Genomic DNA, 234,840 nt, shown 5'->3' with positions numbered 1-234,840 from the left:
CATTTCCCCCAGTGCTACCCGAGGACCAAATACGAAGGAGATAATGAGTAACTGAGCTTCCCTGTCAATGATTGCAGCTGGAATACTTCCTTCAGAGGGGCTCTGGAGGACCGCAAGCCCAGGCCTTTGGTGACGCAGAGCAGTCTGGAGAAAAGAGGCATCTTTGCTTTCATTGATGAACTCTGCATGCTTTGCTCCAGTGACTTGGGTGCTCAGTTTGAAACGGGGGGTGGGGTGGGGGGCGCAGGAAGTCAAGGTCTGATGACCTTCAGGGTGCAGTGACTGCTGGATATTGGCCTTGGACCAAAGGCGCTCAGGTTCAAATCACTACTGAGCTATGAAGCCTCTTCCTACAAGGGAAGATGGAAATGTTTGGGGCTTTTTGGTTTAGGAAAAAGGAGGGGGGGTATAAAGGTTTAGAAAATAAATAATGATGTAACGAAAGTGAATGGAGGTACTTTTATCTCTCTCAAAACACAAGACGTCTGAGTCAGTACAGACAATAGGAAACACTTCCACACAAAGCATATAGTTAAACTTCTAGATGTGATCAACATATTGTTCATAGATTAAGCTGCCAGTGGCTACTAGGGCTCATCCGCACTGGAATTTAATGTGGATTTGAAGCGGTTTGTGTCTTTGTTTTCCCCTCAGCGCCGATATAACATCCTTCTCTTCCAAGTGGCAGCCCACATTTCCCCCTGCTAAATTATGATTTCCTCAAACCATAGATAATCCAATAAAGGGAAGAATATCCAGTGTAAAACAACATATTACCAACTGTAGCACATTGTGTGAGTCAGCTTTTTTTTACATGCATGGTAGCATTTGACTGGGTGCCATCTATCGCCACCCGCCCCCCCGCTTCCATTTGGTCTTTGTTAAGGAAAATTCCGGGTTGAGAGACTTCTCAACAGCCGCCCAGCTCCTCAGGGTCCAAGTTCCCCGCAGTCCATGCAGTCAGTAAAAGAAGGAAATTCCAGCCAAGCAATTTGGAGCAAAACAGGAGACTGAGATCCTTTATTATTGCGCAACAGGTTCAACAGCAGCAAGTGAACCCAGAGCAGGGGGAGACATTGACTTTTAAAACTTTCCCACCATATCCCAGAATACAGTTTGCACAGCATCATCAGTACATCATTGCTACATCACTAACATGTCACAAGAGGGGAGGGTCACGCAATATTAGCATAGACAGATGTGTCAGGGCAACACCCAAGTATAAGATTAGCAGAGGCAAACCTGTCTTAAGTACCCACCACCCAAAGTACAACCGAACTTCCTTTGCATGTCTGGAGCAATTGTCACCTCTGGGCATTTCCTGGGGCAGGAGGTTTGAATACATGTCTTCAAGACTGGGGAACGGGCAGGAGAAAGCGTCTTTTTTCCAAGGGCAAAATGGCGTTGGAATGGAGGAACTTGGCAAAGAAGTTGATTTTATATGATTCATAAAGCTAGGACGGTTCATAAAAAACTTTTTTTTGAAAATGCCTGCTCCCAAGGTCTTATTTTACTACACTAGGAATTATATAGCGATATCTGAAATTTCATGCATATCAGTTAATATCTTGAATTGAAATTTCAGCCTTCATGACATAGGAAAACGGCCAAGTAAACAGCTATTTTCATGGAGGAGGGTCAAAACAAATATCTGTGCACATACCCGCAAAAGACCTTGGGTCCCCCTAAATTATGGTGGGTGGGGAGGTATTCCTTGAGGGGAGGGGACAACAGGACACAACATGAATACATCCCCAAGCACCACACACACTGAGACAGATTTCAGTGGTATAAAATCGAAAGCACTCAGGTTTGTCAATGCGCACACAGGAACACATTGACACAGCCCCAGGAAGGAATAAACCCAGACTCTGTTGAACTGAGGGACGTGGGTGGCGCTGTGGTCTAAACCACTGAGCCTCTTGGGCTTGCCAATCAGAAGGTCAGCAGTTCGAATCCCCATGACGGGTTGAGCTCCTGTTGCTCAGTCCCAGCTCCTGCCCACCTAGCAGTTCGAAAGCATGTCAAAGTGCAAGTAGATAAATAGGTACCGCTCCTGCGGGAAGGTAAACAGCATTTCCATGTGCTGCTCTGGTTCGCCAGAAGCGGCTTAGTCATGCTGGCCACATGACCCAGAAAAACTGTCTGCGGACAAACGTCGCCTCCCTCGGCCAGTAAAGCGAGATGAGCGTCGTGACCCCAGAGTCGTTCGCAACTGGACTTAACTGTCAGGGGTCCTTTACCTTTTTACCTGCCAAAGGGCTACTTCTTGTTTTTAGTTGTGCTACTCAGTTCTGGCCATTATGATGAAACTTCGTTTGTTCACCAGGAGCAAAGACAGCCTGCCAAAGAGGACTCTGTGAAGGCATGGCAGTTTTGTTGCTAAAAAAGCTCCAAGTCCTGGACTAGGCCCCTGTCACGCCAGCAACGCAACCCGGGAGTGACCTCTCTGTCAGCCAAAGCCCACTTTCATTCCAGCCGCCCTCCCCCAGTTAGTCACCGTTCCCCTTTCTTTTGTTTTCCTGTGTGTGATAAAGTCGCCCTGGAAGGAATGCATGGCTGCAACCTCCACCTCCTGGGCGATGACAGGCTATTTTCTTCCTCAGCCGCGTCATGGAATTTGGAGGCAGCTGCAAATGCTGAAATGTTCCACAGATATCAGGGCAACAGAAGCACCAAGAATTCGCCTCCTAACGCATTGAAGCAACTCGGCTTCTGCAAACTCTGTCTTCTTTTTTTATGTACAGCATAGTTGCTGCTCCATCTTTCATTTTAAAACTGTCTCCCTTGTTTTGGCATTCCTCTTCCCCGCCTCAAAATCACATTCAAACTGCTTTCCTTAAACCTTCGGCCTCATTCCAGTCAATGTCTTAACATGCCGCAGTCACAGGGCTCCTGAGTTACAGATATTCCAGCACCCAAAGGCAACCTCTTTATCCATTTCCAAATCCACGTTATTTTATTGATTGATTGCTTTTATTGATGACACCGAAGCCTGTGAGAAGCTTTGTCTTTCTGCAGGCTAAGGCCTGGTCAGTCTTCCAAGAGACCAACAGCATCAAAGCAGGCTAAGCAAAGCCCTCTGGTCTGGGTTGCTCAGAATCATCGCATTGTTGAGTTGGAAGGGACCCAAAGGTCCAAACCCCTTGCTTCACTAGGCCTCTTCATGCAAACATCCTCAGGCCCTTCCAGTGTCCCTATTTTCAAGGTTTCTGATTTGATCCTGGAATGTCCCGCATTCCCTTAGGCCAGGGCATCCCTAATTTCATCGGAGAAATGTTGGAGAGTAGAGAGTTCTCTGACCCCCTGAGCCATCTGAAAGCAGCCCTGTCTAGGGAAATTTTTTAACTTTTAATGTTTTTATATATGTTAGAAGCCACCCAGAGTGGTTGGGACAACCCAGTCAGATGGGTGTGGTATAGACAGTTAATTCTTATTCTTATTCATACCCCCTCCCCAATCTGGCTGGGTCTCTCCAGCCACTCTGGGCAACTCCCAACAGAATATTAAAACATGATAAAACATCAAACATAAAAAACTTCCCTAAACAGGGCTGCCTTCAGATGTCTTCTAAAAGTCAGAGAGTTGTTTATTTCCTTGGCATCTGATGGGAGGGCGTTCCACAGGACAGGTGCCACCACCAAGAAGGCCCTCTGCCTGGTTCCCTGTAGCTTTGCTTCTCGCAGCGAGGGAACCGCCAGAAGGCCCTTGGAGCTGGACCTCAGTGTCCAGGCAGAACGATGGGGGGTGAAGAAGCTCCTTCAGGTATACTGGACTGAGGCTATTTAAGGCTTTAAAGGTCAGCACCAACACTTTGAACTGTGCTTGGAAACATACTTATTATTATTTAATGCAAAGTCCCAATTTTCACTGAAGAAATGTTGGAGGGCACGCATTCTGCATGTTTCACAGCCTGTCGTTTGCAGCTTTTCACTACCAGTCCTTAAAAGGCTTAAAGAGAGTTGGTACGGATGCAGCGGCTACACACTTCCTTGAAATCTTGAAGTATTGTAGAGTGTTCTCTGCACACAGATTCTTCTGAAGCTAGGAATAGCTGCTAATGTGGAATGCAGCACTTTCTGTTCCTTCACAGTGTACTTTGGCCTTGTGAGCGGCAGGGTTTGACTTCTCGCCCAACAAGGAAGGCAAGAGCCAGCTGGTGGGATCCTAGGGCGATGCAGACAAGAGTCTATAGGGCTATTTTTACTTTTTCTGAGAAAGGGGAAAGTTCATTTCAAACAGGGAGGTTACACACCTCTCTGAACTTTTTGTTCTTCGTGTCACATCATCAGGTGGGTAAATGTTTAACTGCTGCAGGAACATTACCTTTCGGAGGCTGAGGCTGCCAGGTTAATCAGTTTCCAGAAGTCATAAAAAAAAAGTCACAGGTGCCAGGAGGTGCCATAAAGCTTTGAACCTTTGGAGGCGTCCAGAGCCTCTCTTAGCTTTGGAAAGGGGCAATGGCTCCTCAGCTGATTCGTTAGGAGAAGTTACTTGATTACCATTTACTTGATTACGATTTATCTGTTTCAAGTCATTATTTCCATACTGGAAAGAAGGAGCTAGGCTGGCTGGCTGTTGTACATAACAGTAATACTGCGCTTAAACCAGGGGTCAGCAACCTTTTTCAGCCTTGGGCCGGTCCACTGTCCCTCAGACCTTGTGGGGGGCTGGACTATATTTTGAAAAAAAATGAATAAATTCCTATCCCCACAAATAACCCAGAGATGCATTTTAAATAAAAGGACACATTCTACTCATGTAAAAACACGCTGATTCCCAGACCGTCTGCAGGCCGGATTGAGAAGGCGATTGGGCCGGATCCGGCCCCTGGGCCTTAGGTTGCCTACCCCTGCCTTAAATTCTCCAGTAGCCAGTGTTCAGTAGGGTCTTTTGAAAGCATCTTTGATTATATCCTGCAGACAAGCCTTTTCCTTGTTTTAAAGTTGCGCTCGCATACCCTCCAACATTTCTCCAGTGAAAATATGGGCGTCCTAAGGGGATAATTCCGGGATCAAATCAGAAACTGGGACTGCTTCTGTAAATCTGGGACTGGCCCTGGAAAATAGGGACACTTGGAGGGTCTGCATATTGACCCCTGAGGCGAACCCCAAAATGTAGCTCCCCACACCAGGGAAGAAACACTGAGTGAAAATCTACATCAGGAATGAGCGGGGAATAAAGGTTGACATCTGCTACCAATGTAGATCCTGCCACCTGAGGTGGTCTCCTCGTCTTGCTTCATGGGTGACCTGCTCAGAGGTGGAACTGAGGATGGGGATTGCCAAATTGATCCAAAATAATAAATGAAGAGAGCTTTTCCCTTCAAAAACATGCACAGGCAGTGATGTGACAAGTTTGGGCTCCTCCTCACATGCCTTTTGAAAGAGTGAGGGGAGGAGAGCTGGAAAATATTTCACATCTGTCAACCAATGCCCCTTTTTGGTTTCAGACAGCACATGGGTAGACGAGTCTCAAAAGCAAATATTCATGTCCCTCTGGCGGCTCTGGTGCCTCGTTTACCAGAAGTAATGTATTTAGTGTTAACTCTGGAAGCGGATACTCAATTCGGACCAAATGAAACCATCTGATGTGTTCTAGGCTTAGTTTGGTCAGAACCCAGTGTGCAAGGGCCAATCACTACAGGGCCTTTAGCTTAAGGATGGGAGATAGGTCATATCCACACCACACATTTAAAGCACATTTCAAACGCATGGCTCCCGCTGTGAATTATCCTTGGAACTGTAGTTTGTTAACAGTGCTGGGAACGGCTGCTCTGGGAGGAGTAAGCTACAGTTCCCAGGATTCTTGGGGAAAGCCATGTGCTTTAAATCTGTGTTAAAAGTGCTTTCAGCATGTGGTGTAGATCAGTGTTTCCCAACCTTTTTTGGGCAAAGGCACACTTGTTTCATGAAAAAAATCTCGAGGCACACCACCCTTACAGCCCCGTGACGTCAGCGCGCAGCGTCACGCCGGGAGGGACACAGGAAAGTGTAAGATTCAATTTTTTCCCCTCCCCCTTGCCTTCCTTCTGTGCCAACCGCCAAAAAGCCAAGAATCGCGGGACCGCCGGCGGAGGGGGGGAGGGCGAGCGGAGGCAGCGGCGAGCCCCGTTCCTCCCCATCCGCCCCATTCCGTGCAAGGAGCGCGAACAGGTGTGAGAAGGGGGTCAAACCTGCGGGTCGGCGCCGGGGAACCTCCAAGCTTTGGGGGTGGGGGGGAGGAGGTAGCAAAGCGAGGCAGGAAGGAGAGCGCGGCTTGGCCAGCAGGTCCGGCGGCCGGTGCCGCAGCACCTCCACCGTGTAGCCCTGCAGCAGCTCAGTCAGACCCGGCGGGATCTCGATGCTCATCTTGTAGCCGAGGCGCGTGGGAGACTCAACGGACGGGCCCGGGAGAGAGAGAGAGACAGAGAGAGACACACGATGGAGAGAGAGCGGGAGTCCCTGCTCGCCGTCGCCACCGCTACAACTACTGTGGCGGTTGGTCGTGGTCGTCGCCGCTGCCGCCGCCGCCCACCTCTATCTATCTCTCCCCCTCAGCTTTCTACGTGGGCCTCGAGCCGGAGGTGGGGGGTGGCCGCCGCCGCTTTCTCTGCCTCCACGTCCTGCCTCCTCCTCCTCGAGCCCTCCGTCAGCCCTGAGGGAACCGCCGCGCTCGCGCCGCCGCTCTCTGACACGCGAGAAAGAGAAAGGAACGGAGCGGCGGGGTAGTCGGGGGAAGGAGGGGCCGGAATGGAAGCGCAAGGCGAGCTGCGCATGCCCAGCAGGAAGCGGCGGAGAACGCCAGAGAGAGAGGGAGAAGCAAGGGAGGGTGGGGAGTGGGCGGGAACACGCTTCATGCGTCACAATAACGGACAAGAGGCGCTCGAGGGATAGATTAGGACCTAATTTGACTTTTACAAAAAAAAAAAAATCTTTCGAATTTTCCCCGCGGCACACCAGGCAACGTCTCGCGGCACACTAGTGTGCCGCGGAACACCGGTTGGGAAACACTGGTGTAGATGTGCCGCTAGTATAAAGGCCCAGCACATGTGGTCCACATTCTGTGGTGTGTCTCCATAAAGGAGATGCAGGAAAACAGACGCGTCCTGCATGACTGGGCAGGGACATGACAGGCTGGCAGGAGGAGGGCATTCCACAGAGTGCCTACCTGTGGGATATAGTCTCTCCTGCACAGGTGAATCAGCTCTTAGTGCAGTGTTCCCTTCTGCTTTTTAAAGGCATCACAACTGCCATGCTTATATTATCACAGTATTTCTAGGGTTTTAAGGAAATCAGCCCTGAGCGCTCACTGGAAGGACAGATCCTGAAGCTGAGGCTCCAAGACTTTGGCCACCTCATGAGAAGAGAAGACTCCCTGCAAAAGACCCTGATGTTGGGAAAGATGGAGGGCACAAGGAGAAGGGGACGACCGAGGACGAGATGGTGGGACAGTGTTCTCGAAGCTACCAGCATGAGTTTGACCAAACTGCGGGAGGCAGTGGAAGACAGGAGTGCCTGGCGTGCTCTGGTCCAGGGGGTCACAAAGAGGCGGACACGACTAAACGACTAAACAACAACATTTCTAGGGTTAGGATGTATGGGGTGATTGGGGAGGGGTAGGACCTCTGATGGAAGACACGTCATGGTTGTCCACCTTTGGTCCCCACCCTGCACTCAGCTCCCCCCTGTGACTCCTAGAAGCTGCCAGCATGCGACTGCGGTGACACCCTGGGAAACAGCTTTGACTGGCCTGCTAAGCCAGATGAGGGAGTCAGGGATTTCCCCTGCATGTGAACACAGACTCCAGTGGATCGAGCCGAGGAGACCAAATGTGGGTCCAATGGTCTAGAAAGTGGCGTCTGCTGGGGCTCCTCAACCTGGGAAGGGAGCCTCTCTAGGAGAAGGCAGACTCTGATCCTAAGCCTCTGCTGCCTTGAGGGACATCTTTGGGGAAAAGGCTAAGGAGTAAATCCTACACAAATCTGGAGGATGGAGTCTTGGACGCCTCCTTCCGACAACTCCTGCAGCCAAGCTGGTGCCAAATGTCTTGCTCTGCTTTCCTTTGGTTCGCATCAGAGGCTGAGGGGGGAGGGCCTTGTCGTTTGGGCAGCCCAGGACCTCCCTACACACCGCCCAGCCTTGCCCCCCAGGGTGGTCACTTCAGTTCTGCTAATGCAGCAGTTTGACTGCAGCCCTGGAGGTGCACTTCATTTTCTCTTGAGACAGATGGACGCCAGCAACAATATGGGCAGGATTATGGGCAGGGATGCGGGTGGCGCTGTGGGTTAAACCACAGAGCCTAGGGCTTGCTGATCAGAAGGTCGGTGGTTCAAATCCCCGCAACAGGGTGAGCTCCCGTTGCTCGGTCCCTGCTCCTGCCAACCTAGCAGTTCGAAAGCACGTCAAGTGCAAGTAGATAAATAGGTACCACTCCGGTGGGAAGGGAAACGGCGTTTTTGTGCGCTGCTCTGGTTCACCAGAAGCGGCTTAGTCATGCTGGCCACGTGACCCAGAAGCTGTATGCCGGCTCCCTCAGTCAGTAAAGCGAGATGAGCGCTGCAACCCCAGAGTTGCCCACAACTGGACCTAACCGTCAGGGGTCCCTTTACCTTTACCTTTATGCATATGATTTTCAGGGAGGGGGGCTGATGGAAGCAGCAGGCTGCCTTGGGACAGAAGAAGGAACTGCTAGGGAAACTTCTGGTGTCTTCTGGCCTTGGTTCAGACCCTATTAGCAGAGCTCACCTTGAGCCTTATATCCTCCCTCACCCGTCTAATGCAAGTCTAAGCCGCAGATGATGAACTTCAAGGAGATTGAACCTTGTTGGCAAATGCACAATGGCAGTAACAGCTAGGGAAGCGGGGGGGGGGGGGCGGAGAGGCAGCCACTCTTTTTGTGCAGACTGCGGCTGAGAGCAAAGGGCACGTGACTCCAGCCCGGCTCCGGCTCAGCTGCTAATCTGGGAGGACAGAGGCGGCATTGTTGCTCTTCAAAGACTCCGAGGCGATCAGGCTGGTTGATGTCTGACTGCAGCAAAGGAACTGGAGGGCCCCTCCCCAGTTTGGGATGGAAACATCACAAAGGCGAGGAGTCCGGCTGCAGGGACCCTGGATATTGAAGTCCTATGGCTCATAGCATCGTCCAGAGGAGTGGCCATGTATGGCTGAAGAACATCAAAGGGTCCTGGGGCACATTAGAGACTGAACAGGTTTATTGTGGCATAACATCCGTGACCCAGAGCCCACTTCATCAAATGCATGCCGTGTTATCCATAGCTGGCAAATATATATGAACTAGAATGGATCATTAAGATAAATTCCAATCATTTAGGCCTCAAGGCAATTAATAATAATAATAATAATAATAATATGTGTGCCCTGCTGCCCATCTGACTGGGCAGCTTCCAACATATATAAAAACATAATAAAACATAACACACCAAAAGGCCTTCAGATGTCTTCTAAAGATTGCATAGTTACTTATCTCCTTGACATCTAAAGGGAAGGTGTTCCACAGAGCGGGCGCCACTACCAAGAAGGCCCTCTGCCTGGTTCCCTGTAGCTTCACTCCTCCCATTGAGGGAACCACCAGAAGGCCCTCGGAGCTGGACCTCAGCGTCCGGGCAGAATGATGGGGGTGCCATCACATGTGCTAGGTAAAAAGGTCAAGGTAAGGGACCCCTGGATGGTTAAGTCCAGTCAAAGGCGACTATGGGGTGCTGTGCCCATCTCACTTTCAGGCCAAGGCAGCCAGCATTTGTCCACAGACAGTTTTCCAGGTCATGTGGCCAGCATGAGTAAACCGGTGCAACAGAACACTCTGACGGAAACCAGAGTGCACAGAAACACCGTTTACCTTCCCACTGCAGCAGTACCTATTTATCTACTTGCACTGGTGTGCTTTTGAACTGCAAGGTTGGCAGAAGCTGGGACCGAGCAACGGGAGCTCACCCCGTCGCAGGGATTTGAACCGCCAACCTTCTGATCAGCAAGCCCAAGAAGCTCAGTGGTTTAGACCAGAGCGCCACCTGCATAAAGAAAGACTGTTTCATCATCTTGTGCATGGCATCTATACTTACAAGTACACCTTACAGTATCCCTTAACACAGAGTGTTCTGGGCTGGGCATCCAATGAAGCCAAATGTTGTTAAGTTTCAGGAAAGAGAAAATAAAGTCCTTCTTCCTGCAGCACATTGTTGAACTATGGAACCCGCTTCCACGAGGGGCAGGGATGGTCACCAACCTAAAGATGGCTTTAAAAGAGGATTAGGCAACTTCACGGAAGAAAGGGCTATCCATGGCTCCTAGCCATGTTGACTATGATCTGCCTTCCCAGGTAGAGGCTGCCATGTGTCTGGATACTAGTTGCTGGACCCTGGGGGGTGGGGGTGGGGGGTATTGGGTTCAAATCCTGCTTGCTGGTTTCCCAGAGACATCTGGTTGGCCGCTGGGAGAAAAGGGTGCTGGACTAGATGGACCACTGGCCTGATCCTGCAGGTCCTGCTTATGTTCTTAAGATGGGATGCAGCAAAGTGGACCAAGGAAGCCTCATCTACAAAGAAAGCAAGGTTAATAAGGGGCTATTTATAGAGGCCGACCCCGTCATCCCGGCTCAGACCGGCCTCTTAGGGACAATTATTATTATTAAAAGGAAGAAAGGCAGGCAAGTACGAGGACAAACAATTCGCTGCTGGAGGTAATATGTCTGTGGAGCCAGGACTAACCGGAGTCAGCAGTAACCGCATTATAGAAGAGATTGAAAGGTTAATAAGCAACCAGCTGACACTGAAAGAGAACAATTAGAAAGGTTAAGGGGCTTAATATTAGATTAATGGCTGCCTGGAGCAGAAAAGCAGATTCCGGGAAAAATCAGCACCGCACAGAATCTCTGCCCTCTGGTCTCACAACCCTCTCTCTCTCACACACACACAAAGACAACTCTGCCCTGAAGGTTTCCGTGGTTCTGTCAAATGGTTCTGTTCATGACCCGGATTACGGCCACCGTTGTATCTGATCACCCAGTGATCTGCTGAGTTTAGAGCTTTCCTGTGGACAGGTTGACTGGGATGCCGTCCAGAGAGGAGAGATCTCCCACTCCTTGGCCACACATACTACAGTACTCTGACCTGGGAATTTGAGGCCTGTGGGACTTCCCCATGCCTGAAACCTTTCCGTGTTAGGTGGGGCACTGAGCAGGATTTGAGGCCAAGTGTCCGGCCAAGGCCAGCCCAAGGCACCCAAGTTCCCCACAGCTCTGCAAAGGAAGCTGAAATACCCTCCTCCTGATCCATGAAGGTTGATCGCCAAAGAATGGGTGCTTTTGAATTCTGGTGCTGGAGGAGACTCTTGAGAGTCCCATGGACTGCAAGAAGATCAAACCTCTCCATTCTGAAGGAAATCAGCCCTGAGTTCTCACTGGAAGGACAGATCCTGAAGCTGAGGCTCCAAGACTTTGGCCACCTCATGAGAAGAGAAGACTCCCTGGAAAAGACCCTGATGTTGGGAAAGATGGAGGGCACAAGGAGAAGGGGACGATAGAGGACGAGGTGGTGGGACAGTGTTCTTAAAGCTACCAACATGGGTCTGACCAAACTTCGGGAGGCAGTGGAAGACAGGAGGGCCTGGCGTGCTCAGGTCCAGGGGGTCACAAAGAGGAGGACACGACTAAACAACAACAAGAGTGACTGCGGGATGCCTTCCCCTTGCTCTCAGCTGACTCCGCAAGGATGCCACAAGAGTAGAGGGGCTGAATGCAAAAGAGAACAGGGCTGCTCCTGTCCCTTTAAGGTTTGTGTAGCAGAGGAAATTGTGCAGCTTGCTTGCCTGCTCCTACGATTTGGAGTCGTTATTTGTGTCTTGTGCTTCTAACCCCTCCTTCTGTGGCTACCTCCTCCTGCCGTCTGGTTTTAAGAAGGCAGGTTCCTTGAAACAGAGGCCTATCGTTGTGTTTGCTTTACTCTGCAAACATTGTGGCATCGTATCAACAGCAAATACTAACATCCTGTGTTGGTATATTTGAGGGCTGGTGCAATGTTAGGCTTGGAGCAGAGGCACCGGCAAGACAATCTTGCCATGTATCTGCACAAGAGTTGTAAGAAGGCAGCAACTCCCATCCTATCTCGTATTCGTTGCAAGAAGCACTGTTTCCATTCTGCTACAATTTGACTTCTACTGAAACCTACATTATTCACCTCACTATTCATCTGCTAATATACTCATTCTCTTCTTTTCTCTTTGAGACCCACACCCCACACATGATGAAAACCCAGATTCCAGTACATACCCCCCAAATCCCTGCTCAGCCATGAACTCCCTCGGGTGATCTTTTCCCCGCAACGTGGGCCTTGAACCCACACAGCCCTGAGTCCAATGCTCAACTGTCCAAGCTCATGACTTATTTCAGACCTAACTAGCCTTCATCCAACAGCACCAGCAAACCAAGAGAGATTTGCCCTTAGCTTACAAGCTGCTCAGAATTGCTCCCCATGAGGAGGAAGCCTTTTGGGGCGGGATTCTGGCTCATGGCGATCCCAGGTGTGTTAGACTCTCCAACATACAGTTGCCAGGTATTGGGGTGGGCAGGGCCGGATTTCGATGAAGAGCGGCCCTCGGCTCCTCCACTTGTGAGGCTCCTCCCCACCTCCCACCCTCACAAGTAGAAGAAAGTGGAAGAGTGTTATAAATAGAATTGAGTGAAGCCAAGGATGATGACGGGTAATTAAAATTCTACAATTCACAATTTCTCCTCTAAAGGACATAAGATATTATTGTTAAATACCATGGTGATTTTTTAAAAAATGCATAAAATGAACACTGGAAAACTTTTGCAATAACTGAACTTGGTAAAGCTTTTGTGGCCTGGCCTGGCCTGGAACTAGTTCCCATGTCTTGTTCCTCTCTAAGGAATCATGTTCAGCCTTCATGGCATTGAACCATGGCTCAGCATCCTCTGAGGTTAAACTGTGGACCTCTTGGAAGCTTGAAGGCTCCCAAACCTTCTCTGAGTTATGAACAACAGCTGTGTTATGTCTTGAAGTGCTCACCCTGCCCACCAGGGGTATGGTGTACAATGGTGCCTCGGGTTACATACACTTCAGGTTACATTCGCTTCAGGTTACACTCCGCTAACCCAGAAATAGTACTTTGGGTTAAGAACTTTGCTTCAGGAGGAGAACAGAAATCGGGCTCTGGCGGCGCGGCAGCAGCAGGAGGCCCCATTAGCTAAAGTGGTGCTTCAGGTTAATTACAGTTTCAGGTTAAGACGGACCTCCGGAATGAATTAAGTTCTTAACCCGAGGTACCACTGTATATGGTTTTCACTCAGGTCCACCTCAGTTACTTTAGGTGGGAAACCCTGGGGTGGTGTTGTTACAGTGTTGACAGGCGGCTGCCTATAAAAGCCGGCCAGCTGAGCTGTTCAGTTCAGTTCCAGCTTACTAGAAAGAACCACTTGGAGAAATCTCTGTGTCGTCTGCTTTGTCCACCCACTACTTGATAAGCTGTAGGCGCTTTTACTGTTTTAGCAAACTCTTCAGCATGCCTTTTGGGTGTTTTACCCTTTGTAGCCCTTTCAGATCTGCGTACACCCCACGTTTAGCCAAGAGGCTTTTAAGCAGATTCTCAAATAAGGCACTTGTGAGTGTTGCAATTGAGGGGATGGATGGCTGAGGGCAGTTGAGCCCTGGAATGCCAACAATGTCAGTTTACCGATGAAAGATAGAGGGAGATAGAAAGGGAATTGGTGTGCTTGATCCCCCAACAGCTTGGGGGCAAGTATCCTGCAGGTGGGTTCAGGGGGATGCGTGCCACAAGATTAAGAATCTCTCCAGCTATGTAGTAATAAAGTGTGAATATTCAGCCCCAAACCCAAGCCCTTGAGCACTGTGGGACAGTGAGAAAGGGGGAGAAATTGTCTTATGCAAGCACCAAACGCTACAAAACTCACAATTCTGGTTGGCCCAAGTCCTGAAATGACTTCTAATAGAACCTCATCAGTTCCAAAGTTCAACAGAACCACCAAAAGCACATTGTGATTTCTACATTCTCAAGGGAATACCTATGTAAATAGAAATATATTCGTAACAAAGAGAAATGTAAGGTTTTTGAAAACTACCTGTGTGGGTTTTTATGATATAGAGAACACTGAGAGCAACTGAGCAGATAGAATAAATGAAAGTTTATTTATTAAGGAAAAAATAAAATTATTTAAGGCAAACAGCAAGAAGGCTTCTCTCCTGATAAGTGCCAGATCTCCATTGCTTCCAAAAAGGACACCTGTTGATTTAATAACTTGGCATATATGAGCTACCTGATAAGGTCTATAAATATGCCTGCAGCACTTTAAAAATTCCCATCCATATGCCCTTCTACTCCCGTTTGTTAATTTGCGTATTTCTTTCCATTTTTGGTGGAAACTATTGATGTACTTCATTCTGGCTTGGCAAAGAAGGCATGGTACCCTCAGCTTGGTGAAATTTCGTGCAGCGCTTTCAGAGTTCTTCAGGTTTCTCCGCCCCATTGAAGCTGGCAGAGTTCTAGGGTGTGTGCTCACAAAGACTCAGATCTGAGAATGGTGCCAGTGCTGCAATTCTTTGCAGAGGGAGCCACCTGGTGAGTGCTATGTGCCATGCCTGCTCCCTTGGAGACCTTTCCTTCCATGAGTTCTGGACCTACAGAAGGTTGAGGGCAGTTGAGCATTGTCTAAAAAGTGGGGCTGCTCCCAGACTTCAGAACTCATTCCCTAGAGAAGCTAGACTAGCTTCCTCCTTGCTGGGCAGGCAAAGACCTTCTTGTTCCAAAAGGCTTTTGGGAACTGATTACTTTTCATTCTTCTTCTTTGGCGATCCCACTTAACAGTGTAAGATCGTCTTCCATAAACATGGTTTTAAAAGTGACTCTGTGATTGTGGAGGCCAATTCTGGATCCACACGTCCTTCCGCAGTGGAGACGTAGGTTTCTGGGCGGGAGTTGATCACGGTGAGGGTTTGCCATGTGTGCCTTCCTCTTAGCACGTTTCTCCCTTCTGTCCTGAGTTCGAGTGTCTTCAAAGCCCATGACACCTTTGGTAATGGCTGTTCTCGCAGGCCAGTGTTTCCCAGTTGTCGGTGTTTATGCTACTTTTTTTAAGATTTGCCTTGAGAGGACATAATAAAAGGGCTAGCGCTGTGCTGTTTTTGGTGTGATTGTCTGTATAATATTATTATCAATAATAATAATTTGTTTTTAATATATCATAGATGCAGTTTTAATTCTATGAATGCTTTTAAACGATTCTTTTTATCCTGTTGTTGTTATTAATATGTTGCCCATCTGACCGGGTTGCCTCAGCCACTCTGGGCGACTTCCAACAAATTATGAAACCAGTGTTTTATTTTTACCTGTAAGCTGCTTTGAGTCCCCGTCAGGGAAAAAGGCAGTGGTATAAATAAATATAGAATAATTACTATAATAGTGCCAAAGGACACGTGTTTTTGTGTCAGGCTGACAAATATTTGTCCAGTTACATTAGACAGATCATAGCATATATAAAATCCTGCCATGTCATGCCATGTTCTTTTTCCTTTCTTTTCTTCAAAGAAAAACTTCATTTCCGCCACAGGAGCATTCGCGTTAGGGGCTGCAGATATATGCTGCAACGTTTTGTTTTGGGTCCCTCTTGCGCATATTCCGTTCTTAAATGTTTTTTCTTAAATGAAGAGCACATGCTCCCTCTTGTCAAGCTTTAAGACTCCAGAGCAGTTTGACCCTCTTGTTGGCCTGACACATTCTTAGTGTGCTCTCTTGCCCTGCCAGCAGTCCTGGTGTCTCGGAGTCTTGTTCTTTGGTTTCATTTCCCAGAATGAAGCGTTGTTGCCACAAGAACAAGTGTGAGTAAGAGAACTACTTCGAAAATGACTGCAGGAGTTTATTTTAGCGTTTGGTACAAAACAGCTTTGATTAAAATTTAAGAAGATGAAAACAAACACCCCCCCCCCCCCCGCAAACTTAGTACAGTAATACCTGGTTCTCGAACGGCTTAGATGCCAAACAAATTGGCTCCCAAATGCCACAAACCTAGAAGTGTTCTAGTTTGCAAACGTTTTTTGGAAGCTAAATGTCTGACACAGCTTCTGCTGGAGTGCAAGAAGCTCCTGCAGCCATTCGGAAGCTGCGCCTTGGTTTTCGAACCAAGGTTTCAGGAGTCAAACGGACTCCCGGAATGGATTAAGTTCGAGAACCAAGGTATTACTGTACAGTCATACCTCGGGTTGAATGTGCTTCGGGATGAGTGTGTTCGAGTTGCGCTCCGCGGCAACCCGGAAGTAATGGAGCGCGTTACTTCCGGGTTTCGCCGCTTGCGCATGCACAGACGCTCAAAATGACGTCACGCGCATGCGCAGAAGTGGTGAAAAGCGACATGCGTGTGCGTAGACGTGCCACCGCTAGATACGTTTGCTTCTAGATGCGAGCAGGGCTCCGGAACAGATCCTGTTCGCATCTAGAGGTACCACTGCAGATTTTAATTGCACCTTTTGAGTGTTCAAAGCATTCACATACATTGTGTTGTTACATACCTTAAAAATAGAAGGCATTTTATTTTCCAGACTTATATCTTGCCCTTCATCTCCTGAGCAGGTGACAAGAAGTGTAAATACAAATTAAATCAGCTTTTCAAAACTGAAACACATCTCCGGAGTCAGGAGCCTGAAGTGGAGCTGGAATGGGGCTAAAAGAGAGAGAAAGGCCTTATTCCAAGCCTCCCAGAGAAAGAGATGTTTTGAATAGATCTAAGCCACACCAGCACGCCAGCTTTAGTTAAAAACGTTAAGAACTGGTAGATCTAAGAAACAAAAACATTTGATCTCTTTGACCAGGAGGCTTACGTAGGAAATTCTGCACATTTCCTGGATACATAGATAGAATCATGAACGCAAAGTTGGAAGGGACCCTGAGGGTCATCTAGTCCAACCCCCTGCATTGCAGGAATCTCAGCTAAAGCATCAATGGATAATAATCCCCAGGAGGTTTGGGAGGGCTGTTGAGTACGTATCTCGCCATTCTGGACACTCTTCAGCCAATATGCATAACCACCAACAGGCTTTGGGAAATGTGCCTATCTCAGCTCTTGCACAGGGCATTCAGCACATTCTCTGGTTGGCATGCATTGAAAACGTGCCCTTCTTTTCCATTTCTAGTTCAGAACTGGGAGGTCTATGACCTCCTGGCCGCTTCGGGCTCACTGCCTAATCTCATGTGGCAAAAGAATATCCCCCCCCCCCCGCAGTCTGTACACCTTTTCCCCACTCAGCTGAGCAGCAGGGAGGGGATCGTAGGCAAAAGACTTTTAAACCTTCCACGATCCTGGTGAAAATTGTCCCCTAAAGTAGATTTTTTTTCACATGAGGTAGAGGTGTAGGAAGGCTAAAGCATACTGGCAAACGGCAATAACAATTGTTGAGGAAATGCTATTTGAAAATCAGAATATATCAAATGCAAATATTGTATATATTAATTACAGCAAATCTTTGAACAGAGTTAGCTTCTAAGAGAGCAAGAATTAAGAAAGAGAACAGCTGAAAGTTGTAACATTATCTTGGGATGATAGACCCATATAAAAAGATTAGGGAGGAAATGAATCAATAGAATCCAACAAGCTTATATATGGTTTTTTAATAATAATTTTCAAAAACTTAGGTATAACAGCGTAAATGCCAGAAGACTGCTTGCTGCTATAAAGGAAACAAATTTATACATTTTCATAAGCAAAAGGTCTTATTTGGAATTGAGATCTCAGAGAGAATTCCGATATCTAAGAAAAACAGACTGATATTTAACATAAGTTTTTCAAAAGATGATGACATACAACCGATGAAATGCAACTGTGATGTGAAAGGTCTGGTGTTAAAGATGTTGTAGGAATATCTAATCATACAATGATATTTTTACTAATACTTGCATTATATTTTAGAGTTTGCATGGCAGACGGTAATGCCTGTAAGTCAATAAATAAAGCATATAAATTAAAAAATGTAAATAAATAAAAATATTTGCACCTGCACCAAGAAAACAAATCTTTGTCTGGAGCTCCAGCCTTTCTTCTGGTGCTCAGTGGCTGTGAGCGATGCAGAATTAGGCAGGCAAAAGCAGCCTGAGGGACGGCAGCCTGCACTTCTGAATTAAGAGATTAAAAAAAGACCCAAGCAAGCAGAATGTATGACGGTCACCTGAGCTATTCCCCAAGACCTGCTGGATATTATGGGTATCGGCTGGGAAATGTGCACATTACCCCTAACATCTATATCTCTATCTCTAAATAACATTCTGCACATCTGACAAAGTGGTCTACAGTCCACCAAAGGCTTTGCCACAATAAATGCCCTTTAAGGTGCTGCAAGACTCTCTCAGTGCTTTTGGGTGCAAACAGTTCTATTCCAATGTGCTTTGACAAATCTTGAAGAAATCTTATCACCTAAGACACTGGAGAGGGATGCAACCAAGTCATGCAGGAGAGGATAAAATAAACGCCAATTGTGCATATTTTGTACGTATTTATGGAAATTAAGGAAAATCAGGAGCATGCACCGGTGCACGTCTAATTCTCCTTAAACAACAGCCAATTGTAATTGTAAGAATCTCAATAGCTCTAACTTGCTCCATTCCTGCTTACCAGTTTCCTGCAACTTCGTTAAAAGTAAATATTGGCAATAAAATAAAATAAAAACCCAGCTCACGGCATCAAATATGAACAGCCACGTGACAAAATGTCTTCTCGTCTTTGAAATTTCAGTGCAAAAGAAAGAACACCTTGGAAGAGGTGAAAGTGGATCCCGCTGGATCAAGAATATATAATAAACAAAATAAATCCATACAATGGATTCATGAAATAATTATTCCAGATGTGAGTCAAAAGCAGAGGAGCCAAAGAAATCAGCTGTGCTGTCAAATTCCTTCTTCTACACACGGGTTCTCCCCCTTTGCTCCAATGAGGGTTGTTTTCATCTTTCCGCTGCAAGAGCTGCTGAAACAGAGAGCAACAAGAATACATTTTTATGAAACTATGCTTAAGGCCAGGCTGGTGTTACAGAACAGATTAATGAAGAGCAATCTCAAGAGACTGTAAATTTGATTGGAGCAGCAGCAGAGGATCCTTTCCCTTTCGGGGCATTTCCCCCACTCAAAATCACCCACCACCACCACTGCCTGACATATATTTCCTGCTGGGGGGGGGGAGATTTGGGAGGGGTGGTTCCAGAAAGAGAGGTGTACAACTGCACATTTAGGCATGTGCAACTGCCTTTTTTCTGGGCCACCAACACATGAAGAAGTGGCTCAAAGTGCAATTTTTAAAGCAGAACCCCAACCACAACAGCTGAATCCTCCCTGTGGTTCCACACATCTTTCAGCTTGCCAACGTTCTCAGAAGAGGTCTGTTTGGAGCATTAAAAATACCCCACAGCAAGAACAAAAGGCTCATAAAGAGGTGGGTAAGATGATAGTAAGGATGTTCTAAGGAAGACAGTTTACTAAAACACATATTAAAATCATTTGTAATTAAAGTAGTGTTGAAGACTGAATCCTCTTTTAGGCTTTGCTGTAATAATTATTTTAAAAGGCAGTAGGGCATTTATATAAGTGCATACACTCAAACCTCAGTTCCCGAACCCCTCCGCTTTGAAATGTTTTGGCTCCCAAACGCCAAAAACCCAGAAGCAACTGCTCCGGTTTTCGAACGATTTTTGGAAACCGAACATCCTATGCAGCTTCCGTTTTGAGTTTCCCTATTGTAATGAGGTTTCCGCTTTCAGTTTTCGGTTGTCAAACATTTCGGAAGTCAAATGGTCTTCCGGAACGGATTACGTTCAACAACCAAGAATTGACTGTATAGTCCTATAGACTACAGATCTATAGTCCGCCTTTCCTCAACAAGCTCATGGCATAAGACCTTTTCAAATAAAAACGCTAATGGGGTTTTGGGGTCTCCGGTGCAGCTGGCAAGGTTTTGGTCAGTGTTGTTTTGGCCCCTTGGGCCACATTTTATCTGCAGTTATTGTGCTGTATGTCTCAGTTGCAAAAACTGAAACAGCTTTGGACACGTTTTGATTTAAGGCTGTTTTGCCCTGTTCATATGAACTACTACGTCCCTGTTCAAACCAGCTTTTTATGCCCTTTGCAAACAAATGTGTTGAGATGTGTCTGTCTGTACACAAATGTGTGGGGTGTGTCTGTGCCAAACTGGGACTTTGAGTGAAATAAAACCTAGTTTCCAGCATTCTTTTATTTTTAACCTTCTGTGAACATTTCAGTCTCCTGCTTTAAAACAGAGGTGAAGAAACTGTGGCACTCCAGATAATGTTGGATTTCAACTCCCTTTATTCCCTGGGCGGATCTACATTCATGGTTTATAATGTTAGGAAAGGGTTAAGAAAATGTTTCAAAATGTAAGGGTCATATTAAATTTAGATTAGAACATTAATCATGCGTTATTAAAATGTGACACAAGAGGGCACTGCAGAGCAACTAGTTATTATAAACCGGATAAACCGGATAGAAGTTGTGGAATGGAAACGAAGTGAAACCAAATGGGACGGATGTTTAATGATGTTTAAAAGGCGAGTATAGATCCAGCCCCTGACTACTCTCCATGCTGACTGGGGCTGATGGGAGTTGACATCAACACCTGCAGGATCATGGATTCACAACCCAAGTTTTACAAACAAAAAGCAGGCTCAAAGCGGCCAAGCTCAGAAGCACTGCATGCTGCAACATTAGGTTGCAGGGCCCCATCTGGTTTATTTTTGTTCTGAGATAGATAGATAGATAGATAGATAGATAGATAGATAGATAGATAGATAGATGATAGATAGATAGAATATTATATTCTCTTTTAATTGTCACCCATCCTCATTCTTCATGCTGTGGAAGGCAATGACTAAATGGATACAGTGGTACCTTGGTTCTCAAAGTTCTCAAACACCTTGGTACTCAAACACCTTGGAACCCAAACACTGCAAACCCGGTTTGCGAACTTTTTCCATTAGTCGAACATGCTCCATTTTGAGTATTACGCTTCCGATTTGAGTGCCACACTTCCGTTTTGAGTGTTACACTGAAGTCTGTCTGGTTCTGCTATTTATTTTGCATGTTTGTTTTTGCGGCTCTTTTGTTTTTGTGACTGTGTGGAACCCAGTTCAACTTTTTTAAAAGGAGTGTTATATAGCATGTAGAAGTTAGTCCATAAAAATAGGCGTACATTTTCTATACAGGAGAAACCAGCTTACTACTACCATCACAATGACACATATTATGAACAGCACTCGGGTGATGCGTCTGTTTCTTCCGTTAGCAGTAACTCCTTAGAAAGAAAATTTGAAAACAACAGGTTAAAAAAGAGCCATCTCAAATCAATACTTTTGGATTGATTTCATGGATCAGGTCAATGTTTTTGGATGCAGAGGAGAACAAACCCCAAACACTCAACACCTTCACTGCAAAAATGTTCAGCTGAACTTTCTTGCCAAACATCAGTATAAAGGTAGAAGACCAAGAACCCACCTTTAATCCCTACATGCAAAAGGCAACCTAGTTTTAATTTTTTTTTTACTGCATTTGTACTTCTGTCTCAGTCTGTCTCATGCACACTCTGTTTTGCTCCTTTTCCCTCTCTCTTGGGATATATCCTCTTCCCAATGACCCTGGGAAGGTTGATGGTTGAGGGATGGGTAGCAGTCTCTAACAGAATTATTAATGCAGATACCAAACTATAATTCCCAGGAATTTGAGGGAGAAACCATGACATTTATGGACTTTCCCCTCAACTTTCTTACTTAAAAAAAAATAAAAAAATTGCCCTACCTACTGGTTTAACCCATCTTGGGTTAGGCTGCAGTCTGGGGGTTCTGACCCACCAGCGCAGACTACTGTTGGATATTTTTTAGTGTTTGATTTTATATTGTTATTTAAGGCCATTCCTACACACACACACACAACCTGAAGCAGTATGTGAAAAAGACATTACAGATATACAATAAACTATTGAAAACTGCAGTAAACATGCGATAAAGTATTGCAAAATACAAAAAGACAGGGTCCATCTTAATGAGCAGGGAAAGCCTAGGGGAAGAGATGTCTGAAGCAGGTAACCGATGGTGCTTCCCTGTGGTGGTGTTTTGTGTGTGTGTGTGTGTGTGTGTGTGTATACATTATATATTTGCTTTCGTAGATTTTCACGGGTACAGGAATGCAGGTTTTGGTGTCCTCGGGTGTCTTCCCGTGTAAAAGTTGGGGTGTCTAGGCGACGTTTCGACGAGGTCTCACTCGTCATCTTCAGGCTGGTGCTAAGAAGCCGAAAGCACCAGCCTGAAGATGACGAGTGAGACCTCGTCGAAACGTCGCCTAGACACCCCAACTTTTACACGGGAAGACACCCGAGGACACCAAAACCTGCATACATTATATATATATATATGTGTGTGTGTGTGTGTGTGTGTAATGTATCTTTACATATCTTGCTGAATAACAACCTGTATTCACTAAGTAATGAAGGGAAGTTTACAAGTTCCATAAAGAGCCAGTGTTGTGCAGCAGTCAGTGGCGTAGCGTGGGGGGTGCAGGGGGGGCCAGCCGCACCGGGCGCAACATCTGGGGGTTAGGGTTAGGGGGCACAAATCCACGGGTTAGGGGGCGCAAATCCACGGGTTAGGGGGTGCAAATTATTTGCCTTGCCCCGGGTGCTGACAACCCACGCTACGCCACTGGCAGCAGTGTCAGACTAGGACCTGGGAGACCCAGGTTCAAATTCCCACCCAGCCCTGACCTTGGACCAGTCACGGCCTCTCAGCCCATTCTACCTCGCAGGTTTCTTGTAGGGATTACATGTGGAGGGCCAGAATCGTGGGCACCAGCAGGCCAGAGCCTGGAGGCAGCCAGGGGGGCCAACTGGCATGGGGCTACGATTTTGAGGGTGGCCAACTCCAGGTCCCCATGGCAGCGGCAAAGGCCCCACATTGTATATCTAGCCTGGGCCTCTTATACCAGCTTGACCCAGCCTGGTGTGCCACCTTATGCGCCCTGAAGGGAAATGGTGGGAAACAAGGATAAAGGCCAACGGGATAAACACTTACCTGACAGGTAACACTTTTGCACACTGATGGATGTGCTGGCATTTGAACTGGCGGTGGTTATGGTACATGTGATTTGCTCAGAAGGGTTTCGGCTTCCCTTAATGCTGACCACAGGCTGGTCAGAAAGAAATGTATTTTTGAATTCCCAGTGGTAGGTCACAGGTGGATGCTGGAAGCCTGGCATGCAGAACACCTGGATGCTGTTATTGTCAACACGGCAGATTAAAAGAGGTGACCGTAGCTCTCCTGCAGAGAGGAAGGAAAGGGATGAGACTCTGCTCTCTTTCTCCTTGACATCTGCAGGCCAGGCAGTGGAAGTGCTGGACCAGTGCCTTGCCTCCCTAATGGACTGGATGAGAGCCAACAAGCTGAAGCTCAATCCAGCTAAGAGAAGGCCTGTTCTCGGGTTGCCGCTCTCTAGACCTCTCGAGGAGGCGGCACACAAAGAAGGGCCTTCGAAGATGCTCTCAGGGTCTGGGTAGGTTCATACGGAAAGAGGCGGTCCTTGAGGTACTGCAGACTGCGCTGGGCCTGGAAACTAATTGGTAGCCAGTGCAGTCGGACCAGGACCGGTGTAATATGCTCAAACCGTCTTGCTCCGGTGAGCTGAATTCTGCACTAGCTGAAGTTTCCCGACTGTCTTCAGAGGCAGCCCTACGTAGAAGGCATTGCAGGAATCCAACCAGAGCATAAGGTAGGGACCCACGTGGCACTGCGGTCTAAACCACTGGCCCTCTTGAGCCACAGCTGTCAACCTTCCCTTTTCTTGCAGGAAATTCCCTTATTCCAGCGCTGCTTCCCGCTGCTATCCTGGATTGTTAGATATCCCATAGACTGTCCCTGGAACAGGGGAGGCTGCTGATCCCTTATTTTCAAATCTGAAAGTTGACAGCTATGTCTCGTGCTTGCCAGTCAGAAGATTGGCGGTACAAATCCCTGCAATGGGACAGGGTGAGCTCCCCTTGCTCAGTCCCAGCTCCTGCCAACCAAGCAGTTCGAGAGCATGCCAAAAAGTGCAAGTAGATAAATAGGTACCACTCTGGCGGGAAGGTAAATGGCATTTCTGTGCGCTGCTCTGGTTCGCCAGAAGCGGCTTAGTCCTGCTGGCCACATGACCCAGAAAAACTGTCTGCGGACAAACACCGGCTCCCTTGGCCAGTAAAGTGAGATGAGCGCCGCAACCCCAGAGTCATGAGCAACTGGACCTCATGGTCAGGGGCCCTTTGCCTTTTCTGAAGCAGAGCAGAGACCCCTGTCCAGATCGGGACGCAGTTGGGCCGCCAGCCCTGGGGGCCACGGAGGAGCGACAGCCAAGGGTCCAGGAGGCCCCCAGCTGGGAAGCTGCTCCTTCAGAGGAAGCCCATCCCGAGCAGGCAGCCTCTCTGATCTGGACGGGGCCAAGGGCGGTGGGGGTCCCGTCTCTCGCTGAGGAGCGGCCTTGGCCCCCGGGACGCGGGACTCGGCGGCAGCCCGGAGGGGGAAGGGGCGGAGAGGCCCAGCTCGGCTGCCGCCCTTGGCCTCCCCGCTTACCCGACGGGGCGGCGGCGGAGCCGAGCGGGCCTCTCGCCCCCAGCAGCGCCGCCGCCAGAAGCAGCAGCAGCGCCAGCGACCTCCCGCCCCGGGGACCCGCCATGGCAAGCGGAGCCAAGCGGAGCCGCCCTCCCGGCCGCCTCCAGGGAAGGCTCGGGCCCCAGAGCAGGCGGAGCTCCTCGCGCCGGGCGGCCTGCGGAACTCGCCGCCTCAGGAGTCGGGCTGAGGCGCGGGAGCCAGGCCCGGGGGGGGGGCGCCCTCGGACCCCAAACAAAAGAGGGGGGATCCACGCCCTGCGGGCAGCTCTGGGGAGCGGGGCCTTTATTCCAGACCCAGAGGGAGGGGGATCCTCCTCGAGATTGGGATCTGGCAGACTGAAGCATTGGAAACCCCCTTCTTGCTCTCCCTTGTTCACATTCGCGAGGAAAATGGCGTTTGGCGCGACTGTTGGCGCAGCCCTTCCGCAGTTCTGCCCCAGAAAGCGGCTTTAAAACAGATGAAATGCTTTTTGCGAAGGCTGCAGCTTTCCCTTTGGGTGCATGGGAGCCGGGGCTGGGGGGGTGTGGGGGGGTGTGGTGCCGGGTGGCCCCTGTGAAACATCCCCACCCGCCCTCAAAGAAACGCACAAGGGGCCTCCCTCCCTTAAGGTGGGATTTTAGACTGGATTTACTTCCCTTAGCGGATGCTCCCCAGACTGGGAAACCCCCTAATTTAGTGGCGGTGATGGGAGTGCTGGCAAAGTAATGGAGGATAAGGATTTCATGGGTATCTGTCAAGGCCAGGACAGCTGCATGGGGCAAAGAAAACTGAAGCACAGGAAGAACTGCCATGGCTCTAATCCACCACAGGGAAATCTGGCGGGGCCAGGATCCCTCTTTGCAGGATGAGCCCCAGGCCCATGCGCCAGCATGCTCACCGCCTCCCTCCACACAGCCACCAGACATGCTGTCGGCAGGGGGGGTTGTGCATGCTGGGCATGGACTCTTGGAACAGTGGAGCTGGAAGGATCCGTGCCCCCCGGCAGCATGGGGGCTTCCCTCTTTCTCCAGTTATCGATAATGCTTCTTGCAACTCCCTCCCCCAGCTGGGTTTGCCCACCTCCCCTGCCCGCCTGCTCTGAGCCCAGCGCACCCAAAGACTGAAAGGAAGGATGGCATGGAGAGAACGAGAGAGAGCAGAGCAGTACAGGGAGTCAGCAGCTAGCCAAGTTGATTTGTTAGAAACCTTTGGTCATCACAAAAACACTAAAAATGCAAACAGTATAGAAGTGCATCTTGACATAAGGCGATCCCCGATCCACAGAACCCCTTGTTGTGCGATGAAAGTTTGAGCTGCTAACTAAGGCAAACAAAAACTCCTTATACCTAGCAGGGGTGCCAACTGGAATAAATTATTGTGGGGGTCCCCACATAACGGATCACATGGCGCAGTACACACACACCATTTGAATGGGAATGCACATCATCTTTGTGGGGGCCCAGCCCCCTCAAATATTTCATTGAGGGAGCCAAAGCCCCCCCGGCCCCTCGGAGTTGGCTCCTATGATACCTAGTTTTCTTTATCCCCACCCACCAATAAATAACACAGGCAGACACAAGGGGACAGACAAGATAGCTGTCAGAGGTTCAAAAAATTAATATTTCCTCAGGTGCAGTCCTTCACACATTACAGGCAATCCTAATTGCCTGACACAATCCTAGCAGGGCAAATTCTAGTGGTGTACCTTCAGGGCAATCAATCCTTTGCCTAAATTGGGCATTTGTTACTTTCACACGTAAGACAGAGCAGCAGCTTGTTACGGTAAAATCTGGGTGCGAGGCTGCTCTGCCACCCAGCTCGTCGGACTAAGTCCGCGGGTCCCTGTGGAGGAAAATGAGCTCAGCCGGAGACGAGCAAGCTGCAGAAGATCCACGTTTATTGCGCAACAGGTTCAAGGCGGGATTGAACAGCGAGAAAGGGGTGACATGAACTTTTAAAACTCCCTCCATGCCCCAGAATACAGTGCAAAATACATCCCAGTTACATCATGAATACATTAAAGAGAGGTTGGGTTACATCGGATTAACATGAGGAGGGAGGGGGGAATAAGCAGAGCTAGAGATATGCGCAGATAAGTACTTCCTGAGTACCAGTGATGAGAAGACAAAAGTCCAAGTATGTAAAGTCTGCCACCTGGCATTGCCCGGAGGAAAGGCTTGGCAGAGTGATTTGACAGGATTAGGGTTTTGACACCTTGCTTGAGGGATTATGGAGGACAGGGAAGGTGTCATGGAGTCCTAGAGAAATTGAGCAAATTGGCACATTGATTTTCTATGAATTTTATAGATTCTAGTCCCTTTTGACATTGACAATTTGAAATAAATGGATATATTGTAGCGAAGAAGAAGGTGAAGAAGACATGCCCCCCCCTTCCATATCAAGCTTGAGAAATTCATTCATTGTGCACAAAGTGCTCTTGGAGATAGACTTTCCCCTGTCTTGTTTGCAGCGTCTTCCGCACAGCCTCTTGCCATTGATCTGAGGCCGCCAATCAACAGCTTCATTCCATCCCTATCTTTTGAAACAGAGTTAGTAAACAGAGCTTTGACTCTTTGCCAGATGGTTGTGTGGCTTTGATTCACCAGTGTTTGTCCAGCGGTCTGAACAGAGGGGTCATTGAAATGCATAGAAAACAGCGCTTGGAACTCCTCCTACTGAGCTGACGCCTGGATTCAACCCATTGTTGCAAAGGGGAAAGGAGCTGCTAGTGTCCCAAAGCTCAGTGCCTGTTGACCATTAACCAAGACCCCAGACTGATCCACCGGGCTTGAGTTCACACACCCGTTCATCTACTGCAACCAGGAAGGACCCAACAGGGAAGATGGTTACTGACCCAAGGAGATGTCCTGTCTTAGCGATCATGGTACGACTGCTTTTCATCTTTGTTGGTGCAGGTAAGGAAGAGACTGGCAGGAGTTTGAATGGCAGACGTGGAGAGAGCCAGGATGCCCTTGACCACGGTGCATTTTGACAGTGAGCTCAGCAAACAGTAATGCAAACGAAGGCATGCAGAACGTGCAGGTGGGTTGAGATAAAGGTGCACAGCTGGTGATCTCTCAAGCTGAGCTCTCAACCATATGCTCAGTGCTCCTCTTTTTCTGCAGGCCCAAGTAGTGCAGCTTAAAGGAGACGGGCTGCAGGAAAGCAAAGGGAGGCAACCCGGCCCCCTAAGGATCTGTTCTGCTGCAGGGCCAGAAACATTTTGTGCAATGGGAAAATACGTGCGCTGGGAACTAAGCTTTGTGCAGTTGGGCAAACAGAGTTTGAAAAGGAGATGGATTATTTACTTGAGAAGAAATGGGTGGGGAAAAGGTAAAAATACAGAGAAAATGAAGATTAATATTATTTCTTTTGTCAGATTCTGTTATCTTATACTAACAGTAGATCATCATCATCATCTAAAACCAAACCTGGGTGGCCCTTGCACCTCTCAGTTTGAAAGCAAAAAAATAAGAAGGATTAAAAATGAGATTTATTCAAAACACCCCAATAACAGGGTCTTGCATGCAGTAGCTTTTCGTACCTGTGCGGAGGGAAGCTGAGCCATGGAATGTTGAGGTTGTGATTTTGGGGTGGGGGGGGGCTGTTTGATCCCCTGACATATTGTTGTATCCTTGAGGAGAGAGTAGCATTGGAGGGGCAGTCTGAAGGTTTCACAGCATAAATTTTCTATAAGAGGCCTCCCGCCACCCCAGTGTTGGCCAAATAAGATCAGAATCCGGGCTGAAATCTTCACTGTTCCCAGAAGAGTCCAGATAAAAGCGATTTCTCCAAAGTTATTTCTAAGACTTTCAACAACTTTTCTTGTGCATAGTTAAAGAGATGGGATGTGGGAAGCTTCAGAGAAGCTGTGCAAACTGTGGGAAAGGATCCTTGGTGTTTGAAGCACCGTTTAATAATACCACGCAAGTTTTATTTGGTGCTTTTGTTACATAACAGCTGGCTGTGCGTACTTTGCTTACATCTCATTTCAGGGTCTGAAAATATTACAAGAAGCCAAGCGTGCACCGATTTCCAGTCCGCAAGCTTATTGCGCGGCAGCAGTCTCAAAGTTCAGTTTCTCCTGTTCTCCTCTTCCAACCCCAGCTGTGGACAGCTGCTCTCCACACGGGAGGATCTGCAGAACTCCAGTTTCAACGCCACCTTGGGAACCAAAGTAATAATCCATGGTTTCAGGTACAAACGTACAAAAATGGATGGTCAAGCTAAAGTTCAATTAAGTGGCAGCCGTTTTCCTTGTTTACAGCTTTTCCATTTGTGTGGGGACTTTCGATGGCCCAAGGTGAAGATGAAATATAAGAATGTAAGAAAAATAGATTGTGGTGGGGAAGAATCATTACTAAGGAAAAACACAGGACCAGCCATCGAAAACCTAGCAGTCGGGGTTTCCAAGCTGGGGCTGCCTTCTGGCCAATGTGCTCACCCACTGAATTCTGCTGGCTGCATGTTCAAGAAACATGTGCAGCAATGAGAGATGCGGGAAGAGTTTGGTTCGGTTCACATTTTAATAGCATGTGAAACTCCCTAATTTGTACTTCCTCAAACAATATGCAAAGCGAAACACAGTTATCTGTTGGAATTCACGCAGTGCTCCAGCCCCCCAGTGCATTGCATGAGCTCCTGCCTTCTTCCCTTGCTTCTGTCTTCTCAGGGTCCTGGGGACAAAGCCCTCCTGGATAGATGGGCTGATCAAGGCCTTGCTGCAGGCAGCCCAAGCCAACGTGATTGCTGTCGACTGGGTCCATGGCAGCACAGCAGCCTATTATGCCGCAGTGGAAAATGTGATGAAGTTGGCACTAGAAATAGCCAGTTTTATTCGCAAGTTGCTGGTAGGTGGAAATGGATTTCTGAGTTTGGGTGTTTCACAAAAATGGGCCGAGCAGCTACAAAATGGTGGTGGAGAGGAGCATAATCAACTGGCAATTATAGACATAATTTTCTCTATAGATCTAATCCCTCCCTGAAAGTTGCTAAACTCTTTGCCACCTCAGGGTGTTCCACACTTCAGCATTCCCTAAGCTGGGTAAAGACATTGTCTCAGACTCCCCATTGTAGAAAGAATCTGCAGCTCCAGAGGCTCTAAGTTCTGAAAAGATTTAATTTTATATTTTCCCTCCCCCTCCATGCTTCTCAAAAAAACCCCACAAACTTTTTACTCATCTCCTGTCATTTCTTCTCCTCTAATACTAAATTTGTGTCCTATTCCCCCCTGCAACCTGCCAGTTTCCATCTCTGCTCCACACTCCTTTCATATTCATTTCTTGCTCTAACAGCTTCCCCAGTTATCCCCTTCCTCTCTGTTCCTGGTTAACTGTTATGACTTTAAAAAATATTACCCTTTTATTCTCTCTTTCTAACATTCTTTAAAGCCCAAAAATGATCCTTTTCCCACAGAGGAGGGATGAGAGACTTCTGGGTTCAGCTGGAGACTTGATAGGAAGGAAAGGCGAGGACTGTGTATGTGTGTGTGTGTGTGTGTGTGTGTGTGTGTGCATGCATGAGTGTGAAGCAGAGGGGCTAGAAAGCTCAACAGAAGCCCTAGGGGACTTCTCCTTTCCCTCTCTCTCAGTGTGTCCATTTCCTCTCTTCCTTCCTCTTCCTTTCTTCCTCTTCAACCTTTCATTCTATAGCCTCCAGTGGCATAGCATGGTGGGGCAAGGGGGGCCGTGGCCCTGGGGACAGAATTTTGACAGGGCATAACCCAGCGCCCCACGACAGGCTCCCTCGTGTGGCTGCTGCCTTCCAGAGCTGCGGGGAGGCAAGTCACACGTGGGCTGGATCTTGAGGGCTGCAAGGGTGCCTCCTTCTCCTCATGGCCAGTGAAGGGACGCCTGCCCCGGGCAGAACTGCTTCTGGCCAGAAAAGCATGTACCCCATGGCGGGAGCATGGAAAGGAGAGCTGCCCACTCAGCTGGGATGGGCTGGCACCTGTCCTTGTGCTGTGCGGCCAAGGAGAGATGGCCAGGGAAGGCTGTGCTTGGTGCCTTGGCCAGCTCTCCACCACCACCCTCCTCCTAGGCCTGCTGCAGCTGCGGCTCTGGGGCAGCTGGGACGCCAGCAAGCCTGCCCAAGAACACCAGCTGTGCTCCCAGCAGGAGCTCGCTGAGCGAGTGAACGCAGCAGCTGGCAAGCGGCCTCCATGAGGAGCGGCCACCGCAGGGCCACAGCGAAGTTCCTTTATTGCCTCCTGCGCAACGCCTGCAAGGAGCTTAGGGGGAGCAAGCTTTGCCTTGCCCGGGGTGCTAGCAACGCATGCTATGCCACTGATAGATTTGCTTTCTAACCAGCCCCTGTTCTGATGCTTTCCTATGTGCTGTACATGTGGGGAGCCGTTGCGAGTGACCATCCAACCAAAAGACTTGCAAGACAAAGGGAAAGGCAGCAGTGATGAGATCTACCGGAACCTCTGGAGGGCTTTAGGGAAGAAAAATGATGAAATTGCGTCAATTAATCCTGTTCACCCTAACTTTTCAGGACTTGGGAGTGCCTGAGAAATCCATCCACCTTATTGGGGTGAGCCTTGGAGCCCATGCCGGGGGTTTGGTAGGCCATTTCTTTGACGGCCGACTGGGAAGGATTACTGGTAAGGAGAATAAAAAGGAAAAACATCTATATTAGCCCATGGGGAAAAAAATCTGAAATGAAGGATTCTTGGCCACTTTGCCATTACACCTGTCAAGGTGATTTCTAGCAATCCTACTGGTTTGACTAGTCTGACATATCCACAGTCAAAAATCAAGGGCTGGATAACATCTTAAACCTTTTTTGAGATTATTTGTGTATGTTCCCACTGTAGCCCATGTTTGGTTAGCCCCAAAACAGAAATGAGTGAGGTCCCAACTAAGGAAGAATGACAACTTAAGTTGACAGATTATGCACAACTCACAGAATTAACATATAGAAGAAGAGAAGAAGAAGAGCGTGTTGAAAGAAGATTGGAAAATGTTTATTGAATATATGGGAATATATGGGAAATATATTGAATATATGGGAAATAATTGTATACAGCTGAAAATGCTGGCAGAATTAAGATAAATTCAACAGTTTTGATGGCTGTAATAATGGAATACTGAATGGTATAGTTTTTGTAAAATATGCAAAGATTTATGATATGTAAAATGAACTATGGAAAGAGAAGAAGGGAAGTCATTGATGTAAAACAAGTATTTTAAATTGTAAAACAGAAAAATTAATAAAAATCACACACACACACACTCACTAAATCAAGGGCTGGAAGGGATATTGATGCCTCTTTAGTTCAATATTAAGAGAATTAATTGGAATAGCTAAAACTATTTGGCACAATGTATTAAGAAAAAAAGTTGGTGGTGAGAAAAATGTAGGATGCCCACAGATGTTTAATAGCCACTACAAAATGTTGAGGATTATAGCACAAGCCAAAAAATCCAAGATCCATAAGAGAGTCTGGATCTTGGGCTAAACTGCTGCAAGGGCACTTTGGCTGAGCTAGAGACCTGCTGAGCTGGGGCTCAGTCCATAGACCTTAAAGCCGCAATATGCATGCCCGTTCTGAGGGGCGAGATGAGGCAAAGAGAGGTTGACACCCACCCCAAACCTTTACATATTTGGAAGGAGCCTCAGTGTACCTCTCCTGAGACATTTTCTTGTCTGCTTTTGTCTTTCTTGCAGTAGAGCTTCCTGCAGAGGAAGGAACTGCAATTACACACTTTGCACAACATCAAAACCTTTTCCTCCTTTGAACGCCCAAGTTGCTGAACTCAGAGTGCTAGCGGAAATCTGACTCTGGGCATATTTCACCCAGGGCTCTCTAGTCACTGTATTTATAATTTCTCTCACCAGTGCCACGTCTGGAGGGGGACGTAAAAGGGGGTGCACTCCTCAGGGGCATTTTAGGAGGGCAGCAAAATTATGTGGTGGCTCCTGGAAGGTGGCCCAGCGGGAGGCAAGCAAAATGGGGATTGGGCTGAGGGCTCCTGTTCCTCTCACAGCCTATTATTCAGGTTTGGCCAACATGGGGGCATCTTTGGGCTCTTCTGACCCAACCACTGAAACCTCAGAGCTCCAGGGTTGCTCTCTGCTCTCATCTAGTGATCCCCCCTGAGCCTAGAGCGAGGCCTCTTGCATGGGGTGGGAAGCTACTGAGGGCGTCCAGGCTACCCCAGCAACGAGGGGCGGGAGCAAACAGGGCCAGTGTTATGTACTGAGTTGAATAGGATCCAAAATGCAGCAGTCTGATTGGTCCTAGAACAATAGGATCCAAAATGCAGCAGTCTGATTGGTCCTAGAACAATAGGATTCAGAATGCAGCAATCTGATTGGTCCTAGAACAATAGGATTTAGAATGCAGCAGTCTGATTGGTCCTAGAACAATGCAGCAGTATGATTGGTCTGCAGGAGCCACCCAATCCAGCTCCAGATGGAAGTGAATCCACAACCTGATTGGCCTACAGGAGAATTCTGGAATTAGCCAATCACGTGGGGCCCATTGTGTAAATAATGTATATAAAGCAGATACTTTGGGGAAACTTTCATTCCTGCTCACCACTATGAGTTGAAAAAGGAGCATGAAATCCACTCTTGACTATATTGCAGCCAGAAAGTTTCCAAAGGTGGGGGACTTTGTAGCAAAGACCTCTGAGAGCTTGCAGAATCTCTCCCCCCGCCCCTGCACCACGGAGTCATCACAATCTGTACCCCCACCCCATAAGGTGGAGCTAGACTGGCTGAAAGCAGGGCAGGGAGTGGGCAGGCAGATCTGGAAGGGAGGTCAGGAGGAAGTGCAGAGATCGTGGCCGGGAGAGCGGGCGGCTGTGCAGGTTGCAGTGGTCCCTCGGGTTAAGTACTTAATTCGTTCCGGAGGTCCGCTCTTAACCTGAAACCGTTCTTAACCTGAAGAACCACTTTAGCTAAGGGGGCCTCCCACTGCCGCTGCGTCGCCGGAGCACGATTTCTGTTCTTATCCTGAAGCAAAGTTCTTAACCTGAAGCACTATTTCTGGGTTGGCGGAATCTGTAACCTGAAGCGTATGTAACCTGAGGTACCACTGTATTGTCAACTTCAGCAAACATTTGTCAATCCGGCAGTGGCTATCACTGTCTTCTTTGCCTTCAGTGGTGCTATGAATACGATTTTTTATTTTAAAAAATAGTCCCTTGATATTCCTGAGCATTTTGGTGTAAGAAATGCTTTTGCTGCAATTTGGTTTGAGGCTAAGCTGTTCCCCGAGCCAGATTGTCTCATCTACCAGGGCTGCAGCTCAAGCAAAAGAACAATACAGTGGTACCTCGGGTTACATACGCTTCAGGTTACAGACACTTCAGGTTACAGACGCTTCAGGTTACAGACGCTTCAGGTTACAGACTCCACTAACCCAGAAATAGTACCTCAGGTTAAGAACTTTGCTTCAGGATGAGAACAGAAATCGTGCTCCGGTGGTGCGGCAGCAGCAGGAGGCCCCATTAGCTAAAGTAGTGCTTCAGGTTAAGAACAGTTTCAGGTTAAGAACGGACCTCCAGAACGAATTAAGTTCTTAACCCGAGGTGCCACTGTAGTTGAGAGATCAAGGACTAGATTGGTAAAGAAAAAGTGTTTTATATGCGTTGTATGTGCAATATAACACTGTGACACTAGATAGTGCTGTGGAGTCCCATCTTTCCCTATCGGATTTCCCTGTATGAGTTTACCACGCGTTGAACTGAATCACCTCTTTGATGAGTCTAGAATCCAGCCCTAGCCACAGACTTCCCAGACCATAGTAGTACTCTGTTTTTCATCCATATTCCAGGTCTGGATCCTGCAGGACCCAAGTATACCAAGGCCAGCCGCGAAGAGCGCCTAGATCCGGGAGATGCTATCTTTGTGGAAGCCATTCACACGGATGCAGACAGTACGTTGGTTGCACTGGCCAATCCCATGATGCTTCCCAAGCCCTTTGTTTGTCCCTCCTTCTGCAATGTGAAGCCGAGTTTTATGAAGATACCAACCAAAACACCCTGCTTCCTGCAGTGGTGAAGGTGCAGGAGGTCCAAGCTCTCTAATCAAGGTGGCCACTATGTGAATGTTGTCCCTGCCACTCTATATTCCTGGCCAGGAGAAGATGGAAGATAATTTGTCTGCTACCTTTTTTTGACTGCCATCAGTACAGTCGTACCTTGGATCCCGAATGCATTGCCAGTTTAACTTTTTGGCTCCCGGACGCCACAAACCTGGAAGTGAGTGTTCCGGTTTGCAAGCATTCTTTGGAACCTGAACGTCTGATGCGGCTTCCGATTGGCTGCAGGAAGCTCCAATCAGAAGCCGCGCCTTGGTTTCTGAACATTTGGGAAGTCGAACGGACTTCCAGAACAGATTCCGTTCGACTTCCAAGGTACGACTGTATATGTTGTGCCTTACAGAGTTCCACAGGTAAAATGTAGGCAAACCCCTGTTCTCAAGGAGCTTATAATATAAAATAAGCAAAGGGGAGAGATAGAGATACCTCCAGGTCACTTCAAAGCCTATGATTTTATATCTGTAAGATGGTAGTCTGTAGTAGAAGGAACTGCTGAAGTGGTCGAACCAGTTAATGCCCCCAGCTGAGTCCTTTTTACATGTCTAAAATATTAGTCAAGTACAAGGGTCTTGCCATAGAAGCTAGTGATGCTTTGAGAAGGAGAGGGCAGGTCTTTCCTCCACCTGCTTGCCTGTCTGGAGAACATGTCCTCTTATTATAGGTAGGAGACCAAGGCTGGCCTTTATCTAGTCTCACCTGGAGCTGGGGAGCCACAGAGAGACTAGATTTGTTCTCTGTGCTGAGTACAAAGAAAGCTAACTGGGAAATAAGATTGGCTGGAGTGTGAAACCCTCCAGCTTATATGTGTGTGTAAGTGAAGCCATATATCATAAAGAAACCAGTGACCTGCATCCCAGAGAAATCAAACCCACGATATGCTCTCACACCCCTGAAGTCTCTCACCACTCAGAGATTGCGGTACATATAACAGTGCCTTTTTTCCTATACGAGTAGTCTTTCGCCCATTCTGGCTGGCACACAACAGTGAATTGCTCTACTGTATTTAAGCTTTTATTATTATTATTATTTCACAAGATAAACATACAATGTGGGTGCAATAAAACCTCAGAGCACTTTGCAAAATGGTTAAAACAATAAAATGATCAGTTAAGAATAGTTATAAACGACTGCTGGGTGACTGTTAGTGTGTGCTTCGTTTTGTTGTTGTTGTTTAGTCGTTTAGTCGTGTCCGACTCTTCGTGACCCCATGGACCAGAGAACGCCAGGCACCTCTGTCCTCTACTGCCTCCCGCAGTTTGGTCAAACTCATGCTGGTAGCCTCGAAAACACTATCCAACCATCTCGTCCTTTGTCGCCCCCTTCTCCTTGTGCCCTCCATCTTTCCCAACATCAGGGTCTTCTCCAGGGAGTCTTCTCTTCTCATGAGGTGGCCAAAGTACTGGAGCCTCAGCTTCACAATCTGTCCTTCCAGTGAGCACTCAGGGTTGATTTCCTTCAGTATGGAGAGGTTTGATCTTCTTGCAGTCCATGGGACTCTCAAGAGTCTCCTCCAGCACCATAATTCAAAAGCATCAATTCTTCGGCGATCAGCCTTCTTTATGGTCCAGCTCTCACTTCCATACATCACTACTGGGAAAACCATAGCTTTAACTATACGAACCTTTGTTGGCAAGGTGATGTCTCTACTTCTCAAGATGCTGTCTAGGCCTGTCATTGCCCTTCTGCCAAGAAGCAGGCGTCTTTTAATTTCGTGGCTGCTGTCACCATCTGCAGTGATCATTGAGCCCAAGAAAGTAAAATCTCTCACTACCTCCATTTCTTCCCCTTCTATTTGCCAGGAGGTGATGGGACCAGTGGCCATGATCTTCGTTTTTTTGATGTTAAGCTTCAGACCATATTTTGCGCTCTCCTCTTTCACCCTCATTAAAAGGTTCTTTAATTCCTCCTCACTTTCTGCCATCAAGGTTGTGTCATCTGCATATCTGAGGTTGTTGATATTTCTTCCGGCAATCTTAATTCCGGCTAGGGATTCATCCAGCCCAGCCTTTCGCATGATGAATTCTGCATATAAGTTAAATAAGCAGGGAGACAAAATACAGCCTTGTCGTACTCCTTTCCCAATTTTGAACCAATCAGTTGTTCCATATCCAGTTCTAACTGTAGCTTCTTGTCCCACATAGAGATTTCTCAGGAGACAGATGAGGTGATCTGTCACTCCCATTTCTTTAAGAACTTGCCATAGTTTGCCGTGGTCGACACAGTCAAAGGCTTTTGCATAGTCAATGAAGCAGAAGTAGATGTCTTTCTGGAACTCTCTAGCTTTCTCCATAATCCAGCGCATGTTTGCAATTTGGTCTCTGGTTCCTCTGCCTCTTCTAAATCCAGCTTGCACTTCTGGGAGTTCTTGGTCCACATACTGCTTGAGCCTTCCTTGTAGAATTTTAAGCATAACCTTGCTAGCGTGTGAAATGAGTGCAATTGTGCGGTAGTTGGAGCATTCTTTGGCACTGCCCTTCTTTGGGATTGGGATGTAGACTGATCTTCTCCAATCTTCTGGCCACTGCTGAGTTTTCCGAACTTGCTGGCATATTGAGTGTAGCACCTTAACAGCATCATCTTTTAAAATTTTAAATAGTTCAGCTGGAATACCGTCACTTCCACTGGCCTTGTTATTTGCAGTGCTTTCTAAGGCCCATTTGACTTCACTCTCCAGGATGTCTGGCTCAAGGTCAGCAACCACACTACCTGGGGTATACGGGACATCCATTTCTTTCTGGTATAATTCCTCTGTGTATTCTTGCCACCTCTTCCTGATGTCTTCTGCTTCTGTTAGGTCCTTTCCACTTTTGTCCTTTATTATGGAAATCTTTGTACGAAATGTTCCTTTCATATCTCCAATTTTCTTGAACAGATCTCTGGTTCTTCCCATTCTATTGCTTTCCTCTATTTCTTTGCATTGCTCGTTTAAGAAGGTCTTCTTGTCTCTCCTTGCTATTCTTTGGAAATCTGCATTCAATTTCCTGTATCTTTCACCATCTCCCTCGCATTTTGCTTGCCTTCTCTCCCCCGCTATTTGTAAGGCCTCATTGGACAGCCACTTTGCTTTCTTGCATTTCCTTTTCATTGGGATGGTTTTCGTTGCTGCCTCCTGTATAATGTTACGAGCCTCCATCCATAGTTCTTCAGGCACTCTGTCCACCAAATCTAAATCCTTAAACCTGTTCCTCACTTCCACTGTGTATTCATAAGGGATTTGACTTAGATTGTATCTTACCGGCCCAGTGGTTTTTCCTACTTTCTTCAGTTTAAGCTTGAATTTTGCTATAAGAAGCTGATGATCTGAGCCACAGTCAGCTCCAGGTCTTGTTTTTGCTGACTGTATAGAGCTTCTCCATCTTTGGCTGCAGAGAATATAATCAATCTGATTTCGATGCTGCCCATCTGGTGATGTCCATGTGTAGAGTCGTCTCTTGTGTTGTTGGAAAAGCGTGTTTGTGATGACCAGCTTGTTCTCTTGACAGAACTCTATTAGCCTTTGCCCTGCTTCGTTTTGATCTCCAAGGCCAAACTTGCCAGTTGTTCCTTTTATCTCTTGACTCCCTACTTTAGCATTCCAATCCCCTATGATGAGAAGAACATCCTTCTTTGGTGTCACTTCTATAAGGTGTTGTAAGTCTTCATAGAATTGGTCAATTTCAGTTTCTTCAGCACCAGTAGTTGGTGCATAAACTTGGATTACTGTGATGTTAAAAGGTCTGCCTTGGATTCGTATCGAGATCATTCTATCATTTTTGAGATTGCATCCCAGTACAGCCTTCGCCACTCTTTTGTTGACTATGAGGGCCACTCCATTTCTTTTACGGGTTTCTTGCCCACAGTAGTAGATATGATGGTCATCCGAACTGAATTCACCCATTCCCGTCCATTTTAGTTCACTGATGCCCAGGATGTCAATATTTATTCTTGCCATCTCATTTTTGACCACCTCCAACTTACCCAGGTTCATGGTTCTTACATTCCAGGTTCCTATGCAATATTTTTCTTTACAGCATTGGACTTTCCTTTCGCTTCCAGGCATATCCGCAACTGAGCGTCCTTTCGGCTTTGGCCCAGCCGCTTCATCAGCTCTGGATCTACTTGTACTTGCCCTCCGCTCTTCCCCAGTAGCATGTTGGACGCCTTCCGACCTGAGGGGCTCATCTTCCAGCGTCATAACTTTTATATGCCTGTTGTCTTTGTCCATGGAGTTTTCTTGGCAGGGATACTGGAGTGGCTTGCCGGTTCCTCCTCCAGGTGGATCACGTTTGGTCAAAACTCTCCACTATGACCTGTTCATCTTGGGTGCCCTGCTCGGCATAGTTCATAGCTTCTCTGAGTTCTTCAAGCCCCTTCGCCACGGCAAGGCAGTGATCCATGAAGGGGGTGTGCTTCGTTAGTGTATGTTATTAATTTCTGGGTGCTAATACTTTCCCTTTGCTATATTTAGCATTTATATTAACATTACTAAAGTCTACAAATTGTAATAAAAAGTCTATTTTATAGTTTTGCACCACATTGTTTTGTTGTTGTTTAATCGTTTAGTCGTCTCCGACTCTTTGTGACCCCTGGACCAGAGCACGCCAGGTTTTCTTATGATAAGATCTCTTCCTCTCCCGTGTGTGTGTGTGTGCGCGCGCGCATGCGTGTACACACATACTGTACAAAGGTTTTGTGAATTAAGTTAATGGATTTCCCATTTGTGGTCAACCCTTCTAACTGGGGCTTTGCCCTGAATATCCAGGTGTAATATTTTGAATGCGAGATAGAAGTGCGATCCTAACTCAGGTCTTCTTTCAGATTTCGGTATCCGGATACCTGTTGGCCACATTGATTACTATGTCAACGGCGGCAGAGATCAGCCTGGGTGTCCCCGTTTTATATCATCTGGTAAGCTTACTAATAGAAGCTGCTTTTCATTGCTATCGATCACTCCTAACCATTTATCATTGCAGGTTTTCAATGAAATGGAGGTAGACTATATCAGGAGGTCCCTCTACTCAAGTCCTGTTTTTGCCCCTCTCTCTCATTCCAGTGAGTGCTGTCAAAGTAGTCGCAGGTTTGCCATCTGGGCCGGCCCACCCACAAGGCAAGGTGAGGTGGCTGCCTCAGGCAGCAGGATCCACAGGGGCAGAAATCTTTGCACTGGTGTCCATATTCACTTAGCCATGAATACAACCCATGGCAGCAAGTTCCTCAATTTATTATTTCGTTTATATTAAATTTGTCAGTCGCTTTATCTTGTTGCCCAGGGCAAACAAATAGATAATAAACCCCACCTCGATACATTGAAACTAAGCAGAAAGAGAAATACCCGTACACCTTAAATCTCTAAAAAGTAGTTAGTTAGTTAGTTAGTTAGTTAGGTAGTTAAAGTTAATTGTTGTAGAGACTCTCCACGACACGCGGGATTGAGTTTCATAGCTTAACTGGTGTGTTATATGTGCACTAGTTTTATTGAATTTTCTCTGATACTTATTTAGAGAAACGTAACTGTCAGGGTTTCTGGGAGAGAGGAGGAGATGACAGAGGAGACGGAGAGCGAGTGGGAGGAGGGGCAGAAGGATGAGGAAGAAGATGACGGAATTCTGAGGGAATCCACGAGTCTGAGCAGCGAGTCAGAGGATTCTCAAAAGGGGGTTACCTCAATCAAGCAAAAGGGAGGAGAAGGGAGAAGCGGAGAGGAGCCCAGTGGAAGACAGACGCAGCAAGAGGCGTCTCAGCCGGAACGGAGTAAAGGGGGTGGAGTCGTCAGCCTCTCGGAGGGAGCAGGATTAGGAGAGAACAGAGAAAGGGGGTTGGAGCAAGGTGTTCAGCCGGAAAGGGTGGAGAGCAGAACAAGGGGTGGTGTAGCGGTCGAAAGAAGGGTCAGCAGCAACGTACGCGCGCCAAGTTCAAACGTAGAGGCGCGCGGAAGTGGAGAGAGCTCAGGGGAGGAGCCCGGCCCTAAAGCCAGAAGGAGGGGGGAAGAGGCGGCAGAGGATTCAGCCTCAGGCGAGTCACGGAGAGAGGGAACCCAGGGGGGCAGGAAGACCCTGCGGAAAAGAAAGGAGAGGAAGAGGTGGTCTAGAGCCAGGCTATTAAGTTGGTGTGGAAGAGGGGAGGAGTCAGAGGGGACTTCAGCGGTCTAACGTGACAGACGTACGGCCACGATGCTGAACTGTACGAGAAGCAGAAATCTTCAATAAACTTTTCCTGTAAATAAACTGCAACGGAGTGAGGTCTCTTGTGAGCTGGGACCCGTCCTGGGTGGCCGTGACAGTAAGTCCCCTCTCAGAAAGCAAAAAATTTTTTTTTGCGAAGCTCACGAACGGGAGCAGCCATGAGCGCTGAGGAGCAGCTGGTTGCACTGCGGGATCAGGTTACCGCTCTCACATCGGCAGTCATTGCTTCGCAGAAGAAGAATGACGACTTGGAGAAGACGTGCCAGGATTTGCAGGCAAGGTGGGAACACGCGGACAGGGCGGGGGCCCCAGGTTCCAGAGCGGAGGGCATTGCGCTTGGACGGAGGGGGGGTGCCCTGGTTCCGCATTTTAATGGCAACTTGCAAGACTATCCCAATTTCAGAGCGGACGTCGTATATGCACTGCATTTACTCCGTCACGATTTTAAAGATGAGGAGGAGAAAGTGGGGTTCATTGTTTCGCACCTGCATGGGGAGGCCAGGGCTTGGCTACGCAATCTGTGGCGCGAAGATGGACCGGCCCGTCGCAATTCAACTGCGTTCATCAAAGCGATGGATTCTTGTTTTCAATCCTCTGTGGATGTGGACATTGCGCGCCGTCAAATGCACGGGCTGAGGCAGGGGAAAGCGACTGTGCGCCAATACCACTCTAAATTTTTTGCATTGCTCACCGCCTTAGATTGGCCAAAGGACAGTAAGCCGGTCAGAGATCTTTTTTGGGAGGGATTGAGCCCCCCCCATCAAGGATGAGATCGCTAGGGGGGACAGACCCCAGACCCTAGAAGACGTGGTGCAACGGGCTTTAGCTATTGGAATTCGACATGAGGGACGTCCGTGGCACGAGGAGGACGGGCCCCAAGCGCGTGCGCAAGCGAGGACTCTCCCTTTTGTGCACAGGGATTTCAGCCGTGCGCACCCCTCGCCAATGGGGAAGGACAGCGAGGAGCCAATGGAGATTGGTGGTGCTAGGGCTCAGAAGCCATCCCAGAGCCCTGTCCCTGGTGCAGCCAAAGCGAAGCCTCCTAGAGGAACCAGGAAGTGTTACATCTGTGACAGTGCGCACCATATGGCGAAAGAGTGCCCCCAGAGGCTCCAGAAGCACACTGCAGCACTGGCAACTGTAACAGCAGAGGTGCAACCAGGGGAGCAGCTTCAGGGAAACGACAGTGCCTGGCTGGAAGCAGAGCTGCTGGGGCTCAGCCAGGCGGATCTGTAGACAAGCCCCCAGCATCACTGCAGAGCGTGGACCCTTTGCCTCCCAGACCGGCAGTTCTGCTCACAGCAACACTCCAGTTGCCTGATGGGAGACTCCTCGAGGTTCCAATAACAATCGATTCGGGAAGCAACGCCGACTTCGTGGGACTGCAGTTCGTTAAGCAGCACAACATGGCGCTCCTGCCTGCAACGACGCCTCTAAACGTGGTCACGGTAGACGGCAGGAAGTTGCTGGGGGGGCAAGTGGTGCAGCAAACCCCTCCCATGATGATGCAGATTGGCAACCATCGAGAACTTATTAGTTTCAATGTCACCCACTTATCGGACACACCCATCGTGTTAGGCATGAGTTGGCTGGAGAGGCACAGTCCCGCGGTTGCGTGGTACCAGCGGCAGATCACCTTTTGTTCATCGTATTGTGCTCAGCATTGCTTTCAGACCGATCAGGGAGGAGAAGCCGAGCAGCAGTTGCATCTGGGTATGGTGCAAACAGTGCCTCACAAGTACCAGGACTTCTTGGAGGTTTTCTGTGAGAAGGAAGCTGACAAGTTGCCGCCTCACAGACCTTACGACTGCGCGATTGATTTAGTGCCAGGGGCGCAACTGCCTGCTGCCAAGCTGTACTCCATGTCGGAAGACGAGATGCAAGAGCTTCGGGAGTTCATAGACCATAACCTCAAGCGAGGTTTCATCCAGGAATCTAAAGCAGCGGGTGGCAGCCCTGTGTTCTTTGTGAAGAAGAAAAACACGCCCCAAAAAAGGCTTATAGTGGATTACAGGTTCATAAACAGCTTGACTAAGCCCAAAGCTTTCCCCATGCCCAAGATTGACGACCTTTTAGCGACCGTCAGGAGGGGCAAGATTTTCACCAAGCTGGACCTACGTGGAGCTTACAATCTCATCCGCATCCGGAAAGGAGATGAGTGGAAGACCGCCATGTTCACCCCTCTGGGCACATACGAATACAGAGTCATGCCTTTCGGTCTCCAAAATGGCAGCCACGTTTTTCAAGCATTTATGCACCACGTGCTAGCAGGTCTCCTCTACAAGAAGTGTGTCTGCTTTCTCGACGATATCCTGATTTTCTCGGAATCGCCGGAGGATCACGATAAGGACGTGAGGGAGGTCTTGCAGAGGCTGAAGGACCACAGGCTGTACGCCAAGTTGGAAAAATGCCAGTTTGATGTCAGAGAGGTTGATTTCCTTGGCTACAAGTTGTCCGACGAGGGACTGGCCATGGACAGGGCTAAGGTTCAAGCGCTGTTGGACTGGAAAAGCCCTCGAAATCGGAAAGAGGTCCAGAGGTTCATCGGCTTTGCCAATTTTTACCGCAAGTTTATTAAAGGTTTTGCGAACGCGACGGCGGCTATCACTGACACCCTCAGTTCCAAGAAGAAGAAGTTCGTCTGGACCGAACAAGCGGAGCGGTCCTTCCGGACGCTTAAAGGTCTTTTCGCCTCCGAAGAGCAGCTGCTCCACGTGAATCCCGGCAGACCCATGCGGGTAGAGACCGATGCGTCAGACAGAGCGGTTGGGGCCGTTCTTTTGCAAGAGGATTCACAAGGCAACTGGAGACCGGGTGCGTTCTACTCCCGGAAGCTCAGCAAGACGGAGCGCAATTATACCATATGGGACAGGGAGTTGTTGGCCATTCATGCAGCTTTCAAAGCGTGGCGACACTTCTTAATAGGAGCCAAGCACACGGTGCAAGTCCGCACGGATCACAAGAACTTAGAGTATTGGCGGACGGCTAAGTTACAGACCCAGCGACACATGCGCTGGGCGGAGTTCTTTGCGGATTTCGACTTCAAAATAGAATACATCCCAGGAGACTCCAATGTTATTGCAGACGCGCTGTCCCGAAAGCCGCAATACTTGGAGGAAGCAGCTCCAATCGCAGCAAAGCACATTTTCGCACCGCAGGCGTGGACGTGCGCTACCATCGCAGTCGACCTGGACGCGGTGCGACGCGCGTTGCAAAGGGATCAGTTTGCACAGTCCAAGATGGAGGAGCTACGCGGAGGGTCGCGAGACAACGATGAGTTCCAATTGCAAGATGGACTTTTGACTCGTAAGGGTGCCCTTTACGTGCCCACCGACGATCTTCGAGCCAAGGTTCTGCAACAATTGCATGACGCCCCTAGTGCAGGCCATTTCGGCAAAGAGAAGACGATGGAGTTGGTGGCTAGAGACTTTTGGTGGCCCCAGATGAGAGGAGAGGTGGCGGACTACGTCGCCAGGTGTGATATCTGCCAGAGGTCCAAACCAGTGCACCAGAAGCAGGCGGGATTGCTAGAACCGCTGGAGACACCGCAGCAACCGTGGGAGAGGGTAGCGTTGGACTTTGTTACGGACCTGCCCAGCTCCAGAGGTAAGACGGCGGTGTTAGTGGTGGTGGACTTGTTCACCAAGATGGCGCATTTCATCCCTTGTGCCAAGGTGGCGACGGCAGAACAGACCGCAAAGCTCTTCATCGATCACGTCTTCAGAGTGCATGGACTTCCGCAGTCCGTCTTGTCCGACAGGGGGCGCCAGTTTGTTTCCACTTTCTGGCGAAAGCTTCTGGGCATCTTGCACGTCAAAATCAACCTGACATCGGCGAGACATCCACAAACCAACGGTCAAGCGGAGAGGGTCAACGCGATCATGCAGCAGTACCTGCGGTGCTACGCCAACCAGCGACCTGCGGCGTGGGTGGACTATCTGCCGATGGCTGAATTCGCCTACAACAACACGAAACACGCATCCACCGGGGTGACGCCTTTCTTCGCGAACAATGGCCGTCATCCCAGAACCTTCCCGAGATTTGCGGCACCAGGAGGGGGGGGGCCTCAAGATGCCGACCAGTTTGCAGCGGAGTTGCAAGAGGTGCACGAGGAGCTGCGGAGACATTTGGAGCTGGCAAAACAGGCGTATAAGGTGCAGGCCGATAAGCACAGGAGGGCGGGAGAGGACATCCAGATTGGGGACTGGGTGTGGTTAGCAGCCCACGCGATGCCGGCCAGGTCATTGGCCAAGAAGAAGTTAGGACACAGGCAGCTAGGGCCATATCAAGTTGAGGCTAAGATCAATCCGGTGGCTTTTCGTCTAGCCCTTCCGGAGGGTTCCAGGGTGCACCCGGTCTTTCATAGGTCGGTGCTCACTCCCTACAAAACCCCACACAGGTTTCAAGAGTCAGGAGCACTCCCAGAGCCACGTAGGAGGGCGCCTGAGGGGGGGGAATCGCCAAGACCAGAACCTCTTAACGAGGTCACAGAGATACTGGACTCGAGATGGGGGGAGGAGGGAGTTGAATATTTTCTAGCCAGGGAAGGCACTCCGGCCTCTGCCAATAGCTGGGTGCCGGGTTACGCGTTGGACGAACCCCTGTTGAAGGAGGAGTTCCATGCACTTTTTCCGCACAAGCCCATGCCCGAGGAGTATTTTGATGATTGGCTTTTCACGCCCACTTTGTCAGACAGCACGTTCGAGGGTTTCTCCTCACCCGAGGGCCATACGCCCGAAACAAGCCCGACCAGGGATCCGAGACTGGGGGGGGAGGAGACAGGCCCTTGTTGGTGGGTGGATCAGCCAAGGGAGGCATGGAGTCAGAGATGGATGGTAGGTCCTTGGCAGGCAGCGCCAGGAGAAGCAGTGATGGAGGAAGAGACTGTGAGGTCTGTGGGTGGGGAACCCGAGTTCGAACACACATATACGGAGATGACAGAGGAGAACGTTGAAGTGGACAACTTGTATCCTGAACCGACCCCGGAAGAACCACGTTTTCCTCAACCTGCACCCGGCGAGCGGGAGGGGGGAAGGGGGGGCTTCGAGGGGGGGATGGATGTCAGGGTTTCTGGGAGAGAGGAGGAGATGACAGAGGAGACGGAGAGCGAGTGGGAGGAGGGGCAGAAGGATGAGGAAGAAGATGACGGAATTCTGAGGGAATCCACGAGTCTGAGCAGCGAGTCAGAGGATTCTCAAAAGGGGGTTACCTTAATCAAGCAAAAGGGAGGAGAAGGGAGAAGCGGAGAGGAGCCCAGTGGAAGACAGACGCAGCAAGAGGCGTCTCAGCCGGAACGGAGTAAAGGGGGTGGAGTCGTCAGCCTCTCGGAGGGAGCAGGATTAGGAGAGAACAGAGAAAGGGGGTTGGAGCAAGGTGTTCAGCCGGAAAGGGTGGAGAGCAGAACAAGGGGTGGTGTAGCGGTCGAAAGAAGGGTCAGCAGCAACGTACGCGCGCCAAGTTCAAACGTAGAGGCGCGCGGAAGTGGAGAGAGCTCAGGGGAGGAGCCCGGCCCTAAAGCCAGAAGGAGGGGGGAAGAGGCGGCAGAGGATTCAGCCTCAGGCGAGTCACGGAGAGAGGGAACCCAGGGGGGCAGGAAGACCCTGCGGAAAAGAAAGGAGAGGAAGAGGTGGTCTAGAGCCAGGCTATTAAGTTGGTGTGGAAGAGGGGAGGAGTCAGAGGGGACTTCAGCGGTCTAACGTGACAGACGTACGGCCACGATGCTGAACTGTACGAGAAGCAGGAATCTTCAATAAACTTTTCCTGTAAATAAACTGCAACGGAGTGAGGTCTCTTGTGAGCTGGGACCCGTCCTGGGTGGCCGTGACAGTAACTAAGTGGTAAAATAATATGGGTTGATATAGCCTTAAAATATCTTTTACCCCATATGGTGCTCAATGTATTTATGGTGATGTTTACATTGAGATCAGATTCCTATAAATATTTTTGACACTTTCTGTTGTAACAACAACAACAATTCTACTTTGGGTGGATTCCAAGCCCCCCAAAATCTGAAAAAAACCCAGACATTTCCTTTAAAATGTAAAAATCCACCCTGATGGGCGTGTTGGCCCCCGAAAAGAGGACATGTCCGGGTTTTCCCAGATGTATGGCAACCCTGTGCTTCTGGATGCACAGTCTTTGCCAAAGGTGAGAAATGCTATTCCACCCACTGAGTTGATAATCAGGAGTGCTTGCCTCATTTTATATGCTGTTTTTCTCTTCTCCAGGCTATAACTACCTGATCTGCGACCATATGAGATCGGTGCATTTCTACATCAGCGCCTTGACCGATCCCTGTCCCATGATGGCTTTCCCTTGCACCAGTTACAAGGATTTCTTAACTGGCCACTGCTTGGACTGTTTTAACCCTTCCCCCCTCTCCTGTCCAACAATAGGTATGTTCCTCAGCTTGACTCTTGGATGAATTAGAAGCAGCATCAGGCATGCCGGGGATCCAGGAATCCAGAATTTGGCTGGAAATTTTGAGTGTAGGAGAGGTGTCAGGGATCCAGTCTTGACTGTCAGGAGTGGAGCTGAAGTCTTACTGTCCTTAACAATCATGTTGTAATTTCTAAACAGGTAGGAAATAGACGGAATTGCAGACATAAACTCTGAATGGCAGGATGTAAGATTAAATAGCCCGAATCGATGCAAGCCCCCCTGCCAATGGTTTCGTGAGTTGCTTTGCCTTCAAACTGTGGCTTGGCACTGTATGAATCAGCCTCAGCAAAGCAGCACCAGGCTCACACCCTCCTGCATCCTGTGTGGCCAGGAGAAAGAGGTCTGCTGAGAATCCTTTCAGTGTTAAATATTCTCTGCAATGCGTGCAAATCAGAAATTCTGGTTTAAATGGTTAGTTGCTAAACAAGCTAGTCTCAAAGCATGGGTGATGAAGCGGGCTTATTTGACGCCATGCAGAGTGAGAAAAGTCAGCCCTTGACCCACCTTGGTGGCCAACCTCTCAAGCGGCGGAAACATGAGACAGGTAACCCAGTCAGGTGATCTCCCCCTCCTGGGCTGCGACACAGGTTAAACAAATTGAGTGTGTTTGGTACCCATGAACTGCCTGCCTGCGCACATGGCATCATTTGAGGTGACCGATAATCAGATCTAGAACTGCAGTCCAGTTTGGGATCCACATTTAGTGGTCTGGAGATCCAGTTTGTGTGCCTTTATTTGTACCGTAGGCATTCATGTATGAAAGAGACTGATAATGAAGTACAGTCGTACCTCGGCTCCCAAACGCCTTGGGAGTTCCTGCTCCCGAATGATCGGAAACCAAGAGTGAATGTTCTCGTTTTCAAACGTTCTTTTGGAAGCCAAACGTCTGACGGGGCTTCTGCGGCTTCCGATTGGAGCCTATGGTTTCTGAATGTTTTGGAAGTCGAACGGACTTCTGGAACGGATTCCGTTTGACTTCCGAGCTACAGCTGTCTTTGTCTTCCTGATACACCCTCAAGTAAAAAGCCACTTGTCTTGCATTGTACTGTATACTGAGCTCAAGCCAGAGTTTCTCTGGTTTTTACTACCACTTGGCTTTCACAGGGATGGGTTATTTCCTACTACATCCCTTCCGACTAAGGCTGGGCAGGTGTTGGAATGGAAAATACCTGATCCCTTCTCTGGTTAAAGGCTTGGAGAGAACCAGACCTCCCACCCCAGCTGTTCTTAGGTCTGTAAGGAAAGGGGGAAACGCAGGTACAGTAGTAGTAGTAATAATAATAATAATAATAATAATAATAATAATAATAATAATAATAATTTATTATTTATACCCCGCCCATCTGGCTGGGCTTCCCCAGCCACTCTGGGCGGCTTCCAAAAAAATTAAAATACTGTAATAAATCAAACATTAAAAGCTTCCCTAAACAGGGCTGCCTTAAGATGTCTTCTGAATGTCAGGTAGTTGTTTATCGCTTTGACATCTGCTGGAAGGGCGTTCCACAGGGCGGGCGCCACCACTGAGAAGGCCCTCTGCCTGGTTCCCTATAACTTGGCTTCTCGCAGGGAGGTTAACTGCCAGAAGGCCCTCGGAGCTGGATCTGTGTCCGGGCTGAACGATGGGGGTGGAGATTCTCCTTCAGATATACTGTTCTTGGGGTGTTTTTGTTTTTCTTCGCAGAGCTACCAGCAGGTCTCTCTGTGTGAGAGAGATTGGTTGCTTCACATTGCGGAAAAGTAGTTTGGAGGAAAGAGTTTACCACTTCCTCATCTTCAAAGAAGCAGCCAGGCCTTAGGCTCTGTGCTGGTTTTTGCTTTACTAATCACAGACCTTTCCTGGTTTAGACCAGGAGGCACCCTTGGCAAGGGGCCGGGTGTCAATTCAAGCAAACAGTCTCTTACTTGTGGTGACAGCTAACACCAAAGAAGAGGAGTAGCAAAACACCTCCCCTGCTCCCAATTGGTACTTTTACTTTCCAAATTACATATACTTCCTCCGTGAGCCAGTCTTGTGCTATGCTGAGGAGACCTGGCCACAATTCCCATCGTATCCACAAAGCTCAGTGGTCCCCGTTTGGTCCGTCTCCTTACTTCAGAGGGTTGTTGTGAGGATAAAATGAGAGGAAATTCCTGTGTGCTGCCCTGAGCTGCAAATGTGGCCATAGCAATCTCTTAGTAACAAAACTGCTTTGTTCTCATTCCCTCTCTTTGCTCAGACAGTAGAAAATAAAATCACCAAAGAAGGGATGTATGGGGAACGAGCCTAGAGGTGGTCTTGTTTTGTGATCTAGATTCTGATCTGGCTTATGCTTAACACAGAGTTACAGAAATATCTTCAGTGGTGATGGTGATGATATTTATTTATTCATACGCCACCCATCGTGACGCATACATAGAGAACAGCGTACATGTCTCCAAAGGCTCTTCTTCTTTCCTCATACCAAGTTCTTCTAAGAGATGCGTTTGGCAGTTTGTATACCCATGTACAATAAGCAAAACAAGAGAGATGTATTTTCTCATTTCACACATATTCTACATCTGCTAGCTATGCTGAGGACTGAAAATCTTCCCCTTGACTGCTGGGTATCTTTTTCAGCCTTCCTCTCACATACTTCGCTGACATAAGGACTAGAAACTTCATTTATTCTTGTTTTAGGACTGCTAGACAATGGAGGAGTCCACGTGGGGAAGCTATCGACAGAGGTAAAGGTTTACCTGACCACAGCTGCATCAGCACCCTACTGTGGTGAGTGCATCCAGAGGGCTGAGATTTTCTTGATATTTCACGGCAACAGTAGAGAATATAAAAATCCCACGGAGAGCCCCTTACAGATGTAGGGTAGGGAATGGGCTCTCATGACTTGTGCACATTTGTTTGAAGGCCTGCATGGAGCCTGCAGATGCGCATCTCTCTCCCTATGATTGGGAACTGTGTTTCTTCACAGTCACATGGGAGACCTCTAGACACACAGAGCACCTATCTAGGCTTTGTGCAGGCTATCAAATAAACTTGTAGGGTGGAGCACAATGCCATGATCTACTACCAATCTTTGGGGGGCCAGAGCGAGGACCTTTGGAATTTTGAGGAAAGCGCATTGGGTGTTAGTCGGACAAAATGGCTGCCACAGAGCCATGGCCTAACACAAAATGGCAGGAGAGAGGGTGTAGCATAAAAGAAAATGGCGTCCACATTTAAAAGAAAAGAAAACTAGATGGGGCCACAAAACGTGGGGGCATCACCTTCCCATTGGTCCCCAAAGGGAAAAAACCTATGCCAGCCATTGCCATACTTACAGATAGATGCTATTTGCACCTCTTTTCTGTTCAGAATGGAAATTAAAACAGGTGTCCTGTCCCAGAATCCAATGAACTGTGGGTAGGTTTAAGGGGGCATGTTCACTGTAGGAGAGCCTGAGCCAATGCAAACAGGAATTTAGCAGGAGGAGCAAACAGTCTAATGCATTATGGATTTTGAGGGTATATTTACTGGGACCATTCGCAGGCCCCCTAAGAGGTACACTCAGTCATGCTGATTCCATGCTGGCAACCCCTGATCCATGCAGATCTTTAGATAAATGTGTAGGTCATGAGTGGAACAGCTGCTATGATCCTGCTCCCCCCCTGCACATGTAGCATGTACAATTTAAAGATCTGAAAGGGGCTCGTGGGGGCTACTGCTTCACTAATGCTGGCTGCGTGAATTGATTTCTCTTCACTTGATGGCTGGAATTGAATGTGTGAATTGGCTCCAGTAAAAAGCGTTCATGGTCAGAGATAGAAAAGTTCAGTCTGTAGTGTTAAGGTCTCTGATGCTGAGGAAGCAGCTCTGAAAAATCTGTAAAACACATCCAGAGCTGTGGATTATGTCAGTTCCTAACCCTGACTCTAACCTTTAACAAAGGAGCAGTTAAATGGCTTGAACATAGGCGCCGACTCCATGGGGCTTGAGGGGGCCCGAGCCCCCTCAAAAATTCGTTTGGGGGGGCTCCGCCCCCCCAATAATCTCCGGCGCCCCTCCAGCAGAGCGCCATCGCCGCCCCTCCCCCAGCCCAAAATGCACAGGGAGGGGCGGGCTGCATGCCTCCTGCCCTCCCTCCCGAGCAAAAGCTCCACCCAATTTCCTTTGGAGCTGATTAATAGGCGCAGCACGCTCTCCCCTATTCGCTCACGAGGAGGCGGCGCCACTTTATTTGCATATTCATGAGCTTATTTATTATTCATGAGCTTTCCCGGGCCCCCCCAATATTTTTTATAAGTCCGCGTCCCTGGGCTTGAAGAGGGGTAAATTATGGATGGCTTTGCAGAAGATATAGCAGCCATCTTCTGTTCAAGCCGGAGTCTAAAGATATTCAGTGCTTTTTGCCCAAACTGTGATCTCTGTTGCCTAGTGTATCATAGCCTGGTAGAATTTCGCCTGCAGACGAGGAGGACTTCGGACACCAACATTGAGATCGCCTTTCTCAGCAGCAACTCCTCATTCAGCACCAGCATCATCATGTAAGTAACAACGGACAATTTTGATGTGCTTCTCACGATTCTCTCTGTCGCCTTTTCCTTTCAAGATTTGCTTAGCTGACCGTGCAATCCTATGCATGGTTCTTCAGAAGTAAGGCCCATTGAGTCCAATGTGACTCACTCCAAGGTGAGCGTGTACAGAATTGCAGCCTAAGTATCTTCACGAGACTCTCTGCAACAGTCACATTTGTGGAATATAACAGCAGCACAAACTTCCACCCAAGAGTAGACCCTTTACCCTTCCCCTAAACAACAGAGGATTGTTACTTTGAACCTTCATCAATTTCCTGGGGAAGATCAACCCACTGAGATCCTTCACCTAGAAGCACATTATTGTATTATGAGCCACTTCCCTTATCAGCCCACTCCTCCCATATTTCCACCAAAGTCAGCCAAGGAACACACAGTTGTTGACCAAAGACACGTCTTTATTATTCATTAGTTGGCAGGTGAAAGCAAGCAGCAACTCATGCGATTCCTTCCCAGGGACTGCAACCATCGTACTTGAAAGTGTTACTCGCAAGCTAGTAGCATCCTGCCAGAAGAATGCCTGATTGGCAAGATAAGGGGCCACATGGGGACACTGAGCACCATAGAGCCAGAGAAGAGGGTGTCAGCCTCCAGCTTTTCAGCCAAAGGGGTGGCCCAGTCTGAAGATGGTGCTTCTTTCTCAAAACACTGCCATGCACATCCCTGAAACAGCCCATGGCATCCACATCTGCTTGCAGAACCATGTTGTTGCAGAACTAGGGCCCCCTTCAGAGCCAACATTTCAACGTGGGATGAATCCAAGGTGACCGAGCTCATGGAAGCCTTTGAAGGCTTCCACGCAGGTGTAGTCTCTGGCTGTGGGTGTGCAGCCCATCAGGGGACAGTACCTAAACTGATAGAGGGGAGTAGTCCCCTGTCGCTGCAACTACTCCGAAGGGTGTGGACCAGGAAACAGCTGTCTAGACACCAGACTGGTGTGTGTGGGTATTCGGAGCTGTGGAAACGACTGTGTCAGCTTTGACAATAAAGCTTTAACTATCTACCATGTGCGTTCCTTTGGATGGAGAGGGCCCTTGACGGTCAGGGCCAGGCACTTCACTCGTAAGTTCTCTGAGACGCGTTTTCAATTTATGTTAATAGCAAATGTGTGAGCCAGGAGATTGCATCTTCTTTGAAATAAAGAAAAACACTCCCATTGGCATGCAGCAGGAGAGAAACCGCCCCGTCCCCAGGACACCTTGGACTATGAGCAGCACTGGGTTAGGGTAGTTGCAATATTGCTTAAGTACAAATTGAACAGTAGGGGGCACCAACAGGTTAAAAAAAAGGTGAAAGTTGCGGCGCTTATCTTGTTTTCAGGCCAAGGGAGCTGGTGTTTGTCCACAGACAGCTTTCCGAGTCATGTGGCCAGCAGGACTAAAGCGCTTCTGGCGCAACAGAACACCGTGACAGAAACCAGAGTGCATAGAAACGCCATTTACCTTCCTGCCACAGTGGTACCTATTTTTCGAATCGCTAGGTTGGCAGGAGCTGGAACAGAGCAACAGGAGCTCACTCCATTGCAGGGATTCGAACCGCCAGCCTTCCAGTCGGCAAGCCCAAGAGGCTCAGTGGTTTAGACCACAGCGCCACCCGCGGCCCAACAAACCACCTAGTTCTCCACCCCTAGAGGTGGGCATAGGTGTCGAATACTTTTGCAGTGCCCTATCAGAACATTTCACTGCTTGCTCATTGCTGAGAATAGGGAGATTAGTTTACATTTTCCTGGGTCAGTCTTGTTCTCTTTCTTGATTATTGGGGCCACCATTCTTTCATTCCACCCCTTGGATAATTGGCCTCTCTTCTTTAGAGCTGTAAACATGGGACTGTAAATTGTTGTTGTAGTAGTTGTTGTTAATGTGTGTAATATATATATATATAAAGATTGTTGAGGGAAGGCGAGCGGCATCCCTCTTTCCTGCAGGAGGCTTGTCATCTGACTCCTTTGTTCTTTCTGCCAAAGAGAGAAGCGCTCTTCAGCTGCCAGCCTTGCAGGCTTGTTTACTATGCTAAACCTGACAGAGCAAAAAGATTGTGGAGCAACTTCTCTCATTTTACCGAAAGGGAAGGTGATGGGACTTCCCAAACATAATCTTGGGCAATTTCACCCTCTTTTTGCACCCGGGAGGAAACCTTGCTGCTCCCCCACCTCCCTTTTTTTTACTCTTCCCTTTTGTAAAGCTTAGGAAACTCTAAACAGTCAAAGAAAGAGGAAGGGACACACAAATACATTCAAAGAAATAAACCAACAAATGGGTTCTGAGGGAAATGTAAAAGTGAAGGTGCACCCAGGAAGGACGTGAAGAGGTGCAGGGATGAACCTCCCATAATCTCACTGCACGTGCAAAAGACGACACACCCATCAAAGGACTGGAAAGTAGAAATATAGGGCATGCACACTGGTAGAGTTTATGCTACTATTTCCTAGTGGGCTCAGGGTGGGGGTAAATCAGGCATGTCCACAGCCTGTTTTGGGGGCCTAATCCAGCCCACCGGCGGGTTCAGTCTGGCCCCTGTGGTCGGTCCCCACACATGTTCACTTCATCAAATCTGACCCTCTTTGAAAAAAGTTTGGGCACCCCTGGGGTAAATGGAATAGGGGGGGGGACATGGAACAACAGCTGGGGAAACATGAGCTGTTTACAGAAGGCTGGTAATATTGTGTAGACACTGAGGTCCCGCTCCGAGGGCCTTCTGGCGGTTCCCTCAGTCAGTGTGAGAAGCCAAGCTACAGGGAACCAGGCAGAGGGCCTTCTCGGTGGTGGCACCCGCCCTGTGTAACGCCCTCCCACCAGATGTTAAAGAAATAAACAACCATCTGATGTTTAGAAGACATCTGAAGGCAACCTTGTTTAGGGAAGTTTTTAAAGTTTGATCTTTTGTCGTGTTTTTAATATTCTGTTGGGAGCAGCCCAGAGTGGCTGGGGAAACCCAGCCAGATGGGCGGGGTATAAATAATAAATTATTATTCCCAAAATATGTGAATGGGGCATATAAAGGATTGTCTGTAAACACCTTCAAGTTTGGGTGAGCAAACAAAACCCACACATTCATCCTGCATGCACAAAAAGTCCCTGTTGCTCACTCACACCCCCTTGTTGTGTTTCGCAGACCCAAGCAGCAGACCGTAGGCAAAGGCCTCCTGACCCACTCTGCCCCGCTGTGCCAGATGAAAAGCGTGATGCTGCAGCACCGTCACAAGACCTGGAGGAGGAATAAAGACGAGACTCCTGTTTGGGGCCAGTTCTGTACTGCTCCCCTGCCTGTCGACACCAGGTAAGCAAGATGCATGATTGCTAAGGACAACCGGCAGGGGAATTTCACCGAGTGAGGAATGGAAAGCCTTTTTGTCTTTCTTTTATGGTGTTTGGGGTCCACGCAGATAATCAAGAGGTTAACCTGAGGGATATCTTCCCTTTTCATTAGGGGTTGCTCTCAAAGCCCACACTTGTATGGGAGAAACTGGTAATATAAAACAAGCCATTGCCTCCCAAAACGAGACCTGTCACTACAGCTGCCTTGCATGTCCCGCCCTTTTACATGGTTATGGATGTTTTGTGGTATTTTATGCATTGTGACCTTCCATTATTTTTATTGATTATAGTTTAGTAATTCTTTATTGTAATCGTTAAGTGTAAACAGTTCATTATTGGCTGACATATAATTCTACTGTTTACTATTATATTCCAATTGAATATTGCTTTATTTGATACAAGTTGTATATTTTAAAGTTATGTTTGTATTATATTATGACTTTTTGGTATTGGATCAGATTATTAGAAGGTGCGTGATCTTTGCTGTCTGTTTTGCTGTTTCTTCAGCTTGCAAATCGCCTTTTCTATAGTAATATAGAAAAGAGTTATGCAAATTAAAAGTGAAATGAAATGAAAATAAACGCTGGCAGGCTGACAAAACAGCCTGAACAATCCTGAGGTGGCCGCTTCCCCTTGCCTCATGGGTGGGCCGGCCCGAGGCCTGAGGCCCTGTGGCTCTGGCCTTGCGCAGGACAGATGTGCAGTGGGTAACCAGCTTGATGTGCTGCAGATGTTGGACTCCAATTCTCAAAAGGGCCAATAAAAGTTGTCCTATGAGAGCTGTTGTCTAATCTTCTAGTCACCATGTTGGCTGATTTAATATACCTTTACCAAAAAACCTCCCAACCCTATCACTGGATTTGTTAGCATCCTTTAACTTCAGTCTTTTTCTTTTACAGTAAGGAGATATTCTGTCTCCCTCAGCTGCTGACTCTGACACAAAACAACCCACTTCTACATGGCCTCACCGTTGCCTGTGATTAGCACAATTGAGCTAAGAGATAGCAAGAAGAGTCCATAAGGGTGGAGGCATATATTCTAAAATAAAAAATGTGATAGAAGACCGGTTGCCGGGGAACTAAGTGGATGCAGATACAGAAATTCTCTCAGTTCCCGTGTTCTCTGAGTGTTTAGGAATGGGATTCTTTGAAGCAAATGTGAGCTGCATTTGTTCACAGCACATTCCTGTCCGTAGATTAGACATAATTAATGTTGCGTTCTTTACATGTCGCTTTGCTTGATGTTTCGTAATGCTGTTATCCTGAAACTCCCTGCGAGAGGAAGATTTTATTATTCCTTCCCTCTTCTACATCACCTCAATATACTAGCTGACAGCAAGCTGGGAGTCAGCAGACTATGAGAGACTGGGAACACTTCCATTCCCAAGTCATTCCAGGAAGAGTTTGCCGATTTCTAGTGATGAGTGTTACCTGTAGAGATCGTATTGTTTCCGATAACAGCTGCTAAAACTCAGCCATTTGTAAAACAAGTGCAGTCATCACTGAGGAGTGTCTGATATCATGATTTTGGCTCAGGTATTCACTGATGCTAATAGTCTCCTTTGATATTCTGTTTGTAGCTTCTGCTGCAGCTGTTATACTTTCCTAACATGTCAAAGCAAGCAGCACGTAAACTATGTATTATGACATCAGATTGTTCAAAGTGGTAAGAAGGAAAAAGGATTGCACGCTTGAGTACCCCCAAGGGGGGGGGGAGCACTGGATACAACTATGTGATTTACTGAGTCAATAATTAAAACATAACAAGTGGAAGAGGATTATGTGGTTTATATATTATAGGTTCTGTGCTGTGGCATACCATCAGGGGGAGGAGCACTGCATTTGGGGTGCCTGAATTGGCAAGGAAAGAAGTATTGGGTTGTGATAGTCAACAACAATGTTGTGTCATTGAGTGCTAGCTGTGAAACCAGGTGAAATAAAACTGGCAATATCATAATGCCATTATAAAAATCTATGGTGTTATCACACCTGGAATACTGTGTCTAGTTCTGGTTGTCTTGCCTGAAAAAGGATATAGAGCTGGAAAAGGTTCAAACAAGGGCAACCAAAATGATTGAGGGGCTGGAGCAACTCCCTTACGAGGAAATACTGCAATTTGGGGGCCTTTCTAATTTAGAGAAAATGTAAAGCGGGACATGATGCAAGGTGAGGTAAAAGGTAAAGGACCCCTGGAAAGTTAAGTCCAGTCAAAGGCGACTATGAGATTGCGGTATTCATCTTGCTTTCAGGCCAAGGGAGCCGGCGTTTGTCCACAGACAGCTTTCTGGGTCATGTGGCTGGCATGACTGAACCACTTCTGGCGCAACAGGACACTGTGACAGAAGCCAGAGCACACAGAAATGTCGTTTACCTCCCCACCGCAGTGGTACCTATTTATCTACTTGCACTGGGCTGCTTTCGAACTGCTAGGTTGGCAGGAGCTGGGACCAAGCAACGGGAGCTCACCCTGTCGTGGGGATTTGAACCGCTGACCTTCTGATCAGCAGGCCCAAGATGCTCGGTGGTTTAGACCACAGCGCCACCTGCACATGGTGTGGGAAAGTGGATAGAGAGAGGTTCTCTCTTTCTCATAACATTAGGGCTTGGCCCCGTCCAATGAAGCTGGATGTTGGACAAAAGAAAATCCTTATTTATGCACTGCATAGTAAATTTGCTCCCACAAGATGCAATAATGGCTTCCACAGTGGATGGCTTTAAAAGTTGTTGCTGTTGTTTAGTCGTTTAGTCGTGTCCTCCTCTTTGTGACCCCCTGGACCAGAGCACACCAGGCATTCCTGTCTTCCACTGCCTCCCACAGTTTGGTCAAACTCATGCTGGTCTCTTCGGGAACACTGTCCCACCATCTCGTCCTCTGTCGTCCCCTTCTCCTTGTGCCCTCCATCTTTCCCAGCATCAGGGTCTTTTCCAGGGAGTCTTCTCTTCTCATGAGGTGGCCAAATATTGGAGCCTCAGCTTCAGGATCTGTCCTTCCAGTGAGCACTCAGGGCTGATTTCCTTCAGAAGGAGAGGTTTGATCTTCTTGCAGTCCATGGGACTCTCCAGAGTCTCCTCCAGCACCAGAATTCTTTAAAAGAGGAGTAGGCAAATCCATGCAGGATGGAGCTATCCGTGGCTGCCAGACATGATGACTATGTTCTGCTTCCAGAGTTGGAGCCAGCAGGCTCCTGAATATCATTTTGGGAATCCCAAGTGGGGATTGTGAGCTTCCTATCTCATAGAAGCATCTGATTGGCCACTATTAGAACAGGATGTTGGACTAAATGTGCCTTTGGCCTGATCCAGTTGAGCAGTTCTTCTGCTTACAACTGCCAACATCCCTGGCCTTTGGCCATGTCAGATCTTGTTTCCGGATGCAGCATCTAGAGAGCTGCTGAACTCTCCGATTCAAACTTTATCCTAACAGTTTCCCTCAATGTTCTTGAATTGCCCTGGAGTCGCCCTTTGGCGCACATCTACATTCTGTTCTCCTGCACCCTGTTTACAGAGCCACCAATTCCCAAACTACCAGTTTGTACCCACTGGGGCAGGAAGGGGTGGGTGGTGTGTGCGGCCCAGCCTGGGTGTCATCCCTGACCGGGGGGTGACATCGTTGCCCCCCAGGGACACTCGCCGCAGGCAGCACCCCCCTGGGACACTCACTGCTCGCCGCAGGCAGCACTCCCCATGAGTAGCTGACCCTGCCCCCCCCCCGAGTGCACAGCATGGGTGCTGGAGCAGCTAGCTCTGCCTCTGTTTGTACCCCCAGTTGAGGTAAAAGTCACTCTACTGCAAGAAAGGTCAGTCATATACGTAGGTTATGACTTCCTCCTTCCAACCATCCCCTCTTAAATTTCAGTTCCAGCTAGGCAGCGTTTATCCTTCGTCAGCCAGATCGGAAGACATAAAGAAGAGAATACAGTGGTACCTCGGGTTACAGACGCTTCAGGTTACAGACTCCGCTAACCCAGAAATATTACCTCGGGTTAAGAACTTTGCTTCAGGGTGAGAACAGAAATCGCACGGTGGCAGCAGGAGGCCCCATTAGCTAAAGTGATGCTTCAGGTTAAGAACAGTTTCAGGTTTTTAATGTAAGATGTTAGCTTAAAGACATGCCCATATTGTACTCCTGCTGCCAGCAGACTACAGACTGTGTGTGATCGAGATCGCAAGTCACTGTGTGCATTATCCCATAATCTTTGCTTTAACGTCTTTAGGGCACCTTCATAACCCAGGTAATACAGTTGGGGGGGGGTGACAGACCAATAGAGCTGGCTTTTTCTGCAGTGTTGGATGGTAGGTTGAGAGGAGTTCCCTACCAGGACAGACTTTGCTCGTGTGCTCAAGACATCAATTCCATAAAACATATTTTGTTGCACTGTGCAAAATATGAGCAAGCCAGGGCTGAACTGATATTACCCTTGCTGGTACCTTTCCTGGGAAAATCAGAGGCTCACTATGTCAGGTTCCTATTGGAAGACCGCACAAACGCTAGAACATTAGCAGTGGCAAAGTTTTTATCGGTGGTTGCAAGAACCAATGATCCCTATATTCTGAAAAAGATGCTTGTTTAACCTGGAGGTAGGCTGTATGAATTGTGTATTGCTTTGTAACGATTTGTTGGGTCTCTGGACCGTAATAAAGATTGATTGAGTTTCAGGTTAAAAACGGACCTCAAGAACGAATTAAGTTCTTAACCCAAGGTGCCACTGTAATTCCCTCCTAATATGTTTTGCAATAGAAGACTACTCAACAGCCCCTCAACGGAGAGCAAATTCCATTCATTAGCTATAGATACCATTTCCCAGACGTTTAATTCACCTCACAGCAGAACCGTACGGCAAGTGCTCAAGAATACAGACAATCAGAAAGAGCCCGGTGCCACTGCAGCTCAACAATCTGTGGGAAGTGTTCCAACATCACACTTCAGTCTCATGCATGCACTTCCAAGTGCGCCATGCTGGTGCTGGTGCAATCCACGTGTCGACACACAAGTAATGAGCACCATTATGATCAGCCATGAGGGACCATATGGTGACGTCTTTGAGAGTCCAAACTCTTTCTCTAGAGTTCTGGGGTCTGCGTAGGAGCCAGAGGGGCTCGTCTTTCTGCAGAGGCCTGGCGATTACTCCTCAGGAGGCTTCCAGAAGCTGCAGGACAAAAAGCATATTGTCATTCTCGTTAGAACTTTTTATCCACATTGTTATGTGTTTGTGGGTTCCAGAGTTTGTGGGTGCAATACACCCATAATTTGTGGATCTAGTAAATGTTGGCGTTTAATCAGTGCTTGGAGTATTGAAATTGGCCAGATGCTGGATTGAGCCAAACCTGTGCTCAGGAAATTGCCTGGGAGATACAGTGGTACCTCGGTTTTCGAACGTCTCCGTTGACAAACATTTTGGTTTATGAATGCTGTAAACACAGAAGTAAATTCTTCAGTTTTTTAACAAGCCTCAGAAGTCGAACATGCCACGTGGCTTCCACTATGTGCAAGATCCGGAGGCCTAGCTGTCAGCTGTTGAGTCTTTGTTTTTCAAACGTTTCAAAACTAGGACCCTCGTACCTACGGGACCGCCTCTCCTGGTCTGCCCCACGGAGGACCTTAAGGTCCATAAATAACAACACTTTGTCAGGTCCTAATTTGCAACTTCCTGAACTGGCTTTGAAAGCTTATGCTGAACCTACACATCTAGCAGGTATAACATCCAGGCAGGCCTGAGGCTCAAACCTCACATTTGAAGCTGCTTGGATCGGGGCTACTTGCCAGGGACAGTGCTGAGGGGGGCTGCACTGAGAAGGAATGGTGGGAGCCTCCCCCTCCCCCGTATCTTCCCAAGAGCAGGAGGACAGTATAGATTTGGAATAGTGGTTTGCAGAGGGGCATAGTTCAGAAGCTGAGAAATACTGGATGGGGAACAGCTAGCAGAAGAAACATTAGAAGAGAGAGAGCTAACAGATTCACAGTTTCTGGACAGCATTCACCCCCCTTCTCCAAGGACATGGAGAGCTCAGAAATTGTTAGAACTGAAAACACAGAAGTGACAAACTCAGGTTACAAGACGTAGGAGTGGCGTAGATTAATAGGGACGAAGGGGGAGGAGTGACCCTTAATTGGGAGCACCGCCATTTCTAGGAGACGCGCTCTTTGTTCTCTCACTGTGATTATTAAAGATTCTAATTGGTAAGACGCTCCTTTCGTTTGATCTTTTGTTATTGCCATGGGGGAGGAAGCCAATTCCCCGAAGCCTGACACTACTTCATGCTGCAAGGAGGACTCAGACTAGCCTTTGGGAGTCTAGATGTGCGTCCTTCACATCCTGCAAGGAAAACCAGCACAATGGTGTGCACAGCATGCTGGACACATCAAACACCACCTCCCAGCACACACAGTTGTGTTTCTTCCTAACGTCACAAAGAGTACTTACTTACACAGGGTGATGTGTGCCCATGTTAGAAGTGCCCTCACTTCATATATTCCCCTTCGCTCAAATAGTCCATAAAGGACCCTGTCAACTCAGCAAAATCTTCCAATACAAGACTGGTAGAATCCTCACCAGACAGGTCACTGTCAGGCCGAGGTCTCCTGAGATGGGCAGGAGGGGCAGGAGGAGACACAGTGCAAGGGGCCGCAGGAGCTGTCTGGACAAAGGTGGGCGAAAGGCCCGAGGGTGCTGCTGGACCCTCGCTTTCCTCTGGCTCTTTCTCCAGCTCCATGTCAGAAGAGGCAGGTCCCAGGACGTGGTAGAGGCTGGGAAGGCGGATGTCAAACCGCAAGCCGAATTTAGCAAAAAGCTTCTCATTCAGGGCATACAGTTTCTCTGAGATGTCAAAGCCAAGGAGGACTGAGAAGAGGCGGGCAATATAGCGCTCTCTGGCCAGGAGCAAGTAGAGATCCTTCCTTTGCCAAGTGATGAAGCTACAGTCAGTCTCTGCTGTCAGTGTTACCTGCAGAGGGAAGGAGAGAGGAGAGGTGGCTACAGGTGAAGTTCTTTTTATTTTCAGAGTCTTCAAAAATTACTTAAAATTATGAAATAGTGGACATTAACATTTTAATCTCTGAATCTCACCGTGATTTTAGGAGGTGTTTTGACATCACAAAGATGCTCTCTGCCGCTCTGCAAATAGCTACACAACAAATCCTAAAATCCATAATCATATGTTCTAGCAGAGTTCATACATACAAGTGTCAACCACAGCTTAATAATATGTGGCTGAACTGTATGTACAAACTCTGCTGGGACATAATTTCATACAGTTTTTAGGATTTTTGTTAGACGTTTTCTTAGATTCGCAATGATAGGTTGTTTAATTTGTTTATTGCCAGGAGAAGTTTGGTGAGGAAGCCTCTGATAAATGTAATGAATAACATGTGCCTTCCCTGTGTGTGTTATGCTTGCACAGGTGTAAATAAAGCAAATATCACAAACCACCGTACGGTGCCAATTCTCTCTGACACCCAACAACACCGTTCCTGCATTTTATCTGAAATCATTTAAATGAGAGCTGCTTCTTTTGTTTTGACAGGTTTGGGGAAATGTAAAACTCTGGCAAGAGAGAAAAGATGTGTGTTTCCCCAGACTTTTGAAATGTGCACAGGATTTCATTCACTGGAGTGGGTAAATGAGACGTTGGCATGTGCAGGATGGCAAGAGCTCAGCCACGTTATCCCAGAGGCCTCCCGGGTCCAGGAATCTCCTTGGCCAAGACCCAAGGAATGGTGGCTTGGGAAGGAGAAGACGGACAGGCGACACGCCATGTCCTTGAGTCTGATATTTAAGGCTGCTGCCAAGCAAGCAGTTGCTTCGGCCTCCTCACTGAGGGGAGCCAGAATAGGATCGCTTTCCTAAGGGAGGACTGAAAGACTTCAGGGGATGAGAAACTCATTTTCCAAGCAGCATTTTCCAGCAATTAGAAAAATTGGTCAGCTTATAGTGAAGTCCTATTATGTTATTCCAATGCAATAAAAATCAGTTTTTGCTGTTTTCTACAAGAAACGCAGTCAAACCTAATAGGGAAAAAGGATCGGCTTCTAAGGGAAGCAAGAGGAATGCTACTGTGCTTGTTTCCTTGATACAGCCTCAGGCTTTAAAAATAATCTGATGCTTCAAGGAAATTTCAGCCAGTTTTACAAGCTTGAGGGCAAAATTAGAGACGTGACAAGCTGCCAAACTGTCTCCCTGTTGTTGTTTTTAAAAAAGCACACACAGAGAAAATGTTGATTATGAGCAGAAAAATATCCAGAAGGGAATGGGTTAAAGTGTGTGTGTGTGTGTGTGTGTGTGTGTGTGTGTGTGTGTGTGAGAGAGAGAGAGAGAGAGAGAGAGAGAGAGAGAGAGAGAGAGAGAGAGTTCACACACACACACACACACACACACACACACACACACACACACACACGTGTTCTTCAGAGCCTCCCATGGCTGTTTTTTGGTTTAAAAAAGAAAAAGAAAATTGGGGAAATATAATGTATGTCATATTTGTAGTTTAGGCAGCAACAAAACAGTACAGAACGTATAAAAGAAGTACGGTATGATGTCTGCGATGTTGAGCCCATGAATTTGGAAAACGGCAAGCGTCCAAGACCATTGCAGCCTTTGCATTCACAGGCAGCTAAGACTTGAAGCCTCCTGGAAGGGGCCCAAATTTGCCACCTCCTTTCTTCCTAAAACTGTGTCCCATATCTTATCTACATCCCCCCTTAACTTTTGTAGCACAGCTATTCCATGAAGACGTTCGCCTCAGAGGCAGCTGCTGGGCGCTCCATACAGGAATAGATATTTGAGATTTTTCCACAGCTTGTCACCGTGCGTTCTATTTTAAAGTTTCCTGCAGGCCATCACTGTCCCATTGAGTATAGTGAACAATCCATTTATCAGCCCAGACGACAAAGCTCTTACTGTGTCACAGATCCTGACTCTGAATTCTTAAAAGGACCTCAGACACAGTGCGGCACCATTCATTCCAAACATTTATGCAGGAATTGTACTTGGGCAATTTGGGGAGGCCTTACTGTGTGTTTTAAAAGAATTTTTTGATAGAGCAATCTTATGGCGTGTGGAGTTGTCCAGTGTTAAAAATACTGTGACGTGGATGTCCCATAATAATGAAGACGTTAGCACCAAAGTCAGCTTTCCTCTGGAATGTCATGGCCATTTCAAACGTATACAGCTGGTCTCAAGAGAATTTAAAGGCAAGCTGAACCCAGGACACCTCAGCTTTGAATCCCAACCCTTGGGCTTTGGGGATCCAGTTGCTTTGGAGATCCAAAAAGTTATTTTAACCCAATTTGGATTTTCACCTTTCTTTTGTTTAACGGCAGATCTCCATAGATCACCACAGACACTGCTTTTGAAAGTCTCCTCGCTTTCAAAGTACAGTCGTAGCTCAACTCCTGAACGCATTGGGAGGCGAACGTTCCTGCTCCCGAAAGATCGAAAACCAGAAGTGAATATTCTGGTTTTCGAATGTTCTTTTGGAAGCCGAGCGTCTGGCGGGGCTTCTGCAGGAGCTTCCTGCAGCCAATCAGAAGCCGCGCTTTGGTTTCCAAACATTTCAGAAGTCGAACGGACTTCCGGAATGGATTCTGTTTGACTTCCGAGGTACAATTTGTATGCAGCTTGCTATGAGGCACCAATGGGGTAGAGATTGGATTACTAAGAAACCTAAGGCCAAAGATTTATTGAGTGCAGGGAATGACTAGAGCAGTTCTTTGCCTCTATTACACCCTCCCATCAGAGGTCAAGGAAATAAACAACTACAGTCAAACCTTGGCTCCCGAACAGCTCCGTTTTCGAACGATTCAGCTCCTGAATGCCAAAAACCCGGAAGTAAATGCTCCGGTTTTCAAACATTTCTTGGAAGCCGAACACCCAGTGTGGCTTTTGCTGAGTGCAGGAAGATCTTGCAACCGATCAGAAGCCGTAATTCAGTTGTCAGAACGTTTTGGAAGCCTGGAACGGGCTTCTGGGATGGATAACGTTTGACAACTGAGGTTTGACTGTATCTGACTTTTAGAAGACATCTGAAGGCAGGGAAGTTTTTAATGTTTGATGTCTCACTGTGTTGTAATTTGTTGGAAGTTGCCCAGAGAGGCTGAGGGAACCTAGTCAGATGGGTGGCATATAAATAAGTTGTTGTTCTTGCGGTTATATGATTCTGACCCAGAAAGTAAACAAAGAAACAAAAACCACCACACACACAACACACAATCTCAAAAAAAAAACCCAAGATGCAATTGTGTTCTGTGAGGTTACCTGAAATGTTCCCTCTTCCGAAGGAGGCAGTGATTCCCACTCCGGGGAATCCAGGAATTGATATGGGAAGACATAATGTAGAAACTGTCCGTCCTGGCTTACTCTAACCCTAATTGGGGCAGGGGGAAGGAAAAAGACACATTTTAAAGCAGATTCGTTTTTTAAAAATTCTTCCCAAAGTTTATACAGTGCATTATAATACCAGCTCCCACCCCAAGGTGGATCTCAACAGAAATTAGTCTTGTGCCACTGGCCTCGCATCTGACGGTAGGGGCACGTGGAAAATGATCTGGCAGGTATCTGTGAGAGCAGGTAAGTGGGCCTCATGCAGTTGTGCAAACATTTTTAAAAAACTATGCATTAATTTGTTGGATTCACATCCCACCTTTGCATTAAGGCAGTCAAGGCAGTTTATAATATAAAATATTAACCTATCCTAACAAATGCATACCCTCCAACATTTCTCCGATGGAAATTTGGACGTCCTGGTACAAAATTTGGACGTCCTTGGAGATAATACAAGAATACTTGGCTAGTCTAGATGTATTCAAGTCTCCAGGGCCAGATGAACTGCATCCAAGAGTATTAAAAGAACTGGCAGATGTGATCTCAGAACCACTGGCAGTCATCTTTGAGAATTCCTGGAGAACAGGCAAAGTCCCGGCAGACTGGAGGAGGGCAAATGTTGTCCCTATTTTCAAAAAGGGGGAAAGAGAGGACCCAAATAATTACCGCCCAGTCAGTCTGACATCGATACCAGGGAAGATTCTGGAGCAGATCATTAAGCAAACAGTCTGTGAGCACCTAGAAAGGAATGCTGTGATCACCAATAGTCAGCATGGATTTCTGAAAAATAAGTCATGTCAGACTAACCTGATCTCGTTTTTTGACAGAATTACAAGCCTGGTAGATGAAGGGAACGCAGTGGATGTAGCCTACCTTGATTTCAGCAAGGCATTTGACAAGGTGCCCCATGATATTCTTGTAAAGAAGCTGGTAAAATGCGGTCTTGACTATGCTACCACTCAGTGGATTTGTAACTGGCTGACTGACCGAACCCAAAGGGTGCTCATCAATGGTTCCTCTTCATCCTGGAGAAGAGTGACTAGTGGGGTGCCACAGGGTTCTGTCTTGGGCCCGGTCTTATTCAACATCTTTATCAAAGACTTGGATGATGGACTCAAGGGCATCCTGATCAAATTTGCAGATGACACCAAACTGGGAGGGGTGGCTAACCCCCAGAGGACAGGATCACACTTCAAAACGACCTTGACAGATTGGAGAACTGGGCCAAAACAAACAAGATGAATTTTAACAGGGAGAAATGTAAAGTATTGCACTTGGGCAAAAAAAATGAGAGGCACAAATACAAGATGGGGGACACCTGGCTTGAGAGCAGTACATGTGAAAAGGATCTAGGAGTCTTGGTTGACCACAAACTTGACATGAGCCAACAGTGTGACGCGGCAGCTAAAAAAGCCAATGCAATTCTGGGCTGCATTAATAGGAGTATAGCATCTAGATCAAGGGAAGTAATAGTGCCACTGTATTCTGCTCTGGTCAGACCTCACCTGGAGTACTGTGTCCAGTTCTGGGCACCACAGTTCAAGAAGGACACTGACAAACTGGAACGTGTCCAGAGGAGGGCAACCAAAATGGTCAAAGGCCTGGAAACGATGCCTTATGAGGAACGGCTAAGGGAGCTGGGCATGTTTAGCCTGGAGAAGAGGAAGTTAAGGGGTGATATGATAGCCATGTTCAAATATATAAAAGGATGTCACATAGAGGAGGGAGAAAGGTTGTTTTCTGCTGCTCCAGAGAAGCGGACACGGAGCAATGGATCCAAACTACAAGAAAGAAGATTCCACCTCAACAGTAGGAAGAACTTCCTGACAGTAAGAGCTGTTTGACAGTGGAATTTGCTGCCAAGGAGTGTGGTGGAGTCTCCTTCTTTGGAGGTCTTTAAGCAGAGGCTTGACAACCATATGTCAGGAGTGCTCTGATGGTGTTTCCTGCTTAGCAGGGGGTTGGACTCCATGGCCCTTGTGGTCTCTTCCAACTCTATGATTCTATGATTCTATGAAAATATTATCAGGCCAACTTCAGGAGCTGATAGGCATTTGGTTCCAGGCCTGAGTTTCTCTTAAATAGCTCCGGAGTGGGTGGGTGGGGTGAGGGGCCCCCGACATGTCTCTCAGGGTTGTAAAAACAGAAAGAGATGGCAAGGAGCTTCAAAAGAACCACTCCAAATGGAGTGAATGGTTTTCGACATGAGTTGCGCAGCAAAATATCACTTAATAAAGATAGGAATCGAAATTTCTGCATAAAACTCAAAAAGAAACGCCAAAACAACCCCTAGAAGGCAGGATACGTGCTTATTATAAGCAGCAGATGTGTATAGCGCAGGATAGACAGCGATCCAGTTGTGGATCATTTGTACCAGCGAACAGGCCGAGTAGCTCAAGTTCCGCTTAGGCAATTGCATCATCATCATCATCATTTAATACAGTATCATCTACGCATATGACATTTTACAAGATTAAAGGCTGCATTGAGAATTGTGTGATAATGGCAATTAGTATTCTACATTACAGTGGTACCTCGGGTTAAGTACTTAATTCGTTCTGGAGGTCCGTTCTTAACCTGAAACTGTTCTTAACCTGAAGCACCACTTTAGCTAATGGGGCCTCCCGCTGCCGCCACACCACCGGAGCACGATTTCTGTTCTCATCCTGAAGTAAAGTTCTTAACCCGAGGTAGTATTTCTGGGTTAGTGGAGTCTTTAACCTGAAGCGTCTGTAACCTGAAGCATCTGTAACCTGAGGTACCACTACTGTATTCTATATTTATACACCGCCTTTCCCCCCTGATGGGACAGTATGGTCTTTGGTGCAAAAACTGGCCACGGACTCTTCATTTCTCTTTCTTGCAAATCCCCTATAGCCATCTCCTTTCCCTTACGTTTTATGTGCCCCAACCCTAATTCCTCCAGGTTGTGACAACTACAAAACAGTCTCCAAATTCTGCATCACAGCATAAACTAAAACAAGCCAATGAATCAAGCAAACTAGGTAAAACCTGGCCCACGGTAGAAATATTTTTCTTTTTTAATGTAAAATTCCAGATCCCTTGAGTGTGGAACACTTCAGACTTAACCAACATATGACAGAAAAGAATGGAATAGATACAACCCAATTACAGTAACTGTTCCCCACCATACAAACAAACCCTGAACCAACCTTCAGCTGCCACATTTAAAGCTTGTATTTTTTTTAACCCTTTGAGAAGCTGAAGCATCATTGTTGTTTGCCAGCTGCTTTATCTGCTTTGTCAGGTAACCTTACCTGAAAACAAGGAGCCATGACCTTAATTTTACAGTACACCTGTCTCCCTAAATGCTGAGGGCCAGATTACATGACTGCAGGGCCACGTGCAACTTTAGCTCAACAGTCCTGCAAAGCATCCTCAGGAGGAGACCATTTGCAACAGAAAAGCATTATGGATGGGGTCCTTAAGCCCCCACCCTCCTTCCCCTTTTCCCATGGATAGCCATGTTTAGAAGGTAAAAAAAAAAAAGCCTAAATCTGTAAGAAGGTAAAGGTGGGCTGCACAACTTCAGCATAAAAGCTGGGACTTCAGAACCTCCAAGGGTTCCTATTTTCCAGGGACAGTCCTGGATTTACAGAAGACATCCCGGTTTCTGATTTGATCCCGGAATGTCCCGGTTTTCCTTAGAACGTCCCTATTTCCATCGGAGAAATGTTGGAAAGTATAGAGTTATGTGACCCCCGAGCCAAGGAGATAAGTAACTAGACAACCTTTAGAAGACATCTGAAGGCATAGGGAAGTTTTTTAATGTTTACTTTGTTATTAGTTTTTGTATATGTTGGAAGCTGCCCAGAGTGGCTGGGACAACCCAGTCAGATGGGCAGGGTATCAATAATAATAATATTATTATTATTTTTGCATAGGACGTCCCTATTTCCATTGGATAAATGTTGGAGGGTATGGGATGGAATGCTTCTTCATATATACACACATAAGGAGCCCTCCATTAAGAAAACTAGATCAGAGAGGAAGTTCTAACCTAGTCTTCTCAGTGGCATACAAGGTCTTTTTGGAAAAAATGACAAGAAGGGGGTATTCCCTCACATGAGTTGAGTCCTCAAATGCAGAGTAAAGTGATACAGCGAAGACACGGGTTTTACCACCTATGTGAGAACTCGGCCAGAAGAAACTCAGAGAATGCATGGGTTTGTTTGTTTTTCATGCCACTCCATCTATTTTTCAAAAGCACCAGTTGGGTCAGTTTTCTAATGCCAAGAAAAAATATTGTCAGGGGAAGGTGAAGCCTACCTGCCAGACAACAAGAATGACAGACGATCAATTGAGGTCTTGCCCTCCACAGCATAGTTCTGGTCTTTGGCCAGGGGCAAAACCTGTTCCTCACAACACTTGACGATTTCTTTGTAGACCTGAGGTGGCACTTGCAGAGGCTGGCACAGCTGCTTGTAGAGCATGTCAAATTCTTCAGGGAAGGCGTGTTGACGGAGCTGGTAAACTAGGTGAGCCAACTGAAGCAGACAGATCAGAACTAAGAGCAGGTTCCAGATGAAGATGTCCAGGCCACAGGCATCTAGCCAGCCCCAGAGCGCAGCGCAGAGGAAACCAGCGGTCAAGAAGCCAAAGATGAAGATGGAGCCAACCGTTCCACTTCCTCCCATGAATCCCAGGAGAAGGAAGAAGCCAGCAAGGTGATAAATCGCTCCTTCCATAGACTCCTTCCATCCCTCACATAAAATTGGGTAGAAAACAATCCGATCCAAGAGGGTGCTGTTTGTACTCATTTTCCTTGTCTCCTAACCTCTGCACCAATATGTCTTGAAAAATTATATTGGAGAACTTGTAAAACCAGTTCCTAGAACTGGAGCTGAACAGTAGCTATGTCTTTCTCAACCTGTGGGTCCCCAGAACATTTTCAAAATTATTAATGCAAACCCCAGCAACCCCGTCCCACAAAGTGGAAGACCAAATGTGGTTTGCAGGAGTCCAGTATCATACCAATCAGCTGCACCAACTTGCAAAAGCACCAGAAATTCAATCTGGAAGGAAGCAACGCCTTTCAGTTTGATAACTCCCTGGAAGAAGAGCTGGGAAGAGTTGCCTGCGCCTTGCTCCCTTGCCGGCCGAGTGAGAAAATGAAAATAGACTTGGGGAAAGAGCAGCGGCCAGGGCAGAAGGGGCGGGGAAGGGAGCAGCGGAGGGTACTTGTGTTTAATTTGGAATGTATAGCACGGAAAGCAGAGCGACCCCAAATAGATAACCATGTTTGGAATTGAAATCCAAGAAGCAGAGGCTGAGAGGCGAAGAGAGGCCAGCCGGGCGATGGCCACTTAACATAACCCAGAGAACTAGATTACACGTAGTATTGTCTGGGTAGATGCTTTCAGTCTGTTCCCAGAGCTTGTTTGGCAGAACAAATCCCCTCTCATATCACAAGGCGGGGGGAGGAATTCCCTCTATCATGAACTGCAAGCCACAGAAAACAAGATAAGGTAGGATTTTAGGAAGGGGGGGCGTGTTGGCTGCAGACCACAGTACCCAAAGCAAGTGGCGACAGCTGGGATTTTAAAAATTAGACAGAAGCTGTGGACCAGAGTCTGGTCAAACAAGCTGCAATATTTGGAGGCTGCAAATTTTATAAATGATTCAAACAGAAGACTGGAGTGGTCAACCAAGGAAGGTTGCTTGACCTTTAACAGTGATAAATCAGAAGAACAGCTGCTTTGCGCTCCCATTTCTTGCTTGGTGTTCCCCAGAACTACTTCCTTCCAGCCACTAGAATGACACAACAGATGCGGTGGAGCGGACTTTCCACTTTTAAAATTATGCTACCGATCTCAAAGCCATCCTTGTGCTGGATCTGACTGCAGAGAGAGAGAGTACAGCAGAGCTTTCCAAATTTGCGTCGTGACATTTTAGTGTGTCGGCTTTAGTGTGTCGCATGAATGCTCCCGGCGCTCCTCCTGGGGCTGGAAATGGGTTATTTTAACCTTCCTTTTGCTAGTAAAACTGAATTACTGTGTCACGAACTGAAGCACGTCTAAAAAGTGTATCACCGACGTGAAAAGTTTCGAAAGCTCTGGAGTACGGGGGTCTGAGGGGGACAAGCATTCCTGTCTTTCTCAGTGAGATAGGAAGACAGCTGAGCTGCTGTCACAAAGCAATGTCAGACAAGCCTTACCTTACATTATCAATATACCGGTAGTTTTTCTGAGCAGGAATGTGAGCTGGTTTATGTGTAAATACTCCATTGGGCAGGGAGGGGGGAAACGGAAAGAGATGAAAATTATTCCCTTAAAAATGGAGTAAAATATAGTCTTTTCCCTTTCTTTCAAAATAGAGTGATCCCCAAGAAAACAGAAGCTGGCCGTCCTGCTATAAGGCATTTTCATTTATGATTTTATGTGAAGTGGAAAGAACTATCAGGCAACAAGGAACCCAGGATTACGATGGTATTCAGACTTCAAATCACCCTATAAAACCCGCAGAGTTAAACTGATCTCACACTTCTGAGCACATAACAGTGTGGTATACTTTACATTTTTCTTGGCTTCCTTGAAAAAAAGTGGCAGGATGCAAGGATTGGAGTTTTAAGAGTTTGAAATGCAAAACAATGTCCTAAAGAAATTATGGTTGGTGCACACCTTAAAGATAATCGTTTTGTGTCACCGAATACAAAATATCAGGTTGACCCTTTCATCAAGGGGGACAAAAGACACCTCACACACTGCAAGATAACATGTCCTTGCAGATTTAAGTTATCCAAAGTAAGTTTTGGGTGCAAAGATTTCAATATTCTCAGAACATCTGAAGTGTGTTTAATCCTGCCTGGCCTCCTTGGGAACAGGTACGCAGGGCCCAATTCAAAGTGCTGGTGCTGACCAATGAAGCCTTCCATGACCCAAGACAAGACCTGAAGGACAAACCTCTTCCCACATGAACCGACCCAGACCCTGCACTTGTCAGCCAAGTCCCTTCTCTGTGTCCCCCTCCCTGAGAGATCTGGAGGGTGACAGGAGAACAGGCCTTTTCTGTGGTGGCCCTCTCTCTCGAGGCTCGCCTGGCGCCATCATTAAATGTCTTTAGGCTCCGGGCAAACATTTGTCCTTATCCAAGCCTTCAGCCATTAAATATTCTTGTTTAGTCATTTAGTTGTGTCCGCCTCTTCGTGACCCGCTGGACCAGAGCACGCCAGGCCCTCCTGTCTTCCACTGCCTCCCTCATGCTGGTAGCTTCGTGAAGAGTATCCAACCATCTCGTCCTCTTTCGTCCCCTTCTCCTTGCGCCCTCCATCTTTCCCAACATCAGGGTCTTTTCCAGGGAGTCTTCTCTTCTCATGCGGTGGCCAAAGTACTGGAGCCTCAGCTTCAGGATCTGTCCTTCCAGGGAGCACTCAGGGCTGATTTCCTTCAGAATGGAGAGGTTGGATCTTCTTGCAGTCCATGGGACTCTCAAGAGTCTCCTCCAGCACCAAAATAAATATAAGATTGTCCTAATAATTTATTCTAATTTCAGAATTTAGTATTTCCATACATAAGGCCTTTGTGTGAGAGTTAGAAATTCTAATCTATTATCAGCCTTCAAGGAAAAATACTAGTAGAGAATACAGAAAATATATCAGAATGCAGAAGTCAACAGTTGTATCCAGTGCTTTTTTTCCTGGGGGGACACAGGGCTATGCATACCTCTAAACATTTTGTGAATCTTTGTACTTTTGTCCGTTTACTGTATTTATTGTTCCCAATTTGAACTATAAAATGGTGATTTTCTTCAGTCAAAATGAGAGTACCCTTAAACACTTTTTTTAGAAAAAAACAACACTGGTTGTATCCATGGTGGCTTTGTCTGAGCAAAAAGTAGTTTTCCTCTTGCAAGTTGGGTACCAGATTTTTAGTGAACCCCCCTACTGATTTTTAGCGCCCATGCACCACCCCAAAAGCTGTTCCTGAGGGACCCTCTAGATATAATAGGATATGACAAGGACACTGCAATGGGGAGGGGAGGTGGCGAGAGACCAATAAAAATCTGGCGCCTCAACTTCTAGGAGCACATTTTGCTAAAGCAACACTGCCAGTGGATGCGATTCCACAGAAAACGGAACTCCATCATGCAGCTGCTCTCAGTTACGGAGAAAAACAAGTGTTACATTGAGCTAATTCTGATTCAGTAATATTGAGCAGACTAGTATTCTCTGAAATTTACAAGAACTGAAATGTCTTCAAGTGTCCTTTTTTCTGTTTTACACGCATCAGAGTCTGAAGGTGTCAGAGGCAGCTTTCATTTTATTTATTTATTGACAAAATAATTCCATCTACAAACTTTACACAGGACCTGTCCTGCACTTCAATATAAGGTCACTTGGAAAGCTTTGCATCTTACTCTGAAATCCCTGACAGAAAGATTAAATACAAATCTAACAAATAAAAGAAAACCAACCCAGCTTCACCACCCAACTACTCAGTTGACATTTGTGCAGCTTTGCTATGGATTTACTACAGCAGCCCCTGCTCAAGAGAGGTAAATTACACAGTGCTGGAACCCATGAATTATATTTTTCACACACAAAATATTATTATGTCCATCTACCAAGCTGGGTAGCCATGCAGCCTCCATACAGCAAATCTGCAAATTGATTTTGACCTCTGCTGAAAAAGGAGCTTGGCAGATTGCAATGGAAACTTGAGTACGTGCACACAAAACTTGCCCAATCCCACAGCATCTCTGAATACAGCCAACTTTGTTTTTATTTTTGATTTAGCATATTTAATTCCAGTGAACACATGGGAGGGTGGTGACATAGTTTCCCAGATACAACTGCATCATACAGGAGCCAGTTTTGTTGTGCTCAAATGAGAATGCTAAAACGTTTATTCAGGAGAATCTCTCATATTATCACTTAGGCAGGATCCAGCCGTGGAAGAAGACTGTAACGCAACACGCTCCTCTGATTTTAGAATCCATCGTATTTTTCCCCAATAAATTCATCTTCTAATAAATAAACACCCATGTTCAAGCAGCCATGAAGAGTAAAGTCCCCAAACTAATATTTCAACAGCAAATCACCTAGAGGGAAAAGGGAGAAAAGGTACAATAAGAAGCAGTTTTAGCTATATATCTCATCTATTAGCAATGATGTTCCTCTAAAACTTATGTTGGGAAGTTAATGAAAGCAATACCTGCAAGTAAAACATACCAAGGATTAATTATGCCTTATTTGTAGTTATTTTACGTCTACCATCATCACCACTACCTGCCACCACAGAACTGGCGGTTTTACTTAACGACAGTGACTTTGAAGACTTACTGGACTTGGAAGGTTAACACAATGGACCATATACTTCAAACTTTTGACAGAATGTTTGTACCCAAAGAATCCCTAGCAGACGCCTAGCTAAGGAAGGAGAGTCTGCAACCTGTTCCAGTGCTAAATTTCTCTTACATTTAACAAAATCTACCTCCTGGCTTGTTACAAATCTAAAAGCATCAGTCATCCAACGCTTGCTTTTGTCAGGCATACAAAGTAGACACTGACATTTTTGCCCAACAATTTTTAAGGTGTTTGGTAAAGTATATTCAGAGTACTTATGAAAGGCTCTCTCATCATGTTTTCGTGTTCAAACAATACACTATAAAAGGAAGATTATTTACTCCAAACTCCCTGTTTTAAATTCTTTACAAACCTAAATCTGCAAGGGCAAGTTTACTATGATAAAAGGTATTATCATGGTAATGACCCCTTGTTTGTTTTATTATTACATTCATATACCACATTCAAGTGGACGCGGGTGGCACTGTGGGTTAAAATACAGAGCCTAGGGCTTGCCGATCAGAAGGTTGTTGGTTCAAATCCCTATGATGGGGTGAGCTCCTGTTGCTCGGTCCCTGCTCCTGCCAACCTAGCAGTTCAAAAGCACGTCAAAGTGCAAGTAGATAAATAGGTACCGCTCCGGCGGGAAGGTAAACGGCATTTCCGTGTTCTGCTCTGGTTCACCAGAAGCGGCCTAGTCATGCTGGCCACATGACCCGGAAGCTGTCTGCGGACAAATGCCGGCTCCCTTGGCCAATAAAGTGAGATGAACGCCGCAACCCCAGAGTCGGCCACGACTGAACCTAATGGTCAGGGGTCCCTTTACCTTACCACATTCAAAGAGCTCAAAAGTGGCACAGACACTTCTCCCCCTCTCCATTTTATCCTCACAACAGCCTTGTGAGGTAGGCTGGGCAGAGAAAAAATGACTGGCCCAAAGTCACCCAGCGGGCTTCATGGTTGAGCATGGATTTGAACCCTTGTCTTCTAGGTCCAACACCCGAGCCACAACTCCACCCTGGCTTGTCATCATTATGATCATTCTCCGGAGAAACCTCATGGTTTCAGTGTAGTGCTCAAACACTGCATTTAGTTTAATGCTGCAGTGGTAGAACAAAGTTCTGAGACTCTATAAAAACTTTTTTTAAAAAGAAGTGCCACAGCATATTACAAAATTTAAAGGGGGAGTAGACCTACAGAAGTGTTGTAGATATCACAAGCTCTAACCAGCTGATGTCCTTGACATCACACAACAATCTCCATCTTCCACACAACAGTCAGTCACAAATGCAGTGGTGAAGAACTGCAAATCCACACACCATGGTTGAATTAAGTAGGTCGGGTTCTGAAGAGTTGCAATTCCCCCCCGAGGGGTTAAACGGCTGTAGCAGTGCTACCTTGACAGCTCCCAGCATGCATTTCCCCTGAAAAATGGCTCCATTGCAAGAGGACATCCATTTACCTCCCAAACATTCAGATGTGTGCTTCATCTTGCTCATATCTTAAAACCCAAGGCTCTCATGCACTCCTTGTGGGCCTCAATAAGAGCACCACAGTGTTCTTCTCCTTTTTCGATGATGCTGCAAGACAAAATTCCCCAATTAAGCAATTTCACAAATCAGGTAGTTGACTTGTTCAGATTATGCTTTCTTTCTCCAAAGGAATGAATGGTTGCAATTTGCGTCCCATTCAGATCACCTTTCTGCTAAGGTTACAGGAAAGCTGCATGTTGTTGGTTAAAAAGAATCATGTAAAATGTCTTTTCTGTTTTACAGAATGCAGTGGCTGATGTTTTGATGTGAAGAGAGGAGAACAGGGGTCCAAGAGGCTTCCTAACCCTTTTCCCCCAGAGGTGTTTTCCCATTGAAGCATTACCACTAGCTACTCAGAAAGGATGGAAATATAAGGGATGGGAAATCCCTGTATGGGACAGCTACGTATTCCTGCATTGCAGGGGTTGGAGTGGATCAGAGCTTTCCAAACTGTGTGTCGCGACACATTAGTGCGTCAACTGCAGCCTGTAGGTGTGTCAAGTGAACACTCCACCCAGGGATGGAAAGAGGTTAGTTTTGTCTGTTTGCATTTCTTAGCGCAGAAAGTATTGATCTGATGTGCAGAGATCTTTCCTATTCTACTTAATTCAAGAGGGTTCTGGAAGCTTCTGTGTGTGAAAGAAACAAGCAGAAGGTTCATGACTGGATTATTCCCTCTGCTGAGTACAGCTGGCTTAAAGTGGTTCTGTTCTCTCTTCTGTCAGGGCCATGCTGACTATAAAAGAAGGGCCAGAAGGAGCCTGGGTTTCATTTTCTCTATCTGTTTTCCTTCTGGTGTGGTGTTCCGTACCTAGTACAGTGGCACCTCAGATTAAGTACTTAATTCGTTCCGGAGGTCCGTTCTTAACCTGAAACTGTTCTTAACCTGAAGCACCACTTTAGCCTATGGGGCCTCCTGCTGCTGCGCGATTTCTGTTCTCACCCTGAAGCAAAGTTCTTAACCCGAGGTACTATTTCTGGGTTAGCGGAGTCTGTAACCCGAAACGTCTGTAACCCGAGGTACCACTGTATGTTTAGTGTTCAGGTTTAGACTTGTTACAAGTTATTTGTAAGTGAAGTCTGTTGCAGCTGGATTCCTTATGAACAGGGCCAATCCTGAATGGACTGGATTTGCGGCCGTTATGCTCCTGAAATATTAAGCACCTCGTCTATTTTGGGGGGATCCTGCAACGTGTTTTGAGTTTTTACTCTGCTAACCATACACTGGAATCCGTTCTGGAGAATTTCAATGGCAAGTTTGACCTCTGGTTTGCTAGTCAGACCGAATTACCGCGTCGTGAAAAGACGCGTGTCTCGAGAAGTGTCTCGCCAGTTTGCTTCGCTCTGTCCCCTCCGAGTCTACGAGTCTCGCCCATGGCGAGTCCCCCCAGGAGGAGGCGGCGGCGGAGGGAGGCGGCCATTTCCCGCAGGGGCTCCGCTTCCTCCTCCTGCTCCCGACCCCCCCCCCCCGTGGCCCCGATGCTCCGGGCAGCCGGCCTGAGTCTTCCGAGGGCCAGACTGAAGCCCCCCGTTCCGGCCCCCGCTACCCACCAGGCGTCGCGCGCCCGCTTGGTCTCCGGGCAGGCGCAGCAGGGCTTGAGGGAGGGCGGAGGCTTCTGCTCGGCCGCTCCGGGAGCCGGGAGACCCGGGGAGTCGCGAGGAGCCACGGTCGACATGGCTGCGCAGAAAGACGCCCGCCTCCCCGCCCCACTCACTTCCGCCGCCGCTTCCGCCACACTCGGCTCGCCATTGGACGCCGAGCGAGGGGGGAGTGCGCCTGCGCGCGCGCCGCAGAGCGGACCAAGACCCGAAATGATAGAGGCGGGAGGAGGCGGCTTAGAGAACTGCGCGAGGGGCTATTGCAGCAAAATAAAATAAAATAAAAACACACGACGGCTCAATCGCCTTGGCTTGCAGTTTGGCCAAAGGCGGGATGGAGAGGAGATAGAAGTAGGCTGAGCCAGCCAGCAGCCTTCAGGTCCCGCATTTAATATTGCAACTGCAAGAAGAGGTTTTTTTTATCCACCCACCCCGTTCATGCCCACTTTTCTTTTCTTTTTAAAGAGTGGCCGTGCCACGCAGGAATGAAAAAGGATAAGGATAAAAGGAGGCAGGCGAAGGGGCAACAACTTCAGCGAGAAGCAGAGTTTGTTTGTTGGTTTTGAATGGAATAATAAAGCACAATATTTAGCAAACCCCCAAAAAAGGAAGAAAAAAAGTATTACGCTCCAAAATGCTTTCTGACACAGTTACTGTATTTGGGACTGCAAGCTTTTCATAACAAGCAGCCTGCCCTCTTGTCCTCATAGATTCATAGAGTTGTGGAGGTGGAAGGGGCAACGAGGGTCATCTAGTCCAGCCCCCGCAAGGCAGGACTCTTCTGTGAAGTCCCGTGATGCGCCCTGACGATGATGCTCTGCGAACAAATGCAAACATAAAAGCTGAGGGAATTCTGGACTCCTTTCCCTCCCTCTCCTCTCCTAAAAGAAAAAGGAAAAACCCAAAGAGAAATTAGCAGCGCTGTCTCTGATATGATCAAGACCTGACCCACTACTGGAAGACAAATGCACTAAGCAACACATGGATACAAGCATTACAGTGGTACCTCGGGTTACAGACGCTTCAGGTTAAATCTGCTTCAGGTTACAGACTCCGCTAACCCAGAAATAGTACCTCGGGTTAAGAAATTTGCTTCAGGATGAGAACAGAAATTGTGCTCTGGCGCACAGCAGCAGCGGGAGGCCCCATTAGTTAAAGTGGTACCTCAGGTTAAGAACAGTTTCAAGTTAAGAACAGACCCCCAGAACAAATTAAGTTCTTAACCCGAGGTACCACTGTATATCCGATGTCCTAAACATCGCTTTGTAAAAAAAAGGGGGGGGGGAACTGTCAGGCAACCCAGGTCTCCCTAGGGATGAAGTTCCACAAGCTTAGAGTTGCAAAGGAGGCTGAGCAGAAAAAAAAACACCACAACCCCGTGATACAAAATTGGCATTGGGTTGCAACAAAGGCCCGCCTGGTCAGTCTGCCTGCGGCCACAACTCCGTGAAGAAGCTTTGCACTCCTTTTAATTTGCAGGCAGCAAAGCATCGCATCAGCATCCCAGGTTATTGAGAAGAGGCGCAGGGTGTGCACACACATCCTGCCTAGAAGAGCATCCTTTCTCAAACTTTGGGGTCCCAGTTACAGATAGGTAGCCGTGTTGGTCTGCCATAGTCAAAACAAAACAAAATTCCTTCCAGTAGCACCTTAAAGACCAACTAAGTTAGTTCTTGGTATGAGCTTTCGTGTGCATGCACACTTCTTCAGGTATGCACACTTCTTCAGGTATCTGAAGAAGTGTGCATGCACACGAAAGCTCATACCAAGAACTAACTTAGTTGGTCTTTAAGGTGCTACTGGAAGGAATTTTTTTTTGTTTTGGGGTCCCAGTACGTTGTTGGACTACAACTCCCATCATCCCTAGCAGGAAGGGCCGGCTGTCAGGGATGATGGGGGTTGTAGTCCAACAGTGACTTGGGCACTAAGGTCGAGATAGGCTACTCTAAACTTCAGAAGAATCCTTATTTGCATCAGCCACTAGCCATAGCAATAAAACAAAATAAAATGTACTGAAGACAGAGGTAAAAACTATAGAAAATACATTTTGAGGGTTTACAACAATAATCAAATAATTGCCCACATTGCCCTCCCCCCAAAAACTTGCAGTTTTTGCTATCACCAGATCATCTTGATCTGCTAAAAAAAAAGGACACAGCAGCAATGGTTGAGTGACCTGGCATGGACAAAAATTTGTTGTTGTTGTTTAGTCGTTTATTCGTGTCTGCCTCTTTGTGACCCCCTGGACCAGAGCATGCCAGGCCCTCCTGTCTTCCACTGCCTCCCACAGTTTAGTCAAACTCATGCTGGTAGCTTCAAGAACACTGTCCAACCATCCTCTGTCGTCCCCTTCTTCTTGTGCCCTCCATCTTTCCCAACATCAGGGTCTTCTCCAGGGAGTATTCTCTTCTCATGAGGTGGCCAAAGTCCTGGAGCCTCAGCTTCAGGATCTGTCCTTCCTGTTATGTACTGAAGTTCTCACCCTGGGCCAGCAGGGGGATTCTGTAGGTAGTTTTCACTCAGGTCCACATCAGTTATTTTAGGCGGGGAAACTCTGGGTTGTTGTTGCTACAATGTTGACAGCAGGCTGCCTATAAAAGCAGGCCGGAGGAGCTGTTTGCGGTTCAGTTCTGTCCAGCTTAGAAGTAAATAGCTGCTCTGGAGAAATTGCTGTGTCGTCTGCTATGTTCACCCACAACTTAACACTTCCAGTGAGCACTCAGGGCTGATCTCCTTCAGAATGGATAGGTTTGATCTTCTTGCAGTCCATGGGACTCTCAAGAGTCTCCTGCAGCACCAAAATTCAAAAGCATCGATTCTTCGGCAATCAGCCTTCTTGATGGTCCAGCTCTCACTTCCATACATCACTACTGGGAAAACCATGACTTTAACTATACGGACCTTTGTTGGCAAGGTGATGTCTGTACTTTTTAAGATGCTGTCTAGGTTTGCCATTGCCTTTCTCCCAAGGAGCAGGCGTCTTTTAATTTCATGACTGCTGTCACCATCTGCAGTGAGGGGGAAGCACCTTCCTCCTCAACTCTTGCAAAAGAGTGCAAGCTCCGCAACTAGAAAGAAGAGGAGGGACACCAAGAAGACTGGAAGAAATTTAAAGACTATTTGAATAAATATTGTAATATTAAATATATGTAATCACTTGAAAGACTCAATTAGGCCTAGGATTAAATTGGGAATAAATAAATAAATGTATGATAAGAAAAGTTAGGAAATATGATTATGACTGTGATATGGTTTTATGAAATAATGATATTGGAAACTGCTATATATAATTACTAAGAAACTCAGATGGAAGAGATTTGAGGAAGTCAAATAATATGTTTATGAAGATGGATTTTAATTAATTAATTGAGTTTTAGTTTATGTGGTGATTTGTTTTCTTTTGTGTTTTATATATTTTTTTCTTTTTTCCGTTTCATTCTTTTTCCTTTATTATTGTTAACTTTTTCTTCTGTTATGTTTATGTATGGAAAATAATAGATATTATTGTGAAGAAGAAAAAAAGAGCGCGGGCTCCTCTGCACTTTTCCTATCTCTGGGGCTTCAGGTGTGCGCGCAGGCCGCGCCCCCCCTCCCCGCCGGGCGGCGTTGCTATGGAGACGGCGTGGGCCTAGCAGCCGCGGCCAGGCGCCGAGATGAGCCGCTCGGTGACGGTGGGTCGGGCGGCGGCGGCGGCGGCGCCCCCCGGGGCTCGCTCCCGCCGGGCCGTGGCGCCCAGCCGGGCCTTCGACTTCCTCTACGGTGATTGGCGGGGAAGGGGCGCCGAGGGAGCCGAGCGCGGGGAGGGAGGGAGGCCGGGGAAGCGGCGCCGGGAAGCTCGCCTGCATTCCGCCTTCTCCCTGGCGGGGACGCCGGGCGGCTGGCAGGCAGACACCAAGAAGAGCAGCTGGAAACAGACAATTAAACCCGGAGATACACTGAAAACACAGATCATTACTAGAAAGACAGCGCAGGAAGTGGCATTCTTATTATTATTATTATTAATAATAATAATATTTTTTATACCCTGCTTTCCCCCCAGAGACAGGGACTCACCAGCAGTTTACAGATAAGAATAAGAAGAGCTAAAAACAGAGCAGGGGGAGGAGGGAGGGAGGAAATCATTTAAAACCCCCAACCACAATTAATCATGGAAATACATTAAAAACACAGATAATTACTAGAAAGACAGCACAGGAAGTGGCATCATTATCATCATTATTATTAATATTCCCTGCTTTCCCCCCAGAAAGGGACTCCCAAGCAGTTTACTGTACAGATAAAAATAAGAACAGCCAAAAACGTGGGGGAGGGGAATAATCATTTGAAAATACAATTAAGCATGAATAGAATTAAGACTAAAGCACACCCATAAAGATATTCCAAGTGGTGTTTCAGGGAGCAGCGCCCACAACAGGCACACACAACCCCAACGTGCCGTAATAAAGGTGGATTAGACCTTCCCTTCCAGAGAGTGCAGAAGACAGGAGGTCATATTCATTTCCTGACTAAAAAAAAAAGTTGTCACCAATGATATTTCAATCAATAGTTGTAACTCATGTTAGATCACGTTGGTCTTTGCCACTCCCACCCGCTGCCCTGGGTGAGTGCTGCAAAGTGGAATTTGTGGTTTTTTTCTTGCTACCTTTACACCTCTGCTCTAATGTGTTGGCTGCAAACATCAATTTACACAGATAACTACGGTATGTACCTGTTTTACTATGTTTAGGCATTTCACTCCCCATCCCAATGTGATTGCTGGAAATGCAAGTTGGCATGGGATTTTATTTTCCCTATAGTTATCCTGTTATTGCCCCCCCCATAAAAGTCATTTGGAAAGCTATTATTGTCACCAGTTTTTCTGACGCGTTGACACATTTTGACATTTAGCTCTTACCATTCGCTCACCGATGTAGGTGATGCAAGCAGTAATCAATATTATTTACCTGTTTTCTTTTTTTGTATCACAGCCTTTTAACAGCTCCTCATCCAAATAAGCAGGAAAATTATGATATTTCCTTTCAACCTTTTTTATTGTGGTAGCACATCTGATTTGATTGATTGATTGGTTGATTTAATTTCTATACTGCTTAATATATTAAAATTTTCTCTAATTGGTGTACAAAAAACTGAAGCAACAGAAAACTTAAGCAAACTATTACATTTTAAAATGTTACATTAATACCAAGTTACACACACACACACATATCTATATAAATTTATTTTCCTTCTGAAACATCTCTCAACCTCTGGGTTCTCACCCAGGGTCCAAAGAAACTCTCAGCTCACCCTTGAAAGTCTCTCAACAAGAAGAGTTTGTGGAAATGGCAGACAGCACCCTAGTCTTTCACTCTAGACTTCCTTTATGTGGGCAAGCCCAAGGTGGATGGTACTTCCGCAGGCTGCCCACAGCTGTGCCCCATTCAGCTGCACACTCGACAACCAGTATTTTTCTAAGGGTCCCAAAGAATGGGAAAAGGTACTCCCCACACTCACAGCTGTTTCTTCAGCTGGACACACACGCACCCAACATGAGTGCTGTAAACAGCATCACCACCTTTTTATTGTGGCATCCCCGTCTGATCCTCTCCCCCTGCCCACGTGGTTGCTGGAAAAAGGAACTTAAACCAACTATATTCCCCAATCTTACTTTATTTTGTTTAGATGTGTAGCTCCCCCCCTTCCCAGCCCTTAAACACCAGAGTGCTTACACAGCAAGGAACACACTAAATGCACCTCTCTAAAAATAGGAAAACAATGGGAAGTGAAACAAGCATTTGACCAGGAGTGTCACATAAAACAAACCCAGTGCTTAACCCGGGTCAACTATTATAAACAACGTTCCCCCCACCAGCCAGATGTGCCACAAGGAAACTAGGAGGGGCTAAAAGGTGCACGCCTCTTCATGTTCCGTGGCAGACGTGACACGGAAAGGGTGAAGAAAAGAGGCTGCCATGAAGTGCAGGGCAAATCAGGGGTCAGCACTTTGCTCTCCAGACTCCAGGTGAGCCCTACCATTGCCAAGGCTAGCCTGAGTCAGTCTTGGTGTCTGCGGTAAGGACTCATTGGTAGCAATGTTTCATCTGAGCCACCAGTTTCAAAGTGAAAGAGTAGCTGGGAGGAAGGGGAAAGGTCCTATACATTATCACTCAGCCTAATATTCCTTCATAAGTTTAATGAAAATGTTTCTATTGACTGTCTTTATATGTGTTTTAGATCCCTTGTATACACTTTCAAGTGAGAGAGACCATGCACAAGCAACTGTCCAGTCTCATCTGCTTCACGATGAAATGGTAGGTGGTTACAGCCTTTAAAGAGTTCTTGCAGAACTGTACTCTCATATTTCTATACAAAATACATTTGCTGAATGGCTTTTCAAGTTAATGGACTATGCAGAGATGGCGAAGCTGGCACAAAAGTAAGAGGTCAAGAAGATGAGATCTTTGTTGAAGAGGAGAGGTTCTTTTCGGACTGTTAGAGGGAAAAATTACAGCCAAATGAAATTGTGAGCAGGATTTGAACAATAGGCAAGGGAAGTAGAATAAATCAGTGATAAATATAAGTTATAATACAGTAGAATATAAATGGCAGTTATGGCAGCAGATAAAGAAGCACAACAGGAATAGAGATGTAAGGATGGGAAGTCAAAATGCAAGAAATTATTATATTGAAAGTCAATTGAATATTGTCAAATTTTGTGTAAAAAAACTAGTAAAATTATTTTTAAAAAATTAAAAAATACATTTGCTGAGAGCTGAAATTGGAAATATACTTCATAAGCAGAGAAACAGCTTTAAAGACAGGGCATTATTTATACATGACACCAGTACTGATGTGTATCCTTTGGCCCACCCACAGATTTTGGATCAGGGCTGGCAGGAGATAATGGCACCAGCAAAGGCTGCCAACACTGAGGGACACTGGAAATATGTAACTCTTTATATATAAAATTGTTACAGAAAGATTTTGGAATAATTACATGGACTTTAAATAAAGGCGGTAACTGCCCATGGCTACTGTGAAGCATTTCTTTTCAGATTCCCTTGTAATTTATAGTGTAAACCTAAAAGTGGCAGTTGATTCTCTGTGGATACACATTGGTAAGGTTTGGCAGTGAATGTGTTTATTTGTCTACTATACGTTACCAGGGAGAGAATTTCCAGAAACAATTGTTTGTATCCTGGAAAGTCCTCTCTCATCAGTGCAGCCTTGTGTCTGTTATTATCTAAGAAGTTAGGCATAGGAAAGCTATGACTAAAAGGAAGAAGAAAAAGGCACTAATTTAAAAAGCACCAACTTCTTGATTCAAACGGTTTTGCAGCTCTGACCAGGCCAGGGATGCAAAGGAGCGTTTTTCCTTTGCAGCCACTGCTTGATTTGAAGCCAGACTGCTTGATTCAAGCCCATTTGCAAAGGGACTTTTTTTGGTCAAGGCAAAGGAGGAACTGGAAGCACAGTTAGAGGGCTTTTCAATCTGTGCATTAAAGCGCTGGCATCCAGTGGTTGAGAAGTAGACAGCCCTGCCCATCTGTCAAGTGGTCAGCGGTAGCAGATGAGCTCAAGATCCTGGTTATTTCCCAATATTTATGTTTCCACACAAATACTAGCTCTTATGATGTTATTCTCCATATATTTACCTACAATATTTGCCTTTTCTATCTTTTTTCCATATAAAAAAGAGGAAAGTGCCAGCATTTAAAACCATGTTCAGTAACCTGATTCACTATCCACCATACTCTATGCAACTAGAAGAAATAAACCCTGTTCCCCCATTCATTGACCGAAGATGGAGAGGAAGGGCAGAACGGTGCATTGAGGCTCTTCAGAAGCTTGCTAGGTAAGGGCCCTCCGGAGTTGTAAATGTTTTTTTGAAACGACTGTTTAGCCTTAGTTCCATTTCCCCACAAAGTAGGTCAGCCCTTGGCATTAGTGTAGCTTAGCCCTAATTCCATCTAAAATATGGCTGCAGAAACAAAGAACCATTTCTTACTTTAATTTAATTTATTGGTGTGGCTCGTTCACTCCAGTGATGATGATGGTCAGACTACCCATCTCTTTGCCATGATCGCAAACTTCACGTACAGCAAAACTTTTCAGATGGTGGCTCTAGGAAATGGCCAAATGGAGGTATAACCAAATGGCATAATTTCAAAGTTGAGGTCATATAGCTTTTCATGCACAGTATATTTTACTGCAATGTATGTAGTGCAGCACAGAAGCTTTTCTCACCAGTTTCACAGACCAGACAGCCCTGGTTAAGGATCCTGCTTCATTTTTTATCCTGCCGCATTTGGACAGAAAATCCAAGAAAGCCAGATATGCAATATTTAAAGCAATGGAAACATAGGAATCTGCCTAATACTGAGACAGACCAATCATTGGCTTGTCTAGCCCAAAACTGATGGCATGGACTTGCAGTGTAACAACTTCAGACCAAAGGGAAGATGTCAGTGGTTGAGGTTTCTTACTGATTTCAAGGGCAGCCCCACAGAGAATGCATTATAGTAATCAAACCTGGAGGTAACAAGAGTGAGAATGACTCTGGTGAGGTCTGGCCTATTTTGGAAAGGGTATAGCTGGCAAACCAGCTGAAACCGATAAAAGGTACTGCTTGTTACTGCTTCTATAATTAGTGCCAATTCAAGGGCCCACCCCTAAACTTTTAGGGCAGGTGTGGGGAAACTATGGAACCGGCAGATGCTGTTGGGCTCCAAGTCCCATCAGCTCCAGCCAATGGTCAGGGATGATAGGAATTGTAGTCCAACATTGGGTAAACCACAGGTTTTCCATCCCTATTAACAGGGAGTCAAAGCCCATAACATGCTGCACACCTAATTTCAAGACTGAAGGACACTAAATACCAGCACTTCAGTCTTGCCTGGATTGATTTCCATTTCAGCCACAAGTGAAGAAGAAGAAGAAGAAGAGTTTGGATTTGATATCCCGCCTTTCACTCCCCTTCAGGAGTCTCAAAGCGGCTAACATTCTCCTTTCCCTTCCTCCCCCACAACAAACACTCTGTGGGGTGAGTGGGGCTGAGTTTAGTGACAGAGTTTAGTGTTTCTGCTGCCTCTCTGAATATGATGCAAGTGTGAGAGGGCACTAGGTGTCACTAGCATAATGTTGGTTCTCTAGCTTCAATCTCTGTGCATCTTTACCCAAGAATTTCAGCTAGAATAGATGGTGAAAAGCACGAGGGAAAAGACAGGATTCTGTGGGTTCCAATGGGGGCTGTGCATTAATCTCCCAGCGCTGCTTTCTGAGGTCTACCCTCGGGAAAGAAGGTTTTTTTTAAAAAAGAAAGTTAAAGAACCCCTGACAGTTAAGTCCAGTCGCGAATGACTCTGGGGTTGCGGTGTTCGTCTCGCTTTACTGGCCGAGGGCAGCCGATGTTTGTCCGCAGGCAGTTTTTTCCGGTCATGTGGCCAGCATGACAAAGCCGCTTCTGGCGAACCAGAGCAGCGCACGGAAACGCCGTTTACCTTCCTGCCGGAGCGGTACCTATTTATCTACTTGCACTTTGATGTGCTTTCGAACTGCTAGGTTGGCAGGAGCTGGGACCGAGCAATGGGAGCTCACCCCGTCATGGGGATTCGAACCGCCGACCTTCTGATCAGCAAGCCCTAGGCTCTGTGGTTTAACCCACAGCGCCACCCGCGTCCCTCTAGAAAGAAGTAGTGCCTTTTAAAAAGTGTTTCGCACACCCAGAGAAGTCCAGGACAATCAAGCGGGTCATACTTCCTCTGTGCATCTTGAGACACATCTCTGACCATCTCTGGGTGACCAGGGCAGTTTCCATCCCAACTTTGGGCCAAAAGTCCCATTGAAAATGATCTACATAATAACCAAGGGAGTCTGGAACAACTCTCCCTCCAGGAGATCCTTAGGCAGGTGCCCGATTTATACATTGTATTCTAGCAGGAGATAACAGTTTCTTACCACACCTTCTTTTTTAAAAATTAGATCTCAACCGTCACTTCAGATTCCAAGAATTGAATATGAAGATCCTGATGTTGGTGGAAGGAATCGCTGGAAGTATTTTGAACGGTGGGCACTGAACAGAGCAAATCATACTCGATTGCAATACGTGTTTTTATCATGACCAAATAAATGAGTATTCCACCAAAATATGTGGAAAGGACATTTCTGTATTTCAGTTTCCCAAGGCATGGGAGTGTCTTGATCATATCATTTGATTTCATGTGTGTGTGAAGGCTGTCAATCACAAGAAGCACCTCTTGTAATCTATATCATGTTAGACACCCCCATGTCTCCATCCAGGCAAGGAAGAGGCATCACCAGAGTTTGAAGACATGTTGCAGCCAGGAGGGCACAGAGCAGGACTTGCTAAGGGTGTAGACTGAGCGGGGGCACGGCTGGGAGAGTCTCATGGGTGAGATAGAAAGGCCAGAAGGACCACAAATTGGCCCTCAAAGGCATCTTAAGCCATATCCTACCTCTAAATATGAGAATAGGGCCTGAAAAGTGTCCATTACAACTGCAAGGTAGCTAAATAATAAGCTTGTTAATGGACCAGACAGCCTAGGAGAGCTGTGCTGAGGAAATGTTCTGCTTGTTTCCTTCCCTGAGTTTGCCTAAACTCACTTTTCTCTCTTTTCATTTTTTTAAAAAATATTTTATTAAATTTTCAGATAGATAATAAACACTTTTCTCTCTTTTCAGACCTTTCATCCCATTTCATAAGCCGATGCCACTAAATGTTGTCTATGCAATGTCCAAGTAAGTAATGATATGCTGGCCTAAGTTTGTTCTCACACGGTGATCCCGTTGTTTTTCAAGAAGCTGATGTTTCTAGTATTGAAAAGTCCAAAAAAGAAAGAAAGGAAGAAATTTTCACCCGTAGGAGAGGGTTGGCTGTTCTTAGTTATCTGGTAATTGGTTGGTTGACTGACTACATGATTGGCAAAGATAAGGAGGGAAACATAGACTTCCCAATCCCTATAATGACCCTGTGGAAGGCATGCAGATGCCAGGTCCAGTTCACAGGTCCAGTTATACCTTGACAAATTAGAAAGCAAATTTCTGTGGGGTGGGGACTTCAGGTAATTTGGGGTGGGGGGTGGGAGGGAGTTGTGCTCACTTCATTAACTGCTGAAGGGGTGTTTTTGCTATTACAGTTTCAGGTAGCACTTCCTGGAAAAGCTACAGTGGCACATCCAGAGAGTTTCATACTATATTATGACTGTAAAAGTTGTATAGCAAACAAAAAGAACCTTAGGTCTCAACAGATTGTCAGTGTGGTGCAATGCCAAGAGTGGGGGACTGTGACCATAGAGACCTGGGTTCAAATCTCTGCTTAGCTGCACTTGGGTACTCTCATGCCAGCTTTCCCCAACCTGATACTCACCAGATGTTTGGGACTACCATGCCCATCTTCTCCAGCCATTGGCCCTGCTGGCTGGGGCTGAAGGAGAGTTGTAGCCCCCCCAAAAAAACATCTGGAGGGTAAGAGGTTGTGGAAAACTGTCTCACTCAGAGAAACTACCTCACAAGATTGTTTTGAGGACATTGTACAGCCGTACCTCGGTTTTCCAAAGTAATCCATTCCAGAAGACAGTTCGAGTTCCGAAACGTACAAAAACCAAAACTTCAGTACAGAAAACTCAATACGGAAGCTGTGTGGCATGTTTGACTTCTGAGGAATATTCAAAAACCAAAGAATTTACTTCTGGGTTTACAACGTTTGAAAACCAAGATGTTCATCAGCGGAGACGTTCGAAAACTGAGATACCGCTGTACATTGGTAATATAAACATGCGATAAACAAGGCAATGAAAAAATAGTTTGTTTCATAAAATTTATATACCGCTTGGTTGTAAAAACAACCGCTTGGTTGTAAAAACAACAAAAAATTCAATAAGTATGGTCTAATTTAATATAAAAAAAGTTTTTTAAAAACAACAACAATGACCTTAATTTCCTTTTGAGTGGGTGAAAACATTTTGAAATGTATTGTTTTGCTCTCCTTTGCTTTTTAGGCCAGAGGCATACATTGACAAGGTGAAATCCAGGGACAAGCCAGCTTATCTCATTTCACGAACTGTGGGTACACAGACGGATTATCGGGATGGTGAAGCTCAGACAGATCCCTACAGCCCTGAATATGTGGTGCCCCCAGGTTCCATCCCTGAGCTCCTGACCCTTGTCACGCTGACCTGGGGTGAGTTGAGCAAAGGACTGATGGTTATATGAGGGCTCTTTCCAAATTGCATGAAGCAAAGACACAATTTTCTGAATGTTAGAAGATGGGTTTGCTCCCACATTCCACAGTGATAGTGCTTTTTTCCGGGGGGAAAAAATTAGAGGTACTCTCATTTTGATTCAAGAAAATCACCATTTTATAGTTCGAATCGGGAAAAATAAATTCAGTAAATGGACAAAAGTACAAAGGATATGCATTACCTCATATTACACAGCTGACAGCTCATAGTAACTTCCATTACTTCCAAATCTCCCATTAGATTCACACAATGTTAAGCGTACCCCTGTGTCCCCCCAGAAAAAAAGGACTGGAACTGTCTTACGGACTCTGCTCTGGATTTGTGGAGGGTTTACTCCTCAGCCTTTTCTTCTGAAGGCATCCTGCAAGTCAGTGGGCATTTAGGATCAGAGATTTCCTTCTTCTAGATCAGCTGTTTGTCCCAGGCTGACAAGCTCCATCTGTCCAGTAGCACATTTATACTGTACTTATATTTATAATATTTATATTTATATTTCCAGGGCAGCTTACAACAAAACACTATTAAAAATACAGTGTATAATAATTAAAAACAATAAAAGACAGCTATGGAACTACAACGTTCTTTATATCAGAGTTAGCATTAAACAATTTACAACCCAGAGTTAATGCCTAATTAAAAAGCCTGACTGTATAAAATGTTTTCATCTGGTGCCAGATTCAAAGTCTATCAAAGCAGCAGCAGTACAGAAGGGCAGCAGAAAGTGCAAATTGCATTTGTCTTAATTAACATTACAGCAGCAGAAAATATGCTCACATCTTCTGTTATCCCAACTACGTACAAGCGATGACCAAGCAGCCTCTCTATTTTATTGGCCAAGTTCTGCAGGAGAAACCTGAGTCTTATCATGATTACTGTAATGAGAGCACCTGCAATTTAGTCACTTTTAAAAAACGCCGCCTTTTGGCCACCTCAGAAGTGTATGTGTTTTTCATACTTCCGTTTAGGCAGCTTTTTGCATTGTGGTTTATAAATTATATCACATTGGTAAAAAATAAGCTATACGCTCTTATTGTTTCCTGCCCTTTGAAGGACGGGGCCTTCCAGCAACCCAGGCAGAAGTGGAAGTGATTGAACGAGCCCGAGAAAAGCGTGCCTGGGAGGCCACGCTCCCCCCGCTCAGCGATGCCACAAAGATTGCAAAGAGGCGGAGGATGATGGAGGAAATGGAGAGGAAAGAGTGGGCCTTCCGGGAAGTAGAAATAGAGGAGTAAGTCTTTAATTTTTACCTTCCTGTTTTCGTAGCTCATGGTCCCAAGGAATCTCTGCTCAAGTTCAAAACAAGCAACCAAAACAGGTTCTGAACAGAAACTGTAACTTCAGGAGACCATCGCTTTAACCACAATTCAAAGTGTTGGTGCTGACCTTTAAAGCCCTAAATGGCCTCGGTCCAGTGTACCTGAAGGAGCGTCTCCACCCCCATCGTTCTGCCCAGACTGTGAGGTCCAGATCCAAGGGCCTTCTGGCGGTTCCCTTGCTGTGAGTAGTGAGGTTACAAGGAGCCAGGCAGAGGGCCTTCTCGGTGGTGGCGCCCGCCCTGTGGAATGCCCTCCCATCAGATGTCGAGGAAATAAACAACTATCTGACTTTTAGAAGACATCTGAGGGAAACCCAGTTTAGGGAAGTTTTTAATGTTTGATGTTTTATCATGTTTTTAATATTCTGTTGGGAGCTGCGCAGAGTGGCTGGGGAGGCCCAGCCAGATGGGTGGGGTATAAATAATAAATTATTAGTAGTATCATCGTCATTGTTATCATCATCGTATCCATGATGGATAAGTTAATGGTCCTCCATGTGCAGGTGTCCCTAGAGATTAGTTTCCAAACTGAGCCATAGTTAGTGGTATACAGTTGATTTAGATTCTTTGTCACCATGAACCCTAGATACCTAAGTTTGGTATGGCGTACCAGGATTTGAAAACCCTCATTATCCTAGACTGTTCCCCCAGTGGGATGTTAAAAAACATCGTATCTGATTTGCCAAAATGAAATTTCAGGCCTGCCACCTCTTGAAAAGACCTCATAGGCTCTTGACAACCAGGTACTTCTTTGTAATTAGCGGGAAATGTTTGTGGGCGTGGCCACATAGCTGGCAGGCTGCGTTTATTTTATTGGGTCATTGGTTCTGCAAGCCATTATAAAAGGTGCATGATAAAAATGTGCACTGGGTATTTGGAACAAAAAAAAGAGAAACATTTGTTATAGGTAAATCATCTAAATCAGGCTTCCTCAACCTTGGCCCTCCAGATGTTTTTGGCCTACCACCCCCATGATCCCTAGCTAGCAGGATCAGTGGTCAGGGATGATGGGAATTGTAGTCGCAAAACATCTGGAGGGCCGAGGTTGTGGAAGCCTGATCTCTTTAAGGATGGCAGTAGTGTTTGAGATCTGTTGAACCCTCTTCTTTTCCTATTCTTTTTTTGAAGACTGCAAGAAGTTAGACTAGAACTCTTAAAGGCTCTGCTGAGGAAAAGGGAAGAGAACCGCAATGAACTGATGGTCACTCGCTTGGATGCTCACTGGTTTAACCTCATGCAAGAAAAAGAAGAAAAAATTAAAAAAATTCAGCATGAACATATAAAAGGTAAAGGAAATGGTAATGGAGTAGAAAGTCTATACCACTGTCTGCTTTCCCAAGCTATAGAAAGCTGATACATATTTTCATTTAGATGTGTATCTTGTCTGAAATTCCTTCTCAGCAATCCGAAGACTGATAGCCAAGGGGAAAAATGTGGAAGGAAAACTGGATAAAAGAAATGTCATCAGGGACTACACTGAATTTGATTCACAGCCTTATGCTCCTCTATCAAGAATTGGCTACTTTCCAGACAATAGAGCCGACCGTTTCATAGTGAAGAACCCCTTTCTCAACACCTATCAAGGTCAGTCATGCTAAGGAAATCTTCTAGCCCATTTTCCCTTTTCCTGGACACATGTAAGCTACAAAGGACATGCAGACTTCATTCCCTTTCTGTTCAGGGGAAGGTCAGTTTCAGGTGCTCTGTTGTAATCTCTGTGCCTGATAAGGCCACATTGGATCAAAGTGAGTCACTCTCTTTCATCACAATTCCAATTTCTCTGTTCTTCCTCCACTTCCGCTTCCACCCCACCCCAATGCTTGCATTCTCTCTTTCCTAGGATTACTTGAGCTGGAGGCATCTCTTCCTGACTCCATCACTCAGCCCCGAACGGAAACTCCCAAAAGGAACACCACCACTAAGGATGGGTTTATTAAACGGTCGGCTAGACTAGAATTGGAACTGGCACAGGTTTATCAGGTGCAGTGCTTTATGTGAGGCCATTGCAACTCTTCCTACCTGAAATCTGTCTCTTACTTTGCTTCCTGAATACCAGCTTTAGGCCATTCTAGGCAAGAAAACTGTGTGCTGAGGCATAGGCGCCATCTTGGGTGTCAAGGCTGTGGGAATGTTGTGGAAAGTAGGAGAGGATATATTGATTAAATATTATCCCTCCTCACTCAAGCTAGTGAGCAAGGAGCAGAGCACATTTCCTTGTACATTTCAGGAAGCTAGTTGATGGATTCGTGAGAATCATTTAAGTTAACCAAACCAGTCTGGCTTGTCCAGTCTGGATTGTTCCTGGTAAATTTCTCCTTTATTTCCCTCTTAAAAATAATAACATGACAGTCTTCTTTAAAAGTAATGGTAACGTTTACTTACATTCAGTTCATAGTAGTATCCTGAAGGCAGGCTTTAGCTTGTAGTTACAGTTACATTTATAGAGAAAAGAAGTCTGAGCTAGGCCTGTAAGGATGAGCCATGTGGAAGGATAAGCCCTGTGCATCCGAAAGAAAAAAATGGGAAAAGGCGAAAAGAGGAAGATGGCTGTGTCACTAGCCCTTTTGTAGGGTCTGCTGGAGTCTCACCCATCTACCTGGTCACACACAGGGGGAGGAGGAGGCTCCAGAGCAAGTATGACAAGAATGCCTTCCTGTCTGGAGCAACATTCCCGTGTGTGTCTACTCTAGGTAACAGGAATTATATTTGACTGCTTCAGTGATGATACATCCCACAAACGGCACCCACAAAATTTTTACTGTGAGTGCCTGGCCGGGCTACCAAACATATTGTGTGCTGCGACAGGGCGCTCCATCTGCCCTTCTACTGCGGCAGCGACATGTGACGTCATGCAGGTACATGACATCACATACACACCACACACTGGGCCCCCACAATGCTGGGTGGAACCTGGCGTGCCTGTGCTGAGGAGGAACCGTGCCACCTATTTTTAGAGGTTGCAGGCTGCTATTCGACTTCTCTTGTTCCTTTTACCTTCATACCATCCTTCTTCATTCTCTTCTCCTTCCCAGCCTCCCCTCATTATCCCATTACTTTCTAGCAGATTGGGGAAATATGTGAAATGAATAGTGCCAATGTAAAACATGGACCAGCTGTTATAAATGTTTTGTACTACTGCAACAGTTTTTTGGGTGAATTAAGAAAAGAAAATTAGTGAAGAGATGCTCTTCAGGTCACTTAGACTTAGTTCCTCCGATGCTACTAACTTCTTTTCCAGATATTGCAAGACAGAAAGAAAAAGGTTAAGGAGCCGCGTAAACCACTTCGTTTCCTTGAGAAGATATCAAAGATCCCCGCTCGTCCTCCCACTCCAACACTGGAAGTGCCTTCACTGGTAGGGGAAATATTTCTGACACTCTGAGGGGCCTTGGCCTATCTCCAAGGCGGGCTGCAGTTTTGGTGTGGGTGGAGGAAGATCAGAAAGGCAACAGGGAGAAATAGTGACAGGCAGACAAGGGTCAGAGACAAGGGCGGAATCAGACCAGGCAGAAGATCAAGTTCCAAGGCACAACGGAGGGTTGGAGAGCTCAGAATCAAGTGGCAGGTCAGAGGCAGGCAAGGACACAACCTGACAAGGTGACGGTGGGCCAGGAAGGAAGGAGAGTGCAGGCCACCGCAAGGGCTTGCTCACCGTCCTCCCTGCGCTGGGCAGCAGCACTGGAGTGGGAAAAGGGGACATTCTGGGATCAAATCAGAAGCTGGGGAGGCTTCTGTAAGTCCGGGATGTCCCAGGAAAGTTGAGACACTTGAAGGATATGCTAGAGTCTTCCTGATCTCCTGATCCTCTAAGGATCCTAAGCATCCTTAGAGTAGATTTGTGCTTTAAAAATCTGAATGCCCCAATCTTTCCATTGCCATGCTTCCCTTCTCCCCCCCCCCCCCATATCTGTAAACCAACTAGGCTGGTATACAGGGATTAAAGTCAATAAATGTGAGCCACATTCTCAGAAATCTAGGTAATATTGTACAGATTATTCAGCGATGTCCTTTCCTGAGTGTCTTCCTGCAACAAAGCAGTTGGCAATGGCAAACTCTTCTTGTCTTTTGCAGATTGAAGAAGAGAGAGAACTAGCTGTGATTACACTGCAGAGCTTAATCCGAGGCAGAGCTATCCAGAATATGGTATTCTCTTGGTTTTTCTTTTCTTTTCTTAAGCATCTAGTGGCAGATTAAAAACAAAATAATGAGAGAAAGGTGCTGATAGGCCAGCACAAGAATCTTGGGAGAAAGGAGAAATTGGGGTGTGGGGGATGGGTGGCTGCACTTGGAACAGAGCTTGGGTGGATCTTTAATAAATATGTAAGTAGGGATGCGGGTGGCGCTGTGGGTTAAAGCACAGAGCCTAGGACTTGCCAATCAGAAGGTCAGTGGTTCAAATCCCTGCGATGGGGTGAGCGCCCGTTGCTTGGTCCCTGCTCCTGCCAACCTAGCAGTTCAAAAGCATGCCCAAAGTGCAAGTAGATAAATAGGTACCGCTCCGGCGGGAAGGTAAACGGCGTTTCTGTGCGCTGCTCTGGTTCGCCAGAAGCGGCTTAGTCCTGCTGGCCACATGACCCGGAAGCTGTACGCCGGCTCCCTCGGCCAATAAAGAGATGAGCGCCGCAACCCCAGAGTCGGCCACGACTGGACCTAATGGTCAGGGGTCCCTTTACCCTTTACCTTTAAGTAAGCCTGCAGTCCAGGGAGAAGGAGAAATAAGAAGACAGCTCAACCACCCTCCTTTATTTTGTTTTGGAATGATGATATTTCTTCCCCCAAGCAAGATGTACCTTCTTTGGGCTAGATTCAAGTGGGTTTTTTATGTTATTCAGCTGCCTTGCTGGGCTTTAGAGAAAATGAATCCCTTGACCTCCCATAATCTATTTAGGACATGCTTGAGTCCGTTACTAGGGAGAAATTCATTATAAATAGAAGAGGAGCCTGGTTGGATCAGGCTGATGCCCCACCTAGTCCAGCATCCTGTTCTTACAGTGGTCAGCCAATGCCTCTGAGAAGCCTGTAAGCGGGAGCTGAGGGCAAGGGCTCTCTCTCTTCCTGCTTGCCTTCTGGGAATATTTCACATAGCTGTATTGATAAAGACCACCAATGTGCTTTTGCCTAGTGTCAGACCTGGTCACCCCTTGTCTGAACACCAGGATCTCCTTTCCTGGTTTATTTCTCACAGTCAAGTTCAGGTTCCCACCCTGCTTCTCTGGAGTGGATAATCAAAGTGTGGAAATTAATGGTTCTGCAAAAAAAACTTGTCAAATACATGAAAAGCAAGTGTGATTCCTTTCCCAATATATTGTTTCCTTTCTTTAAAGACATTGTGACTCTGAGGGGGAAACAGAACACTCCCCATAAATTCAGATTTGTTTCCCTGTGTTGTCAAGCATAGCCTGGTTCTTGAACATTGGTTGTTTCTCTACCTGGAGAAATGATTCTCTTATGAGGGAGTAGGCGGCTATATTTATGTTTTATTTGGATTTTACTTGTTCTGTTTGTTTATAAAACCATATAAAAACTAGGGTAATTTATATTTTTAAAAATGAGATGACAACAATAAAGTTTGGTGGAAGAGAACATTCAGCGAAGCTGCATCTTCGTTCTTTTCTTCCCTGTGACTTCCTGACAGATGTTTGAAGGGAAGGAAAAGCGACTGGAACTGATCCGCGAGTTGCGCACCACTCATGCGCTTCAGGAGGATGGGCAACTGTTGAAGAAGGCGGAGAAGCAAGTGACGTTGGCCTTGCAGAGGCAGCGGGATCTGCATGAACACAAGGTTTGGCCATAAACATAGAGGCAGCGGACCAGTGTCTTGTTTAAAGTCTTTCCCTTCTGTCTCCTACAACAATGTCTGCAACAGAAGCTTATGATGGAAGATGGCATTTGGTCATCTGAGGGAGGAATATAATCTCATAGTGAGTGCTTTGTTAAAGATAGGACTAACTCGGAGTTTTGTATGCTAGTGTTACACAGAGGAACAAGACGGCTGGGTTAGCCAGTCATTGGAGTCATTACTTTAGGCAACTCGCGCCGACTGAGGAGGTAGCTGTTAGGTGGCTTTGCAGCTAGTTGCCTGACCAAACCCAGAGAGTGCTCATTAAAGGTTCCTCATCATCCTGGAAAAAAGTGACAAGTGGTTCGCTGCAGGTTCTCTCCTGGGCCCATCAACATCTTTCTAAACAACTTGGATGAAGGAATTGAGGGGTTGCTCATCAAATTTGCAGTTGACACCAAACGGGGAGGGGTAGCTGATGCTGTAGAAGGCAGAACTGGGTTTCAAAATGACCCCAACAGATTGGAGAACTGGGCTCAAGCTAACAAAATGAATGTCACTAGGGACAAATGTCTAGGTTCTGCACTTAGGCAGAAACAACCAGCTGCACAAATATAAGATGGGGGACACCTGGCTTGCCAGTAGTACATGTGAAATGGATCCCTTCTTCCTTTGGGGGTTCTCCAGCTGCTTGCTCCCACCATTCCTGTGTCCAACCAGCCCATGACCCCGGCCCTGCAGGTGTAGTTGGACTCCCAACTCCCATCAGCTCCAAACCACCAACTAGTGTGGGAATTGCAGCCCTGCAACATCTGGAGGGCACCACGTTGCCTATCTCAGTGCAGCAGCAGCAGCAGCACACCATTCCAGATTACTTTCACGTCTCCGGAAATAGCATGCATAATCTTTTCAAGGCTGGGTTCTGATGCTCAGGCCTGGAGCTCATTTCCTGTGGAAAAAGTAACTCGTTTTATAGAACGGAGAATAATTCTTCCTTGTTGCATTCAGATGTCTCTCATGGAAAAGCACTTGGCTCGGGTGGAAGGAAGAGCCCTCTCCAACATGCTAGACTTCCTCTCCAAAGAGCTGATTCGGCTCCAAGACGAACGGAGGATCCACGCTTTTGCTATGCTTGCTGAAAGGCAACGCCGAATTCGGGAAGCCGAGGAGAGCGGCCGCCGGCAAGTGGAGGAGCGGCGCAGGCGTGAGGAGGATGAGATCTTTAGACAGGTATGTGGGGGGACTGCAGTCCCAGTCATGGGGCTTTAGGTTTGTCCTGATACCTGCACAGTAAACTGAGTCAAGTGTGCTGTCCCTGTGGGAATTATTTGTAGAGGACTGTTTCTTCAGGGTAAGAGGGAGCTAGACTGCTGTGGGGATGTGCAGGGCTCTCACAGTCAAGGGAGCATAGATAGCATACTTTTTATCATCGTGTTTCATCCCAGTATTCAACATGTACCCATGAACCCACCCGGACCCTGAGATCACCTTCTGAGGCCCTTCTTCTTGTGCCTCCTCCTTGAGAGGTCCGGCGGGTGGCAACGCAAGAAGGGCCCTTCTCTGCAGTGGCTCCCTGTCTGTGGAATGCTCTCCCCGGGGAAGTTCACCTGGCGCCTTCATTATACTCCTTTAAGCGCCAGTTAAAAACGTTCCTTTTTAACCAGGCCTTTGGTTGACCTGATTGACATCCTTTTAAAATGTGGCTCTTTTTTGAGGGGGAGGGTGTTATTGTTTTTATTTTATATACAGTGGTACCTCTGGTTGCGAAAGGGATCTGTTCCGGAGGCCCGTTCGCAACCCTGAAAAGAACGCAACCCGCGTTTGCGCATGCATGGGTCGCAATTTGCGGCTTCTGCGCATGCACGAGCAGTGAAACCTGGAAGTAACCCGTTTGGGCACTTCCGGGTCACCACGGGACGCAACCTGAAAATGCTCCACCTGAAGCAAACATAACATGAGGAGGTATGGCTGTATTGTGATCTTTTCTGTGAAGCGCCCTAAGACCTCCGTGTATAGTGTGGTATATAAATTCAATAAATGATCATAATAATAATGTCTAGATTCTGTCACAGAGTACACATTCCATACTTTGGAGTAGACTCTGACCATTCTGCATACCTGACGGCTGATCCTTGGGCTGAACGTCTACGTGCGAAAGTAAATCTGCAGATAGATAACTTAGTCACACAAACGCAAAAGCGAGCTTTGTGTTATTTATTCTTATATCTCACCCTTCCTCCCAGCTTGGGTTGGCTGGCAATGATCATTAGGCCAAGTGAGGCCAAGTCTTCAGGTGGCAGATGCTCTGGGAGGGGAGCAACAGCGGAAGCCCCCAGCTCACTCCTCCCCCCAACATCTTCCTCTCTTGAAGGACAGGACAAGTCAGCCATACAGCCTCTCTGAAGGCCCCTAAAGTAGTCTGCCACCTCACGTGTAGAGGAGGAGCCTATCCCATTGTGCATATTGAAGTGAGCTCGTGCGTGTTGGAAATGAAGAACCTCCACCATCTTGGCCTCAGGTAGCAAATGTATTGGACTGGCTATAGGAAAACAATAGTTGGAATCGCATCAGTCCCTTCCACAATAGAGCCCTTTAGGGCTGGAGAGGCGGTGCTTTTCCACAATAAATTGGAATTGCAATTAAAAGTGTGATTCTACACAGCATTTAATCTAGTGCTATTTTAACTAGAAATGCCTCCCCCCTCCCCCCGCCGGCCAAGAGCTTCTGAAATGCCTACTCAGAAGTAAGTTCCATTCAGCAGAGGTTATTGGCCAGTCAGCTCTTCTTGTTGCTTCCAGTTGATCCTGAGGCTGGCAGATTTTTGAGAAATTTATCATTGAACAGCCCGTTAATTGACACATGTCAATTTCTTTGGGGTGCGGCACCAACTAAAAAGGGGAAGAGATCGGTAGCTAAAAGAATCTCTCCCCTACCCTCCAAGAAATAAGCTGAAATGAGGCAGTTCAGAAAAAGGCTATTTAATGGGAAATTACACACTAATCCATCAGCCAGAATCAATAAAACGGGTGCAGGCAGCACAGCGAATGTGTTTCATTTAAAGGTACAAGATGTGAAAAGCCTTCATAGCCCCCACCCTTTGGACAGGCACCTGATACAATTGCATTGTAGGATTTAAAAGTCACTACAAATCTTTTTTTAAGGGGGTTGCAAGATAGGGGGCATGAAATGCAGAAAATACTGGAAGTCTACAATTTGGAAACATCATTTGAACACACTGTAAAATGGCATACAAAGGTCCTAGTGTGGAAGCACCCGACCTGTAAATGATTTGTGCTCACTCATCATAGGAGATGGTGCTAAGAAGGATATTCTGCTTGGGGCTGTTTCCAGGTTGTTAAGGTGCACCAGAGTACAGTTGACTCCTACCTGGAAGATGTCATCCTGGACAGCATGGAGACGACGGCTGACGAACAAGCTAGAGAAGAGATTCAAAGAGTGGCTGTGGAAATCAACGACATCGCTTATGAAATGGAAACACGGTATATTCTCAAGGGAACAGCGGCATATATCGCAATATAAAGTATTGTGGCACCTTAAAGTCTTAACCATTCTTGTGCAGGTTCGTATCCTGCCGGCTACATGCAAAGTGTAATATTTTGGTTCCCTGCGGGTTGCTCAGTGGGTAGATTTTATTGTGGCATAAAGGTTTGTGGACTAGAGCCCCTTTTGCCAATAAAGTGCACTTCATAAAAGTGTATGTCACAGTAAATCTGTTGTTCTTTGAGGTGCCACAAGACACTCTCCTGATGTTGTTGCAACAGACTAATTTAGCTATCTGTGTGAGATGCTGTGACCCTTAAAGCCTAGCAGATGCTAAAAAAAAAGATTTGAAATGGCCATCTAACCTAGGAAGAAGCTAGATTCAAAAAGTATTTCACTGTGAGTGTGATGTGAACAGCAGTTCTCTGTGCCCACCTGTGGTTTTTGTACCATATTGCAAACTTTTTAAGTTTGTGTATATTCCTTTGTACAGAGTTGTTCCAACTCGGGCATACAGTTCGTATATATTTTATTATATATTTTTCACACCAGCGAGATGCCTCTCCTGCCTCCATTTGCCCTGGATCCTGCATTGCTCCTCTTTCCTGAAAGATAGAGAGCAAATGCAGGTCCTGTCCTTCCCCTGGAGTAGCGCCCATCCGGATCATGGTGTGGAAGTGAGGTACCACCCTGCTCCTGTCGGATCTGGTCTGACGCCTCTTCCCATCATGTAGGAAGTGTCCTCACTGACAGAACGTGCACAAATATTACTGTTTCTCTCTTTTTTAAAAAAAAAACAACCCTCCTGATGTGAAACAAAAAAGAGCAGAGGAATTGGGATGAGAGAGGAAATGAAGATAATGACAAAAATATAACCTTTTGTACAAATGATCTCCTCTTTAGTCGAACACATCTTCAGTCTGAAGAAATTGTGGCCGAGCTGGTTTATAGTTTCCTGATCCCTGAAGTGAGGAAAATGGCCATCAAGGAGAAAGGTAGGAAGCTTGTTTATCTCCCAAGATTACTTATGTCTTAAAAGGGGATGTGGGTGGCACTGTGGTCTAAACCACAGAGTCTCTTGGGCTTATCGATCAGAAGGTTGGCGGCTCAAATCCCCACAACAGTGAGTTCCCGTTGCTCTGTCTCAGCTGCTACCAACCTAGCAGTTTGAAAGCATGCCAGTGCAAGTAGATAAATAGGTACTACTGTGGCGGGAAGGTAAACGGTGTTTCCGTGCGCTCTGGTTTCTATCACGGTGTCTCATTGTGCCAGAAGCGGTTTAGTCATTGTCACGGCCACCCAGGACGGGTCCCAGCTCACAAGAGACCTCACTCCGTTGCAGTTTATTTACAGGAAAAGTTTATTGAAGATTTCTGCTTCTCGTACAGTTCAGCATCGTGGCCGTACGTCTGTCACGTTAGACCGCTGAAGTCCCCTCTGACTCCTCCCCTCTTCCACACCAACTTAATAGCCTGGCTCTAGACCACCTCTTCCTCTCCTTTCTTTTCCGCAGGGTCTTCCTGCCCCCCTGGGTTCCCTCTCTCCGTGACTCGCCTGAGGCTGAATCCTCTGCCGCCTCTTCCCCCCTCCTTCTGGCTTTAGGGCCGGGCTCCTCCCCTGAGCTCTCTCCACTTCCGCGCGCCTCTACGTTTGAACTTGGCGCGCGTACGTTGCTGCTGACCTTTCTTTCGACCGCTACACCACCCCTTGTTCTGCTCTCCACCCTTTCCGGCTGAACACCTTGCTCCAACCCCCTTTCTCTGTTCTCTCCTAATCCTGCTCCCTCCGAGAGGCTGACGACTCCACCCCCTTTACTCCGTTCCGGCTGAGACGCCTCTTGCTGCGTCTGTCTTCCACTGGGCTCCTCTCCGCTTCTCCCTTCTCCTCCCTTTTGCTTGATTAAGGTAACCCCCTTTTGAGAATCCTCTGACTCGCTGCTCAGACTCGTGGATTCCCTCAGAATTCCGTCATCTTCTTCCTCATCCTTCTGCCCCTCCTCCCACTCGCTCTCCGTCTCCTCTGTCATCTCCTCCTCTCTCCCAGAAACCCTGACATCCATCCCCCCCTCGAAGCCCCCCCTTCCCCCCTCCCGCTCGCCGGGTGCAGGTTGAGGAAAACGTGGTTCTTCCGGGGTCGGTTCAGGATACAAGTTGTCCACTTCAACGTTCTCCTCTGTCATCTCCGTATATGTGTGTTCGAACTCGGGTTCCCCACCCACAGACCTCACAGTCTCTTCCTCCATCACTGCTTCTCCTGGCGCTGCCTGCCAAGGACCTACCATCCATCTCTGACTCCATGCCTCCCTTGGCTGATCCACCCACCAACAAGGGCCTGTCTCCTCCCCCCCCAGTCTCGGATCCCTGGTCGGGCTTGTTTCGGGCGTATGGCCCTCGGGTGAGGAGAAACCCTCGAACGTGCTGTCTGACAAAGTGGGCGTGAAAAGCCAATCATCAAAATACTCCTCGGGCATGGGCTTGTGCGGAAAAAGTGCATGGAACTCCTCCTTCAACAGGGGTTCGTCCAACGCGTAACCCGGCACCCAGCTATTGGCAGAGGCCGGAGTGCCTTCCCTGGCTAGAAAATATTCAACTCCCTCCTCCCCCCATCTCGAGTCCAGTATCTCTGTGACCTCGTTAAGAGGTTCTGGTCTTGGCGATTCCCCCCCCTCAGGCGCCCTCCTACGTGGCTCTGGGAGTGCTCCTGACTCTTGAAACCTGTGTGGGGTTTTGTAGGGAGTGAGCACCGATCTATGAAAGACCGGGTGCACCCTGGAACCCTCCGGAAGGGCTAGACGAAAAGCCACCGGATTGATCTTAGCCTCAACTTGATATGGCCCTAGCTGCCTGTGTCCTAACTTCTTCTTGGCCAATGACCTGGCCGGCATCGCGTGGGCTGCTAACCACACCCAGTCCCCAATCTGGATGTCCTCTCCCGCCCTCCTGTGCTTATCGGCCTGCACCTTATACGCCTGTTTTGCCAGCTCCAAATGTCTCCGCAGCTCCTCGTGCACCTCTTGCAACTCCGCTGCAAACTGGTCGGCATCTTGAGGCCCCCCCCCTCCTGGTGCCGCAAATCTCGGGAAGGTTCTGGGATGACGGCCATTGTTCGCGAAGAAAGGCGTCACCCCGGTGGATGCGTGTTTCGTGTTGTTGTAGGCGAATTCAGCCATCGGCAGATAGTCCACCCACGCCGCAGGTCGCTGGTTGGCGTAGCACCGCAGGTACTGCTGCATGATCGCGTTGACCCTCTCCGCTTGACCGTTGGTTTGTGGATGTCTCGCCGATGTCAGGTTGATTTTGACGTGCAAGATGCCCAGAAGCTTTCGCCAGAAAGTGGAAACAAACTGGCGCCCCCTGTCGGACAAGACGGACTGCGGAAGTCCATGCACTCTGAAGACGTGATCGATGAAGAGCTTTGCGGTCTGTTCTGCCGTCGCCACCTTGGCACAAGGGATGAAATGCGCCATCTTGGTGAACAAGTCCACCACCACTAACACCGCCGTCTTACCTCTGGAGCTGGGCAGGTCCGTAACAAAGTCCAACGCTACCCTCTCCCACGGTTGCTGCGGTGTCTCCAGCGGTTCTAGCAATCCCGCCTGCTTCTGGTGCACTGGTTTGGACCTCTGGCAGATATCACACCTGGCGACGTAGTCCGCCACCTCTCCTCTCATCTGGGGCCACCAAAAGTCTCTAGCCACCAACTCCATCGTCTTCTTTTTGCCGAAATGGCCTGCACTAGGGGCGTCATGCAATTGTTGCAGAACCTTGGCTCGAAGATCGTCGGTGGGCACGTAAAGGGCACCCTTACGAGTCAAAAGTCCATCTTGCAATTGGAACTCATCGTTGTCTCGCGACCCTCCGCGTAGCTCCTCCATCTTGGACTGTGCAAACTGATCCCTTTGCAACGCGCGTCGCACCGCGTCCAGGTCGACTGCGATGGTAGCGCACGTCCACGCCTGCGGTGCGAAAATGTGCTTTGCTGCGATTGGAGCTGCTTCCTCCAAGTATTGCGGCTTTCGGGACAGCGCGTCTGCAATAACATTGGAGTCTCCTGGGATGTATTCTATTTTGAAGTCGAAATCCGCAAAGAACTCCGCCCAGCGCATGTGTCGCTGGGTCTGTAACTTAGCCGTCCGCCAATACTCTAAGTTCTTGTGATCCGTGCGGACTTGCACCGTGTGCTTGGCTCCTATTAAGAAGTGTCGCCACGCTTTGAAAGCTGCATGAATGGCCAACAACTCCCTGTCCCATATGGTATAATTGCGCTCCGTCTTGCTGAGCTTCCGGGAGTAGAACGCACCCGGTCTCCAGTTGCCTTGTGAATCCTCTTGCAAAAGAACGGCCCCAACCGCTCTGTCTGACGCATCGGTCTCTACCCGCATGGGTCTGCCGGGATTCACGTGGAGCAGCTGCTCTTCGGAGGCGAAAAGACCTTTAAGCGTCCGGAAGGACCGCTCCGCTTGTTCGGTCCAGACGAACTTCTTCTTCTTGGAACTGAGGGTGTCAGTGATAGCCGCCGTCGCGTTCGCAAAACCTTTAATAAACTTGCGGTAAAAATTGGCAAAGCCGATGAACCTCTGGACCTCTTTCCGATTTCGAGGGCTTTTCCAGTCCAACAGCGCTTGAACCTTAGCCCTGTCCATGGCCAGTCCCTCGTCGGACAACTTGTAGCCAAGGAAATCAACCTCTCTGACATCAAACTGGCATTTTTCCAACTTGGCGTACAGCCTGTGGTCCTTCAGCCTCTGCAGGACCTCCCTCACGTCCTTATCGTGATCCTCCGGCGATTCCGAGAAAATCAGGATATCGTCGAGAAAGCAGACACACTTCTTGTAGAGGAGACCTGCTAGCACGTGGTGCATAAATGCTTGAAAAACGTGGCTGCCATTTTGGAGACCGAAAGGCATGACTCTGTATTCGTATGTGCCCAGAGGGGTGAACATGGCGGTCTTCCACTCATCTCCTTTCCGGATGCGGATGAGATTGTAAGCTCCACGTAGGTCCAGCTTGGTGAAAATCTTGCCCCTCCTGACGGTCGCTAAAAGGTCGTCAATCTTGGGCATGGGGAAAGCTTTGGGCTTAGTCAAGCTGTTTATGAACCTGTAATCCACTATAAGCCTTTTTTGGGGCGTGTTTTTCTTCTTCACAAAGAACACAGGGCTGCCACCCGCTGCTTTAGATTCCTGGATGAAACCTCGCTTGAGGTTATGGTCTATGAACTCCCGAAGCTCTTGCATCTCGTCTTCCGACATGGAGTACAGCTTGGCAGCAGGCAGTTGCGCCCCTGGCACTAAATCAATCGCGCAGTCGTAAGGTCTGTGAGGCGGCAACTTGTCAGCTTCCTTCTCACAGAAAACCTCCAAGAAGTCCTGGTACTTGTGAGGCACTGTTTGCACCATACCCAGATGCAACTGCTGCTCGGCTTCTCCTCCCTGATCGGTCTGAAAGCAATGCTGAGCACAATACGATGAACAAAAGGTGATCTGCCGCTGGTACCACGCAACCGCGGGACTGTGCCTCTCCAGCCAACTCATGCCTAACACGATGGGTGTGTCCGATAAGTGGGTGACATTGAAACTAATAAGTTCTCGATGGTTGCCAATCTGCATCATCATGGGAGGGGTTTGCTGCACCACTTGCCCCCCCAGCAACTTCCTGCCGTCTACCGTGACCACGTTTAGAGGCGTCGTTGCAGGCAGGAGCGCCATGTTGTGCTGCTTAACGAACTGCAGTCCCACGAAGTCGGCGTTGCTTCCCGAATCGATCGTTATTGGAACCTCGAGGAGTCTCCCATCAGGCAACTGGAGTGTTGCTGTGAGCAGAACTGCCGGTCTGGGAGGCAAAGGGTCCACGCTCTGCAGTGATGCTGGGGGCTTGTCTACAGATCCGCCTGGCTGAGCCCCAGCAGCTCTGCTTCCAGCCAGGCACTGTCGTTTCCCTGAAGCTGCTCCCCTGGTTGCACCTCTGCTGTTACAGTTGCCAGTGCTGCAGTGTGCTTCTGGAGCCTCTGGGGGCACTCTTTCGCCATATGGTGCGCACTGTCACAGATGTAACACTTCCTGGTTCCTCTAGGAGGCTTCGCTTTGGCTGCACCAGGGACAGGGCTCTGGGATGGCTTCTGAGCCCTAGCACCACCAATCTCCATTGGCTCCTCGCTGCCCTTCCCCATTGGCGAGGGGTGCGCACGGCTGAAATCCCTGTGCACAAAAGGGAGAGTCCTCGCTTGCGCACGCGCTTGGGGCCCGTCCTCCTCGTGCCACGGACGTCCCTCATGTCGAATTCCAATAGCTAAAGCCCGTTGCACCACGTCTTCTAGGGTCTGGGGTCTGTCCCCCCTAGCGATCTCATCCTTGATGGGGGGGCTCAATCCCTCCCAAAAAAGATCTCTGACCGGCTTACTGTCCTTTGGCCAATCTAAGGCGGTGAGCAATGCAAAAAATTTAGAGTGGTATTGGCGCACAGTCGCTTTCCCCTGCCTCAGCCCGTGCATTTGACGGCGCGCAATGTCCACATCCACAGAGGATTGAAAACAAGAATCCATCGCTTTGATGAACGCAGTTGAATTGCGACGGGCCGGTCCATCTTCGCGCCACAGATTGCGTAGCCAAGCCCTGGCCTCCCCATGCAGGTGCGAAACAATGAACCCCACTTTCTCCTCCTCATCTTTAAAATCGTGACGGAGTAAATGCAGTGCATATACGACGTCCGCTCTGAAATTGGGATAGTCTTGCAAGTTGCCATTAAAATGCGGAACCAGGGCACCCCCCCTCCGTCCAAGCGCAATGCCCTCCGCTCTGGAACCTGGGGCCCCCGCCCTGTCCGCGTGTTCCCACCTTGCCTGCAAATCCTGGCACGTCTTCTCCAAGTCGTCATTCTTCTTCTGCGAAGCAATGACTGCCGATGTGAGAGCGGTAACCTGATCCCGCAGTGCAACCAGCTGCTCCTCAGCGCTCATGGCTGCTCCCGTTCGTGAGCTTCGCAAAAAAAATTTTTTGCTTTCTGAGAGGGGACTTACTGTCACGGCCACCCAGGACGGGTCCCAGCTCACAAGAGACCTCACTCCGTTGCAGTTTATTTACAGGAAAAGTTTATTGAAGATTTCTGCTTCTCGTACAGTTCAGCATCGTGGCCGTACGTCTGTCACGTTAGACCGCTGAAGTCCCCTCTGACTCCTCCCCTCTTCCACACCAACTTAATAGCCTGGCTCTAGACCACCTCTTCCTCTCCTTTCTTTTCCGCAGGGTCTTCCTGCCCCCCTGGGTTCCCTCTCTCCGTGACTCGCCTGAGGCTGAATCCTCTGCCGCCTCTTCCCCCCTCCTTCTGGCTTTAGGGCCGGGCTCCTCCCCTGAGCTCTCTCCACTTCCGCGCGCCTCTACGTTTGAACTTGGCGCGCGTACGTTGCTGCTGACCTTTCTTTCGACCGCTACACCACCCCTTGTTCTGCTCTCCACCCTTTCCGGCTGAACACCTTGCTCCAACCCCCTTTCTCTGTTCTCTCCTAATCCTGCTCCCTCCGAGAGGCTGACGACTCCACCCCCTTTACTCCGTTCCGGCTGAGACGCCTCTTGCTGCGTCTGTCTTCCACTGGGCTCCTCTCCGCTTCTCCCTTCTCCTCCCTTTTGCTTGATTAAGGTAACCCCCTTTTGAGAATCCTCTGACTCGCTGCTCAGACTCGTGGATTCCCTCAGAATTCCGTCATCTTCTTCCTCATCCTTCTGCCCCTCCTCCCACTCGCTCTCCGTCTCCTCTGTCATCTCCTCCTCTCTCCCAGAAACCCTGACAGTCATGCTGGCCAAATGACCCGGAAAGCTGTCTGTGGACCAACGCCGGCTCCCTTGGCCTGAAAGCGAGATGAGCACCACAACCCCATAGTTGCCTTTGACTGGACTTAACCGTCCAGGGGGCCTTTACCTTTGTGTCTTACCATAAATTTTGGATATTTTTTTTCCTTTTAAAAGAAGAGGCTCGTGCTGCAGTGTGAGCCTTTCCATGCCTGCCCACTTCCTCCACTACTGTCCTAGAAGGCAGTGGGGGATTCCTGTATAGGAGTGTACTCTGCCTTTGCCATTTTTAATTATTTTGCTCTAATTCCTTTGAGATCTCCTTTGCATAGCTCTCTGCCACCTTTAGAAGGCCCTCCCCTGGGGGCCTCTGTTTCCTCAAATGTAATCCAGGGTGCATTTTCCCATCCTTGTTCTGAAATGAGTGTGGGAGCCAGCTCTGGCAGAGTTTTGTTTCTGTGTCACAGGAGTCTCTCAAAGGGTGGACTTGGCAAGCCACCTGAGTCTCTGCTGGGGATGGTAGCAGCTCTTGCTTGCCAGAGCTTCCCTTTGTTTTGGCTGGCTTAGCTGAGCGGAGGCTGGCCCCTTGGTCAGGAAGTTTCTCCGACACACCTGTCTCCTGCCGAGTTAAGAGAATGATGTGGGAGATGAGGGAGCCCCATGCACCATTCTCACTGTTGGCCTGCCTTGGATCTACCACTTTCTCCTGCACAGTGAGACAGTCCCAGAGAAAGCACATTCACGCAGCTCATCAGATCATTCATGGGACTACAGAGACGACCGTGGGGCAGCTCTTTGAGCTCCAACAGGCCACTGGTGTCAAACTTTCTCAGCTAGCAATCCCGAGTGCAGATCTGCCTCCTGCAACAGCTGAAGAACAAGGCGCTCCTGAGCCCCACGAGCCGCATGAATCCCACGAGCCGCATGAGCCACAGATTCCAGACAGTCAAACAGAGCCTGAAATGCCCCCTGAAGGTGATGGTACAGACCCAGAAACGGAAAAGAAATAAGGTATGCTTAGAACTGTGTTCCTTCCCAGTCCTGCTCATGAGGCATCATGGTCCCACCTAGGCACAAGAAGGCCCATCCTGGGGCTTTTTTTTGGGGGGGGGGGGAAGGTTGGTTTCAGGGAAGCTTTGGCCTTTGTTTGTAGCCGTCACTTGAATTGTTTGCTTTTCTGTGTTCCATCAGTTAGCAAGCAGAGTGGATGTACCTGCAGCAAAGTTGGGGGGTGTGGGGTGGGCTTTTGTTGGTGGTTGCCGATACTTGCCTGGGAATTTTTTTCTTGCCCGTTTTCAGAGTGATGCTTCCATATGTCTCTCTGCCCCCCCCCAATTTGGTCAAAGAACTTTTTCGTTTCTTACCCAGGGGCAAGAAAGCTTGCCCTGGACTCCAGTGAAGTCTCAGAAATTCTGAAATAGTGTGGAAAACAGTTGTCCTTTGAATGGATACGTAGCCTATTTTTATGCATGTTGGCTCAGTCCTACTGTGGTCAGTGGCGCTTACTTGCAGGAAAGAATGCAAAGGATTAGTTGTCATTACATAGCTAATATGAAGCTTACCCTTGGGTTGGATTTTTAACAGATTTTGTGAGAACTATTTGATCAGGGTTACAGATATGTTTCCAAGTGAATTCAGCTGTTGTAAGTTGAGTATTTTTTATTAAGTTCGAGTTTGTATGTCTCTTGTGTGAACCGATAGTATCTAATTGGGCCATAAATCTGATGTTTATAGTATTACAGTAGACCTTCTGGATACGAACTTAATTTGTTCCAGAGGCCCGTTCGCATCCCAAAAATTTCAGAGGCGCACTTCTGCACATGCGCGCGGCATGATTGAGCGCTTCTGTGCAAGCGGCAAAACCTGGAAGTATACACTTCTGGGTTTGCCATGGCCGGCTTAACCCGAAGATTCTGTATCCAGAGGGATACGTAAGTAGTGGTACAACTGTATAGGGATTCTTTAGGAGAAATTGGGTGAAGTTTCATTAATGAGGTGTTTTCGTGTTTAAGACCCATTATGCAAACTCTTGCACATTGTTTCATAATGATGTGTATTTTTTACAATGAGTTTTACAATTCTCATTATTCATTGCTGATGGTTTGTATATCTTGCTTTTCTAGTTGCCCCTGAGGAACCAGCAAAAGGCTTGAAGTACCTTGGACTAATATTCACCTCTGAGGTCTTCCCCCCATTTTTTGCATTGTGCCCTCCTTTCTTTCTAAAACATCTTTGTGTTTACCATATCAAACAAACCGAGAGCAACAGCAGAATAATTTTTTAAATATTTTCATAGACTGCAGCGTTAAAATCTTGAAATCCAATGGCAGCAAGAAAAATAACAGCTTTGCAAGAAAAGCAGAACAATTAGAGATACTTCAAAAAACATACATTTGCCACCCCGAAGTTTAGGGTTAGGGCTGTTGTTTTTTTTGCAGCTGCGGGGAAAAGACAGCACACAGGAGAGTTTGGAAGTCTTGTATCTTCTCATCATAGAATAAATCACACCCAACTACCAAAACTCTGGGACTAGAGGGAAGGTCTCGCAGAGAAGCCCTACAACCTCTCTTTGTCTCCTCTTCAAGCTCCAGCAGCCTTGGAAAGACTTGGGCAAAGGAAACCAGAGAGAGAGAGAGACAAGCAAGTAAGGAATCTGCAGAAGAAGGGATGTTCTTGTGAAAGACAGAACAAGAATAGGGCACACAAGAAGAGACGGAGTAAAAGAAGTCAGGGCTGGAACATATTGCTGCCCTGTCATCTTCCAGCTTTGGTCCAAGGAATGACTGGGTTGACACTGCAACAGTTGCTCATAGGACAGGGGCCATTTCCTGAAGATAGGGAATAGGAAGGTAAGACTAGTCCAAGGTCCTAGGCATGGCCAGCTCAGGGTAGCAGGGCACAAGGCGCAGCAAAAAGGCAGCTTGGCAACACCCTGGAAAGCTCACAATGGGCATCGCTTGCCATGACACACTCGGGGACAACTGCTGAAACTTCAAGGCTTTCTGAAGGCAGGCTGGATGGCACTTTAACCTCCCCCACCTTGGGTTTTCTGTTCTTTTCAAGGACCATCACCTTGTTCTAGAACCACGGACTGCTGTGCATTGAGGGATTAAATGGTTGAGTGTCCTTTGGGTTGGAGGAGTCCACACCTTTTGGCCTAGATGGTCTACGAAGAAGGAGTAACACCTCCTCCTAATGCATCTCTTCTCCAGATCTGCCTGTGAGCCAGATGGAGGATATGGGCAGAGAACGCAACAGTTGTGGGAGAGCCAAGGGCAAACAGAAGCGGAGTAGGGGTGGGAAGGTGAAGCAATAGGGAGAAAATCAGAAGCAATGCAGGGGTGGCTGCCACCTCCCTCCCCCAAGATGGACTCTTCTTATTGGCCATCCAAGAACTGAAAATGGGAAGTGCCAGCCTCCCAGGATGACTTCAAGCGTCTTCCCACAACCTCTGATCTGCCCCAACCTGGCTGTCGCTTGTATGATTAATAAAAATGAAGAGGAGTCTTTTTTGCAATATATTTTTTTAATTTATTGAAGCAGTAGTCACATGACCTTGCATCTAGCCTTTTAGTATAGTAACAGAATAGATCTGACCAGTCATTCGGCTTGAAAATGAAATTTTCTTTTGCGCAAACAGACATCACATTGAATACATACATTATCCAGGACTGAAACCCAGCTCAGAGATAGCAACGTGCCGATTTGTTGGAGGAACAGCCCCACAAGACATGGTTATTATAAACTCTTCACACCATCACCAGATTTACTCAGGGGCTCAAAGAAAGGAAGTGCATTATAATATGTCTCAGCACATCTTGCAGATAAAGTAGGGTCATGGAGGATGATAACTGTCAAAGGGTTCCTCTTCCTTTCCATCAAATCAAATGGTTTGGTGGAAGACAGAAGCTGTTATCTCTTGCAAAAGTATCACAGATTAATACAGACCATTTAAGAAAACATGCTAGCTCCCTGTGTTTATTATATAAAGAGTCAAACGCCCCTTGCTGGGCGGGTGAGGAGCAGTTCTGGAAAAAGGTGAATAGGAGCAGAAGAAGAGACGACTTTTAATGGAGGTGGGATACAGAAAAGTTCCAAGAGTTTTGAAATAAAGACCACACACTTTGTATTTTTAAATTTCATGTCCAGGCTAACCTACTTTTTATTTAATGCAAATTACAGTACCAGTTAACTATTTCCGAACCAAGTCACACAGAACAAAATGTATTTACAAAGGAGCAGAAGGGAGGAGGCAAAATAATAAAACATTAAGCATACTCTCCACAAAAAAGTTTATATTTAAAATGAAAAAATTAATCAGTCACAGAGGCATTCAAGTAGTAATAATGTTATACATGTTTTGCTTCTTCTTTGAATCAAGACAGCTTTGTACGTGTATGCAATAGTTTGTATACAACCCACAGTCCATTATATATAGATTTTAGATTTTCTGCTTTTAAGATGGAAGTGATCACGGTAATTGTGTGCACAAGCCCAAGTGATCTATCAGCAACATAGTAACAAACGCAAATTTTACAGGCAAGCATATTATTTATATATATAAACGTTCATTTATATATATAAATTGTTTTTTTCTCCAAAAAAAACCAAGAACAAACAACACAAGGAAGGAAAATATGTATCTCAAGCTAACCCTTTAGGTACAAGTCTTTATTACGCCTTTTCATTTTGCTTTTATTGCCTTGTCACAAATGAAGCAAGAAATTAGCCTCTATAGAAATATTGGGAATTCAAAGGCTTTCTGATGTATACACCTGGCAAATGTAGGTCCTGGGTTACATACTAAACTGTGCTTTTCATTACTGGCTTTGACCTCTAGTGGCTGGGATTTATAATGGATAATAGTTTATTGGTAGCATTTCTTAAGAAGCATTACTAATCTGGGAACATTTCAAATTAACACTAATTACGGACATTCACCATCACTTGGCTTATTTATAAAAAGAAGTATATGCTCAAGTATCAGTTAGATGACTTCAGAGTAATCTTTGTTGATTCCACACACCCCTTTGTTTAAAGGAAGGTACTTCAAAATTAAGATAAGTGTCTTGATTGACTTTCAGCTGGGGACACAGAATATTGTTAATGCCATCTCAGGGACATGCACAGTTGCAATGCAGACAAAGGATAGATCAAGAGACCATTAAGGTACTTCATTTAAAAACAAGCCACAAAAACAGACTTCAGAGTGGACTGTCAGAAACAAAATGCTATCACTGACCTTTGTGTCACCAGAAAAAGTGCAGCCTCTGCCTTACTGGAATGAACACATGATGATTACAAAAAGACAAAAAGCCAAAAACAAAACAGCAACCTTTGGTTTGATAAAAAGTTCAGCATTTTGCCACCGAAGAAGAGAATCTCACGTGGAATACTAACAAGGTCAAACACACAAGTGAGCAGAGTTTTCAAAGCAAGGCCTTTGTGCTGGGCACAGAAATTAAGGTCAACTTCAAAATGACTTTTATAAGAAAATAAAACTTCGGGGTGAGAGGGAGGGCAAGTGATAATCTACAACTACAGACTCTCAATACCACAGATTAATCTCTGGCCAAAAAAAGCAGAAAGGATGTGTGAGTGAGTGAGACCCCAATTCTTCCACCCCCCTGCTGCCCCCACCCCCATTCCATGACAGCTTCTTTGCAAAGCCCTATTTTGCCTCTACAGAAACAAAGACTAAACTAAAGCTCCTAGCTAGAAGCTGTTGTCTACAAGTAACTCTGGACAAACGTACTGGGAAAAGACGAGCAAAATGTAAACTTGCCACTTAGATGCCAAGATAGCAAACGTAAAATGAAACCGGTCACTGCTATTGTGGGCAAGGGAGAGAAACTTTTAAACACCTACGAACAAAGCCATGGTTTGAAATAAAAATAAAAATTGAATGAATTTTCTTTTTAATTATACTACTGACATGAAATAACTCAAAGAAGGGAAACAAAGATTTCCATGTGTGAGACATCTGGTACAAAAAAAGGAATAAAATAAAATTTAAAAAAATTATGGAAGCAAAGGCACTCCAAACTATATAGATATACTATACATCGCTAGAGTTATTGTTACAATAATACAGGCCGGTTATCTACTGTACAGAGTTAAAACTATATGGCTTTAAAAAGCTCGTCTACATTTTGTCTGATTATTAAAACAGATTTAACTGCCCTGAATGGTAACGTTTTGCTCATTAACAGCAGTTCCTGGGTCCACATATTTACATACAAAGCAATACAACTCAAAATTTTAAGAACAACTAATGTACAAACTTGAATTTGGTGAGGAGCTTTTGTCTTGTTTATTTACAAAAATGGTATTGAAACACCTGGATCTAGATTTGTATAAAATTTTGTCTGCAGTCCCGCCATGATCCTCGAGAAAATAAAACCATCAGGATCTCAGTTTACACATACATACACACATACATACACACACAAAACAATTTTTTTTAAAAAAAAACGCTTTTCATTCTTCTTCCCTGCTAGCATCAAACTAACAGAAAGTAATGCAAATCCTAAGACACCGTCTCTCTCCTGAGCCTCGACTGTCCTGCTCTCCTGACTGCAAACTGAGTTTTCTCTATGTCATCCTCCTGCTTGTTCAAGTGTCTCAAGAGCTCTGATCGCGAGGGCTATAAATCAACATGGAAGACACCTATAGGCTCCTTTCCTGCAGCAAGGTCCCCTTCCAGACCTCTCATTCGCCATGGGCCCATTTATAGAAAACTGGAGTGTTTAAACAAACATGGGTTCCATACCCATTCCCCTTGAAGCTATTTTAATAACCATGTATCTGAACTTTCTGTTCATCCTTTTTTGAGACAGCCCAACAGCTCCCTCCTTGAAAAGCACCTTTAATCAGATTAGACTCTCAGACCCAGCTTCATAAACGTGAGAAGAAAGAGGAGGCCCTGTTGCCTTCCGGTGGCTGCATCTGCACAATGCTGAGTTTCCCCCGGGCCAAATCAGCAAATCATGTTTCAAAAGATTCAACAATGAAATAAACTCCCACAAGCACCAAGATGACTGAGATTCATTTGAAGGAGTGTAAGGCTAGGTGAGCACATCTCTCAACCCAAGTAGAAAGCCAGACGTAAAGAGCCTGTCTCGGTTGCTCCGGCAGCAATGGCATTCCTTCTTGCAACTTCCCTAACGCCTTTCAAGAAGTATTGCTTTCGCTTCAAAAACAGAGAGACTTGACTTTTTGCCACTACAAAATAACCCAGAACACAGACACTAGAAACAGGCATTTCTGCTTCAGTCAGACCAATTATAGATTAAAAAATAAAAAGCAGCACTGTATCTATGTATATATTTATAATATATATATATATATATGTATATGTATATGTGCATATATACACACACACTTAGCTTTCTATAAGTCAGCAAGAGCAAGTAAACTGATTTGTCTACTCATTAATATACTACCATTGTGGAAGCATCACAACAGCAACCGTGGAAGATCAATAAATAAAGGTTAGAAAGAAGGAAGCTTTAAAAAAAAGGTGACATTAAATACAAATTCTAGATTTGGATTTTAGAATCACCTAAAAGTAATGTGTCGATTTGAAAGCTCTAATTGCAATGGAGGTTTACGTCCATTCACGTTATAAACCCTGGCATTGTTTTCCTGTTTGCTTCTTTGAGAAAGAAGCCAGTTTAGAGTTTGAAAAAGAAGGTGGGCGAGGTGCAGAAGTCCCTCTCCTCTGGTTTCCTGTCTGATCTCTGCACCTGGAGGGAGGGTGCACTTGCTCCCACCTGTTGAAGAATGCAAGTGACGGACTATGGGCTCTTTTGTGCTTTACAGAACCTTTAATGTTCAGGGATCTTTAAGGTAGGTGAATGAGCATTTTTCATTCAAGCCGATAGTCTGTGTGTGTATATGTAACATACATATCTGCAGAATTCTCCAATGCTAGAACGGAATTTAAGATCAAGATTTGCCCTTAAGCGTTATTCATACAGCAATCGCCCCACCCCACCCCTCCCCTCCCCTGGCTTTGGCAATTCAGTGTATTTTAGACCTCACATTTTCCTTCCTCCTCATCCCAACTTAAAGATAGTTAAGGTCTCCTGTGTATGTTATTCACGGTGAGCAACTCCTGCTAAGCTCCCAACCAAATTCAAGTTGTGCACTACACCAAAAGTTGAAACTTCACTTAAAAATACAAGGCTTAAAAAAAGGAGCTTCAGCAGAATGAGGGTTCTCCTTTCTGTTGTGGGAGGGCATGAGATAAGATTCCTGATTCTAAAGTACACAACAGCAATTGTTTGAAATTAGAAGATTGTCATGGGAAGAGACATTGGTGTGTTCTATTGCTCCACTTCCCCTCTTCCCACCCCCCTCTTCCCCTGCCCCAAAGGGCCGCAGCAGAGTGAGCACACAATGAAACTGGTTTGAATTTCTATTTTACAAGGTTAAATAAGAACAACAATAATAAAAAAAATCGAACACTATAATGAACAGGGTTTTTTTCCTTTTTTTAAATTTTCTTTCCAAATGTGACCAGCGTTGCTGAGCAAGACTCAAAATTACTGGCGATTGTTCCTGTACAGGTTGCTGCTTGTGGCCAGTTCAGGTGGAGTTGGAGGCTGATGCTGAAGCTACATTATTGGTCTGAACTCGATCTCCTGCATTGGCATCTGCAAACACCGCAAAAGAAAGCAAAGACACCGGTTAAATATTGGAAACCTGCTGCTTGCGGGCAGCCTCTTAAGCCAGCTGTGGCAAGGGGAGAGACACCTGAATGTCAGCGAGAAATTGGGCACTTTTTAAAAGGGCCTGTTTGGTACCTGGAAAACAAGCGAGTCCTCTTCTGGCAGGAGAGTTACAAGCCTGTAGAAGAGCAGACGTAAGCCTCACCTCAACCCCCAATGTTTGCTGGCTCCTTTTCGCTATGAAGTCCCTGAACAAGGCTTCTGCTTCCACATAATCAGGAATCCTGGTAAGGGAGGGATGCTGATCCTGTGGAGACTTCTCATTTATTTGGCAGAACATGCACAACAGCTCAACATGCAAAGGTCTGAGAGGAGCTGGTGTGCTGGGGGATATTGGGAGGGTTGTTTGCACTTTTAATCCTTGTGAGTTCCAGCAAACACGCAAAGATGGCAAAGGCCTGGATCAGACGATTCGGTTCAACTACAGCTGGACATGCCCCAAAAGTCATGGCTCTGGGAAGGCAACAGCAGGGCCTGATGCCAAGAACAGGTTTCAGGTGCCACACCCTGAAGGGTTGGGAAAGCAGGGGAAACAGCCAGCAGATTGTGAGGTACTGATAAATCAAGAGGAAACAAGCAATATAGGAAGGCAAAGGTGGCAGCGTGTTACAGTGATGCCTGGCTATATCTGGGGCAGTTCCTTGCATAAAACCCATTTGACTAATAAACCTTGGCCAATCATGGTTTTTTACCAAATAGCTGAGGTTTAGGTCTCACATACCCAACATCTTTTGAAAATAATTTACTGATGAACAGGTATTAAAACGATTGACTGATAAACAGACACAAATAAACAGGATGCTAAGAGGTGACACTATTTAATTCTACAGAGTTAGAAAGGTATTGGGAGCCCACTATGCTCCTTTCCCCCAACTCCTCTCCTGAATTCAGTAGACAATAAAAACAGGGTTCGGAACAGCGGTGTGATTTACTGAGTCCATAATAAAACACAGCAAGAGGGAAAGGATAATTAAGAAGGGTTTCATGGTGCAAATCAAAGCAAATACAAAATTTCATATCAAAAAAAGAAAAATGTTGGACTGCAATAAATCGAGACACTCGCATAGACCTGTAGTATCTGATGTTCGTGAGTTGCTCTATTTGGTAGCTATTGCTATCTGAAAAAAGTGGGAGAGGTAGCAACACTGCAAAGTTTACTGTGACAGGGGCTGTGACAGAGGACAATAGCTGTGTAAGTCCCCGAATTCTCATTCTCATTCTCTGGTTGGTGCTGCTAAAAAGAAAGAAAGAAGGTTGACCTGATCTCTCCCTCTTCCAGAGGAGTGGGGAATCCACTTTCTGCTGGATGGTGTAGTTCTCCTAAAGTCTACTACAACGGGAAAGCTTTCTTTTGCTTGAAACATACGCATTAAGTGCTGGCGGAGCTCTGCTTTTGTTCTGCTAAACTGCAGTTGCAGAGAAGGGCTGCTCCCCCACTATTTAGCAAAGAAAAACCAAGCACTTTTGTACTTCGCAAGTTCTGCTTGGCATTCACAAAACCTGCTGTCATTGCAGGAGCCTTTGGGAGAACTACATCACCAGCAGACATCACCTTCTTTTCCTCTTCTAGCAACAAGGACAGCTGTTGCTGCCACTGGAGGGGGGCAGTTGGTAAAAGGGTTGGAGCACATGAATTCATATTTTGCTCAATAATGAATTAGTTTTGCCCACTGATTTCTGGATAAAGTATTTCTGAGACAATCTGATGTAAGTGAGAGCCATCTCTACCAAAAGGCTATCCATTAGATCCAACTAGAAAAATAATGGGGGGGGGGACACTTAACTTTGTGTAATATAATTAAGTAGCTCTTGAACATTTTTAAGTCATATAAATACCCAAGTAGGAAAAAAGGATGAGTCAATAAATGCAGAACATACTCATTAAACCAGACTCCACAGCCAGCTATAGATCACCAATACATTTTTCATTCTCTGATGAATCTGTAATTGTCCCAACATACAATGGTTTAGGCAAAGGTTGCCTGTGCCATGCAGGGCTTGACTGTGCTATAGGGTTCCCAATAGGCAGTGACAGACCCCCCAGGTATAGGGTGGTATAACAACAACAACAACAACAACAACATGCAAATGAATGCTTGGGAGAGCACTTTAAGGTTCCCAATTATTCGCTGGCAGCTGGGTGTGGTTTTGGGGAAACAGCCTTAGGTAGCTAAGTATTTAAGTTTACAGAAGACACCAAAGCACTGAGGGTGATAAAATTCCAAGCAACCAGAATGCGCCAAAATGGCACCGCTAAGCTGAACAAATAGTGAACAAAGTGGCAAGAAGTGTAAAATGGTGAACCACTGAAGCAAACAAATGCTTATTTCATATACATTTTGAACTAGCGTCTATTATCCAGGAAAGAGACGTTGGGACCATAGCAGCTGGTGCTATTAAAACTTGACTTGTTATGCATTAGAAGTGAAAAGGACAAACTGTTCGTTAGGGTTTATTGAGAGAGAGATTGAAAATATAGCATTGTAATGCCCTTTTATGCATCAAATCAGTGACATAGCAAGATTGGGAATCCTGTATGTAGTTCTGGTTACCCCTCATTTTTATTTCTAACTTGGGTTTTGAGTTGGCTGGTATCAATTTTATTTTTCCTCTCTCATTCATCGGATCCAGGTATAACCATAAACACCCTGAACAAACACCTGGAGCCAATAAGTCGTCTGCATGAGTGCTAACAAACAGAAGTTCAGGTACTGTTGTAGAAAACTGAGATTGGTCAACACAATCTAGGGATGTGGTATTCATCGCATTGCCCCTGAAGAACCTGCTCTTAATCTAGCTCTGCTGCTGGACACTGAAGTAGCATCCAGGAGCTTGCAGTATTTTTACCAATTGTGTTCCTTCTTCAAGAGAGATGACCCGGCACATCTCAGTCCTAGCAGGGTCATATAAGAGATGAGGTCCTTCAGATACCCTGGACTCAAGTTATATAGGGCTTTATAGCTCATAACCAGTGATGGACTGGTACCCTGTGGCGCTGCTGTGACGGTGTTTCTATTCTCCCTGTGATTAGCTCCAGGGAGCAAACTGGCTGCTGCAGCATCTTGGACCAGCTGAAGTTTCCAAACACTTTTCAAAGGCCTCCACACACAGCTCATTGCAGAATCTAAACAGGATGTAACCAAGGCATCATGGCCAGAGCAGACATCTCCAGGAACAGGAACAGGGCACTAGTTTTTAATGTGCTCCTGGCCACTGCCTAAATCTGGCCATTAAGGGTTCAATCTGTGAATACTCCCAAGCTGCGAACCTGAGTTTTTCAGGGAGTGTAACCCCCTCCAGCGCATAATGAATCCCTAGTCCCTCATCTGCCTTTCAACTGACCATGACCTCCAGTTTTTTCACCCTCCTCCAGTCCGTTACTAACACCAAACCAGCTTCGTCATATTTAGATGGAAAGGAAAGATGGAATGGTGGCAGCAACCCCCAAAACTCTGGACAACCTCTCCTAGAGGCATCCTGCAAAAGTTAAATAGCAGTGGGGCAGGACAGACCCCGAGGGACAGAAGACCCACAGCGAGCACCATCCCTCAAGGAGTGCCTCTCTCCTTATGAGCCTGCCAGGCCCTTCTTTGTAGCCCTCCTCAAGCAGCCCAGAGGGTGGCAATATGAGAGCAGGCCTTTTCTGCAATGGCTCCCTCTTTGTGGAATTCTCTCCCCAGGGAGGTTTGGCTGGACCTTCTTTATACACCTTTAGGCACCAGGTGACAATGTTCCTCTTTAACCAGACCTTTGGCTGAGTGACATCTGATACCCTTCAAAATGTGTTGCGGAAGGGGGGGATTATCAGGTTGTCTTTGCTCTTATTTTTGTTATGTATTTTGTGTTTATTACATTGTAATTTTATGCTGTGAACAAGCCTGAGATCTACAGATATAGGGAGGTAGGCATATACAAGACATAAATAATCACAATAAGATTATACAAGCACCATAAATCAATGCCTCCAAGTCCCATCCCAGGGAGGTGTCCCACAAAGAAACCAGGGCCAATGGTATCAAAAGTCCAGGAGAACCAACTCCTGTTGCCTGGCTCCTGGTGTAGGTCATCCACTAGCACAACCAATGCTTTTTCTGTCCCATAATCCTGGCTGGAGCCAGGATTAAATGGATATGGATGATCTGTCTCCTTCAGAAAAGCTTGGAGCAGAGAAGCAGCCACACACTCCAGCACCGTGCCTAAGAATGGAATATTGGGGACTGGCCAGTCATCATACAAAACTGTGGGGTTCAGGGAGGGCTTTTTCAGCAGAGGTCTTATCACTGCCTCTTTATGGCAGGTCGCAACCCTGCTTTGCTGAACGTGTTCAGTCGCCACCCTTACCCACCTGGTTAGTCTTCCTCAGCTGCTTTCATGAGCCAGGAAGGGCAAGGATCCTGCACACATGTGGTGGCCCTCACCTCTCTAAGAAACCCGTCCCCATCCTCAGGCTGCACTATCCCAGTAAGTACAGGTGTTGCTGAATGCTGATGAAATTGGAAATCTGGAGTGGAAATTGCTGGCGTTCCCTTATTCACCCCATGTCTGAAATGGAAATCAATCTAGCAAACACAATTGGTATTGGCTGCTATTTTTTTTCTTTTCAGTTCGCAAACAAGATATGATCAGTAACTGAGGACACACCGTGTCAGGGAAGACAGTTGGGGGGGGGGGTGGAATAGTTTCGCAAGCAAACCGTGGCAGGCATGAAGAAAGTCTCACCTGAGGCGGCTGGAACATTTGTCGGGGTTGAAGCAGCTGCCTGATTCCGAGCATGAGCAGGTATGAGGGTCGAAGCCAGAGACGGATTACTTGACAGTTCTGGAAGGAAGTTGAAGAAGAGAGCATTCACAGCCAGCCCACAGGGAGCCTCTGCCTGTCACTTCACAGTGTCTCCTGTCCCACGTCAGCCACATGGCCATGTGTTGCCAAGAACCTATGATTCTAACTGGCTTCCCCAGAGTTGGAAACTGCTCAGACAACTTCACTGGGGAAAGACTGTCATCCTCTGCATCTTCTTTTCTGTTGAAAAAGTATTTCTCTGCCGTGACGTCTGCCAAATTGCCTATATTGCATTTCTTTCAATTTAAATCCCCCCCCCCTTGTTGTTTTTGTACAGACTGTGTATTTGTGCATTTCTACACCCACACACCCTGCGCTCTTGGAACTGTGAGCTATTTAAAACAAACAAGCAAAATGATTAGTACGATTACACCACTAAATCACACCAATAATGTTGAAGGGAAGCGAGTATGAACTATGAAACTGAAGCAGCTGGTATTATATTGCAATCACTCTACCTTCCAAATCCCTAAAAGAAACTGTCGTCATTAGTACTATTTCAGCTAGAGTACAGAAATGAACTGCTACAGACATGCCCTTGGAATGTGAGTTTCAAAAGAGTATTCTAATTGCTTAATGACTTCTTGTGACTGCATTCTTAACATCCTCCACTGTGGCGAGGACTGCCTACTGCCAGCTCTGTCTGGTACCCCAACTATAGCAATATCTGGACCAGGATCACTTGGCCACTGTAGTCCATGCATCCTTAACCTCGAGACTGGATTACTGCAATGTGCTGTGTCTGGGGCTGCCCTTGGGCCTGGTCCAGAATGCAGCAGCTGGACTGCTGGTGGGGGGCAGACATACAACAGTGTGTGACACCTATACTGAACTAAAACACCTGCTCTGGCTGCTCACATGGTACTGGGCCAGAGTCAAGGTTCTCATTGATCCTGTGCCCAGGATACCTTAAGGGCAATGATATCACAGTTTGACCACAGTTTGAGAAGATGAGGTATACCTTAATTTGGTTCTGGACTATGTTCCTGAAACAGTATACAGAGTGGCCAGGCATTATAGTCAGGCCAAGCAGACACTCCCGATGATATTTGTGAAGGTAGGTAAAATGAAATGATAACCCAGGTGGTTGGTTGCTTGATTGTTACATCAGACGTAGGGCAGCAACCAGGTTTAGATGTTCGCTGGTAGAAATGGGTCTGCTAATGCCCTTTGTTTCTTTCTAATGGCAGCCTCTTGCACATTGTGCCGTGTTGCTCTGGAGAGCTCCTTGGCAAGGGGAGCGCTGCTACTGGGGAGAGCGCTGCTACTGCAGAGGGGAAGCTCAGGTGTAGCATACGACTGCCCTCTTCTTGAAAGGAAGCGCAGGCTTGTCTGAGTGGGGGTTGATTTAGACACGCTGTTGTATCTACATGAGATTTCATAGCATACCTTTTTCAAGGGCTATTGCACATGGAGAGGAAAGTGTGCAGATGATATGCGTATGTTTTTATTTATGCAGACGGTTGGGCTAGATGACCCTTCTGGTCCTTTCCAACTCTACAATTCTATTAGATCACCCAGAAGAGTGCTGCTAATTGTCCCCTGTGTTCCAGAGGCCTGGCTGGCTTCAACTAAACGTCAGTGCTTCACATCACCAGTCCCATGCTGTGGAACATTGCTCCAAGAGAAATTTGGCAGCTGCCCTCACTTTTGACTTTCAGGTGTCTCTTGAATACCTTTATAGGGACAGGCCTTTACAAAAAGTGAAATTATAGAAGAAATGTAATTTAAAACTTAGTAATTTGCATCTTCATATCAATATATTTTTCCAAGAATTTATAAAATATTAAAAATGAACTCATACATAAAATTATCATGATCAAATGCTGCAGCTTATTACTATGCTTCATGATTTAGCTCTATGTCACCTATATTTGTTCTCATTTTGTTTTGTAATACATACATTTTCTCTTAATAAAGTATTTTTCAAAAATTATTCAAAGTATCCCCCAAAAAGGGCAATAAATCAGGACCGTAAATCAGAATTTTATGTCTATTTATATTGGTCAAAATGTAACAGACTGAATTGTAGAATACTTACGTCTTGCTGTTTATTTGATACTGTGCTGCCCCAGATGGAGGTGGAGGGTGAATTAGCTGGCTGTAAATTATGTTTAGTGCTGCCAGTGATTTTTTTTGTAGACCCAACGTTCATTTGGTGAAAAATGGTTGGCTGGGGCTTAGCTGTGTTATGGATAGGGTTGGTGGGAATGCTTGATAGTGAGGTTTATAGGTGGACCTTTGTCAAGGTTGGATTTGGTAGATGTTACAGGCAGTGGCGGCGGCTTCTATTTCAGTTATGTTGTTTAGTTTCTAATGATGCTTTATACCAGGAATTTTATTGTATTTGATTTTTATTTGTAAAGAATCCATGGGCCGCACACTGAATTAAATCTCCATTTTAAAAAAATTCAAGTGTATTTAATATTAGTTAATATCAGGGACGCGGACTTATAAAAAATATTGGGGGGCCCCCGGGAAAGCTCATGAATAATAAATAAGCTCATGAATATGCAAATAAAGTGGCGCCGCCTCCTCGTGAGCGAATAGGGGAGAGCGTGCTGCGCCTATTAATCAGCTCCAAAGGAAATTGGGTGGAGCTTTTGCTCGGGAGGGAGGGCAGGAGGCATGCAGCCCGCCCCTCCCTGTGCATTTTGGGCTGGGGGAGGGGCGGCGATGGCGCTCTGCTGGAGGGGCGCCGGAGATTATTGGGGGGGCGGAGCCCCCCAAATGAATTTTTGAGGGGGCTCGGGCCCCCTCAAGCCCCATGGAGTCGGCGCCTATGGTTAATATACACAATTAATATATTTAATTAAATATATGTACAGTGGTGCCCCGCAAGACGAATGCCTCGCAAGACGGAAAACCCGCAAGACAAAAGCGTTTTCCATTTGCAAGTTGCTTCGCAAGACGAATTTCCCTATGGGCTTGCTTCACAAGAAGCGCTTTTCTCCGCTATCCCAGACGGCTTTTGAAGGCAGGCGGGGAGGAGCAAAGACTTTCGCCCCCCGCCGGCCTTCAGAAGAGGTCCTGGACCTCTTCTGAAGGCTGGCGGGGGGCGAAAGTCTTTGCTCCCCCCGCCTGCCTTCCCGGGGGCTTTAAAATCGCCCCAGGACAGTGGAGAAGTCCTCCGCTGTCCGGGGCGATCTTAAAATGCTGGGGGTGGGAAGAAAAGCCCTTGTCCCCCCCCCCCCAGCCTTCAGAAGAGGTCAGGGGACAGACTGTCCCCGGACCTGGTCTGAAGGCGGTTTCCATAGGAACGCATTGATTGATTTTCAATGCATTCCTATGGGAAACCGTGCTTCGCAAGATGAAAAACTCGCAAGACGAAAAAACTTGCGGAACGAATTAATTTCGTCTTGCGAGGCACCACTGTAATTAAATACACACTAGATTTAATAGATTTAATTATTAAACAATTCCATTACACAGACAGAAGTATGTGCTTTCATTAACAATTTGTGACACGTGCAATTTTTTAAAAAGGCTTTATGGTGTTTTTTTCTTGAATGTTGCCAAGGGCCGCCCAAAAAGGCCCTGAGGGCTGCAGGGGCCACCCTGGCCTGAAGAATGCCCTGGCAGAGACCAAACGAGAAGGAGGAGGAGCTTCCCCATAAGATGGTGGAGAGGAAAAGCCAGGAGGGCAATAAGGACCCAAGGGCTACCGATCCCCGGGGGCGGGGAGTGACTTCTGGATTACTTACTTTTGAAGTCAATCACAATCTGTCTGCTGGTAGCCAGCCAGATCAAAACAGTTCTGACCGTCTAAATGGCTAACTGAACTCTCCTCTGTCTCTAACAACTCATAGAGACTAGGTGCCCCAATATTCATGGGCAAATGACCTATGCCCAAACTATCCCTATTTTTCCTGATACATCACTGCCTCTATCCCCCTCCCTGGGGGCTTCCAATTTGTCTTTCAGGGATGACTTTTTAAAATAGGCTTCTTTTTTTTAATGCCTACATGTGCCCTATTAAAGGTAAAGGGTAAAGGGACCCCTGACCATTAGGTCCACTTGTGACCGACTCTGGGGTTGCGGCGTTCATCTCGCTTTATTGGCCAAGGGAGCTGGTGTACAGCTTCCGGGTCATGTGGCCAGCATGACTAAGCCACTTCTGGCGAACCAGAGCAGAGCAAGGAAACAGCGTTTACCTTCCCGCCAGAGCAGTACCTATTTATCTACTTGAACTTTGAGGTGCTTTTGAACTGCTAGGTTGGCAGGAGCAGGGACCGAACAACGGGCGCTCACCCCGTCGCGGGGATTTGAACCGCCGACCTTCCGATCGGCAAGTCCTAGGCTCTATGGTTTAGACCACAGCACAAGCTGCCCTTATATTCCCCCCATCTGTGTAATACTGACGAGAATGCTCTTATAGTAATAATAATAATTTATTACTTATACCCCACCCATCCGGCCGGACCTCCCCAGCCACTCTGTCCAGAGATGGCCTCTGTAACCATCGACTTAAGCAGCAGTCAGAGTGGCAATGGCAATTTTTTGAGAGCTGAATATGTTCTTGCTAAAGCCCCTCCAGATAAGCCTGAGCCGCAACAAAAGGTCGTCCTGCCTGCTTGCCTGGGCCGTAGCCAACGAACGCATCCCATTTGTGCAAGGGTGTCCATTTGCACAACAGGTCTCTTCAGCCCCCTCCCCAAATCTCTGTAAAGCTGGGGAACCCCAATAATAGATTTAAGGGGCACATGGGTGGGGGGAAGAGGCAAGGGAGTCCCTTTGCATAGGTGGAAATACTTCCTCTAGTGACAGGCTTAGTAAAGGGACCCCTGACCATTAGGTCCAGTCGTGACCGACTCTAGGGTTGCGGCCCTCATCTCGCTTTATTGGCCGAGGGAGCTGGCGTACAGCTTCTGGGTCCTGTGGCCAGCATGACTAAGCCGCTTCTGGCGAACCAGAGCAGCGCAGGGAAACACCGCTTACCTTCCCGCCACAGCGGTACCTATCTATCCACTTGCACTTTGAGGTGCAGGGACTGAGCAACGGGAGCTCACCCCGTCATGGGGATTCGAACCGCCAACCTTCTGATCAGCAAGTCCTAGGCTCTGCGCCAGGCTTACACTGTGTTGAATACAACCATTAATTTCCCCTCCAGCCTGCCATTTACAGAACAGCAGAAATAATCCAAGACATACCAGTGATTTTAACAATATTAGTTTGAACTGCCTCAAGTAATTCAGTCCTGAGATAAACACCCTGTTCAGAGCAGTGTTGTGGTTACTTTCATATATGCAGAAATGGAAGTTGGGATGGTGGGTCTCGGGTCAAGAGGAACTGGCAGCATTTACTGTTACCAATGCGACCAGGAAAGGAAGTACCATAACCCAGGGTGGAGCAAATGCTTTACAGGCAGAAAAGGTGCGTCCCAAGAGCAGCAGCATTTGTGTGCTTGGAAGATACTATCCCAGCACTCTCAGCACCCTTTCGAAACCTGACAAGTGGCCATGGCCCTTTCACTGACTTTAACATAGAAAAGAGTATCTTCAAATAGGGCTGCAATATTATTAACTGGCTAGATTAAAAAAAAAAGCTTTAAATTACTTAACATTAATAAAAATAAATATAAAAGGTACTGCTGATTAAGCAGGTAACATTTTATTTTAAAAAATTATTTCCAATATAAAGACAGCAGATGGCAAATATTATCTTCTCTCACATGCAAGCGTAAATGCCTCTTCCAATGCCTGCTTTGACACATAGCAGCCTATAAAAGAAAATATGCTTCTTGCTTCAGATCTTTTTTAACCATGTACAAATTAAATTGATATGTTAACTATAGTTGCCATAAATTGTTGAGCTTCTTCTTCTTTTTGGCAAAGCTGTTTGGCAAAATTGCAAGAAGAAAAATGCTGTTTTTCAGCTATTTTGGGGGGGGGGGGGAACAGCCCTGCCGACATGGGCAAATCCAGACGCATGGCAACCCTATGTTAACTGAAATGCATGTGAGTAATTGTAATTGGGTTGCAGCCATCTTTCCAAAGAATCTGAACAATACAGGCCACAAATTATGCTTCTGTTTTACAACCCCTAACAACTGTACAGTTCTTGAAAACATGTGCAAGGCAACTGCGAAAACATACTTCCTTAGCCTGCATTTCAGCTGATCCCCAAAATCTGGACTCCTGGATGTCCTAAGCTACATACTCAATTAGCTTATTAAATACGATTCCTGGTAGAAATGTGAACATGAGCAGTAGTCTCTCTTCTCCCAAGAATATTTCAATCTTCTATCTAACAAGCGATTTCATCTATGACTAACTGGGGATTGAATGTCCCAGTAGTAGCGGCAATCATGACACATAAGCACCAGCCTATTGAGATTATGGATGCGTATCTATGTCAAACAGCCTTTCTTCCATCAAGCCCGATTGACTGAGGGGTCAAGAAGTCTCTCTCTCAGACTTTCTTTTTAACCCTTTCTCTACACCTTCTCAACACAGTTCACTCTTTGAAATATTTCCACTCTTTCCAGCTGCCCAACCTTTCTATCCATCCCTTCTGACCACTATTTGAGATGATGCCATCTTTGTGCCATAAGAAACTGCGGACACACAATCTTCCTTCATGCTCCCAGACTACCTTGAGTGGTGAAGTTAAAGAGTGCAGGTTTCTCTCGCCCACTCGGTAATTTGATGTTTGGGTCCCGTAATTCATCGAAGAAAGAGTGTGCGCAGGCTTCCAGCGGAGTCAGGCGTGCCGTGGGGGTATATTCCAGCAGACGGCTACATAGCGCTATTGCTTCTGGTGGAGTGCGGGGCCGGAAGACCTGCGGCAGAACAAGAGGGACAGTCCGTCAATACTCTTCTTTGCTCTTGTCGTTGAAGGACGGAGAATCTGAGGAACTAAACCGCTCAGAGTAGGAATGAGACATTAGCTTATAGAGTACTGAAGCTTAATCAAGCTTCTAGGGTTGAATGGTTAAGTGCAAGGAAGGTTGTTGTACTAAGGTGAAGTTACAAGGTCACAGGGTGGGGGAACACAAGACACAGCTGAGAAGAACTTTTAGGAAGAGAGAAATAATCCATTCCAAACATAACAGGAATGCAGTCAGCCATGCAGATGGGTTGGAGGAGAGAGAAAAGCAAATGAGCAGGATTTTCTGAAGACCACGTTCTGAAGCATTTGCTGAAAGCAAAACTTTTAAAGATTTCCACCTTTTAAGCAACCAACTGATTTTGTACTGGGTGTGGATTTATGCTGACTGGTAGGGACACTGATCAGGTCTCATAGTTTTGGTTTATCCTTTAATAATACACAGCAAGTAATTAATTAGGATAACTTCCAAATTTTAGGCGTTTGGGAGTATTGCCGAAGGGTACTCAGCCAGCTAGTTTTTCTCTCAGACATTTGCCTTTGGAGGTCAGGTCAAACAGCATATATTTCTACTATTCACAATCAGTCTTTTGTCACCAATGTTGCACTCCATCTACCTTCTCCTCTCTCACACACATAAAAATTAAATAACCACACATTCACAGGTTCCTTAAGCATTTTCTTTCACCTACGCTACAGGTGCAATACATGTCATGAGCCAACAGTATATGTAAAATCTTGAGACAAGGGTGGGACAAAAACTGGCAAATCCAACTCACAAAACACAATGGATGAGATTCAGTTGTGGCTGCTCACTTGCACAGTGGAAACCTGCTTTTGCAATGAGACTTTTGGTTCCCCTTCTTCCCCATCCCTGCACACACCCAAACTCCGCCCAGGAAGGATACTCAATCCTCTGGAGCAGATTTTTGGGTGCATGGAAGGCTGCTAGCGGGGAGAGAGGAAGGAGAAACCCCACCGAGGGAACGGATTCCCACGCATGTAAAGTTGGACCAAACCCCAAAGCAATGGCATATACCACATGCAAAATCAACTGCAAATCTGCTGAAACAGATTTTGAAGAGAAGATATTTAAATTCAGCAGAACATAAACTGCGTCAAGAATCTCCTCATCAGTAATAATGTTCTAGGCTATTGGTGGGATTTATCAAGAGTTCTGAGTTCGTACAGAAAGCTAGTTTACATATGTGAGGGAAAGTAAAAAAGCTAAAGAATTAAAAGACAAGAATTAAGGTAGGCAAACGATCGCATAAGCAAAACTCTTCTGCAGTGCCCAGATGTTGCAAGAACTATTAGCCTGAAGCAGGCTGCAGCTGACTTTCATGCCTGGGACAACTGGGGAATAAGTAGTAATACCATAGTCTGAAAGGAATCCTGTGGACCTCTAAAACAGACCATGATATTAGCCCCTCTCCTGCTCTAGCCTGCTCAGGCCAGGAGAGAAGCCAAAGCAAGTCCTCTCTCCCCACGTGGGTTGGATGCAGAGGTGCTCTTTTCAACCCAAGAAGAAATTACCATGTTTCACAGCCATAGTTTTTCTTTACTCTTCAAAACTACACACACGTCAATGTAGCATCAATGTAGAGGAGGGAAAACTGGTCTGGGAGAATCAACAGGGGAAGGAATGTTTAACTATTCCCTCTTGCAAATGTCATGAACACAAGCTCACTTGTCTCCCCCACCCTAAACTGAACTTGGGCTTAGTTCTAGTTTCAGAACCCAGCTGCAGAGGGAGACAAGGAAAGGCCTAAGCAACCTCACAAAACACCTCTGAAAACTCAGCACTTCTCCTCTGGCTGGGTTAGGAGAGGTAATGAGAGGCTACTGCATCGGGCTTTCCTGGTACTACTCTGGCAGCAACTCCTGAATAAGAGACAGTGGCACCTGTGCCCTCACATACTTCTTGGAGCTACTTTTAAGTGCAACCTGTGACGTGGGTTTATCTTTTACATTTCTACCAGGTGTCCCCTTCACTTACAACAGGGATGGGGAATTTGTGGCGCAGGTGATGTGGGACTACAGCTCACACTATCCCTGCTCACTGGCTGTTCTGGTTGGAACTGATGGCGGATGGAGTCCAACAACAAAATATCTGGAGGACCTCAGGTTACCCAGTGAAACAATTTCACTGCCACAAGTAAGAGAAAATGGCTGTGTTGTCCGTCTGTGATTGTGGGGGACATGACCGAGTTGTTGAAGCACAATAAATTAAAAAAACACACGTTTCATCTCATAAATTTTGGGGAAATCATCTCCATTAAAGAAGTTCAAATTCTTTTGTCCAGATACATAATCCATCAAGTTACTGAAAATCCCACATTCAAATCTGAATATACATTAAACCAAAACTTCCCCCAAATTTTATGAACCCCAAATATTGTCCTAGAGCTTGTCAAATAAAACTGTACCCCACCACCTTATGAAATCAGGTGGAAATTCAATCTAAGGTTGAAATGCTTTAGGTATACTTGCCTCCTTTAAAATAAAATGATGCTTTATATTTTTCTTCATTACTATCTTTAGATGAACTGCTAACTGTGGAACATTCCTTCCTTCCTTTCTTTTTTTACTTGTCTAGCAGAACTCAGACTGACTCTATCTTTCACTCCTTCCATGAGTAAGCAAAAGCTATTCACACTTAATATGTCCTATAATGTACTGTGGCATGTATTCTCGCTTCCACTATAACTGCAGGCCCTCATGAAGATCAGGTTGCCCTTTCTCTGCTGGGACTTGGAAAAAGTCATTTGATACAGAATGTACTACATTAACAATGCCAGAAAATTGAAAGCCCAACCGCTGCAAGAAACTAGCAGCTAAAAACTGAACAATGTTGAGAGAGAGAGAGAACATTTGGCTCAGTGACCTCAATGGCTGCTTGGTGTCAACTCTTCCATCCTCATTTTTGCCTCTCCTCCTCCAACAATAAACCTGATGATATGAAAAAATATTTATGTACATACCCGTACTCCTGAGGTGAAATGTCCTGTTCCTGACGAGTCCTAAAGATGATAATGCAGTGAAATAATCCAAACAGGGGGAGTCAATCCAAAAGAATAGTCCAGCAAGGAAAAATATATCCAATATTATCAGAAATCCATGGTGATGGGGAAATATTAAATGTTTAATACAATTAGAACCTTTAAACATCAGTCTCCATAGCAGCAAGTCCAACTTTTAAAAAAATGATTTTGCAAGGGTGAGGCATAGTATAGAAACATTTTATTTTAAATGCATGTTCCAATGCCAGTGACTTTAGTAAAAAGTAACAAAAAGATGAAATCAAATGTCTATGTAGAAGTAAAATTATACTGAATTTTCAATATTAAACTGCAGTCTTCTTCCCAGTCTTGGAGACAGATTTCCACAGACATGGGGGGAAACATGAGACATGCTCTCATGTACAGACTACTCTTTTTCTCTCCTCCCCTTGTCCCAAAAGCACAAGATGAGAAGTGTTTTTGAAACCGCACATGTAATAGATAAAGATCTTTAAGATTCAGTACTAAAAATAACTATTTTAAATTTCTATAAGCTATGTGTGTATCAGGCCGCCGCGGATTATTCTTCATTTTGGATTGACTTCCCCGCCAATGGATTGTTAGTGTTTAGCTTTTTTGGCAGATATCTCTTTAGGATGCTTCAGGAACTGGACATGACATTTCAGAAGTGCTGGTAAGATCTTAACTCTCCCCTGCCCTTGACTGTGGCTTCTTCCTTATGCCCTCATGGCCATTTAAAAGGGGGGAGGATTTGTCTGGTTTTTCCCTTTACAAGCGCACACTGATAATGAAAGAAGCACACTACCCTTGTTTCACTCTTCTTACTTACTGCAACCTGTTCTACTGCCTTATTCACCCACCAAGAACTACATAGAAGCATACAAACAACAAACATTAAAAGCAAGGGACTGTCACAGTTACAGGCTAAGTGGTCGATAATGCAGGCTGCCCACACTTAAGCACAATGGGCCGCATTGCAAGCTGGGGGTGTTCTCAGCGTTCTATTGTGCCTAGGTGCAAAGGGGCAGGTGGCAGAGTGCGCTGTTAGCTGTGAACCGTCCTCCTCACTATTATGTTTTGAGCATCATGGTTACTGTGTTTAATGTAGTTTTCAGTGAGGGAATTTCTGGGGCAAATAATCCGCGGATTATATTTTAGTCTGCGGACTAAAATTTAGCACTCGGTCTGAAAACCGGCCCGTCACAGTGAAATCTATTGCAATCTAAAATAAGTCTTGGTGAAGGAAAGGAAAAGCTAAGAGCACAAAAGAGAATGCAATAGGGCAGACTAACCTTTAGTATGCAGACTAAATACGGCCAGATAAAATGCACAGGAAAGCCACATGCAGAAAACAAAAACTAAAATAAAACATGTGAACACTGATAGGAACTTTTCAAGTAACTTTTAAATATTATCTCACTTGTTCATTAACATATGTTATCATGGTCACAGCTATTTTAGGTAGACTTGCTTGATTAGTTAAATAATTTTCACAGAGGAAACCCCACTGAAAAATGCATATCTACATGTGGGCCCTGCAACAAAATGTTCCTTTGTGGAGCAGCCCTGTTCAGCGCTCAAGCCAACCATAGTCTCAATTCCATGATATTCCACTTCCATTTTCCTTCCCCTCCATTACTGGAATGAAAAGTTAAGAATGAAGAGATGCTATTATCACCATGTAAGTTGCTTTGGGCTATTTTATAAATTAACAAATATAATTCAAGTAATCTTAAATGAATTGGTTGGGCAGAAAGTAGAGATGACAAGTTTCTAAATTCTGTTTTGAAACAGTGGATCACAATAATTTAGAAAGAAGTACTTTCTAAATGATTGTGATCTACTGATTCAAAGCAGAACTTGTGCTTGAAAAGCGGGGCAACAACTCAAAACATTCATTATTGAAAAAAGGTGATTTTCCCCCTTTCCCTATTATTTGTACAAGAGCTCTACTTCTCACTATATCATCAGGGCTGAATCAGTGCCATGATGGGTCCTGAGATGTAGCAGACTCTTCCAACTCCAAACTCATGTGCCTGACAGTTGTGCACACATATGAGCATGCGCACACACACACACACACGAAGAGCAGAAGAGAGCTACATCATGCACAACAAAATGCAGGAGAAAAGAAACTGCTACACCTTTCCCATGCTTCCTGAAAGCAAAAAAATTCCACCCCCTCCCACCGACATGCATACATTTTGCAAAGGGGTCTCCCTGAGTAAAGGGAAATGGGGCTGCTGGTCCTGTTTCTGACTTCATGCAACTTCTGTGGCCCAACAGATTCTGAGGATGGACACAAGGGGCGCTCTTGTAGCTCTCCACTACCCTCAGAAGCTCAGAGAGTTGACACCCAGAGGAGGGCATTTTCATATGAGCAGTCACACAAGCTTATACAGTCATACCTCAGGTTGCGAAAGTGATCCATGCAAGAGGCCCGTTGGTAACCCGCAGCGTTCGCAACCCACAGTGCCGCGTCTGCACATGCTTGTGATGCGATTCGGTGCTTCTGCATATGTGCAAAGTGCAATTTAGCGCTTCTGAGCATGCGCTGAAACCCGGAAGTAACCCGTTCCAGTACTTCCGGGTTTGGCGCGGTCTGCAACCCACAGTGTTCGCAACCCGAGGTATGACTGAAAACCAAAGTCTGTTTTTATTTAAAAGGAACTGACTATTCAAAACAGTATGGAATGCTGCTCAGCCTATCTTGGGGCAGTAGGCTGGAAGTAGAAAGCATAAGGGCTGTCCTCCAGGAGCCTGTGAAGCCTCCTTCTCCCCGCCTCCCTCTCTCTCATACACACCCACCAGTAAATCTGGAGAAGTGGGAGCATGTAATAAGACATGGCGGAAACAAAATACTGTGCTGTGGAATCAATGTATGCAGGGCTGGCCCAAGACATTCTGCTAAGGTGGACCACCAACCAAGTTATTTTGGCACCTGAGACAGAAAATCCTTCTCATTCCCAGAAGCAAAAACAATAATAGAACTAACAATTTGCTGCCCTTTCGTCACCCCCCCAAAATCAGCTGCCAGAGGCGGCCTTCTCCTAGTGGCAGGACTGGCCCTTTACGAGAGGAAAATGAAGTTCTAAGGACACATCTGTGTGACACCCAAAATGAAACTTTTGCATCTCTCCTGTTCTGCAGGTGGCAGAAAACATAGGAAAAAAGAACATGCTTTCTGCTCTACATGGTTCCGGCCATCAAATACAGCCTTTGGGACTGCATGCATGGAGCAAATGATGGGAAGTAGCAACTGTCTGTTTTCAGAGGAATCCCAAGCGGCAAAGAATGAAGCAGCAGGTGAATGCAGATTGTTGAAACATTGCAGGGAGAGACATCATGATGTAAAGCAGTGGGTCCTGAAGAGGAATGCAAGGGTGCGAAGGCACCTCATTTGCTTTCTCTCTCAGGTAGTGGGGCAACCTAAAGGAAGTGCCTGTTATATGACTAGACAATAACAGCTATCAAGAAGAGGGGGGGAGGCACCCTGCAGCTAAAAATCCATAGTGGCAGTAGTCTTGCACACTTTGTTTTCTAAAGAACACAAAGGTTACCCAACCTACAAAACGAGAGGCTGATGTGTAACCTATTTATTTATTTAGTTAAAACATTTCTACCCCATCTTTTGAGTAAGATGCCCAAGGTTGTGAACAATAACTAAAGTCAACAAAACAGTCATTGCAAGAATAAGATCAAGGAACACAACAGCAAATAAAATAAGTAGCTGAAAGGCCAAACATTCTGGTGAAAATAAAACATGCCAGGAAAAATGTAAATAATAACCTTCCATGCACCACACTAAATACTCCAAGAGGAGCTAAAACACTTTCTAGGGGTGGCCAATAATGACTTACCTGGAACCTAAACCCTGTGGACTGGGATAATTTTTGTTGTTTTTACTAGGAGTCTTAATTAATACAAGCCCTAGGAACACACGGTTATCCGAGGGCCACAGGACCTCAATTTCCCTAACATGAAACTAGGGGTGGGGAGGAGGAAGCAGGGGTAACCCTGCAACTGGTCAGAGACCTTTCTAATGGTCATCTGATGGAATACTTTGGTCCTGACCCGACCAGCTCAACCAGCGTTCAGACTTTCTTGGATAAACTCCAGTTTCCGCCAAGCAAGGCACACTTCTTATCCGTCTAGCAGGTGGGCTTGTTCCAACGGTGCCTCCTCCCTTTGCTACTGTCTCCCCCAACCTTATGCCCTCCTGGATTGTGGATCTAGCAGTTCATTCACTTCATTGGCTCCCTCTGTGACCCAGTAAGATTCCTATGTGTAGAATGTCTTTTGAGTTACACTTCCATATGCTCATTCTACAGTAACTTTATGGGGTAATTTGGATGTGAAAATGAAGAGGAAGTCCTTAGTGAAAGAATTGGGTTGACAGCCAGATACCAGTTAACAGCATCAGATTGAGAACATTTGCCATTTTCAATTTTGCGGTCTAGCTGCCACTTACCACGAGAGCTGAATCACCGTATCTTCAAGTACAGCTCCTTTTAGTGTCTATTTAGGAAATGTCAGATTTGAGTGCCTTAATGTCTCCTATTTTTGCTGGAAGAAATAACTGGATCTTCACGGTAAACTAATAGAGTATTCTATTCATTCTATGAATGAAACACTGCTTTATCATCTATTTGGCTGTTTCTTTAATTTTTAGCCAAAACTGAGTCAACAGAACATGATGCTTCTGGTATGCTGGACTCCACCGTGCCTTTGTAGGAAGAAATGGTGTGACACTGAAAATGTTTTGAGGCATACAATGTGGTCGTGGTCCTATGGTGTCTTCTTTCTGGCCAGAAACTATTGTTCATATTAATGTTGTCTGGGATATTTGCAGATGATCACACACTCTTAAATTATATCCTTGAGGTATGGTGACTAACAGATGGACAACAAAAGTGGATTCTGTGAGCCTTTTGGTGGCCAAAAGATTAAATTGCAAGGTTAGAAGTCTAAACATCCACTATGTACCACTCAGTGGTCTGAAGATCTCTGCCCTTTATCTGAGTACATGGTTTATAACTATTTGGACATAGGAACTGCTTATATTAATCTATACATTTAAATTAGGATTGATGTAATATTTGTATTATCAATGTCAACTGCCTTTGTTTGTTTTTTCTCCTTTCTATTATATTTTCAAGTTTGTTTTTAAAATTGCCCCGTGCAACAAAAATTACCAGAAATCTACAAAGAAGGCTTCTCAATTATTATGGCAGCAATTATAGCAATGAACTCTCAGTGCTCTAGCCACAGTAACAGAGGAAACCTCATGGAGTAAGACTCCACCTACTGACCTGAAGATAAAATTAACCGGGCCATTAAGGGCTTTAAAAGTAAAATTGTCGTGCATTGAACTGAACCTGCTACATGTTTCCTATACCCATCTTGAGCCTCACAAACTATCTACCAAGGATGGCTTCACACACAATGTGTTGGATAATTGTCATGAAATCATTTTTAGTGAGGACAGGGTGTAACCAGCTCACACTTAAGGAGCTCTTTCACGGAGAAAATAATCCCACTGAAAGCACAGAACCTGTTTGTCCCCAAATGAGCTGACCTCTTAAGCATCAACATTTCTACCTTGCCTGAATTCTTAAGTCAATTTAATTGCCCCCATCCAGCCAATAAAAGGCATTCAAGAAACCCTCACTATCTGGATTAGATGAAAATGAAAAACAGAGTTGGGCGTCTTCAGCATACTCATAATGTCACATCCCAAAACCTGCTTGTCTCTTCCAGCAGCCACAAATTTCAAAAGAATTAAATACTATTGGGTAGAACAACAGTCACTCAATATTACCCTCAATTTTGCTCAGACAGGAGTGGAACTATCAGAGTGTGAAGCCTGAATACTGACAGCTTCCAGCAACCATATAGCCTACAATCCCCACAACCTTTGTTGCAGATGGTAAACCACCACAACAAAAGTAGTTTCTATTCTGTATTCTGCCCTAATTCTGGATTGATATGGATCATGGAGATAAATATAATCCAAGGGTCACTGGAATTGCAACCCTGCTGCCTACCCATCATCTCTCCCTCCAATTTTGTCCTCAAAATTGATTTCAGCAAGACCCTCTCAGTTAAGAGGACATGTCTAAGCTTAAGTTATCTGAGGACTAAATATATGCAGGAAAACACACTCTGTCCCATTCACAGCTGCAATCCTTCCCTCCAGAAGACTAATGTGGCAAGGGGGAGAAAAGCTTGCCCTGGCATCCACAGCAGAGATGAGGCAACTGCAGAGCTTGCTTCTCCCCACCCGGCTCTAAATGAGCTGAAGGGAAGCTCACATTGGTTTCTGCCACTTTACAGAGAGGTGTGTGGATGTATGTTTTTTGCTTGTTTACAATTGTACTGTGATACTTCCCTGTGAGGCAGGAAATGATTCTATTTTAATTCTATCGCTCACCTAAAGAAAGAGCATCATATAGGTTCACAATACATCAGGCCCTGCTTGTCTCCTTATTGGTGTGGACAACAGCTATAAACATGAACAATAAGGATCTCTATTCATTTTTCTTTTTGATTAATAGTCAGAACATTCATGACAAATGTGATATAACAACATCACCAAATTTTGTATAGTGAAGTGCTACTGTGGAGGAATCCAGTCAATACTTCTTTCCTTTCTCTCCCTACACACCTCACTTTTCTTTCACCCCCTCCAAAAACACTCAGCTTTCCATAGCCACAATGAGCATTCTTAACCCTCAATGGGCTTTAATTCCTAAATTTGTTTCGTATGTCTACAAGCCTTGGGGCTAACCTGAGCATACTGCAGCCTCCCCCTTGTTCCTCAGTTACTTTGTTTCAGCTAAAACCCTATCAATATTCACCAGCTGAATCTCCTGTTAAACAGGGTGAAGCTAATCAAGTAATAAGGCACCCTGAAACTTCCATATTTACACAAGACTTCACACACACACACACACACACACACACGAGAGTTGGCTATGAAGAATAAAGGGTTGGATTCCCAGTACATACGTAGGAGGGGTGGGATGTAAAGGAAGGCGCAGTTGAAAAGAGAAAGATGTGTTTCACCCACATCTGACTGGAAGTGTCTTCCAGTTACAGGAACAAAAATACTATTGTGAACATGGTTAAAATACTCGCATTAACATTCATAGGACCACTGAGTAATAGTGCCTTGGTTTGCCCATTAACTTGTAAAGATTAATGTATGGACCTCCGTGTATCCTCTCCAGGCACCCACTGCTAGTTCAAACAGGCTCTCACCTTAGTCCATGGATGTGCCTTAATCTGGGGAAATTTAAATTCAGTGTAGTTTGGATTCATTTCTCTGATCTGTTCTCTTGTAGGAGTTCCAAGGACCTAGAAAATAGACAACGTGGTCTATTAGCACCTTGAGACAATACAGCTACTGCAGCACTTATAGTAAAAGGAATGGATGCAAACAGGAACTGCACATCTAGTGATCTCTCCAACTGCGGCCAAGTTTACATTTTAATCACTGCCTGTATCTCTTACTATTCCCTGGAGTACAGATCACATAATTAATTGAAATGTATGTAGGACTATGCACCATAATTAACATTATGCAGACCATCTCTGAAGCACTAAGATAATTTTGTACAAGATGCACTTTAGGTAAGCCAAGTGCTACCTTAAACATACTTTATTTTACAACCAACAAAAACAAGAACCTTCATATGAGTACGTTCTATATAAGAAATGCCTTTTTTTCTCTCCTCATGGTGTGTGAGTGACGGATGATTTGTGTCCAGCTCCGTTAAAAAACATTGCCTTTGAGGGGATACAGCCCTATCTGCAGCATCTGATCACAGCAACTCAATCGCAGAATGTATATTCTACAAGACCTATTCAGACCTGCATTTGCAAGCACAAAAGTTGTATAAGGAGCCAAAGCACACAGCATGTTCTACAATGTGGACATGTTAAGACTTAAAATTTTGCTGCCAAGGGAAGATGAACACTGAAGGACAACAGCTGTAGCAGAAACTCCTACAGAATGAATTTCATTGGATATACACCAAGAGATCTAAATGAAGAACTAAACTGAATATGATGAACTGAACAAAATCTATTATTTTTGTCTGCATGAGAATGATGTATTTGTGTGCATTTATATAAGTTTGACCATTGAATTTTGTGGAGAATGATTTTGTTCTGTCAATTACAGATTGAAAACCACCTCTTGGCGCTGATATAAGCTGACCTAGTTTCACAACTTATCCTCTACGTTCCTCAATTCCAGGCATGCAATTCCTTTTGACAACTTCTCTGGCCCTGATATCTATCACACGTAAGTTACAGGGCTCTGTTTTTTGAAGTAGGATTGCGGGGATACACAACCAACTTAGAATTGGGTCAAAATACATTGAAGGAAACTTCTGAGTCGCAGCAAATACACCTGCCTCACAAATAAGCAGAAGATTTCACTCCTTTCCATGGCTAGGGAAGACTACTTGCTACTGGATCATCTCACAATTAAGGAGCAATGAACATTGTGAGGGGTGTGGCGAGCAGGAATCATTATGTCTGGCCATTTGGTAGTGATTCCAATACGTATTTTTACACTTTTAGATACGTTTTCTGTTTTATATTTATCACTTATTCAGGTTATTCATATCCTGCTTTTCATGGTAGAAAGATTCACAAAATGGGTTTCTTGCATTTCTAATGTAGTGAAGCGACTCTGAGTGTCCTATGTGCAGAAGGGGTAAAAATGACTTATTTACTTACCTGGAAAATAAAAGCCAGTATCATATTTACTTTTAAATAAAAGAAGGGTTTTATATAAACCAGAGTTACATTAAAATTACTATTATTTCATTTCCAATTTAAAATGATGCCCAAATAATAATAAAAACCCCTCATACCTTGATTATTTCCACCAACTGATCTACACCACTGTCGCCTGGAAAAATTGGTTGTCCTAGCAACAGCTCTGCCAATACACAGCCTGCAGACCAAACATCTGGGGGAGGGGGGAAGAAACACAGGAAGATATTGTGGGTTACATATATCCATTTTCTCTCACTCTCTCTCTCTCTATATATGCACGCACACACACACATATATATACACACACACAGTATAAATAGAAATAGAAACAGAACAGTAAGGCTTACTTTACCAGGTAAGCATTTAGGCCGCTGCAGAGAAGCACTGACAACGTTCATACAAATGCTACCCTATATGAATCTGTACCAGGTCTAAACTTGCAAAGCAAAATTATATACAAAAGTAACTCAGTAAGACGGTGCCGGTGTTCTTTTCAGATTTTGCCAGTTTCCACACACCCCTCCTCTAATATGAAATTCATTCTATTCAATAGATATTTCCATTTGCATCTCCATGCTGCTGCTCACATTCCCACTCACTCTCATTTCAGACCTTGAGGCCTTGGCTCACCACCTTCCTCTCTAACAACATCCCAATGCTCTTCCCTGGTAACTTCAACATGTGTGGTTCTTTTAAAAATGTGTTTTTAGTAACAAAATATTACTCAATATCACAGAGCCATTATTGGTTAGAGTGTCGGACTAGGACCTGAAAACCACAGTTCAAATGCCCACACCATCAGGAAGCTCACTGGGTTACCTTGGGACAGGTGCACACTCTCAGCCCAACCTGCCTCACAGGGTTTTTGTGAGAATAAAATCAGGGGGGAGAACTATGTATGTCACTTTGAGCTCCTTGGAGGAAAAGTGGAATATAAATGTAATATAAATAAATAAATAAAATGTTTCTATATACAATGTAAAACTAAAATCTCAAAAGAGGAGGAAGGCATTGTACATTCTGGCTTCAATGAAGACAACTGCACACTATTGTCTACAATACGGTATTGTGGCAAAGAAAGCCAAAGTCACTTTTTAGGCTGCAAGACAAGAAGCCTAGTTTCCAGTATTTCAGAGAGAAGAGTGCTGCTCTACCAACACTGACAAGATCGCGTGCAGAGTACTCTGCTTCAGTCCCAGGTACAGGTTAGAAAAGCCGTCCCCATCTGGCGCCTTCCAGATGTTTTGGACTACAACTCCCATCAGCCTCAGCTAGCAGTTAGAAGAATGACCCTGCTATGCTGGAAAGGGTTCAGGGAATGCTTGATGTGGCAAAGCTGAAAAGGATTCAGGAAACAGCACTGATAAGGCAATGGACTCATTAACTGGTACGATGCATTTTCAGGTGACCACATAAGCTGACCACATCAGCTAGAAAACTGAAGATTTCACTTATGTAATAAATAATGGGTGGATCAGGGCTGACATTCCGCTTCTTACATTTCTGCTTGTTCTAGACCTGTGGTAGAAATGTCTCATTTTAAATGCAACATGGTAGCAAACTGGATTTATACTGAGAGACCCAGATTCAAATCCTCAAGCATCCATGAAGGTCACTGGATAATTATGGACCAGCATCGCTATTTCTCAGTCTAATTACTTAACAGTGTTGTTGCAAGGATAGGAACTGAGAGAGAAAGGCCGTGTACATTGCCCTCAGCTCACTGGAGGACTGGCAGGATTTGTAAAATATGCAATTAATCAATCCAATAATCTCTATGCCAGTCCAGGGTCTGATGCCATAAACTTCCCTGCAGCAGACTTTGGGTAACCTTTATGCCTTCTATAGTTGGGCTGTCTCACTACAAAGCAGAGCTTGCATCCTGCAGAAATAAACAAAGGTGGCATTGTTGATATGGCAAAAAAAAAGGATCAGAAAATGCCACGGTGTCACACAGAAACAGAGGTGGAAGGTCCTGAATACTAGAATTTGCCTCAGCACCATTTAACAGGATGCTGAAAATATAGCAGATGAGAATCTTTTATCTTGATTTTCAGGTTGGTTTTATAATGGAACAGCATGGGTCACCTACAATTCATTGCAAATACTGGCTATCCATGTGAACTGTAGCTTTGGGGGGGGGGATGGAAGTGCAGAGTTCCATAATAGCTCCTCAACAGGAAGATTTTAAGCGGTTTGGTTGTTGTTGTATTTCAGGATAGTTGCGATTGTGTAGTCTACCATTCTGATCACATAAAACATAAATATTTTAAAAATAAATACACACATACCTATACTGGAGGTATAATCTGTAGCTCCAAAGATCAACTCTGGTGCCCTATAGTACCGAGAGCAGATATAAGAGACATTAGGCTCTCCACGAACAAGCTGTTTTGCACTAGACATGAGGAAAGAAAAAGGAAGACGTTATTTTTTAAAACAAAAACATGCAGTGCAATTAAACATACAAATGTTATTTTGCTTTAAGATGAACCTTCATTTGCAGCTCTTCACTACGTAGACCTCCTGTTGCATAATACCTTTTCACTTTCCCAAAGTCTGGGAGAAGGCACAGATGTTTAGGATCAGGGGCAACAGAACCACAGGATCCGAACTACAGAAAAGGCCCAACATCTTTAACAACAGCATGACAGCTGTGTTATCAAAATATTCCGTCTCATTATGAATCTAATTCAGAAAAGGATACCACTGCTATCACATTCAACAGACAGAGGGAGTTAAGACATCATGAAACACATTAACTGTGTTTTAGCTTCCTGGCCTTTGCAATACAATGTACCACAAGGTACAATCTTGTCCTCAATGCTGTTTAAATCTGTCTAAGGTCTATGGATGAAGTCCTCTCCTGCAGCCTGAGGAATGGCTGCTGCCAAGTGACAGCCGCTGGAGAGAGACGACTGGCATCTGAGCAAAGCAGATATTGGCCCTGCATCCCCTCACTTCTATGCTGTAACAATAATGCCGCTGTGTAGTTTGCCTGTCTTTAAAATATTTACTTTCAGACAGATTTTCTTTGACCATATTTGCCACAAGACGAATGTATTTATTGCGACAAGACTTAATGCGTGGTACAAAATGGCCTAGCTGTTGCTTCACCATAAACTTCAATATACATACCTATCCGCCATGACTCAGCCATGGAAAATTTAACAGAGGCAATCACGCACACTTTGCTCATTTCCAAAATTAAGTGTAATACTGTTATAGGTGGCAGCGGCCTTGTCATGCAAGCCAGAATAACCACAACTACTGAAATGGAGCTCAGGATAAACACCACTGTCCGTCCCCCCCACTTTGTTCAACTGGACTGATTTTTGCCAGAGACACTTACCTTCCAAAATCACAAAGTTTTAGGACAGCTGTGTCGGGGTCCAGCAAAAGATTTTGTGGTTTTATATCCCGATGGCATATTCCAAAGGAATGGATATAGGCTAAACTTCGGAATAGTTGATACATGTATAACTGGAACATAAATAAGAGATTTTAAAATAAATACTGTATTATCTTCCATACTAAAACATGGCAGGAGGTTTAACATACTAACTTTTCTATAATGCTTGACAACTAAAAATATGGTTAAAATCAACACTTTGATGTAATGTCCAAACACTGTCCTTTTTTTGATAATAAATGTATTCTGTGTTTTATTTATTTCTTTCACACTTGTCTTCCACTTCAGAATTCAAAGCAGCTTAATAATAGAAACGATCAAAACAGTAGCAGAATAAAAAACAGAAGTATAAAATTATTAGAAAGATTAGACAATAGCAAATTTTAGTTCATCAGTTATTTTATCAATTAAACTAATTAACACTACTCCGTATCAAATCCAAAGAGGTTTAACACTTCCTCCTCATTTATAAAAATAGAGAAAAGCTGAATACTATTTCAAATTTTATGAAAACAAGTACTGTGGAAAGCTGAGAAAATATTTACATGCAATAAAAAAGAATGAAAATCGAAGGGAACAGGAAATACAAAAATATTTTTAAGACAGGCCCAGCTGACAATGGGGACAATTAAAGAACAATTAGCTTAGTATCTATTATGAACAAGTTACATTTCAGATTCCATGGCAGCGTTTGATTTGCTCCCCCAGAGACAAGCTATGGCTGCAACTGAGTAATGTCATTGTTGATAAAAGACTGCTCCATCTTAGTCTACACAAAAGAGTCAGTTATTGGATGGTCAAACTCCAGAACAGGTAAAGAGTATTAAATACTTTGGGTTACTGTTCTATACAGTATTTCCTGGACCACATATAGACTCTATGATGTCCAGAAAGTGAATACAAGTGAGAGAGGCATTACAAAGGGTGAGCTCTCTCACACAACTAAGTTACAGAGCTCAGCTCTTTTAGGGAGTTCTACTGTGGGGATAGTCATCTGAGAACTGGGTCAAAATACATTAAAAACAACTTATTGGAGTCCCCACAAATACCCTGCCTCATTAATAGGAGGGGTCTTTCACTCTCTTCCAGAGCTATGGGACAATATTTCTTACCAATTAGACTTATTAGTTGTTTGTTACCTGTGGAGACACAGGGAAGAAAAGCCGTTTGGCTCAAGCCACACCAAGAGCATCCAAAGATCTCCAAGGAGAGTTGCATACTCTATTTTTGCAGTCAGCAAATGGGAAGGAGACTGGTGACTAAACCAGGGACCTAAAATGATCTAAATCCATCCCCGTTTCAAATTCCTAACTAATTCTCTGATTTTTATTTTATCTGTCCTAAATGTGAAACAGGGGTGCATGATCTACTACCATTAAAATATAAGAGAGAAATGAAAGAGGTAGGTATACAATAAGCTTGTTTAAGTTGCAGATAGGTAGCCGTGTTGGTTTGCCATAGTCAAAACAAAATTAAAAAATTCCTTCCAGTAGCACCTTAAAGACCAACTAAGTTAGTTCTTGGTATGAGCTTTCGTGTGCATGCACACTTCTTCAGATACACATGCATGCACACGAAAGCTCATACCAAGAACTAACTTAGTTGGTCTTTAAGGTGCTACTGGAAGGAATTTTTTTATTTTGTTTTAAGCTTGTTTAAGTTTTTCTCAAATCCATAACTGCAACTTCTGAACTCTAAGGAACCATTCCATCCTGATATTTAAATTTATATTTTATTTGTATTTATATTATATTTATGTTGTATTTAAATCCTGATATTTGAATTTAAATTTCACCTACTAATGGGTGGCTTCAATTATTCTCACACAGAGGATAATTCCAGGCATGACGAAGAGGGAAAATGTCTAAATATCCTGAAAAACTGTGCCATAGATTAGCTGGTCATGGAACCAACCAGAGGGAAGTCAGCCCTGAACTTAATTTTAAGTGGCACGCAGACACACAGAAGCTAGTGCAAGCTGTGCTTTTGAAACCGGCCAGGAAAAGTGACCACAGTACAAACAAATTCAACATATATGTAAGTGGACAACTGCCAAGAAAATCAAACACAGTCACGTTTAACTCCAGAAATGGAAACTTCCTCTTCTAGCAAAAGAAATTTAAGCAGACAACAAAGGATACATAAATAAAATAAAAGACTGAGCAGTACGTTGCTAAAAATAGAATAAACGACAAAAATCTTTAAATACATGAGTAGCAGGAGACTGGCCAGGGAGCCAGTTGGATCATAGGATGAAAAGAGTTAAAGTTGTGCAAAAGGAGGATAAACAGACTGAGAAAGAAACTGAATGACTTATCTGCATCTGTCTTTACAATGGAAGATAAAGGGAGACTCCATACACCTGAACTTTTGAAGAAACTGAGGAACTGAGGCAAATTGTAGAGACAAGGGACCAAGTTCTTGTACTCCTGGCCAATGAGCCAAACCATTTCCTCCAAACCAGGCATACCTGTTAAACAGCTGATGCCACTGGGTGATGGGCAGGGTTCAATTCTGCTGAGTGCTGCTTTGCCAGCATGTTCCCTGTGGGCAATATGTTGGCAAAGAAGAGCCTTTCCCCCAAAACCCACGAGTCAACCTGACTGGCAGGTGGGTGGTACCAAACATCTGTCAAAGTTAGCCGGGGGGGGGGGAGAGATACCTATCTGGCCTGCTGAGCCAAAAGGGTCCCCCATCCCTCTTATAGGCCTTACCAACAAAGTAAAAACGATCATAACATATTGTCTTGTCAACCCTTGTGCTGAAGTCTTGCCTGTGGGTTTCCCACAGGCCTCTTGTTGGCCACTATGAGAACAGGATACTGGACTAGGTGAGCCGTTGGCCTGATCCTGCAGGCTCTTCTTATGTCACCAAGTCCAGATGGCATCCACCTGAGAGCATTTAAGAACTCAAATGTGGAATCGCTTATCTGACCCTGAAGGCAGCCCTGTTCAGGGAAGTTCCTAATGTGTGACATTTTAATGTATTTTTTATCTTTTATCATCATCATCATCTTGCTTTACCTTTTTTTATTAACATAAAATAAAAATGCAAACAAACAAGAGGTGGGTCCTTCTGCATTATCATTACATTACACCACATTTCTAATATAACAGCTTTGTTTTATTACTGGAATGGCTCATAAGAAGGGGACAGTAGAACAGAGTATGTTACAATAAAAAGATCTATGGATTTTTCTGGTTTTTAATCTAACTCTTTCTGTTCTACTATCTATACATAATCCACACCCTTTAAACACACTGAGGATCGGGGGGGTGGGGTGGCAGCAGTGTCTTTCTCCAGTTTGTTCACCTCTATTAGACTACTTACTAAATTTGAAGCAATTTTATTACATCTGGGTCATTGGGGCAGAGGACTGGAATCTGCTCTTTATAAGGAACTGCCCAGGGAAAAGGTGAAGGCCAAGAAGCCTCAGTCCTAGCAGACAGGAAGGCCAAGTGAGGAGTAGGCTGCATTAATCCAGCTTCTGAACTAAGAACCGCGTTCTTGTAAGAGTTACAGGCAACAGTCACGCTAATGGTGTGCTATTACAAATGCAAGTGCTAAAGATATTTCATCATAATAATAATAATAATTTATTATTTGTACCCAGCCCATCTGGCTGGGCTTCCCCAGCCACTTTGGGCGGCTTCCCAAAAAAAAATAGTAAAATACTCTAATACATCAAACATTAAAAGCTTCCCTGAACAGGGCTGCCTTCAGATGTCTTCTAAAAGTCTGGTAGTAGTTGTTCTCTTTGACATCTGGTGGGAGGGCGTTCCACAGGGAGGGCGCCACTACCAAGAAGGCCCTCTGCCTGGTTCCTTGTAACTTGGCTTCTCGCAGGGAGGGAACTGCCAGAAGGCCCTCGGAGCTGGACCTCAGTGTCCGGGTAGAACGATGGGGGTGGAGACGCTAATTTCAATTAATTTATTGTCCAAACACATGCCAGGACATGTCAAGCAGAAGCTATTCATCAGAAGAGAATCAACAAAGCTATTCCTGCTCAATATCTAAAATAGTCCTTGTCGTTTTTGGTTTTTTTATCAGTACTTCCAAGATATTGCAAGAATCAGTCTTTCTAGTTTTTTGGCACTTTGCTATATAAGCTGGAAACCCATTGGAAATGGCAAATGGAAGCCATTTTGGCATATGGGTTGTAGAACTATATAAGTAATAAAATTGTAAGGATGTCATCATGCTGCAGTTCATGGGGCCACCACTGGGTAGTGCTGCAGCTACAGCATGATGACCAACTAGACCAGTGGTGTCAAAGCTTTTTTCAAAGAGGGCCAGATTTGAGGAAGTGAAGAGCCATGAAGGCTGACCAAAGGGCCGACCAAAGTTGTTAACCTTTTTTATTATTTTACCCCAGGAAAAACTGCCACAGGGGCCGGATTGAACCGACCGACCGGACGGATTAGGCCCCCGAAACAGACTTTGGACATGCCTGAACTAGACTCTCAAAGCTACTGGGCCATCACAGCAGCTTAGAGGCAGAGGAGGAAGATAGAGGCAGGACCTCCCTGGCCCAGGCCAATGAGGGTATCGGCATGCCAGACAAGTAGACTGGCTAAGCCAGCCTTCAGCTTCATAAGTGCAGCAGACTGAGATGGAAAAGGGAGAGCAGCCCTGCACTGCTCCTTTCGGTTTGGAGTTTGAAAGAATCAGTGTTGGGCTTAATTTTCCAATCTTCCCATACACCCTTTGTTGCTGCCACTGCTTGCAAAATTAAGGGGAACAAAGGAGATAAAGTCTCCTCTTCCCTCCCCAACATGGCTGCCGCCGCCACAGCTATTGCTGTGATAAAGAGAAGTTTGTATTTTAAAATGCAGCAAGGGGGGGGGGACTAATAAAAGTTTGGTGAGGTGTATAGGGAGGGGGAAAGGGGTTGGCAGGTGGGAGATGGGCTGGAAAGCAGGGGCAGTAACCCCTAGCAACCTAACAGAATCATAGAATTGTAGAGTTGAAAGGGACCACGAGGGTCATCTAGCCCAGCCGTCTGCATAAATAAAAACATACGCGTATCATCTGTACACTTCCCTCTCCATGTGCAATAGCCCTTGAAAAAGGTATGCTATGAAATCTCATGTAGATACAACAGCGTGTCTAAATCAACCCTCACTCAGACAAGGCTGCGCTTCCTTTCAAGAAGAGGGCAGTCGTATGCTACACCTGAGCTTCCCCTCTGCAGTAGCAGCGCTCTCCCCAACCAAGCGTCTCCATGGCCAAGGAGCTCTCCAGAGCAACACTGCACAATGTGCAAGAGGCCGCCATTAGAAAGAAACAAAGGGCATTAGCAGACCCATTTCTACCAGCGAACATCTAAACCTGGTTGCTGCCCTACATCTGATGTAACAACCAAGCAACCAACCATCTGGGTTATCGTTTCATTTTACCTACCTTCACAAATATCATCGGGAGTGTCTGCTTGGCCCGACTATAATGCCTGGCAACTCTGTATACTGTTTCAGGAACATAGTCCAGAACCAAATTAAGGTATACCTCATCTTTCTGGAAATGGGAAAAAGGAAAAAAGACAGGGATGAAAGAAGAAAGATTATATGAAACCAGAAGTATGGTATTTTTATGGCGCTTTTTACAGGAGGGAAACCATATATTTTTTAAACACAATCTTGTTTACATCCATAGACTATATACCAGTAAATGCATTAACTTTTGTAGCACAAGACAACCATGTCTGTAAATGCCATATCATGCTGATTACATTTTTTCAGTGCAAATGAGGCCAGGCAAGTAGTAGGATTCCTTTGACCCATATTTCAACCCCTTGAAAAAGGTATTAATCTGTTTAAAAGGAACTGTATTTAAAACATATGCAAGTATATGGTGACATGGTATCTTCAAGTACTAGTAACAGATTGAAGGGCAGGCTTTCTGGACGATGTGTTTATGAGAACTAGGTACCATGAAGCATGGCATGGGAAGACTGGAAAGAAGAAACCAATAAATTTAGAAACTGCAAAATGTGTCCTAAATGAGGCACGTGGTTGTAACAGTTCCTTCCCAATGAGTGCCATTTGCAATGATATTTTGCACATTTGAGATTTTACAGGGTACAGTTAAAATATTGCCTCTGTAGGCATATGCGTTCCAAATGATCAGCATGTAGTAGCAGAAGGCAGGGTGGGGCACTGCTGCTCTAGCCTCCGATGTCACTGTTGCCTGCTGGGAGGGTGAGAGGGAGGGGACATGCAGCGGCAAAGATGGCGTGGAGCAAAAACACTGGCAGAAGTGGTGGGTTGCCTTTGCTGGGCCTGTCTTGCTCCCCCGCCCCCTGCGTCCCAGTATGCAGCAATGATGTGGGCAACCAAAGATCAGATGAGCGCTACTGCCCCACCCTGCCACATGCTACAGCTCCTGACCAGAGTCTCTCTAACCAATTATTCATCTGATTGAGCTTCTCTATATCTTTCTCTTACTCTCTTTATAAAAGATTCTTTTAATGTGGTCTCCCTGTCCAGAAGAGGGTGCTGAAGATGCCAGCTCAAGTTCTCATTAAATTACTCCTCCTTGCCGCTGTTGGTTCACTCCTCCACCTTCTGACTTTGAGGGCTACTTTTGTAGGATGGTGACAAGAATGAGGAGGAGGAGGATGCACAACTGCCTGAAGTTTGCCAGCAACTGCTGATTCCACTACTCAGCTGCTACCATCTCACAACCCCAAATGATTTGCTTCCTGCAGGCCTCTCAAAACGTACCTTCTCTCCACTGGAGTAAAAGAAATAGCGCAATCTGACAATGTTACAATGATCGAGCTTTCTCATGATTTGAAGCTCTCGATTCTGAAAAAGAAAATAATATTTGGCAGATATTACAAAGGCACACAATTAATTTATTTATATACTGCTCACGTGTCAAACTGGCTTCTAAATGGTTTGCAAGTATACAGCCAAGTATAAAAATATATTATTAATATTAACAGTAATATAATTTTATCGAAACATTTAGAATGCTACATTTTAAGACAATTAAAACAGAGTAACAGTTAAAATAGAAATTACAACAAATAGATCAAGCCAGGAACTGAGGGTAATGCTTCTCTAACAGGTGGGTCTTCACGAGTCAGCAGTATGCCAGTGAAGCTCCTCATATTTCAGCAGGGAGATTAATTTCATATGTAAGAGTTTAAACTCATTTGTTTTGTTATAAATTATCTCTCATTAAAACACAATTGTTTATTTACACCATTTATATACTTCCCAATAACCAGGTTTTTCTGGACAGCTAACTGTAAAAACCGAAAACTTCAAGAAGTAAAATATAAACATGAAAAATGAGACAGAACCAAACAGAATATTACATTACTGCTAATAATTTTAAACACACTAAAATAATTAAGACTAAATGGTCTGGAGAACTGAAATGGTATTTCTCTGGCACTGAACAGACCCCCCCATGTAAGTGTCAAGTGATCGTATCTGATGAAGGCATTCCACAACCGGGGTGTGACTACTAAAAAGGAATTCTTTCTAGTAATGCCCACTGCACTCCATTTGTCAAACTACGTTAGTATGTGGAAGGCATGAGGAAAGGATTCAAGAACATTTCAGCATGGCTAACCTATATTTTGCTTTTCAGAAAAGCTTATGAATCTTAGACAGTGTCACACACCATTGTGCATAATTCATCTAATTTTGCACTTTAATTCACTACAGAAGTAAGGCTACACCTGAAACTAGCATTGACTCTGGGACAATCTCTGTCATTCTCTAGTTCAGGGCTCTACCACTGTGGTGGGCCTGAGGGCACATTTGAAAATCTAAGGAAAGTTCGCAACAGTGAAGCACCAATTTTACAGAAAAGACTGGTGGACTCAGGGACCCCCACCACCATCACAGAAAAAAATACAACAGGCCAAATCCATGGAACAAGCAAACAACCCCAACCAAAACACACAAATATAATTTAAAAACTGAAGGGGCACAAGGCTTTGGTGGGCACCATGATACCTTTGAGTATCTATCTAGGGACCCCAGCTTTAGTTTGGGGGCAGATAGGCAAGTTAAAGCTATTCCTAAAGCCTTAAAGCCCAGCATTAGAGGACACTTTCCTGATCCAAAGCAATATCCTTACTTCCAAATTCAAAAGCAAAAAGGTGTCTCTTGGCATAAAAAGATTACCTGTTACTTATTTTTCAGGCTGTTTCTCTGCATCAGCTCATCCTTCCATTTCAGAGACCTATTACTCTCTCTTAGCCCATTTAAACTAGTTATAGCTAATTAGCTAGTTATAGCTAATTAACATTTCAGACGGTTAAAAAATTAGTACCTTCACAAAAGCCCACTTCCAGGAACAACCTGGACCTGAGCAAAAATATCAGTCAGAAGAACATTCCACACCACCTCCATTTATAAAAAATATTCATATGTGTTTGGTAGACAATCAAATGAACACAACTAAGTCAATTCCAATTAAAGCAAGCTGGTTCCTCAATATCTTCTTGGTACTCCATGCAACAACACATTTACTTGAGTCTGCATGTACGCTGGTCATCAGATGAAACTTTCGGAACCCATATTAGAGAGCCAGAATAGTAAAATAGCTATTAGACTGTTCATTTGGGCCTCAGGAGAACCTAGGTTTAAATCCCTGCTTAACTATGAAGGTAGCTCAGTAGCTTTGAACAAGTCATTATCATGCAGATTAGCCTACTTCATATGGCTGTACAAGGATAAAATGAGAATAATTCCATGTATCCCACTTCCCTGATCTCTTTCAACAAATAATTTCCAAATCCACTTCAGGGCCAAATTACATGTAACATTAAACACGTCTTTCTATCTAGCCTACAGGATTGTTTTTTTTAACATAAACTTCAAAGCCAAGGAAGGCTGATAATTAACAGGATCAGAGCAGAAACCAAGAAGGGATTTCCTCCTCTGTTGCAGTTCCAAAGAAAACATCTCTCCTGAACCTGGTACCGTATTTTTCACTCCATAAGACACACCTGACCATTAGATGCACCTAGTTTTTAGAGGAGGAAAACAGGGAAAAAAAATTCTGACTGAACAGTGGATGTGTGATTTTTGTGGTTCATGCTGTGGCCACAGACATGATATGTGATCTGATGGTGAATTTGGGGTGACCCAATGCAAAAATCCTGAGAATCCATCTGGATCCGTGCTTTGTAACCACATTTTTGCACCACTGTGGCCCCATGAAACAGTGGATGCATGGGTTTTTTGGTGCAGGCTGTAGCCATGGACATGATATGTGATCTGATAGTGAATTTGAGGTGACCCAATGCAAAAATCCCGAAAATCCACGAGCTTTTACCTCCCCCCCTCCCAGGCAGCCTCCTTTATCGCTAACATCCCTTATCTCCCTTCTCATCGCTTGCCGATCAGCTGCTCAGTGGCGTCATTTCAACACCCCCTTCCCTCTTGTTCGCTTTAGCATCTCTTCCTTTGCTGGAGCAGTTTTTCGCTCCTCCTTTTCTTCTAATTTCTCTCCTCATTGCTTGTTTTAGTATTCCTGTCTCCTCTCCTTGCACGTTTGCGATCTTTACGCCCCCCCCCCCGGCAACCTCCTTTACCCGCAGCCTTATCTCCCTCCTGATCGCTTGCCGATCAGCTGCTCAGCAGCTTCCTTTCAACACCCCCTTCCCTCTTTAAAAAAAAAAAAGCAAGATCTGCTTTTCGCCCCTGGGCAATGCGGCTCCAGGGAACACACATTCGCTCCATAAGACGCACAGGCATTTCCCCATACTTTTTAGGAGGGAAAAAGTGTGTCTTATGGAGCGAAAAATATGGAATTTGCTTTGGAGTTTGTTGGGTCAAGCAAGGAGAGGAGGCAGACCTCAAAACCCTCCACAATAAAACCCTACACCACCCCACAATAAAATACAAAACAGTCTATTCTTGCTTGGAGTTAATTTTAATTTTGATTGCTCATATTACATCGCAGAGCCTGATTCCCCCCCCCCCTGAATCTTTTTGTCCCTCCTTTACTTCAGGAAGTGACCAAGACTCTTCCAGACCCCGCACACCAATGAAGCTTATTTTCTAATAAGTGAAGGGTTAAGGACATAGTGAATCCCAAATTTTGGTCTTCTGTTTGTAGGTGTATGAGTTGTCCAGGTCCTTACTTCTGTCACTCAGGATGCCTGGGGAAAGCACTGAGTTGTAAGCTAAAGCCCCGGTTCCCTTTGTCCCTTCACACTCTGTTGGTCAGTTAACAGCTGGTTCCGATCCCTTTCTAAGGACCAGGTGAGCTATAAGGGGTCAGGAACTTTGAAACCACCATCTTTTTCTTGCCCCTTCCCTGTGCAGCAGTATCACCAGAAATTTAAATGCCTCCGTGTTGCTTCACTCTGCCTCATGGGGTTCATCTCTGTTACTGACTTGGATGGAGGCTGATCTGCTCAGCAGAGGTGTACTGCACCAGCTGTGTGGTTCATAAGCAGTTGAGTGACTCAGCTGCTTCTATGTAAAGCCAGATTCTCATCTATTCCTGGGAAGCAGTGACAGGGGTAAATCTCCCACTGGCTCAATGTATTATTACTTGGTAGTTGGTCTGAAGGCTGGCATAGTGAGGGAGCTGTTGAGTCCTTTAGCCACTGCTGATCAGAGATGCTGGAACAATCTCCAATTTCTCGATGGGAGAAGTGTCTGGTGGCAACAGATAAAAAGACTGGGCACAATAGAATCACATTCTGCTGGTTCATCCAGACACCCTCCCAGCAAGAAATAGACTGCCCCGGGGGAAATCTCCAACTACCCAGGGATGAGCATGCCTAAAGGAAGCAGTGCAACCTTAATATATTGGAAAAATTTGAAGTTTTAAAAATGAAATGACTAAGAAAGTAGTTTTCTTTCCACCTGATTGTTGAGATGTCATCACATCACTACAAGGTCAAAAAAAATGCATTACAGTTCAAAGGCAGAATTTCCAGCTTCCTTCCTATATATCCTGCACAAAAATACAATCATAAGACTACAGTGTCAATGCTCACAATATACTCCCTAGGGAAACATCATTCATCAAGGACTGACTCATAAGAACAGAATAAATAGTAGCATGAATGTTCTTAACTTTTCTTACTTACCTTAAACCTCTTGTCTTGCAGAACTTTCTTAATGGCAACCAGTTCTCCTGAATCACAGAGTTTGGCTTGATATACAACACCAAAAGATCCATTTCCAATCACTTTGGTGTCTGTGTAACTAACTTCTTGGGGCCTGTCTGGACCCTGTCCAGGAGTTGCTACCACTGTGGTCACTTTGCTGCCATCTTTGTCTCCTGGAATATACAAAAAGCGAGACAGTTAATATGGAAAAATCTATTACAAAATAAAATATCACACAAGGTATATGTCCATATAGAAAACTGTGTTATGAGAGATAGCTTTTTTCCTTATAAAAGAGTATTCCAACTACTTATTTGTTCCACAATATATATATTTTATTTTTGCAGTTTTCTATTTTCATAAAATGGAGAAATATAAGCTGACATATTTATTATTGCTTATACTGTTCCAATGAATATTGATCTACTGATTTTACTGAAACTACTGCAATAAATCTTGAGTATCTGGCTAAAACCTGTAAAGTGCTATTCAGGTGAGATCCTGATAAAAAAGGACACTGCTGTGCAAAGTCAGAGATCTGGGACACATGATGCCCACTGTAACACATTTCTACTTTTCTGCAGATAAAAGCATTCCTATCCAGTTCTCCTTTTAGCTTCCTCTCTCTGAAGACTTTGAAGATTTGGCATTCAGGTTATCAGTAGCATCAGGATTAAGAACACAAAAAGATAAAAGTTCTTACATTATATTTGGCAGAATATGAGTAAGATTTGGGCTCCCTTATTGTTTTTCAGTGTTAGTTACAACAGAGTATATTGGCCAACTATGAAAATAACCTGAACTCAACTGGGTTGCTTCTTTGAGAAACATATTCTTTTAAATATGCAGAGCACTGAAAAATACTATAATAAAATCAATACTGAAAGGTTAACATTGCAGAAGCACTCAAACAGAAACTCTGTGCTGGAAAGAACTCATCCTTTTTTTGTTTTCAGTTTTACAATTACACCATTTTCCATTCTTATACAGTAGTTCTTTTCGACTTCCCACTCAGCATTCCATGACAGTTCTTTTTAATTCTTGCTCAGCTGCATATGCATCAATTCTTTCATCTTATTTTCCACACTTTAGTATATTTTATATTGTCTACTGTTGGTCACAAAGTATCCCCTACCTGGAATTTATATTTGAGGACATTTTTTTGTAAATATTCCCCTAGATATTCTCACTCACTCCTCATCTTTTTGTCATCTTGATTTCTTATTTTGGATGTCATACTGGCAAGCTCTGCATATTCAGTTAATTTATTTAGCCATTGTTCTTTCCCTGGGGTCTCTATTTGTTTCCAGTATCTTGCCTATACTATCCTCACAGCTGTTGCTGCATATAGAAATAGGCTGTGAGCCTTCTTTGGTAACTCATTCCCAAGTATGCCTAGAAGGAGTGCTTCCGGTTTCTTGGGAAATGTGAATTTAAATATATTTTTTAACTTGTTGTACACCATCTCCCCAAATTCCTTTGCTCATTAACATTTCCACCATAAATGAATAAATGTACCCTCTACTTCTAGACATTTACAGCATAGTTTTGAGCTTCTTTTATACACTATAGTCAGTTTCATTGGTGTCAAATACCATCTATATTGTATTTTTTTGGCATATTTTCTTTTATATGATCATGCAGAGTTCATTATTGAATTCCATATTTTTTCCCACTCAGCAATTTCAATAATATGCCTAATATCAATAGCCCATTTTGTTATTGCCTCCTTTATAAGTTCATCTTTAGTCTCCCTTTCTAGCAATAGTTTATATATTTTAGAGATTTATTTTTTTTGTTAGACCCTAAAATCACTTTTTCACATTCTGATTCTTCTTGTACAAATCATTTTCATCTTTTTTAAAAATATGCTTTGTTTGGAAGTATTGAAACCAGTCAAGTATCCAATTTTGACAGCTCCTCCCTATCTCTTAGTTTTATGTTGCCATTTTATATTCAAGGAGGTCTTTGTCCATTTCCCAGATCATATCCATATTTATCCTTTTTACTGCAACCGCTTTCACCAACCAGGAGTGTTACTTTCTAAAATATATTTATGCCTCATCCAGACCTTAGACAGACACATGATTTAAAAATCCCTTGTGAACCCTAGTTTTCTTATACGAGAAATAGGGACGTGGGTGTCGCTGTGGGTTAAGCCACAGAGCCTAGGGCTTGCCGATCAAAAGATTGGCGGTTCAAATCCCTGTGACGGGGTGAGCTCCCGTTGCTCAGTCCCTGCTCCTGCCAACCTAGCAGTTCGAGAGCACATCAAAGTGCAAGTAGATAAATAGGTACTGCTCCGGCAGGAAGGTAAACGGCGTTTCCATGAGCTGCTCTGGTTCAGAAGCAGCCACATGACCCGGAAGCTGTACATGACCAGTCCGCCAATAAAGCGAGATGAGCGCCGCAACCCCAGAGTCAGTCATGACTGCACCTAATGGTCAGGGGTCCTTTACCTTTATATACGTGCCACCCATAGATCAGATCAGCACCAGTATATTTACACCCTTCAATTTGATCCACTCTTTCATCCATCTTAAACAGGTTGCTTCATAATATAATTTCATATCTGGGAAAGCAAACCCCCCCTCATGTTTTTCATCTGTTAGTATTTTATATTTTATATTTTATATTATGTTTTTTTTTCTTTTGCCATAGAAAGTTTAGTATGTCTTTTTTCCATTGTGTAAAGCAATTGGAGTTGGATATTACCGGTAATGATTGAAATAAAAATATCATTTTGGTGAGAACATTCATTTTAATTACAGATATTCTACCCAAAAATGACAGATTCGTTTGCTCCCATTTTTTAAAGTCTTTTTTAATTTCGGTCCACACACTGTTATAGTTATCTAGAAATAAGTTCAGATTTTTAGATGCAATCCAAACTCCTAAGTATGTAATTTTCTTTTCCACTTTATTTCCTAAGTCATTTCCCAATTTTATTAATAAATCTACATTTTAAAAAACAGACAAAGATGGTGGACATGTTGCCACCTAATAAAGCATAAAATCAACAATATGCATACAGTATAGGTACAAAATATCCATTCCTCATACATTCAAATAAAAATGTTTATAATTCACTAATCACTCATCTCCGGCCCTGCCGCTCCGTCCAGACCCGCTGGTCCTGGAAACAAGGAGAAACTGTATTATGAAAGAGTCCTGTTTCTTAAAAGACACTTAATGCAACATCCAGATCAAGTTTTCACTGAGGAAGGGGCATATTATTGTTTGGTGTGGTGTGAAAATAGCAAAAAACTAATCTAGAGTTTCCTTGCTCCCAACTACTCATAACTGATGTGTTAGTTTGTCCACAATGGCTACATCCCATACATTGTGATACAACAGTGACAAGTCCAGGCATTCCATGTTCTTCTATTTTTGAACTATCGGTAGGATGCTATTAGAAATATTAGTAACTCTTTTAATGTCTGAATTACTATGCTCATATATACTTAATAAACATAATTGAGGGGTAAGCTCAATGTTTTATTTCAATATCTGAACTATTTTCTGAGAAACCTCTAACAGAAAGCATGCCACTAACAAGCATTCCTAATCCTACCACAGTATGCACCTTTATGACTACAATTTTAGTAGAATACGCCTACTAAAACCACTGGGGCAAGCAAAGTTGCAGCTGTGTCAAAAGGGATTTGCAGAGAACTTTGAAGCCTCAACTATCAGCTGATTGTCAGTGCTTCAAAGACTCTCTGCAGGCACCAACGATCAGCTGATAGTAGGAGCCTGAAAAGAACCTTGCACAGCTGAAATCCCAACCATCAACTGAGATCAGCTGCACAGAAAGCAGTTTGTATTCAAAGTGCTTCCTCCAATGCTTTGAATGCAAACAGCTTCCCCTGGAAAGAAAGAAAGAAAAAATGAGGGTTTTCTTTTCTTTCCAGAGGAAGCTATATGAAGTTTTTTCCACAAAGGCAAAAATGCTCCATTTTAGGGACATCCCCCCCCCCCCGCAGATACTTTAAGGCGCCTCCTGTCCTGGCTCCACTCATCAAATTCAGAACTTGAGCTTTCACCACAACCAGGTTTTATTCAGGAATTCAGCACAGTGCCCAAACATAGGTCTACAGGTGACAAAATAAGGCACAACAGAGCTTTAAGTTATATGACCAGGCATTGCTAAGCTGCTGATTCAACGAGCAACATACACTCCACACTGTGCCGGCTAGGCACTCCTCTGAGTTGGCCAAACATGCAGTGTCAGCTTGCACCACCACTGGCGTCACTGTGTCCTTTGAGATCCCTGAAAGGAAAGGTACAGAAGCACCCAGAAGACCCACAGATAATTCATTCAAGGCCTCCTGGAGATCCAAATCTCCCCCCATCCAATGCCACTAGGACCTTCCCCTACATCATCCATGTCTTGGCGGCCATAACCATAAACCCCTACCCACTAGAGCTCTCGCCAGATCAGACTCCCCCCAAACCACCCCATTCCTCCAGGAAGTGTCCTTGGAGGACTCATTACATCTCTCTTTAACCAAGGATGAGCTAACTGACGTTTGCTGGGCGGTATCTGGTTTTCAACATTGTGACATACCATCAGTTAAACATCGTGATATACGTACCAACATATCATGATGTCCAAAATAAGGATGTAGAGGCATTGGCTGACTTCAAGGTTTCTCCTGCATTGTGATTTTTGCCAGCACTTGTTCTTGTGATTCACTGCCCCCTGCATGAGGCAGGGGAGAGTTGAGTCGGCAGAGTTAACAGGGGCTGCAGGAATCAAGAGAAGCTTTGGCTGGCTTCATCATTTTCCCCACTGTATTTTTTGCATGGCACAAAGACACATACCATGATTCGCGATATATGGCCAGGTCAAAAATTATGAAACAGATATCACAAAATGATATCACGACTTCAAACCGGTTTTGGACAATATATCGATATTTCGCCCAGGCCTACAGATGACTGGTGCTGAAAGCACAGCTTCAAAGGGGGTTGCTATAACCACCAAACAACAGATTGACAATTGTACAAAACTCCTTTGAACTTTTAACAGATTATGCAATGATGTCAAGTGATTTACAGGTGGCCTGCATGTGAAAGGAGAGGTAAGCATCTCACTCACTGGCCAGATCATGTTTCCTAACCTTGCTCTAAAACAAAATTTTCTTTTTCCTCTTTCACGCACATTGACTACACAGAATCATTGAGATTCTTGGCTTCCCAAGTATTGCACAGCACACACACCCGAAAAAAGCATCCTGACAATATATTAAAAAGTATTTGTACATAGGTTATCAGCAACCAAGGGTTTTCCAGACTTTTTAGGTATTCTTGGCAGATCCCAAAGCAATTATTTTCAGTTCACAAAAAAGTATTATCAAGATACTTAGCATGTGGACATGCAGGTTTATGTTTATGCAGCACTGTCCAGTAATATGGACAGGCATTCTGCCTAATTAGTAACACAACCACTTTTCAGTAGCTAGGATTATCTACACACATGCCTTCTCATTCCATTTAAGAAAGACAGTTCTAATAGAACTGGCTACAAACTTGGGACATTATCAAGCTAAAGTTAAGCATGTTTAAGACCTGTTGATTTCAGTGCCAGAGATATATGAGCAGGTGCTTAACCCAACATGGTTAATTGGGCACATACTCAGCTCCATGCAGAATTAAGCATCTACATTTTTTAAAATTAGGAAAAGCAGAGGGCCTTGATGCCAAGGGAGATGTTTATGATAGTGCAGTTTCTGCTGCCATTCTAGTGGTGGGGACTCCAGGTCTAGTGCATGCTGGTTGCTGGGACACTTACAAAACAACGCATAAGCACCACATTCCTTCCTTCTTGCAGTTTTTATTGTCATATGAACTGCTTTTCCTTTGCTTCAAAAGTTGGGAGGCAGAATACTACAGCGCTCAACAAACCTCGCCCCCATTTCCATTTTGGAGTTGGAAGGAAGAAGAGGCTCATGATGAACAGAATGTGTTTCTAGCCCTAAGATTACTTCAAAAAATTACTTTTCCTTACTGAATATGCCTACCAATGCCTACTGATAGCAATAATAGCCCCAAATGGAACCTCAATAGCAGACACCAGACATAAACAGTAGGGGATTGCTATTATCATTAAATCCTGTTTGTGAACTTCTCAAAAGCACCTAACTGGCCACTGTGGGAGAAAAGATGGACTAGATTGGCTTTGGTCTGAATGAAAATTCAGGATCAGTTTATGTTTTAACTGTGAAGAAATCTTAAAATTTTTTGCTTTGTAAATTTAAATGCATGCCAATCAATGGATCATGGGAATTCCAGAAAGGGAGAAAAAGCAGACCCTAAAATTGTAGGGTCAGCCTATTCCTGCCATTCAGGCCACACTCAAGCAATTTCACCATTCAAAATTAACCACTTTAGTGAAGGCAGTTGGCTTTACACTTCTCCTCAGATTCAAAGCTATATAAATCAGTTATTCTCAGATCATACTTTATGAGACATTCTGACATCTTTTACAGGCGAAATACAGAACAAAATCCCTAAACAAAACTCACTTCTATATGTGAAATAAACATTATAGATTATAAAATGACTATGGCTTCATTCAGATATCTTAATAATCCACAAGATGAACAAGGCTTTTGCTCTTCAGGCAAACTATGATTAAACCAGGGATATTCTAATTATTAATAATTCTATGCTTGTCTAACTATGGGGAAATGTGGCTACAGCAGTGTTAGAAATTAGCCAGGCACCAGGCGGATGTGCATCCACTGGCCGAGGAAGAGGAGTGCGGGGGGAGCGCACCGCCCCCGACAGCGCCATCCCAGTGGGGGTGCCATCGCGGCTGCCCCGTCCCACACTCTGGGTGCCATGCCCCCGGGACGCATGCCACACCCCTGCGGGTGGCGTGTCACACCCCCAGGACATGTGCCAGCCCCACCCCCGCCTACTCTCTGCCCCCCCCCCCCCCGGTGCCAGAGCATGAAGCTCCGCCACTGTTTGCATCTGGCTATCAACCACTTGCGACCAAGTGAAGAAGCCTGGTCACCAAGATGGCCTCTGACATCTCCACCATCTGGAGAATTCTATCAGTTATATTTTATCTGCACAATTAGAATGAATTTTAGAAATCAAAAAGTCATATTGAAAACATCTTGCCCCAAAATGGCAACTAGGCATTCCATTTTTGCAACTGTTACCCTTGTTTAAGGAATCATTTGGCACCTAGCATGTATATTTGAGTTTCTTGAGTCTGGGCTACAATTGAGGAACAAGCCAAAATCTTAAAACAAATTTCAAACCACAGTTTGCTTCTAGTCCACTTGATGGGGGGGGCCCAGGATCTTTGCTTGTCTTGAAGCTGGCAATCATAGCTTTCCAGTTCAAAAAAAAAGGAAAACTATGACTAGGCACTACTGCATAGCATTCCAGTACACCACAAAGGGATGAATGAAGAGGCTTGTTGTGTATTCATTTTGTATTTTATGTTATGAACCACTTTGTGATCTTCAGATCAAACAGGGTATTCAAATTTTAATGATGATGATGATGATGATGATGTCAGATCTATAAGGTTCTGTTGACTGTGGAATGTGGAGTTAACTTTTGGTATAAAGGTAGCATCAGTCCATTATACTACAAGATCTCTATAGATGATACACAATTCTTTTAAGATGGACAAAGTCCCAAGTTCAGACATGAGTCTTGCTGAGGTCACAGAAACCAGGAACAGCACTTTGAACAATAGGATTCAGAGTGGCACCTCCTTCAGGGGCTTGAACAGTAGGTGTGATAAGACCATCAGGACAGTATGTCGATCCCATGTTGGGAACCTATGTTGTATCACGGACTGCTTGAGATAAGGATGTGAGCCGATGAATATCTAGATAGGATCGAGGACAATGCTGAAACCTGTCTTTTCAACATGTTTGGTTTGAGACCCAATTTGAACCCATCTTGTAGGAACAGTACAATTTCTGGTAGTGGCACTTTGGAAGAGCTTCTGTGTTTCTTCTTGTACCAGCATAAGAAGGTCTCCCAGGTAGAACCACAGGGGTGACTGGTTTGTGGGAGGCAAAAAATGCTGGAATTATAGTCCAGCAATCCACCCCTTTGTGAGTCTTTTCCCGGTGGTCTTTCAGGTGGTCATGTTCAGCCATACTGAGTGGATGTTTGAGCAGCTCCTGATGTGCTGGCAGAATCTATGGTAGCGCTATGGCCAGACACAATATATCTGAGAACCACAGCTGACTTGGCTAAAATGGCACTGAGGCACTGCAGGTACTATTAAAATGAATTCTGTCTTCTCCAGCCATATTTTCTTTAGCAAACTTGCAAGTAAGGGGGTCAGATGAAAGGCATCCATCCCTTCCACCATGTGGGATGGGACTCTGATGAAGCATCTTCTGAGTTGGTGGTTTGAGTCAGATGTGAATAGTTTCACTTCATTTTGTGCCACATTTTCTTGTATATCTGTCTACAGAGGTGCTCCAGCCCAGGCATTAGCAGTGGTCTGCTCAGCCAGTCCACCTGAATGTTCTCTGTCCGCTTGACGTGGCTCATTGTCAGGGAGGAGAGATAGTAAGCCTCCTTTTATTGACAGTGCCCTGAGTAGGATGACATCCAGTTAGAAGTACAGATGAATCCCTTCCTTACATATTGTATCATGAGTGACCATGATGGTCATGAATATTCTTGATGCTGATGTCAGGCCAAACAGTAAATCACTGCCACACAAGTACTTTATAGTTTCTTGATCTTTCATTATAATCAACACGACTGGACTGAACTGAACTGCTTTATCAAGCCACTCATATAATTGTAGAATGCCAGCACATTGGGGGGGAAACTGAAAAGGATGAGCCAATATGATACAAAAAAGGGTCCAAATTTGCAGACCCCTTGATGGATGCTACGGTAGTTTCAAATGCTTCTTCTTGATGCTACCATTGACATAACTGGCAGACATATACCGTAGAAGTCCCTTCCCTGCGTTTTGAAATTAGAAGTCTTCTCCACATTTTCTCTGCCTAAGCCCTCTTAATAATGAGTTCCCTTGATCCAACACATACTGTAGCATTTTTAAAAAGAAACCTTTGCAACAATATCCCCAGAAGGAAGAGCAATCCTGTTCCTTTCCAGTTCTGAACACAAGGTTCCTACCTCAGGTGGTCAAGATAGTGGCAGTCACCAGATCTTCATCTCCACACATTATCAGATTTTTTTTTAGTCAAAACTGTCACTTTCTCCTTTTTCCATCAGCAAACATCTCACTGCTCCAAAGGTCGATACCAAATGCTCTCCATCGTTGGAAACAGACAATATCATAATGCTTGGAATACTATATACTATATACTGTATCAGCTCAAAAAAGGCTATTGCAAAGTTGGGAAAGTTCAGCAAGAGGCAACTGAAATTATCAAGGAGCTGGGAAAACATTCCTGTGAGGTAACATTACATTTGAAGGGGTTCTAGTTTGGGGGGGTGAGTAAATGGGGAGGGGGCATAATAAAAGATGCATAAAACTCTGCAAGGTGTGGAGAAAGGGAAGAGTGAAGAATGTTCTCAATAATACTAGAACTAAGGGTCATTGAATGAAGCTAAATGTGGGAGGATTGAGGGCAGAATAAAGAAATACTTCTTCACACAGAGCATAGTATAGAATTCACTAGCACAACATGCAATGACAGCCACCAAATTAGACAGCTTTAAAACAAGTTTAGACAAATCCATGGAGAATAAAGCTATCATCAGCGGCTACCGTTATGGGAAGACTATATGGCTCTGTATACCAATGGCTGGAGTGGAGATTAGGAATGGAAGAATGCTTGTGCACTCATGTCTTGCCTCCAGGCTTTCCACACACATCTGGTTGGCCACTGCAGGAACAAAACGTTGGACTAAATGGACCTTTGTTCATATGTTCCTTTTTAGACACCGTGGCTCTAGGCATAAGTGAGTTAACATTCAACTTCCTCCTCCAGGCACACCTCCCATAGGAAATGGGAAAGTGCCCTAGTGACCCTTGCAATCTCCCATTTCATGATTATGGGGGGGGGGGTTGCCTGGCTACAGTTGTTGTTTAGTCGTGTCCGACTCTTCGTGACTCCATGAACCAGAGCACACCAGGCCCTCCTGTCTTCCACTGCCTCCCGCAGTAGCCTGGCTACAGTAGCTCACCTCAAAAAAGCATCATCAACGGAGGACTGGGAGCATCAATTTTTTAAACAATTGGGTCAAGAACTTTCATTCATCATTTTGATTCATCAATTAAAGCTGCAGCCCTAATTTTAAAATAAAGGGTGGCATTCAGCATAACACTAAATGCATGCACATAATGAGGTCCACTCGTGCAACAAGACTCCCCCCCCCATAAGGCTGAATGTCCCCTAAACCTTTTCTGTGGGTTCCCCCAGCCTTCCAGAGCAAATGGGGGGCACAGGGGGCAGATAGAGGGACGAGAGGAAAGAAGTCCCAGGTGTGCAAGCAAACATCATTCCATGCATGTAACAACTTAGTTGAATATCACCTTTCATTTCCACCAATGAATAATCTTGAAGTCATCAGGAACTGTAAAGGTTTTTGATATACCTTATTTTTCGCCCTATTGGACGCACTGGCCCATAGGACGCTTTGGGGGGGGGAATCAAGGGGGGGAATTTATTTTCCCCCCCCAGGTTTGCGCAGCCATCCCCAAGCTAGAAGAGGGAGACGGAGCGCTCCGTCTCCCTCTTCTGCCTTCAGGGACAGCCTCTCTAGCCTCCATGGGGCAGCGGCTTGCCCCGCTGTCCCCCAAGCTTGTGGGGCTGGCAATGGGGAGAAGCAAGCTTGCTTCTCGCCCCCTCCAGCCTCCAGACCAGGTCCGGGAATAGCGGGGTGGTGTCGCTCGGCCTTCCCGCTGTCCCCCGAGCATGTGGGCCACAGGCTGCTACCCACAAGCCTTGCAAGCCCGCGGGACCTCCCGCCGGGCTTGCAAGGCTTGCGCAGAGCTTCCTGAAGCCTGGAGAGCGAGAGGAGTCGGTGTGCACCGATCCCTCTCGCTCTCCAGGCTTCAGCGAAAGCCTGCATTCGCCCCATAGGACGCACACACATTTCCCCTTCATTTTTGGAGGGGGAAAGGTGCGCCCTATAGGGCGAAAAATATGGTAAGCATGTTTATATTGAAAGTATTAATAATTGTGTAGCAACCCTGCATAGAGTAATATAAGCAAACAGTGACCTCTTCCAAGCTCAGGAAAATACAATCCAAAATGTTAATAATGAAGGCGAATATTGTAACAAGTAATGAATATAAACAAAAACTGTCCTAAGTCTGGGTAAACAGTTGGTAGCTGGATGATGTGACAGTCTGTAGTGATGAAATGGCACTCCAAATACAAATACATAGAAACCAGAAGCGTTTCTACTTGGTATTACAGGGAATGAGATTAATAAGAAAGAAAAGAAGTTATTTTTATATGCAGTGACTGCAGCAAGAATACTGATGGCTCAGAAATGGAAGCAAGAGGAGTTGCCTACACTAGATGAATGGAGAATGAAGATGACGGACTATGCAGAACTCGATAGACTGACTGGAAGGATCCAAAATCGACGAGATCAGAGATTTATAGAAGATTGGGAAAAGTTTACAGAATATATGCATAAATTAAGTGATAATCAAATAACGTTTGTAAGCTTTAATGAAGCTCTGTAAGAAGAAATGTTAAAATATGAGTAAAACTAAGAAATAATTTATAAAAACAATTGAAGAAAGGCTTTAGAAATGTGTAAGAAATTAAGAAGGGAAGGAGTATCAGGCAAGTTGAGGGAAGTCAAAAAGAGAATGGATATAAAAAAGATGTATGATTTGTATAAATTTTGTATTGGAAAAACTGAATAAAAATAATTTATAAAAAAAAACCTAAATGCAAATACATTATTTCAAAACACAAATTTCATCATAATTTGGGAATACATTGTCTCCCTGGAGACATATCCCATTTGATAGCTTCTGTTGTAACCATGTTAACTTAATAATCCAAACAGCTATCACATTATTTCTCACTTTCTCTCTCTCCTACCCCATATATGAAGCTGCCTTTTTTCAAGTCAGACCAGCCACCCATCTGCCCAATACTGCCTATTCCAGCTATGTCCACAACATCTGGAGGTATCATGTTGGCTTACAACCATTATCCACGATCACTGGCCATGGTGGGTGGAGCCAATGAGTTGTAATCCTAAACACCTGGAGGGTGCCATGTTGGCTTTCCCTGGTCTACTTTGTCTGGCAGTGGTTTTTAATGGCCACAGGCAGAAATCTTTCCCATCACCTGCTGTTTAATCTTTTTAACCAAAGACGCCAAGGACCAAAACTGAGAAGCATGCAGAGTGTGCCCTCTAACACTGAGCCTCCCCATTCTTCCTACCCTTACTGTATTGATTTAAAAAAATGTTATTAACATGATCTTATGCATGTTTGCTCCAAAGTAATTCTTACAGACTTCAGTGGTGCTTATGCCCAAGGAAGTGGAGAGATTGGAATATCAAAATTGACTCAACTGCAACTTCCAAGTGCTGTCCGCCCACATGCGCAATGTAGAAGCAAGAGTGAGGCCGGGAATATGCATTGCACAGCATGTTTTAAAACACAGCTAGACAACAAAAAGAGGGTACTCTGCTGGAAAGAGTCTACTTTTTCATACCCCAAATACAAAATTAGAGTAAGCAGAGAGATGTCACCATAAAATCAGAGCTTTTGCAGTCAACTGTTCCGAGGGAAAACCAAGTACGTAATCAACAGATAAGTCAGCATCCTCAGGAGCAGTCCACCTGCTTTTGTGTTTTCTTTCTGTCAATCTGGCCTTGAGGTAAGAGAGAAATTGAGACTGCCTGGCCAAGGGGTCTCGGGGAAGACAGCAAGAGTTAAAGCGAGCCACCCCAGAATCTGTTTCTCTCCTGTGACTCAACTGATTTAGAATGAAATAATCCACATCCCTGCCACCACCATTTAAGACAAAAGGAAACTTTCAGGTAGTTGCAGGTGGCAGAAATGAAGGAGCAACTGTCACAAGGAGGTAACAGGAAATATGAGCAGAATTATGGTTGCATGGGCAAATAAAAAGATTTTAAAAGTACAGACAAGTGTGCTGAGTAGCAGGACAAGATGGCAGCCAGTGTATACATTTTAGAAAGTTTCTGTGAGAGACATGACTGATTTTGGAAGCAGAAAGTGAGAAGACCTAGCTGTATCAATGAACGGTCCAAGAGAATATAGGCCGCCTTCTTATGCAACTTTAGGTGAGAGTTTAGCCCCAAAAACATGGTAGGACTTTCTTCTAAGTAAACATTCATAAGTTGGCACTGAAAACAAGAGACCAACAGGTTGCTTTCTTTGCGTGCAGAAATACAGATCACTCACAGATAGGAGAAGCCACTTTTAAGACCTCAAGATGATAAGCACACTTTCAGGGACTGCCTCATTGGTCATCAAGACCATGAACAGACCCTACATGGCTATTTATCTTAATGACTTGAAGGATTTAAGAGTCATGAGACAATCAAGAGGAGGCAACCAGGCTACTGAAGACCAGCAGAAAATATCAACCTAAAAATGAATGATAGTATTATAATATATAAAACAGGTATGAGTAAGAAAATAATTTAATGTGGAGTGTATGAAGACTCAGATTCAATTGGATCATTCAAATTACATTACTGAAGAGACATTATGACTTTATGCACTAAAAACTACTCATCCCTACCAATTACATGAATGTGTTGAATAGTGACATTTCACGTGGTTTTCATTCCTCTTTTTGTAACAATGAGTGTAGTGGCAGCATTTACACTTAGGAAGGCCACAATGCTTATTACATTTTCCTAGCTGTAACCTCCACTGAACACAATGGCCAGAATTGGATTATTTATATCCTGTATTGCTGAAATACGAATGAGACTTCTGGACACACATGCAACCACTTTGTGCAAGACAACAAACAAATTAGGAAGTTTTCAGTTAACCAGGGTTTCCTATTTTGCCAAAGCAGGGGTTGCCTTTGAAGACCGTTCAGAAACTGCAATGGGCGCAGAATCTGGCAACCAAATTGCTGACCAGACAGTCTGAATATGTAACACCAGTTCTAGCACAATTGCACAGGCTTCTAATTAGTTTCCAGGATCAATTCAAGATGCTAGTTTTGACCTGTTAACCCTTATGCAGCACAGGACCCCAATACCTCAGGGGGCACCTCTCCTCACATGAACTAACACAGATTCTATGCTCATAATCTAAGGCCCTTCTCTATGTGTCTTGTCCGAGGGAAGTGAAGAGGGCAGCAACTTGGGAACTGGGATTCTTAACAGTTGCTTCCCATTTACAGAACACTCTCCCCAGGGAAGCACACCTGGTGCCATCATTACCCATTTTTAGGCATCAGGCAAAAAACTCTTTTCCATTGGGCTTTTGACTTTTAATTATCTGTGCCCTTCAGTGGGTTGGATGTCTTACTCCCTAGCTTTTACTCCATTTCAGTTGTACGTTGCTTTTAATGAATGCTTTAAGTTGCTTTGAGTGACTTTTTGGGTTTTTAAAAAAGTGACCCATAAGTTCAAATCAGAATAAGGTGCTTTCTAACAAGGGGGCTGCATGCACAACCGTAAAGCTCCTTCATATGCATTCATAAGCAGAGATGTGAGACTATACAATCATAGCCAGTGGATCTTGCTTTCAAGAAAACATACACAGGATTGTTCTGCATTGACTTTGTGGTAAGCAACACTCCTACATTTATGAAAAGCTTTTGTTACAGAAAAGAACATTATCCACAATGTAAAGTAATATACCATCAGTATATACAGTATTTTTAAGACAATCCATTTTATGCCAAATCAATATTAGAAATTGCAGAAACAGCTAATTAAATGCATATTGCACATAGGAGAAATGGATCTATTCCCTTGGTTTATCAACAGACAAAAGGGCACTTTTAATTTATTTACAGAATATATGCTGATTTGTTTCTGCAAACCTAATTTTAAAACATTTAAGCCTTTCTGTTACCAAATATATATCTTAAAAAAATTAGTGGCACCAAATCAGATTTGGACTGACCTGAGTTCTTTTGAGATTGCTTCCTTTGTTGGACTCCTTGTTTGTAAGATTTTAAAACTGCAAGCAATTTATATTTGTTCAGATTTTTTTCATGTAGATTGGCTTTTACTTTATCATGTGGGGACTCGTATAGACTGCTCAGGATTCACTTAAAACTTTATGCCAGACAAAGAATCTTAGCCACAGAATTTGGATATTTGATTCTGGATATGTGAATTATGTGAACTTTCAGATCTGTCATTTGGTAGGAATTATCAGTAGTTTTGTATGTATTTTGGGACTTGGTATTACTATTATTCTTAATGATCCTAGGTATTAGGGCCATGCGAATTATCAGAACAATCTTAAATACATAATTGCATTGTTTGGTCTGACATTTATTTGAGGTTTAAATCAACACACACAACTGCCACTCACCTTAGAAAACATGCCTCCAACTAAAACCTAAGTGATCTGGTTGAAGACTCAAAAAGGAAACCTATTCTGATTCAGTCATACAGTGACTACAAAGAAATCTTGAATGGTAATCCACATTTTATGTATTGTATTGCTGCCGTAGTCGAAACAAAATGAAAAAAATCCTTCGGGTAGCACCTTAAGAGGCCAACTAAGTTCGTTATTGGTATGAGCTTTTGTGTGCATGCACGCTTCTTCAGATACCATATCTTGCTGGCTGACCGTATAAAGCGTAAGAGGTAATAAGAATTTTACAGAGAAGATCCATGGTACACGGAAAGCCATTACTGTACCTTCTATATAAATCTCATCAAGGAAAACTGAGAACAACTAACTGACAAAGCGGTAAAGAAAAATATGGAGGAGCCAGATATATCAAAAATAAGGACCAAGGCAGATCTGCCATAGGATGGCTAGGGAAGGATTGCCCATGCATTGACACCAGTAAAATCCTGCAACGAAAATGCTGCAGTGTTGAGTGCTTCTGTTCAGCCATTCCATTCTGCCACTCCATCATGTCCCACAGTCAGTTCACATTCTGCACCAAGTATGCTTAGACCTCAATGGTTTGAGGGCTTTTCCCCGCTTCATGGGAGGGGTTGGAGGGGACTAGACACACAGATGTCAGATGCCAACTAAAATAAAAGCTTGGATTTCTACATTGATTTCTATGTGCAGTTCTCCCATAGACATTTAAAAATAGCTTCTTATTGTGAACCAGGAAATGACCTACCCAAACAATGGGACTGTTTTCTATAACCTTTATTTATTTAGAACCATCGAGCTAGAAAAGACCTCAAAGGTCATCTGGTCCAAATCCCTGCTGGTGCAGGAAAACCCATTGCTACAGCGTACATCTTTGTGTTTCTTCCTTGGCCCTCCTTCTCCAGTCATTCTATTTCCCTTCCCACCCATTTTTTCCTTCTCTATGGTCAATCGGCATTCCATGGGCACTGAGCAAGCACAAGACTCATTGGGCTGTTTTTTGGAGGGGGAGACACCAGTACTCAATGTCAGCTAATGTATTGGATTTCTTTATTTCATCTCTCGGAGCAGCTCTCAAATCCAGTTTTCAAATTTCCCTCACTCCTCAAGTCAGTCAGCATTCCATAGACATTGAGCATCTTCAGTCTTCATTAGATTGTTTTGGGAGGTGGAGAAGGGATGAGGGTTTTTTCTAAAGATTTGTTTATGCTTCTGCAAACCTTCGTTTCCCCAAATCTGTTCATACCTCCCTCTTTTGTGTTGTCATTTGGCTATGTAAGCAACAGCAGTCAAAGAACAGAATTGTAACTAAAATATAGGATTATGGCACAAATGAAAGTGATTTTCCTCATTCTTAAAGAAGAACTGAAATAGAAAGGCACATGCTATGCTTTGATCAGCCTAGTAGGTGACTGAGCAAGTGGGATGTTCCTCTCTTTAGAACTAAAGGCAAATACTGTATCAAAAGGTGGAGCAGTCCAATTTCACCTGAAGACAGAGCTAGATATATCCCAAGGCCCTCATATTATCTGGTGACAAAAGTGATATAAAGTGTTACTCTGTTCTACCTCAAAAACCACTGATTTCTGCATGGGGTGAAATCAATTAGTAACAGCCAGATCCACAAAATCTGTTAGCCAATAGGTTTTAGCAGATTTAGACCCTCCAATGTAGCCTCAATTTGACTGTGCTTCCAAGTCTCTAGGTGCTTCCAAGTTCTTCTAGATAAAAGAATAAAGAAATAACCTTAAACTCAGAGAGAGTCAAGTCCAGACTCACTAGGATGCTCAACAATATACAAATCCCATTCTGCTTTAAATTAAAATACCACTAAGATTTGTGGTGCCCACTAATAACTGAATAACTTGATTAAACATTACAGTCCAGGTTATCACTTAGGTTAATCTTTTTAAAAATATATATATTTGAAGAATGTCACAAATTAATTACATAGCAATTTTTAAAAAATATATATTAAAGCAAGTGTTTAAAAAATTGCATGTGGCAATTTAAAGAGGCATCCATCACAACCTGGGCTGCTCAAACAGTTAAAAAATCTTTCTTACTAACAGAACTATTAGTTTGTTGATATGCTTACTAAGTATAATCAATGGGGGGGGCATCAATGGATGGCATCTCTCTGCCACAAGGACGGGGAACCACTCCAGACTAGTGAACCAGATTGTTATTATCCCCACCCCGCCCCCTCTGCACAGGCCAAGTTTGACAGGTAGCTCACCTGTCAATTGCCTGACATCGTAATAACACGAGGTGACCTTTTTTGCCTGCTATTTTGCACAGCACTTTGAGCAGGGCTTCTGAAAATATGACAATTGGCTGATTGTTGGATCTTCCAAAACCCAATTCAAAGCACCACAGAAAATAGCACTTTAGAATTCTTCAGAAGCCACACGGAGACTGCTAGCTTGCCCTGCACTGTGAAAGAGCCTTGGCAAGCACTGCCAATGAGCTAATCAGTAGTGCCTGCAAGCGCCCCTTCTGCCAAGCCCCGCCCTTACCTGCCCCAGACCTGAGATCATACATGACATCAGGCTAGGGCAGGTGGACGTGACTTAGTTGAAATAGCCTGATGGGCCAAATGTGAAAGGCTTGGCGGGCATAATTGGACCCACAGGCCAAAGGTTTCCCACTACTGCTCTATCACAGAATTGCAGAATGCACAACCAGGACAAGAATTATGGCAAGGAAGGTGAGACACCCCTGATCCGGATTTTTCCCTAGGAATGACTTATGTACAAAGCCCAGCCTGCATTGCTGTGATGAGATATACAGGGAACCTCACGTTTGCCTTATGTATAGTTTTACCCAGAGAATTTTAATACAGCACTGTGAAATTTAAAACAATCTTGAAAATCAATATGTAACTTACGATGCAATCTAGGAGTTGGAAACCTGTGACCTTCCAGATGTTGTTGGATTTTGTAAATCACTTAGAGGTTTTATTTATAACCAAGCAGTATATAAATTCTGTTAAGTACATTCCGATTCAAATCAGCCCCAGCCAGCATGGCTGTTGTCAGGGATGATGGGAGGTGTGGTTCAGTAACATTATGCAGGGTCACAAGTTCTCCATCTCTCTTAGATGTGTCAAATAGGGTTTACTTCTGACTAGACACATACAGTACAGGATTGACTGTTACTGTCATGTTGCTCTAGGATTCCAAATAAATAATATAGCAACTCTAAAAAACCAACATTACATCTCTGCAAACTGATTAATAATAGTTAAAAAAAATATGTGTAATTCTAAAATTTGTGGTCAACTAACATTTCTTCCAAGAATACCTCAAAACTGATCAAAGAATCACCCACAGAATTATAAATGAACACTTCCAAGTCTTAATATGCTGTGTTGTCACACAGTTAAAAGTTATGTGGTCAATAAAGCTTTGATGAATGGGCTGCAACCTCTCAATGCTTTTTACATGAGAATAAGTAAAACACAGGCAATGTGTCTAGTATTTCTGAAATAAATAAGTTCTGTAACACCAAAAGTATATAATCTCAAGCACCCAACATGTGCCAATTATATTCTACATTTTTACAAGTACTACTGACACTCAAGGCATTAAACTAAGAGTGTTTACAACTTGAACCCGTGGCCCAGGTCTTTGTAACTCATAACCAATCAAACAAAAAAAACAGGAGCCTGATAAACATGTTGTGCTTGTTGCATGGTCCTTCAAGAACTGCAGGGCTGTCAGGCACCTGGCAGTCTGGTGAGCTTTTTTTGGCTTGGTTCTGGAGGCCGCCTCCTCCTCTCCAACATTCTTAAACATTTCATTGCTGTGACAAACATTTCAGAAATTAATGGATAAATATTCCATAAAATTTCTGCCAAACAATAATCCTGAATACAAGGCCATATTATTGCATGGTCAGATAAAATCCCAAGCCGGTGTTTTTAGGACTGCAGCCTTGGGGTTGGGGAGGGACTTTTCCAGGTCCATAAAAAGGTAGCCAGATTAGAGCCTTATTATAAAATCCATGTCCTCCAATGGAGCTAACCACAAAGTCCTTTTAGATACAAGCTATATCCATAAATACGAGTTCTTTGAAAGCAGCTGGATTAAAACAAATTTGAAGTTCTATTTGTAGTAGGTTTTACAATACCACACACATTTTGATTTAAACGATTCGAGAACTGATGTTCCATTAGCTATAGGCATAAAGAAATCAATCATTGTCCAGGTGTATAAGATCAAATGGAGCCAAGGCCCTCGCCATTAGAAGGCACCCCTCATAAAAAAGGCAAAAAATATAAGAAAACCTGAACTAATATGAAGAGAGTCGATCCACATCCACTCCCTTCTTAAAGGTTGTGTGAACAAAGTAAATCCATCCTTGACAAAAGCCCCTCTGCAGATCCGGAGTGTGACTGCACCGAGGGATCTGGCAGAAGCATCAAGCAATGCTTTAGGTTAGGAGGAAATGCGGGAATCCAAGGCTGGCCTTTTTTTCTTCTACTGGAAGGCGGAGGGGGCGCGGAGGGGGGGGGAGGGAGGGGAGGGAGCCCGGAGGAAAGAAAGGCAGAGCTGCCTCATAAAGAGCCGCCGCCGCCCCCCCCCCGGCCTCCTCCGGGTCTGACACTTGGCCAGAGGATTCCGGGCATCCGCGGAGAGATGCGCTGCTGAGGGGAGAGAGAGAAGCGCGTATCTTCGCGCGAATCAATACTTACGGCTAACTTTCATGCTGCCAAAGGCCGAGGGCTGCTGCACCGGCTTGCAGCTCTCCGCGAAGGAGGTGGTTCTCGGCCGCCCGGACATGGTTCCTCGCCTGGCCGGATCAGCTCCCCTGCGCTCCCCTCGCTCCGGGTCTCCCTCCTCAGGGGCCCAAAGGGAAGCAGCAAGGCGGCTCTCCCTCAAAAGACCCTCTCTGCCCCCCCCCTTATCGCGAGGGGGCCGCCATCCTCTGCCTGCCTGCCTTCCCGGCGGCGGCCCAGCCCTGCCCGATCCAGTCGCCGCCCCCCGCCCAGAAGAGGAGCCGGCCTTGCTCGGGGGCGCCGCTCCTCCCGTCCTCCTTCCTCGGCGGAAAGTCAGTCACATGAGGCGGCGGCGGCGGCGGCGGCGGAGGGAAAAAAGAGGCGCCCCCTTTCCTTCTCCTTCTTCTCCCCCCCTCCCCCCGGGGTGGGGGCGCCGGGAGACGCGGGGAAAGGGCGGACTCTTCCTGGCCCCTCCGCCTGGCGGAGGAAGACGAGAGGCGGGAGGAGGAGGAGGAGGAGAAGCAGCTGCGGCGGCGCCCGGGGCCCCGGAGGATCCGTGTGCGGAGCTGCTGGCTGCCTTTCTCCCCTCAGCGCGGAGACAGGCCGGGCCTGGCGCTGCCTCTCCTCATAGCGCCCGCCAGGCGGGCGAGCGGCGGCCGGAGGGGCGGCTGAGGCGGAGGGCGCTGCAGTGCGGCGGGCGGGCCATGGCGGCGGCGGCGGCGCTGCTGCTGCTCCTCCCGGCCCGGCCGGCTGAGGCCTCGGGTCGCGCTCGGCGCCGCCTTTTCGCCCGAGCTCCTTTGTCCGCTGCGCGCTGCGGGGCCCTGGCGGTTCCTCCTTCGGCGGCGGCGGCTTCCGTACTCTCCGCGCTGCTAGGGCTAGCCGCGCTTACGCAGCCTTCCTAAGTGCCCTTCGAGAATGCCGAAACGAGCGTCCCGTTCCGAAAGGCGCCGCTGCGCTTTCTTCCATCCTACACCAAAAAAGGGGGAGGAGGGAGGGGAAGCAGCCTGCTCACGCTTACGCAACCCGGCTAAGTGTGCTCCGTGAATGCCAACCCGAACGGCCGAAGCTGGCGAGACCCGAAGGGATTCGGGCCGCCAATCCTCGAGAGCTGCCGCGGAATGCCCTCCCTCCTGGCACTACCTCGCCGCCAATGAGCGACGGCGACAGGAAACTTCCTCCGCTCCGCGAGGGCGGCCAATCGCATACGAGCTACGAAAAGAACCCAAGGGTGTACCCGTCCCTTCCCTTTCGGGATCCAATAGGCAGCCGCTGTCCCTAAATTGTCGCTGCGGCAGAGCCAATGAGACGACAGGATGTTTCCCACGACAGTGGGACGGGCCCGGAGACCGTCTGATGCAAAATGGGTGGGGCCTAAGGCCAGCGCGGCTCCACCCTGCGCAGCTCGCTTCAGCGCAGAAGAAGGAAAGGAAAAAGCCTCGCCCGGCTTGGGCGGAGACCTGGCTTTGGCTCGATTCAGATTGGCTCTTCGCTCCTGAAGTGCTCTTTTGTGATTGGGCGGCCGCGCTGAGGCGGCCTGGGAACGCCAACCAGCTTCCTTTCCGGCCCGCTGTGCGCCCCGCTCTCGCCCCTGACGCGCGCTCCTATTGGAGGAGCTGCCTGTCCCCTGATGGGCGCGGCCTCGCCTTTCTCCCTTCTGAGGGGCCGCAGTTTCTTTCTTCGGCGAGGCGGGTTGGCGCCGCCCTGGAACTGGGCCGCAAAGGGCAGCTGCCTCCCGGGCAGTCGCGCAGACTCAGGGCTGGGCAGGAGCCGAGGGGCGGCTGGGAGCTGCCTTCGCCCTCGGCTCCTCCTCAGAGCGGCCGGGCAGATGCCGCCCCCAAAAGAGAATTGCCATTCACAATGAAATTGGTATGGCACCTTTCATCCCAAGATCTCAGGGCGCCCGACGGCAAAATAAAAACGCAAAATACATAAGAAGAGCAAAAAACAAACCCAGAACCGCCTTTCCCACACAAGCACACTTAAAAGGACATACAGTGGTACCTCAGGTTACAGACGCTTCACGTTACAGACTCCGCTAACCCAGAAATAGTACCTCGGGTTAAGAACTTTGCTTCAGGATGAGAACAGAAATCGTGCTACAGCGGCAGCAGGAGGCCCCATTAGCTAAAGTGGTGCTTCAGGTTAAGAACAGTTTCAGGTTAAGAACAGACCTCCGGAACGAATTAAGTTCTTAACCAAGGTACCACTGTATTATGTTAATCCGGGCCGGCCCTACCATGAGGCGGAGTGAGGCACTTGCCTCTGACAGATGCTGAGGGAGTGGGAGCGGCCAGTGGCAGGAGACCTGCCCTGTTCCCCCTGTGCTAGTCTGCTGCCCTCACATGTGGAATATGCTGTCCTTTCACCAGGCTGCTATATGTGCCTGGACGCTTAAGTCCGGGCAAAGGCAACGGGTTGTGGAGCTCATCTTGCTTTCAGGTCGAGGGAGCCGGCGTTGGTCCACAGACAGCTTTCCGGGTCATGCTTCTGGCACAATGGGACACCATGATGGAAACCAGAGTACATGGAAACGCCGTTTACCTTCCCACCACTGCAGTACCTATTTATCTACTTGCACTGGCATACTTTGGAACTGCTAGGTTGGCAGGGGCTGGAACAGCAACAGGAGCTCACTCCACACGGATTCGAACCGCTGACCTTCAGATCGGCAAGTCCAAGAGGCTCAGTGGTGAGAACACACCACTACCCATATACCATATACAGTAATGTGGAATCTGATCTAATGCAAGCTTGCTCTAAAGCAAATCCCACTGAACTTACTCCCAAGCAATGTGGCTAAGATTGCAGTCTTATTCCTCCAGGATGTAGTTTACATTCTTTGCTTATGCCAGTCACCTGGGTTACAAGTTTGGAACTACCCTTGCACACTTTACTGTGAAAAAGCTGAAGGGATCCCTCATTGTTTTTATAATATCCCTGATGGAGCTCTTGCAAACTAGCCATTCACTCCATGGATAACTGGGGGCTGTACAGCCTCTAAACTTCAGAGGTTTAAACAGAGGCGAAACTAGGCTTTATTTCACCTGGGTCACATTTGCATAATCACAAGCTGGGAGCTGCAATGGCACCCCTCTGGAGGTTTCACCCAGGGTAATAAACCTGGCTAGACACCCCCTCCCCGTAGCTACGGCTCTGGGAGTAGAATTACAAGCATGCAGCAAAAAGAAATATTAGGGTTCCTTGGGGAGCATGAAATACTGCTAAAATATTCTCACATTCAATATTGGGGCCAGATTCAGCTAATGAGTCCTTCTAGCACAAGAATTTCTGCTAAGGCAGCAGGTCTCCCCCCCCCCCCCCGTCCCCCATGCTGGGGTTGTCGTATTACAAAAAGTGAAAATCCGGACACAAAAGTTGTTGAGCTATTTTTTAGGAAACTTGCCCAAAAATCAACACTATGGGCATATGGGCTACCGTATGCCTGGATTTTCCTTGACATTTTAACCAAATTCTGAAAATTCCCCCCAGACACTATTTTTGGTGAACAAATCCCAGATATATCTGGGAAATTCTGGATGTATGGCAGCCCTACCCCATGTGCCCCAGAACATGTGGGACGAGGAATGGGGAGATCATAGTGCTACATTGAATTCCTCCTTTGATGTTTTGCTCACCCATTTGCAGCACCCAATTCTTTTACTGCTAGGGTGGGGCTATACCATGCTGGGAAGGCTTCCTCTCCCATATTTATATCTCTTGACACCGACACTCAGGGCAGACATGAAAATTGGCTATGGTTGAGCTTGTGCCAAGACGCAACCCCTGTGAGGGTTTCACTGCAATTGGCAAATAATTAGAATTAACCAAAGCCCTCCTAAAACTAAAAGCTTACTAAATTCCCAGTCTTATAGCCATTTAACTTAAAGACTAAAGAAGGAGGGAAGGGATTATAGCTACCAATCCAAGCAGGGATCCAAGGAACTGGTTTCTGTGGACTGATGAGGAAAGCTGAGGAAGATGTATCTAGAACCCAATATATAGGACCGAGAATGGTCCAAATAGGAAATAAGTTTGGGGAAAATAGAGGGAAACATTTTAAATGGGAGCCTCACAAGTTTTAGAAGGTAAAATCAAACTATAAAGGATATTCAATATAGTGGTACCTTGGTTCTCGAACGAAATCCGTTCCGGAAGCCCGTTCAGCTCCCGAAACGTTTGAAAACCGAGGCGCGGCTTCCCATTGGTTGCAAGAGCTTCTCACACTCAGCAAAAGCCATGTCACATATTCAGGTTCTAAAAAACATTCGAAAACGGAAGCATTTACTTCCGGGTTTTCGGCATTCCGAGGTACCACTGTAAAACAAAACTCTAGAAGAACTAAATCCATTCAGAACTGTTCATGAGCCCAACATTCAGATGCAAAAAGGTTGGAAGCCACCCAGAGAGGCTGGGGCAACTCACCTTCATCATGCATGCAGATTCACCCCCAAAATGCCCTGAGGCACAGGCAAAAAAGAAGTGAGGAGATACTATAAGTAGAGAGACACCCAAAGCCAAAAGAGCAGCCATCCCCACTCTGCATGCTTTGCTCGCTATGCTCTACCCTGATTGTTTTTTCTAATAGAATGGGATGCATTTAAATAATCAGAGGCAAATGTATCTGTATAACACTGAGCATGAAAAAAAAGAAAGAAAACAACAGATCGCAAAGGATCAGTAAAACTGAAAATTTGGAAGAGAAGTATAGCCATACGAACAGTATGATTTAAAAAGTATTATAGAAAATAATAGTATCTCCAAAGTCCTTTTTCTAAAGCAAGATTACCATGAAAAAGGAACAAGGGCAGATAGGCTCTTTGCTTAAGGGCTCTCCAAAAGACTAATACAATAATTGTCTCTACAGTTAAATCCTCTACCATTGATAGCTATTTAACACTCTAGAAATAGCTAGTACGTTTGCTGTTTACAAAGTATGTCACTGTGCTTCTGGAAAAGCCAAGGGAATAAGATATTGCAGCATTTCCACAATCTACTTTACCCAAACCATTAACAGCTCACAAAGAGTTCTTAGAAAGGGCAACACTGCCAGTGTGAGTCCATTATAAGAGTATTGAACAGTGATAAAATCTTGGGTTGAGATGGCTTTCCTGCATTTTTTTTTTAAATCAAATATTTTGGGCCCATGCTCTGGTCCAGGGGGTCACGAAGAGGCGGACACGACTAAATGACTAAACAAGAACAACAAGCATATGGGACAGCTGACACCTGATAGTTCATCTGTGGTCTACATTTCTAGGCTGAACCATTTTCCTCCTGGACAAGGAGCTTGATCCTTTCAAATCTGAAAAGAGGACAGTGTCAATAGATGGAACGATATAACAAGTAATTGCCAGACAAAGCTTCCAGACTGATTGTGATAATGGATAAATTCCATGGAACCAGTCCCTGCAATTACAACACCTTATCCAATTACATGCAAGCAGCAGGCCCAATTTCTGAAACAGGACATGAATTGGAACACAGCCATCCTTTGACATTTGTACTTCTCTGAATTTTGCAATGCCAAGAAATGTGTACAGACATGCACACGGTAAGGTAAAGTGTGCATATAAAGGCACATTAGTGGAAATAAGATGCAAAAATGCATTATATTGTATAAGTTTCCTTGGCAAAAATGTATATACTTTGGAAAAGGTGCACACACAAAATAAAATTGGGATAAAATCATACAAAAATGCTGATGAATTTCATGAAGACTTTTTTTTGTGGGGGTGGAAATCACAAAGTGATTTGGAAAACCAAACTTTTGAAGTATTATAGAACTTTATAATGTTAACTGTACAATAGAGCAGTCAAAATGTAGGCATACAGGAGCTTATATTACAGTTCTCAGTGGAGAAACCAACAGTATAAAACAGGCCTGAATCCATTGGCCAAGGCCACAGTGACACACAAAGCTCACACTGGGGGAAAGAACCCAATAATAGGGTCTGTAAGTGTCTCTTTTACATCTAAAGGACAATTGAAAACTGTAAAGGTCTTAGTAGTACAAGGGAAAAGATCCTCCTCGTTTGGCTGAACATTGCTGAAAGCACACAGACTAGATTGGAATGAAATACATATACTGTAAATCAGATGTACAGACATTTTCAGCCCTACAAGAAATCCTGAGTCTTAGATACACTGAGGGGAGCAAAGACTGTGATTCATATCCAGGGAGCAGCCAGTCAAAGTAGTTTAAATCTGGGGCATTCCATGTGCCTTCTGAGGGATGATCGAAACTGATCAGAAGAGACTGGAATAGGGCGGCATAATCTTCCCTGGAGTTTTCCGAATGGGCAACACCTATACAATCCCCAGCTCAACTTGACGGAAGTGTGAGGACTATAAAGTCGCAATTGCTCAGCTGCCTCATTCCATGAACGGAAGGTAACTGGCATTTCCGTGTGCTCTGGTTTCTGTCATGGTGTTCCGTTGCACCAGAAGTGCTGGCCACATGACCCGGAAAACGGTCTGCGGACAAACGCCGGCTCCCTTGGCCTGAAAGCGAGATGAGCGCCACAACCCCAGAGTCGCCTTTGACTGGACTTAACCGTCCAGGAGCTCTTTACCTTTAGCTCCATGAATGGAGGATTCGCTAGTAATGTTGAGAGGATGCCAACAATTTAGCAAACTGGACGTTTCCCAGGTATTGAATGTTTGCCGTTTTTCACAAAACCTGTCAGAACCTTGGGTACATCTAGGGATACTGAATCAGCAGCACTGGTTCCTTCCAAAGTTTTCAGCACTCTTGGAACCTTTGTAACACCTGCTAAGAAAATGAATTTTGTGGCACCTGGGAGACAGGCAAGAAGAAGCCTTCCAAAGCTTCATCCTATGGAAGCCTGCCTGTCACGTAACATGAATTCCAAGGAGGATTGGCAATGCACTAAATAAACCAGAAATAGGAACGTGGGTGGCACTGTGGGTTAAACCACAGAGCCTAGGACTTGCCGATCAGAAGGTCGGCGGTTCGAATCCCCGCGACGGGGTGAGCTCCCATTGTTCGGTCCCTGCTCCTGCCAACCTAGCAGTTCGAAAGCACATCAAAGTGCAAGTAGATAAATGGCATTTCCGTGCGCTGTTCTGGTTCGCTAGAAGCGGCTTAGTCATGCTGGCCACATGACCCGGAAGCTGCACACCGGCTCCCTCGGCCAGTAAAGCGAGATGAGGGCCGCAACCCCGGAATCAGCCACGACTGGACCTAATGGTCAGGCGTCCCTTTACCTTTAAATAAACCAGAACAGGGCTATTAGATGGGAAAAGAGAGTCTAGATACTGAAATGTCACCAGTATCTATGGAAAACATTTCACCATTGTAACAGAACCTTTAGTTGGACTATTATTTTAAGGGAACGAATGCACTGAAAATCATGATAGCAACTCAGCTACAGCATTAGGCTTTAGCAGCTTACAAGATCATTTACCAACCGGGCTGTCAGCATGGGAATGCTGAATGATCTACCAGTATCCAACTTCGCCCCTACATTGGAACATCTGGAACATACCCCAGTAAATGCTTCCAAAATAAGATATGCAGAGCAGGAATTTCTCCTGTCTAGGGTAATGCATTCCTTCTTAGGAGATCTTGGGCTTTTTTAGACCAGACATATCGAATTAAGGATAGAGGATAGCTGTATTTTGTGAGGCATGTAAGTGGTTGTCTCTCCTCAGAAATTTCTAATGGAATTACATGACACACAACCTAGGATTTCCCAGAAGAAAACTTTATTCAATTCAATAGTTAAGTAAGGTGGCCGTATCTGGAAGATCTGGAAAAGGTGGTCAAGCACTGCCGCTAATGTATACCAGCAGTTTCCAGCAGAGCACACACACTCTTGAATCAGGACAGCTTCAGTCTTTTCCAGCCCCTATTTGGGAAAAAAAGGTTTGTTCCTGATAGATGCTCATTCAAAAGTATACAGACCTACAAAAAGTGAGTTGATACTGTTAAGTGAGGAACTTAACAGCTGGTGTGTAGAAAACCCAAAGATCTCTGGCAGTGGTGTGCAATTGCCTATGCACTGATGGGCTGTCAGGACTCAGAGGTTGGCCTACTGACCTATTTTTGGCAAGCCACACCCACATGTTCTACACCCAGTGTCCTATATATTGGAGCAGGTGCAAAAAAAGTTCAAGCCACGGCTGCAAAGGAAGAATCAGGAGCACTGATTTGCTTTTTTTGGTCTCCAAAACTAGAATTTAATCTAAGTTTCTGGTTCGCAGTAGCCCCTCAAAGACCTCCCTGCTAGGGTAGAGCTAAAAAAAATGGTTTTGCACGCTTATCACCACTAGAATTTAGCTCATGTGTTATAAGTTTGCAGGATTTAGTTCTTAACGCACAGTGCCCTTACTTTAGTTTAATGTTATGCATTTAATGAATGAATGAATGAATGGTGTTTACCTTCTAGTCACTCAGCTGCCTGCTGCCTTGGCTGGCTGCTTCATCACTAGGACCGAGATGCTTCAATAGCTGGGGCTCCACTTATGGAAGGAGCCTCTTCACTAGATTGTTCCAAATTTATAGACCTCCCAAGTTGCTGCAGACAATTAGATCAGGAGGTTCTCATGTGGAAAAAATATCGTCATGTACTAATGAAAGGAATGAGAAGCCAAGCTACTTTTGTTGGTAAACATGGAGAACTCAGCTTAACCTGTTGCCTCATGACTCCTTTTCTTAATTGCAAGATCAAAGCCAAGGCACGCGAAACAGGTCAGTCACTAGAGACAGAATACGTTCGTTACTCTCAGTGATGTGTAGGTCAAGCAATATCTATACCAGCAATGACCATTTGGAAACCTATCTGAAGGCTGTCACTTAGTCGACCCTTACGGGGCTCCTGGGGTTTCCAGAGTGCTTTGTAGACAAACATAACAGCTGCCACCACATAGCAGCCAACTTCTAGGGGCTGAGGCCCTTTGGCACCCCCAATAAAATATTTAAGGGGGCTGCCCCCCCCAAGTTGATGGACATTGCCATTCAAATGGTGTGTGTGTGCTTTGCACCATGTGATGTGTGTGTGTGATGTACCCGGCCTCCCCGAATATTTTATTCAAGGTTGCTACCCCTGTGCTGCCCACCATTGGCATGTGGCCGATTGGGAGAGTTGTGTTATTCAGCTGTGAAAGGCACAGGGGATCTACAAAAATGAAAGGTTGGCAGCCCCACCCCTCCATGTTGCTGTCAGAGCTTGCTTCACAAATGATGTTCTCCAATAAACACTGCAGTTAGGATCACAGCTACATTATGCCAGGGTTAGTTCCTCCACATTAGCCAATGACATAGCAGGGCCCTAGGATGTACCTATCCAGCAAGTTTTCTTATGTAACATGGTTAATAAATGCCACACAGAAAACTGTACAGTGGTACCTCGGGTTAAGTACTTAATTCATTCCGGAGGTCAGTTCTTAACCTGAAACTGTTCTTAACCTGAAGCACCACTTTAGCTAATGGGGCCTCCTGCTGCCGCCGGAGCACGATTTCTGTTCTCATCCTGAAGCAAAGTTCTTAACCCAAGGTAATATTTCTGGGTTGGCGGAGTCTGTAACCTGAAGCGTATGTAACCCGAGGTACCACTGTATTTGGATAGGCATGGATTCAAGTTCAGTAAGCCCACAATTATGCCCACAATTGCCTTCCATTTTCATACAAAGCTGTTTCTCTTAATTTATTGCCACTAGATGGCAACACAGACAACCATTTTTAAAGTCCTTTTTTTAAAAAAAAGACAACTCCACTTCTCTCTGGGGGCGCAAGTCTGGGCAGTGTGTATGGAGGTTCCGGGCTGCCCAGTTGACAAGAGAGCACAGACACACCTTGGTCTCACTGATGTGGTCCAAAGGAAAACAGAGCAATACATTTGGCACCAGCTTGGCTGCAGGAGTCTCTGTCCAGCTTGTTGGGAGGCAGATTCTGAAATCCCCTCAAAAAAAGGCACCTGGGACCACACCCTCCCCCCCCCCCCGGGATGCCACTGCCGTCCCTGCCAGACCTCCATGGCTGACCTGGTCACAAGGTTTGCCTGACCCCCTCAAGGTAGCAGAGGGAGGCCTGCACGCCAGGATACCACCAGGGGCCACCCCTGGGTCTCAGGTTTCCACCCTGTAATATCAGGGTCTTGGGGGGTGCTCTTGAATTGCCAACCCCTACACATAGGTGGGCTCCAAATCCTCAATGAAGTTCACAACTGGTTGACGCTTGCCATAAAGCTTTGCACAGTAGTCCAGGGCCACACCAAACTCGGGATCCGTATCAGTGATGCAGCTATCACTAGAGGAAGACAGGCAGTCATGGCAAACTTCACAGCGCTGTCTGTGGCCGCAATGGGTCAGCCTCCCAGAGGAACTGCTGCCAGAATCAGAGTCAGGATAAAAGTGCTGAGAAGGGACAGCGCCGAGCACGGTGTGTGTCAGAAAATTCTGATGATGATGGAGATTCCTGGATCTGCTAAGATAAAGAGTGGACACGCCATTCTTCCCTTGGCACTTGTCTAGCAGCCAGCCACGCCCATCGTTGCTGGAATGCTTGGACCAGTTTTCAGCCTTGTAGTTCAGCGTTTTCTTAAGCACCGGTGATGACAAAGTGGGTGGCTGATGCAGGGAACATCTGTCCTCAGTGTCTCCTGCTACAGCCTGATGGAATTCTGTTAATCCACTGAAACGTCTTTGCCTTCTGCTGGTTGCCTTGTCCACAAAATGCCAAGTATCAGGAGCCATGGAGCTGGGGGTTTTCCTCCCCTGTCTTGACTTACAAGGACTGAGCTTTATAGACTCTCCTGCCTGGATCTCCTCTGGCTCCCGTAATGTGCACATGTTGCAATCGACACTTTGCTCGGGTCCCCTGGGAGATATCTGGGCAACAGCAACGTGGTTCATACTTAGCTCTTGCAATATTTCCTGAAGCTTTTCACTGCTCACATAGCTGGTCCCTGGAAGCTGCCTCTGAGGCATAGATGGCGACTTTCCTTCCTCCCTCGGCGTGGAAAAACTCTGCCCGAGTGGGTCCTGCGGGGTGCCCATACCAAGTGTGGTGGCATATTGGGTGAACCATTGATCTTGGTCACTTGAATGACCAGCGACATTCTTGCATCCATTCAGAGGTCTGTACCCAACAGCAATTTCTGGCAGTATTTTCTGCTGGTGTTGATTTGTGCGTTCCAGATCCTCAGTGGAATCTTTTTTGCTAAGCAATCCTGGTTTGCACTGTGAATGTGAGAGCCTAGGGTGTTGCCTTGAGTTTAGCCCCTGGCCAGGTGAAAAAGGAGAACTCGTTGGGTTTCCAACTGCTGCAGAAGAACAATTGGCTGCAGAGTAGGAAGAAGAAGAAAGAAATGGAGAGTCAATCGCATTGTATTTTTCCTCTGCAGTCACAAGTCTCATCAGCTTCTTCTTAGCATTATTCACTTGCTCTTGAAGAGTTGCAATTGCTGTATCTTTCTATATTGAATAAACCAAGGTAAAATTTGTCAGAAAAGGGAAAAAACAGAAGTTTGGCCTAATTATCCATACAGAAGAATTGAGGTAGAATAATTCAGAAAGAATGAATAGATATGCAGTTATTTAACATATACTTCCAAAATAAATTATCTATGCCGTTTACAAGTACAGTCGTAGCTTGGTTGTCAAACAGAATCCATTCCAGAAGTCTGTTCGACTTCCAAAAATGTTCAACAACCAAGGCATGGACTCTGATTGGCTGCAGGATTTCCTGCACTCAATTGGAAGCTGCGGAAGCTGCGTTGGACGTTTGGCTTCCAAAGAACGTTTGCAAACCAGAACACTCACTTCCGGGTTTGCGGCATTTGGGAGCCAAAACGGACGAGTACCAAGGCGTTTGGGATCCAAGGTACGACTGTACAAGTTACAAGCACATAGGCATAAAAAATAAGCAACATAAAACCAGAATATCCAACTCAATACTGAAATCTCATTAGATCCTAAAAGCCTGGAAATTGTTGTCTGGCAATAAAAAAATTATTTATGTATTTATTAAATCCAATTCACGGCATAAGAATACAAGATAAAAACACAATACATAATTTTTAAAAAATAAGAAGGAAAACAAAACAACGACTCTCCCCTCCCACTCACAAGCTAACAACAAATACAGTAAACAACAATGGCTCCATAGATGGGGTGCAACCATGGAGGAGAACCTGCGGCCAAAGAACCTTAAGGACCCTCTGATTCCTTCTGCTCCATCTGGATAACCAAGGTCCTCTGATGGGACACTCTGGGTGGCTCCCCCCAGTCTGAGGCTCACAAGGGAGCAAGCCTTTACTGTGGCAGATCCTGCCCCGTGAAACTCCCTACCAGCAGAGCTTCTCCAGGAATCATCCCTCCCTTTCTTCATTTCAACTAATCAGTACTTACTCTTGGTTTTATGTTGTTGCTTTTTGCTGATTTTATTCTGATGAGTTGTATACCATCTTCATATATATTTTTTAAGAATTGTGGATTATAAATATGTAATTAAATAAATAAGCTTTGCATTTTGCCACCCGCCTTACTTCATTTGGTAAACAAACTTCTTGGGGCATAAAGTTTAGGGTAAGCACATATTCAGAACGGTTGCACATTCGAAACCTCTTGGTAGTGCTGGGCATGCATGTGGGTTCAGACACACACAGCATCTGCGATATTCGCTTATGGTTTCTTCTCAAAGATAGGATAGTTTTTTGACAGAATGTTGTGAGCATCTCTTCATTTAAGCAAAAAGACATTCTCTCATAGAAACTGCTCCACTGAATCAAACTACCCGCCTGTCAAATCCAACATTCAGTGAACTGAACACCCCTGGAAAGCTCACAAACAGGGCAAGTTCTTTGTTCTTGTGACATTACGTCACCATAGGTCCTAAGAACCATTTTCGTTCCTCACAATATCTAGACAGTTAGATGCACCAGACCATAAGACGCACCTAGTTTTTGGAGGAGGAAAACAAGAAAAAAAAATATTCTGAATCTCAGAAGCCAGAACAGCAAGAAGAATTGCTGCGCAGTGAAAGCAGCAATCCCTCTTGCTGTTCTGGCTTCTGGGATAGCTGCGCAGCCTGCATTCTCTCCATAAGATGCACACACATTTCCCCTTACTGTTTAGGAGGGGAAAAGTGAGTCTTATAGAGCACAAAATACAGTATCTCCTTAACTGTGCTGTGTTCTGATCCATGTATACGATGCACTTTTCTTATGCCAATAAATGATTGAGTGAGTGATATTTTCGTACCAAAAAACCTTGAACTTGGCTTGGTAGCAGACTGGCAGCCAGTAAAAGTCCCCTAAACAAGGTGTTGTTATCTGCTAGCAACTGTTTGCCGCCACAACTGAGCGAAGGTTTCTCACCTCTACGAGCTGCTGCATCATGGAATTCTTTTCCCCCAGCAGCTGGTAGATTTCTTCATCACTGTACATGGCAGAGTGGAAGTTCTTGCTGGAGCTGGCAAAATACTTGGCCATATTGTTGACGTCATCTTTCTGTTTCTCAAAAGCCTTCCATTTTCTGACCTGCTGAGCATCAAAGCATATTGTAGACCTATAAATTAGTTGTATTAGAGGAAAACTGAAAGATGATGAAGATGGAAAGAGGAAAAAACAAGTGAGAATTAAGAAAACAAAAACATTTATCCCTGAAGCTGCATTATAGGCTTAGGCCTCTGTCTGTAAACACAACACATACCTGAAGCTAATGCCATATTTGAACCTTTTTCTCGTTTTTTTTCCCTAATATGAAAAGGCATTGCTCAAGCAGATAAGTTTCTTATCCTATACAGTGGTACCTTGGTTCTCAAATGGCTTAGAAGTTGAACAACCTGGAACCCAAACACTGCAAACTCAGAAATAAGTGTTCTGGTTTGCGAACTTTTTTCAGAAGCTGAACGTGCTCCATTTTTATTGCCACCCTTTCATTTTGAGTGTTATGCTGAGGTCTACCTGTTTTTACTATTTATTTTGCATTTTTGCAGGGGTTTTGTTTTGTTTTTGTGACTGTGTGGAACCTAGTTCAGCTATTAATTGATTGATTGTATGATTGCAGTACATTGTTTATTGCTTTCATTTTATGGATCAGTGGTCTCGTTAGATAGTAAAATTCATGTGAAATTGCTGTTTTAGGGGTTGTTTTTAAAAGCCTGGAACAGATTAATGTATGGGAAAGCACGCCTTGATTTTGGAACGCTTTGGTTTTGGAACGGACTTCCAGTACAGTGGTACCTCGGTTTCCGAACGTAATCCATTCTGGAAGACCGTTCGATTTCTGAAACGTTCAAAAACCAAAAACTCAATAGCTGACAGCTCATGCACTCAGCGGAAGCTGCGTGGCATGTTTGACTTCTGAGGCGTGTTCAAAAACCAAAGCATTTACTTCCGGGCTTATGACATTCAAAAACCGAAATGTTTGTCAACAGAGATGTTCAAAAACTGAGGTACCACTGTATATATTTAACTTCTACCCTGCCTATCAATCCAGAAGATTCCCTAAAGTTGGCTACATACAATACCATACAATACAGTACAGGCTGCTTCTTCCCACTGGTTGATTAACAAACAGATAAGTGCTATCTTATACATATTTGAGGCTAAATTATCTCAGTAACGCATTCCCAGCTCGCTGCCAGCACCTCAGCTATCCTTTACAAATCTCATTTTTGGGGAAACGTCTTGAGCTTTTCCGGGAGGCGGGGGGCAGTTCGCAATGTTTTTGGTGACTTCTTCCTCCCCTTCAGTTTCTTACCTGTGGAATAAAGATTAAACAATTGATTGTAGATGTGCAGACAAAGATTCCTCCTGAGGTAAATCCAAAGACCAGGTTGTGCCACAAGTGGAAAAAACGATTCACCACCAGCATAGCACCCGTTGAGAGGAAAATAATGGCTATTCCAATGATGAGGGTCAGGGACTGATTGACAGGTGAACAGCTGAGATCATCTGTCAGGCCAGCAAGGTAGGCCCCGTAGATCAAGAGGATGCCCTGCGGTGAAAGGAAACAAGAACACTTGGTTATAGAAGCGTTAATTCAGGAGAAAGACTTCTAGCATTTTGCAGAATGTTAGTAAGGTGTCGTCTTCCAATTAACCACCAGTATTTATTAAATTAATATACCACCCTTCCTCTGAGGATCACAGGGTGGTCTACAATATAAAAACACAAAAATAATGTTTCTGGGCCCAATTCAAGGTGCTGGTTTTGATCTATAAAGCCTTCAAGGGCTCAGAAGGACCGCCTCTCCCCATACGAACCAATCTGGACCCTGGGATGACCATGTGAGGCTGTTCTTCTTGTGCCCCCAAGAGGGATGGAGGGGGGCGACTCAAGAACATTTTATCCAGTGGCTCCGTGCTTTCCTGCTTTACTTATATTTAAGACACCAGGCAAAAACATTCCTCCTTTGGCTAATTAAACAATCTACAGCCTTTTAAACTACCTGTGTGGAGTGGGGGTCATTGTTTAAGGCTTTATAGGTCAAAACCAGCACTTTGAATCGGGCCCAGAAACTAATTGGCAGCCAGTGCAGTTGAGCCAGGATTGGCGTTATAAGCTCAAACCATCTTGCCCCGGTGAGCAAACTAGCGGCCAAATTCTGCACTGGCTGAAGTTTCCAAACCGTCTTTAGAGGCAGCCCCATGTATAACATGTTGCAGAAACCTAATCAGATTCAAACACATATTTGTTGCAGGGTCAGCACCTTTACTGTTGACTTAAACAAAAATTTGTTTGGCCAATATGATCTAGCAATTGCCTTCAATAATCTGTTCCTCCCTTGCAGATTTAAAGGGAAAGTTGAAAGCAACAATGTGTTGGAAAAGGAGAGAGTCTGAATTAGGCCACCTACCAATAACCCTCCAACCATGCAGTCTTACCAGATAATTATAAAGGTAAAGGGACCCCTGACCATTAGGCCCAGTCGTGGCCGACTCTGGGGTTGCGGTGCTCATCTCGCTTTATTGGCTGAGGGAGCCGGGACACAGCTTCTGGGTCATGTGGCCAGCAGGACTAAGCCACTTCTGGCAAACCAGAGCTGCGCACGGAAACGCTGTTTACCTTCCTGCCGGAGCGGTACCTATTTATCTACTTACACTTTGATGTGCTTTCAAACTGCTAGGTTGGCAGGAGCTGGGACCGAGAAATGGGAGCTCACCCTGTCGCGCGGATTCGAACTGCCAACCTTCTGATCAGCAAGTCCAAGGCTCTGTGGTTTAACCCACAGCACCACCCAAGTCCCTTACCAGATAATTAGCAAGCATTAAATACAGAAGAGGCAAGGAAGCGCCTATACAATAAGAGAAGCAAGGCAGGTATGGGAAACCTGAGGTTCTCTAGATGTTGCAAGACTACAACTTCCATTTGTCTTGACCATTGGCCATGGTGGCTGGAAGCAGTGGGAGTTGGAAGACCTCGGGAAAGGCAGTAGGGTTCACCAGCCCTGCTATAAAATAATAGGATTTTAAAAAGGTAAAGGACCCCTGGACTGTTTAGTCCGGTCAAAGGTGACTCTGGGGTTGCGGCGCTCATCTCGCTTTCAGGCCGAGGGAGCCAGCGTTGGTCCACAGACAGCTTTCCAGGTCATGTGGTCAGCATGACTAGACCGCTTCTGGCGCAACAGAACACCATGACGAAAACCAGAGTGCACAGAAAAGCCGTTTACCTTCCTGCCGGAGTGGTACCTATTTATCTACTTGCAGTGGTGTGCTTTCGAACTGCTAGGTTGGCAGGAGCTGGAAGCAAACAACGGGAGCTCACTCTGTCACGGGGATTCGAACCGCCGACCTTCCAATCGGCAAGCCCAAGAGGCTCAGTGGTTTAGACCACAGCGCCACCTGCATCCATAATACAACTTAGAGAAGAGCTTTTACAATGTGTGCCAGCAGAGGGGCCAATGTTCAGGAAGAGGCCCTGGGTAGGACATTGAGTTACAAGTGTTATAAAAGTTCGTCTGCGAAATGTGGGGCTATGAGGGCCTAACGAGATATGGTGTTTGTCACACACTTTGCCCTTGCCTGGTTGATTTTCTAAAAATAAATAGCCATGATCAACGAGAAACTGGAACCAATTTCATACCTTAAATCCCAGAAAGAGAAGAAGCCAAAGATCAGAGTACGCTGATGCGCAGAAGTACCCTTGGCTCACTGTGCAAGTCAAACCTCTCTCTGTCACCTAGCAGAGAATTGAAACACAAAACGAAAGGTTTCTTCCCATTTGCAAAATGCTCGGGATGCAAGAATTGAAATGTCTACTTCTGATTGCACTTCAGTACTGAAATCGGACTTGGAATAAATAATGGGTTCACATGGATATGTGGGAATTGCTTGCTTGCTTGCTTGCTGCAATCACTGGCATCATCTACATTGTCACTGTTTTCAGGTGGGATTCAATCCTATCCTGGCAAATTCTGGCTACACTATTAAAGCATATTTGGAGCTTTTACACAGCAAACCTGCTTCCCCGAAAGATAATACATTTTGCGATAAGAAAAGCGACGGGAAAATGCACTGTCAAGCCGGATAACACCTGCTTTGATGCATGTTATCTAAACTCTCCACAAGCTGATCAAGCTGAGTGCGTATTGAACAGCTAGTTTGAAAGCAACCACAATCACACCCACTTCAGCCACTGCTTTCTTTGGCCTCATTGTTTCCCATTTGTAAAACAGAATGGTCGTCATTAGGCTCCTTCTGTGTGATGAATCTACTAATTAGCCGGCATTTTTAATCTTTCATCCTCTATATTCCTGAGCTGTAAAATAGGAACAGTGCTGTACAAAAGCCTGTTGAAGTTTGCGTGTAATAATTATCTGGCATAGATTTACTAAGCAGCTTGGCTAGTAGTCCCTTCTCTCTGATAGTCACTGTTCTATAACAACAACAAAAGATAAGTGTGTCCTAAAATACCTAATTATACAAGCTAAATTCCACAGCAATGGGTTGCATGTGTGTTTTGTTGCATGTTCGACTAACTCAGTAATCTGAGGTTTGCCCAGGGAATTATCTGCTCAAGGTCTGCCTTAAATTCTCATTTATAGCACATTCACTGCAGTGATTGCATTGGGTCTGTCTTCAAACTCAAAGCTCCCCCAACCCCATATCATTAATCTCCAAGCTGACCTCACCCAAGTACTGTATGTGGGGCAGAGTTTTCCTTGTTTTCATATTTTGAAAGTTGGAGGATGCACAGCTTTCTCTTAGTGATGCACCCATGTTCACAGTCTATGTCCAGACGTCCAATCTGCACTCCTCCTCATCTTACCTTCAGATCTGCATTGAGACTTTGGAGACACTGGACTGGATCCACGAACATCCATATCAAGAGCAGGATAATGTCCGCCAGCACTAACACAGACACCATCACCAGCAGCTGGAAATCTTTGATGATCTGTAAAAGAGACGCCCAACTTGCTCACTTTGTGATCTGCTGTGTCAATATTGCAGTTCATCTTTTGTGCACACACAGAGGAGTTTCCCCCAAAACCATATACAGTACTGAGATAAGCAAGACTAGAGAACATAGCCAGAAACCAGGACCAGCTAATGTTTCCTTTGTTATCAAATACCAAAAAGAGTGAGATGACAAAATAACACCACAGAAAACAGATTCTTTATCGTGCCTGGACTCCCCTTCTAATTTCTGAGTGCCAGATGATGAATTTAGCATGTTAAAATATAAGCCAGACTGGCTTCCTGATGATGTATCAGATGGACCATTAAAGGTAAAGGGACCCCTGACCATTAGGTCCAGTCGCGGACAACTCTGGGGTTGCGGTGCTCATCTCGCTTTATTGGCCGAGGGAGCCGGCGTACAGCTTCCGGGTCATGACTAAGCCGCTTCTGGCGAACCAGAGCAGCGCACGGAAACGCCATTTACCTTCCCACCAGAGCGGTACCTATTTATCTACTTACACTTTGACGTGCTTTCGAACTGCTAGGTGGGCAGGAGCAGGGACCGAGCAACAGGAGCTCATTCGGACACAGGTGGCGCTGTGGTCTCTAAACCACTGTGCCCCTTGGGCTTGCCGATCAGAAGGTCAGCGGTTCAAATCCCCATGACAGGATGAGCTCCCGTTACTCTGTCCCAACTCCTGTCAACCTAGCAGTTCGAAAGCACGCCAGCGCAAGTAGATAAATAGGTACCGCTGCGGCGGGAAGGTAAATGGCATTTCCGTGCGCTAAGGCACTCATCACGGTGTTCTGCTGTGCCAGAAGTGATTTAATCATGTTGGCCGCATGACCCAGAAAGCTGTCTGTGGACAAACGCCGGCTCCCTCAGCCTGAAAGCGAGATGAGCGCCCCAACCCCATAGTTGCCTTTGACTGGACGCAACCGTCCAGGGGTCCTTGACCTTTACTTATCTACTTTGAGTGGTCAGTACAGCTGCCCAGCCCGAGGCTGAAAGCTGTATGGGAATTCAAGGAAAGGCCAACCAATCTGAAAATAAATTCAAGAGACTGCCAGCCTCTACAACCACCTGCCATGTTCTGAGCCCAGCACTGCTGAAGCAAAGTTCCCTTGACAGGAGGGAGGGGCATCACTAGGTGAGAGCTGCTACCTCCAGGTAGCAGGTCTCACTGAGGGCACTTTGTCCAGGTCCCAGACATGGTGACGGCTTCCAACATGTATATCTTAGTCCCAATAACTGTGGCCCAGTCTTATTTGTTTCTGACAGCTGGATGTACATTGTAAGAACTCACCACTCTCTTGTCTGGAACTTGCCGACTGAACACTTTATACAACCGCCAACTTTTCCCTAGAATGGGGCCAAAAGCCAGAGAGACCCCAATACACAACAAGCTGATTCTCACCTGTAGGGGTTTGTGTTGGGTTGTGGAGGAGAAGGAGGAGGGGAGAGAAACAAAAACACAGAGGTCCATAAAGCTAAGTTTCAAGATAAACATGGGATATTTGTAATCAAGATCCCCTGTAGCTTTTAAAAATAATGGCAGCTACTCTGCCACAAGGACAGAAGAAGCGTGTTCCCACTAATTCTCTTCACTGCCACTAACAATGTTATCCTGTTCCTGGTCCTGTTCACATCTTGGGAGCCAATTTCAGGAGCCTGGTGCTGGGGAACGGCTGTTGAGCTCAATCCCACACCCAAGGAATACAAAGAGGTAAATCACAAACTAAACAACTCTGTATGCTGATTTACAGAAATTTGTTAACAATAATGTATGACATTTCAACAACTTCTATTCCATGAAATCTTAAATAATATACACAATGCCAAAATAACGACAAGATACCTGGATTTCAGTCTCTGTTTTGTAACTCTTCTTCTGGTTGGACCAAAAAGGAACGATACAATGGCAATTAATGCTTCACCAAACAGGTCAGCTCCAGCCTTTTAACGGCAGTTTGCTCTTTTCAAAAACAGAGATTGAAATCTGGGTACCTTATTGTCGGAGTTCCATTGGGATCCCACTAGCACAAGTATATACATAGAGAGTTCATGGACTTATTTTAGGAATATTCAGACTATTTGGTTTTGAGATACTGAGTTGCGCATGTCATTATTATTTTTGGCATAGTAGATATTATTCAAGATTTCATGTAATGGAAGGTGTTGAAATGTGGGTTTCATGGCTGAATGAGGATTATAACCCCAGTCTCAGTCCAACACTCTCTTCCCTACGTTGGACTACATTCCTTCAGGCCTTCCTTGGAATGTTACACTTTAGGAGTTGAAAGAACAGTTTGGACATTCTGGAAGAGTTCTTTCTGAAGGGGAACTATGGGGCAGGATGGCCAGGATTAATCTGGGTGCGCATGCATCATTTGTCCACGTACCCCTTTTAATTCTGCCTAATTTGCAATATAAAACTGTCCCCACAAGAGCAATGCCCCGTGACCCGCACCTCTGGCCTTCACCCACCTGAACCAGCATCTCCAGGGATGGCCTGGTCAATGAATTATGTCTTTCAACTCCAAAGAGGTAAGCGCTACTGTAGGTCAAGCCACTGCCCAGCAGGGTCACTATGTTCAGGTTAGGACTGGACATTTTCACAATCCTCCAGCAGACAAAGGAGATAAGAAAACACGGAGGCAAGGGTTAGGAAAGAGGAACCATAGAATAGTAAAGTTGGAAGAGACCCTGAGGATCATTTAGTGCAACCCTTTGCAACACAGGAATATGCAGCTGTCTCATACAGGGATCGAACCTGCAACCTTGGAGTTATCAGCACCATGTTCTAACCAAGTGAGCTATCCAAGCTTCCCTTGGCTAGAGAAGTTAGGCTTGCCCCACTCTTACAACCCATGTAATGCCATAATTTCCCCCTCTTGCTATGCTTTATCTGAGAAGTCCTTTTTCAATGCTCCCCACTGCTTTTTGCCACTGAAGGCAATTGGGCCTCCAGAGCTAGAGGCTGGGTCTAATAGCACCTCAGACCGCAGACCTGATCCCTAAGGAAGTTGGCAACATCATCCAAAGGAGGCCCAATACTATCTCTGAAACCAAAACATCTCCATCTTACCAGGATTGAGCTTTAGTTGGTTGGCCCTCAACCATCCCATCAATGGTCCAAGGCGCTGGTTCATCTCTTCCACAGCATCATTGATGAAAAGAAGATGTACCTTTGGGTGTTGTCACTACACTGACACAGCAAAATGGTGACACTGCACTTGAATATCCCAAGTGACATGACTTAGTAGCAAGGCTGGATTAAAGTGGTTGGGGGCTCAGGTGCAGTTTCCAAAATAGGGGGCCTCTCCCCGCCAAAAAGGAACATATAAAATCACCACAAACCCTTCCAGGCCCTCCTGGTGTCCCTATTTCCCAGGGACAGACCCGGATTTACAGGAGCCATCCCGGTTTCTGATTTGATCCCAGAATGTCCCCCTTTTTCGTAGGAAGTCCCTAGGATGAGGATTCTTAGTAAGTTTATGTTGATCTTTTCTGTGAACCGCCCTGAGACCTCTGGGTTTAGGGCAGTATATAAATTCAGTAGAGAATAAGAAGAAGAAGTTCCTGAACTTCAGCTCCTGCACAGCAGAAGACACACCTAAACCTCTTTGCAAAGTTTTCACATTTTGCATCTGAAGTTGTCCTTTTGGAGACACGTAAACACCTTTTCATTCCTCCCAGACCTCCAGCCATCAAATGGAAGCATTTTTCTGATGCTTGTTCTGAATTTGTTCTAAACCGTTTTATATTCATTGTTTTGCTTGCTGACTTAAAAACAATTTTATTAACCTGTTGCAACCTTGGGAATATTTGCTGTTAAATATCTGCAGTGTAAATGTAGACAAGCATGCAGTTTGCACAACATGATATATTCTGCTCTTTTTAAAGCTAATTTTCAAATGTTCAGAGGAAAAAATGCCTTTCTATACTGTATATGATAGCAAAAGAGCAGTTTGACCAGCTACTGAAAACATGACCACAGTATATTTCTGGCCTTACCTGTTCTTTCTGAAGTGAATTGTGAAGATGAGAAAGAAGAGACTGAGCAGGACTCCACTGCTAAGGAAGACCCAGGCAATGGCCGAGACGGCTGCTGAAAAGGGGAAATTCTTACAGCTGCTGTCAGAGGATGTCTGAGGAAAGACCGGTGGGAGATAGTAAGGACCCCTTTGTCTCAAAGACAGATGGGGGGGGGGACCTACTTAACTCGAAGCAGCATAATTTAAGAGCTATATTGGCCACCTCAGGAAAACCAGAAATAATTAATATCCACAAACAGAATGCACACCCTCAAGTGTCCCTATTTTCCAGGGACAATCCTGGATTTACAGACGCCATCTTGGTTTCTCATTTGATCCCAGAATGTCCCGCTTTTCCTTAGGACATCCCTATTTTCATCGGAGAAATGTTGGAGGGTATGGAGTTATCCGACCCCTGAGCCATCTGAGGACAGCCTTGTCTAGGGAAGTTTTTAAATGCTTAATAATGTTTTGATATATGTTGGAAGTTCCCCACTTTGGGGATAAAGTTGCTTGCCTCTGGTTCAGCTCAAAATGCTCTTCCATCCTAACATTATAAGAATCCAAAAAACCCCACACATTTTAAACTGGCATATATTTACTTCAAATAACATTAAAAGTTGTAACTCTTTCCTTATACATTTACCCACAATTGTTATAGTACAGAGGTCCTGCACGGTCTTCTGCTGCTGTTCCTGGGTGTTATCGCACTGGTTAGAGTAATTGAATCCCGTTTCCACGGCGCATTGAAAGCCTTCGTTCAACCACATTGTCTGGGCAGTGCAATTTCCCGTGTCACAGTCCCAATAAACTCAAGATTAGGTATATCCAGTGGCAGCAAGCAAGGTGTGCAACAAATTCCTCCCCTCTCGGGCGTCCTGAAAAGGGGGAGGGAGGGTTGATCACAAGCAAAACAGTGACAGAAACATGGCAGCAATTAAGTTAACAATCAAAGTCAACTTGCTCATGGGAGCCAACTTGAAACTTGGTTTGGAACTCTTTGCTACGTCTCACCAACTCTGATGATATACCATAATTATTGTGTGAATCAGGGTGGCAGTAGCATTTGTCGTTTCTCCCAGTTACGTGTGTCCAGGCAGGCGGTCGTTGTATAGAATGTGGCTCACTCAAGAACTGGTGGAGTGGCCTGGCTGAGGCATGAATGAGGAGGTCTCTGACTTGCCCACCTGGTAGCTCAGTCAGCCGAGCACGAGACTCTTGATCTCAGGGTCATGGATTTGAGCCCCACATTGGGCAAAACGTTCCTGCATCGCAGGGCGTTGGACTAGATGATCCTCGTGGTCCCTTTCAACTCTACAATTCTGTGTTTCTGGGATTTCTGCCATGCAGAGGTGTGCGGTGAAATTTTTCATAGGGAGACAGTTAGGGCCAGAGGTGTCAGCTTGTGAGTGCTGTGGGGGACAGGGACGTCATGCACGTGATGTCCTGATGTATAAGCATCAAACCTCCCACTCCAAGCTGGGCAGAAGCTTTCCAGGCTTTGGGAAGGTAGCAGGAAGGCTCTTGGACCCGTCAGAGCATTGCATCTCCCTCCCTAAGCCATGCAGAAGCTTCCTGGGCTTTGGGAAGGTGGCACCAGGGGAACATTTAGACAACTCACCCAGTCCCCCTAGTCCAATGACCACATGCCACTGCTGCCCTGCACTCATTCATTGGCCTTAGGTCAGCCTCTCTCAGCTTCAGTCCCAGGGAGGAGGACACCAGGGATAGAACCTGGAGCTTTCTGTATGCTAAGCATGTTCTCTGCCCCTGAGCTACAGCCTCTGTTCCACACAAACACACGCCATGTCTTTGTGTTTCTTTTCAAAAAGTGTTGGTCCAGGGAAGAATGGGTTAGGAGTGGTCTTTCATGTTTGCCTCTTTCAAAGCGCTCTCTCTCTCTCTCTCTCTCTCTCTGTGTGTGTGTGTGTGTGCAAAGCATTAACTGGCCTTGCGTAATAAGCCAAAATGGACAATGGTCAAGCACAGAGGCAACAGGCAACAGTGCTCCTCCCAGCACACTGTCAAGATCTCAGTCTACAATAACCGAAGTTACAGGTAGGTAGCCGTGTTGGTCTGCCGTAGTAGAAACAAAATTAAAAAAAATCCTTCCAGTAGCACCTTAGAGACCAACTAAGTTTGTTATTGGCATGAGCTTTTGTGTGTATCTGAAGAAGTGTGCATGCACACAAAAGCTCATACCAATAACAAACTTAGTTGGTCTCTAAGGTGCTACTGAAAGGATTTTTTTTATTTTGTTACAATAACCGAAATTCATCAAGACACAAGCAACTAGCTGACCCTGAGAGAAAATTCTGGCTGGACAAATGGAGTGTCCAAGTCAAAGCAGATTCAAGTGCTGTCCATCAAAAAGCCACCAAAGGTTTAAATTACCATTTGAGGGGTGAGATGGAGAAGATTTGGAACAGTTCCATTGGACAGCTTTGGCCAGGTAACGTGCCTCACACCTGGACTTCCATTATTGGAAAAGAAAGAAGGGGAGAAGATTGTGCCCTCTTCCGTTGTCATGGTACATAAGGGGGGGCGGGAGAGCGCAGAATATAATGTCCCCACTTCACAACAGCCCTGTGAGGTAGGCAGCAAGGCACCAGCCATCTACCTTGAGAGAAACTGATGCTTATAAAGTGAGCAAAATGAAGTCCAGACAAGCAGCCTGGCGTAGTGGTCAGAGTACCTGACTTGGAGGGGAGAGACCTGGGTTCAAACTTCTGGATGACCTTGGATGAGTATCTCTCTCTCAGTCTAACCTACATCACAGGGTTGTGGTGCATCTAAATTTGGAAGAGGGGATGGAGCAGGTATGCCCCCCATCCCTTCCTGAAAGGGCCATCATGCCATACATACATTAACCCTTACTCAGCTAGGCAGGCCAGTTATTGATCCAGGTGAGAAAAGCCTTCTCCACTACTGATGAGGTCATTGGCGCCAATTAGGTGAGGAGTAGTATCCTTGTTTCACGGCCAAAGGGGAGAAGGTGAATGAAAGTCATGCTGCAAGGAGTTCTGCAGATCCTCCTGGAGCCCCTCCAGCCGCGAAGGGTAAGGATGCACACCAAGGTGAGCATGGTCACAGAATCGAAGAGTTGGAAGGGACCCCCGGGGCAGTCCAGCCCCTGCAATGCAGGAATCTCAACTCAAGCATCCAGGACAGATGGCCATCCAACCTCTGCTTAAAAACCACCAAGGAAGAAGAGTCTACCACCTTTTGCTGTCAGAAAGTTCTTCCTGATGTTGAGTCGGAAACTCCTGAAGCCATGGGTTCGAGTCCTACTCTGGAGCAGGAGCAAACAAGCTTGCTGCCATTTCCATGCGCGCAGTGCGCCCCTTGAAATATTGGAAGATGGCTATCATATCTCCTCTTTTATCCAGGCTAAAGATGCTCATTCCTCCTCCGCCCTCCGCCCTCGACCAGGCAGCGCAAGAAAAGTCCACCCTTCTTACCTGGTTGGGGGGCGAAATGCAGGAGGGGAGGCGGCGGCGGGTGCAAGTTTCCCCCGGCAGCCCCGCCGCGCGCTTCGAGGGCGCACCAGAGCTGGACACCTCCGGCCAGGGAGCGGGTCGCAGGAGGAAGAATCAGCGGAAAGGAGGACGGTCGCTTCTTCCAAGCAAGGGAGGGGACGGGGGGGTGGCTGGGGGGGGGGAATGGCTACCTCGGCTGCACTGCAGAAGGCGAGCCTGAAGCGGGTTCCTGGTCGCCCCACCAGCTCCAGATCCCCAGAGCAGAATGGAAGCGCGTGCGCCTCCCGCGCACCCAGATCCAAACTTGGGCTGCTGCTGCTGCTGCCCAGAGATCACGAGCCGGAAAGGGGGACCCCGCTGGGGAATCAAAGCCCCCCGAGTCCAGTTTGGCAGACTCCGCAAAACAAAGCAAAATACCTCCTGGGTACCACCCCCTCTCCCATCCATCGCCTTCATTTCAGCCGCATGGGGGCTGGAGAGACGTTTTGCTGCTGCGAGTTAGAGAAATCCTTTGCTAGTCTAGTCCCTTATGAGATCTCTCCACCAGAAGATTCCAGGGAACTTTCTTTCTCCCCATCTCCCGCGAGATGCTCCAGCCAGGGCCATTATCTGCCTCTCCCCGTTGAATCCAGCAGGTTTCTTCGCACAGCATCCCGACTAGGCTTGAGAGGAGTCAGAAGGGGGCGAGCATAGCCTTGAACACTTCTATGACCCCTGTATTGAAGCAGGGATTTGCTGGGCTCCTGGGTTGCCTCACATTGTTGCATTTTATTATTTATTTGTGCTTAACTGAATATTTTAGGGACGCGGGTGGCGCTGTGGGTTAAACCACAGAGCCTAGGACTTGCTGATCAGAAGGTCGGCGGTTCGAATCCCCGCAGCGGGGTGAGCTCCTGTTGCTTGGTCCCTGCTCCTGCCAACCTAGCAGTTCGAAAGCACGTCAAAGTGCAAGTAGATAAATAGGTACCGCTGTGGCGGGAAGGTAAATGGCGTTTCCGTGCGCTGCTCTGGTTCGCCAGAAGCAGCTTCATCATGCTGGCCACATGACCCGGAAGTTGTACACGGGCTCCCTAGGCCAATAAAGCAAGATGAGCGCCGCAACCTCAGAGTCGGCCACGACTGGACCTAATGGTCAGGGGTCCTTTTACCCTTTACCTTTTTTAACTGAATATTTTATTGATGGCTTCTGTTTCTAATGATGTATTTATTTGTACAGTATTTGTTGCATGCTGCATATTAAGCGGTATATCACTGTTATCAATGATGATTGTTTTCAGAGATGGGGGGGGATTTCCTCCTAAGGCCTTGGGTCATGGGCAGATGACCTGGGCTGTCAATACAGAGTGGCTGGGGAAACCCAGCCAGATGGGTGGGGTATAAATATATTATTTAATAATAATAATAATAATTTGTTGTTGTTGTTGTTATAATATCACGGCCAAACATCCCTGACCCACCTGTCAGGTCCTTGGTATTCTGAAGAACCATTTAAGGGTGGACCAGTGACTAGAGAGTAAATGGTAAAAGACTCGTGACAAATATGACCAAGCACACATGGGAATCTAACTGCAGCAGCCAGTAAACTCTCCACTTTTGTTTCTACCCAAAAACCCCATCTCCAGGGTTTACACCGATAAACGTGTAAGGTTGTGTAATACTAAAGCAGGACGTGTACAGGCTTAGGAGAGGTAAAAGGGAAAGGACCCCTGGATGGTTAAGTCAAGTCAAAGGTAACTATGGGGTGCGGCGCTCATCTCACTTTTCAGACCAAGGGAACCGGTGTTTGTCCACAGACAGCTTTCCGGATCATGTGGCCAGCAGGACTAAACCGCTTCTGGTGAAATGGAACACTGTGACATAAGCCAGAGCGCAAAGAAACGCTGTTTACCTTCCCGCCGGAGTGGTACCTATTTATCTACTTGCACTGGTGTGCATTCAAGCTGCTAGGTTGGCAGGAGCTGGGACAGAGCAACAGGAGTTCACCCCGTCGCGGGGATTCGAACTGCTGACCTTCCGATTGGCAAGCCCAAGAGGCTCAGTGGTTTAGAGCACAGCGCCACCCGCGTCCCCTTAGGAAGGGGATGACAGCTCTGTATCGACTGATGTTCTCAAATTCCACCAGGCAACTTCCCACTGCACACGGTCTACTATCGATTACAGCTCTCACCTGTCCTATGCTCATTGTTTTGTGGCATCGTGTTGCCTTTTAAAGTCCACTTCTTTTGTTCCAGCAGCTGAGATAAAGCATCTGTTTGCTGTTGGGTGGACAATGTGCCCTCTTGGTACCGTGATAAAACACTTTGCAGTTGTGACTGGTTTTGTTTGGAAGGAAGGAAGGAAGGAAGGAAGGAAGGAAGGAAGGAAGGAAGGGGAAAAGAGCGCTGAGCAGCGTTGCTGCAAGGGAGGCAGGAGCTTCCCCATCAAATTGCACTTCTATAGCTGGCAATTCCAACTGGAGCTGGCTTGGTAATTGTTATTCTCAATCCAGCACCTCAAGTGACTTAGTCACGGACTCCTATGTGACAATGCTTATATTATACACCAGTGACTGACATAATCAGCAATGATCATTTATGGGCACGATCCCATCAGCTAAACAAAGTCTCATCTCATAGTCTTGAGAACTTAAAAGATCAGCAAAATAGCACCTCTGTTAGAACCAACCAACATTCCCAAAACAACTCCCCCTCAGCTCCCCAGAAGTCCACATTTGAAGTTTAAACAATATTTGCTTTTTCCAAAGTAAACATTTCGTGTTCATAATTCAGCTTTGGGAACTTAAAGAGCAAATGCAATTGCCCTCTTGTAATATGCTGCTTCCTTCACCACAGCTCTATTAGTAGAAGTTTTTTATATAAAACAAAGCAAGTTGTGTTGTGTATATTGCACGTTATTCGAGAGCTGAATTACCTCCAGTCCTCAATGGCATGACAGAGCTGAAAAATTATCCCCATCTATCTTTAATCATCCCTTTTTCAAATTACACAAGCCTCATCATAACAGGCCCAACTACAAATTACTGTGTGCCAAAGGAGGAGATATCCTATCAGCTTGATCATTAATAGAAGTTATGAAGATGTATCACTACACATTAAAGCTTTAAAGATGTACCACTGTGCATTGAAATTACCTACACTCACACTGCTCCTCGTAGTTTTGTAGGTTTTTTCTCCCACGGCAATCTGTCATGCATATATATATATATATATATATATATATATATATATATGTATGTATGTAAAGGTAAAGGGACCCCTGACTGTTAGGTCCAGTCGTGACCGACTCTGGGATTGTGGCGCTCATCTCGCTTTATTGGCCGAGGGAGCCGGCGTACAGCTTCCGGGTCATGTGGCCAGCAGGACTAAGACGCTTCTGGCGAACCAGAGCAGCGCACGGAAACGCCGTTTACCTTCCCGCCGGAGCGGTACCTATTTATCTACTTGCAGTTTGACGTGCTTTCGAACTGCTAGGTGGCAGGAGCTGGGACAGAACAACGGGAGCTCACCCCATCGCAGGGATTTGAACCACCAACCTTCCACTCGGCAAGCCCTAGGCTCTGTGGTTTAGACCACAGCGCCACCTGCGTCCTGCGTGTATATATCCCTTTCCAGTATTTTTGCTGTTACTTAGTGTCCCATTATATCCCCTTCTACGTCAATGTATTATTTTGGTCCTTCAACATAATTAAGAGCGCTAACACTGGTCCCTCGTCCCATGCCTAACTAGTGCTTCTCACGTTTCGGGTGCAGTCACTTGTTTCCCTAGCACCATCTTCTCATTAGACTAAGCCATTCTTTTCATTACATTGTTTTGTTGTATTACTAATTGCAGAGAAAAACGTTTTCAGAAATAACTTTAACTGTTCCTCGTAATCTAACCTACTTACCGCAGCTACTCCTCTGCTCAAAAGCACACCTGGAAGGACTTCGTTGACTTATCTACTAGGGATCTTAAGATGCCTCTGACAAACTGCAGATCATCCACTCGGTAAGTCACTTTATTATTAGGAAATGTGATCTATTCCTGTCTGGTCCCCTGAGCTTCCCAGTCTACTGAAATATTTAAAGTCCATTTTTGCTGAATAGAAGCAGGTGTTCGGCTCCCTGGTTACCTCCTCTGAATCATTCGGAGATCTGTTCACAGTGCTGAAGAGAAAAATCTACTCTGCTGGTTTCTTGTTCTGCAGCACATGCAACATCACACTCAGCAAAGCAGGGATACGTATCTCTCTTTTGATTCACCGGGAGAAAACCTCAACACTGAAATTAATGTTAGCAAGACAGTATTACAAATGTGTCACTTCTGACACGGTAATATGGCAACCATAAATTTAAGGATTTTTTTTAACCCACAACTGATCAAATCCCATAGGTTGGCAATAATTAAGAGGTAAGCGGTATAGTTAGAGCATGGTGCTGATAACGCCAAGGCTGAAGGCTGGATCCCTGTGTGGGACAGCTGCAGATTCCTGCCTTGCAGGGGTTGGACTAGATGATCCGCAGGGTCCCTTCTAGCTCTACAGTTCTACGATTCCTTCCCAGTCGTTGTTTCTTTAAAGTTAAAGTCAATCCAGGTGGCTGCAGTTTTGAATAGAGGAATGGGGAGGGAGGTATATTCAATAGGTACATCCATATTATGCTCCACACAAAATGATGTTGTGTGTAGCCATCTGTTCCCATTAGGTAACAACCATTTCTGATTTTCTTTACTTGACCTGTTGATCTAGATGGGTCCTCAAAACATCTTACAAAAAAGATTGAAATGCAACTTGCCTAAAGCTTGCTTCTAAGTCTTCTGATCTATAGCACTGCTTTGGGGTAGCTTGACTGACCCACCCACACAAATTTCAGGCCTTATGAGGCCATTGTGGCCATTTTCATTGCTAGTCACCCCAGTGCAGGCATGGTGCTGTCATCTGTACTCCCTTTTGCTTATGACTGCAAAGTGCTTTCATGGTCCAGGGGCAGAGTAGAGGTGGGGGGGGGAGGTGTAGCCGCTGACGTTTAAAAAAAACCAAGGACAAAATCTTCTTTATTTTTGAAAATGCAAAATAAATGGTAAGTTGGCAATATGGCAAGCAAACAAGCATGCTGCTAAAACCTGTAGAACTTAAATACAGTGGTGCCTCGCTAGACAAAAAGAATCCATTCCGCGATTCTCTTCGTCTAGTGGTTTTCTCGTCTTGCGAAGCAAGCCCATTGACAGCTTAGCGGATTAGCGCTACAGCGGTCTAGCGGCTTCTAGCAATCAGCTGTTAAGCGGCTTAGTGGCTTAGGAAAAGGGCGAGAAAAGCGGAAAAAAACCGCGGGGGGACGCAAGATTTTTTCGTCTTGCGAAGCAACCCCAAAGGGAAATTCATTTTGCGAAGCGCCTCCAAAACGGAAAACCCTTTCGTCTAGCGGGTTTTCCGTCTTGCGAGGCACCACTGTAATGTAAGAAGAGAAAGCCTAGCCTAGCCTAATCACAGAAGAATTGCTGAAGGATAGACAGAGGTATAATTATTTGTTCTGTTCACTGTGGAAGGTGCAGATCAGCTTCTATAGATGCATTAGGATTTGTTTTCCGGAAGCTTGTCTGAAGAAGTAAGCCAAATAGAACTGACAAAAGATTAGGTTGTTGAACTGAGCAATAAACCAAAAATCAATTGATTTACTTCAGCCTACCTGCCTTGTGGCTGAACTTTCACAGCTACTTAATTTGCCTTGCTGCTTTTCATTTTCTTGACACTCGCTGCGTCTATGAAGGCTCCTCCACAAGCGAGCCCTACACATGTAGGCCAGCAATTTTTTGTAGATCTAATTATATTGCAAGGGCCTAGTTGAAAAAAGAGTAGTGATTTTATCAGTTGCAGTCTTAACTACACTTAACTGGGCATAACACCCAGAGCTCTTAGTAGTTCCTATTTCTGAAGGAACATAGGACTGCACTGCAAGTTGGTTTGGTCCTCCTGGAATGTATGCCACCCATTTTAGGCCCAGCTAAATTTATACTTCAGTCTAAAAATAAACTAAAAATTGAATTCAGTAGAGAAACTTTTATAGAGATTGTATACAATTAGCAAACTAATTTTTTCAAACGGCAATCTTTATGCAGCCAAAACACTTCTATCCACATACAAGAGAAAAGTGTCACTGAGCTTTGAGAACCCTAAACTTTGCATAAACAAGAGAATAATTCAAAAACATGGGGGGGGGGGAACAGATCAGCGAGGGCTGAGCATGCTCAGTTGCCATGCAATGCTGGCTGACAACTGGAAGGGTTGGGGAGGGGGGCAGAAATAAGAAAAAAACAGGGTTCATAAGGAACATATGTTCTACAATGGGGCATGGCTGGCTTTCTAGGACACCAAAAAAGAGAACTCTACACATCAAAGTTGTGTTGCAAGCCCACACGGATTGAAACAATGCTTTTAAATATACTGTACCTTGATTTTCCAACAGCTACTCAAACATTTTGGCTCCCAAACGCCGCAAACCCAGAAGTGACTGTTCCGGTTTGTGAACTATTTTTGGAAGCCGAACGTCCGATGGGGCTTCTGCGGCTTCCGATTGGCTGCAGGAGCTTCCTGCAGCCAATCAGAGGCCGCACTTTGGTTTCCAAACGTTTTGGAAGTCGAACGGACTTCTGGAATGGATTCTGTTCGACTTCCAAGGTACGACTGTATAGAAGATAACCAGATGAAGAGGCAAAGGGATTATTAGATAAAGGTGTTAAAGAGTATTAGAAAGAATACAGGGAAGATAAACCAATAATCTTCACCGTAAACGCTGAAGAAATCTACACACAAACCATTGTTTTGGGGGATGGCATGGGCAGAGCAACCAACAAGAGACAGCAGCTGCTGCAAGTAGTCTCTGAAGCTGCATGCACAGTAAGTGCTTGGGAGAGAGTAAGAGTTACCCAGATATTGCAGCCGTTATCCAAGGTAACCGGTTAAGGAACCTTCCAGGGGAAATGTCTGCAATGGGCGCAAGTTCCCAGGTGAGCTCCGGAGCCAAACATTTGGCAAAGTGGTCCCTTGTGCTAAAGTGCGCTTTCTCCATAACTACCCATCACCAGAGTTTGATACATGACACATGGCTAGAGAGAAATTGCCCCATTACTGCATTTTCCGAGTGTATAGCCCGCTGGAGGTGTGTGTTGTGACTGGAGGTTGTGTTACACTATTCCAACACAGTGTGGCAAATTTATTTCATTTGTTCCCTTCCGCATATCTTCAATGGGAGGAAAAATACTTGCATCACACACACACTTAAGAGTAAAGTCGAAATGTCACTGTGGGTGTACTTCTGAAAATTATGCTGTGGAAAATTATGCCCTGCGCTTTTATACTTGAGGGTGTTCAGGTCCAAAGGCAGGTTATAAATCCTATAGAGGTGATTAAAAAATATCATTTTAACAGAATACAGAAAAGAACCCATTTTTTCTGGTGGTGGGGGGGACGGGGGGGGACTATCCTTTCACTACAAGAAATCATTGTGTGAGCTTCCACTAGCAAGACTCATTAGCTGAATCCATTCCAAACACTGGAACACCAGTCAGGCCATTTGACACTTCTCCCCACAAACAAAAAGAAAATATTTTAAAATTATATACAGTACAGATTACACACTGGGGGAGGTGGGAGTTTTGCAGGACACATATCCGGGTACAATTACTTCACATAAGGCCAAAACAGACACTTAAGAGTCAGGTGCAAGTTTTAAATAATTATTTGATTTAGTGTTCAAAAGCTCCTTAACAATTCATAATGACATACTTTTAGAAATACAGAACTTTGCATATCTAGCAAAGTGAAGTTATACAAACACAAGGCACCTTTAAAACTTGGTAAAGCAAATATAAGGCACATGATTACATTTAACGAGAGAATTAGGTGAAAACTCTGGATCAGAGTTCACTGTGCAATCAAGCATGCTAGATAAACAAGCAACGTAGTTTGACTGGAAAGTTTTTTGAAGATGGGAATTATTTTTAAACCACACCACGCTCCAGCTCATCTGTTTGAAGTGTCCAAGGAGCTTTTTCAAGCAGTGAAAAACATCTTACTGGTGCAGTTTAAGATGATTAAAATGACTCTTTGAAGTCAGTAACAAAGCAGCACTGTAAGGATTAAGTTTCATTACTTCCCATCGGTTAAATCCCTCCCATTCATTGCCACTAACTAAAGAGGACCAAGATCTCCCCCTTGCCAAGCGATGCAAATAAGCTTTCAATAAAAAGAGGAAAAGATCAGGAAGGCCATTCAGAGCCCCATGAGAAAGTGCATGAGTACCTTTGAAGGGATACTGAAAGATTCTACAAATCCTGCAAATCCTAACCAGAGAGAGAAGCAGGAAGACTGGAAACTGTAGAAATTGCTTCCAGTCAAGTAGCTATTTTGTCCTCAAAGCCTTCCCTACTGATCTTAAAACATTACACTTGCATTTACAAGCAGCCCATCTGTTGTTTTTTTGGCTAAAGAGATGGCAGGAGGAAGAAACAGCAGGAAAAATGGAATTATTCATTCACTTTCAGGGTTAGCTGAAATAAGAATACTGTAGTAGCTAAAGCAATGAGAACGCTTTGATGAAGGCTAAAAATGCCTGTTTGGTAGCGAAGGTTCATAAAGACAGCAGCTTTAGCTAGTATTCTGAACACCAAATCAGAATAATCTCACATATTAAGGGTTGCAAAGGAAAGTATATACTCTCTATACTTATTTTCAAAGATGCTATAAAATTCAACAAGATAGACTGGAGGTAAGAAGTGCGCCTGGGTGGGGCTAACAGTATGTATGAAACATTTTTTTTACTTCATTTATTCACAGATTCAATCCTACATAAGAACCACTAATAAGGAAACATGCTGACAATTCATGGCTCAAGCGACAAGATTTAATTTGGTATCGCTGCTATGAAGTTGTGGGGGTTTTTCACTGTATGTTATTGAACTAGAAATGGGGTGATTTGATTTATTTTCTAATATGTATATCCTGCCTTTCTTCCATGGAATCGAAGGCTAAATAAAGCAGGGAAGAGATGGGTAGAAACAGAACCGCATGCAGATCCAAGCTTTTTCACAAGCAACTAGACTCTTCCTAATAGCCCTGTCTGCAGGAGCAGTAGTAGGATTCCCTTCTCACCCAACTGCTCCGTGCCAGGGGCTTTTCTAGATGTGATTTCTTCTCCAAGCCCTGGTACCCAATCCAAATGTAATTCCTCAAAACAGTGTTTCCATTGCAAATAACTTTTCTCAGCATTAGCCCACAATACTAAATTCGTTGTTCAAAAAATGAACTCTCTGTGCAGCGAAAGCAGAAAATCTTGAGAAAAGTCACTGTGGATCTTCAACAAAAACAAGTGACAGAAATAGGTAAAAGGTGTGTGAAAACACCTGTCACTTGAGAGGAGCAGCACATCCTTTGAATTTACAGATCTATTGAAACTGAGTGTTGTGTGATGTTGGCAACTGTTAGAGCTAGCAATATCTCTAGTGATCAATGAAAATTCCTATCTGTCTGTTATTCTGCAGATTTAAAAAAAAATACTTTAAAAAAATCTTCTACAGAGGCTAGACATTTGCCTACTGTACATGATAGAATCTCCAACAGTGACAGATAAGCACAGAAGTGGGCAAAATCCAAAACTAATATGAGAAAGGCAAACTGAGTTGCAAGAAGGAGAAAAGGGCCAAGTGTATGCCATAAAAAACCTTTGCCTTGAAGGGAACAGGGAACATTGTAGTATTGGTAGAAACAACGGACTCTTCAGAGTTATATAGCTATAAGGCATCATATTATTGTAACCACCAAAGTTTACGACGTAGCTATGCTCTTTGAGCAGATATTGTCGAAAGCATAAAATTCTTAGAGAATGGCACCTGTGTGTATAAGAACCAAGTTGGAAGCAAAGGATTAGTTTGGAATTTACTAGTTAGTTACACTTTTGCTTCAGATGGACTTAGACCAGGGCAAGTAATTCTTGGACCACAAATTATCACAGATAGTGATGTAGCAACTGTAACAAAAAGGAGAAAGTCCAAAGAAGGCATGAATGCTGTAGTGCAAAGCAATGTAATGTGAAGAAAAGCATAGTTCTGTTAATAGAGCAGAACACCTGGTTAAAGGCAGTGAACCCAGCCAAAGTAGTATCAAAATTAAGATATTTCTGTACTTTGGAGGAATGTTGTTAAAAATAAAGACCAAGCTCCTCCACTGAGAGAGAGAGAAATGTTCAAGTATGGCAGATGCAGCTGCTAGCACTCTTTCCATCCTGCACTATCATATCGTTATTTGTTTTATCACAGTGACAAAGATCAGTCTACTTCATCCTTAGTCTCAGTACTGAAGGACTCAAAGCACCCTTTTAACTGGTCCCCAGTACCAAAAAGTCCTGAAAAGTCTAACCCTAGAATTATTTCCCCAATAGCATTACCTTCAAAGGTTCCTGTGTCAATTTCCACCCAAATGCACAAAGTAACTTTAGCCTCTCAGGACACATGGCCCAAACTGTTCTGTTTGGCCACCCACATTTCTATGAGCCACAAAGTAGAGACAGGTCAAGGTTGGGTTCCTAGGATGTCTCTTGCACAGCGCCAGACACCGTAGCTCCACAACTGCTTTTCTTAACACGATTCGCATCTAGTCTTTTCCTTCCTTCTCCTAGCCAAGAAGAACTTTCTGCATCCTGCGCGCTGCAACAATGGCTTCGTCTTCTGAATCGGACTCACTCTGGGAAGTGGAACTCTGAGATGCAGAGCTGCAGGGGGAGGAGCACTCGGGAGAACACAGGTAGTGCATCAGAGGAAGGCGGTACTTCCCACAGAAGTCCACAAATTTGATTTGTCGGACACAGCTGTCAAAATAGACTCCTATGGGGAAAAGAAATGCAGTTTAAGACAACAAACACTTTCGTATTTATAGTTAAAGTGTGCAGGGGAAGTCCTATTGCACAAGCAAAATCTTTGTGCTGGTTACACATTACTGTACTCAGTGCTATTTTAGATGAAACCCTAATTATCTTTCTGCAAAAGGCACTAACAAACAGGAAAACCCTGCTGCTGATTTAGGCTGTCTCTGGTTTTAAACTGATGGGCCAGAAAGCAGACGTGGGTTATGACCCATCCTAACTAGGTGGAATTAGTGGCACCCTTCTCTTTTCCCCTCTTGAGGATGGGAAGGTACTACTGATTGCCAACTGCTGCACTAGGTGGACCGATGACAAAAACAAATCCTACTAGGAAGTAGGAGAAAAACAAATGGAGAAGAGACAGAGATGGAGAAAGGTAGATGTACACAGTAAAATAAATAAAGTCCCATGGTGCATGTTGCAGTTAACCACTGTTGACACAATTCTATTCAAGTCTACTCTTCACTTCATTGGGGCTTATTCACAGGTAGATGTATATAGGACTGCAGCCTAAGTCTCTGTTCTGAAAAGGGTGGTGACTCCTTTCCTAAATGAAATGAAGTTCTCACAGTTCTGATTTAACACCTAATTCTCCAAATTATATTCCAGAAAAGTTATTTTTTTCTGGGCAAGAAAAATGCAAGGTTGCCTTACTGAAAGCTGAGGGCTAGTTTGTTAAGTACAGTGGACCCTCCGGATACAAACTTAATTCGTTCCGGGGGTCCGTGAGTACCCTGAAAAGTCCACAACATGAGGAGCTGCTTCTGCGCATGCATGCGGCACGCAGAGGGCGTGGTGAAACCCGGAAGAGTGTTCACAACCCGAAAGTTATGTTACCTGACGGTAATGTAACCCGAGGGTCCACTGTTATCGTTGGTTCCTATGCAGACAGGGATATATTTTGTACTAGTCTTTAAATTGCTATGCCCAAATATTAAATAAAATTGACTGAGTAACCTCACATGTGAAAAGCAAGTTAGTTCCTCATGTGTTTATTTAGAAATAAACCTGAGCAATATGGGCACTAAGTCAAGTCAAGGCTGGGCTTTGCATGTCAGCCAAAACTTATGATTAGCACAAGCTGTAGCCAAGGTTTGCTCTTGAATGTTGCTCATGGTCACTAAGGAAAGTGTGTAACTATGACAACATGTTTGATCAAACCTTAGGTTGGCTTATTATGGCAGAAAAAAGGAACGGGGAGGAACAAAGTGGCTGTGAGTCCTCTCCTGGTGCCTGTGTACTTGTGCAGGAAGGTAGGAGGAATGTCCCACAAGAACAGGGAATAGGGCATACCTCCACATTTAGGGTTGGGGCAGTTGCTGGCTAGGCTCAAATAGCGGAGGAGATTCCCAGGGAGGTCACTAGGAACATAAGGAACATTGCGGGTTTTAATGGTGCGTCCAGCCAGTTCTTGGAGACTTGGAGGATTGTAGGTCAAGTCACGGACAAATCGTACAACCAATGGGTTCCCACGCAAACTCAATTCTTCAAGATGAACCAAATTGAGGATTTCCCGAGGAAGGTATGTCAGCAGGTTATTGTGGAGGCTAAGGGAGCGCAAGGAATGCAACCTGGAAACCAAACATCAGAAAACCTGGGGTAAGGCAATACCATAATTCCAGTCCTCCGGTCCCTCTTCCCCTTACACTTTCCACAGGAGAGCCCAAGTCTCCTGGATTAGACCTTGAAAATTCCTTTCAAGAACCCAAGCATATGCAGCATGTTTAAAGCGCTTTGTATGTTCAAAGGGATTGCTGCTTTGATCCAATGGCTTACATCCTGGTTTTCGCTGCTGTGATAACCTCACTTCAAACTTCGGATCATACATAACGCCTTTCCCTTCACAGGTCTGCATGAGATTATTTCCAAACCATTCAAAGATGTCAAAATAACATGACTGATACAGAATGCAAAACTGCATAGACAAAACAGCCCTAAACAGACTAATGAGAAATCCAAAGGAGACAACTGGATGCAAGATCCAGTATTGCCATTTTTGCGTAAATTTAACAGTACACATCAATGAGATTAAGCTGCATGATTTCATTTAGAGACTTTTCCTATAGCACACAAATTGCATGCAGATTGTCATATGACGCAATTGCACAATATGTTTTGCGACATAAGCGTGCTGTGAAGCCACAGCTAATCACAACTGGCTTGCACATGCAACAAAACACCTTGCATGCTTCTTCCTCCACACAAATACCTGCTGAAGCAGGAATTACCAGGTTCTGAAGAGCTAGATATATTGAAAACAGTTAAATTGCTCAAAATACTCACTGGGCCAACTGAGGGGGAATACTCTGTATCTTGTTGTCACACAGGACTAGGTAATTGAGTAAAGGCAGATTAGCCAACTCTGGTGGAATCGAAGTAATGAAGTTTCCTCCAAGGTACAAAAACTCCAAACTGGAAGACAAAGAGAAAAGTGACACAAAACGTTTATAGTAATGATTTCTCTCAGCTCAGAATTTCAATTCACAATACAACCCACTTATGGAAAGAACACGGTGCAAAGGACCTGCACGGTCCGGAAGAAATATCAACAACCTCAGATATACAGATGACACAACCTTGATGGCAGAAAGTGAGGAGGAATTAAAGAACCTTTTAATGAGGGTGAAAGAGGAGAGCACAAAATATGGTTTGAAGCTCAACATCAAAAAAACGAAGATCATGGCCACTGGGCCCATCACCTCCTGACAAATAGAAGGGGAAGAAATGGAGGCAGTGAGAGATTTTACTTTCTTGGGCTCCATGATCACTGCAGATGGTGACAGCAGTCACGAAATTAAAAGACGCCTGCTCCTTGGGAGAAAGGCAATGGCAAACCTAGACAGCATCTTAAAAAGCAGAGACATCATCTTACCAACAAAGGTCCGTATAGTTAAAGCCATGGTTTTCCCAGTACAGTGGTACCTTGGGTTAAGTACTTAATTTGTTCCGGAGGTCCGTTCTTAGCCTGAAACTGTTCTTAACCTGAAGCACCACTTTAGCTAATGGGGCCTCCTGCTGCTGCCGTGCTGCAGGAACACAATTTCTGTTCTCATCCTGAATCAAAGTTCTTAACCTGAAGCACTATTTCTGGGTTAGTGGAGTCTGTAACCTGAAGTGTCTGTAACCTGAAGCATCTGTAACCCAAGGTACCACTGTAGTGATGTATGGAAGTGAGAGCTGGACCATCAAGAAGGCTGATTGCCGAAGAATGGATGCTTTTGAATTCTGCTGCTGGAGGAGACTCTTGAGAGTCCCATGGACTGCAAGAAGATCACACCTCTCCATTCTGAAGGAAATCAGCCCTGAGTGCTCACTGGAAGGACAGATCCTGAAGCTGAGGCTCCAAGGCTTTGGCCACCTCATGAGAAGAGAAAACTCCCTGGAAAAGACCCTGATGTTGGGAAAGATGACGGGCACAAGGAGAAGGGGATGACAGAGGACGAGGTGGTGGGACAGTGTTCTCGAAGCTACAAACATGAGGGAGGCAGTGGAAGACAGGAGGGCCTGGCAGGCTCTGGTCCAGGGGGTCACAAAGAGGCGGACACGACTAAACAACAAATGTTTTAAACGTACCTGCGATCTCTTGATGAAGGGTGGTATATCAATCTAATAAATATTAACAACAGCCATCCGTGGTTAGTCCCCTGAATTTGCAATTACAGTGGTGCCCCGCAAGACGAACGCCTCGCAAGACGAAAAACCTGCTAGACGAAAGGGTTTTCCGTTTTGGAGGCGCTTCGCTAGACGATTTTCCCTATGGGCTTGCTTCGCAAGACGAAAGCCCATAGGGAAATCTCCGGGGACCTCTTTTAAATGCTGGCGGTGGGGAGCAAAGCCTTCCCCCCCCCCCCGGCCTTCAGAAGAGGTCCAGGAAGGCCGGCGGGGGCCGAAAGGCTTTGCTCCCCACCGCCAGCATTTTTAAAGCGGTCCGGGATAGCAGGGAAGCGCTTCCCGCTATCCCGGACGGCTTTTGAAGGCAGGCGGGGGGGAGCAAAGACTTTTGCCCCCCGCCAGCCTTCAGAAGAGGTCCGGGACCTCTTCTGAAGGCTGGCAGGGGGCAAAAGTCTTTGCTCCCCCCTGCCTGCCTTCCCGGGGGCTTTTAAATCGCCCCGGGACAGCGGAGAAGCCTTCGCTGCCGCCCGCCAGCATTTTAAAAAACCTCGGGCCAGCGGAGAAGTCCTCTGCTGTCCCGGGGTTTTTTTAAAATGCTGGGGGTGGGAAGAAAAGCCCTTGTTCCCCCCCCCCCCAGCCTTCAGAAGAGGTTGGAGGACAGAGTGTCCCCGGACCTGGTCTGAAGGCGGTTTCCATAGGAACGCATTAATTGATTTTTAATGTATTCCTATGGGAAACCGTGCTTCGCAAGACGAAAGAACTTGCGGAACAAATTAATTTCGTCTTGCGAAGAAGAAGAAGAAGAAGAAGAAGAAGAAGAAGAAGAATTTGGATTTGATATCCCGCCTTTCACTCCCTTTAAGGAGTCTCAAAGCGGCTTGGGGGGGGCTCATTTAATTTCACTGCACACAGGTGGTGTAGTGATAATAAAGGTTTATTATTATTATTATTATTACTGTTCTGGAAGCTCCCAGCATGAGGGAGGCAGTGGCGTGCTCTGCTCCAGGGGGTCACCAAGAGGCGGACACGACTCAAGGACAACAACCCGTGTCTCCTTTCTCCCCCCCGAGGGCCGAGCCCCCGTCCCTCCTCACCTGCTGAGCTGCTGGATGGCGGGCGGGATGCCCTGGAGGCGGTTGCTGCCCAGGCTGAGGCTCCGGAGGCGGCGCAGGCCCAGCAGCGCGCCGGGGACTCGCGTGAAGCGGTTGCCGCTGAGGTTGAGGACGCGCAGGCTGCGGGCGAGCGGGGCCCCGGCCAGGCCCTTGGGCAGCGAGCCCTCGGCGCCCAGCCGGTTGTTCTTGGCCAGCAGCGTGTGCAGCCGCGGCAGCTCCAGCAGCTCCGCGCCCAGCGCCGCCAGCCCCGTCCCGCTCACGTCCAGCACCTCCAGGCCCGGCGCCACGCGACGGCCCAGGCCCGACGGCAGCCCGCCCTCCCCCGCCAGCGCCAGCCGAAGGGTCGGAGACGCGGCGGCAGCAGGCGAGGCCTCCTCCTCCTCCTCCGCCTCGGCCTCCGCCTCGGCCCGGCCCCGCTCCGCCGCCATCGCGCTCCGTCTGAGGAGGAGGCCCCGGAACCTGCGCGCCCAGCCCGCCGCCGCGCCGGCCCTCCCGCTTCCGTCCTCCCTCGGGGCCGCCGCCTCACCCAGGTTCCCGGGCGGAGTGCTCCTCAAGCTTATGCACCGCTTGAATATAAGGAGGGGGTTCGCCTTAAGAAAAAGCAGAATAAAAAGTCTTGTTAGCCGCCCCGAGCCCGCTTTGGCTGGGGAGGGCGGGGTATAAATAGCATTTATTATTATTATTATTATGCCTCAAAAGTGCTGTTCAAAAAGATGAAATGGAGGGAAATCGGCAATGCTTTAAAAGCAGCAGAAGTTAAAATACTGAAACAGATGATGATTTTATTACTACTACTACTACTACTACTTATTATTATTATTATTATTTCTACAAACCTGCCTATCTATTTATTTTCTGTCTACCTACCTGTTTCTCTCATTTGTCTATTTATTTCATAAAATTTACACACCATTGTAAAACACCACCACCTTCAAAGCGGTTTACAAAAAGATGAAACGGTGAAATTGAGGGAAATCTGCAACGCTGCTTTAAAAACGGAGCAGAAGTTAAAATACTGAAACAGATGACATTTTATTATTACAATTGTTACTACTATTTATTATCATCATCATTTCTACAAACCTGCCTACCTATTTATTTTCTGTCTACCTATCTGCTTCTTTCTCTCATTTATCTATCTATATATTTCATAAAATTTACACGCCACAGTAAAACACCACCACCTTCAAAGCGGTTTACAAAAAGACAAAACAGTGAAAGTGAGGGAAATCCACAATGTTGCTTTAAAAACGGAGCAGAAGTTAAAATGCAGAAACTATTATTTTATCTACCTGGCTATCTATTTATGGTCTACCTTCCTACCTATTTGTTTCTCTCGTTTATCTATTTCTCCTGTAAAATTTGTACGCTGCTTCACTGTAAAACAACACTGTCCCAAAGCAGTTTACGAAAAGATAAATCGGTGGATCATCGAACTATAGATTTGCAGAATTGGAAGGGGCCGTGAGTGTCTCTATGGGAGTTCAACCCCTGCAGGAATGAAAACAGAGGAGTGTTTTCTGTACTCTTCCCTGGCCAGATGCAACCTTGAACTTGGCCCGGCAGCAAATCAGCAAACAGTAGAGCCATCTGAGTCCAGGTGTTTTATGCTGGCAAGATCTCACTCTGTAGCATTCTGCACTAACTGCAGCTTCTGGATCAAATATAAATTATTAGATACTTATTTATACCCCCCCCCAAAGAGATTCAAGGTGCTTGCAGATAAAAATTTAAAACATGCAGATTAAAAACATTAGGGTGATCGTTCAAAAACATAGAATTAAAACTATGTGTGTATGCGCGCGCACACACACACCGCACTTAGAACCATGCAAATAATTACAAAAAAAGCACAGCACCAGCCATTCCATTAAAAGATGTCAGATCCTTGTTGCCATAAGAAAGTCAATGCATTCCTGACATGGAGGTGGTGACGGGGTGGGGCTTAGTGATGGGAAGGCCTGGGGAAAACCCAGAAAAAATAGGGGGGGACTGTTCCCCCCCATTCTTTCCAAATGGAAACAAACGGCTTGGGGGTACAGGGGAAAAAATGGGTTCCCATCTCTATCGGTGACTGGGCACATCAGACAGGAGAGGCCTGGCCTAGAGTATTCCCTGGCCTGCTCATTTTCCAGACACGGGGCTTGCTTTTTTGTCTGTTGGGTTTTGGTAGGAAGGAGCCAGATTCCATCACACCAGCTGCCCCCCCCCCCCGCAATCTGAAGTGTTAACGGCCCAGACACAGCTCCTGCCCCACCAATCCTTAGTCAGCTCCCACCTGCCTGCCTTGCTTACCACCAGTCCAGGTGGGTGGAACTACCTGCCAGGTTGCCCCTTTTCAGCATTGCCTTTGCAGAACTTGCCTGGGAGCAGGATGGGGGACACAGCTAGAATTGGCTCAGCCTGTTATTGGCTCTGGTGCCACCTACTGTTGGGCTCCCTGCTTTCCACCCTAACAGGTAAAGGTAAAAGGACCCCTGACCATTAGGTCCAGTCGTGGATGACTCTGGGGTTGCGGTGCTCATCTTGCTTTATTGGCTGAGGGAGCCGGAGTACAGCTTCCGGGTCATGTGGCCAGCAGGACTAAGCCGCTTCTGGAGAACCAGAGCAGCACACGGAAACGCCGTTTACCTTCCCGCCAGAGCGGTACCTATTTATCTACTTGCTCTTTGACGTGCTTTCAAACTGCTAGGTGGGCAGGAGCAGGGGCCGAGCAACGGGAGCTCACCCTGTGGTGGGGATTCGAACCACTGACCCTAGGCTCAGTGGTTTAACCCACAGCGCCACCCACATTCCACCCTAACAAGCCCAGCGGAAACCAGGCAGCCCTGCACTCAGGATGTTGTCATCTAGCAAGTCAATGAGATTAGGCTGAAGGTTGTGGGGACCCTAGTGGATAAGAGTGATGCTGTGTTCTGACATGTGCAGTGGTGGAATGGTGAAAAGGGGTTGTCTCCCAAACGTGCCTTCATCATTTTACCATGAGAAGTTCAATCAGATTATTTTCAAGGCAGCTTACAAGCAGCAGGTTCTAGTAATGCAAAACAACAGTTCCTCACACCCACCAGCCTTCTGACTCACGGGTGGGGCAGACCAAGCTGCCCTTCAGCTCTGAACTTTCAGGACAACTGGCAATTAAACCTGATTGTCCTCTTCAGTGTTGCAATTCCAAAGTAGACAATTCTGAGGGAAATGAAGCCTTGGTCTGACTCAGGATGAGGAGGGTGGGGCACCGCGGTGGTCGAGTCCCTGCTTTGCACGCAGAAGGCGGCAGGTTCAATATGCAACATCTCTAGTTAAAAGGATCAGATGGGAGGAAGATGGCAAATACCCTCACCAGGAGCTAGCTGGACCAATGGTCTGATTCACCCATCCTGTGTTGGGTGGATTCTAGCTTTACGGAAATACCCCTTTCTTTATTTTGCAGTTCGCTGTTGGGTCACTCAAGGATCTTGTTAAGTTTCTTCTTTGTTTGTAGCACGGCAGTTTGGGACAGATCCATACTGTGAACTGTGCTTGTGTCTTCCACATACCAGGCATGGGCCCCACCAACAAGCTATGGCTATGCATGTAGTACATTGGTGCTCCAGCTCTTGCACTAGCTCTCCATGGACTTCTAGGTCTTGCTGAAGATGTTGGCATTGACCTCTAAAGCTTGAAGTGACAGACTTAAGATCTGTCCCCAGTTTCTCTTTTCCTAATCTATGGGATTTACCAAAACTTCTATCCTCAGTGTACTGTCTGTGCATTTAAGTCTAAAATGGCAAACAACCGAGGCACAACTCCCATTTGCTCTGGAACTTCCTGCCCTGTGAAGACCCTAGCGGTTAAAATGGCACAGTAAAATGCCCTTAACTTCAGGCTGAAAGGGACAGCTAGTAGATTTTAAAGCTGTGGGATACTGGGGTTATCTGTGCTTTCAGGGGATGGAATAAAGGTAAAGGCAAAGGGACCCCTGACTGTTGGGTCCAGTCGTGACCGACTCTGGGGTTGCAGCGCTCATCTCACTTTATTGGCCGAGGGAGCCGGCGTACAGCTTCCGGGTCATGTGGCCAGCATGACTAAGCCGCTTCTGGTGAACCAGAGCAGCGCACAGAAACAGCGTTAACTTTCCCGCCGCAGTGGTACCTATTTATCTACTTGCACTTTGATGTGCTTTCGAATTGCTAGGTTGGCAGGAGCAGGGACCGAGCAACGGGAGCTCACCCCGTCATTGCGGGGATTCGAACCGCCGACCTTCTGATCGGCAAGCCCTAGGCTCTGTGGTTTAACCCACAGCGCCACCTGCGTGTAGACAAATAGCACGGTCATGGTTATTGGAATTTTTGGGGCACAATCCAGTTTAGAGTTAAGTATGCTTAAATCCCCTGAAATCATAGGCTTAAGTAAATCTATTGACTAGTACCTTTTGAGGGTTGTTGGATTTTTAACATTTTTATAACCAACAATTCAATTAACCCTTCTCATTAAAATTCCCCCCTCTGTCCTCAGGCCATATTTCCTAAAGTGATGGTGGTGAGAATTGAGAAAGTGGTTCCAACAGTTTGTATGCATTAAGGAAGTCCATTCAGTTATGGGGCGGGGGGGGGGGGGGGAGATCCTGCCTTTCCCTTTTGTCAAAGTCTGTTTGAATCCCTGGAAGTTTTCACTCCTGATGCAAGTAGCAGTTGGGGGAGATTTACATCAGGGAGGAACGACATGGGGGGAAATTACTTTTGGACCTATTCCCAAAGATTGGGGCTATTCAGTAGGACTTGAAATTTCAATCTAGGATACAGTTTCCTCTGCAAAGATATGCACAAACAACAATGCTCCTGATGTTTACTATACCACTGTGGGGAGATGGAGTCCCCTGATTTTATTGCCAAAATTCCTAAATAGCATGGAACAGTCTCTGGCATCACACCAACAAATGCAATGTATTGATGGGTTTGCATATTCTCCTTCCTTTACTTGGTGTTTTCCTTCCCTCCTTTGCTGGAGGGTCTTTCCTTTCACTGCATGGAAAAAGTTGTGTCAGCACTCAGGTCAGCAACCTGCTTGGATACCCCAGCTGTGCAAGTCTCCTTTTGGAAATCACAGAACCAGTCCCTAAGTAAAGAAGCAGCGGGAACTTACACATCTTAGTGACTGCAGTTCCAAAGTTGCTTCCATTGCATGAGGAGAAATTATACGTGTTTGCCTGACATAATATTTCTTTCCATTTAATGTAACAGGATTGGCCTTCAATTCTTCCTGAAGCGAATAATTCTCCCCCTTCCCTTCCTTGAAGAATTGACCCTGTGGGAGACAGGGTCTCCTTTGAAAACCCCATCCAGCTCTGTTCATGCATGAACGAAGGCTCTTCACCATAAAGGATGCTGAAATATCAAATCCAGAAGGGCCCCGTATGCTCTGAGGCCCTCTGTGTGCTGCACAGATTTGACTTCTTTGATACATGCAGCTATAATACAAAGCACGAACCAGAAGTACAGCATTTTTCAGTAACTATAAACAATATCTATAAATCAAAGATACAAAAAGCTCAGTTAAAAGTCATTACTTAAAAAAAAAAAGAATCAGTGTAAGAGTGTGATAAGAAAATATACTGTAGCACCTTTGCAAAGAGAGAGGGAAAGAAAATGAGGTCATTTGGAACTCAATGCAGTGGGCTATCTGGCTTCTGGCAAAGATTTGGTCTGTGTTCACCAGGAACCCCCTTACACAGGCACAGTAAACCAGTCTGAACGGCCAGATACTCTTTGGGAGCAGAGTATGGACAGGAAAGGGAAGACGGGGTGAAAGTTGTTCATAGGTGAAAACAGAAAAGCCAGTTATCAAGATTGTGAGGCATAGCAATATCCCATGGAATATATGCTTCGCCATAGGCACTTCCTTTCCAAGTCCCTGCAGTTATGGTAGTAGCTTTTAGGCTGTCAGCAAAACTCAAGAGAGGCAGCAAGATCCCACACAGGGGATGAGCTCAGGGGTCAGGGATGCTACACCCTGTGCGCCAGAGCTGGAATTATTGGTGGTCCTCACTAATGCCCTCAGTTCAGTTCCTTTCCTCATTGTAAAAAAACCCAACCATGATACAGAGGGGTTTCTCTTAAATTTTAAAAGAACCTATTTTTTTCTTTGCCCCCCCCTCCCATTGCTATACAATGTAAATATCTGTGACTGGGCAACAAGTCCTACACACATTTGCATATTGAAATCAGCACTGAAGGAAGACGGGTGGGTGAGTCAGGCGACACACACCGGCTTCGGGCATCTTCCACTTGCGCCTTTCGCTTACATCTCTTTGGTGGCTGTTCGCTTGGTTTTCTCAGATGTCTCCTGGAAAGGAAAAGGAGAGAAATCTAATGCTTGCACTGTGATTTCACAAGCTGGTGCCAGGGTAGGGTGCCCACAGAAAGAAAAACCTACTTATCTGGTCCGCTTTATATACTCAGTTCTTATATTAACCACAGGACACAGTTCTTCCCCCACCCCACTAAGATCTGTCTGGGATGAAAACATGCTAAATAGGGAGCTGGAACAAATTTTCGAAATGTTTCCGTTCCAGAACTGTTGTATTAGGACCCAGAATCACACTTCTGATTTGAATATTTGTCTATGTCAGGGGTCAGCAACCTTTTTCTGCTTAACTATGAACCATCTAACCGATCCATTCTGAAGGAAATCAGCCCTGAGTGCTCACTGGAAGCACAGATCCTGAAGCTGAAGCTCCAAGACTTTGGCCACCGCATGAGAAGAGAAGACTCCCTGGAAAAGACCCTGATGTTGGGAAAGATGGAGGGCACAAGGAGAAGGGGACGTCAGAGGATGAGATGGTTGGACAGTGTTCTCGAAGCTACCAGCATGAGGGAGGCAGTGGAAGACAGGAGTGCCTGGCGTGCTCTGGTCCAGGGGGTCACGAAGAGTCGGACACGACTAAAGGACTAAACAACAACAATGAACCATCTGCAAAGGCCCCCTTGAGGGAAGTTTTCCTCTCTCTTGTAACACTAGTACTCAGGGCCACTAGATTTGTGGGATGCTATCCCCAGAGAGGCTCCCCGGGCTCCTTCATTACATATATTTAGGCACCCGGTGAAAATGTTTCTCTTAGGCTTAGGCTGACTGAACATTCAACGGCCATTTAAATGTGTTTGTGAAATATTGGTTTGTTCCTGTTTTTGTTTTTTATGCATTTTGGGTTCTCTTTTTTATATTGTGAAATGCCTTGTTATCTTCAGGGGAAGGATGGTATACAAATTTAATAAATAGTAGTAGTAGTAGTAGTATTAATAATTATAATTATAAAACACAACACAAATACATCCCATCAAGCACTGCCTACTAGTGTTGACAAGATACATCAAAATGGATTTTGGAGGCATAAAACCGGAAGTGCTTATGTGTGGACAAAGGTGCACAAATGTACACATGTAAACAGTGACTCGTGTTAAAGCTCTAGTGTTAAAGCTCTAGTGCGGACCCAGGCTCAGGGCAAGGGGTTCTGTCCATTTGCCTGCATAAAATTCCTTCTTGACTTTGGTGACCAGGCAAGTCACTAAAACAAAACTGGCATGAGTTATGTGGTATCCCTAGTTATTCTCAGCAGCCTCCAATAGGTACAGAATCTTATAGCTGTTCAGCAGAAAGACCTATGGAAATAAATATATAGCCAGCAGGTTTGCAAGGCAAAGAAATCTCTCCAGTCCCCTTCCAACCTGATGTTTTTGCAGCTCCTGAACATATCTGGCCAGTTCTTCTTCAGTCATCTTATCTTCAGGCTGCTGCCCTTCAGAAGGTACTTTTTGGTTCTTGCCTGCAAGGATAAGTGGATGACACAACTGTCACAGTCGGCAGAATACAATGTTTAGGAAATTCAAGGCAAAGAGGATAAAGGTAGAATCAGAGCAAGTTCTACCACCACATCAAATTTAACACAAAGTGTTGGCTCTGTTGACCAGAGGACAGAAACCACTGAGGTTGAATACTAGCAAGGAGAAGGAAGCTGGCTTAGAAATATCTCCATACATATCCTATCATAGAGATGTTCATGGTGAAATTCATAGACACACCACCAAATTAGTCTAACCTTTGCAAAAACCCAATTCCAGCTGCCCAGTCGTGGTCTTTGCAGGAGCTGCAGAACCCTGGGGTAAGCAGCAAGAATACTGAAATGAGCTTCCTTAATGTGCCCAAGAACTAATGATGAAACCAATTCATCTCATTCTCTTCCCTCATCCCCACCTCCTTGGGAAGTGTCTTGCAACCATTCACACAACCTCCCCAAGCTTGCGACAATCTTCAGGTAAAAGAGTCGCACGCTACCAGACCCCGTCTGCCACTTGGTGCAATTGCTTACTACTTGGTGCAGCCACTTAAAATTCTCGCTGACGAGCTCATCGTGGCAGCCTGTCATCCTGTGAGACCAGCCTTTTCCAGCAGCAGTTAGTGAGAAAATTGAATGGGCCAGTCAAAGACTGAGAGGTAAAAGTACTGCCACTGGTTTAAGACATGATGAAGGAAAGGCAGGTCATCAGTTTTATGCCTGGCATGTAGTGAGATTCAAAGAGAGGCAGAAGGAACGGTTACAAGACTAAAACATAAAAGAGCTGGAGTTCTCCCCCTTATAAAGGGATCAGTAAGAGGAAACATAATAAAAGGGACTCTCCTCGCATAGTAATAAGATGCCATCAAAAAGGAGCTGGGGTTTGGGCAGCGGAATAAATGCAAATTTTAAGCTGATCAAAGGCAACAGTGCGGTGCAGATTTACTAATTAGCTTATAGTTTATTGCCGCTTTTTGTGCCCCCTCCTGGCCATCAGCGTTGCAGCACCTGCTATTTATCCTGCCTGTTCAGTTCTTCAAGCTTCCCACTTGCTCTCCTGGCCTTAGATCTAGAGGGTAAGTGGTTTACATTGCCCCATGTCCTCCTCAGCTTTGGCTGAACAAAGGCACGAGCTCCCACCTCCTTCAGCCATATGCAACAGCGAAGTTTCTCAGGAGCTTTCTCCTTTCTCACAAGACATGCTGGCCTCTAGCTCAAAGGGAACTGCCTTGCACCCTGGACAGCGTATGCTGGGCCTTCATCTGCTATGGGCGGCCTTGGGGAAATGGACCACCCTGAGGGTACAGGCAAGGTCACGGGTCAAGATCAAGAATTTAATGTCATTCAAAGAAATGTAACAAACAAACAAAACCAGAGTCAAACCAAATGCATCTGTTGTTGTGATGGAAGGGAGAACAAAAGAGCAAACAGCCTCTCCTCTTTTGCTCACCTAAGTTATTAGTGTTGCCATCATTTGTTTTCCACTCAGGGAAGGGTGGACATTTTTCTATTGGACAATTCTATTTCTATGTGGGGCAGACCGTGGGATCGGTCTTTCCACTCACCCCATTCCACCAAAATTCCGTTGTTCTCCCTACTTTCCAACTGGCAGTCCTAAGTTGACATTTGGCTTTTCAGAACTTTCTTTTGATACAAATTACAATCTAAGAGTCATGTTTACATGTCCTATATATTTGGAAAGCTGCTTGTTTATCTGTTTGCTGTGCATTGGGGCTCCTCCTCAGATAGTGTAACCTAATTTTGCATGAGGGTTCCTGGGGTAAAAGAGGAACAGGGTTTCATCTCCTAAGATAGTAAAGGTAAAGGGACCCCTGACCATTGGGTCCAGTCACGGATGACTCTGGGGTTGCGACGCTCATCTCGCTTTATTGGCCGAGGGAGCTGGCGTACAGCTTCTGGGTCATGTGGCCAGCATGACTAAGCAGCTCCTGGCGAACCAGAGCAAACACAGAAACGCCGTTTACCTTCCCGCTGGAGCAGTACCTATTTATCTACTTGCACTTTGATGTGCTTTCAAACTGCTAGGTTGGCAGGAGCAGGGACCGAGCAACGAGAGCTCACCCTGTCACGGGGATTCGAACCGCCGACCTTCTGATCGGCAAGTCCTAGGCTCTGTGTTTAACCCACAGCGCCACCCGCGTCCCATCTCCTAAGATAGTGTAACCTAATTTTGCAGGAGGGTTCCTTGGGTAAAAGAGGAACAGGTTTTTATACAGTCATACCTTGGTTTTCGAACAGCTTAGTTCTCGAACGTTTTGGCTCCCAAACACCGCAAACCAAGAAATGGCTGTTCCGGTTTGCAAACTATTTTTGGAAGCCGAATGTCCAATTGGGCTTCAAATTGGCTGCAAGAGCTTCCTGCAGCCAATCAGAAGCTGCGCTTTGGTTTCCGACCGTTTTGGAAGTCAAACGGACTTCTGGAATGGATTCCATTCGACTTCCAAGGTACAACTGTACTCCATTTTGAACCAGTGCCCATGGTCCTTTGATGCCTTCAAATAATTAATGGCCAAGTAGTCCCCGGAACTGAAGTGACCAGAATAGAACATTGGGAGTATATTGGGTACTGGGAGAAGGGTCTCTTCTATCATGAAAACAACATTTTCCGATTTCCGGATTATAAAATAACTGATCCCAGACCAAGGCTGGTTCATGGGATTTTGATCTGGAACTCCTTCTGCATTCAAGTACTTAGAGCAAAAAGCCAAGGGTCCAGACATCACATTTCTTTCCTCTGAGGAAGAAAGATTGTTCTAAAATGACCCAAGACTTCCTTGGTTGACATACCTTCGCAGGTCATGGCAGTACACACCCAATTCCCACAGGCACAGACACAACGGTTACACTCCACCTGGGTCTCGGCTCCATCCTCGTACGTTTCATCTTCCAGGGCACATTCTAGAAAGATCACAGAGAATGGAATATTGTCTCAATGTACAGTGGTACCTCTGGTTATGAACTTAATTCGTTCCGGAGGTCAGTTCTTAACCTGAAACCATTCTTAACCTGAGGTACCACTTTAGCTAATGGGGCCTCCTGCTGCCGCGCAATTTCTGTTCTCATCCTAAGGTAAAGTTCTTAACCTGAGGTACTTCTTCCGGGTTAGCGGAGTCTGTAACCCGAGGTGTTTGTAACCCGAGGTACCACTGTATATGAAACCTGTGGCTTAGTGTGGAATGTGGCTTATAACATATGGATACTGATAGAGCAGACTAAAGATTAATGACTAATCAGAGACAGGTTGATAAGACACTGGCTGGTTTTTGAGACACATTTCCATCTCTAAATCTCTCTGCTCTTTCTACTCTTTTAGGAACCTCAGTCTCTCTCTGTGCAGACAAGGTGTTCCTACTTTTTTCTGGTGGGTTGAAGGCTGGATTGAGGCATTTCAAAAATTCATTGAAGCTAAGCTTCCAGTCAGCATTCTCATCCGAGAGCTCAATGAGGGCATCTACGCAGAGTCCCCTGCAAGGAACACAAAAAACACAAGCATCAGCCTAGAAGACATCACAGCAAAGCAGGAATGGCTAACGTGTTTACAATGAAATGTTGTCAAAGCGTTTCACTTGGATTTTCTGAACATGTGAAGCAGCCCACCAGATTATCGGCATTCAATGGCTGCTGATTCTTCCTATGGTCTAAACATGAGCAACTATTCCTTCTCGGGTAACTTGACAAGTTCCACAATCATCACTGGCAATTACTAAACACTTTTACAGGCAAATGCAGAAGAACAGGAATGTAGAGTTAGGTTCAAATACTTGGTCATTAGCCTTGCTGCTTTAAAAGCATAGGTGACAAGGTTTTTTGCCTGGCAAAGGCCAAGAACGGGAGCTTCCTGACAGATTTGTCTACTGTTTGAATCAGCAGGATTCCAGATCATGACTAGAACCAGCCTGTGATACGTACAAGCTAACAGTTTTTGCTTGTGTTCCTGTAAAGGAGGGGTGGACCGTGGGCCTAATTAGATCTGGAACGGGTCCCAATTTGATCAGGGGAAAGAATCATGAACCTAAGTGCCGTTTGTAGATTGAATCTCATGCGCTTTGATTTCTGCCCCACGCTACCTGAGCAGCTTGTTGGTCTCTTGATTCACATAGGTGGTGATGTTGACCGCTGTCTCATTTTGTTCCACAAACTTCAGGAACTCACTGGAATCCAGGCGAGAATCCCCATCATCGAAATTCTACAGAAGTACAAAGCAGCATGCAAGAGAGGCTGAAAACAACAGCGCTGCTTCCGTGGACCATTAGCTATTTCCTTTCACAACTTCCACCACTTCTTCACTTGAATGTAGCAGTGGATGACGTGGAGGGGCTGTGTCGCTCACCTGACTTCCATGCAGGTGAATCGCTGCAGAGGGGGAGGAGTATAGTGGTGGCAAGGCTAGTGTGGTGTCAGCGCACTAGGAGGAACACTGGACTGACTCCATCAGTGTGTTTGTTCTGCGAGCATTCATGTCATGCTTCAGAGATGCACCTTTGGCCGTGCATCAGCAGAACAAAGCGATTAGAGTCTCTTACCAGTTTAAGAGTGTTTAATGATCACAGCAAAAGAACACAGCAGCCATTCTCAGAGCGAAGGTGCTCCCCATTAAGTTTGCCTCCTCCTTCCCCCAAGTCATCGTCACTTCCCCTTCTTGCAACCTGATCTCCCAACCACTGAGCCCCCGGCGTAGCAACCTTACCAGCTCTCCTTGCCCTTGGAGAGATAGGCTGGACCCTCTCTAGCAAAGGGGAGTCGGTTATCTCTTTTCCTGTTCTGCTTCTTCTAGCTGTTCCTCACTCAGCTCTTCCCAGCTGTTGTTTTCTGAACCATGTCCCTCTGCAAACCAATTCTCTAAATCTATAGTGCTCCACTGTTCCTGAGCAGCTTCAGGATCCTGGTCAGGAGCAGGAAGAGGGAGAGGTTCCCACCATTCCTCTTCAGAGCTGTAATCCTCAGTCTGGTCTCTGGCAATCCAGCTACCATCACATTGCTCCCTTTCACCACCTGGCTATGCTGGAGCGACTCAGCCAAACAGCAGTCAGGTGAGGGGCACAGCCCTACCATTCACCACCCCCCGCTGCTTGATCTTTATTTGTCAAGTACCTTAATCACCTCAACTGTAATTGAGACGGCATACAGAGTATTATATGGCCATATTGGCCACCATAGGAGTCAACTCCTAGGGGGCTGTGGGGGCTTCGGACCCCACAATAAAATATTTGAGGGGGTCTGGCCCTCCACAAAGTTGATGGGCATTCCCATACAAATGGGATGTGTGCACTGCGCCACGTGGTTGATTGTGCAGGGCGGGACTTCCCTGGGCCCCCACAATATTTTATTCAAGTTGGCACCCCTGATGGCCACTGAAGTTTAGAGACTACAGCTTTACACTTTCCTTTTAGGGGGATGGATACAACTTGCTTATGTTCAGGTCTGAATGAATGAAAGCCATATGTGCAGTGGGGAACAAATTCTCTCCCAAATCTGATTAGCTTGACTTCGCTGCCTCAGACCTCTACAGTTTTTTTCCATAGTAAGCTGCTTAATTTTCTGTCTTATTGACAGGGTCCCAACACTGTTTGTTATTTTTAGATTGTGTGGGAAACTGAATTATACTTGACACCGTTCCACCCGCCCCCAGGGCCCGCTGTTGTCTGAGAGTATTAAGCTAAGTCTTGCACATTTATCTGCAAATCAGGCATAATTGTTTTGTTGAGAAATAACAGTTTATCCAACATGAATATACAGGCCAGAATAATCTATAATATGGTGATAGTGACTCTCCACGAAGCTGTTTTGTCTTCTGAATTAGCCATGTGTTTACTTGACGATTTCTCATTCATTTACCATCGTGATTGAAGGCTGCTAGAAGATCTAATGCCGGGTTTATTATAGAAGCCTATAATCTGATCACATCTCTTTTGTAAATATAGAAAAGCAAGTGAAGGCTAAAGGCAGAGGTGAGAATGTAGAATATTCACAAGCTAGTTTGCCAAACAAATTAGTGATTCAGGAAAGTTCACACTAATACTATGAAGCAAATCTCTAACCACCTCTTCCATCAGTTCGCCATTTCTATTTTTCTTCTCCTGCCATCTGTACCTTGAAGTACTTGTCTAGGATTTCAGTGTAGTTGTTGCCTTTAGAGAACCAGCCGTCAGGAATGATCTCAGTTTCAAGCCACTGGATGACACGACGCCGGAGTTCATCTCGGTCAGTCTGGTAACAGACAACTATTGAGTGACAAGAAAAGGGGAGAGTTGGACCAGGAATGTCAGAAAGTGGGGGAGACAGCTAGATGGCGGGCAAGAAGCAATGCAGCTTCTCTTCATCTCAAGTGGAAAATGGATCAGAAATCAGCAGACTCCCAGCTTAGGGAGTGAGAGGCCATGTTTATTTTCCTCTGCTGTTGAGGCACATGAAAAACTACCACTGATTATGCACAGTGCTATTTTTAATGGGCAAGATGAACAAAATAAATTCTATGTTTTATTTCTTCAATCCAGAATATTAAAGATGACAGTTCAGGAGCAGGCAGAAGGCAAAATCTCTTTTGCCATTATCCACTGATACTGATCCTCAGTCAACCAGCTAGGCTTCATTTTTCATATTCTACTTGGCACATTTCTGCTACTGTTTTTTATTACCAGCCTGGTGAGGCACAGTAGCCAACTACAACTGAACTGAGACTAAAAACAGAAAAGAAAAGGTAAACTGGGTGGGGTAGGGGAGAGACACAAATTCCCTTATCCTTGAATTTTGCACATGAAGTAAACACTGCGAGAAGAGTGTCGTGCCCATAGGTGAGATATTAACAATGATATGTTGAAAGAGGCAATGAGGAAGGAGACTCGTAGCCAGCTGGGATTTAGAAGTTCCACTCTGTAAACACTTTTCCAGACAGGATCTGCACTTGAAGGGCATTCGGACACTTTTCCCTTGACCTGTATTGAACAAATGTAACATGAGCAACAGCCCACAGACTGCGCAGCACAGGCAAAGGCATACTTACCTGGACTTGCAGCGGAGTTCTCAGGCTTCTTCTCTATTTACAAAAAGAAATAAGAAAACTTCAGGTTGAAGGTACTGTAATGAGCTATGGTTTTCCTGAAGTACATCTCATATCTCCCCCAGATATTGCTGGGGGTGGGGGCAGTACAGTGGTACCCCTTTCTGTTATTGTTTTTTATTATTAGCCTGGTGAGGCACAGTAGCCAACTACAATTGAACTGAGACTAAAAACAGAAAAGAAAAGGTAATTTGGGGGGGGGGTGAGAGACACAAATTTTCTCCCAAATCTGATTAGCTTGACTTCGCTGCCTCAGACCTCTACAGTTTTTTCCCATAGTAAGCTGCTTAATTTTTGCTTACCTTTGCAGTGACCATCATAGTCCACCTGAATTTTGGAGCCGGTGAGGCAAGCGTCACGATGCAGCTCACAGTGGTTCAGGTATGTCTTGCCGTTGCTGCCACAAACTGGCCTTTTGTGAGGCTTGCATCTCTGCAGCAGCAACAGAAAGAAAAAGACAGATCCAATATAACTAGGCTCCAAAGGTGGAAGGAGACACACAGGGCAGAAAGAGAAGCACTGTCACACAGGCAATATAAATTAGGAGGGCTTGAGAGGGAAGGCCAAACTACAATTTACATAAATCACAGTTTGCCCGAGTGCAGTGATAAGGCGTTTGGGCTGGATCCGGCCCCCCAGGGCTTAGGTTGCCTACCCGTGGCTTATTGCTTTAGTTCTCATCCTTTATGGAAAACTAAGCCCCACTAGGTGTAACTTACTGAACTGAAAGCATTAGTCTCCCCTATTTGGGCTTATTTACATCTTCTCCCTCCTCTTCTTCTATCGCTTCCTGCTATAATGTGGGCAATATAGACTATAGGCAAATGCACCTTAGGGAAACCTACATTAGTGAAACAACAAGTAATAATGATAATCACAGTCACAGGTTGCATCAAATAGGTGCTTATGACGGTTTGCTAAGGACAGTGGTACCTCAGGTTAAGCACTTAATTCGTTCCGGAGGTCCGTACTTAACCTGAAACAGTTCTTAACCTGAAGCACCATTTTAGCTAATGGGGCCTCCTGCTGCTGCCGCACCACCAGAGCACGATTTCTGTTCTCATCCTGAAGCAAAGTTCTTAACCTGAAGCACTATTTCTGGGTTAGCGGAGTCTGTAACCTGAAGCGTACATAACCTGAGGTACCACTGTACAATGAAAGAATTACCTTGAGAGAAGATTCGAGTCATTGATGCAAAAAAGAAGCATACAGTGGTACCTCTGGTTAAGAACTTAATTTGTTCTGGAGGTCCATTCTTAACCTGAAACTGTTCTTAACCTGAAGCACCACTTTAGCTAATGGGGCCACACGATTTCTGTTCTCATCCTGAAGCAAAGTTCTTAACCCAAGGTACTACTTCCGGGTTAGCGGAGTCCGTAACCTAAAGCGTCTGTAACCCAAGGTGTATGCAACCCGAGGTACTGCTGTACAGTACATGCAACAAACCAAGAAGGCTGGGCAGAAAATCCCTAGGACCACAGAGGAAGCAGGAGGGAGCACACATCAGCCACTACCACTAGGCATGCTGGTTCTCCACTTCTGGGATGACATCAGCCTTTGATCTCAGCGGTCGGTCCCAGGACTTCGCTTACCTCAATGCACAGACAGGTAGGCTCACTCTTCTCTGTCACAGCACACTCCCGGCCAGCCCCACAGAAGACATTAGCACAGATTTTAGATTTGCTCATCGGCTCTTCCTGCAAGGGATAAAAGAAAAAAATAGTTTGTTGTGGGGGGGAAGAGAAGCCTTCTTCAGATAAAGACTGTGTCTGTTATTTAGCTACTACATTGATATCCTGCCCAATAATAAAAGTTATGGGTGGCCAACAATGAAAGAAAAACTTTGAAGAGGTAAAAACCACAAACAGCAACCAATAACTGCAACCTTCTCACAGATCTTAAAAGTTCCAGAAATATCAGAAGAGCCACAGATCACTAGCAGATTGAACAAGCCTTTGTGGGTGATTTGTTGACTTTAGCTGGCAGGTGTCAATCAAAACGTTATTGACACCTTCTCAGTGCATTTGCCAGAAAATGGATTCTAAACTACATGGTCACATGCACATCTTTAAATGTTGCAGCTTTTCCATCAATCCGATCTGCTGCTGTCCTAACATATCTGTCAGGGGTTCAGAAAGAGAGACACAGGAGGGGGAGCAAATGGAGAGTGAGGAGGAGGAGTACGAAGGGGGAGCAGGCAGTGACAGCGGCCAGAGTCACTCCACAAGTCTCTCTAGCGAATCGGAGGACTCACAGAAGGGAGCGCCCATGGCCAGAGCGAGGGGGGTTCCAGGGGGGAAGCCCCAGGAGGGAGGGGCCAGCGGGGAGTCCCTGAGCAGCAGTTGGAGATCAGGACCAGCTTCCCCACCAGAGCGCAGTGGGGAGGGGGAGTCCCAGGAGTCGGGACCAATGCTCTCACCACCAGCGGGAGGAGAGGAGTCAGGTTTGGCAACGCCCACATCAGGAAGCGGGGAAACGGTCAGAAGGAAGGTTACCGGCTGGGCGCGCGCGCCAAGTTCAAATGTAGAGGCGAGCGGCACAGTAGGGAGTCCTGACAAGGAGCCAGGTCCTAAAGCCCGCCGGAAGGAAGGGCGAGATTCAGGGGGGTCAGCGTCAGAGGAATCCAGGAAGGAAGTAACACCAGAGGGCAGAAGGACCCAGCGAAGGAAAGAGCAGCGCAGGAGGTGGAGCCGGGCTAGAATCTTAAACTGGTGTGGGGTCAGCAGTGAGTCAGAGGGGACTTAGCCGATCTAGCGGCAAGACGTGGGTCTGCGCGCCCAAAGCTTGGAAATGGAAACTAAACTTCAATAAAGACTTTTGTATATAACATCCAATGGGCGTCGGTCCTCTGTGAGCTGGGACCGAGAGGCAGTCCTGACAATATCTTTCTCAAAATTAAAATTGAACAAAGGGTGTCTTTCTTATTCACTGGGAAGCACAGCAGTTAAAGCACTAGGCTGTGAGCTCCTGTTGGCAAAAGTCCACTTTGAGAGGATGG

At 45.6% G+C, this 234,840-nt stretch overlaps 9 protein-coding genes across 14 annotated transcripts; 2 read left to right on the top strand and 7 right to left on the bottom strand.

Annotated features, from left to right (window-relative positions):
* Nucleotides 1-17,614: 17,614 nt before the first annotated feature.
* On the bottom strand, nucleotides 17,615-24,713 carry LOC309359686 (uncharacterized protein; the record flags this gene model as incomplete). Its single annotated transcript, XM_081893561.1, has 4 exons — nucleotides 17,615-18,978; nucleotides 21,211-21,312; nucleotides 23,081-23,326; nucleotides 24,611-24,713. 4 exons carry the CDS (start codon nucleotides 24,711-24,713, stop codon nucleotides 18,956-18,958), a joined length of 474 nt encoding a protein of 157 aa, XP_081749687.1. The 3' UTR covers nucleotides 17,615-18,955.
* Nucleotides 24,714-27,035: 2,322 nt separating this feature from the next.
* On the top strand, nucleotides 27,036-56,835 carry PLA1A (phospholipase A1 member A). Of its 2 annotated transcripts, none has more exons than XM_081894474.1 (11): nucleotides 27,036-27,512; nucleotides 28,624-28,825; nucleotides 29,301-29,478; nucleotides 31,124-31,232; nucleotides 34,416-34,517; nucleotides 39,480-39,569; nucleotides 47,071-47,238; nucleotides 49,941-50,030; nucleotides 51,673-51,781; nucleotides 54,941-55,105; nucleotides 56,043-56,835. In XM_081894474.1, exons 1-11 carry the CDS (start codon nucleotides 27,491-27,493, stop codon nucleotides 56,125-56,127), a joined length of 1,320 nt encoding a protein of 439 aa, XP_081750600.1. In that variant the 5' UTR covers nucleotides 27,036-27,490; the 3' UTR covers nucleotides 56,128-56,835. The 2 variants fall into 2 exon arrangements, with proteins under 2 accessions (XP_081750600.1, XP_081750599.1); XM_081894473.1 differs by having other exon boundaries at nucleotides 27,036-27,543.
* A 3,099-nt stretch (nucleotides 56,836-59,934) lies between these two features.
* POPDC2 (popeye domain cAMP effector 2) lies at nucleotides 59,935-70,596 on the bottom strand. Of its 3 annotated transcripts, none has more exons than XM_081894620.1 (4): nucleotides 69,749-70,596; nucleotides 65,393-65,501; nucleotides 61,565-62,084; nucleotides 59,935-60,289 (listed from the first exon to the last, which is right to left on the bottom strand). In XM_081894620.1, the coding sequence occupies exons 1-3, from the start codon at nucleotides 70,237-70,239 to the stop codon at nucleotides 61,602-61,604; spliced, it is 1,083 nt and encodes a 360-aa protein (XP_081750746.1). In that variant the 5' UTR covers nucleotides 70,240-70,596; the 3' UTR covers nucleotides 59,935-60,289; nucleotides 61,565-61,601. The 3 variants fall into 3 exon arrangements, with proteins under 3 accessions (XP_081750746.1, XP_081750747.1, XP_081750748.1); XM_081894621.1 differs by having other exon boundaries at nucleotides 61,569-62,084; XM_081894622.1 differs by having other exon boundaries at nucleotides 61,694-62,084.
* A 3,581-nt stretch (nucleotides 70,597-74,177) lies between these two features.
* On the bottom strand, nucleotides 74,178-77,975 carry COX17 (cytochrome c oxidase copper chaperone COX17). The gene is made up of 3 exons (XM_081894988.1): nucleotides 77,846-77,975; nucleotides 76,225-76,342; nucleotides 74,178-74,518 (listed from the first exon to the last, which is right to left on the bottom strand). The coding sequence occupies exons 1-2, from the start codon at nucleotides 77,968-77,970 to the stop codon at nucleotides 76,258-76,260; spliced, it is 210 nt and encodes a 69-aa protein (XP_081751114.1). The 5' UTR covers nucleotides 77,971-77,975; the 3' UTR covers nucleotides 74,178-74,518; nucleotides 76,225-76,257.
* A 3,561-nt stretch (nucleotides 77,976-81,536) lies between these two features.
* Nucleotides 81,537-112,024, top strand: CFAP91 (cilia and flagella associated protein 91). The gene is made up of 18 exons (XM_081894029.1): nucleotides 81,537-81,652; nucleotides 84,107-84,183; nucleotides 85,570-85,727; nucleotides 87,854-87,937; nucleotides 88,574-88,630; nucleotides 89,890-90,071; nucleotides 91,183-91,360; nucleotides 92,576-92,733; nucleotides 92,849-93,031; nucleotides 93,288-93,427; nucleotides 94,686-94,802; nucleotides 95,519-95,590; nucleotides 97,083-97,229; nucleotides 98,235-98,456; nucleotides 100,578-100,726; nucleotides 101,631-101,722; nucleotides 109,222-109,518; nucleotides 110,631-112,024. Exons 1-17 carry the CDS (start codon nucleotides 81,547-81,549, stop codon nucleotides 109,515-109,517), a joined length of 2,418 nt encoding a protein of 805 aa, XP_081750155.1. The 5' UTR covers nucleotides 81,537-81,546; the 3' UTR covers nucleotide 109,518; nucleotides 110,631-112,024.
* Nucleotides 112,015-175,555, bottom strand: GSK3B (glycogen synthase kinase 3 beta). Of its 2 annotated transcripts, XM_081894504.1 has the most exons (12): nucleotides 175,440-175,555; nucleotides 155,209-155,402; nucleotides 150,860-150,943; nucleotides 149,541-149,651; nucleotides 144,078-144,208; nucleotides 143,017-143,123; nucleotides 140,821-140,918; nucleotides 139,196-139,291; nucleotides 131,894-131,932; nucleotides 128,676-128,862; nucleotides 121,962-122,060; nucleotides 112,015-117,167 (listed from the first exon to the last, which is right to left on the bottom strand). In XM_081894504.1, the coding sequence occupies exons 1-12, from the start codon at nucleotides 175,525-175,527 to the stop codon at nucleotides 117,100-117,102; spliced, it is 1,302 nt and encodes a 433-aa protein (XP_081750630.1). In that variant the 5' UTR covers nucleotides 175,528-175,555; the 3' UTR covers nucleotides 112,015-117,099. The 2 variants fall into 2 exon arrangements, with proteins under 2 accessions (XP_081750630.1, XP_081750631.1); XM_081894505.1 differs by lacking the exon at nucleotides 131,894-131,932.
* A 9,489-nt stretch (nucleotides 175,556-185,044) lies between these two features.
* On the bottom strand, nucleotides 185,045-199,991 carry GPR156 (G protein-coupled receptor 156). 2 transcript variants are annotated; one of them, XM_081894030.1, is made up of 9 exons: nucleotides 198,519-199,991; nucleotides 197,849-197,982; nucleotides 196,319-196,454; nucleotides 195,138-195,248; nucleotides 193,700-193,825; nucleotides 192,515-192,610; nucleotides 190,191-190,427; nucleotides 188,804-188,968; nucleotides 185,045-186,899 (listed from the first exon to the last, which is right to left on the bottom strand). In XM_081894030.1, the coding sequence occupies exons 1-9, from the start codon at nucleotides 198,636-198,638 to the stop codon at nucleotides 185,610-185,612; spliced, it is 2,415 nt and encodes an 804-aa protein (XP_081750156.1). In that variant the 5' UTR covers nucleotides 198,639-199,991; the 3' UTR covers nucleotides 185,045-185,609. The 2 variants fall into 2 exon arrangements, with proteins under 2 accessions (XP_081750156.1, XP_081750157.1); XM_081894031.1 differs by having other exon boundaries at nucleotides 188,804-188,965.
* Nucleotides 199,992-209,043: 9,052 nt separating this feature from the next.
* On the bottom strand, nucleotides 209,044-217,388 carry LRRC58 (leucine rich repeat containing 58; the record flags this gene model as incomplete). The annotated part of the gene is made up of 4 exons (XM_081893560.1): nucleotides 209,044-212,198; nucleotides 213,530-213,807; nucleotides 214,520-214,648; nucleotides 216,943-217,388. The coding sequence occupies 4 exons, from the start codon at nucleotides 217,386-217,388 to the stop codon at nucleotides 211,990-211,992; spliced, it is 1,062 nt and encodes a 353-aa protein (XP_081749686.1). The 3' UTR covers nucleotides 209,044-211,989.
* Nucleotides 217,389-221,780: 4,392 nt separating this feature from the next.
* FSTL1 (follistatin like 1) lies at nucleotides 221,781-233,564 on the bottom strand. Its single transcript, XM_081894743.1, has 9 exons — nucleotides 233,435-233,564; nucleotides 232,145-232,274; nucleotides 231,786-231,818; nucleotides 230,876-231,006; nucleotides 228,853-228,971; nucleotides 228,138-228,250; nucleotides 227,573-227,683; nucleotides 224,658-224,755; nucleotides 221,781-223,278 (listed from the first exon to the last, which is right to left on the bottom strand). Exons 1-9 carry the CDS (start codon nucleotides 233,528-233,530, stop codon nucleotides 223,234-223,236), a joined length of 876 nt encoding a protein of 291 aa, XP_081750869.1. The 5' UTR covers nucleotides 233,531-233,564; the 3' UTR covers nucleotides 221,781-223,233.
* Nucleotides 233,565-234,840: the final 1,276 nt, after the last annotated feature.

Source organism: Podarcis melisellensis (genome assembly GCF_964234715.1).
Source record: "Podarcis melisellensis genome assembly, chromosome: 17".
NCBI lineage: Eukaryota > Metazoa > Chordata > Lepidosauria > Squamata > Lacertidae > Podarcis > Podarcis melisellensis.
The sequence above is the reverse complement of the archived record's forward strand: the minus strand, read 5'-3'. Positions and strand labels throughout refer to the sequence as shown.

Coding starts and splice junctions, on each gene's coding strand:
- GPR156 (XM_081894030.1), bottom strand. CDS start 198,638: ATGTGGTTGAACGAAGGCTTTCAATGCGCCGTGGAAACGGGATTCAAT. Junction 197,983..198,518: donor ACCTCTGTACTATAACAATT/GTGGGTAAATGT, acceptor GTCTTTCCTCAG/ACATCCTCTGACAGCAGCTG. Junction 196,455..197,848: donor ATTCACTTCAGAAAGAACAG/GTAAGGCCAGAA, acceptor TGTCTGCTGGAG/GATTGTGAAAATGTCCAGTC.
- CFAP91 (XM_081894029.1), top strand. CDS start 81,547: ATGAGCCGCTCGGTGACGGTGGGTCGGGCGGCGGCGGCGGCGGCGCCC. Junction 84,184..85,569: donor ATCTGCTTCACGATGAAATG/GTAGGTGGTTAC, acceptor CATATAAAAAAG/AGGAAAGTGCCAGCATTTAA. Junction 87,938..88,573: donor CGCTGGAAGTATTTTGAACG/GTGGGCACTGAA, acceptor CTCTCTTTTCAG/ACCTTTCATCCCATTTCATA.
- FSTL1 (XM_081894743.1), bottom strand. CDS start 233,530: ATGAGCAAATCTAAAATCTGTGCTAATGTCTTCTGTGGGGCTGGCCGG. Junction 224,756..227,572: donor TACTGCCATGACCTGCGAAG/GTATGTCAACCA, acceptor TTATCCTTGCAG/GCAAGAACCAAAAAGTACCT. Junction 223,279..224,657: donor AGGAGCTGCAAAAACATCAG/GTTGGAAGGGGA, acceptor TTTCCTTTCCAG/GAGACATCTGAGAAAACCAA.
- GSK3B (XM_081894504.1), bottom strand. CDS start 175,527: ATGTCCGGGCGGCCGAGAACCACCTCCTTCGCGGAGAGCTGCAAGCCG. Junction 149,652..150,859: donor TTTACTCCAGTGGAGAGAAG/GTACGTTTTGAG, acceptor TCCCATTTCCAG/AAAGATGAGGTATACCTTAA. Junction 139,292..140,820: donor AGTTGGTGGAAATAATCAAG/GTATGAGGGGTT, acceptor TCTATTTTCTAG/GTCCTTGGAACTCCTACAAG.
- PLA1A (XM_081894473.1), top strand. CDS start 27,471: ATGGTTACTGACCCAAGGAGATGTCCTGTCTTAGCGATCATGGTACGA. Junction 28,826..29,300: donor GTAATAATCCATGGTTTCAG/GTACAAACGTAC, acceptor CTGTCTTCTCAG/GGTCCTGGGGACAAAGCCCT. Junction 31,233..34,415: donor CCGACTGGGAAGGATTACTG/GTAAGGAGAATA, acceptor TCCATATTCCAG/GTCTGGATCCTGCAGGACCC.
- POPDC2 (XM_081894620.1), bottom strand. CDS start 70,239: ATGAGTACAAACAGCACCCTCTTGGATCGGATTGTTTTCTACCCAATT. Junction 65,502..69,748: donor TCATTCTTGTTGTCTGGCAG/GTAGGCTTCACC, acceptor TGCCCCAATTAG/GGTTAGAGTAAGCCAGGACG. Junction 62,085..65,392: donor CGGAAGAGGGAACATTTCAG/GTAACCTCACAG, acceptor TTCCCTCTGCAG/GTAACACTGACAGCAGAGAC.
- COX17 (XM_081894988.1), bottom strand. CDS start 77,970: ATGTCGACCGTGGCTCCTCGCGACTCCCCGGGTCTCCCGGCTCCCGGA. Junction 76,343..77,845: donor AAGCGGGCGCGCGACGCCTG/GTGGGTAGCGGG, acceptor TTTGTCTTGCAG/CATCATCGAAAAAGGAGAAG.